The sequence below is a fragment of the Cyprinodon tularosa genome, unplaced genomic scaffold, assembly GCF_016077235.1.
Source record: "Cyprinodon tularosa strain WSP-4 unplaced genomic scaffold, ASM1607723v1 ctg30, whole genome shotgun sequence".
NCBI lineage: Eukaryota > Metazoa > Chordata > Actinopteri > Cyprinodontiformes > Cyprinodontidae > Cyprinodon > Cyprinodon tularosa.
The window spans coordinates 5,823,440-6,111,797 of NW_024039008.1; the positions used below are offsets into that span (position 1 = coordinate 5,823,440).

At 38.7% G+C, this 288,358-nt stretch overlaps 7 protein-coding genes and 1 long non-coding RNA gene across 14 annotated transcripts; 4 read left to right on the forward strand and 4 right to left on the reverse strand.

Annotated features, from left to right (window-relative positions):
- Nucleotides 1-7,681: 7,681 nt before the first annotated feature.
- LOC119787755 lies at nt 7,682-9,734 on the reverse strand. Its single transcript, XR_005281359.1, has 3 exons — nt 9,696-9,734; nt 8,381-8,635; nt 7,682-7,884 (listed from the first exon to the last, which is right to left on the reverse strand). It is a non-coding gene; the product is annotated as an uncharacterized LOC119787755 (long non-coding RNA).
- An 11,809-nt stretch (nt 9,735-21,543) lies between these two features.
- LOC119787631 (profilin-2) lies at nt 21,544-28,653 on the forward strand. 2 transcript variants are annotated; one of them, XM_038291601.1, is made up of 3 exons: nt 21,544-21,908; nt 24,495-24,687; nt 26,536-26,745. In XM_038291601.1, the coding sequence occupies exons 1-3, from the start codon at nt 21,780-21,782 to the stop codon at nt 26,631-26,633; spliced, it is 420 nt and encodes a 139-aa protein (XP_038147529.1). In that variant the 5' UTR covers nt 21,544-21,779; the 3' UTR covers nt 26,634-26,745. The 2 variants fall into 2 exon arrangements, with proteins under 2 accessions (XP_038147529.1, XP_038147527.1); XM_038291599.1 differs by lacking the exon at nt 26,536-26,745 and adding an exon at nt 26,916-28,653 and having other exon boundaries at nt 21,548-21,908.
- Nucleotides 28,654-30,968: 2,315 nt separating this feature from the next.
- rnf13 (ring finger protein 13) lies at nt 30,969-81,918 on the reverse strand. 2 transcript variants are annotated; one of them, XM_038291742.1, is made up of 10 exons: nt 81,665-81,918; nt 79,101-79,311; nt 78,870-78,950; nt 62,812-62,934; nt 43,567-43,654; nt 42,941-43,031; nt 41,361-41,466; nt 39,734-39,827; nt 32,023-32,103; nt 30,969-31,844 (listed from the first exon to the last, which is right to left on the reverse strand). In XM_038291742.1, exons 2-10 carry the CDS (start codon nt 79,212-79,214, stop codon nt 31,486-31,488), a joined length of 1,137 nt encoding a protein of 378 aa, XP_038147670.1. In that variant the 5' UTR covers nt 79,215-79,311; nt 81,665-81,918; the 3' UTR covers nt 30,969-31,485. The 2 variants fall into 2 exon arrangements, with proteins under 2 accessions (XP_038147670.1, XP_038147669.1); XM_038291741.1 differs by having other exon boundaries at nt 30,970-31,844; nt 81,677-81,917.
- A 2,020-nt stretch (nt 81,919-83,938) lies between these two features.
- Nucleotides 83,939-111,469, forward strand: ppp1r2 (protein phosphatase 1, regulatory (inhibitor) subunit 2). Its single transcript, XM_038291718.1, has 6 exons — nt 83,939-84,328; nt 95,822-95,929; nt 97,520-97,606; nt 101,899-101,993; nt 106,238-106,429; nt 110,325-111,469. The coding sequence occupies exons 1-6, from the start codon at nt 84,198-84,200 to the stop codon at nt 110,342-110,344; spliced, it is 633 nt and encodes a 210-aa protein (XP_038147646.1). The 5' UTR covers nt 83,939-84,197; the 3' UTR covers nt 110,345-111,469.
- A 2,082-nt stretch (nt 111,470-113,551) lies between these two features.
- Nucleotides 113,552-201,227, forward strand: LOC119787656 (arf-GAP with coiled-coil, ANK repeat and PH domain-containing protein 2-like). Of its 4 annotated transcripts, XM_038291634.1 has the most exons (26): nt 113,552-113,987; nt 133,337-133,394; nt 137,474-137,593; nt 137,923-137,976; nt 140,431-140,489; nt 143,614-143,797; nt 154,194-154,238; nt 154,323-154,418; nt 165,023-165,097; nt 168,438-168,449; nt 171,044-171,106; nt 177,565-177,677; nt 181,858-181,909; nt 184,934-185,034; nt 185,215-185,320; nt 185,536-185,744; nt 187,802-187,871; nt 187,971-188,065; nt 188,440-188,642; nt 190,264-190,365; nt 190,955-191,047; nt 191,497-191,735; nt 191,899-192,008; nt 192,081-192,191; nt 195,328-195,389; nt 200,407-201,227. In XM_038291634.1, exons 1-26 carry the CDS (start codon nt 113,935-113,937, stop codon nt 200,508-200,510), a joined length of 2,589 nt encoding a protein of 862 aa, XP_038147562.1. In that variant the 5' UTR covers nt 113,552-113,934; the 3' UTR covers nt 200,511-201,227. The 4 variants fall into 4 exon arrangements, with proteins under 4 accessions (XP_038147562.1, XP_038147563.1, XP_038147565.1 ...); XM_038291635.1 differs by lacking the exon at nt 171,044-171,106 and having other exon boundaries at nt 200,407-200,510; XM_038291637.1 differs by lacking the exon at nt 190,264-190,365 and having other exon boundaries at nt 113,553-113,987.
- Nucleotides 201,228-222,971: 21,744 nt separating this feature from the next.
- On the reverse strand, nt 222,972-264,205 carry psmd1 (proteasome 26S subunit, non-ATPase 1). The gene is made up of 25 exons (XM_038291639.1): nt 264,030-264,205; nt 263,287-263,330; nt 263,064-263,137; nt 262,760-262,929; nt 262,401-262,609; nt 262,056-262,199; nt 261,500-261,726; nt 261,326-261,386; nt 261,120-261,248; nt 260,920-261,008; nt 260,754-260,832; nt 260,489-260,662; nt 260,261-260,372; nt 257,927-258,123; nt 257,493-257,588; nt 256,985-257,049; nt 244,579-244,693; nt 240,830-240,946; nt 239,967-240,069; nt 231,353-231,522; nt 228,165-228,257; nt 227,789-227,875; nt 225,245-225,430; nt 224,423-224,592; nt 222,972-223,166 (listed from the first exon to the last, which is right to left on the reverse strand). The coding sequence occupies exons 1-24, from the start codon at nt 264,043-264,045 to the stop codon at nt 224,446-224,448; spliced, it is 2,904 nt and encodes a 967-aa protein (XP_038147567.1). The 5' UTR covers nt 264,046-264,205; the 3' UTR covers nt 222,972-223,166; nt 224,423-224,445.
- htr2b (5-hydroxytryptamine (serotonin) receptor 2B, G protein-coupled) lies at nt 246,989-253,380 on the forward strand. Of its 2 annotated transcripts, none has more exons than XM_038291641.1 (4): nt 246,989-247,396; nt 247,642-248,212; nt 250,713-250,913; nt 252,132-253,380. In XM_038291641.1, the coding sequence occupies exons 2-4, from the start codon at nt 247,966-247,968 to the stop codon at nt 253,079-253,081; spliced, it is 1,398 nt and encodes a 465-aa protein (XP_038147569.1). In that variant the 5' UTR covers nt 246,989-247,396; nt 247,642-247,965; the 3' UTR covers nt 253,082-253,380. The 2 variants fall into 2 exon arrangements, with proteins under 2 accessions (XP_038147569.1, XP_038147570.1); XM_038291642.1 differs by having other exon boundaries at nt 247,815-248,212.
- A 3,907-nt stretch (nt 264,206-268,112) lies between the features above and the next one.
- LOC119787589 (uncharacterized protein C2orf72) lies at nt 268,113-276,271 on the reverse strand. Its single transcript, XM_038291545.1, has 3 exons — nt 275,409-276,271; nt 272,972-273,088; nt 268,113-268,826 (listed from the first exon to the last, which is right to left on the reverse strand). The coding sequence occupies exons 1-3, from the start codon at nt 276,133-276,135 to the stop codon at nt 268,780-268,782; spliced, it is 891 nt and encodes a 296-aa protein (XP_038147473.1). The 5' UTR covers nt 276,136-276,271; the 3' UTR covers nt 268,113-268,779.
- Nucleotides 276,272-288,358: the final 12,087 nt, after the last annotated feature.

Here is a 288,358-nt window from a genome sequence, read left to right on the forward strand (position 1 = left end):
AAATCACATTGTCTGATTTTTAAAGAATTTATTTGCAAAATATGGTGGAAAATAAGTATTTGGTCAGTTACAAACAAGCAAGATTTCTGGCTCTCACAGACCTGTAACTTCTTCTGTAAGAGGCTCGTCTGTCCTCCACTCGTTAGCTTCATTAATGGCACCTGTTTGAACCCGTTATCAGTATAAAAGACACCTGTCCACAACCTCAAAGAGTCACACTCTAAACTCCACCATGGCCAAAACTAGAGAGCTGTCAAAGGACACCCGAAACAAAATTATAGACCTGCACCAGGCTGGGAAGTCTGAATCTGCAATAGATAAACAGCTTGGTGTGAAGAAATCAACTGTGGGATCAATTATTAGAAAATGGAAAACATACAAGACCACTGATAATCTTCCTCGATCTGGGGCTCCACGCAAGATCTCACCCCGTGGGGTCAAAATGATCACAAGAACGGTGAGTAAAAATCCTAGAACCACACGGGGGGACCTAGTGAATGACCTGCAGAGAGCTGGGACCAAAGTAACAAAGGCTACCATCAGTAACACACTACGCCGCCAGGGACTCAAATCCTGCAGTGCCAGACGTGTCCCCCTGCTTAAGCCAGTACATGTCAAGGCCCGTCTCAAGTTTGCTACAGAGCATTTGGATGATCCAGACGATGACTGGGAGAATATCATATGGTCAGATGAAACCAAAATAGAACTTTTTGGTAAAAACTCTACTCGTCGTGTTTGGAGGAGAGAGAATGCTGAGTTGCATCCAAAGAACACCATACCTACAGTGAAGCATGGGGGTGGAAACATCATGCTTTGGGGCTGTTTTTCTGCTAAGGGACCAGGACGACTGATCCGTGTGAAGGAAAGAATGAATGGGGCCATGTATCGTCAAATTTTGAGTGAAAACCTCCTTCCATCAGCAAGGGCATTGAAGATGAAACGTGGCTGGGTCTTTCAGCATGACAATGATCCCAAACACACCGCCCGGGGTAACGAAGGAGTGGCTTTGTAAGAAGCATTTCAAGGTCCTGGAGTGGCCTAGCCAGTCTCCAGATCTCAACCCCATAGAAAATCTTTGGAGGGAGTTAAAAGTCCGTGTTGCCCAGCGACAGCCCCAGAACATCACTGCTCTAGAGGAGATCTGCATGGAGGAATGGGCCAAAATACCAGCAACAGTGTGTGAAAACCATGTGAAGACTTACAGAAAACGTTTGATCTCTGTCATTGCCAACAAAGGGTATATAACAAAGTATTGAAATTAACTTTTGTTATTGACCAAATACTTATTTTCCACCATATTTTGCTAATAAATTATTTAAAAATCAGACAATGTGATTTTCTGGATTGTTTTTTTCTCATTTTGTCTCTCATAGTTGAGGTATATCTATGATGAAAATTACCGGCCTCTCTCATCTTTTTAAGTGGGTGAACTTGCATTATTGGTGGCTGACTAAATACTTTTTTGCCCCACTGTGTATATATATATATATATATATATATATATATATATATATATATATATATATATATATATAGACCTGTCCAGGGTGTACCCCGCCTCTCGCCCGTTGACTGCTGGAGGGACAAGCGTGTAAGAAAATGGATTGATGGATATATATATATATATATATATATATATATATATATATATATATATAAATAATTGTGGCACATGAACTGCAACAACAATAACCTCTCTCCTAAAATATTATATATATAACACTTGGAGCATTTCTAACAAGTTTTCCTGGGACAATCAGGAAACCCACATTATTATTATAGTGCCTCCACTGTACTTAACTTGTTAAGTACATATATTCAAGATGTTGGTTGTTGAAAAACACGCAGGCACATCTGCCAAAAGACAGCAAAAGATAAAGTCCAATCAGAGTTGTGCAAACCTTACATCTTGGGGGGGGGGGGGTTTGGCAAATACGGATGAGTTAGGGACATTATTTTTATACAAGCCATATTATTATACACTTTTCTCCACTTGGTGTGACCATTTTTTCTATAATTTTTTTGCTGATGTGAACACCAGAATTTCCCCATTGTGGGACAACAAAGATATTTTCTATTCTATTCTATTCTATCCAAACAGCTAGTTGTTTATATATATATATATATATATATATATATATATATATATATATATATATATATATATATATAGAAAGAGAGAGAATGAGGGAATGACAGAGCCAAGATCCTGTGGGACTTCCAGATACAGACGGGCCGAATGGTAATGGCAAACCAACCGGACATTGTGGTGGTGGACAAAAAGCAGAGGAAAGCCGTTGTGGTTGACATAGCAATACCAAGTGACTGCAACATCAGGAAAAAGGAACATGAGAAACTAGAGAAATACCAGGGGCTCAGAGAAGAGCTGGAGAAAACCTGGAATGTCACGGCATCAGTGGTGCCCGTGGTCATTGGGGCCCTCGGGGGAGTGACCCCCAACCTTAAAGAGTGGTTACAGCAGATCCCTGGAAATACATCAGACATCTCGGTCCACAGCAGTTCTAGGAACAGCAAAGATACTGCGAAGAACCCTCAAGCTCCCAGGCCTCTGGTAGAGGACAATAGCTTGGAGGAAAATATAACTGGATTTTCTTGATATAGCAAAAGTTTGTGCAGTATAGAAACTGCTGAATTTGTTGTTGGTGTTGCGATGGGTGTGGAGGTTGCTGAAAGGTAGAACATTTACAGAAAAAAGTTTTTTAACAGGTAGTTTTTGCTGTAAATTATCTTTTTTGCCTTTGATTCTGTGCTTGACATTTCGCTGACTGTTGAGCTGCATTTTTTTCCTTCATTATAAAATGCCATCTGCTCCTCCAGGCAGTTCCTTTCAATGTGGAGCTTTCAGCAGAAAAGAACATATCCAGATCAAAAACGGAGGGAATTTAGTTTCAAAGGAGATATTAGACCGTCTTTAATGAGAAAAAAAGTGTTTTTTCCTTTTTGTAGACCCTTGCAGTGCAACTGAGGAACTTCAGCTGTGACATAATGACCTTTGTTTGACCTTTGAAGGTCAGATATCTGAATTTTGTTCCTGTCAGGTTTTTATAATTGAACCTTGGGGACATCTGCTGTAATCTAAAATGAATTTGGCTATTTCATAAAAGGTTAACTCATGTGGAAAATTTCCGTATTCAAATAGGAAATTAGCCTTTTTCTGCTTTACAGTTATTGCAAAGTAAGTGAAGAATTGTTTTTATCTACAGTGTCAAATATTCGATGGTCTGAAATAAATCTCTCAGTGGTTTATTCCTTTCATCTTAAAAAAAAGATGTCTGTATCAAATGACATCTTTCAAAGTAAAATCTTCATATGATTATCTCTAAACAAATGTAATCAATTAGGACAATATTTTCCTGCTTTTTCAGAAAAGTTCTTAAAAATTTAAAAAAGACAGATTTTGTTCTAGTTTAGATGAGAGACAAAATACAAGATGCCAAAAAATATATTTTAACAGTTATTTCACATATTTGTGCATTTTTATAATTTATTCTGTCTTTTTTTACAAGAAGTTAAATATATTTTTTATTCAAAAAATGTACTCTTTCACCGCCCTAGTGTTCATCTGGATTATTTGCAACATATTGTGATTCTCTGCCATGTTTATGTCAGCTTTAAAGCAATTTAAAATTTGGAAAATATCACAGTTAAATCAGATGACTTTTAGGTTAGCTGTGTTAATAGTTAATTCAAAAGAATGATACAATAGGCCTGCTACTTACCATTACCCCCTGTCCAATGTCCAAAGGGGAAAAAAGGTCCTTCAAAGCAAAGCAAAGGTTTATGCAGCCTTATATGAGAGCAATGCAAAGCTGGAAAGGGCTCTACAAAAGGTGGAGTCCTGCAAGAGGTACACAAGATTTCTGAAAAATTGTAAACCTGTAAACCTAAAATACTGTTCATGTTGTTTCAATATGTTATATGAAATTCATATGAAGTTGTCTTTGCTGAAAAAAAAAGGTTCAAACATACTAAAAGTATTTGCTAAATGGAACAGTGTGCTCCATAAACTTTTTTTAAAAAGAAAGGTTTGTTATCTATATGGTCCATTTATTGTAATTTTCACCACACCATTTGTTTTTAACTAAATTGTTGCAAAATTCTAATCACCCACTAAAAAAATTTGGATAACTTAAGAGATAATGTTCCACTTTAATTAAAAGCACAAGTATTTACACCTTGAAATGTATCTTGCTATTCCAATGCTATATCTCAGGTTATGGCGGATTTAAGATTGCCGTTTTGTCCTCATCACAATTAATTTACCTAATCCATAAATGTATGTGTTTTACAATAAAGGCATAAACAGTTAAAACTATATATGAAATTGTTCTTCCAGTAAAAAAACATTATGTGTATTATGGTATTTTAGAAGAAATGACAAATATTTATATGTGATGGGAATTACATTTGTGCAAGCAGAGTTGGGAAATCTGTTAAAAAACACCAATTTGTCTTAAAAAATCAGTGTTTTCTCTTATGAATCTTCAAATTAGACTAGTTGTGCAAACCTATTACATTGTGAGAATTTATATTTCATTATATTTTTTATCTTCAGGTTTGCAAGGCCAGTAGTAAAGTAAATAATCACTCTTATGTGCATTTTAAAATATAACATTTAATCGCAAAACAATCACGTATTAATGTCGTTCAGGAAAGTTTCTGTTTTTATGTACTAACATAAAGATTATATTTTACTAGGGGGTGGTTTACCTTTATTTTACTTTGATCCTTCTCATGAAAAACATGTTTTTTCTCCATCCCTGTTTCTGAACCTGTGCTGCATTAAAGCTGTAGTAAGAGCTCACAGCCACAAGATGTCACTGCAGAGCAGGGAATCGGCCTGCCTGTTTATCTGAGCCCGCCTCCTTATCATCATCCAAAATATACAGTATGTTGAAATAGGTGATTCCATTAGGGGAAAAACAAGACAAAGGATTGAGAAAATTTATTATTTCATGATTACACCTGTTGTGTGACTTTATGAAGTTTTTGAGCTTGTCTTACATTTAGAGCTCCTTTAATAGGAGTTAAAGAAAGTACTGAGGAACTGTAAATACTATAAGTATGAACCCAATTAACCTCCTTGTTTGTATTTTATTGAATCTGTTTTTTTCTTTTAATATGTTATAGTTTTGCCCTTTATTACAAAATTAAAGTTAGCCTACCTCAAATCTTCAACATGGACTGTGGAAAGGGAAGAGATGACAAAATATGTAAATATTTTGTACTAATTCAAAGAAAGAATGAACACACCTGTTCTAAGCAAACTATTAGCAACCTCAGCTCTTCCAAGAAGAATAGTTTTCCCATTTTATCAGTCCATTATTAACTTAAAATGTTATATATAGCTTTAAAACTATATGATCCATGTGCTAACCTGATTAAATTTCAAGGATTGATCCATTTTCTCAAACAAATTTGCGATGATGTTATTTATTTTCTTTCTGTGTAGTAGGAAGGGAAGAGCAATTTGGTTCAAACAGTATCGGCCTTGCTCTCGTCCGTCATGAGAAGACCTTGTGGCATCCATTTCCAGACATAAACAAGGTCAGGCTGAGCAAAACATGACCAGTTTCACTTATGTGGGCCTGTTGAACTGTGACTTAATACTTTTTCTTTTCTTCTACCCATTTTCCTACCAGTTCTAACATTTACAGACTTCACCTTTAAGTCATTGAATGGAATCGTTATCCCTGTCTGGGCAGTTGCTGCCATTTAGATTTAGACATTTGAAATGTTTTTACCTCCCACGGCTGATAAGCCTACTGAACACTTTAGTGGGAGTTGCTTATTTTTAGGGTGTTTTTTTTTTTTTTTTTTTTTTTACCCCCTTTCCATCTTAAAGTATGTAAAGAAAAATAAAAATACAAACTTTACTTTTAAAATCTCTACATTTTTGCGCCGAACTATCTTGAATAGAAATGTTAAGGTTGTTTTTTTTTTCAGTGTTTTAATGTTATTACAGTGTCACAAGTACAGAGCAATGAAATTCCCTCTCTGCATTTAACCCATCCCCTTGGGGAGCAGTGGGCTGCCATTGTGGGGCGCCTGGGGAGCAGTGTGGGGTTAAGGGTCTTGCTCAGGGACCCAAAGTGGCAGTCTGTGGGAGTGGGGGTTGAACTCAGAACTTCAGGTCGCCAAGCGCAATACCCTCTGGGTCGCCACTCCCCAAAGCAGACGTTAACATAAAGGGTATTGCCTCTGGACCCACGGTGGCAGCTCATTCCTCCCCAGCTGGGATATGAACTCAGTTTGCAGGACGGGTGACTTACCAGGCGCTTAATCAGATTTCTTTATTGTGGTTCTATAAATTCATCAATGCAACAAATTTTTTTTTTTTGAGTCTTCAGAAATAGAATATAATAAAGTTTAACTAAATGAAACTTTTCTCTCAGTTTGTCATGCTTGATAATACATTTTCCTTTCCCCTACAAATGAAAGTGTCTCTTTAAGGACCTGCACAGCGGTTGTGCGGGTTTGGGCTTACAGAATTGGTTGAATGTGGAGGTGGTCACACAGGTTTTACTGTGGCTGTTTCATATATGACCTGTAAACACAACAGTGGGTGTGGTGGACGAGGCACTAACCAGGTGCCATTGAAATGTTGACTTAATCCACATTAGTGAAGGAGCTTAAAGGTCAATCAGACCATTACCAACCCATAGATGTTTAAGGTGCCTCAGTTTTAATGTCCCAATATTTTTGTAGGTATTTAAATCTTTAAAAAATCAACTTTAGTCTTACAATAATATATTGAAAACTGTAACTTTGCAAAAAAAAATTTACATAAATCGTGCATTGATAATGCAGGATGGGCAAAAAAAAAATCTGCAGCACCATTTAATAAAAGATAAATAAATAGTTATATTTATGATTTTTAGATGATACAGGGAAAAAAAATCTCCACTCTAGTAAAACTATTAACATCTTTGTTGGATTATGTTTCCCACCCCAAACTGGGGCTGAATTGGAGAGCTCCTTCAGAAACGGACTGATGCACCCTAAATGCACCAGGGAGCGTTATCACAGATCCTTCCTCCCAGCAGCTGGAAGACTTCTCTGTTCCCAACAACCTCAATAAGTTGTTACCGTAATGCTGATTTTTAGCACGGTTTCTGTCTTAGTCAGTTTAATAATATGCTGCTGTCTATTAATTTTTTTTTGGACATCTCTGGTGTTGCTGCTATTTTTCATATATCTATCATTGTTTTACATTACTTTTGTATTGAAAAACATTGTACAGTGCAATACTCTGTTTGCTTTATTTTCCTGTCTGTTATTTTTATACACTATTCTAAGGTGCACATTGTGTGACCACTTCTTCTATATCCTTTCCTGCTGTTACACAACATTTTCCCCATTGTAGGACACTAAAGGGATTTTCTATTCTATTCTTAATAAACCAAACACTGAGTTTATTCTTACCTCCTGATGTTTTTTTTTTACTTCCATTTTTTAATACAGCAAAAGGCCTCAAAGATCTTATGATTTCATTTAGTTAAAGGCACCACATGTGAGGAGTGACGCATTGCAGGAACAATAGTGAAGAAATAATCCAACAGCAGGTATTTGTCTCCTCTATCTGCAGCTTCAACATAAAGTCAACCATTTTATTTCAATTTTTCCTTTAAAATGATCATTATTATGACAATATTCAAAACATTTTAAAACATTTATTGTCTCAGGAAAGTGCTACGCACAAACGAAACATACAGAAATACACGCACATAAAAATCTGTTAATGCTGAATAAAAACTGTAGTCTGGGCTGCGAAACAGATCTTCATTTAGAAGTTTCTAGTAGCTCAGTCTCCTCTTCAGATGTCAACAGACTTCGTCTGAATCCTCCTTGTGTCTTGATCACCTGTAAAAACATACATCTATCATTTAAAGCTCAATAAACATTTAATTTCTCAGCAAACCTTGTATTTGTTTGCTCCAAATCAAATCGTCTTTCTCAGTCTGTCTTTATTATCTAATTTATCTTTGTTATTGCTTTGTGTAGTCTCTTCAGAAAAAATATAACTTTATATCATTTAGCTCTGATTTTTTAAACTGAAATAATTAAAAGTAGAATATATAAACGATAGTTTTATTCTCAGCCAAAGATCCCCTTTTTGAATTCAAATGTCCTAATGTGATGCCCTAGCATAGAAAAGATTATTTTTGCGTTTCTGAAGCCAATAAAGAAACTAACAGATACTTAAGACTGAAAACAGTAATATAGACTGAAGAATAAAAATCTATAGTTTTACAATAACTTTCATCAGAAAGCATGCTCATTTATTAAACCATAAAATAACTTTTCTAGAAGGTTTTTTCTTCCAAAAATTGCATCAAAACAAGCAAATTAACCTTACCTCGCTCTGCTACTGTCTGCATCTGCCATCCTTTACACAAAAAGGAGTTTCTGGCCTTAAATTGTTTGATTAATGAAGTAGATTATGTCTTAAAAATGTTCCCCTGTGTGAAATGGAAGAATAAAGCTTTGCTGTCTGTTCGGCATCATGCGGAGAGGATCATTTTGGCAGCTGGGGAGTGGTTTGGGCTTTTAGGCTGCTCCTGAAGAATGTTTGAGGAAAAAGCTGCTTACATGACAAAAAGAACAGCGCCACCTACAGAACCCAAGGAGAAGAGAGAGGTGAACTCTACTACACATAAACACCAATGTTGAAGGAAAACCCCTCTGCATTTAGGCTTAAATCTATATAATCTAATTCTTTGTACGGTAATTTAAGATCTGATTAAGAAGAAAGAGTTTTTATTTGACTGTTAAATCCAGCATTATATTTTTAGATTCAGATTCCATTCTGGGAATGTTTTATGGTGAATTACTGGCCTGACCCGCCGTAGGCCTGATGACGGTGAGAGGTGCAGAAAAAGAAGCCTGCAAAGCACAGAAACTGAATTCGTAGGATAAAAAGCTCTATTCAAACTAAGAGTTACTTAATGCCTGTCTATGAATCATGACTATTCATGCTTGCAGAACAGTGGGGCTTTATATCCAGCATGTACATTATCATACTGATGCACCACTGAACGTGGGAATGCAGTGTTGCACCCTGCATAATTACAGTTACGTTCTTCTGCACAGCATAGACGACTGTTTGTCAGATAAATCACATATTCCACACAAAAAAAAAAAATCATCTGATTTAAAGGATTTATGATGCCAGGATATAGGATGTCCAGCTCCAGACCCAAAACCTCCCTAGCATCCTGACTTTCATGACCCCTCCCCGGTGTTCGTCATGGAGGGGACTCCCTGATGGTGTTCTGGGCTGAACACGGCTGAGCTCCAGGCTCCTGGCAAAATCCCCAGTTCTGCCAAGGTTCAGCTTGCAGGCTGTCATCAAGATTGTTCAAGGTGAAACTTCAAGGTGAAATCTCTGCCCCTGATCTTAGGTTTATCAATGTATGTAACAATGAGCCATTGTTACTTGTATATTGGCCAAAGTAGCAGCTAAACACAGCATCTGGTTTTCTATATTGGTTTATTTTGTTGTTTTGGGTGAAGTGGATTTGTTTGGGTTGTGGTTCTTTGGCTGGCCACATCTTGTTTTCATTTTTGTAAAAAGGTAAATTGATTTCACTTTACAATATTTTGTTTTTGTTTAACTATTCATAAACGGGAAATTCATGGATTAAGGAGTTAAAATATAGTGAAATACTCACCTCTGCTGTTTCACTCTCCCAAGCAGGTGTGTACAGGACTGCACCATTGGATAATTGAAGAGGGGGGAGGTTTGTTGTTGTTGTTGTTTCTTGTTTTAATGGCGGTTGACAAGCAACTTATTGGTGTGCATTACCGCCACCTACTGGTAAGGAGTGTGGATCAGGACGCAACTTAAAAAAAAAAAAAAAAAAAAAAAAAGAGGGGGGAGGTTGATCTGATGTATGGTGTTTTCTTTATTGAATTTGAGTATTTGTTTGGATTGAATTAAAATATTTGTTTCTGTATTTATTGGTAAAAGTATTTCTTAAGTACCGGTAGTTGTTTGTTTAAACCAAAATTTCCTTTCCTTCTTATTGTGAAGCTGAACAGCCTTTTAAAAATGGTTTCTTCCAATTTAGTTCCTTCTCTATTTAAGAAAGATGTCTGCCATTGTTCTTGGTTTTTGGTGTGGTTTGGTTGATGTCCTGCACAAGAAGAAAATTAAAGTTTTGTCTGCTGAAAACTCTTCAAAGCATGTTCTTCTTTCAACCAGTTTGGGTCCCACCTCCAAGATTTCTTGGCCTCCTGACAAGCATGTGACAATGTAATATTGGTCACATTAAAACATTTAGTTTGTTGTTCTTTATGCCACTTTGTAGTTTATGTGATGGTATGCTTATGATAAGCATCTGTTTGGAAGAGAAAGTTGCAACCAAGCTTTTACTTCCTGGATGCTCTGCTTTAATGCTCCAATGAATTCTCCTTCCCCATGATGCAATCTATTTTGTAAAGTACACCAGGTTCTGCTGTGGTAAAGCACCCCCACCACATAACATCATGCTGCCACCATCAAACTTCACATTTTGAATGATGTCCTCAGGACTACAACCTCTCCACTTTTTCCTCTAACTGTAACATCAGCCATTATGATGAAATACTGTTTACAATCTGCTTCCTCTCACTATGATTACTGGAATTTTCTATATTATTCATGTTTGTAAAAGGTTTTAGTGCAGGGGTTTTTAATGTTTAGCAGGTTAAGGACCCTAAACTGATGGGGAGAAGGAGTGGGGACCAGAGGCATAGCCAGAAAAGATTAATAAGTGTGGGGAGGCATTAACCAATGTACACTGAGGGGCGGCCAAAAGTGGAAAGCGAGAACCTCAGGATCAATTTACACCGTTCCACTTTCCTAACAAATAGACGCATATATTTCAACATCCGTGCTTTCTAGATTAAAGGTATAGTGGAAACAATTATTTGAGGTTAGAGTTCTGGGGCGACATCTTTTCCATTGACATTCCCTGCCTACTTTTATCAATAATCATTATGCATAAAATTGATATTTACAAGTACTAATATCTATATTAATTATTATTTAATAAGTTTCTACTATAATAGTTATTTATGTATGACTTTACTGAAGACTCCTAGATGACTTGCAGAGACACATAATTTTCTCTTTAACCCATATAAGACAAAATCTAGTTCTGAAAAGAGCATGAATTCTGTATATATCTTCTTTAATATTAGTACTTTGATGTGCATAAATAACAACAGTGTTTTTGTTGTCAAGTAATTGTTACTGTATGAAAAATCTAAATGTTTTGAATATTCCACTTGAGAGTATTACTGCTGTCAACATCTGTATTAAGGGCAGATTAGACTTATGCAACCGCACACATCAAATGTCGCTTGGGTCTGGTCGCAAACCAGTTCTGCTGGTATGCTTCTGCTCGGTCTGGAATTTCAAGGGACGCACAGCAGTTTCCCGCCAAAGCGCAACGGGGAGACTTTTCGAGAACTTGCAAGAACTTCGGCTGCGCCAGCGGGAGTGTTTATCTTCCAAAACAACAATGGCGCGTCTGCAAGATATCATGGTCACGGAGATGGATATAGAGTTGGTAGACATTGAAGAGGAACAGACTCTCTTAATGGAGTTGGCAAAAAAAGGAGTAACCTTTCGTCGTAGTTGTCCATTGTAGTTGTTCCTCGGTTTTTAAAAAGGTCTGCGTGGGTTTGTGACCATCCGACGCATAGTCAGGATCTTTTTTTAGGTGCGCGACGACAATTTAACAACCTCTGCTCAAGGGGCGTGGTCATGCACAGAGACAGAGTTGACGGTTGCACAGGCTATGAGTCAGAAGAATAAATTGGCCTTTACAAGGGAAAAAATGGTAGGGGTGGCCAATAATTGCCTAAGGGAGGCCATGGCCCCCATCTAGTTCCACCCCTGGTGGGGACACCATAATTATGGTGTGAAATTGTGTTATATCAAACTGGTCCTAAAGTCCCTCTATTACATATGGAGTAATGTAACAAAAATAACTTTGCCCTGGGATTATAAAAGATTATTAAAGTATTTCTGATTCTGGGAACCGTTTCATTGTCAATGAAACAGTTCCTATTGACTGAAAGACATCTTCTGCCTCCATTTATCTGTTTACTTCAGTGTGTTGGATTCATGTTAATGTGTATTTAAAGAGATTTCAATTAGTGGAACAAATTGCAGGGGGGAATATAAAAGAAAAGTCTAATCAACCAAAACTTTCGCGACCCCCATTCAGTACCTCTTTGGACCCCCTAGGGGCGCTGACCCCCTGTTGAAGACCTCAGTATTAGTGGATAATGGTGACCCCATTTTTTTTAGAAAGATACCAATGATAACTCAGAGTTGTGAAGGTTCAATATTCTTTTTCTGATCACTTATAAAGGAGTCAATAAAAAACACTGAAATCTTATCTTAAATTCAGTTACTAGAGGCCTTATGATGAATTTAATATTCTTCAGAAAGGTACACCAAAATATGATATTTTAGGATTTAACTAATCTAAATATTGTGGGTTATCGTATATGATCTCAAAAGTGTTTAGCATGTTGTTTTATAATAGCCAGTGGCTAGATGGTATGATTGTCTTATCAAGCAGTCATTCAAAAAACAAATAGCTGTTTCAAGTTGAAAGATGATCACGAAATGGAGCCAGAAAAACAGGCAAAGTGATTTTAGTAACAGTCCATTACTAAGATTTAACCAAGTAAATTCTACTGTTCACAGTAATTCATCGTCCTTCTATGTACTACCAACCAACCAAATGTTACGCTTTAACTGTAAACAAATCTGCGGCTTCAGTTTTTCCTTTGCCGTGCAATGCATGTGAGGCTCTGCAGCCGCATCCTCGCTATTCAAATCCAGACTAACCCTCTGCCCTCCGAGGCCTGTGGGACTTTATGTAAACGTACCTTTTTTATCTGTGTCCCAACCGTGTGTAAGGGGTGCATTTGCATAACAAGTCGGCACATACGGGAAAAAGAAGTTGGGTGTGTGTTGTGCTTTTCAGGGTCCATTTGCATGTTTGTGACTTCCTTGCTGTCTGTGATATAGCTCCATTCCTCAGATGGGAGGAGTGGATGTCTCTGAAGAGACGACCTTGCTGTGAATACAAGCAGAGCAGAATGACTCCCGAAAATGTAAACCGACTAGTTTTGAGCTTTCTTTGGGAAGCAAAGGTAACTGCCACCATGTAGGGTTGTAATAGAGGTTTATGAATTTCCACAATCCTCTCTCCTGATGGGACACTGTTTGCACAGGTGCTCTGCAGAAACAATACTAGCATTCAGGTATCCAGAATATTGACATCCTTTGCCTGTGTAACTCTAACCCTGCAAAACTAAGAGACATGTTCTGGAAAGACATGAATCACCAGCACCTTGTCCTCTCTACCGCATGATAATCAATATTTACGGTTCTGCAGCCATGCTGTTCCTGCAAAAAGAGGAAAAAAGAAGGCTTTTTTTTTTTTTACTGTTGTCCCTTTTGTGGTTTTGCTTTGTTAATGTTAAATCTAAGGAATAATCTAAACTGATGGATCAAATGAACTCCAGATATAGGGGATAAAAAAAAAAGAAAATATTAATAATATTAAACAATTTGATTTTGAGCACCCGTTTTCTAGTGCACTTTTTGATATTGCTGCACTGTGCTAAACATACCATTTATATTAAATAAAGTTTACAAAGAAAAAGAAATGAGAAATAAGAAATAATTCAGATTTTCATTAATGCCAAGACCCTGACCTCATGTAGTTGAAGCGTCTTAGATTCTGTGGCACCAACTTCCAGTTCTAGTTTGTGAGGCAGACACCCGGTCTACTTAATAACAGTCTACTTAGATAAAACCTTTGTTTTTGATAAAGCTTATATAGAGTGGCTCGGGTTATCCTTAGCTATCTCTATAGTTATGCTGCTATAGGCTTAGACTGCTGGAGGACATAGAGACCTCTTATCCTCACTCTCCTACATTCTACATCTATTGTCTACTTTTTCTTAATTTCTTAGTTCAGTTTTTAACTTTATGTTCTTTGTGTTTGTTTTTGCCACAGTAGCTTGATCTGGACTAGTGTTTAATTTAGCTTTGAGACCATCCTAGAGAGAGGCAGGGCTGCTGCTGTCAAGAACTTCATCCCATAAATGATACAATTTGGGATGTTTTTCAGTGTTTAGTCCTTCTTTTTTCCTAGACATATATATGAGTTCTGCTCATAGTGTGACATACTCTTATATGCGCTCTCTCCCATTATTTTGACATGATACTGTAAGTCACTCAGATCTCATGTAGGCAAACCCCCCAGTGATCTGGGTATACCATTACCTTCTCTAATATAGAGAGTATTCCTGAATCTATGCTTCTATATTCCTTTTGTGTTATTTATTTGTTTTCTCTGAGCCCCCAACACCAGCAACGACCCTTCACAACCACACCATGGACTGGTCTCCCTGCTGCCCTGCTGCCCTGCAGGAAGAGGCCCAGCAGACCCCGAAACTGCCGAAAAAACTCTAATTCACGTCATACTAACAACACCAAACCAAAATGTTGCATATTTAAACCATATACATTTCTTCCCTCCTTCTGTGTCTTTTAAACAAAAGCAACGTAAAGCGGTTCACACTGAGCCTAGTTCTGTTGGGTTTTTTTGTTCTTTTAAAGGGAAGTTTTTCTTCCCCCTGTCGCTGCATGCGTTTTCTGTTTAAAAGATTGCTGCATAGTCAGCAACATAATGCAAGCATCTGTCTACAGTTGTCACACACTCGCGTAGGAGAAGTGAATCCTGCAAAGTCAATGACTTGTTGCAATATGCTGTGTTTTAGATAGAAAACCTTTAAACAACCTGTCTATATGATTAGACTTGAATTGTCCCTGTTAAGTACTTTGGAATAATGTGTGTTGTGAAACAGGACTGTATAGATAAACTTAATTAACAAATTATTTGTTACAGGCTCCAGTCTGTCTGTTCATCCACCTTTCTTGCTCCCAATTGAGAAACCACCATGACCTCAGATTTTAGCCTGGCCCTGCTCCTCTTTGGCTGCAAACCCTTCTAGTACACGCTGAACTTCATGGCTTGAAGACCCTGACAGAAACATGTTATTTGTAAAGCAGAAAAATTTGACTCTAAGACCCCCAAACAGGAGAACCTGCTCCCCATGGCTATACCCTCAGAACCTGTCCATTGACCGCAACCAGGATCTGTGATAAGTACAAGCTTTGATTGAGTCCAACCTGCCCTGGAAACCAATTCAATATTTAGACACAGCTCCAGTTTTCTGTAAATAAAAATCAAACAACCTAAAGCAACTCCCAAATAATGCCCCAGGATGTAAACTTTTTTTCAGATTTATAAAGTACATATGGACTGAACAACCAAACTCCCACAATTTCTCAGTTTCAAAGCCGCTGAGCAAAGACTTCTCTGTGCGTCCATTTCACCCACTGAACTATCGTTATTTATCTACGACAATATAAACTCGGTTTTGCATTCTATGACCCATATAGAGTAATCTGGTGCAATGCTCTTGTTTACCAAAAAGGTAGTGAAAACACAATAAAGCTCTTCAGGTTCAATGCCACACCTACTGGTCACCTGGATTATAAAACCTGATTTATCATTTAGTCTCCTTGTGTATTTCACATTTGGATTGGTGTTAGTTCATTGACTGTTACTACAGGTTAAAACCCATAAAAGTAAAATGCTTGGCCTACCATTACCTTCATAACAAAGACTTATCAAATGCCTTTTCAATACTTCCAAGGTAAACCATTTTTTAATAATTTAACTTCAGTGAAACAAATGTCATGTTTTCAAGAATGGGGAAAAAAGGCTAAAAGACACCTTTGTGAAGCCGCCATCACAGCTACACACAATGCTAATGATTGAAAAGCAACTTAACAGTGAGGCAAACAGGTTAGCCCTTCTGTCACTGCGTGACTCATGCCTCGACTGAAAGATGTGGCTACAAGCTAAACCATTTCAGCTCCACAGAGGTGAAAAACACAGGTGTCCATGGAAACTGTCACCGTCCAATGAGAAAGCAGGACATGGGTTTGGCTGGCTGACTAAGGGACAGGTTATATTCCTCATGCAAGTGAATAAGTAATTATCTGTGGCCTAATTCTTTAGCAAGCAATGACAGGACGTAAAGATATGACACTTGCTAGAGGTAGTAGCTTTAGTCTTCGAATAACTCAAAACTGGATTAAAATGTCCTTTGGCATTAAGGGGATCTCTATTTATTTCAGAAAATATGAGAAATGGTTCACTTATATATATATATATATATATATATATATATATATATATATATATATATATATATATATATATATATATATATATATATATATAAACAGGAAACCTTTTATGTAAGTGATGCAGAATGTGACCGACAGAACAAACCTGAAGCTTTGTTTTATATGTGAAACGATCCGTCCAAATATGTATTTTTCTGATGAAAGCTGTCTCTTCTTCAGCTAGTGCGTATTTACAGGGTGCAGAGCAGGGAAAGAATGGATCACGAGATTCATATGGTTATTAATGGTTTCCATGGAGAAAAAAACAAACACAGGCGAACGCAGAGCTCTGTTGGTTTGGTGTTGTCCCATTGAAGTCAAAGGTTGGATTATGGAGCTGATGTCATCATTGGCTCTCACCGTGTCTCCTGATGAGCTCACTCAACCTTTCTAATAGAGATTACTGTCTAATAGAGTTTTACATATCTTTCTTGAGTTGAGAATTCACTGAACATTGTTCGATTTGTCCTAAAATTTAAAGAGTGTGGCACAACTGACCAAAGAAATGACCATTAACCGAAGGAGACCTATCAAGGACAGCATAAGTCTGAGAGCGGACTTTACTGATTCCTATGGGATAAGTCCCTCAGGGAAAGTAAATAGCCAGCATTCATTTCTGATAATGCTGTAAAGTTTGCAGTCCTTACAGTAACTGTTTGCAAATAGATTTAAGATTACAAAAACGAGTTTACTGAATATTGAATAAAGATAAGAGTAATAAATGAAGCTGGAAATCGATAGACGGATCAGCGTGGCTGCTGCTATAATGTGGACACTGCACCGGTGTATTGTGGTAAAGAAAGAGCTGAGTGAAAGGCTAATGCTCTTGATTTACTGGTTGGTTTACAGTCCTATCCTCACCTGTGGACATGAAATCTGGATCATGACTCAAAGATCGAGATCCACAAGTGGGTGACAGGGCTCTCCCTCAGAGATAGGGTGTGGAGCTCAGAGTAGGACTTCTTCTCCTCCACATCGACAGGAGTCAGCTGAGCTGACCCGGACATCTTTTTTGGATGAGCCCTTGAATCATCCCTCTGGAGGTGTTTCAGACAAGTCCTACCAGGACTAGGCTGAGGAGATGACCTGGGACACGATGGAGGGACTATGTCTCTCGGCTGGCCCGGTGCGCCTCAAGCTTCCCCCAGCAGAGCTGCAGGAGGTATCTGAGGAGAGGGAGGTCTAGGAGTTTCTGCTGAGACTGCTGCCCTCACCGCCCTGTCCTTGATAAGCGGAAGATGATGAGAATGAGATAATAAAATGAAAAGACTCTGATCTCTGTATGTTTAAAGAAAGTAGAGACAAACCACAAAAAAATGTGTTCCTATAATTACAAAAATTTCATTCAATTCCACAATAATTTAACACCTTAAGTCCATAGATAACAACATATTCAAATAGAAAGTATTTAAGTTTTATAGTATAGATGTAAATAGCAAAATAATGAAAAATCTATGTACACTTTTTTCAGGTACAGTATATACTTACATGTTACATGCAGCAGTTTTTGCTTTGCATTGTCACACCAATAAGGACCTGCAGAAAAGAAAGGTGGGGTTATTTACCCAGGGAGACCGCACATTTAGAGAGGTTGTAAAGGAAATTAATTAGCTGAGTAATTGATTATTGATTACTACTTTAGTCGCCTTAAGATCTGCCTTTTTGAATGCATCCAAACAAAAATGATTTGATTTGGTTCTGTGACTACTGCCTAAACCAGCCATTCTCAACCTTGGGGTCCCGACCTCCACCGGGGTCGGGAGATGATTTCTTGGGGGTCATCAAATCCTTTATTACTGTAAACCAGTCCCTGTTGGCTGTAACGAGGCTTCACCAAAACAAGAGCAACAAACCTGTCCAATACGGTCACAGCATTTAAGAGAAACCTGGAGGAGTGGGCTGTGGGAGGGGTTGGGCGAAGTGTTAAAATTGTTGCCAAGCTTAAGGTCTTTATGGAGATCTCACCTCAGGAGCCTGTTTTGAAGTTTCAATACGTTTTCTCCAATTGAGACAGGCCAGTATAGTACAACTGGATACGCCAGCCTTTCACCACCTTCAACACGTCATTAAAGCTGAACAATGCCCTGCTCCTTCTCTCCTCTGATCACATATTGATTGCTAGTTCTCTGCATGCGTGCTGAAAGAGTTCTGGTTGTCAGTAGCAACAGAGTTCACAGCACTGTCAAAAACTGCAGCTGATGTGTTGGTTCCATTTGCCTCCATATATCTGTGCAAAAAGACAATGGCTATGTCCGAAGGTCCACCCTAACCCCTAAATCCCTCAAACACTATACAGAGCGGGGACTATATGGTGGACTTTATAGTGAACTCGGTTAACTGACTATTCTGACAAATGACACTTCTTTTCGGTCCTCATCGTTAACGTTGCACCGCCTTCCCGCACAGTGCCTGCGGTAGCGACAGCCATAAGCAACAGTCGTAGGTGACAGCGGACCAATGTGACAACAAATCCCATGATGCTTTGCAAGGGGAGCTCTCCTCGTAAAGCATTCCAGGATATATCTGCTTGTCTAGTGACCATGGATGATCACTACTTTTCAAGGTGCATTGTGGGAAATTTCGAGTCCACCCCTTTTTCTTCCAATAGACGTTAGGACACTAATTTAAAATAGCTTAACCACTATAAAGTCCCTTATAAAGTGGTTAGGTATTCGGACAGAGCCATTTCCTGCACTGACACATAAAAAACCAATACAGATCACGACTCCTCAGAGTTGAGAGTCATCTCCACCATTTCTAACAGAGCTTCAAACAGGCAGGCCCAGCCACCATGTTAAATAGTTGCAGAAAAATATCCCTGCTTTTGACCAGGAAGTTATTCTACATGTTTGAGCTCCCAGAAACATAGATGTTTAAAATTAAACATGAGCTGTTTTCTAGTGTGTTTTGGAAAAGTTTTTTTTATTTTATTTCATTAAAAAGAAAATAACATGTTCATTATTTGTTAACATTTTAAAAATGATGGGATGTAGCGACCATTGTTGGTCTGTCCGTAAAGTTAGTCTCTTGATGCTGCTTTATGTTTTTCCAAAAATCCCAGTATGTTTCACAAAACAATGATAAAGAGACTAATAGCTGAAGTGAGTTCATAGGTGTTTGTCTGATAACCTAAATGTGATGTATAAGTATATTGATCCTATCCCTAACTCTCCACCGGAGGGTTTACAAGCATAAAAAAAACAAAGGTTTAAGATCAACACATCTAAATCAGATTTAACTCTAGACTTTGACTAGGCCACTCCAAAAACTTAATTTTTTTTGTTTTTTTTGTCATTTAGTGGAGGACTTGTTGCTGTGCTTTGAACAAGTATATGTTCATGAAATGATGGCTGGACATTTTGCTTCTGATTCCATCAGTTATCAGTTTTCAAACGAAGCAGCACCAGCCCATCACACTAGCATCACTGCATTTGACTGTTGGTAAGATCATCTTATTGTGATGCCATATAAGTTTTCTCTCAAGTTGAAGCAGAATAAACATCTTGAAAAAAAAGTCATATTATTATCTTTTCAATCAACAAAATATTTCTATCATTTTATAGATCATCAAGTTTTTTTTGTTTTGGTTTTTTTTATGTGACAGGTTTTCTGGTTTATTTTGGTTGTGATCCTTGCAACTCTTCCTTGAAGGCAGGAGTTTTCTACCATGACTCCTTTCTACTTGTAAAAGATAAGAACTAGTTTCCATTGGCTACCTTTGTGACCATAATGCATTTTTGGAGTAATGGTGGCAGCCCAGCCATTCCTGAAAAGATGAACGACTGCTTTATTTTTGTGAATAATTATTACCATGGTTATCTGGTGATCCAAAGCCTTAGAAACAGCTTTCCAGAATGAGAGATTTATACAGCATTATATCTGATCTTTTCTTGAGTTTCCTAATATGAGGGCATGAGGTATTTGAGGTATTTTGGTCTAAAGTAAATGCTCAGACCGGTTCTGCTTAGTTAATATCCTTGTGACAAAGGTGTGGTAAAAAACAAACCTGAGTGTGGCCAAGACAGGGCTAAGGTACGGTAGGTTTGATCTCAACTTTGGTAGGGACACTATTGGTCTTAAGTTGAATTGGTCTGATGTCATTGGCCCTATGCATTATGCATGCTCCTATTTTTTTTATGCTTGACGTAAGCATCATGGTGCATTTAGTTAAAAGAGAAAACAGCATTTTTTGGTACAATTAAACAGAATTTATAGGGACTACACACACAAGATGCTATCAATGTTTGCATTGATAGCATCAGCGTAAAATTGGGACAACCTTAAACTTTGAAAAGGGTTACATTTGAACTTACCAGTGACTAAGATGGAAGGTAAATACGTGTCTTTTTAACCAAATATAGTCTAAATATATCTGTTGTATGTGTATTTTCTATAGGTAATATGCAGAGGTAAACAGAGGTAAAACCCACTCTTATTTTTTTTTTATCTGATATGTTCTGTATTGTAAAACAAAGCAAAATAACATATTCAAGGGACTATTATTGTATTTACATTGGCGCGGAAACTATAACAGCAACTGACACTGAGCAATTAAAATATTGACTTCAATATACAAGTTGTGAGAAAAGAAGCAACTGCTGCAACAATGCTGTATTGTAAATTATAAACATGTTATTCACATAGAATTATTGGTACAGACAAGTAGGTCGGGCCAAAATTTTGGTAGGGACATGTCCCTATGGTCCCTATGCAAACCTACGCCCATGATTAATCCTGTGACTTATCTTATATAACAAGGAGCTTTATACTTTAAACCCTATAGTGAACAACTCAGAGGAATATTTGCACATAATCTATCCACTTTGTGTAGCTTTGCAAAATATTAGTAACCACTCTTCAGCTCAAAGATTGATCTTAAACTATATAAATGTAAATAATTAGGATACCAATCTTATTTTCTTCTATTTCTTGTTCTAAAGGTGTATTACGTAAAGAATATAATTAAAATAAAATCAAATAAAAAGACAATAGGGGTAGTTTGACATGTTTTTAATTCCTTTTGTGTTTTCTTCATATATTAATTGTTCTAATTTTCTCTAAAATTAAATTAATTATAAATAAGTTATGGTAAGTGGTAGTGGCAAATGTCTTGTAGTGCATATTCTAGTCTAACCCAAGAAAATAGACCGTAATATTTCTGGAGGAAAAAATGGCAGTATAACTTATTGCCGTCGTTGTATTCATCCGCCATGAAGTATATGACGCACTCAAGGAGCAGGGCGAAGAACGCCTGGCGTAGTGATTTTGTGAGGACTACACCCAACCTTGTGTCTGCTTGCAGCGGCTCCCCTTCGTTGCCTAGACCAAAAGAAAGCCGGGACGTGACGGAGCCGGGGGTTTTGATTGCTGGAGGCCCGCTAACCATTAGAAACACCGCTTCTTCTTCTCTGAAGACACTAACGCGACCTGTCTTCACTCCTCGTGCTTTATTCCCCATCCTAGAACTAATATCACTAACATGTCCTGGCAAAGCTACGTGGACAACCTGATGGCTGATGGCAGCTGCCAGGACGCGGCCATTATGGGCTACACGGACGCCAAATATGTCTGGGCAGCGAGTGCAGGCGGCACCTTTAACAGCATAACGGTTAGTATGGTCTCTTTACTTTTTATCTTAGGCTGTTAAGCATTAAAATCGTTTTCTAAATCTCTAAATGTTTAAATGCATGGTCCGGCCTTGTTGAATGAGTGCGGTACACATGGTATGCCATGGTCCGACACGAGATCTTCTGGGATAGGCGTGCTGCTTTGCTTTACAACATCCAACACTTAAAACGCAGATTTTCTTCTATTCCATGGGAAAATAGTATGTCACAACTTTATTTTTTTCTAATTTGAAAACTATGACAGTTTCCAGATATGACTTCAGTGGTCTGTATGCTGTAGCTAACGGAGCTATAAGAATTAGCCTGCTTCCTGCTACCGGTCATTTGACTTGTAGAAAATATAAAAGGGCTCAGCCTTGGATGGTAACAACATAAAGAGTTAAGCTTAATTTTATTTTGACCAAATGTCGGATTAGGAGTTGAAACGCATTTACGCGAATTAACCCAATAGAAAGCAAATCAGGAATTGGCGCTTAGAAAGCTAACGGGTTAGCCAGACGGGGTGGTTATCCTCGCTGGAAAACCGTTGGAAGCTAATGCTAACGGCTAGCAACCGTTGGTCTTTTTTTTTTTCTGTGCGGCTTGTGAGTCTCACTACCGCCCCTTTTCTCCAAAATGGCGGATACACTCTGGTTTTGCGGTTTTCCATGAGAAGTTAATGGAAATGTGTTTGACACAGTCGGATTTTTAAAATGATTTAAGTTTTATACATTTTTCAGCTTCTGTTGACTATAATCCTTTGTTTAAAATTAATCGCGTGTAGCTGTTGTCCTTCGCGTTTCTCGAGCCACCATTTTGAATTTAAGGTAATTTTAATATTTTCGGATTTGTGGATGCCATGATTTAAAGTGGATACACTATTGGAGAGTGTTAGGCCACCTTAAAAAACGCTGAGCTGTGCTACAGAGCAGGAACGTGTTTTCCGCCTTTTGCTAAAGCTACAGGGAGTGTCCACCCGGCAAACTCCTTAGATTATTTCTTCGTCGATGCTGTTGCAGAGGGGGTAAAAAGAAAACACTCCTGTTTGACATCATGCAAACTTACCATGACGCAGCTCTTTTAACCCCTTTTGTTTTTGCACTAAACGTAAAAACTTTTATTTCGAGTACTGGGCTGTAGAATAGCTTCCAGGCTTATGTAAACCTGTCACCATAGTATACATTGAAATCTTGGGCCTGCACATTCAAAATAACATTTAATCCATCAATCTAAAAGGAAATTCAATAATCTATAGGACTATGAAAAATTGGAATAGTTTCTGGTCAGGAAAAGAAGAGTTGAAAAAAAAAAGAGGAAGTTTTCAGAATGACATGGTGTTAGATGTAGGTTAACAAGCGAAACGCTTCACTGTTCAGCTGAACTTTTTCCAAAGCAGACAATTTATGCTCAAGATTAGCCTGATTTTAATCTCATGAAACCCAGAACAGAAAATGTTTATATAAATCTAATATTAGGGAAGTGTATTTTGTAAATTCCATTGGAAATAACTACTGGTTTAACTTGACTTGTTTTGCAAACTTTTATGCTAATCTTAGCCCTGCAGTTTTCTTTTCCCAAGTTTCTTCAGTCATATTCTGCCATGACTTAGCATTTCAGGCCTTTAGGTTTTTGTCTGCCCTTTGCTGTTTCAGGGCAGATGATACTTCTGCAACTGCACACATCAAATGTCACTTGGGTCTGGTTGTGAACCAGATCTGCTGATATGCTTCTGCATTGTCGGTCTGGAATTTCTTGGGATGCATGGCAGTTTCCTGCCAAAGCGCAAGGGGGAGCCTATTCGAGAACTTGCAAGAACTTCTGTGATGCATGCAGGAGTGTTTATCTTCCAAAACAACAATGGTGCGGCTGTAAAATGTCAAGGAGATGGATATAGAGTTGCTACACATGGAAGAGGTTCTGTTAATGGAGTTGGCAAAAAGACTAATTAACCTTTCGTTGTAGTTGTCAATTGTTCCTCCGTTTTTAAAAGCAGCACGCCCCGGCACCGGAGGATGACCGCACAGATGGCCAGAAAGGCATACAAGGACCAATCACAGCTGCTTTTTGTCTGCACACTTCCACTTGAGGTCTGTGTGGGTTTGCAACTGTCCAACGCCTAGTCAGGATTTTTTTTGAGGTGTGCGACGACGGTTGCTAAACCTTTGCACGGGGGTGTGGTCGTGCACAGAGACAGATTTGACAGTTGCAGAGGCTATGCGTCAGAAGCATAAATTGACCTTTAGCCCTTTCTCGTTGGTCTGGGTTTCCAGTGTCACTCCCGGTTCAATTGAAAGCTTTATATTTAAACGGTTATGTTTTACTTCTATGGCCCTCTATTATGGGATTGGAAATAAAAAAAAAACTTTTGTCAAATGTAACTTGATTTCCAACAATTTTGGTTTTGAGAAATGCAACAATTAATGGGAACTGTTTACTGTATTGGACTACAAAAAGCTCCCTTTAATTGACCTTCAACTGAAAAACAAAATTTTTGGGGGCAGTTATTAAATATTTAAGGTAAAACAAAAATTCTCCGATGGTATTAACTTTATTACTTTGTCCTTTTTTTTTTTTTTTTTTTTTTTTAGCCGGCTGAAATCGATGTGTTAGTAGGAAAGGACCGAGAGGGTTTCTTCACCAGTGGGCTGACCTTAGGTGGTAAAAAGTGCTCAGTAATCAGAGACAGCCTGCAAATTGAAAACGACTGGACAATGGACATCCGGACAAAGAGTCAAGGAGGGGAGCCAACATACAATATTTCTGTAGGCAAAGCAGGCAAAGGTAAGTAAAACCTGCACTGTTGTTTAGACATAATTTGCATTAAAGTTTTGTTGTAGTCTGCATTAATGTGGTATTTGTAGGTCTACTCTAGGTTGTGTTGCGAGTGCATGTTGTAGAGGTGTTGAATGCACCTTTCCTCAATATATGCCAGGTATAAATGACTTTCCTAGAATTCTAACATGGGGAACGATTGTAATTGAATTTTATTTCAGCTGTAAAAACATTAATTTGGGTATGAATTGTGCAGTAAGATGAGAGGGTTATTGATATTGGAGTTTTTAACAAAAGTTGAATGAATATAAACTAGATTTATAACATGTGCTGAGGAAATACAGTGATTTACATAACATAAAGCTACCCTTTAATCTCAAAAGTTGTATATTTTTTAACCATCTATTTAACAATTTACTATTGTCACTTTCTTGGTTTAAAGCATTTCAATGCAAGATAACTTTAATGTAAATTGACATTTGAAGTCCAATTTATTACAGATCTGGGCTATAAACCTTTTGAGTCCCACCAAATCCCATTAACCACAGCTTACCTTAATGTTAAAGGGGCTTTTTGTTAAGAGTAATCGCCTTTTTTAGATTTAGCCATAGCGGTGTATTCAGCTGTAACCTACAACCTTTAGGTGTAGTCAGGTCTCTGAAAATGAACAACCTTCTGTTGCCTTCCTTTAATTTACAGTTTAGGATGGTTGCCTGTAAAATTAGACGCCTTTATGGACTTGTCTGGGGTTGTGACAGTTTCTGTGTTGTCTGTGTGAGCCCATGTGCACCATTTCCCTACTTCTGCTGCAGCTTTCAGGTGAGGATGTTCCAAGGCAAACAAATTCCAATTTTCTACCCACTTACCCCCTCCTCTGGGGCAGGATTCCTTTCAGCCTCGCTGAACTGCATGCTACTTTCACCTTTCAATTAACACATCCCCCTGTGTCTCTAATATAACAATCTGTTCCCCAACATAAGGCTCTGGGTGCTTCACTGTGCCCACATGTATTGAGGAGAGGTACCCTAAGCATGCTGCTGCACACGTCTTTGGTGATGTTGGTTTCAAAGCTCCACTTTCTTATTCTTGCTGCTGGTACAGTGACTTTGAAGGGCCAAATTAAGATCTCCCCCTGGCACTAAATCAGCCAAACAAAGGAAGAGTATTCTGATTGATGTAACATAGATCTCCTATAGTCCCAGAATTTTAGTTTCAACATATAATTGAGTTATTTCTAATAAATGATTATCATTTATAGCTTACTACAAGCATACACTTAGAAACCTAATGATTTAGTAACTGCATATTTCATTATGCTTTTACTTTCCCTTAAAGATGCGATCAGTTTTTGCTTTATTAAATATTTAGTTAAAGCAATGATCTGTGAAACTAGTTGAGTGACGTGTTCACAGGACAACCTTCCCTCATCTTGTTCTGCTTTAAGATCCTTGATAGGGTTACCTCAGTTTGCATACAGCTTTATATGAAACATAAGTTCTTAGAAGCTATTTAGTTTAACAAAATCCTTATGTTTATTTCAAAGAGGTGAGGTGATTAAATGGAAATGGGCTTTTAGACTGCTTCTCTGCTTTATCTTTTTCATCCTGAAAAATGAATATTGTCAAACAAGGTGCATGCAATATTTATTGCTGTCATGTTCACATTTATTGTTGTGACATGGCTCACCAGTAGCACTGATAGGAAAATGAAGGCTCCCTCTCCTGCAACCTTCAAACCAAAGGCACTGCACAGCTTTTTTATGGTTGTCTTGCCTGCTGCTTTTTGGCTCTGGCTTTTTCTCCACTTGTGTGATCTCCACCTCCCTTCTAAATGTTCCTTCTGTCTCTTTTCTTTCAGTCTTGGTCTTGGTAATGGGCAAAGAAGGGGTCCATGGAGGCGGATTGAATAAGAAGGCATACTCGATGGCAAAATACTTGAGGGATTCAGGGTTTTAGATTAGAAGTAGCTTTTGTGGCGTAGCAGAGGAAATACAAAAAAAAAAGTAAAAGGGAAAACAAAAAACACAAAACTCAAAAGGACAAAAAAAGGTTTCTGTCAAGCCAATATCCCCCCTCCCAGGCAGTCTCATCAGATAAAATCCTCCAGGGAGCATTTAAGGGTGCAGGGCATCAATGTAGCCCCATATTTAAGAGGTAGAGCAAAGTGTTTTAATTTTTCCATCCCTGCTCTCATCATTCTTGTTCATGGTTTTTTTTTTGTCCTTTTGTGTACTCCAGCATTGGTTATTGTCATGGGGAAAGAAGGTGTCCATGGCGGAGGGCTCAACAAGAAAGCATATCAGATGGCTGATTACCTGAGGAAGCTCTCCTACTAAAGCAACCTGTAACCAGCTACCTAGCAGTTCACCCTTGCCACCCTGTTGCATTTCACACTACTTCCAGTCCTAGTTTGTAGTTAATTTTTCTGCCTTCTCCCCCCCCTCATTTACCCCCTTTCCTCCACACATTGCTCTGTATAGTCTTATATCTCCTTACAAGCACTCTTCTGTTGATCCATAGCAAAGACGAGCATGTTGCTAAACAGGATGTCATGACAAATCTGTACTTAACAGAGACCAGCAAAAAAACAAACAGGATTTTGACAGAACACTTAGACAAAGGAAGTTATAGCATCAAATTGTAGATTTTTATTTTTTTTTCCTTTTGTGTTTTATGGTACCTTCCACTAAATCCTCACAGATCACACACTCCCTCCTTGAGCAGCCTATGCCTTTTGGAGCATTTGAGCTCCAACAGAGCTCGTCATGTCTTCCTTTATTTCCTCCATGTAAAGGGGGGGAGACTGTGCATATCTGTTATCTTCTACCACCTTTACACTAACCTTCTTGCCAAATTATTTAGCTTCCCCCATCAGTTTGGCTCGAATCGGACGACACTACATAACTTCTTACCCTTTACTGAACACTACCCACCTCTCCCAGCAGAGTCGCTGTTCTGTCCAGGAATGGTTTTGATGAAAGGGGGGGTGGTCTTTGCATGGGTGCTGTTCATATTCCATCCAGATGCAGATGGTCCCCTCCCCACACCCACCCACCTGGCATCACGACCATCCCAACACAAAATCCATGGACATTCCACAGTAACAGGCTCAGGCACTTAACACTGTTTAGTTTGCCATTTTCTGTATTTTTTTTTTTTTGCTTTAATTTTTGAAAGGCTGCCATTTATTTGGACAGTAAATATCCCAGCATATACCAACCTGGAACGTGTCCAGTTTTTTTCCTTTTTTTTTCTTTTTATAGGACCAAGTGTAGTTGCGGCCTGGGTGTTTATACAACTGCTTTAACTCATGTGAAGGATGACACATTTTTTTCTGATGAAGGAAACTAATCAGGCAGATGTTTGAAGTTAAAACTGAAGGGGTACAGTGCAGGGTGAACCTGAAGAAAATCCTCACTACTGTTAAAAACAAACGCATTTGTACAAACTTATGCTGTGTTGACAACTACATAACTGTGGAATAAATTGCCTTTAGTCAGCTGAGCTGTGGGGGCATGACTTGATCAGTCTAAGCTCAGAACTGCTAACTCTAATGTCCAACTGAAAAACTAACTTCTAAAGTAGAAAATGACACTCGATGGGAGATGGTATTGGTTGGAACAAAGATGCTCATGGTTGTCTTGTTGAAACTTAAGAACCTGTGTATCCTGTGCCATAATGCAGAGATCTGAAAGAAGGATTTTAACCCACTGTTGGCTAAGGAGTCATTTCATCGGCACTTTGTAGCGTCAGCTCAACTGTTTAGGCCTTGTGGGATATGTGTACTCATAAACACTGTTCAAGTCCTGTTTGCTGATCTGTTAATTTCCTTTCCTCGCCACCTTTTCTTTTGTTTTCTTACATCTGGGATACAGTCTTTAATGCATCTGATGTTGTATGCATAAACAAAGAAATGCCATAAATTGAGTTATCACCTTGTTTACAGACAGATCAAATAAATTTATTCCAACCAGAACAACGTTTACTCTTTTTCTTTTACATGTGTGCTGTTAATTTTATGGAAACTGCTCCGTTACTGTCATAGGCCTGGAGGAATGCTAGCTGTTTCTTGTCAGAGCTGTATTAATACAATCGCTGGACCTAGGAGTTGCAGGTTAAAGTTGTTAATCCTTGGTTGGAACTTCAAGTAAGATCTAAGAAAAATAAGATTCCTTATTTTTCTGCGGTAACGGTTTCTGCTGAAGGCGTTAAAACTGAACTGCTCACGGTTGCTTCTCTGAAGGTCTGAATTCTTATCTAGGTTTAACCAGAGCTCAATTTTGAGCCTAAAAATGCAGACTGGTTCTAAAGCTAAAAAATATATAATTTTTCTTTCCAGGGCTGTTTCTCTAGACTAAGTTAGACTTTGCTAAATCTTCAACTACATAAAAATATAAGGTATTACTAGGTTTAAAAAAACTTGACCTTTTATTTTAAGCTACATAGCTTTTGATGTATGGGGGTAACTTAGCTGTGGGCCTCTGATATTAAGCTAATGTGACCTCAAATGTCTTAAAAACATGCCAAGCTATGTTTTTAAAATGTATGAACTAAACTGATGGGTAGGAGATGCCAATTATGCCTGTACATTAGAGAAACCAATGGATGAAAATGTTTTTAAGAACAGGGTTCTTCAGCACAGGAGCAGAAAATTGAGTAAATGTTCCTTTAAAGTCAGGAATCCTGAAAAACCATCACTTGATATTGCCAAATAAAGCCCAGTGTTGTGCTTTAATCAGCCCTAAATTTATGTTTAATGCTCCACTTTACGGTTATCAATTTTACAATCCCTTCTGGATGTTATGGAGATTTTATTTCAACCATGTTGCACTTTAAGCATTTTCAACTCTGATTTGCTGGATCTGTAAATGCAAAGATTCAAATGAGGTTTTGAGGAAAATCCAGGAAATGATGGATGTTGATCCACATTCAGAGGGGGAAAAAGGGGAAATTGTTAAATAATCAAACAAACTTCATCCAAAACCTTTTTTGATTTATGGAGCATGGATCTAAATTTGATAGAAGTATTTTAACAATTTGTATGGTCCTGATTGTCTTCTCTGCATTCATTTATGGATCTAAAACTATGGAATTGTTTGGAATACATAGAAACAGGAGAAAAAGTTAATATCACATATCTAAAAGTGAACCTAACTTACTACTTGATCTATTTCAAAATTCTCAAAATGGCCTCAAACATCAGTTTTGCCTCAATCCTCTCACCTTTAGTTATTGGCGTTCGATGTTCCGATCAGTTTCCCTTCCACTCAGCTCTTTGTTTCAAGTATAGCAATCCTTCTTTGGCACCTATTCTAGTTTTCTGGCAAACAGATCTTTGGTTTACATTAGCTATAAGCCATAGTAGTCAAAATTAAATACACTTGAGAAACATGACATTTACATACTGGAACGTGGAGGTTTCAATTAGCTGCTCTCCATCCCATTGAATATCTGTTTACAGTCGAGCAGAAAATAAATGACCTGGGTGGCCCAAATTTTAGAAAATCATGGACAGGAATGTTTTGTTCAGGGTTTATTACGATTTGTTCAACATGTACATGGGTGGGAAGAAAAGATTGAACTATAACTAAAAAGGCAACATGACTTGTCATTTTGTGGATGAATAAAACGAAAGAACCCTGCACATTTCCTCTAAACCATATCAGAACATTTTCATAACCAGATTTAAGAAGTTTAGTTTAAAAAAAACAAGTTGACTGCAGAAAATTACAAAAAAAAAGTTATGCCTCAAAAGGCTGAATCATATTTCTTCCTTAAATCTATCAACACTGTCCTGCACTTCATATGTGAGTCATAAAAACAAAACGTGGCACTAAACAACTGCAAGACGGCCTAAAAGTAAAATGGCAACTGAGTATTGCTGTGAGCTATGGAAGCAAATCCTTACCATATTTCAAATAAAGCATTTTCAGAAATGTGGCTGCATTGTTTGACTCATAAATGAAATTAGTAATCCTGTTTGCATTTTCTTCTTTAACACTGCTTGTCCTTTTACTTAATTAAAATGGGAAAAAAAAGGTTTATTTTTCAAAATGTACCCCAGCAAATACATACCAAAATTCAATTTGAAATGTAAAATTTGAAAATAAAAAAGCATTTCCAGAAATGCCTTTTCATTTAAAGAATGTGGCTGCATTACTTGACTCCTAAATGAAATTAGTAATCAATCATCCTATTTGTATTTGCAATTTTCTTCTTTAAAACTGCACATTTTATGCCATAATCAAACAGAAAACACAGCAGAGTAAAAGGTTGAGCGCTGTTAAAGAAAATGCAAACAGGATTATTGATTACTAATTTCATTTATGAGTCAAACAATGCAGCCACATTCTTAAAATGAAAACACTTTTTCATTTGAAATATGGTAACGATTTGCTTCCATAGTGAGCTGAAATGAAGGTGCTGCATATTGGTTCAGTTCCGGTGAATATAAGGTGGATTTATATACAGTATATCTGTGTATATTACACACATGGGACTGAAGATAATCAAAGGTTAATATGAAAGTTATGGTGATTTATACTTGATATATACAGACAATAATATGCAGCTCTGTCAGGCATGATGAGAGCAGGTGGACCCTCTGGTCTCCATGAATAAATACAGTCTACTGTATTACGGGTCCTTTCCTCTTGGCAGCTCATCCAACTCATCATCGATTAAAAACATTGGAACTCCTACAGAGGATAGCAGTATGACGTACGCAGTGACAAGAACATATGATAGATCTGTAAGTCCCCCCTCCTTAAAGTCTGCAGATGTCGGGGCGGGCAGCTGAGTTGGCCACTCAGGCTAGCAAATCTCGCTCATCGGAGCACGGCTGCTGCATCTGCACCACCACAGTCCCCACGGTAACCTCCTCCTCGCTGTCGCTGCTGTCCAGCCCGTCGTCGTCGTACTCGGAGGAGTCCTGGTCCTGCTCCGAGCGCGACGCTCCCGACATGGTGCCGAAGGAGTGGGCGCTGGTGGAGGCCTGGGAGCGCAGCAGGGGCGTGCTCTCAGAGGCCTCGTTCTCGTCTGGACCGCTGTCGCCCTCCTCTGAGTCCGAGTCAGGGTCGCCCTGTGAAGGGACCACCTTCTGCTTGCATACGGGACACGTCTTCTTGGTCTTGGTCAGCCAGGGGTCCACGCACTTACTGTGGTAGGCTAGGAGGAGAACACTGGGTTAGGCAACATTTCCTTTTTGAAAGGGTGATGCTCTTCATTCCAGATTTAACAAGATCGAATGTTTAATTTAGCTCTTTTCTGGTGTATTGTTATTTGCAGCTGTTGCTATACTTTTTACACCTGCTGATTTGACGGACTTAAATTTAAGAAAACTCACCATGAGAGCACGGCAGGACTCGGAGTTTGTCTCCATCCTCATACTCATCCAGGCAGATGGCACAGACATCATAGTTATCCCCTGAAATACAAATATTTAGCTTTTAGATTTTACTGTGAGAGTTTTCTGGATCTGCCACTTAAAATACATTCTAAAGTTTAAAGATTTAACATGAAAAATTAAATATTTTTAGAAGGAGGAGATCTAAAAGGCCCTGAGGTGACTGAGGTCAGGCATATAAATGATGCTTCAAGGCAATTGGAAACTCAGCCTCGTGGCTGGATTTCCCTTCATTGTCCAAATATGCCTCTGATCCCACCCGTCCCTTCCAGACCAGTCCGCAGCCAGCAGGCTGAGCAGCCTCTGATGTAATAAGGGGCCTTAGGTCTCTGCGTGCGGGCCTGCTAAAAGTTCAGGAATTTATCGGCTTACTCCCTTTCAGATTCCAGAGTTCCTCGTCGTTCCTTTCCTCTTCCCTTCCCTGCTGTGGGTCCGGCTGTTTATGTAAGCTTTAAAAGCCGATGTTTTTCCCTGAGTGGACTTTCTGTTGGTGTCCATGCTGCGTGTGACCGTATAAGGAAGAGGGGAGTCGCATCGAAACCTCCTCCCCTCTTCCTTTTCTCCCTAAGCATCAGCAGCTAAAGGCAACATGCCCAGTCTTTCTTCTTCCTCTTTACACGTTCGGCCTTTTGTACCCCTCCCTCCTCTCATTCTAAGCCGATCCTCCGGCTCTCCGACAGAGCAGGACATTCAGGTAGATGGTAGATGGAGTTAAAGCAGGTGGGGGTCCAGAACGCACCCAGGAACCGCTGATCTGTAGCTGTAAAAATGCTTTGTGACTTTCTGAACCAAACAGGACTGTTTATCATTAAACTCTGGGCAATCACAACTCCTTATTTATATGTTTTGACCAGTTTTTACCATTAAAGTAAAAACCTGAGGATTTAAAAAGGGGTTGAGATGTTCATCTTTCAGCGTAGAGGTTCTGTTTGCATGTGAGCAGCAGAGAAAATCTACAAATTTTACTTTAAGCAAATCAATCTTTCATTCAGGGTTGCCAAAAGTCATTGAATGTTTCAAAGACCTCGATTACCAACATTCATTGATTCAGATTATCACCATCAAATGAATGTTGACCTAGTGGGTTTGAGCTGTGCACTCTGGGTTTCTGAGCAGACCCTTAACCCTCAATTGCTCCCTGGGCGCCGCACAATGGCAGCCTACTGCTCCCCAATGGGGATGGGTTAAATGCAGAGGGAAATTTCTCCAATGTGAGATCAATAAAGTTCAATTTAAGGTTCATTACATTAAGTTTATTTATTCAGTCACTGTGCTCTGGGTGGGTAGCTGCTGCGAATGATGGCATACCCTGCTAATACGCTGATGCTAAGTGCGGTGATTGGCTATGGACAGAGACAGTGTTAGTTTTACTGTAGCTTCACTTTAGATGTAAGAGAAAAGAAAACTTTGCAGGGAGCCAGCCAGCGCCGCCCCAGCTTTCCAGTCCTACTACAACAAATGTAAATGTGCACTTTAAAAACAATTCTGCTTTGACTAAACATTTGACCTGCATTAAGCTTCTTGAGCACTAATGTGAAGGAGAGAAGCCCATCCCTGCTGTTAAGCACAGTGGAGGAGCAGTAATGCTGTGGGGTCTTTTGCTCGGACACCTTGCTATGTGGCTGATTCTTTGAAATTAAAAGCAGGACAATTTATTTGTAAACAATGTGGTTAGCCAAAAGGCTGCTCATTAAGGTAATAAACAAAAAGTAAGTAAAAGAAACCATTAATACTATGATTGGTTATTTTTAAGGCAAGACAGAACGCGCGACAAATATCGAGTGACAAATCGGGTTTTTAGCACATGTAATAATAAACATGATTAAAAACGTAAAAAAAAATATTTTTTTAGAATGGGACACTGCTTTTTGTGTGTGTGTTTTTCATGCTACTTCTGTAAACATTAGGGGTGGAACGGTTCACAAAATCCTCGGTTCGGTTCACGGTTTCGTGGTCACGGTTTTCGGTTCGGTATATGTTGATTGTTAGCCTGACATGTTGGTCATGTTGCTGTTAGCATTAACAAAACGTGTTGCACAATGCTTGCACACTGTTGCACTTTTAACCACAGCTTTCTTTCCGCCGTCATCGTAGGTCACTCTAAATGCAAAGTGCTCCCATACAGCAGACCTATAAAGTGCTGCTGGCGCGTCTTCCAACTCCTGTTCTTTCCCACTCGCCATACCCACACAATTCTCCACAACAACTGATTTTTTCCCTGCTACACCCGGCTACGCTGCTTCGCTTCTTCTTCTTCTTGTTTACTACTGGTGGTTGGCTTTGGTCGCAGTACCGCCACCTTCTGCTCTGGAGTGTAAACGCTTTGCCTATGAGAAAAAAGAGCAGCGCATGAACCGAACGAAACACACGCGAATCCAACCGAGACGGTCGAACCGAATGGTTCGGACGGTTTTCATAAACCATTCCATCCCTACTAAACATTGAATTTATGTTGAGGTTTTTACACATTTTTCCCCCTGGGAGTCGCCAAAATGTGGTCACCAATGTATGTTGTATGAAACCCAAAGACATCAGGGTTTATTTTTGGTGTTTTTTTCAGTTGCTGGGAGTCGCTTGTGCTTTACATTTTAAGCCCAGATCATGTTTGAAAAAGCTCTGATGGCTCTCGTTGCTTCTGTCCTCCATTAATCGTCCAGGATGTCAGCATTCCTGGCTCTCAAAGGAGCCATGCTGGCCCACTGAACTCGTGATGAGCGATGAATGTGTCTGGAGGAACTGGAGCGAGCGAATAAAAGCGTGTGACAGAAAAAAAAAAAGGAGTATCAAGGGGAAAAAATAAAATCTCCAGTACAGCACAGCTGGAAGCAACCAGAGTGGAGGCAGCGGCACTGGGGCCGCGGAGCCAGAGAGGGCTCCTCTGTGCTGACATCAACATGCTGCGCACACGCCGAGGCCTTCAGACACACTGCAGCTGCTCTGCTCTCTGTGGGAGTGTTTCTGATCTCCGCCTACTGTTTGGATGCAGAAAGCTGCAGAGAGGCATGGGGTGAGTCATCATAACCAAGGAGGGATCAGAGGAACAGTCCAGATTCTAAAACTCTCTAGTCTGCTAGCCGGGGCGACCAGAACCAGAGGGCCAGGGTGGATGATGTAAGGCTGGGTAAAAAACCCAGAGCTACAGTCAACTTGGCGTCCCCTAGGAGCGGCGGCGGCACTCATTACATAATCCTGCACACTGACACAGATCCTCTGTTGCAGGACGCTGCTCTAATTGGCATCGTGTGCTAAATAAATGGACGGTGTGGTTTGTTTTGTGTACTATCCATTCAGAGGGACACTCCCTGCGTAAGCGATTCATATCCGCCTGAGGTTCACCGTTTACATGCAAGCAAGCTGGAACTGATCTTTATTAATGCCTATTAAGCTTTAATAACTAAAAGAAAGGGTTTAAGAGGCGGAAAACTAGAGATTTAGGCAGAATTATTCATCAAATTATTCATCAAATTACTTAGGCAGATAGTAGAGCTGGTACCAGAGATGCACAATTACAGAACATTGTTTTTCTCTCTTTTGCATCAAACATAAAAAGCAATTAGAGAAACCAAATGTGTGAAACACCTGTGAAGGTGGGAGAAGTATTGATCTGCAGAAAGGACCCCTGCCAGCACAGCAGCAGCAGCAGGAGACGTGGATGCGTTCAGAGATACACCTCCAGTTTTTCAGAAAAGCGTTCCAAAAGGCTGCAATTGAAAACGCTTCAGGCACCTTCACCAGAAATGATGCCATCTGAATCTGATTTAAGCTGTGCTGTAGCAGCAATCAATGCTCCATAGATCAGACTGGGTCAGTTTCCAATGATGGTTTCTGTAGATTGACAAACTAGAACGTGGATTTTTCTGCAACCATTTATACTCTTTTTCATGCATAACGCAGCTTAACATTTATAATTTTTCCTTTAACATTTGTTTTTAGTTTAAATAAAAACTCATAAAACTAATCAAATTCATTTTTTCCTAAAAGGAAATATAGGTAAACTTTATTCAACAGAACCGAAAATCTAATTAAATGGAAAAGGGGGATGACCAAAGGGTTTGCATGGATGCAGAGATGGGAATACATTTCTAATCCTTTTATTTTCCTAGATGCATTCAAAACTACAAACTGTCTCTACGAATCAGCAACCAGTTCTTTTTATTCCTTTACGGTAAACGTTATCACCCTGGAATTTAAAAGATCTACATTTATAGGTTAACTTTGGATTTAGCAGAATGCAGCAAAGGGGTTGAGGTTGAGATTCAAACCCTGGATGGCTCTATTGAGGCTAACCAACCTGTTTAAGCACGTCCATCTTTAGTTTTTACCAGCTACAGATTCTGCAGCCACAAAAACCAGCAAACTGGATCCTCTTTAAATTCATTTAAATATAAAAAAGGCAAATAAATGTATAAGCTAGATCAACACTTAGGCAGAGTCTAAGCTCAGTATTATCTGCAGCAGCTGAAGCTGACCATCCTGCTTCTAAGTAAAAACAAATCCCAAAACAATGGCCTATAGTCCTGCTATAAAAGAGAACTATGACTGCCCCAGGGAGCAGGGCTAAAAAGTGATTTAACACACTAGAAAAAATAGAAATCTAGATAAGTCATTTAGTTTGTTCTTGGATTGAGGAGGTAAAAGAGACATTTTGTCAATGGAACAAGACAATTTACATTTAAAATAAGAAAACACAAATGCATTGTCTTATTTCAAGTGCATTTTATCTAAAAAATCTTATTTTAAGAGTAAAAATACTCATTCCATTGGCAGATCATTTTATTTATCTACTCAAATTAAGGGTAAATACACTTAATTTAAGACATTTTTACTTATTTCTAGGTGAAATTTCCAGCGCAGAAGGTTGTTTTCCCTTCCTCCCGCCCAACGCTTCGACTCAGCTGGTTGAAAATACTATATTTTTGTTTTCTGTACAGCAGAGCTCAAAGCTGAACTGTACAAACTCTGCATCCTCCTCACGGAAACAGCCGCTGCTTATCTGAGCGACACTCATCGCCTTCAGCTGGACCGCGGCTGCATGCGTCTGGGCTCTCTGGGCTCGTCTCATTTAGCCCCCTTGTTCTGAAGCTTTGCAGCAGAGACGGGTTACTTATTATGCACCACTTATTTTCTCTAAAACCGCCACAGTGTTTCCCAGCACAGCTGACTGGAGTCACTCCTCTCCAGTCTGCAAAATTCAACTTCGGGAAGAAACACAGCAGGAAGGGAAAAGCTTCCCCATGTACAGCCACAGGCAGGGCTTCCATAAAAAAAAAAAAAAAAGATCCAGTTACACTTTTAATGTATTTTAAAACTAGAGTTGGTTTCTTTGACAAAACACAAAAAGAAGCAAAGCATCACATCTTTCTTTCTAATTAAAGCAATTAAACTTAACTTTTAAAACCACATTCCAAATCAGTACTCGTGTCAAGCTGCAGCGGTAGTCTTTGTGCAGGGAAAAAAAAACCACATTAATCCGATTAACTCCCAAGGTGCGGAGCTCTGGTGAGGACAGATGTTCCATACTAGTGAATCGATGGTATTTCCACTCTGGCGTTGATCACGTGAGGAAGAGCAGCAGAGGAAAGGGCATCACTGCTGAGGGGTTGGAGTCATGGCCAGGCTAACCAATATCTGTTTATGGGAATAGTTTCACAGTGACTGCTGTTCTATATATGAAAGGGAGAGCTGTGGCTTTTCTCTGGAAGTTAGACATTCCTTAATGTGAAAACACAGCTTCCCTCTGAACTAACATTCCATGTATATATAGACTTAAGGCTGATTTATACTTTAAACCAGGTCGCCTGCGTAGGTGTTGCAGTGAACAGACACTCTGCTGCACCTCTCCCAAATTGTAGGTGACTGCAGACAGGAGGTTTGGTCTGATTGGTCAAATCTACATCAGGGTTCCTACAGCATAAGGCAAGTTAAATTCAAGACTTTTTAAGACTTTTTAATGCCACTTGAAATAAAAATTTAAGACCAAATTCACAAGAAACACAAGAAAACCCCGCTTGCGACAACTTAACCCAAAGGTTTATTTTAACATAAACCACTGCACTAATGTTTCAAATTTTGAAAAGCTTCCCATACAGGAAGAAAGCTAAAAACACACAAATGACAGATATATTTTAACAATTATTTAACTGAATTCACAAACTTTGTTTTAGCAGGGAACAAAACAAATCAGTTTTTAAAGCCACAACATAACCAGTGCTAAGTCTTTTTTGCAGCTATTTTTCTTTGTATCGTTTTCTTAGTATGTTTGATTTGGTGATAAGTGGAGGCGTTGCAGAGACAAGGGTGGAACAAAATTGAGAAATAGCGGCTGTTTCTCTGTAACTCCATTTTGACGCTTTGTGTTTCGTGCTTCGCATGTGCGACTCCACTGCCTTAATTCCCATCGTTCTGAGCTTGAATGACTTCTTGCACAAAATCCACTGAGCCTCATGTATGTTCCCTGGTTTTAGCCATGGAGAAAACTTTTGGCTGGAGACAATTTTGGTTACATTTACACTTGCTCATATTTTCCAGACAAAAAGTAAATGGTGCATCTCCCAAATGTCCCGGCCGCAACAACGCTTTTATTGGTTCTATTATCGGGACGGAACCAATAATGGCGAGCCGTTATTTTTTTTAAATAAAAAAAAATAGTCAGTTTTAATGTTTTATTCAGATTACAAAAATAAATCGTAATAAAAATGATCCTATTTATGATGTTTTAAACATTAAGACCTACGAAAGACTGATTTAAGAGATTTTAATACCAATTAAAGCTGCAGTCTGTAACATTGAGAAGAGAGCAGACTTCGACTGAAAATTTGAAGAAAAACAGGTTTCACGCCACTCCCCCACCCTCTCTGCTTCACTCATGCCCCACCTCCAAGCTCCACCCCTCTCACAGCATCTGCGCGGCTACCGCATGCGACCAGAAGGGGGGGGGGGGGGGGGGGATTCAGCGTGTGTGAGCTGTGATTGACACTCCATCAGACGCTCCTCTGGCTGTGATTGGTTGTTTTGACTCGTCCCGAATTATTCTTTCCAGATTGAAATACAGGCAGTAGGCGGTACCAATTGAAGCAGTTTTTTTCACAGGTTACATATCACATGTACTGCTGTCTGGGCATAGGGACAGTTTTAGCCAATATGACAAAAAAGTGATTTTTAAAAACTTACAGACTTCAGCTTTAAGGCCTTAGTTTTATTTTGAAGAGTTCAATGCCTTTTAAGACTTTTTAAGGACCCGCGGGAACCCTGTACATCCGCTTGCCGGCTTGTTTTGTTTGTATGACCGCAGTTGCGGAAAACGACTCTTGAAGTTTGAGTAGCTAGAAGAGCGAGGTGTGCAAGAACGCTGGGACCCTTTTTCCACCTGCTTCCCCGCTCTTTTTGGCCCTCATGTCCCTCCGTTGTCGGACAAACTCGCCCCCACTTCCTCACCGCCTCGGCCGTATCTAGACCATAACTAGTTAATGCGTTGTGGCGTGGAATATGACGTAGCTGAGACCACTCTTCAATATTGGGCGACACTCTGCTGTGGGGAGTATGACCAGCCCTTTATGGGGCTTCAATGTGCAGAGGCACTCAGATTGTCTGCCTCTTTAGATCACAGCGGTTAAAGAGGAACCATGAACGTGTCTCTGTTATTTCTTCCTACCTTTCTTAAACTTGTGGATGGGAAGCTTCTTCAGCTGATCTTTGCGCAGACGGCTCCTCCGAGCTCTGCGTCGATCCTGGACGAACTTGGTTATCTGGTGTTGGTGGAAAAACAAGAACCCCTTCAGATCTTTCAAATGAGGAGGAAAAAGCTTTAGCATATCTGATTACTTACTATTGAGCATTTCAATATCTGCTAACTACATGCATTTTAGATGTAAGCAGACAAACGGTGAGTAAAACAGCATAAATATGTTATCACACTGCAGAGCTTTATTCTAGTGTATTGATTTATTCTTACTTATGTGATGGAGGATGTTATATTTCCATCCTAACGGGCATTCGGTATGCACAGCTCTTTAGCTGCGTGGCTCCTGAGAATGTATTCAGGTCCTGATGCAGCTGTGAGGGATCGCTACCTGAGGACTGGCTTTCTGGGTGCCTTCATAACAGTCTTTAAAGTCGTAGGGAAGCGGCTGTTCCAACGGTTGCATTTCCGAATTCTCCCGAGTGGTGCCCGACTTTACAAGAGTGAATAAAGGGAATGTGATTGGTCGTTTATCAAGAGGGCGGGATTACTGCAGCGGCAGGTTGTGGCCGGTGTCTCAGAAGCATCTTGCTAACCGGTTAGCATGTTAATGCTAGTAGATTCCAAATTGGAAATTAAATTGGGACCAAGTAGAACTTAGAAATAACACTGTGAAGGAAAGCTATGGACAGCAGAAACATGCAAGAGGAGGAGAGTTTAGTGTCGGAGGTCGTAGATGAGTCTCCTCCGTCATCCACTTTTTATTTAGAGGAGGAAAGCGGGGACGAAGATGTTGTGGAAGAGGACGCCAAGGCGGCAGAAGCTTGGCTTAGTGCAGAAGGCTTACAGCCATACATGTTTTTACAGATTTTTTTTTTTTTATAGAAATTTTCTACATTTTGGGACAATATAGTCTGATAAATAGTACTTTTGTATACATGTTTATGCCAAAATGAAATGAAAATTAAATATGACTTCCCTATGACTTTAATAAACCCAGGAAGAGTCCTCAAAATGATACTAGTTGATTTTTAAAAGGATAGTGCATTTTAATTCAGAATGCAAAAGAACAAGAGACACCAAAACGTTCCTTAATTTTACTAGGATTAAAAAATTACACGTACAGCTGAAAGGCTGTAGCTATTGTTGCTCCTATGTATTTGTTTTTTTACTGGTCTTGATCAGAAATCTGAGTGGGTTCAAACGCAGGTCAGCATGTCTCTGTACAAGAGTTTGAGATCATAAGTTAGTCTAATTATTAAAGGATCAATAAATTCAGTTTATTTCTATAGCGCCAATTCACAACACATGTCATCTCAAGGCACTTTATAGTTCAACCAGATCATCCAGTCAAATTTATTCAAAGTTTTCGATCTAAGGAAAACCAGTAGATTCCATCGACTCATTTACTCGAAGGCAATCCCTCACACTAAGCATGCTTGTAGCGACAGTGGAGAGGAAAAACTCCCTTTTAACAGGAAGAAACCTCCAGCAGAACCAGACTCAGTGTTTTTTTTTAGCTATTTGAGCTCAAAGCCTGGATCAATGAAGTTAAAATTAGCTTTAAACACCAGTTTTATTGTAGAAAACTTTGACCCACCATGAAAACGACAATGAGGATGAGGCAGATTCCCACTATGATGAGGAAGGGGATCAGGTAGTATTCCAGTGGGAGGGTGAAGTCTGGGATCAGGACCAAGTGCCCTCTGGGAAAACAAGCAAGAAACCATGAAAAAAATAATCTGGGCTACATTATGAAAACAGAATGAATTTGGATACCTTCACACTGCAGGCTATAATGCTCAATTCCCATTTTTTCTTTTGCGAAATCCGATTTTTTTGTGTTGCCGTTCACAATTCCAAATATATGTGACTTGTATGTGATCTGCTGTGTGAACTGCATTCATATAACCCAATTGTCCCGCATGCGCAGTAGAGGACGCAATGACGTCACAGGCCAGAATGCTCTGTGTTTACGTAAGTAAACATGGATGGTAGCGCTGGAGAACATCTAGCGATCTTTCTTAACCATAAAAACACAATCTTTTCAAGATCGTTAAACATAAATACTGCTCTCCGCATTATCTTCCACCATTGTTGCTGTTTTTCTTGCCGCTTCTTCATAAGACCCAGAATAGTGACCTTTGTCGGGTATTAATGGCATCCAGGTCGGATGACTGCGACCTGGCCGTTCAGACACAGGTCTTATTTAAAAAGATCGGATTCAGGACCACATAGCCAAGCGGCCTGGGTCGCATTGGAAAAAATCGGATCTGTGTTGTTCAGACTGCCATGAAAAGATCAGATCCAGGTCGCATATGGGCCAAAAAAATTGGATTTAGGTCACTTCAGGCTGCAGTGTGAGCGTATTCTTAGTTTTCTCATTGGGTAGATTTCATTCTTTCATCACTTCCTATCAATTGGTAACTTCCTCTGCTGGGGCCCGACCAGTAAAACCGGTCCTAAAAAACGGTGCCAATGTCATGTTGCTGTTTATTCCCATGACTGGCGTAGATGTGGGACCAACCCTCATGGATCAGGATGGCGCACAAACACAGCAGCTAGTTTCAGGCTGTGGAAATTAGATCTTCACACTGAGAGCTCCCAGCCTGCATGCTGTCTGTTCATTGGAAAATATTACAGCAGCAGCAAAGGTGATGTTTCACAGTGAGGTTTAAAATAGGTTAAAAAATATATATATATTTATATTTTTTATGTATTTATTAGTGTTTTTCAAGGCTGCACTTTAAAAAAAATGAAATTGTCTAGAGCTGTTTTAAATTAAATTTCTTTTTGTTTACATTCGTGTTTACAAAATGACAAAATAAATCTTTCTAAGTCTAGATTCTATAGCATCAGTTAATATCAGATTAAACAGCTCTTTTGACAGGAAAAAGAGTAGGATGGTGTTAAAAAAAAGATTTTCCTATTCTGAATAGATTATCATATTCATTCTTTGAGACAGATTCACTAAACCAAAGATGGATTTTCTTTTTCAAAAGCATGTTCCACTTTACTCAATTAATTTGCAGTTAAATGTTGATATAATATTATAAAAGATAGTGTGATCGATCGATTCTAAATATCGAGAATCTGATTTGAATTGATTGATATTTAAATCATTTCTGGGCATTACCTGGTATTGAGAGAGAAATCATTTCACCTTGGCTTCAGACTCACCCTTTGTCGTACATGAAGTCATCTTTGAGGGTAGTAGCGGTGAGCGCACTCACGAAAACCGAGGGAATAACTATCTGCCTCAGAACGTCCACTAAAACAGAGCAACACATTCAGCATAAGCATTCATTAAAGTGGCTTCATCTGTGATTAATATTACTGCTGTTTATTGTTCTTTGCTTTTATTAAATTTTCTTTAGCTAATCTCTAAAATTAATTCCATATTGGGTAAAGAAGTTTAAAGAATAAAGCACACTCTTAAGAAGGTTATTATTCTGCAGTTTCAAGCCGATTCATTCTACTTTATCAATAGACCTATAATAACATCATGGATGGAGTCTCAGTTCTATTTATTTGGTTAAGTGAAGGTTTCTGCTACAGTCTTAGAAATGGTTAAACAATAATCCCCATATTTTTTTAAAGACACGAGTGAAAAGGTCATTTAAAGAAAGGATCACCTTGATCATGACACACTGACTCATTTCCTGGTTCTAGCTTCCAGAACCAAATCTCTAAAAGTGCCTTCTGTAAAATCAGCAGCTTAGATTAAACCTGCTTTGATGCGCTGAAGAGATCCGGTATATTTACTATGAGTCAAGGTATGAGGGGTGAAAACAGCAGAAACTTACAATCATTGGATCCCATGCTGATTAAGTCATCAGAGTCCACATTGTGAACAATGGCTGCCTTATATCCGGCTTTCTGCGCATTCAGGACCTGAGTAGAGATACAGGAATTGAGGAAGAGAAAATGAGAGCAATTCTGACTTATGAGAATTCAAGTTAAAACTTGAAGGTCAGAAAAATCACCTTAAACTTAGGGATTGAACCTTTAAGGCTTTAAAGTTCATTGCGTTATTTAAAGTCGTAGGGAAGCGGCTGTTCCAACCGTTGCATTTCCGAATTCTCCCGAACGGTGCCCGACTTTACACGACAGAATAAAGTGAATGTGATTGGTCGATTATCAAGGGGGAGGAGTTGTTGTGGTGGAACGTTCACAAGCAAGTTTGGTTGTGGCCGGTTTATCGGAAGCATCTTGCTAACCAGTTAGCAACTTAGTGCTAGTAGGTTCCCAATGGGACCAAGTAGCACTAAATTGTTGTCTTAGAATCAACACTGTCAAGGAACGCTATGGACAGCGGAAACGTGCAAGAGGAGGAGAATTTAGTGTCGGAGGTTGTGGATGAGTCTCCACGACCATGAGACGAGGATGTTGTGAAAGAGGACGCCAGGGCGGCAGAAGCTTGGTTTGGTGTAGAAAGCTTCCAGCCGTACATGTTTGAGCCCTTGCCTCGCAACGCTGCCAGTTCTGTTAGCTCTACGCCTGCTGAAGACACAGACGTCCATCCCCGTGAACACTGGGATGGAACTCAATGGGAAAGGAAATGATTCTTATTTCAACCGTTGCGTTTATTAGCTGCGACATATGAATCAAGATGCTATGACCGAAAAAATCTGATTGACAGATGACCGTTGATATATGATTGGCTGAATGTAGGTGTTCAGGGTGATGTAGAACTAACTGGCATGAGATAACGGGAAGTTTGAAGACAAGATTTTTTTTTTTTTTTAAATAGAAATTTTCTAAATTTTGGGACAATATGGTCTGATAAAGAGTAAATTTATATACATGTTTAAGCCAGAATGATTTGAAATTCCAATAGGACTTCCCTACGACTTTAAGAAGGAATGTAGTCCAATAGAATATACAGCTTACATTTAGCTGTATATTCTATTGGACTACTTTTCTTTTTTTTTTTTTATCAAGACATCAGCCACAATAATCATAAAACATATACTGAAAGAAAGCCATAAAAACAGTCTGTAGTACACTGGCATTCAGGATAAATCCCATTTTTTTATGACGAAAAAAACAATCAACTTTACCAGGATAAATCTATAATCATTTCCCATCTCTAGCAGCTCTTTATACAGAACAACGATTCTCAAAGTTTGGGTCGTAAACCCGTCCTTTATCAGTAAGCAGAGATCGACTACAGAAAATAAACAAAACAATAAACATTTATTTTAGTGCTTAGAGTAAAAAAAAAAACCCATCCCTTTAAAGTGGACAAAACCAATTACTTTGTCTGTTGATGCTTTTTGTAATATGATGCCTGCGATTAGTGGATTTTGCAGAAATGTTTAATGCCATTTTTTTATTTTAAATTTAATGGGGAGATCATTTAAAATTTATATTTTTCTTTTGCAACAAACACGACAAAGTGTTGATATTTTAATATGAGAATCATAAGGAGCCCAATTGTTTACCGTCTGTCTTTAACACAGTTTAACCCACAAAAAAAACCCAACACAGTCCTTTAGAAATAGTTACAATGCAACAGAAAATGACCAAAATATAATAAATGCGGATGGGACTGCACATATGTCGTAAAGTGACCAACTGTGGTGTTTTAATTTTATTAAAAACCTTAATCCCCAAAATAAATTGGATCTGATGTAAACTGGTACTGTCTGTAACTGATATTCCTTATAGAGGCTGATGGCTGAGATGGATGTTCTCTACTCTATTACCGTAGTTTGAAATAATAACCTAAAAAAACAAATATATTGAAGGCAACAATTTAATCGAGGAAAACCCAACTTAAAGAAGGATCGTGACTAAATGTACTTTCTTTGCACGGACAGACAAAGAGAAATAATCAAACTGTAGGGGCTCAGTTATGGCAGGCTTACTGTACAGGCTGATGTTAAAATCAAAAATAGAAACATTGACCTCAGCAGCAAAGGTGCCGATCAGTAGAAACTGGAATAAAGATAAACTTTGCACCTGTGAGGTTTCTATTTTGCTGCTTTCGCACTGTATAGGTGCCACAGTATCCTGTTAGTCATTGTTAGGGGAGTTCTCACACAGCAGATGGGAAGAAGGAAATAGGATGTGACAAAATAACCTTTGAGTGAATCATTTATTGTGTTTTAGATTTGGAGATAAATGTAGAACTGCAACGTTTCCTCAATAAAACTGTGAAGAAAAACATATAAAGCTGACTGGTAAACCACAGGAGGAAGGAGGCGCTCCCGAAACTGTTGGGTTGCCGGTGCGTACCGCTTACAAATGGAGTCCCCCGTCCCTCAGTGACGTCTAGAAGCACAAGATCTATATCCAATGATTCAGCAAAGACACTGCTACATGGCTGTACATCTTATTTTGGCATTTGACCAATTAGATGAGCCCTGCAATGATATATTACCTACTGGAAATTAAGTGGAAAGAAAAGTTAACAAGGATAAAAGGGTAAAGTAAAAAAGTTAATAATCCTAGTTAACAATTATATTATAATAATAATTAAGTGCCAGTATCAGCATTAATGCCTCTAAGGTTATTTTGGACCCAAAAAAATGTGTTTCTTTCACTGTCTGTTAATAAACCTAGTTAACAATTATATTTAGGTTTATAAACTAAAACTTGTAAGTGCCAGTATCAGCATTAATGTCTCTAAGGTTATGTTATAGCCTCGTGAGACCATCCTGATCTTGCGAGCTTTCAAGGTTTCACTCGCAGATCAGTCTGGAGACTCTCCGTTGAAGAAAATTTGGAGCCGTTCACCAAACGAACGTCCAATCAGCATTGGCTTTGAGGCGGGTTGAGGTGTGACGCAACGAGAAGCGCGACAGTTCAGTCTAAAGAACATGGCGGCTTCAGCCGATGAAACTAGCGTTAGCGTGGCTATCGAGCAAGTTTTATCGGAATTACAGAGTATTTCTTCACTGAAAGAACATAAACGGCAAATATCCTTTACCTGCAGCAGCAAGAGTAGCCTGGCTTGTGGTTGTGTTTTCGTCGTCGCTCTGTTAGTACGTCATATGCTTCGTTGATCTGATTGGTTTATTTGGCCCGTCTATCACCAACATAGGCCAATCAGCTAACCAGTATTTTTGCCCCTTCCCAAAATTACTTCAACGGAAGGTTGCCAGATGGATATGCGGAGCAAATCCAGCAAATCCATCTGGCGGGGTCAGGTTAGTTATGTTATACCAAAAAAAATAAATAAAAAAAAGTGTTTCTTTTACTTTCAGAGTGTTCTTCATGATTTTCTTATAGAAGCATTTTTGTTATTTTTCTTCGGGCATGTTGGCGTTTGTTGTTATTACAATGACATTGATTTTTGCCATTAAAATATCCTTTTTCTTTTAATGTTACAAATGTAATAAGGTCTTGTCCTGGATTCCAATAACACTATCGGCTTGAAATTTACATTTTCAAAGTATTTCACTGAGTGCCCTATACCAGGGTTTCCGCGGGTCATTAAAAATCATTAAAAGTCATTCATTTGTTATTTTTTAAATCAAGGCCTTAATTGGCATTAAAATTCATTAAATGAGTTTATTGTGGCATTTAAAGGGCTTTCTTAAAAAAAAAAACTTTTTATAAAAATAATTTTGTCAGACATATATCATGAAATATTTGAGTGGAACTGCTTATGTTTGATCGCAAAGACGTATAATCGGAAAAGAAGCTTGAGTCGGAGAAAAAGCTGGAGAATGGGGAAGAATGCCAATTTCAACAAAAGTGGTTGGAAAACGAGGAATTCGGGGCTGCAGCCTGTTGACGGGTACCTGTTGGTGGCATTAAAATTATTTCTAAGAGCATTAAAAGAGCATTAAAAAGCATTAAATTAGAGTTATTCTTTCCTGTATAAACCCTGTATACAGGGTTAAGACTCCATGACTTCTAATTGAACTTTATTGATCTCACATTGGAAGATTAACTCTCTGTTAACATGCTCCCTCTTGCTCAGTTAATAAACAACATCAGCTACCATAACTATGCAGATGACACACAGCTTTACATCACCATGTCACCAGGTGATTATGAACCAATTCAAGCACTGAGGAAATGCTTAGAAGAAATCAATGCCTGGATGTGCCATAATTTTCTTCAACTGAATGAAAACAAAACTGAAGTAATACTCTTTGGACCAATAGAGGAGAGATCTAAAGTTAGCACACAGCTTCAGTCGCTTCAGCTAGTAACCACTGATCAGGCCTGAAATCTAGGTGTAGTGCTGGATTCAGACTTGAACCTCCAAAAGCATTTAAAGACAATTACAAGGTCGGCTTTCTAGCACCTGAAGAACATTTTCAGGATTAAAGGACTAATGTCTCAGCATGATCTGGAAAAACTAATCCATGCGTTTATTTTTAGTCGAATTGATTACTGCAACGGTGTTTTCACAGGTCTGCCTAAAAGGTGGATCAGACAGCTGCAGCTGATCTAGAACGCTGCTGCCCGTGTCCTCACTAAGACTAAGAACGTAGAGCACATCATCCCAGTTCTAAAGTCCTTCCACTGGCTCCCTGTATCTCAGAGAATAGACTTTAAAATACTTCTGTTAGTCTATAAATCTCTGAATGGCTTAGCACCTAAATACATCACAGACTTGCTATCAGTGTAACAACCCTCCAGACCACTCAGGTCTTCTGGCTCCAGCCTGCTCTGCATACCTAGAACCAGAACTAAACATGGAGAAGCAGCATTTAGTTCCTATGCTCCACTTATCTGGAACAAACTTCCAGAAAACTGTAAAAGTGCGGAAAGCCTGAGTTCCTTTAAATCAAGACTAAAAACACATTTGCTTAGGATTGCCTTCGACTGTTCTAGTTAAACAGTTCAACTAAAACATCATTAGTTAAACTTTTTTATTTTCTTTAGCCCAACTGTTTTTAATATTCTTTTTTGTTTCTGCATTTTTTATTTTATTTATTTTTTCCTACTTGCTTTGATTCTGACATTTTCATGCAAATTGACCTGTTCACTGAGGCTGCAAATTAAATTGTATTTCTTGTTTCCTATTCCTTTAGCGCAACCTCAGCTTGTGTAACTAGGGACCCCCCCTCTGACTTAAATAAATAGCAAGGAGAAAGCTGAAGACCGGCAGAGTGGGGTGGAGATGTACCTGCACGGTCTTTTCCTACTCTCCTCGCTAGTAAAAAGAATTCTTACTCTGTGCCTTTCTTTCCTTGTTTTACAGTGTTTTAGGTGTTAGACCTGACAATTTTAATAATGTAAAGCACTTAGTACTGAATTGTGCTATACGCATAAATTTGCCTTGCCTTGCCTTGCCTGTGTTTAACTGGATTCATGTTTTGCCTTATTGGTTCCTCTAGTCCTAGTGGCCTTCATAATGTCTCTGTATTTAACTCATCCCCTTGGGGAGCAGTGGGCTCCCATTGTGGGGTTAAGGGTCTTGCTCAGGAACCCAGAATGCAGACTGTGGGGATCGAACCGGATACTTGCAACCTACACAAGCGCGCTGCTCTAACAACTAGGCCAACACTCCATTCTTCCACCTCACCTGATATCGGTAGTGAGAGGCTCCGAAGGAGCGGCTAATTACCATTTAAAATGACGAGTAGACTAAAAATATTTCCTAAGATAGACGTTCACTTTACCAAACGGTGTAAGTTCTATGGTAACCTTTTACACCTTGACTTCACAATGACTCTCTTAACAGATTGAGTGGAAAATAACCTGAGCTGTAGACCTGAGAGCTGTTCCAGAGCCAAAGCTGGACAAGGCATCATTGTGTAACCACACCATAAAACACAAATGACTAGCATCGATCGATAATATTTAGCCAAAGACGGTACAGATAGACCATTTTTTTCTCCCTCGTGACTGAAGCCGCAGAGGAAAGGCTGCTGTTAATCATCACCCCACGCCTGCGCCGCCACCCAGCTGTAAATTAACACCCAGAACCAGGTGGAAAGGTGAGAACAGTGCGAGCCTGTTCCGTGTGGAGAACAAAGACAGAGAAGAGGAAAAGCTGTTCAGTTTCAGTCACACTTTCAAATAACAGTGTCCTCTGATGTGGGATTTTCTCTTTAGAGAAGATGGTTCTCACTCAAACCTGGGAATCGGTTGTCTGTGCAAGAGTCCAAGCCCTGCAGTTCAAACTAGACTCATTGTCCTCTGCAGCGATGTGAGGAAATCCATTAAGAGCTGCGAGGGTGGACACTGTGTGAGCATACCGCGGCCTTCTTGAACACTTACAGCCAACAGGCCCGCCTTTTGTCTGCTCTTTGTCAGAGCGATTTTATGTCCAGGCATACGTGGAGCAGTGTGTATGGTGGCGGTGGCGTTTCGGTCGCATGTTTTTGCCTGTAAGGATGCATTGTGTGGAGTTCTCAATAGCTACCAGTGTACGTCTAGAAACAGGCTGTCTGGACAAGTGAAGAGCACAACAAACTGTGTCTGGATGGGTGTCTGTCCTACAACTGGAGAAAGATTTAGAAAATCTTTGATCAGTATATAGTTTATAGTTTTTTTCAAAGCCATGCTTGAACTATTCTCACTTCCTGCTTTACTATTATTTGACCAATTGCTGGTAAAACTTGTCCTTTTTGGGGCTTTACTGTAAGGAGAATCTGGCTGTCTGGATGCCAGGTTGTGGTGCAGCGTGTCTGCCTGAGATCTGCAAAGAAACCCAACCGCTCCTGCCGGCCCGCTCTTGTGTTTGCATGGGCACCGATAAGCACATTCTAGAAATTCCTGCGACGAATAAGAGGGGAGAAAAAAAAAAACCAAGAGAGGAGGAGGAAACAGAGACATTATGAAGGCTACTAGGACTAGAGGAACCAATAAGGCAAAAAACCCATGACTCCAGAAATTCAAACAAAAAACAGAATCATGAGCTCTGCCTTTAAGATGTCAGAAGTCCTAGAGGATGAATAAACCTAAACCGTATCGACTAATCAGTAAATGTCTGGAAATCTTAGGGAAAGTGCTGCAGATGATAGAAAACAACCACATGGCTCCAGTCAGCCGTATAATGGAACAGAGGTATTTGAAAGTTTGTTTTTCCACTGCAAGTCATTGCACCTTCAATATCTCAGAAACATTGGCTTTAGTGGACCAGAGTAGGATTTTTCTGTCCCATCCAGACCCTACAGATGATAATCCTTTACAGTTTGATCATATTTGATTGGTTTTATCTTGCAAACCAGGATGCAGTGTGGAAACAGACTGCTGATGGCATCACTAACTACTGCTGCATCACCACTGTGTGTGTGAGTTTGCAGAGCATTTACTGCTGTGTAGAAATCTGCTGCCAGCAGTCTCCTAACGCAGTGCTGCAGATAACACATCTCCCACCTTTTTCTATAGTCCCCCTTTGCATCCGCTTCCTTGTTTTATTTTTTTTATCTTGAACTCATATCCAGTTCTAAAACTATGTGGCATTGAGGCAGTTTACAAAAAGGAGCCTCGACCTCAGCAGCGTGGTACAATTAGCTAAGATCTCCGATTAAACCTCGTTTAGAACTTAGCAGATCTTGTGTTTTTGTCAGTCTTTGTGTCTGCGCCTTCATCCAGCATTCTCCTCCCCCCTTCCATCCCATCTCTCTTTCCGCCACCCTTTGTCGGTAATTTCTCCTTTCCTATCTGCCCGCCTCAACCTCCAAAATCCTTTCTTATCTCCTTTCGCCCAAACTAAAATCAAACTCCTTTCCCCTCGTTCTCATTAGAGTCGCTAAATCGCTCCAAATGCCGCCGTCTTCAGAAACCTGCCCAGCCCCTTTTCCTGCCCTCGGCGTCTTCCCCACTCCTCCCTCCTCTGTGTTCCAGAGGAATGCAGCACAGAGCCGAGCTGGGTCTAACTCTCAAGGTCCAGAGGCCGTCGATTAGATAAAGGGTTCAATAAAGCTGCAAACTGCAGGGAGGGGCCACGGATCCTGATAACAAAGCACAGCCGTGATGCACGTCAGTGTGTGGAGGAGACTGTTTGAACTACAGGTGCAGTAAAGATAATTACAGCTCTCTCTTTCTGGATGCTTCCTCCTCTCCATCAAATGTATGCAAAGCTGGATGTATCAGAGAGATCCCCGCTGTGCTGCAGAGATGAAGGGGTCCCCATATCTTTTTACCGGTTAGTCGATGCGGTTTGGGATAGGGACTCACTTTTTACTGCAGCTGAAAGTTTATTGGCTGCATTTTAGTCCCGTTCTTTTAGAAAGGCCGACATTAAACAAAGAGCAAATATAAATATCCGTTTTCATGTGTTGAAAGCGATTAGCTGTAAAGCTTAGACTAGGCCGTTCTAAGGCAGGAACATCTTTTAATTTAATCAACTCCTGTCCCAACATCAGTAATACCATGATGTCGGTGAATGTTGCCGTGACAACATGGCTTGTTTTTTATTTTTTAAGAAGCAAGAACAAAAGTCTTCATGTCTTTGGAGTTTTGGTCTCTTGCAAATATTTCAGATAGTTTGTCTCTATGCAGATCATGGAAAAAGAAAGGAAAATACTTTTCTTTCAGTAATAAAACAATCTAGTTCCAGGAATATGCAGTTTCCTCATGACTTAATGACCTTTAGAAAGATATTATACAGCTTTAAACGAAGATAGCAGAATAATTAGTGAAAGGATACATTCTGCTGTCTAAACAGTTCTTTGAAGAGTTAAAATTGGTTCCGATATTAGAGATTCAGCCCTTATTTAAACCCTTTAGCCCCGCCTCCTGTTCCATGTCAAGTCTAATTCTAATTCCATCCATTTTTCCACGAACTCTAACTAGCTTTCTTGGATCTGCTGAGAAAACATATTCCTACTGCATGATGCTGCCACCTCCGTGCAACACAACCAGCACAACAGTCTATAACTTCTTTCCAGCTATTCTCTAACAAAATACAAAGGTGATGTTCGAAAAAAGATGATGTTAAAGAGGTACGGCTGTATTTCTTTTCTTTCTTTTTTTTTTTTTACAGCACTAGAGGCTCGTTTTTCTGACAGTAGGCTGACAGGAAAGGGGGTATGAGAGAGGGAGAGTGACACGCGGCAAAGGACCACAGCCTGGATTCAAACCAGAGGACTAAAGTGACTGTATTTCTAAGGAGCGGCACGTTGTGAGTGTCCTACTGGTCAAAGAAAGCAGGTCTGAGCTGTTTGTTGTCACAACAAACAGCAAGACACATAAGGCCAGCTGAGAAAAAAAAAGAGAACCTATTCAGCACCACATGAGATGTGGCCTGTTCCGTCGTCTCCTCGCAAACACATTTCAGCGAGTCATGCATCCAGTCAGCCGTAGTCATACGCTGTCATAAGACTATGAGCGTGTGCAGGAGGCCAGATCTTGGTCTGAGCAGACAGAAGCCTCTGTGTGTGTGTGTGTGTGAGTGCTGGAGGGTGGGGGTGCTGGCGGCTTTAGGGCGCTGCGCCACAAACAGGCAGTACCATGAAAAGTATTTCACCGGGAGGAAGAGCTGGGAAGGAAATCAGGGTTTTGGGCTGGAAAGGAAACTGCCATCCACTGAGACGGACGCTGACAACGTTTTTTTTTTTTTATTCTCCAGATGAATCTGTGACACACACCTGTTATTGAAACTAAAAATAGGGTGTTGTTTATGAACACTGCTGCTGCTAATCTACATCTTTTCAGACATGCTTTATCTGCTGATAACACACTATAGCGGATAAAGATTTACGGGAAAATACCAAGATAAGGATCTCTGAGCCTTATCTTTCTGACATTTCTTCTCCATTTCTTATGTAGCAACAGAAAGTGGGCAGATCTGCTCCTAAACTGTTGAAACTAGTGGTGGATTATTTCACCACACATCCTCTCTTCTCCTGTCAGCGGTCCCTTTCCCCACTCAGAACTCACAAGGCAGGTCCAACCAGCACTCAACTTCCTTCATGTGTTACAACCCAACCCAACCCCCCCACTCCCTGTCCTTCTGTTTCAAATACCTATAAACTCCTAGATTAGTAAGAATGATGCAGCAAATTAAGAAGATGTTACTTTTTTAAGACAAATACACAAGAAATAAAAAAATAGAGTCCAAAAATACTACTGTTGTACTAGGATTGCCTTTATCTGCACTAAAAACTTAACTTTCAATCATTCACATACTGAATATGGAGCTAATAGCTATGCTTTAGAGCAATTGAAGCTATTATAGACATCATACACATGTTTTGAGCTCTAAATGAGATCAGAGGTGAAGATAAATTATATAAAACTGTAAATGTCATCATGTTTTAAATCTGCAGCAGCCACATTGAGTTTTAAGGTCAGATAAAGTAGGAAAAACCTCAGACTTTCTCAGACCAGACGTTCCTTGTTTATTTTTCTCCACATTTGGCGTACGTAAGGAAAAAAAAACTTATTTCTGTCTGTTCAAAAAACATAAAACCAGTTGGGAAAAAAATGGGATGCTTGAAAGTATTAGAATTATTCTTCTTGGCTTTTTTAAACCTGTAATGAGACTTTTTACCAACATTATTCTATAGAAAGTTGAAAATCTACATATTTTTAATCCTTTTGTTCAAGTATTCATTGCTAATCCCTCCGTTTCTGTAACTATAGCAACTCATCCTGCTGTTATCAGAGCAGATATATGTTTATGGGCCATTTCTAACACTTATAGAAGAAAGCTGCAGTGACTGACTGCTGCTGTCCGCACAATGTTTCACATCCTTTTTCCAACCCGACTACATGTGCCTGTTCCCTTGCAAACACTGTTGCATCAGCACAAAGCAACTTGCAGGCTGAATCACCGAGCGACCGACGTCTCAGATTGGGAAATTTCCACCAGGCAAAAAAAAAAAAGAAAAAAGCTGAGCAATCTGGTAGGTCTTCTTCTACATTACGCAAATAGACCGCAGCAGATAGCAGGGTAGGGTGTTTTTATTTATATATAATCCTTTATTTAGCCAAAACTGGATCAAAGTCTTGACTTGTGAAAAAAAAAAATGAGGAAGAGAAGATGAAAAGTGTGAGACAGTACTTCAGATGTGCTGATTGGCATTAAAAGGAAAATAAGATGAATACGTAAGGAAGGAGTCTTGCAAAAAAAAATCCATGGGTATAAAGTAGGGGGGGGGGGGGGGGGGGGGGGGTTCTTAAAGGAAATGGCAGGGGGGAAAAAAAGGTCTAGAGTTTCCTGTTTTGCCCCCTCCCTACAGGTCTGAGAGGTCACCAATAAGATGCCCCCCCCCCCACCACCTCAAAGAGTCCCAGCATACAGGAAGCTCCAACCCTTTGGCCTCTGGAGAGCTTTCCAAATAGAGCGGCCATGGAGGAATGTACAAAGACTGAATATTAGCATCCCGTTTGCTTTCTCTCCATCTCCAACATTCTCTGTTGACATTGGAGCTCATATAGGGGAGGGCATGTCAGCGAAAGTATGTATATACATCTTATGATGTATCCCCCGCCTCCCTTTAACGCGCACCCAGGCGCTTCAGGGGAGAATGTGAACGCTTTAAGGAAGGTTAAGTGGGTTAGTGTGTGTTTTATTGGCCATTACGGTCACGCATCCATTAAAACTCCGTTGCTCACTGGATGTTGCTGTAGAAGGACAGAAAGAGCGAGATAGATCGACACTGTGAGCCTATGAGTGTGTGTTTGGAGGGGGTGACACCCCTGGACTAAACAGCCACACAGAGAAGTGCCTCTTCTCAGTCAAGATGGGATCTATTATGCCTTTGTTTCCCTGCAGCAGATCCTGACAGAAAAGAAGAGAGCGAAGGAGGGAGGTTTTTTTTTCTGATGGGGTTTATGTGGCTGAAAGGAAAGGATGGAGGGTAGCATGGCAGCGTCAATGTGTGAGTAATAGATGACCAAGAAGAGTTAAGGAGATAGACAGACAAGATAAGGGAATAAAGGAAAGCGAGAGTGATGAAGAAACAAAGGCTGCCATGCAGGGAAAGAGGCACGTGTGTGAAAAAGCAGAAAGAGCCGTTAGATTGTAGCTGTGAGTCCTGATGATGGTGAAAGAAATCACAGGAAGGCATCAAATCTGATGGAGTGTAGCTTTAACTTCACTGCTATTTGATTTTATGGAGAATTTCAGGGCAAATTATATCGACTCTATTAATAGAATGAAAAAACCATTAGGAGAAAAGATGACTGAACTCCTTTCTTAGAGACAATCTGTGCATTTTTCCACAATCATTCAGGGTTTCTAAACTAAAGCAGAGAAAAGTTTCAACCCACAGCGTCTGGTAAAGTATTCACACCCCTTGGTCTTTGTTTTTTGGGACTGTGTCCGATGGATCTACAGAAACCGGTGCACAGTCGCAGAACATGAAGGAAGATGATAATGGTGCATTTGTAGAGGGCTCCCATGATGCATCACTTCTTGAGCAGCTACCTCGGGGTCTATCTAAATATACAAATCTTCAAACTACATGTTTGCAAACTCTGCGAAGCAGCTCAGTCAGATCATTTCAGGTTGTTTTCATCTTAAAGGTATAGAGGAAGATCTTTTATTTCCAGGTGGATCATCTCAATAAGTGGTCCTCCCAACTGTCAATCATTCTGGTGATATGCTTACGTAAGGCCGTCCTACGTTCTTGTCCTATTCGTTATATTTTTCTGTGCATGTGCACTTTTAGGCGTATATCTGTAGTGAGGTACGGTGTCAGACAGTCTATGAAGCTCACCTTTCTCACCGCGGTTCTTTAAAAAATGCCAGAGGGTCGTAAAAGAAAAAGTGCCTACTAAGTATAGAGAAGAAAAGAAAGCCCTCAGAAGAGGCAGAGTTATCCCGGAGCAAAGCATTGTGGGATTTGCTGTCACAGTAACCTGCTGTCGCTACCCAACAGCGGCGACTAATAACAAAGGTTGTGCAGACACCGCGCGGTGGAGGCGGCGTTAGGCAAGGCAAGGCAGGACAAGGCAAATTTATTGGTATAGCACAATTCAGTACAAAGACAATGCAAAGTGCTTTACATGATTAAAATATAGGAAAATAAAACAGAATCAAAGCAAGTAGGAAAAAAAATTTATAAAAAAATAAAATTAAATAAAAAAATGCAGAAACAAAAAGAACATTAAAAAAGTTGAACTAATGATGTTTCAGTTGAACTGTTTAACTAGAACAGTCCAAGGCAATCCTAAACAAACGTGTTTTTACATGACCAACAGAGCAAAAAGCAGTGATCATCTGTCTGAACGGTCAGTTAACTGAGTTTGCTACAAAGAGGGTCGATAAAAGTTTGATAAGAAATGCAGTTTTCCTTCCTTCTCATTGTAGCCTAGCATGTAGGTTTATGCTAGTCACTACTTCCTCCCAACCAATCACAATCGCGGACCCAGGCACGGAGCAAGGAGAGGCGGAGGAAATTGTTCCAAAGAAGGGTTTTTGTAGTTCGCCAGTTTGGCAGTATTTCGGTCATGGCAAGTCGGACAAAAAACAAACCACAGTCATCTGTAAAATGTGTAGGGAACCAGTGAGAAAGGAAGTCTGATAACACAACCAACTTTTTGGCCCCGGTGCGGCTCTGCATCGCCTCCGAGGAATCTTCGGGAATATCGGGAAAATATATATATATATTTTCAGTTCTGGGCAGTTTCCCACGTAGTTCTAACAATTGAGAGAAAAATGCTGAGGGACCAGCAACTTCAAAGTAATAACTCGGGTGAAAGCAGGAAAATAAGCTGAACCATAACGAGGTGGCAGTAGCACCTCTAGAAGAATGGGGAGGAGAAAAAATACCTCATAGAAATGCTAGGCTAAAGGGTGAGTTGATTTGGGTTTTTGTTCTTGTTGAGTGGAGTTTACATGATAGCCTAGTCCTACAATCTTTTAATTACCACAAGCTGGAGGTGTACTATTCCCACCCAAATAGGGTATTCTATTTATTTATTTGTTATATTTATTTTGGTCACTTTTCTGGTCACTTTAGTTTATTCTCTGTCAGTATTTAATAACATAACCCAGGTCTCTTAAGTTATTTTTCTTTAAAACAATTCTGTTATGGTTAAAAAAGTTGGTTAAATAAATATTTAATTGGAAGTCTGTGTTTGTGTTCTTTATTAAAATTAAATCATTTAACAATATCATAAAAAGTCCAGGCAGAGATGCGAATAAAATATGGTTTCAAATCTTTTCAATAATTATCGTTATCGATCAATATGCATTTTTTTTAATCGATAAGCTTTTTTTCTATATCGTCCAGCACTAGTGAGCACGAGGAGAAATGGGCTCGTTGACGCTCTGGCATGCGCATTTCTTTTTAAGTGGAGAGGGCGGGTCTTTTGAAAAATTTGCGAAAGTCCTCCACAAAACCTTTAAGCAAATTTTGGCTTATGGAACCAGAGTTCCTTTTTAAATGTTTGCTGAATTCACCATTTGGTACAAGACAGTTAGATGATTTTTAGTTTTTTTTTTTTTGAGTAAATAGGATCCAGAAAAGGTATAAAATTGTTCCATTCACTCCTCAGTTTTCCAATCCTTTGATATATTTTTAACTATAACTACATAGGAAATTTTGTTCAGAATGTTCAGAAAAATGTTCAGAGCATGCACGGTTTTGGATCAGACTTTGGAAGCAGATTCAACTTTCAAGAGGAAGACTTAACATGTTGAACTCTGCAGGTTGGAAATCCTACAGCATATCCAACACATAGGATTTCAGGAAGAGTCAGGAATCGAGAGATCAGGCCAAAAACTAACCTCGTTAATAAACACCCTGATAAGAAAATACAGAAGGGATTGTTCAAGTTTAAGATGGTCTAAGCTTTAATGGTCAGACTTCAAGGTTGAGGGAGCAAAAATACTTTTTTTAGTTGTTACAACCTTGAAAACACTGTGTCCATCTGTACTGATATAGTCGTGTAGCTTTAGTTTCTTCAACTTCAAGCATGCTTAGTATACAAGATTGAAATCAGCATATTTAGGATTTTTAATCCCGTACATACCGAACAAATAAAGGCCAACCAGTTTGCTAAAACCTTAAGTCAGATTTTTTTCCAGAAAAAACGAATTTTACAATGCACAAAGGGCACAGCTAAAACAAATATCTTATATTAATAGTCTCACAGTCATTTATGTTAGTCCCAAAACAAAAAAGAGAGAAACTATTTTTAAAAGCACTAAAAAAAAAAAAATCAGAATCAACTTGATCACATCAAAGTTGCTGAAGGTCAAACAGCCAATCAGAGACGGGTCCCAAAGTGTGTCTGTATTACATCCAGCTATGTGGAGTCTGGTTACACTCCAGCCCAGGAAACACATCTCTGCCCAGTCTGTCAACATGTTTCTCTGGCTCTGTGATGCAGTTCAACCTTATAAGGCCATGTGGCTGCAACAGAGGGGGAGAAAAAAGAAAGAAATAGCAAGACGGAGAAGACAAGGAGCAGCAAGACGGCAAATAAAAACGGAGAAATGTTAGAATCCTGGATAAAACGCAGTGAAGAGACATGGAAAATGTAACGCCGACAAGAGAAAGAGGGAAGAAACCTGGAGAGTAGCTCACACACACAACCCAAGCTTCACAAACTATAACACTAATAATAAATGATCATGGCTAGAACAATAATGAGAAATAAAATGTAATACATAAACTCTGAATCTAAGTGCAGTTTACTGGAAAACAAAGTGATATATTTACTCCCAGCTGGTCTCTTGCTGTGGAATAATCAAACTAGCTAAAAACTGGATCTGTTGCCCCTATGCTGGAAAACAAATCCCTAAATGTTGCCTCTGTGATGAGAAGAGCTGGAGCAAACCTTCCACTGCTGCTACAGCAGGTATGAAGTGTAGCTCAACAGTAGCTGCCTTCATCTAAACACCATTAATGCCAGGTTCACACTGAATGCAGAGCGGCTGCAGTATGGACGCCAAGAGGACCCAAATCATTCACATCAACTTAGTCGCCCACATTCGCCGCGGTGCGGCTGAGGTTACAGAGAAAGTGAAGCTCAACGGAACGTTTCTACAAGAAGAGAGTTTGTCCGAACGATGCTACGGATTCATTTCAACTCCAAGGAAAAGTCAGGCACCAGACAGGAAAGAGTCACAGTGAATTTCAGAATAAGATCAAACCCACCAACTCACCCTAACATGGCCAAATTAAACATGGGAGAAACACCAGGAAACAGTAGGGCTCTTCGAAGATGGGTATTGGAATAATTATGTATAAGATACTAATGTTTGTTCTTAAGATGTATAATATGTGAAATATTACTGTTCCAGAGAGGTGTTGCACAAGCAGTATAGGTCAACTCTCAGGAAGTATTGCTCAAGCTTAACGAAACCAGGAGGTTCTCAGACCATTTGACCGCAAGACATTTAAATGCAAATTGACCTCTTCACTGAGGCTACAAATGTAATTGTATTTCTTGTTTCCTATACCTCAGCTTGTGTAACTAGGGACCCCCCCTCTGACTTTAATAAATAGCAAGGAGAAAGCTGAAGACCGGCAGAGTGGGTTAGAGATTTGTAAACTCCGCAGTCTCTTCCTACGATCCTCGCGAGTAAAAGAATTCTGACTCTGTGCCTTTCTTTCCTTGTTTTACAGTGTTTTAGGTGTTAGACCTGACAATGGGAAAGGATATCTATGCAGACCGATTAGGAGTTCTGAGCTAGAATCCCCAAAAAAGAGCAAGAACCCACGTCAAGCTTTTCTCTGGCTGACGCTGGAGCCGTAGCTGGGCCGGGCTGGCAGCAGCAAAGTTCAGATTATATGCAAGGAGTAAGTGAACAAAAACTACAAAACAGATACCGGTAACCATTATCGGATTTTTGTGCACTAAAATATTTAATTAAATAACAAGCTCTATATTTTTATTTTTCCTTATGAGACAAGTGACCTAAATCTGGAAAGTTCCATATAATAGAAGAGAAAAAAATATTTTCTACATCAGAGCTTTATTTTATTCCATGGAGAAAAAAAAGGGTAACTTTGAGAAGGAGCATGTTGTGAGAGTAGAGGCGTGGGATCAATCTAAGTCAGGCTTGGTTCATGCTTGACGCGCCCGTGACATCATCGCAGCCAAACTACGTGATTTTTAGCTTCAACGCCTCCTTTATGGGAAGCCAAGGTGTTAAAAAATGACTTCTGACATGTAGAGAACACGTGTTTTCTCAACATGTTGCCTTTACTTGTTAATCCGTCACACGTAGTTAACATAATGTATGTTAACATGTTGACGGTGCATTAAGAACACATCAACTAAACGTTTACAACACGTCAACTACATGTTGATAGCATGTGATAATGACCTGTTCAGCCACTTGTCCAGTTTGAGCTGGTGGGTGTTATTTTTTTAAAGTGACTGCTGAGTAGTAGGGTTAAACCATTTCTTGTAAGCTGGGGGAGGTTTAACCTGCAGAAATTCAACATAATGCATTCAACGTAATGCATCCCTTAGGCCCCGTCCACACAAAGTCAAACCCTGGCCTAAACGCACAAATTTTTCACCAAACCAGCCTCTCACCCATACGAAGCCGGCGTTTTGGGGGTCTGTAAACGATCTTTTTTTTATTAAGCCTTCAGAGTGGGAAGATTTTGAAACGCCGTTTTCGCGTTTCCATCTTTAAGCTCTAACCGCATTTTTTTTCTTACACGCATGCGTCATAGCGTCGCCTCTAAACACGCATGCGCGACACAGTATCACAACAACAATGGCGCGGTACTGTGTTGAATGGTTGCTGCTCATGCTACTCACCCTGCTGTCGGGCTTACAACAGAATCTTCTGCTTCTGGAATATCTCCAGGAAGAACAGAGCAATATAGACGACATAGTTCAGCACCTGAATTTGACTGAACCACGAAAATGGACCCGCAGGGCCATTTTCCGATTTTCCGGTTTGGTTGTTGTATAAATATTACTGCGCATGCCCAACATTTCGTTGCCTGTTTTCGCCTATTTTTGCTTTGGCACCACAGCGCCACTTACAGGCCTGGCATACATTTTGCAGCGTTTTCATGCAATCGTGTGGTCGATCACATTTATTTTACGTCTCTGTCTTTACGACAAACGTTTTGGAAAATATTAGCGTTTCGTGTTCGTTTTGACTTCGTGTGGACGGGGCCTCAGAAAAAAATATATTTATCTTTACAGATGATTTTTGCTTTAAACTGCAATCCAAATGCTAGTTTTTCTTTTAAAAAAAGGTTTGCTTTAATGCAAGAAGAGAAGAGAAGAAGATGGTACCATGAATTGCTGCAGGCAAACCTGGGTTTGTGTAACACTATTAAAAAAAGAAGCTTTTGAGGGTAAGTAAATGATACTAATGGAATGCTGAATTAAAATCTTTGAGGTCTGAATCATTAAGGTGGTTGGCTTGGCTTATTGAACATTAATGTGTCTCCAGTAGGTAAGACACTACAGGTTAACCAGGTACCTAGCACAGCTTTAATAGGGGTCCATTAGATGCGTCTCTGAAGGAAACTTATCGTTTTAGATCAGCGCATATTTAGTTTTCCTCTTCATGATGGATTGAGGCAACGACAACATGCAAATGAACAAGTAATGACTAAATTCCCTAGAAACTGTCAATATAAATCACACCCGGGGCTGATTTATAACGTTTCCAAGCTTCTTAAAAGAAGCGGCACCAATGCAATCTTTTTTCCCTTATCCCTTTTACAATCCGAACATTATTACTCCCTCATTCTTGAGTCTTTTATTCATCTGACAAATATCCCATAAAGGCCACAAGTATCCTTTACCACCCTCTCTGCGAGTCTGTTGAAACTCACAGAGTTTCTAACTGCAGCATTAAAATAAAAACCCCCCAGGAAAAGCCAGAGGCAGCAGAATGAGCCGGACAATAATGCAGGAAACTGTATTTAGGGAAACGGCCACTTCCTGTTTTCCTGCTTCAACAAGAGCGATCTTTGAGCAGCAAAGACCAATTCCAAAAACACCACCTGCTGATCGAGATAAACAGTAAAGTAAGACCCAGTGTCAGCTATTCAGTGGACAGGAGAGCAGCCTGACGTTAGAAGATCGTTGTAGAAGCCGGATGTTTGAATAAACAGCTTAGGGTTAAATGAACAGATGGAAAAAGTAGGTGAAACCATGTTTTCATTAAATTTGACACATTTGTTTGATGGTGCTGTGAGCGTCTTCATAATGGAGGACTTCACATAAACCAGCAGGCCTAAACTTGCTACCTTCATGTCAAAGTTGCAGTCAAATCTCCTGATGAGGACGATGAAGGCTCCCGTCAAGTTGTCCCTGGGGGGAGGATCGATGGGCTCGCACGCATTTTCAGGTCGGGCACCGATCAGGAAGCCCTGTGGGAACGACAGGAATGCAAATTAAGGTAAAAAAAAAAAAAGAAGAAATTCAAGTAATGAATGTTGGCAAGGAAATATACATAGAAAAAAAAAACAAACGGTACAAAATGCTGCGGTCCTTATTAAAAAAAAAAAAACCAACCTGGATTTACATAAAGAATCATTTGTATGAGATCAAACATTTATTAGATAAATTAGAGATCAAATCATAACCAGAGGCAATGATAATAAACAACATCTAATACATCACAATAAAATTAGTCAGACTTATTACCGGTTATAATTCTAACTAGACAGGAAGTGGCAAGTAACCAGTATGAAGGTACAAGGTTTAAACCTTTTGGTTTTAATTGTTCCTTCCTACTAAACCTGAGGTTTAAATTCTTTTGATGAGATGCCAGAAAAAGAACCACATCTTCTCTTTCTTCTTAACTTGTTTCCCACAATTCAAAGCAAATCATTCATAGTGTTGATTCATACCAAATATCAAATGAAGGCCCTTAACTAAACAGTTTTATAGTCTATTTAATTAGGCAGATTTAAACTTAATTGCTAACATTTCAGTTCGATTAGAGATATAAAACAAGGCAGTCGAGTTCTGTTTATTATTCCGGCCTGAAAGATTCTCATCAAGGCCCTGATTGTGACATAAACAGTTACACTGAAAACAATAACATTTTAAATCTGCTAGTTTTCTGATTTAAAGGAGGTTTTAGTTATATGGTTTACTTTCTTGTAAAGAGGGGCCCACAGAGTCAAGTGATTATGTCGCTGCACACTGCCGGTCAGGAAGACAGAAGCAGTTCTCCTTCCCTTTTCTCACACTGACATAACGGATAAATATTCTTGCAAATATTTCCTCAACGCAAAAAAAAACACAGTCATCAAATACGGAACAGGGCTTTTTCTGCTTTACAGTGGAGGTCTTCAACAGGGGGTCAGCAAACCCTAGGGGAGGCACTGCACGGGGGTCGCTAAAGTTTTGGTTGATTACTATTTTTTTTTTTTTATATCCCCCCTTGCATTTTTTTCACAGATAAACAGATAAATGGAAGCAGAAAATGTCTTTCTGTCATCAATGCACACATTCAGCGACACACAAGAGCTCTTTCAAGCTGGACACCGTTTCATTCACAACACCTGTCCCATCAACCAGGAATCAGAATCAGAAATACTTTAATAATCCCAGAAGGAAATTACTTTCGTTACATTGCTCCATCTATAATAGAGTGACTATAGAACCAGTTTGATACAACACAATTTCAGACAATATATATATATATAATTAGGGGGTCCCTGCTCCATCTCGCCATCAGTTTGGGGGACCTTGACCTGGAAAATGTTGAAGACGTCTGCTTTACAGACTGAGCCACCTTTCCCCTGGGCTTTATACATAATCAATATCAGTTTGGGGCAAAAAAGTAGAGCTCAAGTCTAGGTGGCATAATGTGTTATTTATAATTAAATTCAATTCAGTTTATTTATATAGCACCAAATTCACAACACATGTCATCTCAAGGCACTTTACAGTTCAACCAGATCATCCAGTCAAATTGAATCAAAGTTTTCTATCTAAGGAAAACCAGTTGATTGCATTGACTCATTGACTCAAATACAATCCCTCACACTAAGCATGCTTTTAGCGACAGTGGAGAGGAAAAATTCCCTTTTAACAGGAAGAAACCTCCAGCAGAACCAGGCTCAGTGTGAGCGGCCATCTGCTGAGGCTGATTACGGTTCAAGGAGACAGAAGCAGAGACACAAAAAGCAGCTGTAAAAGGCGGCCCCGTCCAGGAAACACAGCCAGGCATACGAGCTCAGAGCCAGCTCCCATGTCAGAGGAATATAAGCAGATATCTATTTCATATCATATTAAAAAAAATAATCAAAATATTATTAGCATGTAGCCCTAGGTGTGAAAACTAAAGTAGTTTCACACTGTAATAGTTTAAGCAGCAGAACTAGTTTTTTTTCTTCTATTTTTAATGAAAGCATTTAGATCATGTTAGATAGTTTCAGATCTTTATGCTTATACTGTGATTTTATAGTGTTCATATTTCAGTCTAAAATCTTTAGGTTTAATCTGCAATCTGGTTAAAGCAAATGTTTGTTTTTTAACCAAAATACATCAGTCACAAGAACAAAGCGGCTAATGTTCATAGATTGTCCTGAAAGCTTCAGACTCATGCTCCCCCCCCCATCATGGCTCCTCTGTGCCGCTTCCTGTTTTGGTGCCATTTCCAGCTCCAGCTTTTGAAGAGGTTGATATGGAGATAAGGAGAAGATGAGAGAAGAACAAAATTACAGCGTGATGCTGCGGTCGAGAACCAAAGGAGCAATAAATGAGAGAGGGAAAAAAAAACTACAACAAAAAAGAAAAACTGGGGAGGATGTTCTTGGTAAAAGAAAAAAAAGTGAATAGGGTGTGATATTCACTTTTTAAAACCTCATCTCCACTTATGTGAGTGTAACCAACACCAGGTGATGACAGGAAGTGTGGATAACCGTGGGACTCAGCATCTCTGCATCCACCTCTGTCTCTTAGGAAGCCGGGGCTTTCAGCCCTGGCAGGGCGTACTGAGGAGTCAGCTCTTTCTCTCGCATAGGGCCAGCGTCAGCTTACAGCAAACCCTTTCCTTTGAGCACATCTGGCCGGATGCCATACTGACGTAGCAACAACAGCCAGCTCTCAAAAAAACCCCACCAAAGTAATGAATCACATTTGAAACAAAAAAACAGAACGGCTGTAACGCAGCAGGAGGAGGAAAACTGCCGACCAAAGGAATGTGTTTTGACGTTAATAAAAATGTAAATGAGGAGGGTAAAACTCAAGGATGGGAACGATCTGCAGCAGATCCCAGGAATGCGAGGAATCACCCACCGCCTCCGGTGGAGCTGCTGCTTGCTGCTAAATGATGTCACTGTGCCACTGCCTTACATTCCTGCTCCAAACAACCAAAAAACAACAGCGCCCTCTGTTGAGGGAGAATAAATATGGAAATGAAAACACAGGCACTGCAGGACTCGGGGGACGGCACCCGGCTGGGGAACAGGAAATGAAAGAGGATGGGGGCTGCATCCTGGAGGCAGTTATCTGCTCAGATAAGATCAAACTTTAGGCATGGATGGATCCTAAAATGCTTTTCAGAACTACTTGAAATACATTCCAGATGATAGAGATAAAACATTTAACATCTCATAAAACAACAGCTCTTAAAAGTAAGCTTCCCAGTCCAGCATGTAATGAACAAATCAATGCATCGGCAAAGTCCAAGGTTTAAGGAGCAGATGATGAAGGATGAGTGACTCGTGACAGTACCGTGTCCAACAGATGAATCATTAAACCAGCCATGTCCAAAAAGCAGAGAGAAAAGCAGAACTACTTCAGGATGAAACTTGGTTCTTATCTGAGATCAGACTTCTATGCTGTGTGCTGAAGGGTCAGATGGAGTCATGCATCCAGTCTTCAAGGCTGAAATCAACCCTAATTGTGTCTGTAAGTGGAGAGGAAAAGGAGGAGCTAAAGCTCAAGGCTGCAATGAAATAAGGAAAATTCTGTTATTTGGACCAGAACATTTTTGTTTTTGTTGTGAACTCAGGAGAACAAGCTTGTGAAAAAGAAATAAATAATCTGTATTTTTAAGGCTTAACTGTGTTTTCTATATTTTGCCTTAACAGAAAGGCAGGTTTACCCACAGCAAAAAAAAAGAAGAAAAGAAATTGCTTAAAATTCAAAGACAAGTCTGCCTACAGCATGATGCTGCCACCACCGTGCTCATGATGTGTCCACCCCAGTGATCGGCATACAGCCATAAAAGTATTTATTCTAGCCTCATAAGGTTCTTCTAAAGGTTTGCTGGATCATCTGTGTTGCTTGTTGCAAACTGAAAAATAACACAATCCTTTATGACGTTCTTCCAACATAAGTTTCCTTCTCGCCACTCTCCTCCAGAGGCCAGAGTGGTGGATTGTATCACTAATAGAAGTCTTGTAGACCTTCCAACCACAAGAGACGATCTCTGCAGCTCCCCCAGAGTTACCCTTTTGGGTGCCTCTATGGTCCCCAATCTTCTAGGATGGATGCCATGGCTTGTTAGCTTTGCAGCTGTTGTTTTATATCCCAATCCTGTTATAAAGCTCTCTGCAAAGTTAATCCTGAACTTTTTAGACTTTATGTTGATGATTGTTCCATTTTTTTTCTTACATTATAGAAAATTTCTCAACTCTTAAAATAGAACTTCTAAGGTAGTTTATTAAGGGGCGTCAGAGAGGAAAGGGTGGAATACAAACACTAACATTTTTGCATCTCTCTAAATTCCTTCACAGGTTTTATTGTGACCAAACGAAACGCAGTTCAGGTGAAGTACAGCTGAAGCGGAAAAAAATCTCTCTTTTCTCCTCTGTAGACTACAGCAGGTACTAAAGCACGGCTAGAGAGCTGACAAGCATAACCGAACCCCATGGGAGGCGTGGGGAAGGGATAATTTCACAGGGATTACATGTAATCCTTCTGAGTGATGCTCTATAGCGCTCGTTTGAGGCTCTGCTGCTGTAGAAAGACTGAAGCAGACTGAACACATGACCTCAGCAGCTGAAAACAACAGAGCTGGTCTTTAGACAGTCACACTGGGCATTAAGCCTACATTTTTTTTCTTAACCATCAACAATAATTACATGACTGCATAGTTTCTATATGAACGCCACACTGTCGCTCTGAGCCCTGGCCCTCGTACTGAGGAGAATGAAAATAGGAAGACGTCTGGGTTAGAATCTGCTGAGGAAACCTGTCTGGGAAAACCCCAAAAGGGGCCACAGGAACCTTATAAGACCTGAAATCCATCTTAATCACATTAATAGGCTAGATTTGGTCCCAGGTGTTTAGAAAATTGGCTCAAATCAGCTTTAACACAGCTTAAATATGTAATATAAAAGAACTGTGTTTGTCAAATCAGCTAGGAAACCGAAAAGACACGCAGAAAAACATAACGGTTAGAAGATTAAACGTAGAAACACTGCCATCCATATGTTGCTAGAGGCTCTGAGAAACTCAAGAGGATTTTCTCCAAACACAAAATCCCAGTACATTTGAAGCCCAACAAGACCCTTAAACAGAGACTAGTGCATCCCAAAGACAAAACCCCCAAACCCAATATGAGCGGGGATGTGTGTGCAGTTCAATGCAGTGAGGAACGCTCTGATCTTTATACTGGAGAAACCAAACAACCTCTCCATAGACGCATTGAGCGTGTAACAAAAGTAATTTCCCTCTGGGATTATTAAAGTATTTCTGATTCTGATGGCTCAACACAGAAGAGCGAAAAGACTCTGTGGTAAACCTGCACCTTTTGGACAAAGGACATTCTTTTAAGGACCAGAATGTTCATATTATGGACAAAGAAGACAGGTGGTTTGAGAGAGAGACGTGAAGGAAGAAAAAACAACCTTAGACAGAGGGTGGACTCAGATTTCAACTTTCAAAAACCTACAACGCAGCAATTGAGTGGATTCCTTCCTGCTATCATCACAGCCCCAACCCCGTTACAGGGGAACAGAAGACCTCGCCTGTTCACCCAGGCCAACAATTCCTCTAATGACCCCCCTTTCAGAGAATTAGACAGGTGTGGGGCACTGCAGGCTAACAAAGATCCCGAACGACCCCCGTTCCTAAGGGCCAATTTGCATGTTTTCTAAGCCAAAACAAGGCTTTGTTTTTGGTCCACTCTATAAAGCCTTGAACTCAATGCTATTTCTGACATTTTGAATTGAAAAAGCTTCCTGGATGGGAAGCGAAACATCTTCAAACTTGGAAAAAAAGTCCAGTGGATTGATTTTTAACTTTTTTGGAATCGCAGGGCTTTTTATTTTCAGTAGCTTCATAGTTAGAAAATGAAACAAACTAAACACTTCCCCTTTCTTTTGGTTGGCATTTAAATCCCCTAGACTCACCAAAGAGCGTTGGCTCCTACAGACCTCAGAGATCAGTCAATTTCATTTTCTTTTCTAGTTCATACCTCCATCTCATCAACTGTGTTTATACTTCCCATCCATAGGACTATCTACCAATAAGCCGACCTCATTTATAGGGATATCCTGATCCAAAATAACTATCAGATATCTGTCCGATACTAGCCCAAAGAAGGCATAGCAGATTTTATCGGCCAACATCTAATATATTCTCATGCTGATAGAAACACTTTGCTTCTGCAAACTCATTAGTTAATTTTATATGGATCAGTAGTTTTTTTTAATACCTTTTGTTGTAGACTTTTTTTTAAGTTATGTTACTTTATCTAATCTTTTCTAACATTCTACCTTATAAAATATGTAATAAAAGCTGGTAGGATTTATGCTAATATCGCATCAGCTCAATATCGACAGATTCTCATAGCTATAGTATTGTATCATATCGGAAATGAAAGAGTTGTATCGGGACGCCCCCAGATGTTGAACCCTAGAGGTCAAACCCTGATCAGTGCAAACATTACAAAGCAGTGGGCTTATTCTGATATTCAGGATTTTTTAAATGACCATCAAATAACTATGTTTTTTTCCCCGAGTAAACTTTTAAAAAAAGGATATAGATAGACAATGAAATAGTGGGAATCACCAGCTGAGACACAAAACAGTTTTCATAACAGTAAAAATTTTGAAAATGAAAAAAAGGAAACTGAGTAGTAGCCATTGAGTTCTGGTCTGGTGAGAAAGTAGTTCCCTTCCTAATAGTTTGGCTCCAGCCTGTATTTCTGCTTATGGGTGTTGTAGCTGTTGGATAAAGCAGGTTTTTTTTCATGGATGTGTATTTTTCCTGTGCCAGCAGTGCTTTCTAGTAGAGATTACCCTCAGCGTCTTCCTCCAGCTGCTCCTGTGGTCGATGAAACCATTGAGGCTAACAATGACAGCTTTTTGTTTTTCTCTTTCTTCCCGTGAACTTTGCTTTTGTCTCTAGGACATATCAAAACCCGATGCTAAAGCTGCAATGTTTGTTCTTCTCCCGAATCATTTTACTTAACACAGAGATTAAACCAGCAATCCAAGGTATTTGAACTTTTTTCATTTTTTCTTGCGGAGGACATCCATGTGGTTGTGTCAGATTGCCACTCTCAGTAAGGTTAAAATCCCAGAAGATGAAAGGAAGGGAATTTCAGGCTATAAAATCCTTTCTTGTGACAACAGTTCAGCTGGGGTAAAAAGCCTGCTTCAGTAGTTAGATCATTACAGTGCATTTAGCAGAACAAGAAAAATAAAACATGTGATGCAGCAGATGCACAACTGCAAAAGAGACTCACAAAAAAAACCTGTTTGAGTGCTTTTCCAGCTTAAAAATTCCACCTTTCTCCTGGGATTAAAATGAAGGTATATATTTGCACACTTGGCAGGAACATAAAAACCCAGGATATCCTGAAGGCTTTTTGAGATTTCACACCTTCATTTCAATATAACTGAGCATTAAAAACCATGAGCACAACAGTTAAAAATGCTCCTTTGTGTAGCAGGCCTACAAATACTCCTCTGAAATCATCAACAGATTAAAGAACAAAACAACACAGAAACTCCTGAACAATATCCAGCTATCAGTCTGTGATCCTTGGCTCTGGCAGACTTTAATTTTGTGTCATAAACCAAAGCACTCAAACAAGTGAACCTCCAAATACATAAAAGCAATAAAATGAGGTTTTTTAAGGAGGCCTAATCAGAGTTTGGAGCTAAATTTAACTAGATTGTTTTGGCAGGTCCTTAAAAGGCCATCAGTACATATAAACTCATCTGGAATGAACCAGGAAAAATAAATACCTCCTCTCTGATTTTCCTGGCTGATCAAACGTCAGAATTTCATAACACAAGCCTGTCTTGGATAACTTTTTCTATCCTTCATAAGTGAAATAATTGCTTGAAAAGTGCATTTTGTATATGCAACAGGTCTTGCGATCCTTGTTGCATTGCGGGACGTGGCGGCCATATTGAAGGCTATGCGAATGTAAACATAGCTCTGATACAACGTTGTTGTTGAAAGAAGAGACGTAGAAGTAGAGAGAAAAAAGATGTTAAAATCCCGAAAAGGATCTGGAATTTACCGGGACACGTTAAATAGAGAAGCTAGGGACCGGTAAGTTGACAAAATCAGCATTATTATTTATCATTTGGATCAATATGAAGTTCCAAACAATGAGTGGAGCACCGATGAGTGAGCGTCTATACTTCAAAACAGTTTAGAAGCTATAAGTCCTTGGAGTCTCATGTGCAGTTCATGAATGGATGGGTTCAGGAGCTGCAGATCATAAAGCCAGCAAACAGTGGGAACACAGTAATCCGTACAATGTAAGCTGTGCTCAGACGGGCTCTGGAACCTGCTAGTTTAGTAGCTGCTAACCGCTAGTGCTAACAACCACTCACGCATGTAATGTACTTTTAACTAGCTGCTATGTGTTTCAAAGGTGTAGTTAGTAACGTTAACTGCCAACCCTCCGGGTTTCTCACGTATAGTAGCCTTTTCCCGCTGCCGTTTTTATTATTTTCCCGTAAAAGATCCCAACTTTGAAGGAAAGAAACAATGTAGGCTATAAAATAAAACCGTGCATCTTTAACTTACCAGAATGAAAATGCAGGGAACACACTCTCATTGAGCCAGTTTAAGCGCCCGCGGCTCAGGTGGCCGAGGTCTCTGCCTCTGGCTGCCGCCCAATCCACTTTGCACCGGTCCCTCATGGTTCCCCCTGCAGGTGGTGGGCCCACTGGGGGATGGCCTCGCGTTGCTCCTTCGGGCTGGGCCCGGCCGGGTCCCGCGAGGAAGAACCCGACCACCAGGCGCTCGCCAATGAACCCCAACCCCAGGCTTGGCTCCAGGGTGGGGTCCCGGCTCTGCCGTACCGGGCGACGTCACTTGCCTCGTTGTTGTGCTCATCATAAGGGTTTTTGACCGAAAGAACGAGATCCCGGATAAAAGCGGCTGAAATGAGCTTTCTCCGCAGGGTGGCTGGGCTCTCCCTTAGAGATAGGGTGAGGAGCTCGGTCATTCGGGAGAGGCTCAGAGTAGAGCCGGTTCTCCTCCACATCGAGAGGAGTCAGTTGAGGTGGCTCGGACATCTTCTTCGGATGCCCCCTGGACGTCCCTCGGGAGGTGTTCCAGGCACGTCCCACCGGGAGGAGGCCAAGGGGACGACACAGGACATGCTGGAGAGACTATGTCTCTCGGCTGGCCTGGGAGCGCCTAGGGCTTCCCCCAACAGAGCTGGAGGAGGTGTCTGCGGAGAGGGAAGTCTGGGAGTCTCTGCTTAGACTGCTGCCCCCGCGACCCGGTTCCGGATAAAGCGGGAGACGACGAGTACGAGTACGAGCACACTCTCATTGACATCGGGATACTGTGGAAAGTTATGTTCGGTCGTCTTACAGCCGCGATCCAAGCTAGCAGACGACTCTTTATCTCTGACACCTGGTCTCCGTGGTTGCACCTCCAGGCAGGAAAGCGGTGGAAAGTTAACCCATTTTCTATGTTTTTCCCATGGCGATCATGTCTTGAGCTTTTACAGCCCACAATACAGCAACGGTTTACCATGGTTGAAATCAAGTTAAGGTGAAATAAATCAAATTAAAACACGGCTGAGAGGGAGTACAGTACGCAGTAGTCATAGGCAGTAGTCTGAGCAGCGGTAAAGGAGGCCGTCAACATGGCGGCCACGCAAAGGAATTACGTCATGACGCCCAAGCCCTATATGGCAAATAGGACAACATAGAGAAGCATGTTGTTGGGCTCACTGTAGGGGAATGTGAGCCAATCACAATAATGACCATCCAGGTATAATGCAGAGGAGAAAACATAGAAAATAGAAAGTAGAAAAGGGTCGACCGAAAGCACTTCTACTATCTTAACTCAAAATGATACCTTTGGGAGTTTTGGTTCACCTGAGCAGAGTGTTTTTACCTTACAAATGACTTGCTGCAATTTGAAAAACAAAACTAAAAGTTTAATAAAAAAAAAAAAGTAACCTTAAAAACGAGTTATTTGAATTAATTAAACTTTTTAGGATAGACCCCTTTAAACAGTCTAGATTTTAGTTTTGTGAGTAGTATATTTTGTCAAAATCTTTTATTTGTCAGGTTTTGGTGGAGGTCTCTTTTATGTTTAACTTAGACAACATTTGTTATTTTTTATACACGGGGTGTATACAAAACGAAATTTCTAGTACAGGTTTCCAGACAGTAAATGAAAATTTTTCATTCCATAAAATGGGGCAGTGATCAAATGTAAACATGTGGGAGAAAACAGAGAATATACATAAATGCAGATTTATCTAATAATTCAGGAGAAGCCCAGAGTAGGGCTGCTTCTCCTCCACATCGAGAGGAGTCAGCAGAGACTTGGACATCTTTCGGATCCCCCCTGGTCGCCTCTATCAGGTGATCCAGGTGCGTCCCACCTGGAGGAGGCTTAAGGAACGAGCCAGGACACGCTGGACAGACTATGTGTCTCAGCTGATCTGGGAACGCTTCTGGCTTCCCCTAGAAGAGCTGGATGAGGTATCAGGGGACAGGGGAAGTCTGGGAGTCTGGTGAAACTGCTGCCCCAGTGACCCGGATAAAGCAGGTATGAAGAAAAATTCATAACAAAACAAAAAACAAAAGGATCACACTTTAAGCTTGACTTATTTTAATAGATTGTATTGTCTGTTCTTTTGGGACTTTATTACCAATTAGTGGCTGCTTTATTAATCAATGTTGCAGAACAAAACTTTTTTTAAAAGTCTCCGGTCAGACAGTCCACTTATCACATAATCAAAGGCTTGAAAATACTACTGGGGAAAAAAAAGGACAATGGGATAAAATATTCTGGATTACCGCTTGTAACGGATTGCTTCCAGGATACAATCTGCTGTAACAGAGCTCACATAAAACTAGTGACCAGCCTGAATTGAATTATTGCAGTGATCAGGGGAGATCTTTATGTTTACTTCTACAACCAGTCTCATCTAGAATTCAGGAATTTTTCCATAAATCTATAGCATCTCTAGAAAACACGGAGCATTGTCTACTCTACTATAGAAAATCTTCTTCTTAAATGAAGTAATATTTTAGAAGGCAACCAAAAACGCTCTTTCAGCAATTACATAAAAACAGATTTTGTAGCAGGACAATCATAGAGTCACTGAAAGGTTTCATCCGGTGCCTTTAGTTGGTGAAGGCAGGCTTACAGCTGCATGGTGCAGAGCCTAAGCTGACTGTAAACACAGAGTTGTGCAACTAGAAACAGGAACGGCTCTGTATGGAGCCTCCTTCCCTGTGGGGAAGAATCAGAGAAATAAACAGGCGTGTGTCGTCTTGTGATGCCAGATGTTTCTCTGGAGATTATAAAACCCTAAATATAAAACACAGCCTCTGATTCAAAGAAAACTGGAGGAGTTCTTGGTAAAGAAGGTAGATGTTCCACATATTACCTGAAAAAGTTCTCCTCAGCCACAGAGCTTTATTATCTAACATTCATTCACATTTAAACTAAAGAAAGGGCATATTATAATACGATTCTATGTGACAGCAAAACAAATAAAGCAATGCAAAAGTGTAAAATTAGAACATCTTATATCAGAGATCTGATTGTTCCTTATGTCCCTAACAGAGCACTTCGCTCTCAATCTGCAGGTTTACTACTGGTTCCTAGAATTTCTAAAAGTAGAATGGGAAGCAGTTCCTTTAGTTTTCAGGCTCCTCTCCTGTGGAACCAACTACCAGTTTGGCCTGTGAGGCAGACACCCTGTCTACTTTTAAGGCTGGGCTCAAAACTTTCCTTTTTGATAAAGCTTATAGTTAGAGTGGCTCAGGTTATCCTGAGTTATCTCTATAGTTATGCTGCTATAGGCTTAGACTGCTGGAGGACATAGGGACCCCTATTTTATCATTCTATCTCTATTCTCCCACTCTGCAGAATCTGTTAGTTCAATCTCTTCAATCTCTAACATTATGCTTTGAATCAATTTGACTGTATGATCTGGTTGAACTGTAAAGTGCCTTTAGATGACATGTGTTGTGAATTTGGTGCTATATAAATAAACTGAATTGAACTAAATAATTTATTGGGTGTGGAGGAAAGTTCATCGCTGTAGATCAACCCAAACCAAAGGTCTGCAGCCTGCAGCTCCAGGGCAACATTTGGCTCGGCCCACTTTGATGGCTCTTTAAAACTATAAACTAAGGTTTTAATCTATATCTTTGTCCATCTGTCATGTAAATACTCTGCTATTATATTGTAATATAAATACATTAAAAACAAAAATCTCATTATGCTGACTAAAATGAGCTTCCCTTTATTACCCAGCCCCCATCCTGAACTGTGGTAATGTGGTTGATTACTGGGCAACATTTGACAACAAACTGCTCCTCTGTGGAGCTGTAAAAATCACAGAGTGACTATGTGCTGTCAAATCCAACCTGACAGAGACAAATACCAGTAGCAGATGAGGGGAGTCCTTCTGAGACACCTGAGGAGTAAATTTGCACAAATTAAACCATAAGGTCTCCTTTAAAACCCGAAATGGGGCCAAAGGCTAAGGTAAGAAAATCAATAAAGCACAGAGATTAGATGCAAATTAAAAAGCAAAATGGAAGATGGGGAGACTAATCCTGTTCTTATATAATACTAATATCCTTCAGCTAAGTGCACTGACTGTATTATTATCCTTTTCTTTTTTTTCTGGATTGAGGCGACTTTGCATACAAATGTTCCTGCTCTGAAAAAAGCCACTATATGGTTTATGCCATCCACTATATACAATTATACTGACCCATTTAGGCGGTCTATATGTGCAAGATACAAGCTTATTGTATCTTGGCCTAATCTGGCCAGTCAGACATCAAATAAGACAATGTTCAAGCAGTCAGAGAAAGCAGCTCTCTTAAGAGAGCCTGGTTAGTCTGACCAGCGGCGCCTACAGAAATGTTTCACAATGCAGGTGAAGTGTCTTGCCCAAGGACACAACGACAATGAAAGTCGGAGTCGGGGCCTGAACCGTCAATCCTTCGATTTCAAGGCAAACTCCTACATCCAACGCCACTGTCGCCCCTTTGTTACAATATATTTCAATACCTGCCATGATGCTTTCATCATCACAATCTTAATCTAATTTTCTCAATTCTCATAACCTTGTTATACAACTAAGATTTTCTAATTCCACCGTATATATTTAAGATTCATTTAAGTCAGCTGTATGTCTCTATATGTGTAGCATCTTATCTACAAAGGAGATTCCTCAAAAGTCTAAACTCCTCCCTGAGAATAAACCTTTTTACGATTAGTTTTCTTATTGAATCTGTATTTATAATCCCTTTTGTTCATGTATCTATTTCCTGTTCTACATAAGTGTACACTTGTACTTAAACATAAGACATCATCTCATGTTGAAATGTGAAATTATACCTTGGTGTCATTTCCAAAATGATTGGTTTCTACTCTCAAGCGTGTAAACACGATAAACACAAACTACAAGCTACGATTGTCCAAACAAACCCGTCCAAACAATAACAAACACAAAACATGGCATTACATATTTCTCCATCAGCTCTTCTGGAAGACTGAAAAGCCTTTTTGTGCAACATCAACAAGTTCTTGCCTGTGGGAAAGAACTACAATGGCCAGCTTATATGGCAGACATGAATCATCCTCTCTGTTTGGGAGCTTTGTGGATCACCTTCTGTGAGGGCTGCTAATTATGGCACAAAAAGAGAGATCTAAGCAACAACAAAGCATCATCACTTTAAAATGAATTCTTTATTGAAGCTTTGTTAAAGAAGAGTGGAATATTTCTAGACTTTTCCTGAAGACTAAGGAATAAAGCTGCAACTAAGATTAGTTGCTAATCGATTAAAAATCTGATAGCAAATGTGCCTTAAAGATGATTTTAAACACAGTGTAAACAAAGTGAAGCTAAAATTATGCCAGTTTTAGGAGTTATGGGTAGAAAATAAACACAGAATTTTGTTTTTTCCATCTTAAATGCCAAAATGCCTATTTATCATTTGACTTTGACATAATTAGTGCTCTACACTGCATAAACCATCTAGAATTAAGTAAAAAATATTCTTAAATTGAGTGTATTTACCCTTAAAGGTGGGGTATGTGATGTTTTCTGGAGCATGTTTTTACCATACTGATTGAAAACCTCCTCACGAGCCCATTGCGCCAACTGAGATAGAATGTTTGGAAAAAAAACGAAATCTTTTAGTCCAGTGTAGAGGGCGTAGTCAGAGGAAAACGCAAACCAATAGAAGTAACTATCATCCCTACTTCTACTGGTTTCTGGCACGCCCATCAACCGTCAGCTCTGAGCTCTCCCCACCCCTCCCCCCTGCGCGTTCACAGACTCGTGACACCCCCCCCCCCCCCCCCCCAAGTGCCGCTGAAGGGAGGACCTGTTCGAATTTACAGACAGAACTCTTGTGGTCTCCTTATTTTCAAGGACTTCGAAGGGTCCAGTCTAGGTAGACCGCGTCCTTGGAGGATGCAGCCCAGGTTTTTGAACAGAGCCTCTGATTAAGAACAGGGCTGCCTGCACTGACGCGGCTCAGGGATTACGTCACACGGAGCGTCGTGCGCAGTGAAATCAGGACATTTCCTCACTTTCTAAAAAAAAACCCGGGACGCCCGGGACAGGACGTGAAATACGGATATGTCCCGGGAAATACGGACGTTTGGTCACCCTAATCAATACTTCTTGAAATGACAACCGTGACAACTTGTTTACGACCATATTGAATTGTTCAACACTCTTACCGTACTAGGAGAAGAAGACGCCATCATGGAAGTTAGCCTGTTATGTTGTGGTTAGCTAGTAATAGACATGAGCTTCTCGCCTCATCCCGAGTCACGTGCACTCGCGAGGTCTCGGCCTGTTTCTTTCTCGTTCTCGGGAACATCCGAACATTCTCGACTGACAGCAGGCGCGTTCATGTAATTTGGAGGCGTGGTTTCGTGGGGTGGGCTGAAGGTGTGTATTTTCAAAAATGTAGCTGGCAGGAACCGTTTATCCAGGATCATATACCCCACCTTTAATTTTAGCAGATAAGATGATTTGCCAATGGATTGAGTATTTGTACTCCTAAAAACAAGATAATTAGATAATATGCACTTGAAATAAGACAAAGCAATAGTCTTTTTCTCATAATAAATGTAAATTGTCTTGTTCCATTGGCAAATCTTCTCAATTACCTCCTTAATTCAAGAAAAATGCACTTAATTTAAGCAAAAATGACTCATTTAGATTTCCATTTTTTGCAGTGTAAGTGAGTTTGCTCTAAGTTATGTGTTAGTCTCTATGCTCTAGTTAGCAACCAATCAGTATCTAAATTAGGTGCAGATAATTTCAACAATTGAGTAATCATAATTAATCTGACAGCTTAAGCTCTACTATATATGGATATTAACATTAAAGTTGACTTCAGAAACACAAATTTTTTATCATATGGAGTTCTTTTGTTGAATCTTGAGTGTTGTGGTAAATATCGGCCAACAAACCATCAATGCGGGAGGCTGCCATAAAAATAGAAATTGGCAAAATTCTAGTTGTGGGTTCTGTTGTTTTTCTTTTTGAAACTTTCTGGAGGTTTGAAAACAAAGGAGCGTCTGTCAGAACCTGTTTCAGAATAACAGGTAAAGCTCAGGAAGATAAGAACAAAAATATTGAAAATGAGCCTTTAGTGAGTGTGAATGTGTGCATTCACAAGTTTCATCAGATCAAACTAAAGACATCGTTTTTTAAGAAACTAATTTTTATCCATGGATTAAGAATAGATGGATGGATTAAGAAATACAGTCTGGACATATTCTGTCAGTTCCCCTTCTTTTACACACATCCAGAGCTGGAAAATAGTCAAATAAATTAATTTGGAGTAACAGCTGCTATAGTAATATTTTTTTTCCAGAATCCCTGATGTCTAGAACCTCAGAAACTCACCTTTAGTCCATCGCTGGGGAGCCGGTAGCCAAACCGTGCAGGCATGTCCTCAAAGGTTTCTGTTTTGTTATCAAATGAGTACTGAAATAAATTCAAACACAAAAATCAGAAAATAAACAGAAGCACATCTCAAGGACGATCTAAAGCTCTGAACAAAACAGAACAATTCCTTCTTGTCTGTTAAAAACCATCCATTTGTGTGGGTTTTTTTTTTTTTATATGCCTACTCACAGCAGCGATATCGGCCTCCACAGGCAGCAGGTTGAGGAAGGCGAAGAGCTGCACGGTGAAGATGGTGTAAATCTGGGTGGCGGACAGCATCAGCATTCCCAGAGACAGCAGCATTTTGGCATCACGTTACAATCACCGTCTTCTACGCCGCTCATGAACATACAGAGCCGGAAAGACCCCACACACTGTCCTGCAGTGGGACTAATCACACCTAAAACAAAGACAGAAAAAAAAGAATTTTTTCTTTGATGAGATTATTTCAAGTTTTTAACATAAAGTCTACATCAAGGTAAACTTCCAGGTGTGAAAAAACAAAGCTAATTTTTCGGAAAAAATAAATCACTTAATGGTAAAATGGGGCAATCGGCTTTTGGGATTAACGGGACAAAAAATATAAGAAGAGTAAAACAAATAATAATTTATTTTTTTTTATAAAGTCAAAATGGTCAATCTAATCCAGGATTTTTACCTCCAAAAGTTATGTTCACAAAGAGAGTTGCTGCTGCAGCTTCCTGTTTGGCTGCATCAGGTGAAAAGAGTGCAACTCAAAGGGCGGCTATCAAAAACCATGGCATTCCAAGAGAAGTCCATCTATTCATTTACTATAAAGTTTTATGGGCACACAGTGAATCAAAACTGCAAGGAAAACATGTTGAAAGCTAAATATAAAAAATGAGGCACATTAAAGCAGAAAACATCATAAGTAGAATGCAAGCAAGCAAAGAAGAAGTGTGAGACATTCTTTAAGCTAGTTGTATTTATTTATATGCATTTTATACTTTTTGCCATATGTACATCAAAGCAAAATGTTTGCACAGGTTGAATCTAACTGCAGCCGTTAAGTCTTTAATACCTCTAACAGGAAAATCAAACTACTGCCAACAATTGAAAATGTCATTACAAACTGAATATATATTTTTATTGCCCCAAATGTTGAATCCTATTTTGCTTTTTATGAAATGAGGTTTGAATAATAACAGTGAAAAGATGGATGGTTAGTAGCAGGTGCGACACAGTGATCTGCTCAAATCGCTCGATATATTTAATCCAGCCGCTGATTAAAAATCAGGTTTTTATTTAGAATCACAGGTTTAAAACAAGCTTTGATGATGTTAAATAGAAAATGCTTGATATTTTCTTTATCCATCCATTTTTCTTCACGCTTATCCCAAACGGGGTCAGCTGCTCAATGGGGCAGTGGGTAGCACTGCTGCCTTTTAGCAAGAAGTTTCTGGGTTTGATTCCCAGCCTGGGGTCTTTCTGCATGGAGTTTGCATGTTCTCCTCCCACAGTCCAAAAACATGACTGTTAGGTCAGCTGGCTTCTCTAAATTCTCCTTAGGTGTGAGTGTGTGCGTGTGAATGGTTGGTTGTCTCTGTGTTGCCCTGCGATGGACTGGCAACCTGTCCAAGGTGGACCCCGCCTCTCGCCTGTAGACAGCTGGATATTTTCTTTATTTACCTTGTAAAGTTATATATATATAAATATATTTTTAAAGCCAGGTTATATGAATTGATTTCACCTATCAGCAACTGTTTTTCATCACAAAGTTGTTTAATCACTGCTGCTTACCTTATCAAGGCTGCACTTTAAAAAATAGTCCAGAGAGCTGTTCTTAACCAAATGTCTTTTTGTTTACACTTGTGTGTACAAAATAAAAGCGGTCTAAAGTCTAACTGTTTAATGAGCTTTTGCAAAGGCTAATATTCCAGGGATTTTACCAGTGAAAAAAATCCAACCTAACAATAACAAACATGACTTTTTACATGAAATAAAGGACTATAACAGATCATTGAACTAACATGATATGACCTTTAAATATGCATCACATTTTTCATTTAGGTAATCATCTGCAGGATCTTCAGATGTTAGAACTTTACCCAAGATCCAATGTAAACTGAGAAACATCTAAATATGAAATTCTGTAAATAAATTTCAACCTATACACGATCATCCATTTTTCTTTTCTTTTCTTTTGATGCTGAAAACATTCACATAAATATAGCTCACTGATGTTTAACTCTTTATTATGAACTAAAACAGTTTTAAAATTTGTTATGATTCATAAATAGAATAATTTCTAAAGTAGTTTGCAAATCAACCTGTTTCAAAACAGCCAATATTGGCTGTTTTGAAACAGATTGATTTGCAAACTACTTGTGAAATTATTCTTTTTATGCATCATAAGCAATAATAGCTATAATGGGAGAACAACATGTTTCATATGAGGAGGGGTCAGATGATGACTAAACATCAAGTGACAGTGATCACATTTTCTAAAGAAACGAAATGACATCATAATTACATGGTTATTAAATGCGAGGGATAAACTACTAACGACAAAACATTCAACACGATCAGAAAGAAAGTCTCAGCTACCGTCAAACTAAACCAACATTCAATAAAAAAATGCAGCAGCGTAATGCTACTAAAACCGTTAGAATGACGTGTTAACGTTAAGGACAAAGCGTTGCTGAAAAAATATGAAAGCGGATTCCATTAAAATGTTTCCGTTAGAGACCAAAACAGAGGAAATTAGCATGAGGCTAACACAGGCAGCTAACCTGGGTGTTTACCTCTCCTGCTTCTGCTCGCAGCTTTGCCTTTTTTCCCCGGTAGCTACCAGTTGTCAGCGACATTACTCTCCTTTACTGCGCATCGCCAAAAGAAATGAACCCAAAAATATTGACGGCGGATATTATTCATCCCGTTCGGACGAGGAGTCGATGAACATGACCATAAACGTTACAATTTAATCACCATCGATGGCTTCTTCTTGCTTCTCATGTGAGAGCACTAACTTCCGCCCCCTGCAGCGATCCTACATCAGCTCGTGATTGGACCAAAGACCTGTCAATCATCCTATACCGGAAAGGCCTCTGGATATAAATAGATCCACGTGACAGGCTAAACAGCCAATTGCCTTTACAGTCTGTTGGACTGTGGATTAGCTGTCAGCAGAATAGATTGGTCAAAAGGCCTAATATTTTTACATGTTACATGCAATGGATATTTTTCAAAAATTCATTACTGTTGAAATTTCCATAGCTGTATATTGGTTATTGCTACGGAAGAGGATTAGGGCCACTGGAAAAAAAAAAAAAAAAAAAAAGTTAACTGATTTTTAAATTTTATTTCAGTTTAGTATGAGAAAAAAGTCAGAATTCTGACTGAATTCTGACAATAAAAAAGTCAGACTTCTGAGATTAAAGTCAGAATTCTGAGAGAAAAAAAAGTCAGAAATATGAGATTAAAGTCAGAATTCTGAGAAAAAAAGACTTTTTCCCACACTAAACTGAAATAAAATTTAAAAATCAGCTAACTTTTTTTTTTTTTTTTTTTTTTTTCAGTGGCCCTAATCCTCTTCCGTATATTACCGAAGAGGATTAGGGCCACTGAATAATTTTTAAAAAGTAAACTGATTTTTTAATTTTATTTCCGTTTACTATGGTAAAAAAGAGATTAAAGTCAGAATTCTGAGATTTAAGTCAGAATCTAAAAACAATAAGGCGAGTCTACTTTTAAATAGATGCTAATCAGACATTTTATGTAGGGAATATAGTTTGCCAGCATAAATTTAAATGAATCCTAAATGACAGTTTGAACAAGTAATGTTATTACTCATTACTATCTTTAATGCAAAACACCAGTGGATAAATCTATGTGTGTGGTACAGACTTGAATAGTACTGCATGACTATCAGGATATATAATTTATTACACAAACAAATACTTTAATAGATATTTAAATATTTAATAATAACAGCATGATTTTAAAATATATTAAATAAATAAATACATTTAACAGTGTTTGTATTTTTATTTATAACATATAGATAAGATTTTATATTTTAATGTAGACACAGCTATTTACAACTTTAGTAGTTTGTAACGTATGTAATGATAACTTCAATGCAGAAATAACTTAAGATGTTTAATTCACCCTAGGTGAAGAGTATTCATAGTTAACATAGTTTATTTTTAAGATTAAACCTGGAATACCAGCAACTACTACAAGTTTAGGTGATTCACTTCGCAGTAATTCTCAAGAATATCATAGATTTTCTAAGAAATACGCAAATTCTTTCCTGGACTGTCTCTCCTGTTTACATTAAGACGCTTCTACTTTCTCTAAAAATGGGGGGGGGGGGGGGGGGGGGGGGAAATGCATTTTAACATGTATGGAGGAGGACCGGACCAAGGACCAACTCAGCTTCTAAACACAGCCCTTCCTCATTTGTATGATGAGGCAGAAATGCATACAGAAATGTAAAAACGACAGGCACAAATAAATAGCATTGAAGAAATATATAGGGTAAAAAAATACAAAGGAAGAATAAAATACACAAAAACATTATATCATGCACATAGATACTTAAAAAATAAGCAATAAATAGATTAAGTTGAAGATTATAAGGGACAATAAATAAATAGGTCATTATTACAAAGGTGAATAAATAAAGAAGCAAATTAAAAGAGATTCATACATTTATGTCTCACTGTCTTCCTACATTTAATAGTTTATTGTATTTTTGTGGGCAATTAATTGTATGTTTGTTTATTTATTGAACATTTATTTATTTCTTTATTTATTTTTTATTAATTATTTATTTTATTATTTATTTTTATTTATTAAATAATGCAGAGTTGGCCTAACCTGACAACAGCCAGATGCATGTCTCGCTCCGCCTAGCTCCACGGAGCGAGACATGCATCTGGCTGTTGTCAGGTTAGAGTTGGTCCTCTGAAAAAAAAAAAAAAAAACATGCACTTAGACAATGAGACAGCAGGGGACGCAGTTAAACCGCTCTTTGGAAACCTCGCGATGTTTTGAAGCAAAGCAGCGCTGATAGCAGGACTCTGGTCCAGTAGACAGAGAAGGGTTGTCAGACATGCTCAAGCTGTCTGTTCATGCTGGACCCACTCACTTATTCTACAGTTTTTAATCAACGTTGAGTTATGAAAGTCTGCCTTTTCAAATTATAACCCGGAAGACGGAAGTTACTGGCAAACATCAGGGAATCCAGGGATTGAAAGAGAAGGATTTAGCAGAAAGCAACCCCGGTGGGTCTGGCTCTCTGTGTCAGTGCGCGTGGGAATGGCAGCTCCCCGACCGATTAAAGGCATCCTGAAAAACAAAAACAGCGGCAGGAATTTTAGATCCCTGCCCGAGGAAGCGCCGGGGGAGAACACCGAACATGGCCCGGGACTCTCGGAGGATGAGCACCAGTAAGTTTCCCAGTCAGAGGGTGGCGCCCTGCTAGCTAAACTCCTGTTAGCCTCTGACTTGTTTGGCGGTTAACCTGCGCTCTCTAAGTTTTTATGAGTCTTTCTTTAGTGTCTCGAACCTCACCTCCCCCACAGATATAATATTTGTGTATTTTTGCGTTTAAACTTTCCCCAGAAAAGCGGTTCTCTGGTTAGCTAAGTCGTTAGCTGACAGGAAGTGAGTAAAATGATTATTATCATTAATTAATGATTAGCAAAACATGTAGGGCATAGTGAGTTCAAGAAGTGAAATATAGTGAACTATATCACCTTGCGAATGTATTTATATGCTTCTAGCACATTTTTTCATCTGGTTATATTACAGCCGAAGATGTTCAGCAAACTTATCTTTGTAAAAAGACAACATATATGCAAAGAGGATGGGAAATAATGCATTTTTAAAACTAATGGCACTGAATGAAATCCGCATACATAACCTAGAGGTTAGATCTGTAAAGGTTTATTAAACTACAGCAGTGAAAAAATAGCCTCATGAAGACAAAGGGACACTCCTGGGAGGTCAGAGGTTACCTGACTAAACCTGCAGGCCCCAAAGAAAACATTTAAGAAGTACTAAAATTGGAAAATATCCATCAGATCACTATCTTATTAGATTTTGAACAACTTTATTTACTGCTCAGCAGGACAAATTCAGAAAAACATTTTAATGTCAGTAAGCTAGATGAATAAGAACTAAATTAGTCCCACTATTTTTATTTTGTAAACTTACAATTGATGATCCAAATTTTCACCTTTATAGAAACCCCTGATATAGATGAGCAGATATGTATTGTTTGATAAATGTTGGGGATATTGTAATATCTTATTTTTTTTTTATATTATCACAATTAATTAACCTAAACCCTTTTTTTTATTCACTTTTGTAGCACAAATAATATTTTGTCAGAGCCAAAATTAGCAGGTGACACTTGAAAGGAACTAGATTTGTCTGTTTTTGTAAGGAATTTAGTAAAAAAAAATTACAACACCTGATAAAAGATAAATCTGCTCTTTAATATGATGACATAAGCATAAAAGTACAATTTATCTGCTTATGCAGTCACATAAAGTATCAATAAAGCATACTTAGTCAAAATGAATTCAAATAACCATATTTGTTTGAAATACATAAAGTTGATTGTTTGAATTGCATAAAGGTAACTGGATTATTATGCAACTCAAGCGAGTAACCTTAATCCTTTATAGGGCAAGTTACCAGCCATTCAGCAGAGATACTGCTACATGGCTGTATATCTTATTTTGGAATTTGACCAATTAGATGAGCCCTTGAATGATATATTAACTACTGTAAATTAAGATGGAAAAAAAAAGTTAACAAGGGGAAAAAAGGTAAAGTAAAAAAGTTAATAATCCTAGTTAACAATTATATTTAAGTTTATAAAGTAAAAAATGTAAGTGCCAGTATCAGCATTAATGCCTCTAAGGTTATTTTGGACCAAAAAATGTCTTTCTTTCACTCTCAGTGTTTTTTTTTTCATGAATTTCTTATAGAAGCCCTCTTTTAAATATATATATATATTCACAGAAGTTGACGTTTCATTTCATTACATTGAGATTTTTTTTTCCCCATCAAAATATCCATATTTTTTAAATGTTTCCGAAGGTAATTAGATTAAGTCCTAGATTCCAATAACACTATTGGCTTGAAATCTTGATTTTCAAAGTATTTCACCAAATGCCCTAGAAAGGGTTAAGTATTTGAAAGGAATACACCTATTAGTATTAATTCAGAATAATTTAAGTTTAATGATTCTACATGCATAAATCTGATGATTATGTATTTCAAATAATTAGGCTTTATTATACAAATTAACATGGACCCTGTAAGGTTTAGGTAATAGTTTAGAGTTAAAATCTAAAATAAAGGTAAATGGGAATTTGACTTGTTATAAAATTGCTTTAATGTCCATTACTATGTGTGTGTGTATATATATATATATATATACACACACAAAGGAAAACAGTTTGATAAGGCACATCAGGGTCTTCAACATTTCCTTTAACTTTGCATTTTAGGCTCCTGTCTAAGATGCACAATTGTATGAAAAATGTGAGTATGCTTTACATTCGTTTCAGTATCTGTTTGCATTTTAATGCAATTATGTAGTAAAATAGCAGCTTTCGTATGAAAAGATCTTGGAAGAAATCTGCATTCACTGTACCTTTAAGTCTATTCTGCAGCTCTATGCCTTCGCTCCACGTTAATGGTTTGAATGTTCAACTGGTGCAGTAGAGGGAGTTGCTTGGTAAATGTCACAGGAATATTTCAAAGACAAGAATCAAGGTATGGGGTATCATTCTCCTCTATACTGCCATGCAAATCATGACAAGCAGGTCTGGTTTTGCAGAGTCAGCTGTTCTGCTGCCCGATGGGCTCTTTGCCTCGGGGGTTCAGCTGATAAGTGTTGTAGCTGCCTGCCATCTCTTATGCCGTTGGTATCTGCAAGACACTTTTACTGCAGCCAGGAGGTGTAACGTCTTAAATCACAGAACTTGTAAATTTATTTCTTTGCTTATCTTGTCCATGGAAACCATCTCTCTCTCTCTGCATTCAGGAAATGTAGAGCATTCTCTATGAAAAGCATATTTGGTTGAAATTGGAATTAACTGATTGTAATATTTAGTTACCAAAATGATCAAGTGTAAAAAAAAGAAAAAAAAAAGTGGCAGAATATAGGATAATTATAATGTAATAAGTAGGAGAAACAATTTCTATGTGCATTTTTTACATCAATATTTATATAAAAGGATTAGGAGGATGTTCTTAGCTCTCCCTGCTGCCACCTCTAATGTATCTGTGTATCTGGGACGATCTATCCTAAAAAAAAAAAAAACTAACAAACATTAGTTATTGGCCATTTTCTAGTTTGTTTGTAGTCACTCTGCAGTTTACACTTTTAAAACTGTGCCTTCCAGCAAGTTTGAAACAAAGCAAAGCCCATCCTCCGAGTTGCTTTTAGGAGAGGATCTGCAGCAACATGTTATGAAATAAAAATTGTTGCAATCATTATGTTTTAACCAATGGACTTACAATATGCTGGAGAGAGTTTCTAAAAATAATTTAACTCGTATGAAAGCTTTTAAGGCCTTTATCCAAGCTGTTTAAGCCCAACGTTACAGCAGAGCAGATGAATTAACACCACCCACATGGCAAATGCTGCTAAATGTTTAATGCTAGTTGGAGATTCAGTTTATGTGTTCATTTTAATCCCTTTAAAAATTGTTTCCGCTATATATTGTCCAGTCATCTTCCAGGATAGATAAGTTATTCTTACAGTCCATCCGGTTGCCAGTAAAAGTCATCTGAGTTTCTGCAGCAGAAATTAGGCCAGAGCTTTATTTTCCCAGCAGTAAGTCAGGCCATTTCAGTGTTGCTACAAAAATAGTCTGTGTTTGAGCGGCAAAGAAGTGAAGGAACCGAGGATTTTGGAGGAATTCTGTGCGCAGCCAAGTGCCAAATCCAGAAAAAGGAATCAGCGCTGACCCATGTACTCTGCTGCTGCTGTGGGCTTTAAGTTTACACAAACAAACCCTGCAAAAAAACCATATGCAGGGGGCTGTTTGCATTCTTTAGCTCCAGCACCTCATTTTAAGTATTTTGTCTAATTTCTGTAGCAAATAACTTTCTCTGTTGTGTTTATGTGACATTATTTATGCTATTTTTTTATTACTATTATGTATAAGAGTTCAGTAAAGCTCTCCTATTAATTTAATGTCTGAAGAGAGTATCATTTCTTACAAAAGAGGATTAGGGCCACTGGAGAAAAAAAAAATTAACAGATTTTTACATTTTATTTCAGTTTATTATGGGAAAAAAAGTCAGAATTCTGACTTTTGTTTCTCAGAATTCTGACTTTTTCTGAGAATTCTGACTTTTTTTCTGAGAATTCTGTCTTTAATCTCAGAATTCTGACTTTAATCTCAGAATTCTGACTTTAATCTCAAAATTCTCACTTTTTTTCTCAGAATTCTGACTTTTTCTCTCAGAATTCTGACTTTTTCTCTCAGATCTCTGATTTTAATCTCAGAATTCTGTCTTTAATCTCAGAATTCTGACTTTAATCTCAAAATTCTCACTTTTTTTTCTCAGAATTCTGACTTTTTCCACATACTAAACTGAAATAAAATTTAAAAATCAGGTAACTTTTTTTTTTTTTTTTTCCAGTGGCCCTAATCCTCTTCCGTAATTTCTAATATACCTACAGAGGGGGAGATACGTATTTGATACTCTGACAAATTTTATAAATTTTCCTGCTTAAATTTAACGGAGTCTAGTTTTCATTGTTGTTTTTTAGTAAACTGTGAGGCATAATCTTAAAGAAATCCTCATCATATTAATTCAATTCAATTTCAATTCAGTTTATTTATATAGCGCCAAATTCACAACACATGTCATCTCAAGGCACTTTACAGTTCAACCAGATCATACAGTCAAATTGATACAAAGTTTTCTATCTAAGGAAAACCAGTTGATTGCATTGACTCATTGACTCAAATACAATCCCCCACACTAAGCATGCTTGTAGCGACAGTGGAGAGGAAAAACTCCCTTTTAACAGGAAGAAACCTCCAGCAGAACCAGGCTCAGTGTGAGCGGCCATCTGCCGAGGCCGACTGGGGTTCAAGGAGACAGAAGCAGAGATACAAAAAGCAGCTGTAAAAGGCGGCCCCGTCCAGGAAACACACAGCCAGGCAGACGAGCTCCAAGGCAGCTCCCATGCCAGAGGACGAAGAGAGCACATCCACTCAGTCACGGTCAGAGAAACAGGACCACACTGGAAAACCGGCCGATCTCCAACATCTATAAACAAGGGTGTTGATAGAAGCAGCACAGCTGATGTTTCTTTCCAGGATGACGTCACAGCCAAACAGGAACAGACGAGGCAAAGCTACTCTGAGGAAAAGCAGAGAGAGCAGAAGGTTAGAGATTGAACTAACAGATTCTGCAGAATAGGAGAACAGAGAGAGAATGAAGCAGAATGATGAAATGGGGGTCCCTATGTCCTCCAGCAGTCTAAGCCTATAGCAGCATAACTATAGAGATAGCTCAGGATAACCTGAGCCACCCTAACTATAAGCTTTATCAAAAAGGAAAGTTTTAAGCCTAGCCTTAAAAGTAGACAGGGTGTCTGCCTCACGGACTAAAACTGGTAGTTGGTTCCACAGGAGAGGAGCCTGATAACTAAAAGATCTGCCTCCCATTCTACTTTTAGAAATTCTAGGAACGATTAGTAAACCTGCAGATTGAGAGCGAAGTGCTCTGTTAGGAACATAAGGAACAATCAGATCTCTGATATAAGATGGAGCTTGGCCATTTAAGGCTTTATATGTGAGAAGGAGGATTTTAAATTCTATTCTTGATTTAACAGGAAGCCAATGAAGAGAAGCCAGGATAGGCGAGATATGATCTCTCTTTTTAATTTTCATTAGAACTCTGGCTGCAGCATTTTGGATCAGCTGAAGGCTTTTAACTACAGTTTGTGGACTTCCTGATAGTAAAGAATTACAATAGTCCAGCCTTGAAGTAACAAATGCATGGACTAGTTTCTCAGCATCACCCCTGGACAGGAGATTTCTAATTTTTGTAATGTTCCTCAGATGAAAGAAGGAAATTCTAGAAACCTCTTTGATGTGGGATTTAAATGACAGGTCCTGATCAAAAATAACACCAAGATTTTTTACTTTATTATCTGAAATCAGTTTAATCCCATCCAAATGAAGTGACTGGCTAATCAGTTTCTTTTTCAGAGACTCTGGTCCAAAGACTATAACTTCTGTTTTGTCTGCATTCAGGAGCAGAAAGTTAAGAGTCATCCAGGTTTTTATGTCTTCAAGACATGCCTGTAATCTATGTAATGGGTTAGCTTCATCTGGATTTATAGACAGATATAGCTGGGTATCATCAGCATAACAGTGGAAATTAATCCCATGCTGTCTAATAATTCTACCAATTGGGAGCATGTATAAAGTAAAGAGAATTGGTCCTAGCACTGATCCCTGTGGTACTCCACAGGTAACCTTTGAGCGTGTTGAAGATCTATCATTAACATGAACAAACTGAATTCGATCAGATAGATAAGATTTAAACCAGTCTAGTGCTGTTCCTTTAATTCCAACAAAATATTCAAGTCTTTCTAAAAGAATATTATGGTCAACTGTATCAAATGCAGCACTAAGATCCAACAGGACGAGCACAGATACAAGTCCATTATCTGAGGCCATGAGAATATCATTAGTGACTTTCACCAGAGCTGTTTCAGTGCTATGATGAGCTCTAAAGCCAGACTGAAACTCTTCAAAAAGTTCATTATGGTGGAAGTGATCGCAAACTTGTTTGGCAACTACTTTCTCAAGAATTTTGGATAAGAAAGGAAGATTGGATATAGGTCTATAATTGACCAAGTCATCTGGGTCAAGAGACGGTTTCTTAAGCAGAGGTTTAATTACAGCAACCTTAAAAGCTTTAGGTACATATCCCTGTAACAGAGATAGATTAACAGAGATAAAAGAGATGTAACAGAGATATTAGTATTATTGAATGATACATTTGCATTACAAAGAGGCAAGCAGCTCGGTAAGAAAGCCACAACTGTTGCTGTAGTTATTGGATAATGAAGGAACACATGGAGGACTGTCAGTGACTCCACTCTTATGCAGCATCTAGAACGGGAAGGGGTCCGTCCAGACTGGAGGACCTGGTCAATGACCTGAAGAGAGCCTCGGTTTCCAAGGTTACTGTTGGTAACACAGTGCGTCGTCATGGATTAAAATCATGCAGCGTGTGCAAGGTTACCCAGCACATCTCTAGGCTCCTCTGAGGTTTACTAATGAGCATCTGGAAGGTCCAGAGGAGGCCTGCTAGAAGGTTATAGGGTCAGAAGAGACCAGATAGAGCTTTTAGGCTTAAAACCCTTTATGTTTGGATGAAGAAGGTTTAAAAAACCCAGGAATTCTATCTGAGACCTGATGCATCTGCTATGGCAGCCTGATCAAGAACTAAAGAATACCTGACTGACCTCTGAGGCCATAAAGAATGGGTTTTGGGCAACAACAGTGAACTAAAATTGTATACCTTAAATTCCGGACTATAGAGCGCACCTGATTACAAGCCGCACGCTCTAATTTTCTAAAGAAAATCAATGCAGCGTATACGGCTGCATTGATATATATATATATATATATATATATATATATATATATATATATATATATATATGATTGAGAGTCATGGGTTCTTGTTGATGTCATTAAAATTATTTCTAAGAGAATTAAAAGAGCATTAAAAACCATTAAATTAGAGTTACTCATTCCTGTCTAAACCCCTATTATACAATTGGTTATTTTGCTACACTTCAGGGGTGATTTGAATAAGCGCCCAAGAAGAGAAATGATACATTCTGATGGTGGAAATGCTCTGTTAAATGAGAATCAATTGGTAGAAGTGTTGTTTTAATAATTAATATTACATGTAGCCATATACTATTAAGTAAACCTGACATTGATTGATAATACTTTAAAATCTCTATACATTATCTATGAGTTTTCTCCCTATGGTCCAGCTTCCATTGGTCTTCAATCTAAATTCTATAGTTAAGGATTAATTCCAAAAATCTCCATGCTTTGCATGCGGATGCTTTATTGTGCAGCTTTGCCTGAGAGTCTGACACCGTTTCTCCTTTTGGTTTCTTAATTGTTTAGAACATTTACAATGCTCTCATTAATCCTTCTGCTGTGTTCCTGGACTTTATCCTGAACCGCCTCTTCAGATATTCACCACTCAGGGGGGATTTATTTCACCACCTGTCTGTTTACACTCTCCTCCTTTATTCCACAGATTTCCTTTTTGGAGCCCGGTGGCCTAAAACCCAACGCTATGATGCTGCTTAAAAATTACAGTTCTTGTTTTTTGGTTTGATCTTGGATCATTACTATTGGCTGCATTACGGGACAGGTTTAAAATAAAATCAGTTTAAGGGAAAGCCCTAAATTATTAATTATCTGGATTGTTTCCATTACAGTAAACTGCAGAGGTTTTTTTTTTTTTTTGGCAACAAAACCCAATAATCCAAAATGCCAAACTGTCATAGTTTTTAATAACTTCTAATATATTTTGCTGCAGTGAAACTGACAAAAAAGTAAACAGGTCTTGGAGGTGAACTTACTATCCAGACGTCTTTATCTAAGTCAGCCTCTTTGGGGTGGTAGTTGGACACTATCCCAGCTGTAAACCTGAAACCCTGGACAGAGTCCATGTCCAACAAGAGACCAATGCAAAGGCAGCGGGAGGTAGGAAGCTGGGCTACAATAGCAACATCCACAGGGGGGGTTAAACGATCTCTGGATGGACGGGCCATTATGGTCTTCATGCCAACTGTAGACCTCCTAGCTGTGCACTAGGGTGTCCTGATATTCATCACTGAGGAAATGATGAGTAGCCATTTGGTATTTCTGCAGATATGAACTACTCTAAGGCTACATTCACACCACAGCCTGAAGTGATCTAAATCCGATTTTTTTGCCCATATTTCATGACAGTCTGATCAGATTTTTTTCCAGTGAGACCCAGGCCACTTGGCTATGTGGCCCTGAATCCGATATAAAAGATCTTTTCAAATGTGACCTGTGTCCATCCGACCTGAACGCCATTAATACCCTACAGTGGTCACTCTTCTGCTTCTTGCCACACAGAAGTGGCAAGAAAAACAACAATGGTGGATGATAATGCGGAGAGCAGTATTTATATTTAACCATCTTGGAAAGATTGAGTTGTTAAGGTTGGGAAAGATCGCTAGATGTTCTCCAGCGCTACCATCCATGTTTACTTCCGTAAACACAGAGCACGCTTGCTTGTGACGTCATTGCATCCTCTACTGCGCATGCGGGACACTTGGGTTGTATGAATGCAGTTGACACAGGAGATGTTGAAAATGTGAACAGCAACGCTAGAAAATCACAGTGTAAACGTAGCCAAAGACATTCTATCGATGCAATGTTCTTGCTTTAGCCGGTCAGGCCAAAGTCGGGCTTTATCTGTGTTCTGTGGATTAAACATGTCAGCTCTCCTGGTATCTGCTCTTATTCAGGTAGTTAATGGTGAACTGTAGGCCTCACACGTAGTAATGCATATTTAATGGTTGGCTCCATGAAACCTGAATCTCTCCTTTCTCTGTGGTGAGCTTTTGCACTGACAGTGATTCTGATTTTCATAATCTGAGAAAAGTTTAAGGTTACAGCTTACTTTGAAAAAGTTATCCAACATTGGGAACCTAGTTTTTTTTTTTTTTTTGGCTGAGAAAGGAAACTGGAGCAGAATGTTTCTAAAAAGGAGACTTTAATATAGACTTTAAAAAAAAAAATTTCTTAGACCTACTCCTTCAAAAAGCCACACATACCTTAAACATATGTACGTGTCTACTGTGAAACATAATTAAAATCTAGACTTTATTATTTTCTAGACTTAATTGCCAGTCTGTCAGAAGATTTGGCTTCTTTAAATATTTACAGCACACCAGGAAACTGTTCATATTTGATGAGATCTGCGCCTCGCTGTGAGATCCGAGGCTCCGATGTGAAATTGATGAGCTTTTCCCTCCGGCTCATGCTGACACCAATTGTCTCCTGGCTGCATGCTGTATTTGGAAGGAGCGGATTTTTGCGCCTCTCAAAGCAAAAGGCGCGTGTTGTGTTTTTGTGCGGAGACTCAGGGCTTGAACTTTCCTCGCCGTACGTTGACGGAGCTACCTGATAGTGCAGCTCAGCTCTCAGAGCGGACTCACTCTGTTTAATGAGTTTCCCTGCGGTGTGATGTCGCCAGCTGTTGACCGCCCTGGAGAGGTAGACCTCACTGCGTAAGAGAGCGAGGTCTATTTTTAGTGCCATCAAGGAGTTGGTGGATATTGTTTTTTTATCTGGCAGATGCAGGTGCTCCTTCATTATCTTTCAGTCGTTCTGATGGATAACTCTTATTCATTTAAAAGCTAATTGGAAGAGGAATATATGTCAATAAAAAATTTTTTACGCCCCCACCATTTAATTTAGAGATCTAAATTTGACTGAAATATGCAAATTGATCTAAAGACTAATTGGTTTATGATTGCATCAAACTGTCATTTAAGTTCTTTAACCTCTTAACATCCACCTCATTTTGGGAAATTCTCGCCTATTTTGCATACCCAAATGGAAAAGCAAATAACTTAGGAACTGTAAGCCCAAATTACATGTGCAATACCTAATTTGAAAGCTGGCACCCCCTAGTTTCTGAATATATACATGAAAATTGGGTGAGTAAAACACCCAACCTGCATCAGTTCAAACAAGACTTAAAGTTCTTTTGTTTTTTTATGTTCGAAAAATAATAGCTCTTTTTTGAATAGCAGTAATGAAGACATGCTGCTATATCTGTGTAAATTGTGCTTTTGTTCTTGATGTGTCCATAAAATTAACTTTGTGGTTGAATTGAGGAGAATCTAAGCTTTCCAACGATGTCTAACGTGTTTATATTGGTAAATATTTTACCAGTGTAATGTTGATGCATTCTGAGTTATTATTTGTAAACGCTTTAAAACGGAAAAATCATCGTTTCTGATGTTTTTCCTGCTTCCTCATAGTAATGGAATCGAGACCAGGATTGACCTTTTCCATTTTGACAGGTTAACACTCAACAATTCCAGCTTAACATGTTTGATTTTTGAATAAATAAAACAACTACATTTTCTTGCAATGTTCTCAGAAACAAACGCGTTTTCCTCTGGTTGATTTGCTGATGCATCTTTTTTTTTTTTTTTTTATATATCTAACCAGATGTTTTGTGGCTCTTGCGCTAAGCTGTTGAGCATGTAGTGACAAAACTGAGCTGCTCATTAAGCTGAAATGTGAAACGTAAGGAGGAAAACATTCTTTGTTGAAGCTCCTTCTTGAGCAGCAGTTTGCAGCATGTTAACTCTATTTACTCTGAACGGATCAGCTCTGATGCTGAGAGGAGGTTTATTCAAGGCTTCCTGGCAGCAGGCGGTGGAAGATTTAGCATCCTTCTCCCGTCCCCCATCGCTTTCCTGTTTTTTTCCTTGAATGATTTGAAGGGAATTGTACTAGCTGAGATGTTTTCCTGACCCATAAAAAAATTCATTGCCACTTGCTTTTGAATTTATATTTGTGTAAAAAAACAAAAACAGAAAAATGTCCAACTTAAAATACTATAGCAACAGTGTAAATAAAAAAAAGTCTCACATTTGATAAAGGAAGAAAAATAAAGATTGTTGAATAATTGTTTAGCTAGTGACATATCTGGGCTTTTATCCATGTGTTCCTAAATGTGTGCAGTTTGATTCAAAACTGGGCCGCGTTCTGCTCTAGATTACATCAGGACCTTCTCGTCCCTTAGGTTTCTGTGTATCGATGTCATCCTCTGTTTCCTCTTCTTTAATCTCTTTACAGGAAGAAATCGGCCAAATGGGATGAGATGAATATCCTGGCGACATACCATCCTCCGGACAAAGACTACGGCCTGATGAAGATTGATGAACCCAGCACACCTTATAACAGGTTAAAGGGCTCAGATGAAATACAGAAAATATTCACCTGATTTAAACAAGTTTTAAAACATTTTTTTTGTGTTAACATTAATTACATATTTCACTGTTTTATATCTCCTCTTTTGGTGATTTTGAAGAATATATTGAAGTGGAGGGGATAGTATAAATGCAGCGTATCTGGGATATTTTCCACATTTGAATAATTCTACACACATAGAAACCTCATAATGGGCTAAAAGAAAACGTTTGTTTGATGTTTTTTGCTGATTCACAGTATAAAGGCACACCCCTGTCTATGTAAAGTTTAAGAACCCAGAAATGGAGATCCTACAATTGTTTCTGTGGTGGAAATGCCACTAGAGCTCCCCTGTTGCTTTATGGGGTGAAGGAAAACTTCCACAGGGACAATCAGCACTTTACTGATCAGGCTTTTTACTGCAACAACTGAGAGCAGAGTTGAGAGGAATAAGGCTGTAACCTCATAAGGATAAATAGCTCCAGAGCTCTCGATACCTTCAACTGGATTTCATTCAATTTAGTTAATTTATATAGCGTTTGTTCATGTCAACCAGCTGATTGCACTCTGTTATTGACTGTGCTGGATTAGCATGAGGCGACAGTAGACCTTAGCTTGCATTGTGTTGTTGAATTTGCAGTAATCTGTCACACCACATCTTCAACAGTGGAGAGAAAATAAAGATAGAATGATGTTAAGTGGTCCCAATGTCCTCCAGCAGCCTAAGTCTATAGCAGCATAACCTGAGGCACTCTATACGCTTTACTAAAGTAGACAAGGGTCTCTGATAACTAAAAGATCATTCTGCTTGAAGAAATTCTAGGAACCACCAGTAAACCTGCAGATTGAGAGTAAAGTGCTCTGTTAGGAACACGAGGCAAAATCGGATCTCTGACATAAGGTGGAGCTTGGTTATTTAGGGCTTTATATGTGAGAAAGAGGATTTTAAATTCTATTCTGGGTTTAACAGGAAGCCAATGGAGAGAAGCTAAACTAGATGAATATGATCTGGAGCACAGCTTCATCTTGAAAAAGTAAAACTACCCGAACCACGCAGTCAAGATAATAAATGTGTGGCTCCATTAGGAGGTCCAGTCAGATCTGTAGAGACTGCTTAGAAACAGGTGCACTGCTACAAAAGCTCCTTCAGCTCAATGTTGAAAAAAGGCGGTCAATACTTGCATACACGATGTTTTCCTTTTTTTCTAGCTTTGATAAAAGTAATTACAGGTTGTTGTTTTTTTAAACCTTTTATTTTTCTGAAAAAAGGAGAAAATCTAATGTGGATTAGGCAACGAAACATAAAGCAGAAAGTGAAGCGCTGTGTGAATACATGCTAAGTGAGCCGCTCAGCTATTAGCATTGGATTAAACTCGGGATGTGTAATTTTGCACTCGGCTTCCATAAAATCCAGCAACTGAATTGAACCGAATCAGATTATCTTCATAAATTCAGTTGAATTCTTGTCAAATAGATTTTTGCAGTTGGAAACTCTTCTTTTATATTTGTAACTTGTCCTCCTTTGTCCATCTGTCCTAATGACCTCTGGTTGTCCCTGTCCCCCTTTTGTTTGTCTTTTTACAGGATGGTTGGTGATGAGGAGGATGAGGGCGCACTCAGTGACTCAGATGGCCATGCCGGTGGGCTCAAGCCTGATGACCTGGCCTCAAAGTAGGAGCTAAAATTTGAATTCACAGAGACAAAAAAACAATCAAACTCCTAAATGATGAGTGGATGCAAACAGCAAACAGCTACGGTTGTATAACAGCTCAATGACTTTTATTGCAAAGGTGTCCTAGTATGAAAAAAAAAACAGTTTATATTCCCACATACGCTGATAACACACTAATGGGCTTAGCCTATGAAGAAGTTGTGAATCAATAAGAATTATTGTCACTGATATATCAAACTTATGGACATTTACACTGCATAAAACATAGTCACGCAATTTTACAAATCCTTAAATTAAAGATAAGTCAGAATCTTTAGGAACTTCCTAAAGGAAAACAAAACTAGAGCTGCACAACATTTAAAATCCAAATTGTTATTGGAATAGCAGTTTGTGCAATATCACAATTGCAATAGGGAGCTTCCTTTCAATGTTTTTTAGAGTATTTAAAGTTTTAGTCACCCTGTGTAAAGTGATGAAATATTAGCATAGGTTTTAACAACTTTTTCATTCGGGATAGTGATACGGCTGCTCTGCGTATTGATCTGTTATGATGTCAGCAAGATTCATATTATGGCTGAAACAATCAGATTAATCAGGATAAATTGATTGCTGAAACAATGATCAACTAATTTAGTAACTGATTAATCGTTAACTGGAGTTTAGAGGCTCTAAAACGGGCAACCAATTAAAAATCAGCGGGATCCGAATAAAGAAAATCATCAACCACTAAAGATCCGGAGACATTTTTAATTTAATCTGTTTAATCTATTTATTTATTGTTACTTTAAACATAATTTAACACTGAAATAAATCAAGGTGTTTATGTTTCCATGTTTTACATTGAATTTTTAAATGAAAATGAAAATCAAATATTTTCATTTTAAAATTCAAAGTGTTTTTTTAAGTAGAGAACAAGAATCGTTCAGTTTGGTATATAGACAGTTTACTGATTCACATATTTTATAAAACACCTGAACTGATCTTTTGTTTTGTTTTCCTTTTTTTTTCATGGCTTAATGTTCTCAGTGGGCTTTATGCTGCCCTGCAAGGCTTTAAACCTGGGTTTGAATGGAGACTAAGTCAGACTAAGTCATTCTAAAGCACATATCAAGGTGCTCATTTTGAGCCTGGATCCATATTTATTTTTGATTATGTTCATAATGAAAAATACTGCTTTACAGCAGTAGGTTGAGCCAAACATCGTCAAAATGTGCAGGGTCATCTTTGAGCACCATTTCACTTTTCTTTCACCAGTTTACTGCAGTTCTTCCAGCAGTCCACACTTTCTCTGCTCTCTTTTTCTCTTCGTCCTCTCCTTCTCTCCCATCGCTCGGCTTTCCACAGGTTTGCCTGCTGTGTCTACACTGGAAAAAATCAAAATCTAGATGAGTCATTTTTTCTTAAAATTAGTGCATTTGTTCTTGAATTGAGGAGGTAAAAAAGACATCTTGCCAATGGAACAATACAATTTACATTAAAAATAAGGAAACACAATTGCATTGTCTTATTTCCGGTGCATATTATCTAAATATCTTATTTTAAGAGTAAAAATACTCATTCCATTGGCAAATTATCTCATTTACCTACTCAGATTAAGGGTAAATACACTTAATTTAAGAAAGTTTTACTTATTTTTAGATCATTTTTGCAGTGTAAAAGTAGCAGCAGCAGCAACCCAGACTGACAGCAGCTCATTGGCTAATTTTGTATCACGTCCAGCCTAGTGCTGGACGCTCTGGAGGGCTTTACCATATTAACAAGAGAAGCGGCAAAAGTGAAGTTAGACACTTTCGTCGGACAACATGCAGTAATTTATAAATGTTTTAAATCCAGTTGGGTCTCGTACCCTGGTCCGCTAATCCGTGACCTCTGCTCTAAAACATGCCTTTAGTTGACGGTGCGACCCGCTTAGAGCCGTAATTATACCAAGATTGTAAATATATATATAAACTTTTTGGATTTACGATTAAAAAACTTTTCAATATGCTCTATCCAGATCACCTCAAGTGTAAAAGTTAGTTTCACCTGGTTTAATTTCATAAAAGACTTATTTAAGGAACCTTCGGCTATCCGATTATTAATCGGAAAAATAATTGCCAGATTGCTTGATTCGCAAGATAATCGTTAGTCGCTACCCTAATTCATACATACTTTTATTAGTTATTTTGTAGTGTGGAATATTAGAAAAGCCTTGATCAAATAATATTACTTAAATAATAGTCGGCAACAGTAGGTTTGCAGGGTAATGTAATCTGATGAGTTAATTTTTTTGTTTTTTAATGACTGCCCAACTGTACGCTTTTTTATGCCTTTAAAAAAACACGACTATTTTTGAATATGTTCGATTCATACATCTGATATGCTCCATCTGAAAGGATACATTATCAGCTAATAGTGTTTAGACAATGAGGCCTTTTAATTAACTCAAACAAAAGATATACACTGCAAAAAATGGATATCTAAATAAGTAATTTTTGCTCAAATTAAGTGCATATTTTTTTGCATTGAGGATGTAAGTGAGACATTTTGCTAATGGAACAAGACAATTTACATCTAAAATAAGAAAATAACAATTGCTTTATCTCATTTTAAGTGTATATTTTCTAATTATCTTGTTTTAGGAGTAAAAATACTCCTAAATACTATTCCATTGGCAGATCCTCTCAAATAAGGGGTAAATACACTTAATTTAAGACATTTTTTTTACTTATTTCTAGATGTTTTTTGCAGTGTAGGAATCGGTGACTGAAGAGACCAGGGAGCTGAGAAGGAAAAAATTAGGTAGTTTTGTTAACATTTGTTGAAAATAACTTCACTCTTACACACCAGGGCTGTTTGTGATGGAAAATTTTACCACGATGAAAAGCTTGAAATATCAGTTCATATAAATAATTATTGATTAGTTTTATGTTTACCTATTAGCAACAAGGACTATGGGGAAATAGCCTGTAACCCTAACCCTGTTTAACCTTTAAAAATAGGTCAGTCCTGAATCCTCAACTCTGCTTCTATCCTCAGGAACACTGGCTGCAGTAGAAATAGAAAACTCTATCAGATGTATTTCTATTGATATTAATCAGGTTCCTTCAGTGATATAGATTGATATTGATTTATTGCGCAGCCTTAAGGGGAACCGCTGTCATCCATAGCTTTCATACGTTCATGTTTTTTTTTTGTATTGTATGTAAAATGCCTTGTATACTTTTGGTGATTGCTCCCTATTTCTTTTTGCACATTTTTCTGTTTCTGCATTACCAAAAACACGTTCAGATCCATAAACAGGGTGTTTCCCATCATCCCTGCATTCCAGGGAGGAGACGTTAGAAAATGGCTTTGATTCATAGCAGCTGGACAGAAGTGGTCCTGAACACGTTCTGTCAGACATTTCTATATTACAACAGTTTATATGTATTCTTTTAGTGTTTTCTTTTCCTTTTTTTTCTTCAAAAAGCTTCTCCTTCAGAGCCCAATAAAGAACAGATGTTTCCCAGATTTAACAGCTCTATTTACGCTCCAGTAAATTAGATTAAATGGATTTCTTTTTGTCTCATCATTTCTTACAGTTTAGTTCCTAATGGTCCATTTGTGTTGAAATATATTTATCTGTCAGTCTCAGCTTTCATGGGCTTACTAACGGGAGCATGAGGAGCATTTTTAGCATTCTTATTGTAGCGCAGAGAGGCAGTTTGTGTTAACAGAGAGTGTAGTGATCGGCCTCAGGCTTGGAAGTCAATTACCAGCCTTTGTTTACTTTTATAATGAACGTCTTCTTTTGTTTCACACTAAGCTCGTCACACAGTGCTGTCCAACTGCTGCTCTTCTCCCTCCTTTTTCCAGACATCCTTCCATCATTCAGGCTTCCTCTATCATTTATTCCCTTTCTTAGCCTTTCTCTTCGATCCAGATTCCCCCATCAGACAGTTATTGGTGTTCTTTGAAACTCTAATAAAATGTCCTGTCTTCAATCTGAGCAGGTGGTTGGACGGCAGCTTCCCTGAGGCACTCCTGCACATTCATCTCAGCCATAAGCCGTTATTCATTTGGTCTAATGCTTTTAGTGGGGCTGGGAGGTGAAAATAGTAACTGGTTTTATTTTTATCCCGTGTTCGAGTCATTAAAGCGGACAGTTCTTCACTCTGCTTTCATTCTCTCCTAATGCACTGGTACCCCTGCTAATGTCCTGCTCTAGAGCGTGTTTCTACAGTAAGATGAAGGAAGTAGTTTGATCTCTTGAGATTATTGATGGGATTGTTGAGGAGATATTTATTGTTTTTGTGAATTTGTTCTTCAGGCTGGAGGCGGCTGAGGGGGCGGAGCCTCGCTTCATGCAGGAAGAGGAAGAAAGCAGCGAGGAGGAGGAAGAGGAGCTGACTCCAGAAGAGCAAGGTGCTGTTTCCTTTTTTAATTGATCACATTCCCCATAAGGTTACGCCCTGTTTGTTTTTTATCAATACTGTCAGAACTATATATATATATATATATATATATATATATATATATATATATATATATATATATATATATATATATATATATATATATATATATATATATTAGTGCTGTCAATCGATTAAATTTTTTTAATCGTGATTAATCGCATCAATGCCTAAGTTAACTCGCGATTAATTGCATTTTAATCACACATATTTTTTCTGATTGAAAATCATTTAAATACTCTCGATGACATACAAAAAATAAATACAGGCTAGGTTTGTGCCAATGTTCTTTTTTTTTAATGAAAACAGGTCACAGACACTGATTTATGCCATAGAAACATATGGCAAGAAGATGGGGAGGCATGTAGCAAAAAATAACAAATATGTAGCCAAAAAAAAAGGCCCTGAAAACAGGCTGATGTAAAAGACAGTCTTTACAGTTAATACAGTCTTTTGAACAAAGACAAGCATTTTACCCTACTGCTATAAAATGTAGTACAGTTAACATTAGATGTTAATTAACCAAGGTAATAATGAACAATTTTCAATCAATACATCAAAATCAATAGACCGACATCACTAGATGGAGGTAGTCTATGCTCTAGAAAGTTACTTTTCAGCCTCTTAACAAAAATGAGAACACACACACTCACACACACACACACACACACACACACACACACACGATACTGACCTGTGGCGTACACAGACAGCAAGAGTGCCGTAGCAGATTCCATTTCACCTCAGTAATCTGTTTTCTCAGCGTATTTCAGGTTGCTACTAGTCACCAGACACTCAACTTGTTTGTTGGTGGTGGGGCTTAAAGAAAAGGCACTCGCGCTACCCAGTGTATGAGCGTCTTTTTCCCTTGAGGAGCTCCGCTCTCGAAGCCTATGAGAAATGCATAGACTGGGGGAAAATAGCCCCGCCTTCCCGCAGGCTGCAGCGGGATGTACTTGGAAAATTGTACCATAAAACCACATAGCGTTAATCTCACGTTAAAAAAATTATCGCCATTAAAATGGCCTCGCGATAATAACGCGATAATTTTGACAGCACTTATATATATATATATATATATATATATATATATATATATATATATATATATATATATATATATATATATATATATATATATATATATATATATATATATATATATATATAGAGGGTAAAAAAAAAAAGTAGGGTAAAATTTCTGACAGGCAATTTAATGTGATGTGGTTTTGTGTTTGGCACATCCAAAATACTCAAATACCTCAATTATATATCAACTACTTTTAAATATCATGCTGCCCCCCTCATCATCATCATGTTGCCCCCCTCATCATCATCATGTTGCCCCCCTCATCATCATCATGTTGCCCCCCTCATCATCATCATGCTGCCCCCCTCAGCATCATCATGCTGCCCCCCTCAGCATCATTATGCTGAGGAAAGTTGAATTGGAAGCTCTGGTGCGATCTCACTGAATTGACAAAAACTCCTGGATAGGATTGAAAAAGCTGAGATAACTCTGCTTGCCTTTCAATTTAAGCCTGTGTTTGGGTTTGCTTGTCAGTGTTGGCCGTTTCCCCATTATGACCTGGGACGGTACAGTGCACTGGGGAAGTTGCACATTGCCTTAGATTATGTGGCTCAAAGTTTAGGATATTGCTAAAACATTTGCTCCCTATTTTTCCACTTAAAAAAAGAAAAAGTCTACACATGGGTAGTGTGTTTACTGATAAGGTAACTCCTACAGGTAGCTAGTTGCTTTGGATCCACTCATGACCACCAGATTTGAGGCTCGTGATATAAAATGCATAATTCCAATCAAAAAGTTAATATTTCTACAAATCACTTTAGGGTTCATGACTGTAATCTGACAGACTGGGCTTTGGTGCCATAGGTGTAGGTACTGGTTTCATTTTCCACCTTTTGAAGGGTAGCTCCACAGTTCACCTTTCTATTTATAGGATAGTCTTAATATAAAGTGTCCTCTGCAGCTGTGAGGGTCATCCGTTCAGTAAAGAAGCTCTCCTGTTAGAAATCCTCCACTGGTCTCTGTGCTCCTTCTGACCTTGTTCTGACTCAGGCATCGTACATCCAGACTGTCAGCAGGATTTTACCACCTCGCCTGTTGGACTACGTCTGTCCCTGATTCTGTGGGGTGGGGTGGGGGGTCACAATGCCTCTGTTCTCGCTCACTTTCATATTTCATAGAGATAATCCACTCAGTCTGCTTGCCTGGGTTTCAGATTAATATCAGGAGGGTTTGGGGGAAAAAAACTGGAGAATCTGCAAACTGACTGCCAGAGCTGATCCATGCAGCAGCTAGTGCCACCTGCTGGAGCAGTAGAAAAGTGCAGACTTTTTAATGATTTCTTCACACCAGTAGCTTTGGATTCCTCTATTTTCCGCATTCAATTTGTCTGACCTATATAAATATCTATTTTGGTCGAGTCCTCAAAGAACCCCTACTTGTTTTGTTTGGTGTTTAGACAGTAATTTATTCAGCGTCTAGTTTGTTACCAAAACAGACTTGCTGCGCAGGTAATTCACCTTCATTAGAGTCCACATAAAACCAGCAGAATCTGGACCCAGCAGAGAGGGGCTGCGGGGCCTGTGACCGTCCTCCAACAGGCAGTAGGCTGGGACTGAAACTAAGCTGAAGATTTTCTTGATCTCTGAGAGGTTTAACTTTGATGGAGGAAGGTTTTTTTCTATAGTTAAGAGCATTAGAAATTAAACATGCTGCCGTCTTTGGACCGCTGGGTTCTGTTTTTATTTCTGTTTGTACTTAAACAACCAAAGCACAGAAACAAATAGTTGTTTTTATATGAGCCTGTCATTTTATCTGATAATAGTTTCACATGTATTGATTTGATTGAGTCTCTTATAAAGACGCCAGGAAGAAAAGGAGGAGTTCAAACAAGAAGAAAATTACTTGGAACCGTATAAATTGTTGTAACAATAAATCTAGGGCTGCAACTAACGATTATTTTGCAAGTTAATTAACCAATTAATAATCCTTAAAGAATATATTTATTTACTAAATTTAACCAGGTGGGCGTGCAGATGACGCAGCGGTTAGCGCGCACGGCCCATGTACGGAGGCCTTAGTCCTCGACGCGGCAGACCCAGGTTCAAATCCAACCTGTGGTCCTTTGCTGCATGTCTCTCCCCCTTTCCTGTCAGCCTACTGTCAAAAAAACGAGCCACTAGGGCCCCAAAAAACGAAAAAATTAATTAATTAATTAATTAATTAATTGAACCAGGTGAAACTCAAACTTTTCTACTTGAGGAGTTCTGGATAGAGCATATTGACAGACAAAAATGTTTTTTTTTTTATATTAAGTATTGTATTTATATATTTTTTTCAATTTTGATATAATTACTGCTCTAATTGGGTTGCTCTGTCAGTCATGTTCTACAGTCTCTATATTCCAGATAATGATTAATCGATTACTAAATTAGTTGATGATTATTTCATTAATTAATCCCAATTAATCTGATACATTTTTTCAGCTCTAAATAAATGCATGCAATGTTTAAATGCATGGAAACAGATGCTGCAGCCCAGCTGTCTTTACTGTTTGCTTAGCGCATCCTCATTAGCAGTCTAAAATGCTTTTAATGTTATTTATTCAAGTTCTTTCACTGTATTTTGTTTCCTGGCGGTTTCACAATCCATAAAGAATTTGAAGCAATCATAATTAATGGATTAGTAATGGCTTGGAGCTGTTGGGAGGTTCCTTCATATGCTGCTGCCTTTGTAGAGATTTTTTAGTCTGTATTGGAATTTTATCCATCCCCTTCTTTTTTTCCCTCCAATATATTTTATTGAAGTTTCTCTTTTTTTGATACAACAAAACTTACAGACAACGAACTTAAATTGCAACATGTACTTATACACACTTACATTCAACTCATGCATTCACCATTTAAACCTGCATTTGTCTCGTTCCAAAAATATACAAAGCCCTTTATATTAGGGTAGAGAATAAAAAAAGGGGGCAATATAGGAATAAAAACTGAAGTCAAGACATCCTTTCAAAACTCCCATCAATAAGCTCCACATCCATCCCATTCTTACTCTGATACCTCAAATATGAATCCAATGCAAGCAGCTTCTTTAGGAAGTGAGCTTTTTAAATGTGTTAAAGTTCCTGATGATTAAATGTGAAAATATTTTTTTTTGTTTTTTAGCCAAAAAGAAGCAATTTCAGATGATGAGGAAGATGCATTATAACGAGGGTATGAACATAAAACTGGCTCGCCAGCTCATTGCCAATGAGTTAGAAGAAGAGGAAGAGGAGGATGAGGATGAAGAGATGAGGGATGACACAGAGGACCTAAGGGAGGAGACGGAGGAGATCAGCGTAGACCCGCCACAGAAAGGTAAGAGGGGGACACAAGGGACCATGTTTCAAATCATCAGACCTAATGGTTTGGCTCATTATCATTAGCGTAGATCTCATCACGGTCTGTTTATTCCTCCTCATGGATCGTACTGTGACACAGTGGAGCATTAGAGCAGTAACTCATTATCGGCAGGACTACAGTGAGGCGTGATCAGCGAAGATGTAGAAATGTTTGAATCCCTGGCCATTTTTCAATTCACTAGAACGTCAGTACGGACTGGTGTCCTCGCCAAGTCTGTTCTTGAGATGAACACAGGGAAGTCTGGACTTGGTGAGACAGGAGCACACAGCATAAATATGGGTCAATTGGCAGAGAAGCTTACTCGTGACGTCACCACACGCTCAGCTCGTCTAGAGCTGTATTTCACCTCCTGTCTCTAGATAATAATAAATTATTTGTTTTTTAATTTTGGTGGGGGAATAATAATTAACACAGTCAGATAAACACAAATCAAATGAACATTTTGCCCAATAAAACAAAAAAAATCGCCATCAGAGCCAGCAATACTTCACACACGGTTATGGCGAGAGAGGGCTGCTGCAGACGGGCTGCCGTTAGCATCGGTTGCAGCGGTCCTCTCAACTTCGGAAATAGTTTTTTAATTACGCATTAAATAAATGGTAAATGGACCATATAGTGACTCTTTAAAGTATAATATTCTCGCCTCAAATGATCTTAAAACCTACTTTTATTGAACAACAGCAACAGAAAAGAGAACTTTTAACTTTCAATGGAGCGCTCCATTGAAAGCTGCTGCTGTAGCAGTGCATGCTGGGACAGCTGTCTGCTCTGATGCATGCTGGGTTTCACTACCTGATCCGCCAGCTCATTTGCGCATCCAGATATTCATCTGAGCGATCCTCGATTTTATTTTGTCAAAAAGCCCTAAATGACGTTTTCCTTCCTCAAAAATGTAAACGTACAAAAATATAATGTGTTAAATGTTAATAATGTATTTCCTGAGAAAAGAAATGCCTTAAAATCCTTTCTGTTTTATCAGTTATCTCTGCCCGATCTGCACCGGAAATGGGATCCTACACTACTTCTGCTAGCAAACTTTTTCGTCTTTTTTTAGTTTTATGTATTCGTTTCACTTTAATCTATGCTATATAGTGCTTAATCTAAAGAAAGAAACTATTAAAATGCAGATAAACATGGTTTAATAATATTCTGCTGGACTCCTCTGAGCATGTCTGGTGATGACGTCAGAGAAGCAGTTTAACGAAGAAAATGTAAAAAGCATAAAATTTGTCTCACAAAAGTCATAAAACATTTTTAAATATGTGTATTAGCATTCTTTAGTGAGTAAAGGATATAAATAAGTAGCAGTAGTAGTAGTTTTAGTACCATAATTACAGTATTTATGGACACCCCGATGTATATCTGTTGGCGCAAGCGCAGGATGGATCATGCATCCGGGGCGGATCGGATACATGAGCACATGAAAACGCCGAGTACTAGGGCTGCGTACTTTTGCCAAAGTCCTGAATCGATTCGATTTTGATTAATAAAGTTCTAAATCGATTAATTTCGATTCGATCTGTATTTACCATAATGAAAGTGGTTCATGTGTTTCAAAATACTTATGTATTTTATTTTTTCCTGTCATATTAAACACAAAATGCAAACTTGTAAATCAGACGGTCTCATAAGTGTAAACTTGTTTGTGAAAAGTGAAAAAGTGAAGCCTCACTCACTCAGACATGCATGAGCTGCATTATCTCCACTGCACAAACCACATTTGCAGCGTTGTCTTTAACAACTACAGGGTGTTTTCTGGTCAGCCCCCATTTGTGAATGTCTTCATTCAACCTATTAGGTATATTTGTAGGCTGTCTGGCTTGAAGTCATCTTTAGTGCATCTTTCCTGCTCATTTGAATATGAATGTCATGTACTAATCGATCTTATTCCCTAGACATCGATTTTGCAAAAATGTAAAGGAATCGATTCAAAATCGATTAAATCGATTTTTTTTTTTTTTACCCAGCCCTACCGAGTACACATATAGAGAAACGGCCTCTGTGTTGCTTCTGTTGAACAGGGTTCCTGCGGGTCCTTAAAAAGTCTTAAAAGGCATTGAATTCTTCAAAATAAAACAAAGGCCTTAATTGGTATTAAAATGTCTTAAATCAGTCTTTCGTAGGTCTTAATTTTTTAAACAGCCGGTATTTTTCAGTATTTCTCAGTTTAGTTCCACCCTTGTCTCTGCAACGCCTCCACTTATCACCAAATCAAACATACTAAGAAAATGGTACAAAGAAAAAAATATGCAAAAAAGACTTGGTTATGTTGTGGCTTTAAAACTGATTTGTTTTGTTTCCTGCTAAAACAAAGTTTGTGAATTCAGTTAAATAATTGTTAAAATACACTCACCGGCCACTTTATTAGGTACCCCATGCTAGTAACGGGTTGGACCCCCTTTTGCCTTCAGAACTGCCTCAATTCTTCATGGCATAGATTCAACAAGGTGCTGGACGCATTCCTCAGGGAGTTTGGTCCATATTGACATGATGGCATCACACAGTTGCCGCAGATTTGTCGGCTGCACATCCATGATGCGAATCTCCCGTTCCACCACATCCCAAAGATGCTCTATTGGATTGAGATCTGGTGACTGTGGAGGCCATTTGAGTACAGTGAACTCATTGTCATGTTCAAGAAACCAGTCTGAGATGATTCCAGCTTTATGACATGGCGCATTATCCTGCTGAAAGTAGCCATCAGAAGTTGGGTACATTGTGGTCATAAAGGGATGGACATGGTCAGCAACAATACTCAGGTAGGCTGTGGCGTTGCAAGATGCTCAATTGGTACCAAGGGGCCCAAAGAGGGCCAAGAAAAGATTCCCCACACCATGACACCACCACCACCAGCCTGAACCGTTGATACAAGGCAGGATGGATCCATGCTTTCATGTTGTAGACGCCAAATTCTGACCCTGCCATCCGAATGTCGCAGCAGAAATCGAGACTCATCAGACCTGGCAACGTTTTTCCAGTCTTCTATTGTCCAATTTCGATGAGCTTGTGCAAATTGTAGCCTCAGTTTCCTGTTCTTAGCTGAAAGGAGTGGCACCCGGTGTGGTCTTCTGCTGCTGTAGCCCATCTGCCTCAAAGTTCGACGTACTGTGCGTTCAGAGATGCCCTTCTGCCCACCTTGGTTGTAACGGGTGGTTATTTGAGTCACTGTTGCCCTTCTATCAGCTCCAACCAGTCTGGCCATTCTCCTCTGACCTCTGGCATCAACAAGGCATTTCCGCCCACAGAACTGCCGCTCACTGGATGTTTTTTCTTTTTCGGACCATTCTCTGTAAACCCTAGAGATGGTTGTGCGTGAAAATCCCAGTAGATCAGCAGTTTCTGAAATACTCAGACCAGCCCTTCTGGCACCAACAATCATGCCACGTTCAAAGTCACTCAAATCACCTTTCTTCCCCATACTGATGCTCGGCTTGAACTGCAGGAGATTGTCCTGACCATGTCTACATGCCTAAATGCACTGAGTTGCCGCCATGTGATTGGCTGCTTAGAAATTAAGTGTTAACGAGCAGTTGGACAGGTGTACCTAATAAAGTGGCCGGTGAGTGTATATCTGTCATTTGTGCGTTTTTAGCTTTCTTCCTGTATGGGAAGCTTTTCAAAATAAAAATTAGTGCAGTGGCTTAAGTTAAAATAAACCTTTGGGTTAAGTTGTCGCAAGCGGGTTTTTCTTGTTTCTTGTGAATTTTTATTTCAAATGGCATTACAAGGTCTTAAAAAGTCTTGAATTTAACTTGCATTATGCTTTAGGAACCCTAGTGTAAGGTTATGCTTGGATATTTCTAAATCAAACATCTGTTGTTTTGTTTCTTCCCGTCTGACTCTCCTCCAGCTGATTCCCTGGAGTCATAGAGGACGCCTCCTACCTTCAGATCAAGATGCAGTGAGACGTATTCGATCGCATCTGGGACTGAAAGTCGTGACATGCAGCAAACACCGCTTCACCGCCTGTGTAACATCTCCCAACAGCCAATAAAATTACTGGTCTCTTCTTCGTCTCCACCATTCCAAAAAAACTGTGCAATAGTTCTTTTTTTTTAAATAAGAAAAATGGTTCAGCTGCAGGAATAATTTCAACATGTGAAGACTGTTGCTTGTCTCCCCTCCATCTCCTGTTGCCAAGAATGCTCTCCTCACACCTCTGCTGGACTGAAGTAATCAGACCCTAAAAGGAGGATCAAGGCCTTTTAAAAACTAAGAATGAACTTTATATAAGCTGGAGCTTATTCTGGCTGAAACATCATGTTAGTTGTGGAGGAAGCCTGGGGAAAGGCAGCTGCTGTTTCATCCGCTCTGATACCTTTCCCTGTTTTCCTTTGTGACCGATCACACTGCTGCACCGTCAGTTTATGTCTCGAAGAATAGCTGAAACTGCTTCCGTAACAAAATATCGGCATGTTATGATTAATAGTTTGGGCAACATATTACTCTAAATTGTATTATCCAAGTATTAGGCATCTAACAAACAAGATTTGACTCACTAAGTTTCTTGATCCTTTCATTTTCAAACTCATCTTTAAAAACAATGTTTTTGTTGTAAGGAAGTATCGTGCACAGCCTCAGTTCAGGTTTACATGCGTTTGTCACAGATCTGAATATCTTTAGGTACATTGTTTGTTCACTGGAATTATTTTTCATCCTTTCAAGATAAATTTTTTAAAGACTAAGACCGGACGAGCTGGTCAGTTTAACGTGTTTCTTCAGTATTTTTATTTTAATTTAAAGATCACAAGGAGGACCGTAGAGGAGAGCTGCTGATCGATCTCATATGAGGGCTGCATTTGAAGGAAAGTCAGAATAATGTGACATTTTTTTCTTTTATTTCTGATGTTTGCATGACTCTGCTTAGGATCGTCACGTTTGTAATGCTACCGACTCCCGTCGGAGGCGGAGTTAAACCACAACAGCTTATTGGAGGTGCTTTAAGGACGTTTGCTTTTGAGGGACAGCCACTCGTCGGGCTTGTTCCTGCTTTAGTCTTAAAAGGAAAAACCAGTCATTCGTGGTGACTCGGACCTGGTTGCTGCATTCACTGTGAATTCACTCGAACAGAGTGTATGGAACAGAAGCATGCAGAAATCATAGGTATGTCTTATCTCTTTCATTTCCTGTCGTCCTTTAACCCAAATACAGTAGGTCCCAGATAATGGTAGGACTCCTGCCAAAGTCTCTGCATTAAAAAAAAAAGTAAATCAACAAGCAGGAATTTCTTTAGAGATATTTGACATTACTGTTTAGATTATGAGTAAACATGAACACGACGAGAGCCCTTTGATGCTGGGATGATTCTTATTTTTGACAGAAACACAAGCGATGGGGATCATCTTGTAGGTGGATGTTACCTGACTAATGTGCCTCTAATGACTACTTATACGTGTGTTATAAGTGAACAACCTCCATTTATATTTTTTGCGTATTTTACTTCTTTTTATTTTCTTCGATATTCTGCCCTGTCTTTGCTTTGTTTTGTTTTTTACGTGGATAGATGTTAAAGCAGCTTGTTGCATTGGGGATGCACCAATCAGATCTTTTTCTGGCCAATTACAATTTCCGGTTTTCTATTAAATTTGACCTTTTATGATTTTCTTTTTTTTCCTCTTCCCTTAGTGATTGTTATGCAAAGATGGAAAACTATGCTGTGGGTTCTAAACGGAAAAAAAAAAAAAGTTTGAATATGATAAGAATTTAGCAGAATTTTCCAATCTATTTATCTAAGATAATGCCTTGAACCTTTAATGCAATAATGCAAGTACCTGATGTTTGTTTTCACATATTTGGTCCGAACCTTGTGGAATTCCCTATTTAAAACGCATTTATATCTGATTCAAATCTTTGACCGACTGATTGGTGTGTGTCCGTCTAAAAACGGTCTCATCATAGCTGGTTATTTTTTCCTGTCTGCGTGTTTTTCATCATTTTGTGTTCACTGTTTTCCCTCATCATTAAAAAAAACATTGTTAGAAACTTTGTTGTGTGTTATTTGTTTGCTTTGGAGGCTGGCTTGTGAAGAATATAAATGTTTTGAATTTGTGACTAAAGAACTTGGCAATCCATGTATTGTCATGAAACTAAACACCCTAAACCCATTTATTAATATATATGTATATGTAGATTTTCTGAAGATGTTGCATTATTTATTAGAAATAAAAACCGTGCAGAAACCATCATTTTAATGGACAAACTGAAGTATATTTCCATTATAACACCGTCTATCTTTTCTTTTACCACCAGATGGCGCTGTTTGCCATTGTTTCATTCCCATAGGTTTTCCAGTGAGTAATGGAATCAGACCTGAGGCTGATCTTTGGTCGAAAGCGTGCTCTTTAACAAGAAAAGAAAGGCGTTCTGTTATTTAGCTTTCGTTAAAATGTCTAAAAGGTCATTTAGATCTGCACAGAATCACAAAGATTCAGACAGTTATCACATTGATAGTAATCTGGAAACGGGGTCCTGGATAATTCTTGAGAAGGAAGCTCCTGTCAACGGGCGCAAAGATTGTGTATTTAAAGGCAGACCTTTTACTCATTTTTAAATTTATGTTCTGTCCCTTAACATAGCACGCGCTATTTTATTCAGATAGTAAGATAAAATAGGGTTGTTAGAAGTGTTGATACTCCGGTATACGGATACAATAATAATGTGGCATGGTACTAATACTAAATACAAGTATTGTTTGCAAATGTCTGCCGGTGTTACTTTTAGACTTCTGGATTGTTTACACTTTAAAAGAATAATACATCGACCAACCAAAAAAATAACACATTTTGTTATATTTGGGTTATTTATTTATTAAACTGTGATTAAAAACAGTGATTTTTGTCATGCTTTTAAATGTGTTTAATTTTTGAGCTGTTCTTATGCCTATGGTAAAAAAAAAACGAGTACTGAATAATTTCCCGAATGTTTTAAATATGTATAGCTATATATTACTAAATAATCAATTGGTTAAAAAAATTATAATAATTCTGAAATTGTCCCAAAACATCCATATTGTGAAAGTATGACATATTTTGTAAATAGGGCGTCCGGTTGGTTTTCTGTGGGGAATAAACCCTCTCTCTATTTAGACGATCTTTGTGTGAGGATCAGTTGGTGGAGGAAAGCTCCTCTCCCGCTGACGCTATGATAGAGCTACTGGACGCCGCTTTCCGTTTCTCCTGCTGACCTCTGCCTTTGGGACAGTTTACTGACGAGTTTTGTTTTTGGCGGACTCACACACACACAAAAAAAGAGTTATTTATGAGCGCCTTTCGTCCACTTCTTTCTGGTAGCTGCTGGCCTCGGAGGCTAGCTGGCTAAGCGGAGCGGTGACCGAGTGGAGCCAGCTGGTCGAACGCAGAAGCGTTAGCGACCAAGCTAATTAGCCAGGAGCACCGGGCTTGGATTACTGTTTTTAACCCCAAACAGAGCCGGGCTGCGGGCTCTCTGCACTGCGGAGAAACATGAAAATAACCGTAGAATTTGAGGAATGTCTGAAAGACTCCCCACGCTTCAGGTGAGTGACAATAACTGGGCATCTTCTCTGGTCTTTATTTATGCAGGGAAAGTATCCAGTTAGCCCGATGATGAGCGGTTAGGAGCTGGCTGGTTGCTGCCTGCAGCTCTTCTATTTCTGTCCCTTAAGGAAGCCGGATCCTACGGAAGAGGATTAGGGCCAGTGAAAATATAGAAAAAAAGTTAACTGGTTTTTAAATTTTATTTCAGTATAATATGGGGGGAAAAAAGTCAGAATCCTGACCTTTTTCTCAGAATTCTGACTTTTAACAGAATTCTGACTTTAATCTCAGAATTCCAACTTTTTTCTCAGAATTCTGACTATAACCTCAGAATTCCGTCTTTTTTCTCAGAATTCTGACTATAACCTCAGAATTCCGACTTTTGTCTAAGTATTTCTACTTTAATCTCAGAATTCTGACTATAACCTCAGAATTCCAACTTTAATCTCAGAATTTCAACTTTAATCTCAGAATTCTGACTTTAATCTCAGAATTCTGACTATAACCTCAGAATTCCAACTTTAATCTCAGAATTTCAACTTTAATCTCAGAATTCTGACTTTAATCTCAGAATTCTGACTATAACCTCAGAATTCCATCTTCTTTCTCAGAATTCTGACTATAACCTCAGAATTCCGACTTTTGTCTCAGAATTTCGACTTTGATCTCAGAATTTCAACTTTGATCTCAGAATTTCGACTTTAATCTCAGAATTTCCACTTTAATCTCAGAATTTCGACTTTAATCAGAATTCTGACTATAATCTCAGAATTCTTACTTTTTTTCTTAGAATTCTGACTTTAATCTCAGAATTCTTACTTTTTTTCTTAGAATGCTGACTTTAATCTCAGAATTCCAACTTTGTTCTCAGAATTCTGACTATAACCTCAGAATTCCGACCTTTGTCTAAGTATTTCGACTTTAATCTCAGAATTTCGACTTTAATCTCAGAATTCTGACTTTAATCTCAGAATTCCAACTTTTTTTTCAGAATTCTGACTATAACCTCAGAATTCCGACTTTTGTCTAAGTATTTCGACTTTAATCTCAGAATTCTGACTATAACCTCAGAATTCCAACTTTAATCTCAGAATTTCAACTTTAATCTCAGAATTCTGACTTTAATCTCAGAATTCTGACTATAACCTCAGAATTCCAACTTTAATCTCAGAATTTCAACTTTAATCTCAGAATTCTGACTATAACCTCAGAATTCCGTCTTTTTTCTCAAGAATTCTGACTATAACCTCAGAATTCCGACTTTTGTCTCAGAATTTCGACTTTGATCTCAGAATTTCAACTTTGATCTCAGAATTTCGACTTTAATCTCAGAATTTCGACTTTAATCTCAGAATTTCGACTTTAATCCGAATTCTGACTATAACCTCAAAATTCTTACTTTTTTTCTTAGAATTCTGACTTTAATCTCAGAATTCTTACTTTTTTTCTTAGAATGCTGACTTTAATCTCAGAATTCCAACTTTGTTCTCAGAATTCTGACTATAACCTCAGAATTCCGACCTTTGTCTAAGTATTTCGACTTTAATCTCAGAATTTCGACTTTAATCTCAGAATTTTGACTTTAATCTCAGAATTCTGACTTTAATCTCAGAATTCCGACTTTTTTCTCAGAATTCTGACTATAACCTCAGAATTCCGACTTTTGTCTCAGAATTTCGACTTTAATCTCAGAATTCCGACTTTAATCTCAGAATTCCAACTTTAATCTCAGAATTTCAACTTTAATCTCAGAATTCTGAGTTTAATCTCAGAATTCTGACTATAACCTCAGAATTCCTTCTTCTTTCTCAGAATTCTGACTATAACCTTTAATCAGAATTCTGACTATAATCTCAGAATTCCGACTTTAATCTCAGAATTCTTACTTTTTTTCTTAGAATTCTGACTTTATTCTCAGAATTCTTACACTTTTTCTTAGAATTCTGACTTTAATCTCAGAATTCCAACTTTTTTTCTCAGAATTCTTACTATAATCTAAGAATTCTGACTGTATTCTGACAGCTAACAAACATGTTAGCATCAAGCCGTACCCATGTCTGTTTCAAAGACTAAACTAGCTCTCTTGTTTTAATCATCTTCTGCCCTTCCATTAATTAAATTGCATCTTTGTGTTAAGTAGCATCACGTAAAAAGCCGCCTAATTCCGTAATTTTTCCCCAATGTGTTACCGGCCTTCTCAAACAAAACTCACACCTTTGTCAGTGAAGCTGAGTGCTCCCGCATCTCTTCCTTCATGGTACCCATCTGTATTATGATCCAAAGTTTTGAGATTTAAGTCGGAATTCTGAGAAAAAAGTCAGAATTCTGATTTTTTTCTCACATTGTGCTGAAATAAAATTTTAAAATTAGTTCACTTTTTTTTTTTTTTTTTTTCAGTCGTAATTCAGTAATCCTCTTCCCTAGGATCCAGACCCGGAGGTGAAGAAAACAAACTGAAATTTTTTGTACTATGTGCTTAAATACTAATGATTAAGCCTAATGTCACCCACTCATATTAATCTTAGCAGTCAGTCAGTTAAGGAACAGAATAATCTGCATAGTCACAATTTTAAGACTCCTAAGATTATGTTTTTATTTTCCTCTTCTATTTCCCAAATATTTTCAATAGAAAAAAGATTTTAAAGTCATAAAAAAATGTATTCTAGTACACTTTTAATCCAAACAACCAAACTTTAAATCCAACACAATATGAGGAGTAAAAAAATACTCTCACCATGAATGGATCAAAACATTATCCCCCAAATTTGAATCAGTGTCTTTATTAAAAAATAATAAAAAACCAAGGGAATATGAGGCTAAAACTGTTGGTAGATCCCTTTTGAATTTTCTTTTATCTACTGATTATCAAACAGGTCTGATTAATACATCTAGCTGATCATTGGTTTATTGATTTGCTGCATCCCTATGTTTTTATTTTAATAAAGATATAATGAATTCAATGTACTTTTGAGTTTATAAATAAGGATATTCTAGCCAAAACTCTCTCTCTCTGTTTTATTGCATGGGAACCATCATATGTTCTGGTGTTTGCATCTGTTTTCTTCAGAAATTTAATGATTTACAAACCTTATTGTAATTATTTCATCCAAAACAGTTCTTCTCCTCAATATTGTAAAAATCATTCTAAATAGTGTATACTTGTGATTTACTATGCATCCTTAATGCATGTTAGATGAATCAGAAAAAAATATGGCTGTCAATGGCTATTCTCTATCTAACAAAGGTCTAGATCTATACATTTTAGTCCTATTGCTCTTACAGAAACCATTAACTGTTGTTTAGTGTCTGGGTTATTCTGATATTCTTTAACTGTTTTTATTGCTGCCCATAAACATGTCTGTATTGTTTTTGACCTATTTAAGTCCCACAACTCTTCTTTCACAGGATATTGTAGTCTAGTTTTGCTCCCCTGCTCCGATCAGGTGTTTTTGATGCCTTCTTTTTTTCCAGCCCATGCTGTAGCTCATATTTCCTCACCTGCTGTCTTTTCTGTTTTGTCATCTCTGTGGAAGGTGTTAAATTGAGCTTTTGTCCTCACCCATCCCAACCCCCTCGAGTACCTTTGGGTTGGCCAGTGCTTTGAGAAAGCATCTCCCTTCTTCCTGTCTCTCACACTCTCTGTTGCTGGAACATCCTCCCCCAACCAAACGAGGACCAGATGTTAGAAAGTTTCTTTTTTTTATCAGAGCTTTTCCTCCAAGATTAAATCAGGGGGGAGCTGGAAAAGAGGGGGACTTCCCACACAGTTGCGTTGCTCAAACCTGAGTGGAAATGACGCAACATGCACGAGGTGAAAGCATATAGCCAAACTCTTAACTGTGACAGATGGTTGATCTGTCGGTACGAGATGGTGGCTCGACTTTTAAGCCTCTCGCTTCTTAACATCAACACAAGGAGCTAATTTTAGCTGGATTCAGAACAACAGAGGGCTTAGTCAGAGCAGAATGAGGGCTGCTGGCTCAAAAAGCCAGTTTTTTTTTGGAAATGAAGCAAGAACATTTGTTAGTGATCCTCTTGCTTCTGTAGCATCCCTGAATGTGATAAGACTGTTGTGCAGAAATAATGCATATACACCAGTTACACAAGTCTTCCGGTTAAAAACTGGAAATTGAAGACAGCCACTGATATTTTAAAGGTTAAAATTAAAGTTAATTAGTAGTACCTGGGTAGTTTACTTGGTACTAATGTCTTTAGCCTCTGACCAGTCTGTAAAGTGGCAGTACTCTGTTTTCTAATAAAATGTAACCTTTATAACTTACAAGACATTTGTTTATGATTTAGTGATCATCTATGAATCTAACTGCCAATCATTTCAGTCTCCAACTGAATGTCAGTTGTCTTTAAAATCACTGTGCTAATTTACCACACCTTGATATTGTCCCAAGAGGACAGATAAAGCTACATTGATTTGTATTTATCTGATCCAGCTTCCTTTGTTCTATAGTCCATGATTAGTCATTGTTCACGTTGAGATGAAGACCTGGGTCCAAAGTAGGGACGGGTTCTCAGGGCTCGATGTTAACCATTGCCCGATCGCCCAGGGCAAGTAGTTTTTATTGTCAGGAGAGTACAAATTTCATTGCATGTGCCCGCCGGGCAAGTGCAATGATCGCAAAAAAAAATTTATTTATCACTCAAAATTACTTTAAAATCACCGACATTTGCTGAAAACGACCCACAAGCGTTGCCGGCGCCATCTTTGTTGTTTTGTACACATTCTCGCGTGATTTGAAAAAGCCGCGGGATTTTCCGCTAGATGGCGTGATTCAGCTCTTGGGGAGAGAATTCTGCATAGCAGCAGCTGGATGATGAATTTAATTTATACTATAATACACGCTAGATTAAAACTGATCAGTCAGGGATTAGGAAAATAAAAATAATAACTGTATGCGCACAGTGTAAATATTCCTATCATATGGCAGTTTTCTGTACAGTGGTCATACATGTTCATTAAATTTGTTTCTCTTAGACATAGGGGTGGATCATTTAAATGTTATTGAGCTAAACATGTTAAATTGGTGAGTAGTAGTAGTGTACTTTTTTAACCTGTCAAGTTTTTTTTTTTTTTTACATTACAATTTATATTTTTCCAAGCACACAACAGTTTAAAGCAAAATTTAGTTTGAAAAGAATGTGCAGGAAGGATGAAAAGCATGTTAACACGGTAATGTAGGCTTGAGTTCATTATCTGACGCATGCATATACACACCAGGAACCTGGAAACTTACTGAATTACGAAAAAACATTTAAAAAGCAAGCATGTTTCATTGATATATATACAAAAATTAATATTAGGAACTATGTTTATCAAACATTATACTGGGCAAGTAAAAATAGTTTCTGGGCAAATGAAATGTGAAATCCTTAACGTCAACCCCTGGTACAGTTAAAATCAAATTTATTAAAATGCCTAACATTCTTACTAGAAGTTGTATTAAGGCGTTGGAGTAAAAAAAGTCCTAAAGGGTTCCAGGTTTTCTAAGTTTAACCCAACTGGAGCTCATCTCCAAACACAACTGGACTAAATACCAGAGGAAACCTGCAGAAAACTGCTCAGCAGCTACATGAAGGCTCTGACTGCAGTAATGCAAATAAAGACTTTTAATTCTGGTAATGCAATAGTTAACCTAGAACATGGCAGCTTAAATAATATGTAAATAAGAACAGATCTGAGACTCATTTCCTGTCAGAAAACGCCTTGTTTAAATTAATATTTAAACGTTAGCTTCTGATGGTATTAATAACTTTGGACTTCACTTTGTTAAGGGAAATAAATTGATCTTGTTGAACCTTTATACGGTTATTCTGATGATACGGACACTTTTGGACCAAAGAAAAACATGTGGTCCATTAAAGTAAGAGAAAAGAATGTATCTGATGTGGGTGTAACTCTTTATAGCCTTTTTTATTGTTTTTAGATGTCTTTTTGCAGCGTTTCTAGAAAGATATCAGGAGGCTTTTATTTTTAGATCAGCTCTAACCTTATTGGATGGGTATGAAGACATCCAATAACTGTTCCTGTTGTGTTTGTTAGTCATAGCAGAGCTATGATTCATAAATTAAAAGGATATGGGCTCTGTAGTGTATTTTTTTTTTCAAGATTATAATTCATTTCTCCCCTTGAGGTCCAGCTATCGCTCTTTCTGTGTTTTCATTACTTTCTGATCTCTTTAGGAGCCACCATCCTCACATAAACTCTGCAGCAGTTATCATGTTCTGTAACAGCATAGCCTCCAGCTGCTTTCCTCATATTTCTCCTTTGGCTGGGACAGAGGATAGAGTGGCAGAGGCGGAGAGGACTGATGACAAACATAGCATAGCAGCATCGTAGAGCGACTCGCTCCACATCTGTTTCCATTTTGGTGTTTGCTTTTAACTTCATGCCAGATAATATGGAGCCCCAAAATGTGGAGAAGGTTATTTTTTAAGTGGTAATTTGGCACACCCGCATGTGTATTTTCTTTTTTTCAAACTCTCATCAGTGCTTTAACTGAGAAGCTGTCGTTGGTTGTAGTCCCTGCTCTCAGCCTGGGGGGGAGTACAAACACTAGAGAGCAAAGAAAAAAAGAAAAAGAACAGAGTATTTTGGCAGAAAAGCATTGTAGCCTAGTTTTCCACTTTAGACTCGGCCTCATGAGCTCCACTGGCTCCTTTTCAAGTATGATGATTGAAAAAGTCTTCCAGCGTCCTGTGGCTTCATCTCCACTCATGTATAGAAACAAAAGTTAGACATATTTGACGACTTTCCATCCCAACAAAGCCTGTAGCCACAACATAGTTTCCCCAATGCTGCTTGGATGTGAAGCTAAGGGACATCAGTGACAGCTAAAAGCAGGGTTTCTACAGCCTTGAAAAGTCTAGCAAAGATTTGCAGTTCTAGATTCAGTTCCCTGCCTTGCTGTCTGATGATTGTTCTACATACAGGGTTACAGCAGGTCATTAAACATCATTAAATTATTATTTTTTAAATTAAGGCCTTAATTGGCATTACAATTCATTAAAAGTGATTATCTTGGCATTTAAAATGCTTTATTTAAATAAAGATCTTTATAAAAACTATTTAGTCGGATATATCAGATATAACTGGTTCCGTATGTTTGTGCAGAACTGCTTCCAGTTGATAGTAAAGCCGTGTGTTCGGAAAAGAAGCTCGAGGCGGAGAAAAAGTAGCCTCGTGAGACCATCCTGATCTAGCGAGCTTTCAAGGTTTCACTTGCAGATCAGTCTGGCTAATTTCCGTTAAAGAAAATTTGGAGCCGTTCACCAAACGAACGTCCAATCAGTGTTGGCTTTGAGGCGGGTTGAGGTGTGACTCAACGAGAAGCGCGACAGTTCAGTCTAAAGAACATGGCGGCTTCAGCCGATGAAACTAGCGTTAGCGTGGCTATCGAGCAAGTTTTATCGGAATTACAGAGTATTTCTTCACTGAAAGAAGAGCAAAACACTGCTCTGGAGGCTTTTCTCAGAGGAAAAGATGTTTTTGCTCTTCTCCCGACTGGTTTTGGCAAGAGTAGCCTGGCTTGTGGTTGTGTTTTCGTCGTCGCTCTGTTAGTACGTCATATGCTTCGTTGATCTGATTGGTTTATTTGGCCCGTCTATCACCAACATAGGCCAATCAGCTAACCAGTATTTTCGCCCCTTCCCAAAATTACTTCAACGGAAGGTTTCCAGATGGATCTGGCGGAGTCAGATTAGAGAAAAAGCAAGAGAATTGGAAAATGCGAATTTCAAGAAAAGAGGATGGAAAACAAGGAATTCGGGACATGGCTGCAGCCTGTCAACGGTAAACATGATGAATGATTTTGCTGTGTTCTATATATGCATATGAGAGTCATGGGTACCTGTTGAGGGCATTAAAATTATTACTAAGAACATTAAAAAGCGTTAAATTAGAGTTACTCAGTCCGGTATAAACCCTGTACATAGTTTGCTCCTTTAAGTGGCGTTATGCTGTTTTTTTTGTTTTGGTTTTTTACTATTAAAATATACATAACAAAAATTACATCTTTTTGATCCTTGACATCAGATCCTTCATCCGGCTCTTCCCTTTCCTCTTCCCTGTCCTTCCTTTCTTAAATTTCTCCAACCATCCAATCAACGACCTTAGAGTTTCTGCAAATTTCTCTCCTTTCATCCATCTATCCATTTCGTTGTACATTTGTCCTCTTGTCCTTAAAATCTCTGGTATTTAACCCCTGACGAAAAAAATTTAAAAAAATATCTTCCATGAACCCGTTCTGAGCTTCTGTATTTATACTTGAAAATGGATCACAATATTGAATAGAACTTTAAAAGAAGAAAAGCAGGATCCCTGTGATGACGAAAAATGATGTGTCGGCTAAGGTTGGCACTGCATCATCCATTGACCTCAGGTTGTTTCCTTCATGTACAGCAGCTGAAGATACAGTTGATTCCACAGAGAGGATTTCTATACTAGATCAGAGCCTGATGTGATCAGTTTATAAGACTTAAGTCCCATTTACACTACCCTCTGAAAACCAGTCCGTGCCGAGTTCGGACCGAGCTTGGATCCTTATGACCGTTTATACACCACGCTAGCACGGTTCCTCGCCTCCTAGTGACGGACTATGGTACTACTGCTCTCTAGAGGTAAACGAGCAAACCAACATGGCGGCGCCTATAACATTCAGGAAGTTTGGTTATAATTGTGATATTTTGTTTTTTGCGGAGAGTCAGGCAAGGAAGGCAGCCTTTAGTGAATTTACTTTACAGAGTCAAGTGGATACGACAAATGATTGTCTAATCAGGGCTTACAGATGCAGAAAACGACAACAGACGTTGAGGTTCATCACACTGCTAAGCAGAATCATCAATGGAAATCATATGGCACAGTAGGGAAGCTAGGATTTTTATGAATGTTTGAAATTTCCTGATTATGGAGGCTGACAGTAAAGCTGTCCGTTCATTCGCTCTTTATTATCTTAGAACCAAGCCAGAACTGAACCGTGCCGAGCCCTACTGATGAACTAGTACCAGTTTAGCGCAGTTTGATTGTGTCTGGCAAGGTCCGGTTCAGTTTTGCGAACACTTATCTCAGTTACCGTGCTCGGACTGATCTCAGCGCGGTTTCAAAGGGTAGTGTATATGGGGCTTTAGTTCAGCTGCTTCTTTCTGTCTCATTTTGATTTAGTCTATTTTTAAAATTCAACTTATACTACAAAAAAATAAACTTCATGTACTTTAATTTTAATGATTTTAAATTGTTTCAGGCGCTAATGGAACCTTTTGACAGATTTCAGGAACAATTACTCGTCAACATTTGTCATTTTTAGGTTTGATCTAAAAACCCACCACCCCGTCAGAATCAGTCCCTCTCCTATTGTTGTCAAAGATCCCGACAAAGCCGTAGACCCCGCTGATCCTCCCCAGTGTTTCCTTCCTGCAACACGTCAGTGATGGAGGATCAGTCGTGGATTCACGCCCACTGTGAAATCACTGCCAACGTTCAATGATTACCTCAGAAAATATAATTTCTAGATAGAATTTTTATCTTAAAGCAATGACTTCACCTTGTGGATGTTGTGGACACTTTCATGTGTCTTCATAGACAGGTTTTACCCCCCCCCCCCCCCCCACACACCCACACACACAGACGTTACCACTGCTCCTCTTTTTAACAATGACAGGATCTACGTCACGGCACCAAAGCTCCTCCATTCCTCACATTTCTATCCACAATAACAGATTAGAAGTTTTTGTTTTCTACCCATGTTAGATTAGTCATGTCGCAGAATTTTAAAAAAGGCAAAAACCAATCACAGTTTACTCCCCAAAGATCTGAGAGCATTTCAGAGCCAGGGGGAAGGAGAGTTAACAAAGACATTAAGGAAAGATCATCCTTAGTGTTTAGGTGACTAGTTTATCTTTATATTGCTCTGTGGGTTCCAGTAATGCTATAGTGAGTGTTTCTTACAGTGGCTGTGGAGTTTTAAGGTGTTTAATTATAGAATAAATCAGTTTGGGTTGGATTTTGCACAATTCTGATTAATCACGTCTTCTCTTTTCTTCCTGTTTATAACTTCATTAAAAAACAAATATAAAAGTGCTTTAACAGGGTTTCCACGGGTCCTTAAAAAGTCTTAAAAGGCATTAAATTCTTCAAAATAAAACTAAGGCCTTAATTGGTATTTAAAATGTCTTAAATCAGCCTTTCTTAGGTCTTAATTTTTAAAACATCAAAAATGGGATTATTTTTATTATGATTTATTTTTGTAATCTAAACAAAACATTAAAATTTACCTTTTTTTTTTTATTTAAAAAAAAACGGCTCACCATTATTGCTTCCATCCCGACAGTGGAACCAATAAAAGCGTTGTTGCGGCCGAGACATTTGGGAGATGCGCCATTTACTTTTTGCCTGGAAAATATGAGCAAGTGTAAATTTAACCAAAATTGTCTCCAGCCAAGAGTTTTCTCCATGGCTAAAACCAGGGAACATACATGAGGCTCAGTGGATTTTGTGCAAGAAGTCATTCAAGCTCAGAACGATGGGAATTAAGGCAGTGGAGTCGCACATGCGAAGCACGAAACACAAAGCGTCAAAATCGAGTTACTGAGAAACAGCCGGTATTTCTCAGTTTTGTTCCACCCTTGTCTCTGCAACGCCTCCACTTATCACCAAATCAAACATACTAAGAAAACCATACAAAGAAAAATAGCTGCAAAAAGACTTAGCACTGGTTATGTTGGGGCTTTAAAACTGATTTGTTTTGTTCCCTGCTAAAACAAAGGTTGTGAATTCAGTTAAATAATTTTTAAAATATATCTGTCATTTGTGTGTTTTTAGCTTTCTTCCTGTATGGGAAGCTTTTCAAAATTTGAAACATTAGTGCAGTGGTTTATGTTAAAATAAACATTTGGGTTAAGTTGTTGCAAGCAGGTTTTTCTTGTGTTTCTTGTGAATTTGGTCTTAATTTTTTATTTCAAGTGGCATTAAAAAGTCTTGAATTTAACTTGCCTTATGCTGTAGGAACCCTGTTTAAGGTAGTAGCGCTTCCTCTGCTGCTCTTTAGCAAAAGTATGGATAGATAAAAACCCTGAGTTTGGATCCTGAAATGATTAACCACACACACTGTTTCTGTCTGAGTCGTCGCACAGTAAAAGAAAATGTTTAATGTCCCTCCATCAGATAAAAAATTTTATGAATCTGTTCAATTCTGTTTGCTAGTAATTAACCTCTTAACAACCACCTTATTTGGGAAATTCTCGCCTGTTTTGGCAACCCAAATGGAAAAGCAAATAACTTAGGAGCTGTAAGCCCAAATTACATGTGTGATACATTATTTGAAAGCTTCTGAATATATAAATGAAATTTGGGTGAATAAAACACAGCCCAAGCTGCATCAGTTCAAACATGATTCAACGTTGTTTTTGTTTTTTATACTCGAAAAGGATGGGTCTTTTTTGAACAGAAATAATAAAGACAAGCTCGCATGTTGTGGCTTTTTTGTCATGTTTACATTTTGACATGCTGCGATATCTGAGTTAATTGCGCTTTGGTGCTCGCTGTGTCCATAAATTGAACTTTGTGGTTTAATTGTGGAGAATCTAAGCTTTCCAATAATGTCTAACGTGCCTATATTGGTAAACATTTTATTGGTTTAATTTTCGTGCATTCTGAGTTGTAAATTCTTTAAAACAGGAAAACCATAATTCCTGATGTTTTTCTGCTTCATCGTAGTAAAGGAATCGAGACCAGGATGGATTCTTTTTCCACTATAGGAGGATTTCAAAATAAGTTGACATCAAATTGTTTTGGAGAATTAGTTTGTAGAGCCTTATAGGGTCCATCAGGTCATAAAATCTGAAGTTAATGCACAAACAGGCCAATAGCCTCACAGCGCTTCAGAAGAAAGATGGATGTCATTAAATCACTGTTAGAATCAGGAACCTTTCTGCAGTTAAAAAGAATACATCTGCTATGATCTCAGGGTTTTGTCATTGGGATTTATTCCTGTAAGAATCAAAAGCCTTGTCTTGATTTTCTTCTCGGTTGTTGGCACTCTGAGACATGTAGTAACCCACTAAAAATAACATTTTTTATGTGAATGTTTACTCCCCAAACTCCACTCACACTTTTTTAAGGAGTGTGTGGAAGATTAGTCAGAAATACACAGATTTGTGTCGAATTACCTCTCGCAGGATAAAGGAATAACCTAAAATAGCAGAGAAATTGGTGATTTAGAGCAGATGGAAATGATTACTCTACAATATCCGATCAATCTGTCTGACTTGTTGAAATAATCAGCATCTTTTTATACGATCTAAGAAATTATATAGCGAGCCAGGGCCAAACCTTTCCACAGACATGTTGAAGGAGTCTTTTTTTAACGGATGTGCTTTACAAAGCAATTTTTTCTTCTTTAATTCCTCTTTTCATGGCCCCTGTCTTTTTTGTTCACCACATATTTCTCTTTATATGGCTTCACCCTAACAGCCAAGCACTTACCTCAGGGTTTTCTACTTCCCCAATGTGTTTAACTTGAAAGTTAATGATCACATGTTGCAGTTTCCTTTTGCAATCCTTTCCAGTCCACTTTGCTCTCTCTGATAGATTTTCTCACAGGTATAAAAGAGCAAACTTTGAACAACATTCCACAGTCTGGACTATTATTTTAAATTACCTAGATAACAAAGAAATAATTACAAGTTTAAAAGATATCTTTTAAGATCTTATTTCGTTGTCCTTCACTTCAAATATAGAAACTACCCAGCAGTATTCCTGAAAATAAGTGGCAAAATCTTAATAAGTTTAGTGTTTTGGTCATTTGATCATCCTCTGATAACTTTCTCTACATTTCAGTCCAGCTGCTGTCCTGCTTTGCTGTAGACTTTGCTGACTCTTTTTTTCCTGACTAATAGAAACAGACTGCCTGCATCACCTAGATTGGCTTCTTATCTCCTAGTTTCTAAAGCATCAGTCATTTTGGCTTTCAAGAGATCAGAGCTAGTTGATTAGGTAATCAGATTTTGCAATAACAGTGCATCATTGTGGAGAGAATATGAATTAGCTTGTAAAGTAAACAAGAACTTTCATTGAGGACTGAAAAAAATAATTGGATTAATCGTGATTAATCGATTGCTGAAATAATCGTCAACTAATTTAGTAATCGATTATCATTAACCGGAGTATAGAGAGTGTAAAACCTGGTCTAAGCTAACAGAGGAACCAACTAAGAGCAGTAATTATTAGGGATGCACGATATTGGGATTTTCGCCGATATCCAATATGCCGATATTTTAAAACTCATGTAGCCGATAACCGATATCGATACTGATGTTAAAGCTGAACAAAAATATGTAGTCATTGAAAATAGCAGTTTTGTTATCCATTTCTGACAATTTGAAAAATAATATACTCAAATATATTTTCACATGCTGATATCAAATTGATTTTTAAAAACAAGGTATCGATCTATTTTACTTTCAAAATCTCGTGAAATTTCATCGTTCTGTTACAAACTCTCACGATATTTTGCAAATTCTTTTGCAATTTTGCAAATTTTGTCAGTAAAATAGATCGATACCGCGTCAATATTTCAACATATAAAAATATGGCAAAATTTTGTGAATTTTCGGGGGATTTCGTAGCATAACGATGACATAGCAATATTTCATTAGTAAAAGAGATTGATATGGTGTTTTTAAATGGCAATATATCAGCATATGAAGATATTGTGATATTTTAATGTATCAATATTTTTCCCTCGTCTTTAGAAGTTTTTAAGTCTGTAAAAAAGAGGTTTTTGAGGAAGAAGAAGAAGTACTATTTATTTATTTTTTTTAGACTTTAGAAACTCAGAAGCTGATCAAATATCGGGTTAAATATCGGTGGGGTGGCCGATGTCCGATATTCAGTTTTTAAGGCCGATACAGGCCGATACCGATAGGGTCGTGCATCCCTAGTAATTATACCAAGATTGTAAAACAAAATTTCTAAACATTTTGCATCTAAAGGTATAGTGGAGGATTTTAGCTAATTTTTGAAAAGACCCCACCTCTCCACGTAAAAAAAAAAAAAAAAAAAGCACATGCACAACCTTGTACCCCCTCCCAAGAAAAAATGCCTGTTAAATGCGTGTGAGAGTTTGCATCGCTCATACAAGCTTATTTTCCAAAAGAAGATTTCCCCTATGTCAGACTCGCCATGTGAGTGAAAATAGGGATCGGCACGTAGGACTTCCTTATATAAAATTATATAATATGTATTGTTATTAGGACAACCACTTATTTTGATGATCCACCCTGAAAAAGAACATCCGCTATACCTTTAAGATAAAAAAAAAATGTTTTGGTCAGTCAATAAGCTCTATCCAGAACTCCTCAAGTGGAAAGTTTTATTTTCGAAAAAAAATCTTCCTTAAAGAACCTTTGATTATCTGATCATCAATCAATTAATCGAAAAAATAATTAAAAGATGAATCGATTTTCTAAATAATTGTTAGTTGCAGCCCTACTTTCATTCTTTATCTCATCGTTTTGCATTTGTTTAAAACGATCTAAATGTTTGGTCGCTGCATATAACGTCCACTAGCTGATTGCAGAGTATTTCCAGTTTCACCCACCCTTTAGCAGCTTAACCTTGAAGTTAATGGTTGTGCATAACCTTATCAGTGTCTGTCAGCAATGTACTGGCCTATTAACACACCCTTTTTTACAGCATGTTTACAGTTTATTTATGCATAACTGATTTAAAATTATTGACAGACATTTGCACAGCCTCTGCTCTTTTCTTTTAGTATATTTAAGTTTACAAAGGTTACCAAAAATGTATAGTTTTAGAACAGAGTTTTCTGAGGCTGTCACTCTGTTGATTTAAAGTGAAAGATTGGAAATATTTCCAAAGCCAGTTGTAGATGTAGGTATCACTCTTACATAATGCTTAATAAATCCTTAATTGACTGCTACGCTTCAAGCCATACTAATTCATAAAATCTGTTGGTTTGAGCAGGAATTTGCTGTTTATTCCTTTACAGTAAAACGCTGAAGTTTTCGGCTTTTGTTGGGTATCAGAAATTAAAGCAGGGATTATTGTGTTTTTAACTACTATTGGCAATGGAAAGAAAACAAATTTATTCATTTTATGCCTTAATATTGAATGAAATGTCAAAAAATAGTGGGACTGTTCAACATTTTTAGACTTTATCAGAGAGATTATCACCTCCAGTAGAGGTTTCAGTTGTTCTTAAAGATAATGCATCAAATTCTCACACAAAAGGGGGAGAAAGTTTTTGATGTTGTTTAAAAACAGAATATTAAAGTCTTATAGATTAAATTAAATTCTTTCCTCTTTATATTTGATGATTTTTATTATTTATGAATGTAGTTGCTGCAGGAAAGTATATCCAATTAGCCTTTAAGGTTGATTGAATTGCAGTTATTTTTTTGATGAATTTCTTTTTCCTCTTAGCATTTGGATGGGAGGTTTTTGAGAGAGTGAGTTTTGTGTTTTGTTAGGAACCTGGATTTAATTTCTGGCCTCATTCTTTTTTATTTTTTTTCCATCTGCTGTAACCAGCCATCCGACTTGGCGTTGCTCTGCAGTCAGGATATCAGAATCCGCTGAGGTTTTCAAGTTAACGACTATCAGTGTTTCTCTGAGAATTTCTGTCTTTGTCTGCATATTCCTGAAATAATTTCTGCTTTCTAATGATCAGTGTTTCCTAATTAAAAGGCGCTGGTATGTCTGTGTTACAAGTAAAGGTTCTGTAAGGCTTTGTTCTCTTCTGCTTTCTACTCACGCTCCAAGGCCAGATCTCAGGCAAAGGTCCAAGTTTTCATTTTTCAAACCGCCCCTCCTTTTCTTATCCCCTGTCAGCACTTTCACAACTCCACCATAGTGACTCAAGTTTGAAGAAACAGAACATGCAATGTTTGTGTTTAGTTATGAAATGACAAAGTAAGACTTTAAAGTTTCTCTACCATTCAAGACTTTCAGAAGCACAATTCATAGCTCTAATATGCTTCTACAGAAGTGGACTCTCCTGACTTCAATTAGGATTTTTTTTTTTGCAAAGCAGTCCTGAGTGATTTATAAAAATGCATTTTTGCATGCCATAGGAGACACATTTAGAGAGCACCAACAGTAAATTATAGTGGTTAGCTTTGTCCAGGGTCAATGTGTGCATGAGAAGCATGTTCTTTATTGCTTTTGACCCCTCTTCTGGCCTTCAATGCTATTTTAGTCCGTAAGTTCACCCTTCTTTGTTTGGGTCACTGTCAGAATGTCAGAAAAGAAGCAGTATGTTTCATCCAAGCTGAGAAGTTACTTCTTTTCAGATTAAACTGGCTTTTTAATCCCTCATAGGCTGTATATAAAAATAAAATATAAAAATAAACCTGCCCTTCTTAATTTGATGCATTGATATGCACACTAAAGGAGACATGGTGATTGGCCTTTGATATTTAATCCCAGATTATTAGCTGGTCCTTCAATACACAAAATTAGAACATAAACAAGATGGTGACTCATGGAAAAGAAGTGGATCTACCCGGGCAGAATGCTGGAAGTTCTTCACTATCGGTCTCAGTAAATACACGTCAAAAGCAACATGCGTACTTGCAAGAAAAAAACAAGACATGCTTTTATTTTCCACAGTTAAAACCAAAATGTTTTCATGTTTAAAGCAGCACAGCACATTCACATTATAGGATGATTACATTATAGCTGCAGCATCAACTAAAAATTAGTAAATATTTGTTTTAAGGCTACATTAGAACTGGGTTACTCTCTACACTGAAAAAACAATCTAGAAAAACGTAAAAATATCTTAAATTAGCCTTAATTTGAGTAGGTAAATGAGATAGTTTGCCAATGGCATGAATATTTTTACTCTTAAAATTAGATAATTTGATAACATTCACTTGAAGTAAGACGATGCAATTGTGTTCTCTTATTTTAAATGTAAATAGTCTTGTTCCGTTGGCAAAATGCGTCTTTTACCTCCTCAATCCAAGAAGAAATTCACCTGTTTTAAGAAAAGTTTACTTTCCATTTTTTTTCCAGTGTACTCTTACTGTTTTTTTTTTTGGCAGTGCACAGTGCAAAGGAGAAGATGAAGTGTAGACATTTCTTGTTTTATATTTCTGCCTCTTATGTTTCAAATAAGTAGGAAAGAGGTTAATAGACTATACCTGGAAATATTTAAAAATTGCAATGTTTTTCCACTGGGTTGATACCAAAATGCATTAATAGATGGAAACAGGTGGCAACTGTTCCACATGAGACGGGATTATGAGGAGGCTGTAAATGTAGGAGTTCAAGTATCCAAAGATCTTTTTCTAGGTAAAATGTTTAGTTCTGGAAATGGAAAGATGGATTAGAGACATGTCTATAGTTTAGATATTTCTTTGGTAGGGGTGGAACGGTTCACAAAATCCACGGTTCGGTTCACGGTTTCGTGGTCGAGGTTTTCGGTTCGATATATGTTGATTGTTCGACCGAAATCCCACAAAAGTTAATGAAATTAATGAAAAAATCCCCAAAAATTAATGAATTGTAATTATTTTTAATGATCCGCGGTAACCCTGGATCATTTCCGCATGTTTTGCTGCTTTGAATTTAATCATCTGGCGCATGCCCTCTACGATCTCCAAGGAACTCAGAGCGGAGCGGACGGGAGCCACAGCGGAGGCTCTAGGCTTTGCTTTGTGCAGGCGGTCTGGAGCGCAGCGCTGACGGAGTATGTGGGATATCGGGGTTAGCCTGACATGTTGGTCGTGTTGCTGTTAGCATAAACAAAACATGTTGCACAATGCTTGCACACTGTTGCACTTTTATCCACAACTTTCTTTCCGCCGTCATCGTAGGTCACTCTAAATGCAAAGTGGTCCCATACAGCAGACCTATAAAGTGCTGCTGGCGCGTCTTCCAACTCCTGTTCTTTCCCACTCGCCATACCCACACAATTCTCCACAACAACTGATTCTTTTCTGCTACACCCGGCTACGCTGCTTCACCTCTTCTTCTTGTTTACTACTGGTGGTTGGCTTTGGTCACAGTACCGCCACCTTCTGCTCTGGAGTGTAATTGCTTCGCCTATGAGAAAAAGGAGCAGCGCATGAACCGAACGCAACACACGCGAACCGAACCGAGACAGTCGAACCGTACGGTTCGGACGGTTTTCATAAACCATTCCATCCCTATTCTTTGGTCTGCTGCACTAAAATACGAGTTTTTAGGCGATCCTCTCACTTTATTGGTCCACTAAGAGTCATACCATGGGCAGATCTAGGGCCTAATGCCCAGCACTTATGGCCCCTGATGATGATAGATATGTTTTATTTTTACGATAATATTTTCTAAGAAGTCACATGGACCAATTACCTTTGTTATGAGGTATATTCTAACCCTAGTAAATGGTAATGAGGGGTGAGTCATTATAAAAATGAAGGGGGTCCTGGATATAAGTGGCTGATATCCGTGGAGCCTCTCTCTGGGTATTCTCCAGAGTTTCTTATTGGTAGGAGACCACAGAATTAAATAAATGTCATTAGTGGGAGAAATTCCAGGATTTTCTTAATAGACTTGACCCTCCATGACAGACAGACAGATGGACTGACATTATAACATTGAATGGATTTGAAATAGATGTTAGGTTAGTTTTCCTGATAACAACGTTGGCCTACTGGCCTATTGCAATATTTCATAGAGATGGGCATGCAGGTGGCCCAGTGGTTAGCATGCACACCCAGGTACAGACCCCTTAGTCCTCGGTGCGGCCGACCCGGGTTCGAATCCGACCTGTGGGCCTTTGATGCATGTCACTTCCCCTCTCACACCCCCTTTCCTGTCAGCCTCCTTTAATAATAAAAAAAACTTGCCACTAGTACCATAAAAAAAAAAAAAATGTATATCTCTATGAAATTTATATATATAAATTTCATAGATATACATTTTTTTTTTATTTTTGAATCATGTGTTGTAAAGGTTTAAAGGTTCCAAACATTTAAGTAAAGCAACATTGATGTGGTAAACTTTGCAGATTGAGATTATGGAGATCAGAGATTAACTCAGATGGAGCTGGGATGAGTCATTTAAGTCTGTCCTTCCCTTCATGGTATTCTGCAGCTTGTAGTCTGCTGATCCTGCAGAAAACCAATCTGTGCTTTGTTACATTTTAAAGGATGGGATGCCAGACCTGCTTTCTGCTCAGAGGCTTGACCCAAAATGGCAGCCCTCACTTTGGCTGCCTCCACCAGTTTCACTGTCAATGCTCATCAGGATTATAATACTATGCGCTGTAATTGTGGTTTTGAGAGGTGCTCAAGTTCAAACCTTTCTTGTTTTTGTTTTTTCTCCTAACAGAGCAACCATAGAGGAAGTGGAGGGGGATGTGTGCGAGTTGGAATCTAAGCTCGACAAAGTGAGTACCACCCATGAAAAACATTGCTTAATTGTTCATTTACTCCACAGTGTTAGCTGGCATGTGAATAAACATGCTGTGAGTTGGAAGGTGCAGGTTTATCCAAGGCCCTCATCCCCCAGATATTCTCTGGCCCTTTACCTTTGGAGAAAAATGAAGATTAGACAATGCAACAAAGTGTAGAAGAAGTATGGAGCAGCAGTTCATGTAGATCAGTACATATAAGCCTGCATCTTATAGCCCTGTGCGGCAAATATATATACGTTTACAGTTTAAAAAAAAAAGGTTTGTGGGTGTGTCTTATATTGCAGTGCACTCTATAGTCTGGAAACACGGTAAATCTAGGGCCTAATATGGAAATAAAAGAAAGGTTGATTTAGTATTTTATCTTGCAGAAGTTGCGATTAGAAAAAAAATAAAAAATCAAACAAAACGTTAATGAGTAGAAGAAGTAGGGAGCAGCGAAGCATGTGCTTCCCCTTGATCTCAATGCATGGCTGCTGTTTGTGAACGGCCAATAACAATGCAAGAAAACCCAAAACGCTAATATCGGCTGATTTTATAGCTCAAACAAATGCATTAGTTACAATGCTTAAAGGAAGTGACCTTCATCATCCATTTGTAATATTTTCTATCATAATGACAAAATTGTTCAGATAAAAAATAACACCCTATATAATCTCTGACATGAACCGTAACTGCTGGTAAAATGGTGGCGAAACAGCAAAAAAGTCTCCTTTTCTCATAGTTTTACAGCCTGAAGGATCCCTAAATGTGGTCAACATGTCAGAGGAAATACCATATTTATTTTCCTTTAAATTCCTATTTTCTTCCTCTAAATTCCCCTTATATACCTCATCTATATTCAAACATTTACCTGTCAGGCTTAATTCCCATTCTGTAAAGTGTTTTTGTTGTTAGTGCTTATAACGGTTCATTCACTGACCGAAAAAAGATTCAGTTTCCTTGCCCTTCTTTCGTTTTGTTTTTTTCAGAGTAACTAGTAATTGGTTATCAACGATCACACTGTGCATATATCAGAGCAAACGTTTCCTCCTTAGCCTTTCTATTTAGTTTTATTTGGGATTGACGTTTTAGCTATCAGGTGCCTTTGCAAATTATAACTGATTAAAAAAAGCTTGTCAGTTTTTTTTCTGACATATTTCATTGTTTCTTAAACATATAACAACTACTACAGCATTAAAATGTGTACAACCTTCTTCAGTCTAAATAAATCAACTGAAGGTAACCGGACCAAGCAAAGCACAGTTAATGGGTGAATCTAGAGGCCAATAATTCCCCCTGCCCAGCACATCCATATTGCTGTGTTCACTAGCTGACAGCTTGACAGTGAGGCTTGGAGAACCCACTTCATTGTTCCTGGACCTACACATTTAGAGCCCCACCTCTGTGACTCAGCCCCAGCCCCACTTCCCCTCTTGCTGTGGAGAGGAAGGATCTGCCAGAGAGTGGGTGTGTTTGCATGCATGAGTTTGGCTGTGACAGCGTGTAATGTCACCCGTGTCTAGGGTGGAGTCCTGCTTAGACAGACCAAAGTTCGACTTTTTTTTTGTTAGCTTTGCCAAGTCACACACAGGCATGTTGAATAAAAAGTAATGCTCTTCATCTTAGCAAAGTAAAAGGCTTTATTTCACAGATGTGGTTTAATCATAAAGAAAAGATCTTCCTAAATAGGATTTTACTACGTTTGATTATCTTTCAAATCTGTAACGTAATTATAATCTAACTGTGAATAATACATAATGATAGTATTTGATACTATTTACATTTTTATCAGTTAATGAAGCGACTGCAATGTTGCTGCTGTTTACTGTATACTGTTGTGTTGACACTGGGATAAAGTAGCAATGGATTTTCCCTTCTGCTCTCACTCCTGTTTACGTCATAGATGGATGATTAGTGGAGCAATTAAATCTTTACTGGCGTTTTCCTTAAGGGATCATCCACTTTGGAAACAGAAGAAAATGTGAAAATGTATTTTCTGTGTCTTAGCTTTATGGGAATCACCTTTGCTTTTAGTCTGGTAGAAGACAAAAAAAAGATGTTTTTAATCCACCTGGTGGCAGAATTGGCAACAGCCATTGTTGTTTTTAAGGTGTAGATTACCAGCAAACATATTTTTAACATTGATTGTTTATTTATGTGCCAGGCAGCTTACTTTGAGTTCATTCATTTAGTAAGTAAATATCCCCAAATTTGGAACAATTATTTTCTTTCCCTTTAAATCGAGTATTGCTACTCTAACAGTTGATAATCTGTATAAGCCATGTTTGCCGGTTTGATAGCTTTCAATCTGCTGCTTTAAAAGGAGAAAGCAATCTTTCACTTATCCACCTTGGACGATCTCTTCAGATCATTCTGGAGTGCGAGTATACTCTTTCATTTGCACTTTCCTGCTCACCTCACTGGTTTTTCTATTTGGTTTTCCATATTTTCCAGACTATAAGCCGCTACATTTTTCCCACGCTTTGAATCATGCGGCTTATACAAAGGTGCCGCTTTTATGTTGATTTTTCCCGACTGTTAGAGGCTGGATGTCAAAATTGTAAATCAAAGAATAAGGGGCTATTTTGCATTTAGCACAAGCACAAACTAGCAGCAGGCACAACGGAGAACAAATATCCCGAATTCACACATTTTGACATTTATTTGCAGCAATAAAAAAGTCGAACCAAAGAGACATTTTATGCAACTCCTGCAGAGCCGAAATAAAGAGCTGATGAAGCCCCATCATTCATTAGAAGCTCTTACTGCCACAAGCTAACTATTCAACAGGTAATATGTAGAGCTCCCCCTGCAGGTTAGGTTGGGGACCATTCAGTAGATGTCAGCATCTTATAGCCCTGAGCAGCTAATATATATATGTTTCAGTTTTTAAAAAAGGTTTTCGGGTGCGTCTTATATTGCAGTGCACTCTATAGTCCGGAAAAACGGTAAATCTAGGGCCTAATATGGAAATAAAAGACAGTTTGATTTAGTATTTTGCATATCATTTATTGGTCTTTACAGCCACCAGATTCTTTCTTGAAATGTTCTGATTCTTAAAAAAAGTTTTCATATATCTAGGGCTGAAACAAAAAATCAAATTAATCGTGATTAATAGATTATTAAAAATAACCGTCAACTAATTTATTAATCAGTTAATTGGTAACTGGAGTATATGGACTATAAAACATGCCTTTAGCTGACAGAGTAACCCATCTTGAGCAGCAATTGTACCAAAATTGGAAACAAAAATGTTAACATTTTGCATTTAAGATAAAAAAAGAATCTTTTTCTTTTGTCAATATGCTCTATCCAGAATTCCTCCAGGGGAAACCTTTCTCACTTGGTTTATCAAATGGGGGAGTGTTTGCCTAGTGGTTAGAGCAGTGCGCTTGTGGTCTGAGACGGTTGCAAGGACCCTATTTGATCCCCACAGCCTCCACTCTGGGCCCCTGAGAAAGGCCCTTAACCCTACACTGCTCCACAGGCGCTGCACAATGGCAGCTCACTGCTCCCCAAGGAAATGGGTTAAATGCAGAGATAAATTCCTCTAGTGCGAGATCAATAAAAGTTCAATTATTATTATTGTATTATTATTTAATTTAAAAACATATAATAGTTTTTAATAGCACAATAATAGTTAGTTACAGCCCTACATATATCAGCACTAAGAATAGATGCAGGCCCACATCATGACAGACCCTCCACCATACTGACCATGTGGCCATCGGGTGCCACACTACATAGTCATACTTTTTTTCAACCTAGCCTTCCCCATTGTGTTTGCTAGCAAAGAATAATCTGACTCAATTGGTCTCATTTAAAATCTTGAAAGCTCCACATGTAAATGTTTGTGACAGAAGGACAGAAAAGTCTCTCCAACAACCAGTTAGCATCTCAGTCACATCCAACAGGTTTCATGGAAGCATATAGCAAGGATGTGACTCTCTCTTGCTGTTCTCATTGAGAAAAAAATTGCAGTGTGAATCAGTGACCAGCTTTGCTTTTAGTTTCTGTTTGGTATGTTTTGTAATAAACCTAATTAACCTTTACCTCATCCCCTTTGTTTCCAGCTGGTGAAGTTGTGCATTGGAATGATTGATGCAGGAAAAGCCTACAACGCAGCAAACAAACATTTTGTTAATGGGATCCGGGAGCTAGCCCAGCAATCTGCCAAAGATGAAGTCATCGAGGTAAACAAAAAAAAAAAATTACTCCTGTCTTATACGGACCAGAGAAAGTCCCCAGCTTTAATGAGAGTTTTTTTTCCCCCTAATGAAGAGTCCGCTTTGTCTTATCAACTCTCTTTAGAGGTCAAACTTTAACTTAAAGGCCTTTATTGTCCACTGCCTTGCTGAGGCCAAATGTTTAGTTTTTTCTCGTGTGAATTTTCATAATTGTGGAAGTCCGTGTTCTCTCAGTAGATGGAAGTGCCTCACCCTTTTTGTTTTAATTTAGTTCTCACCAGACGTATTTATTTTTTACCTATTTGAATTCTGTTTCCTTTTCATTATCTTCACAGTCCAGCCTCACAAAGTTTGCAGAGAGTCTGCAGGAGATGATCAACTATCACACGGTAGGCGGCTCTGTGAAAACGGGATGTATTCCCAGTATTTCTTCTTTTCCCTTCAGCTGTTGGTTGATGACAAACCAAGATGGGCTGTTTAACCATCAGGGTTTAGATTCACTGCTCGCAAACACAGCAGTAAACCAACACAGAAACTCTTTCACAGCAAAGGGACAGAAAATGCATCTTTTTGGGAGACACGTTTAGAGTCGCCTTTTGGTGAAAGGGATGTTAGATTTAATGTCTCAGTCAACAACCCTAAAGCATAGCGTTGGTAAAAACATTTCCGTCTAAGTAGATCACATCACCCGCCATAATAAAAAAGTGGCTAACTGAAAGCCGTTTGGGTCGACTGCATGTTGTGGAGCACAGGAATGTGTCTGTTGGAATAAATCATGCATCAGTGGAGTCAGCATGGTCAGGGTCAATATTTTATGGTGCGGTTATCATCCTTCAGAACTGTTCAACACTTTAGAGGAAGCGTTTAGGATTGTAGATATGATTTTCTCTTTCAGATTTTTGTGAAACGATGCCGTAATGTAAGCCGGTTTTAAAATGCCGGATTTTTCTTTACGTATAACATTCATTGCTTGGTTCTTGATCTTTATTGGTGTATGTCTGGACAGATTTTATTGTGTGAGTGTTTTGTTTTAGATTGCCTTTCTTAAACCCCTTCTTAGTTTCTGGTTGGGATAGTTGGACATTTAAAGAAGGCACACTGTTCAACTCTATGATTGCTAAGTGAAATATAGAGCAGTATGTGCAGTAACTGTCCCTGCGTTGGTCCTCTGTGTCATGTCTCATCTCTTTTTGCGTTGTATCTCATGTCCACAGTTGGTTTCCAGCCAGCATTGCAGTACAGCAAAAGCCTGTTAATCAGCTATCAATGTAAATCAACTGTGCCGGAGCAGAGCAACCTCTAAAACCTGCAGGACAGCGGCCCTCGAGGACCGACTTTGGGGATGGCTGCTTTAAAGCAATAATCTAAGAAGCTTTAGCAAGTTAACCTGACTCCGCCAGATGGATTTGCTCCACATATCCATCTGGAAACCTTCCGTTTAAGTAATTTTGGGAAGGGGCAAAAATACTGGTTAGCTGATTGGCCTATATTGGTGATAGACGGGCCAAATTAACCAATCAGATCAACGAAGCATATGACGTAACAGAGCGACGACGAAGAGGAGCAGATTGATAGATCAAACTCTTGTCGAAACCAGTCGGGAGAAGAGCAAAAACATCTTTTCCTCTGAGAAAAGCCTCCAGAGCAGTGTTTTGCTCTTCTTTCAGTGAAGAAATACTCTGTAATTCCGATAAAACTTGCTCAATAGCCACGCTAACGCTAGTTTTATCGGCTGAAGCCGCCATGTTCTTTAGACTGTACTGTCGCGCTTCTCGTTGCGTCACACCTCAACCTGCCTCAAAGCCAACGCTGATTGGACATTCGTTTGGTCAACTGCTCCAAATTTTCTTCAACGGAGTCTCCAGACTGATTAGCGAGTGAAATCTTGAAAGCTCGCGAGATCAGGATGGTCTCACGAGGCTATTAGCAGGTGAAACTGAAGTGGAAATGCCTTTTTACATGTAACATATTGAATATTTTGATCTCCATTGTTCTGAAATTGTCAAGAAAATATACTTCAGCTCGAAGGTGATGTATTTATTGGTCAACTTTAAACCCACATTTACAAATCATGGTAAAGAAAGCTGATGAACATTTGAAAGACAAACTTCTCTGTGATAAGAAAGACTTTGAGATTTTGAGGCTGATGGAGAAATGGGATTTGCACATGATGGACATTAAGAAATGCTAAGTTTTCTGCCACTTAACTAATTGGAGTAGGTAAGCAGTAACAAAGAAACATGCTCAGACTTTTTTGGATTTTAAATAACTAAACGCAGATTAGGGAGGTCTATAATGGCTCCAGTGTGGCCTTCTAAATGCCTCCAGGAGCCACACTGCGAGTCTGCGACTGTTACTCATCTGAGGCAACCGTGACCATATCAGCTGACAGTGATTGCTTTTTGCCACTCAGCGACCTTTCAGCACATGATCCACTAAACACAGAGCTCAATCTGTTTGTCAGTGATGGCCTCTCCCAGCCACACTGCTCATTTTGTCTTCAGGCCTCCTTTAAACTGTTTGCTTTGTTTTCTTTTGCTCTCATTTTTTAAGAGAAGCTGCTGTACAGGTGAAAGAGATCATGACTCACTAACCAGAATAAACAGTTTGCGTCATTCCTCGTGTTTATCTTTTTATGAGGGGAGTTTACAGAGTTGCTGTGTTTGTGTAAATTTAGTTTCCTAATTACACCCTGTGATGTCAATGAAATCTCTCCAAAATGGCTTGGAAAAAGTAAACGTATTGCTGTTGCAGTGGGCATCCCAGATGAATTCATTCCATGCTAAATGCTATCCTTTAGAATGTGACAAGTCTTCCTTTTTTTCCCCTTTCTTTCCACACAGATATTGTTTGATCAGGCACAGAGATCAATCAAGACTCAGCTGCAAACATTCGTGAAAGAGTGAGTATTAAACAAAAACCACAGAAGATACTCTAGAGCAGAGGTCACGGATTAGCCGACTGCGGTCCGGATCCAGACACACCTGCTGGCTAATCCGGACTCAACCTGATTTAAAACATTAATTAATTACCGCATGTTGTCCGACAACAGTCTCTAACTTTACTTTCACCGCTTCTCATTTTAATATGGTAAAGCCTTCCGGAGCGTCGGCACCAGGCTACATGTGATACAAGTTAGCCAATGAACTGTGTCAGTCTGGGTTGCTGCTGCTAGCTACCTTTAGACACAGCAGGCAAACCTGTGGCAAAGAAGGAGAAGATGAGAAAAAGAGAAAGAAAGTGTGGACTGCTGGAAGAACTGCGGTTTACTGCTGACCAAAAAGTGAAATGGTGTCCTCAAAGATGACCCTGCACATTTTTAGTATTTTTTCAACCTGCTGCTGTAAAGCAGGATTCTCCACCATGAACATAATCAAAAATAAATATGGATCCAGGCTCCAAATGAGCACCTTGATATGTGCTTTATAATGGTTTTGTCTCCAATCAAACCCAGGTTTAAAGCCTTGCAGGTCAGCCTAAAGCCCACTGCTCTCATTGAGCCATAAAAAAGAAAAAAACAAAAACAAATGGTCAGTTCAGGTGTTTTCTAAAATATGTAAATCAGGAAATTGTCTATATACCAAACTGAACGATTGTTGTTCTTTACTTAAAAAAAAAAACACTTTTAAAATGGAAAAATTTTCCATTTTATTTTTTCATGTTTTTTTATTTAAGAAAATTCAATGTATAACATGGATTCATAAACATTTCATTTTATTTCAGTGTTAAAATTCTGTTTAAAGAAACAGATTATAATTAAAAAAGTCTCCGGACCTTTACTGGTTGATTTTCTTTATTCGGACCCCGATGATTTTTAATTGGTTACTCCTGCTCTAGATGGTTAATGTAACTCGGGAAGTGACCTAAAAAAAATTTAAAACTTTGAAAAAACAGAACAGAGAACAAATGTTCTTCAGTTTTGATTTAGACAAAAAATTATGCAAATGTTTTTTTAAATGGCTTTGCAAAAGTTTTACATTCCCTACATACAAAAATATTTCTATATTACTGCCACAAACTTTACTATATTTTGTTACACTGCAAAAAGTTTTAATCTCAATGAGTAATTTTTTCTTAAAATAAGTGCATTTTTTCTTGAAGTAATGAGGTAAGTGTAATACTTTGCCAATGGAACAAGACAATTTACATTTAAAATAAGAAAAAACTATTATATTGTCTTATTTCAAGTTCCTATTATCTAATTATCTTAATTTGGGAGTAAAAATCCAAATTCCATTGGCAAATCATCTTATTTTCCTGCTCAAATTAAGGGTTAATGTATTTCATTTAAGACTTTTTTACTCATTTTTAGATCGTTTTTGCAGTGTAGGATTGTACAATATGTGGTTGACAAACACAATTGTAGCGACCAGTTGTGGCTTGGAAGGGAAATATTTACTTTTTTTCAGTCCACCAAAGCTAAAAACGCCACCTATTGTTGCATTTACAGCCAAATGTTTGTAAAATGTCTCTACCAGCTTTATACTTCCAGACGCTGCCATTTTTGGCCAATTTTCTTTGCAATCTTTCTCAGGCTGAGTTAGAATGAATACAAATGACTGTCCTGGCCTTCCTAGTTAGTTACACCACTTGTTCTATTGAATTATCTAAATAAATGGTGTAGATTTCTATTTGTTAGAATAATAACCAACTTAATATAATTTTTCATTTCAGAATTATCCTTTTTGTTAAAATAAAATAAAATCCCAATACATTGCAGAAACAAAACCTAAGTAAGTAAATTTTCTTGAAAGAAGTGTATTTTCCATTAATTTAAGCAGGTAAGGAAAACGATTTCCCAATTAAATAAGATGGTTTACGTTTGAAACAAGAAAAGAAAAAAACTCCATGAACTTATTTCAAAAACATATCTGATGATCTTCTTTTATGGTCCCTGCATTGACAGATCATCCTATTTACCTGCTCAAATTAGGGGCAAATATACACATTTTAAGAAAATGTGTATATTTTGTTAACTAAAGGTTTTTCATTGCATCATGACTAAATGTTGAAAGGGTCAAGAATACTTTTTTTCCACTCACTTTATTATATCTATCTGTTTCAGGCCTTCGCTCAGAATTTCAGACTGTTGGCGTAATTACAGAAGGCTTTCGTAGCTCAGGATTAATTCATTAGCAGGATTAGCAGTTTTAGTCAACAGCTACACTCCCACGATGTCAGCTCTAATACTTCCAAGGGAAAACGTGGAAAGGTTTTTCTTTAGAGACATGTGAAACATTTCTGAGAGCTTTTACAACAGCAATGGAAATCTATTCAGACCTCCAGAGAAATTCAGGTCATAGAGATGTTTTGATCTGCCTTTGACATTAATGGTTTTGTTTTTAATGACCTCACTGAGAGATTAATGTTACTTAAGTCACCTTTGCCCCCAAAAACTATTGAAGATAAACAGAAATGCCATAAACCACTGCTTTGTGACGCCTTATTCACCTTTCTAAAGACATTTTTATCGTCTTTGGTGCAATATTTTATACAGCATTGATTTATCAACCTGAAAGTCAGTCTGAAGATGAGTTTTTAAGCTAATTTAGGCAAAGTTTGATATATGAAATGTTGTTGTAAATGTTAAGCCTTTTCCCTACATAATAAGTTAGAAGTAATCCACTTGTAAAAGCAGTAAAAGTACATATTTTTTCTGGAAATATGATTTTATAAAGATATGATCATTTTATATTTATTTAAAATATGCCTTTACAGGAATTCTATTAAGATTATTTCCAGGATTAAATGTTTATTTGTCTCCTAAGGATATTCTGCACAAACCTACTTGGAACAACTGACTGCTGAAAGAATTAAAGCTTAAACACTATCAATCTTTTGCTATTTATTTGTAGAAATTGTTATAACAATTTGTTTTTAAGTAAATATGTCAGCTTAAATTCTTAACTTTCCTTCTTAAATCTGTAGTCTGTTAACAGCAAAAGTCTGTTTTCACATGTTTGCTTCCTAAACCTTTTCTTATGAAACTGGTAAATAAAGTTTTAATTTTCTATTTTTTTTTTCAGTGACCTGCGAATGTTTAAAGAAGCCAAGAAACAATTTGACAAAGTTAGTGAGGAAAAGGAGGCTGCGCTCATCAAGAACGCCCAGGCTCCTCGCAACAAGCAGCATGAGGTGGAGGAGGCCACCAACATCCTCACCGCCACACGCAAATGTTTCCGACACATCGTTCTCGACTACGTCTTACAGGTAAAAAGGGTTACGGAACAGATTGATATCTGTATGTCATATAGCGACGGACATTGTAGTTTAAAAGAGCATTGTGTCAGATAGTGCACACGCACTTTAACAAGATAATGTACAGCATCAACAGTAAATATGAAGATTTCCGACATAAAAAAATAAATAAAACCTACCAAGAATGCCTGCAACAGAATCCTGCATAGATTGCTGAAAAAATTTTTTTTTCCAAATTACTACCTTAATGTTTCATTTTATAAATATCTACCGTAATTTTCGGACTATAAGCCGCGACTTTTTCCCCATATTTCGACCATTTTTCGACCTTGCAGCTTATATAACAATCCGGCTTATCTATGGACTTTTACAGCTAACGGCCACTAGGGTAATACGGTACCTAAATCTATGGATTTTACCATCCACCATGTTGACGTCACATTTGCTTCAACACACAAGTAGCTGCGCGTGCGGGAATAAGGACGTCCTCCGGAAGCAGACTCCGAGAAAGACGGACATTGCGAGCGCAAGACAGTTTGTGTGACACCCTCATTATGGAAGACAAAATTTGAAATGCATAAGATGCAGCTTCTAAGTTAAAGGCAGTCAATTTGGCAGTAAACGAAGGAACTAGAACCGCTGCACGTAACCTTGGAATCAACGAGTCAATGGTGAGACGTTGGAGACACCAGCAGGAAGAATTGTCTCAATTCAATTGTGTTAAAATGTTAATAAATAGGAGCTTCCCCAAACAGTTGCCTCTTTCCCGACAATCCCCTCTGTGCACGAACCATTTGGTAATTAAACATAAAAAACTTGCGGCTTCCAGTCCGGTGCGGCTTGTATATGTTCAAATCATGCAATTTAGCTTCTGCGACTTATATTCAGGTGCGGCTTATAGTCCAAAAATTACGGTAAAAAAAAAAAAAAAAACATAAAACCTAATAAAACCCCAAAGTTTTAATCATAGATAAGAGTATAGAGCGGAATACCAGAAATGATATATCAGCGTTATTAAATAAAATTTGATTTGTTATGTATATATATATATATATATATATATATATATATATATATATATATTAATTTTGAATGATTGACCAGCCCTAACAGGGGGAATTCTGTGCTTTGATTTGTGGACACCGTTAATGTTGCTTTTCTGGAAGAGTTTACAGAAGAAAGCCGCTGTTAAAAGAAAATTGTAAGTGCTCTGATTTGCTAAACAAAGCTTTGTGTGGTCTAAAAACGCTACATGTCAACTAAAACTAAACTTTACTTATAGATATTTAAAACAGAAGGTCAATAACCACTAGAAAAACTAAATGAAACAATCAAATAATTTAAACATACAGATTTTCTAAAAGCTGTTGGGCAGCATCATACTGTTTTTTTAATTTGTTGAGATGAAGCTACATTTAAGGGAGGGATTAAAAAGTTGTTGGTAAACGATGATCTCTGTCTAATCTTACTCATTTCAATGAAGAATGGATAAAATATTAGTTTTTTAGATGTTTAAAAATGATTCCTCCTTAAAACATTTAGAGCTGTGATTGTAGAAAAGATGATTCTTCAAAGTAAAGACTAGAGGAAGATGAAAACAAATGGTAGCATCATTTTCCAGTTTACATTTGAAAACCCACATATTTATCATCCGTGTCAAAGTGATGCAGTTTATTTAATTGATCAGTCTAATAAAATCCCAAATCTCAAAATGGTACATTAAGTTTTGGATGTGACAAAATGACCAGGAAAATTTGGTTTAAAAAAAGTGGTTTATACCTTTCTGGTGCACAAATTATAGTAGAAATAAGCTATTGATATGATATGAAACAAGCTAAAATATCAGTTAAAATTGTATACTAGATCTATATGCTTCCTCTAAGATAAAGGGTTTATTGGAACGATAACAGCTGCTGCTTTTCCATGAAATACTCCTTTAAGAATGAGATATATTTGACTCCATATTTAATTTATGGGTTCACCTTCAGGTTTTAGACATTCCTGTTATGAGGATTTAATTTTAATTGAACTCTTCTCTTGGCGTGATGGCTTTAGAAAGATCCACATGCTGTCTTAACGACACACCATCATTTTCAGTAACAGTCAGGAAAAGAGAAATGTGTCATTTTTCCATCAACTCATTCATCAAAAATAAGCTGAACTGGGAATTAAAAAGAGGAAGCTTGCGATAAAAAAGCAACCTTCAGTGTTAAAAATGTCTGTTAGGTTTCATTTATTGAGTTTTAGCCCTTTTTCCTCAGAAGTGTCCTAAGGCTGGTCTGGGTGGACAAGTGTTTTCTTCTCCAGGCTGTTCTTATTCCACATGGCCGATCCCATGAGCTGTGTCTGTGGCTCTCAGCAGTTCTTATTACTTTGTGGTTTCTGATAAAGCAGCTGTCAGCAGTTTTGTCGTATCACCCATCAAAGGAACATACGGTGCTGAGTTTGTATCGCTCCCGCCCAAAAACGGCTTTTAACACTGGCTCGGCGTTCTGCTTCGGCTCTTTGCATAATCACTGCCTGTTAAAATGGGGAATAATTAGTTGTTTTTTTTATCAGGCTATTTAGTTTGCTTACAGGAAATCCTTAAATGAGCTGCTTGCTCAGCTGATTTAAATGAGCCTCTGTTGATGTCGACAGCATTTAACCCCTTTCTCTCTCCAGCTGTGCTTGATGTGTAATTTAAGGTGATTCAGATTAAACTTTTCTTTCTTCTAGATTATCTTTTCCTGATTTTATGGTATACAGTTTTATTTCACATTTTACTGCTGCCTTGCATTAAATCGAACTAGACTTTTCTTGCTTTCGGTCTTTTTTTTAAAAAGCTCTTTTTTTAATATATGTATGTATTTTTCCTTCACAATTTTCATCATTTCACGTTTCTCACTAATCACACAACTGGAGATGGGAGTGTCAAGCTGGTGTAATTTTTTAAATGATGACCTTTCAGCTCATTTGATCACAGATTTTACTGAACTTGCACATTAAAACTGATGTTTAGCCAGTTTTATTTTATGATTATTTTATTTTGAACATCTTTTACATAACAAGTTTGGAAGTAAACATTAAGCTCCAACAATTTTTCAATAATAGTAATAGCCACATATGTTCATAGGTTCTTAGCAGAGGTGGGTGGAGTACCCAAACATTATACTTAAGTAAGACTAGCACTACTTCATCATATTTTACTCAAGTAAAAGTAAAAAGTAGCCTGTATAGAAATTATTCAAGTAAGAGCAATATTCAAGTAGTAAATGACTGATCTACTTACTCATAATTATAAAAACTGCTTTAATATTTTTCAAAGTCATGTTAAATTGAAAAAAGAGATACTGTGATATTCAAAGTCTGGTGTTTCAAAGATTAAGATAAACATATACAGTAATTGCATAACAAAAATTTTAAAATTTGTTTAAGTTATGAAAATAACAAAATCAATAGTTACAGTAAGAAAAATAGGTTAAACCACATTATACTGCTTACTGTGTTTTCACTCAACCAACAAATCACACATCAGATGAAAAAATCATATTTACCAACAAACTAAAGTAGAAAAAATAAGACAGTTTATCTCTTAATGGTGCATAGCAATTTAAACAATCTTATTTTCATTTACTACTCCTAATGGATGGAGTAACCAGAAGTTTTATTGCAGTAAGAGTAGTGATACTAATGATACTCTGATTCAAGTAAAAGTGAAAAGTACAGTGCTGTAAAAACTACACCTTAAAGTACTTTTTTTAAAGCATTACTCAAGTAAATGTAACTAGTTAGTACTCACCTCTGGTTCTTAGTCCCTGCTCCAATAAAATATGGATGTGGGAAAAAACAACATATTTTTTAAAGGCTTTTGGGATTGAGGTTCAAAAAGACCTTTTTTTATAAACTTATTAAAATGTTGAATTATGTATATACAGTAATTGAGGTAATAACAGTTTAAACTGTATGAGTGGTTAAAGTGGAGACTCTTCCATAAGGTACTCGGAACAATTTGCCTGAATATTAGCTTCTTCTTCCTGACAGAACTGATGCAATTGAGGCAGATTTAAAGGTTGTCTGGTTCACATGCACCACAAAGGTGCAGCTTAGTTCTGCCGGCTCTAAAACTTTGGTTTGCTCCAAATAAATCTAGCTGTAGTTCCTAGCTTCTGTTCCTTCAACATTAATGTGCTCAACTGTAAAAACTCTACTGTAGAAAGTCCAGACTGCCGTTCTGAATCCGGACCTTTTAGCCCTTCTGAATGTCTTTATACGAGGGAGATAAACACGAATCATCCCTCCATGTAAATTTCAGTACAGCCTTCTGAAAAAGAACAAAAACAACCCAAGTTACACAAACGGTGAAGCTCTGAAGTATAAAAACCCAAACTTATTAACGTGATTATGTGTCACATAGGGCACATGTGAGGAAATTATGTATATTTCTTAATTTCTATGAGCTGGGTTGTGCCTATACATTCTGTTATGCTAAGGATTGTCTATAGCTCCTTCGCATCAGATAGCAACGGCATGAGGTCTCTATGCTTAATGAACAATGATGAACAATTTCCCCACTTTCCTTGATGGGTCCTTGGCTCGTCCTTGGCTAGTCCCCTACAATTCCTTTTTAAACATCTAAAATATTCTTTCTGCCATGATTTGTTGACATTAAGATCCAAAGAGAAGATATATCTCCTGATCAGACCCTGTAATTCAGTGAAAGGGTGGAGTCAGAGTAAAAAAAATATGCACGCCCATGAGACGGCGAGTGGCTGGAAGTTGGAGGGAACTTGACTGCCATTCGACTGACTTTTGACTGGGATGGGCCATTTGAATAATTGTTACTGTAGCTCCCTCCTTCCTTAATGGCAGCGCTATTTAGACAGCACTAATGATAAAGACTGCTCACAAACTTCTGCTTCAACTAGAGTCTTTACTGATATGGCTTTGCAATATGGCTTCAAAATCTAATCTTTCCCATCAAATCAGAAAAACATTTTTTGCCTCACTGAAGTTTCATAAAAAATGACATACTACTTAGTTATGAAACATGCTGTAAAACAATCATGTTTCATAACAAACAATAAAATATAGAACACTAAAGGTTTACAGCTAGTGGTATTACACAATGAGCTAGTTTCGTAGCTGTGAGTAAAAGTGATGAACTGATGTCTAGAAATTAAATCACTATAAACAAAAACAAAAAAGATGAATCAATTATATTGATACCTAGCCCTAACCAACCATTTATTATATAAAGACTGAGATTCACTTTCAAACTAATTTTGAAGTAGGCTTTGGGTTGTTTCCCAGTTGGCACATATTTTTTAACTTTCTGGTAGTCTTGAGATCATACTTTAAAATTTCCAGATTTTCTTTTTCCTCTATTATGCCATTTATCAAGTCTAATATATTAAATTCCTCCTGCAGCAACACCTGCACCTCCATGGCTCCAATTGTACAGGGATTTTTTAAGGGAGTGTAAAGGCTCCCCTGCTCCCAAAGTCCAAAATAGGTAATTTTACGTAAATATTTCTATTTTAATTTCATCAAATAATGTATAATTACTCTAAAAGGTTGTTTTAGTATTTGTAAAAATCAACTCGCCCTTACAAGCATTACTCAGTATCTTCAAAGAGCCTCCAACTTTATTCTGGAGTTCATAAAAACATGTTTCACCTAAACAGGTTAAAGTCTGGGACATGGAGAACTTCCTCATCCTAGAAGATACCTTCAAGAATCTGTCAGTTGTTCTCATTCCACAGTACCCTTTATACACTGCCTGGCCAAAAAAAAAAGTTGCCACCTGGATTCAACTAAGCAAAGAGGTACAAGCCTCCTATTGGATAATTACTGCATGGGCGATTATCTTTCAACTGGCAACAAGTTATTTAACCCCAACTGGTGCAATGACTTGCTTCTCATTTCCTAGACAACCATGTCGAAAGACACATCCCGTGGTTGTGGAAAAGATGTTAGTCTGTTTGAGAAGGGTCAAATCATTGGCATGCATCAAGCAGAGAAAACATCTAAAGAGATTGCAGAAACTACTAAAATTGGGTTAAGAACTGTCCAACGTATTATTAAAAACTGGAAGGATAGTGGGGACCCATCATCTTCAAGGAAGAAATGTGGCCAGAAAAAAATCCTGAATGATCGTGATCTGCGATCACTTAAACGTGTGGTGAGATCAAATCGAAGAAAAACAACAGTAGATCTCAGGGCTGTGTTTAATACTGAAAGTAAGAGCATTTCCACACACACAATGCGAAGGGAACTCAAGGGATTGGGACTGAACAGCTGTGTAGCCATAAGAAAACCACTAACCAGTGAGGCTAACCAGAAAAAAAGACTTCAATTTGCTAGGGAGCATAAAGATTGGACTGTGGAGCAATTGAAGAAGGTCATGTGGTTTGATGAGTCCAGATTTACCCTGTTCCAGAGTGATGGGCCAATCAGGGTAAGAAGAGAGGCAGGTGAAGTGATGCACCCACCATGCTTAGTACCTACTGTACAAGCCTGTGGGGGCGGGGTTATGATCTGGGGTTGCTGCAGTGGGTCAGGTCTAGGTTCAGCAACAGTATGTGCTCAAAGAATGAGGTCAATTGACTACCTGAATATACTGAATGACCAGGTTATTCCATCAATGGACTTTTTCTTCCCTAATGGCACAGGCATATTCCAAGATGACAATGCCAGGATTCATCGGGCTCAAATTGTGAAAGGTTCAGGGAGCATGAGACATCATTTTCACACATGGATTGGCCACCACAGAGTCCAGACCTCAACCCCATTGAGAATCTTTGGGATGTGCTAGAGAGGGCTTTGCGCAGCGGCCAGACTCTACCATCATCAATGCAAGATCTTGATGAAAAATTAATGCAACACTGGATGGAAATAAATCTGTTGACATTTCAGAAGCTTATGGAAACAATGCCACAGCGAATGTGTGCCGTAATCAAAGCGAAAGGCGGTCCAACAAAGTATTAGAGTGAGTGACTTTTTTGGTGGCGACTTTTTTTTTGGCCAGGCAGTGTAACTGGGCTGGTTCCATTGCATGTCCAATAGCATCCCAAAAGATAGCTGTGTTTGAGGCTGTTTCTTAATAGATGTCTTTTATTTAGCTTAAATGCTATGAATTAACCAATGAGAAGCTTACAATGCCATGGCATCATCATCTGGTCTTTCCCAGATTTTTTAAATGCATGTTGATTTGACTGTGTGTGTAATAAATGTAAGAAAAGAATTGTATTTTCTAATTGATTTAAACAAATAGTTTTGGTTATCCTGTCCTAAAGCAGGAGATGTTTTAGTTTCATTTAATGCTAGACTATATGCAAACATTTTATCTTCTTTTTTTTTTCTATTTGTAAGAAAATGATTTGTTAAAAGTGATCAAAAAAGTTGTGGCTCGATGATGACTTTGCAAAGTTTATTTTTAGTGACAGTGATGTCTGAGCGCTGCCTTCATTAAACGTGCAGGCAGCCTGGAAATAGAAATGTACTTTTACTGTAAACAGGACAGCTTTTAGCTAGCCTTAAAGAATTTTCTTCATATCGAAAAAAAAATAGTTTTTCAGCTTAAATCTGTTGACACACAATTTAAGGCCCAACTTTTCTCAAATATTGCTTCTTTCTCCACACCAGACCAAGCAGTTTTAATTGGCCGTAACTGTAGCCTGTGGCTGTTGCCTCGACCCCATGTTGCACCAGTCTGACTAAATCACTCTCATTTTGACATGCTACTTTGGGCTCAATTACAAAGTGCCTGTAATCTACAGAGAAAGAGAGGAAGCTTGTAAAAGTTGTAATGCATCAGCTGCTGTGGCTTTCAGATGGCAAAATAATTGTTCTTTCCAGGATCTAAGTTTAAGATCTTTTTAGGAATACAAGTGCGGTCACTGTTGCCTCACAACCATGAAATTATTGCTGGCCACTAAAAGGAGCCTAAGTTCTTGTTCTCTGATGTACCAAATGTTTGGGGAGCATACTTTCCTGACTGCAAACAATTCCCTGGACTCAGGTCAGTTTGTGTGCGACCAAAATTAGGCCCCCTCGTCTTTTTTAATCACCAAAGGCACCACCTCACCCGTCAATGACCTTACTGTCTCTATATAACACATTTTGGTGACTTAGAAAACTACTGAAACGTTAGAATAAAAAAAGGTGAAGCACTCATATAAATATACATTTACTCACAGGGTTCCCGTGGGTCCTTAAAAAGTCTTAAAAGGCGTTGAATTCTTCAAAATAAAACCAAGGCCTTAATTGGTATTAAAATGTCTCAAATCAGTCTTTCGTATGTCTTAATTTTTAAAACATCATAAATAGGATCATTTTTATTGCGATTTATTTTTATAATCTAAATAAAACATAAAAAAAAAATAACGGCTCGCCATTATTGGTTCCGTCCCGATAGCGGAACCAATAAAAGCGTTGTTGCGGCCGGGACATTTGGGTGATGCACCATTAAAGTTTTGTCTGGAAAATATGAGCAAGTGTAAATGTAGCAAAAATTGTCTATCCAGTCAAGAGTTTTCTCCATGGCTAAAACCAGGGAACATACATGAGGCACAGTCATTCAAGCTCAGAACAATGGGAATTAAGGCAGTGGAGTCGAACATGCGAAGTGCGAAACACAAAGCGTCAAAATCGAGTTACTGAGAAACAGCCGGTGTAGGTACCAGATTGACTCGGGCTGCCAGATTGACTCGGGGGCCTGCGCCTTTTGAGATGCGTCAGAGCGTCCGCCATCTTAAATGTGGCAAATCTGCATTTTCTCAGTCACTTAAACAGTATCAGAGGGACTTTAATCTCTGAATATACTTTGTATTCGTAGTATTTTTGGTTTTGTAATATTACAAGTTTATTTTTTGTATCCCTTTAGCTTCATTCTCCTGAATTTATTCTCGTTACAAATGCAGACCGCGGGCTCAATGTAGTTTGTTTGAGTGGCATTGCCATAATGTCACGTCATCGGGAGGCGCAAGGCCCATGGCGAATTCGGTGACGTCATCAGAAGGCGCAGGGACCATGGAGAATGTCTTCGTAAAATTGTCCGTTTACAAACAGCAATCCCGCTTTCGAATAAAACCTACACCCCGCTATAATTACTTTAGTAAGCTGTCCAGACCAATCAAAATGTTTTGCGCAATTGTGCAAACGTTAAAACAATTATGTATTGTGACGTCATCAAAAGGCGCAGGCCCCCGAGTCAATCTGGCAGCCCGAGTCAATCTGGTACCTACACCGGTATTTCTCAGTTTAGTTCCACCCTTGTCTCTGCAACGCCTCCACTTATCACCAAATCAAACATACTAAGAAAACCATACAAAGAAAAATAGCTGCAAAAAAGACTTAGCACTGGTTTATTGTGGCTTTAAAACGTATTTGTTTTGATGTCTTCTAAAAAAAAGTTTGTGAATTCAGTTAAATAATTGTTAAAATATATCTGTCATTTGTGTGTTTTTAGCTTTCTTCCTGTATGGGAAGCTTTTCAAAATATGAAACATTAGTGCAGTGGTTTATGTTAAAATAAACCTTTGGGTTAAGTTGTCGCAAGCAGGTTTTTCTTGTGTTTCTTGTGAATTTGGTCTTAAATTTTTATTTCAAGTGGCATTAAAAAGTCTTAAAAAGTCTTGAATTTAACTTGCCTTATGCTGTAGGAACCCTGTACTCAGACGGGTAAATGTCAAAAATGCGAATTAAAGCACCAAATTCAGTTTCCAAGAAATGCCAATTTCACCTAAACTAAAATATTAGAAACAACCAGCTGTTGCTAAGTTGTTGCATCAGTGAACTGGGAACAACTAGCTTCTTTAGCACTGAGCTTTTTTGGTGCAGCCTCCTTGTGAAGATTTGAAGCCTGTCCGTATCAGAACTGCAAAGCAACTATTTTATCAACTGTTCCACTATGCAGCCATGGTTATCGGTTCCTGCCAATTAATATAGGCCATGAAGGATTTAATTACTCTGTACTTAATACCCTACATGAAGTGTCCTTCTGCAACATTAACCTCAGATAAACTCCTCCTGGGAAGCCAGCTATCATTTAGCACAGTCTGCTGACACACAACTAGGGAAACATGCTGTAGTGCTGCTGGGAAAGGAGAAAGGGCCTCTAAGCTCCATGTTTGTGTGAAATGTGTGACACTGAGCGCCCCCTGGTGCTCAGAAAACTAAGCTCTGTCTGGTATAGCTTGGGGCGAAGTTGTAAGACAAATTTATTTTTGTGTTAATTCTCGTCAGCGGGTCTTTTTTTAGTTCAGTCTCTATTTTGATCTTTGAGTGTCTTTTAATGTCTGTCTTTTAGTGTTTTTATATTTGTTTCTTAACATCAACTTTCATGTCTCTCTCATTGGAAGAACACGTATTAGATATGTCTATAAAAAAAAACTTATTCTTTTGAATATATTTTTATTTCTTGCAGATAAATGTCCTACAGTCTAAGAGAAGATCAGAAATCCTGAAATCGGTAACTATCTCCTAACCACAATGAAGCCAACTGGTCGTTGTTGCTTTTCTATGTTTTTGAACAATCTCTGTGTACTTTGAACAGATGCTGTCCTTCATGTACGCCCATCTGACATTCTTCCATCAAGGATATGACCTCTTCAGTGAACTGCAGCCTCTTATGAAGCAGCTGGGCGGGCAGGTATGACAAGCTTCTAAAAAAACATTTAGATTGAGCTTTATTTTGTTCAGCTACGGTACTCAGATGTTTTAGTGCAAACTAGAGAAAGAAATCAGTGCAGAACCTGATTGTTCACATTACTACCCGAAAATTGTTGGATTTTTTGGATTTGATCACATTTATTACCTCCCATGATGAAACAAATCTCTATCATAAATCTCGTTATACTGTAGCAGTATAATCTAACCTGGGGAAAAAATGAGAAACTTCCAGTCTTTAACTTAAATACATTTATTTGGTGTAAAAAAAACAGGTCCTACGATAAAAAGTAATTTATTTTTGTCCTGATGATAGAATTATTCGTACCTTCAACACCATTTAAATAAATAAGACTGGGGTCTCTTTTTAAATTTGCATTATTTAATTTCTTTATTTTAAAGTCAAGAGTTAATATGAATTATTGGTAATCCTTAACCTACACTGCCGTATTTTTATATAACCTGCTATATAGGGAAATGTCTTTGAACCATTTTACTAGGCTGGACTTAGAACCATATGAACCTTGTTATGTAACAAGCAATGCGCACAGTTTAACAGGCCCAAACCGGTTTGCACGTCTTAAAATATTTGAAATTTGTAGATCACCAACACTCCCACTCATTGCATGCGCCAAAAAAAATAATAAAAAAATAGCATTTGAAATTTGGCATTTCTTAGTCAGACATTTTCTAAGAGGCCCAAAATTTGAAATTCATAAATTAAAAAAACAAAACAATCAAAAGGGTAAAAAAAAAAAAAAAAAAAAAAAAAAGAAAAATAAAAATACCTAAATAAAAGACCTAAATATGTAGTTTTTGAGGCTTTTTTTTGTTTGTTTGTTTTTACCTCTTTATGCAAATGTATTTTTATTATGATTGCAGCATCAACAACAAACATGACAGTTCTCAAGAATATTCTACAGACAAATTTATAAAGATGCCTTCATTAAAATAAATCTCCAGAAGCAGTTATTTAATATATTTGTTTACAAAATAACAGCGTTTTACCTGCCATGGAGGAAAAGGAACACAGCAGATTTTAAGCGGTGTTAAAAAGAGAAAATAAATCATGTACATTAAAGCAAATTTAATATTAAGTGTAATGCTAAACTAGGAGTCCTCCTATAAAGTTCTGAATGACCAAATATTTGTGAGTTTTTCACAGTTTATGCTTATCTAATACAAAGCCTTAAAAATGTTTCAAAGTTTATGATTGTGAAAAATGTCGTTCTCCTGAGTAATATTCATTTCAAGGAGCTTAAAAAAACAAAAAATCTGCAGAACTTCTTTTTGTTTTTTTTTTAATGGACAGACACTGATGTTCAGAGAAAATCTTTTAAATGAGTCTGTAAAAGGCTTTTTTTAATAAAAAGAAACAAGGGGGGCTGATGCTAACTAGGGGGCGAAGGCTGCAGCTATTGGAAGTTGCTGCCCTTGGGTTAGAAGATGATAAAGCGCACAGGGTTTAAAGCAGTAGCCCTCAGGTCATATGTCATCACATAGAAAATGTGATATATTGGCGGCTATTCACAGAACATGGCAGGGAGTTGAGGAGAAATGTACGGAAGAGGGAAAAAAAAAGAAAAAAGTTAACTGATTTTTTAATTTTATTACAGTTTAGTATGGGAAAAAAGTGAGAATTCTGTCTTTAATCTCAGAATTCTGTCTTTAATCTCAGAATTCTGACTTTTTTTTCTCAGAATTCTGTCTTTAATCTCAGAATTCTGACTTTAATCTAAGAATTCTGACTTTTTTTATTGTCAGATTTCAGTCAGAATTCTGAGAATTTAAAAAAAGTCAGAATTCGGACTTTTTCCCATACTAAACTGAAATAAAATGTAAAAATCAGTTAACTTTTATTTATTTTTTTCCCAGTGGCCTCTTCCGTATAAATGAGACAAAAATCTGTTAAATATGTTTAAGAAAAAGGGTTACTGATATTTCTCTAATAATTAGACAAATTGACTAATTTGTCTAATTATTTTTTTTTCCTTGTTTGCCTGCTTCACATATTTTTATTAGACAGCCTCTCTGTTTAGAAATCTTACTTATCAGAGGATCAGTATTATAGTCAGAGAAACCAAAGGGAAGAAGCAGATGTGCTCTATATTCATCCTTAATGGATCCGTAGGCAAGATCAAGAGTTTTGTTTATAAAACCAGGACAGTTAACACACTGATTGTGTGATTAGTGACATGCCTCACTAATTCACACAAAAGGTTAGTGAGGCATGACCTCAGTTTGCAATGGTTAAAATCACCCAATATAAAAACAGGTGCATCATGGGAAAAAAGCTGTTTTTTCCCTATGGATTTACTTATTAAGGAACCTGTGGTTTTGACGTTGGATTTGGGAGATAACTCAGATAAATATCTGAGGGAACTTCCTTAAGTAATGAAGTGGACAGACTGACACAACAGTTCAACATAGATTGCATGTAAAATCCCAGACTTTAACACTGTTACTTCATCTTTTGCTGATGTATATGGAGGCCCTGCCTCCTTGGGATTTCCCTGTTGCATCATCTCTACCCAGCTGCACAGGAACCCCAAAGCCAGTGAGCTCAAACTCTGAATCACTTTCCCTCTTAGAGAGCCAAGTTTTTGGTTAGGGCCAACACACTGCAATCATGATTTGTTTTGAGGTGAATGAACGTTTAAAAGAATCAATTCAATTCAATTCAGTTTATTTATATAGCGCCAAATTCACAACACATGTCATCTCAAGGCACTTTACAGTTCAACCAGATCATACAGTCAAATTGATACAGTTTTCTATCTAAGGAAAACCAGTTGATTGCATTGACTCATTGACTCAAATACAATCCCCCACACTAAGCATGCTTGTAGCGACAGTGGAGAGGAAAAACTCCCTTTTAACAGGAAGAAACCTCCAGCAGAACCAGGCTCAGTGTGAGCGGCCATCTGCCGAGGCCGACTGGGGTTCAAGGAGACAGAAGCAGAGATACAAAAAGCAGCTGTAAAAGGCGGCCCCGTCCAGGAAACACACAGCCAGGCAGACGAGCTCCAAGGCAGCTCCCATGTCAGAGGACGAAGAGAGCACATCCACTCAGTCACGGTCAGAGAAACAGGACCACACTGGAAAACAGGCCGATCTCCAACATCTATAAACAAGGGTGTTGATAGAAGCAGCACAGCTGATGTTTCTTTCCAGGATGACGTCACAGCCAAACAGGAACAGACGAGGCAAAGCTACTCTGAGGAAAAGCAGAGAGAGCAGAAGGTTAGAGATTGAACTAACAGATTCTGCAGAATAGGAGAACAGAGAGAGAATGAAGCAGAATGATGAAATGGGGGTCCCTATGTCCTCCAAAAGTCTAAGCCTATAGCAGCATAACTATAGAGATAGCTCAGGATAACCTGAGCCACCCTAACTATAAGCTTTATCAAAAAGGAAAGTTTTAAGCCTAGCCTTAAAAGTAGACAGGGTGTCTGCCTCACGGACTAAAACTGGTAGTTGGTTCCACAGGAGAGGAGCCTGATAACTAAAAGATCTGCCTCCCATTCTACTTTTAGAAATTCTAGGAACCACTAGTAAACCTGCAGATTGAGAGCGAAGTGCTCTGTTAGGAACATAAGGAACAATCAGATCTCTGATATAAGATGGAGCTTGGCCATTTAAGGCTTTATATGTGAGAAGGAGGATTTTAAATTCTATTCTTGATTTAACAGGAAGCCAATGAAGAGAAGCCAGGATAGGAGAGATATGATCTCTCTTTTTCATTTTCATTAGAACTCTGGCTGCAGCATTTTGGATCAGCTGAAGGCTTTTAACTACAGTTTGTGGACTTCCTGATAGTAAAGAATTACAATAGTCCAGCCTTGAAGTAACAAATGCATGGACTAGTTTCTCAGCATCACCCCTGGACAGGATATTTCTAATTTTTGCAATGTTCCTCAGATGAAAGAAGGAAATTCTAGAAACCTCTTTGATATGGAATTTAAATGACAGGTCCTGATCAAAAATAACACCAAGATTTTTTACTTTATTATCTGAAATCAGTTTAATCCCATCCAAATGAAGTGACTGGCTAATCAGTTTCTTTTTCAGAGACTCTGGTCCAAAGACTATAACTTCTGTTTTGTCTGCATTCAGAAGCAGAAAGTTAAGAGTCATCCAGGTTTTTATGTCTTCAAGACATGCCTGTAATCTATGTAATGGGTTAGCTTCATCTGGATTTATAGACAGATATAGCTGGGTATCATCAGCATAACAGTGGAAATTAATCCCATGCTGTCTAATAATTCTACCAATTGGGAGCATGTATAAAGTAAAGAGAATTGGTCCTAGCACTGATCCCTGTGGTACTCCACAGGTAACCTTTGAGCGTGTTGAAGATCTATCATTAACATGAACAAACTGAATTCGATCAGATAGATAAGATTTAAACCAGTCTAGTGCTGTTCCTTTAATTCCAACAAAATATTCAAGTCTTTCTAAAAGAATATTATGGTCAACTGTATCAAATGCAGCACTAAGATCCAACAGGACGAGCACAGATACAAGTCCATTATCTGAGGCCATGAGAATATCATTAGTGACTTTCACCAGAGCTGTTTCAGTGCTATGATGAGCTCTAAAGCCAGACTGAAACTCTTCAAAAAGTTCATTATGGTGGAAGTGATCGCAAACTTGTTTGGCAACTACTTTCTCAAGAATTTTGGATAAGAAAGGAAGATTGGATATAGGTCTATAATTGACCAAGTCATCTGGGTCAAGAGACGGTTTCTTAAGCAGAGGTTTAATTACAGCAACCTTAAAAGCTTTAGGTACATATCCCTGTAACAGAGATAGATTAATCACATCTAAAATGGAGGAGGAGATCAAAGGGAATACCTCCTTAAATAACCTGGTTGGAACTGGATCTAACATACAAATTGAAGGCTTAGATGAAGACAATAATTTTGCTAATTCAGAGAGTTCAACTGGATCAAAGCAGTCTAAACCCGGTTCAGATTCCATGACTACCTCAGGTACAATCGCGGATAGAGGAGTGCTTATGATCTTATTTTTAATAAGATCAATCTTATTTATAAAGAATCCCATAAAATCATTGCTGCTAAGAGCAGGTGGAATGGACGGTTCAACAGAGCTATGGCTCTGGGTGAGTTTGGCAACTGTATTAAAAAGAAATCTAGGATTATTCTTATTCTCCTCTATTAATGAGGAGAAGTATGCTGCTCTTGCTTTACAAAGGGTCCTCTTATACAGCAGAATCATGGTGGGAAGCGGTTCACAGTTTAATCTCTGCTGTCGCATCCCCAGTAGGACCCTGCCCCTCTTTCCTGACTTCCATGTATTGTTGTTTTCAGAACCTCCATTGTGTTAAAAATGAAATTGTTTTCCACACGAAGCACCAAAGCGCCTGACAGCGTGTGTGTGTGTTGAATAGCAGTAAAAGTTCTCTGCAGTACTGAAGCCTGATGACATGGTGAGGATGGTATCCCTGGTGTTGTGCACACTGACATTATAATCCACAAAATGAACACTAAAAAGCAGCTTCATACTCAGATCCCATTGTTGTGATCTCCAATCATTAAGACAAGAAAGTTAATAAAACCATTCTGGACTCACTTCAGAACACGCAAACTTCCACCTCCTGCCATTCGCATCCTAACCTGACTCCGCCAGATGGATTTGCTCCACATATCCATCTGGAAACCTTCCGTTGAAGTAATTTTGGGAAGGGGCGAAAATACTGGTTAGCTGATTGCCCTATGTTGGTGATAGACGGGCCAAATAAACCAATCAGATCAACGAAGCATATGATGTACTAACAGAGCAACGACGAAGAGGAGCCAATTGATAGATCAAACTCTTGCCGAAACCAGTCGGGAGAAGAGCAAAAACATCTTTTCCTCTGAGAAAAGCCTCCAGAGCAGTGTTTTGCTCTTCTTTCAGTGAAGAAATATTCTGTAATTCCAATAAAACTTGCTCGATAGCCACGCTAACGCTAGTTTCATCGGCTGAAGCCGCCATGTTCTTTAGACTGAACTGTCGCGCTTCTCGTTGCGTCACACCTCAATCCGCCTCAAAGCCAACGCTGATTGGACGTTCGTTTTGGTGAACGGCTCCAAATTTTCTTCAACGGAGAGTCTCCAGACTGATCTGCAAGTGAAACCTTGAAAGCTCGCGAGATCAGGATGGTCTCACGAGGCTAGTCGCATCCCGTCCTAGACAATCAATAAATGATGGAGTATATTGGCCAAACCATTTACACATTTAATATTTAGGTTTCAACTATAAATGACCCATTGCTGCTCTGTTAACATTCATATCTCATAAATATTTGTGTTGAATCTGTGTATCTTGGCTGAGTTACATAATTTGTCTGTTTGTGTGCATCCTGGAACAAAGAGAGCCTGCCCATGGAGGCAGAACGCAGCCCTAATTTGACTTTAAGATGTTTATCGTGGCAGAGTTTTTGCTACAATTAGTTGGAATGAGGAAGAAAGCTGCTAGGAGGCTGGAAAAAGGTTTTCCCTCCGATAGACTCACGGGGTCCATCGTCAGCTGAGCCAATGTAGAACAGAAACTGAAGGAAGATACTCAAGGTTGGAGCGTTTTGAATCTAATGCAGTTTTATTTTTTGAAAGATGATGTCTTTGGGAGCCGAATCTGGAAATGTGATGCTGTGAAATAATTTGCCATCTCAACTGAGCAGTTTTTCTGGACAGAAGAAAACTTTTAGAAGTAGGTTTTTCAGAGGGAATAAACGGGACTCTGAGCTGTATGGCTGCACGAGTAAGGAAGAGGCATGATGACTAAGGACTGAAACAGACACGAACTCTTCAGAGGGAGGAAGAAAAGAAAAAGCAAGAGGCTCTGAATCCAATCTGACATACAACTGGAGTATAACCCTGCTGTGGATTACAAGGCTGTCATCTTGAGTTTGAAGGAGAGGCGAAAAGGGAGGGAGATCACAGACGGGGCTGTGGGAAGCCGCAGCAAGAGGGCTGCTCTGTCTGTCCGCTTCTCATCATGAAGCTAAAGAAAGTGGAGAGGCTGTGCAGGGAGGTGTGGAGCAGCTGTCAACAGGTTTGATAATACCATCTGATACCTTTCCTTATAGAAAACATTCAAAGAAGCTGCTTTGAAATGAATAGTTTTGAATTTAAGAAGAAAATTGATTCTGGAACCTGGAAAATAAGCCAGACTTTAACAGATAATAGTTGGCCTCACTGGTAAGATTTCTGTTTTTTTCTGCTTTTCCTCCATCCAAATACTCATCTAGCTCTAGATAGAAAACCTTTCTGATCTGCTAGTGACAAACAGCCTTATGAATGAATGAATTAATAGCTGTGTTCAGTCAGAGGGGTTTTCTGTATCTTTTCCGTGAGTCATTAAGTTTGTCATTTATAGTTTTAATCCAAGCAGAGCTCTGTGGTCAGACAGTCCTGAAGCATCTGCACTGAGAGACACTGTCATTGGAGCCAAGTGGTAAAAATGGATACAAAAGTAAAAATGTTGGATAAAAGCCTGTTTTATAAAAGGCAGCAGAGATTCTGTTTGGCTCTGACTGAGCTGGTTGTTCAGAGGAAAGCGGAGAAAAAATTGTTCCCATCCTGATGTTATCAGCCTGCTGCGCTCTCATCCACCCATTTCCGTTTTAAAACCAAACAAATCCCCCCCTGCAGCACTAGCCTCTCTAAAACTGTCACACAGCAGCCATATCTGTGTGTTTACTTTACGGGTAATAATGTTTTCAGAGTTTTTTGTTGCTATTAAGAGTTAATTTAGTAAAATAAAAAAAAAATCCATTTAGGTCTACATTTGAAAAGGTTATAACATTGGGAAAAAAAAGTAAAAATGGTCGTTTAGATGCATCAAAAGTTACAGCAGCCGACTCTGACTTCTGTTCACTTATACTGATGTCATCTTTAAGAAGAGTCTTTCTAAAGGACCCCAGGTTCGTTCGATCCTTCATCAGTTTAAATCCCACTTTTTATCCAGGAATTGCCATTTCCCACTTTTTTTCGTCCATTTTAACTAACGATTGCATTCCAATATCAATGTGAGGGATTTGCACAAACCAGCCAGAGAACCACTGAAATTTTTCAAAAAAAGTCTTAATTTATTCCAAAAGTGTTCAAAAATGATGAACTGGGTCCAAAAAAAAGGTCAACAAAACAGAATTCGATTAAGGATTTAACATAAAGAACTCAAGCACAAACTGACTTAGCAAACAGGACATGAGGGAAACCTAAATAGTGGCTGATCAGACCACTGTTGACACACAAGGGGGGTAACTGACTAACAAACTATTAAACAAATAAACTTAATTAAACAGATAAATACTGGCCAGACACTAAATACTTTTTAAATTTAAATAATTAACAAAATGACCCAAACTAAGAATATTTGAACAAATGATAAACAAATTTCCCTTCCCATTACAAATGGTTTGACCCGCTGATTAGCCTGCAACCAATTGAGGAAAGCTGGAGCTCATTGCAGCCCTCCACCAGCAGATCCCAAGGAAACTGGCAACTCAAAAGAAAAAAGAAATGAATCAATTGCATCTTGAAAAAAAAACAACCTGACAAATAAAGTTAACTGAATGTGTGCACTGCAAAAAGTTAACTTAAAGTCAGGCTAATGAAAATATATGAAACGTGCAACTGATTTTGAAAATGAAAAATGTAAAAGTTACCACACAGCTTCAGAGTGTGACAGTAGGCTGTCACAATCAATAAACCTTTGGCTATCATTTTGTTATTTGTTTAGATACAAAATCCCAAGTAGAAATCTTGCATAGCATAAATCTGATGAGTAGATTATGTTCTTAAGACGTAATTTACACTCAACCACATTTGGTATGAACTGATTAAAACTGCTATTGGATTGGAGAACAAACCACTTCACCAGTTTTGAGGGAAAACACTAAGGACAGAGGATCTGCTATGAAATGGGCTAATAGGCAAGGCATTTATTGGTATAGCACAATTCAGTACATAGACAATGCAAAGTGCTTTACATGATTAAAATATAGGAAAATAAAACTGAATCAAAGCAAGTAGGAAAAGAAAAATATAATAGGCATCAGTGGGGCAGTTGCTTCAGGGTTCTTAATAGGATCTTTCAGCATAGCATGCCATTATTCTCAGATGTGTCTTCGCTACATTGAAATAACATTATGTCTGTTTATTATCCACTAAGAAAGACTGTTACTCTTTCATCTGTTGTACATAGGAAAAAAAAAAAAAGGTAAACGTATTTTTACTTCTAATGTTTTGGATTATTTTTATTGTAAATATTTATTTTCTAACATAATCCAGAGGCAAAAACTAAGCATTGAAGAGATAGTAGAGCTGTAAAGGTTAACAAGCATTTTTTAATTCTTTCATTCACCTGAAAACCATTTCTTCAGTTGTCTTTATATGTTTTCCTTTTAGTTTTTAGTTTATTTTTCCCTCTCTATGTTATAAGATAATGCTGCTGTTGGGCTTCATTTATGTCACAGCCAGCAAGTTTGCCTTGTTTGGCCTTCAGAAAAATAAATGGAAAAACTATTCAATCTGCTTAAAAACTCAGACTTTACTAAGAATCTTAATCCTAAATCGTCACCTTACTCTTGCCTGCCTACTGCAACCACTGACCTCTAACTGCACACTCATTTCTTCATGTTTGAGGCTGCAGACTGGATTATTTCAGTCCTGCCGCCCAACAGACCGCTGACAGACTTGGTTAAAGGCATACTATGCAACATTTTTCAGTTAATTAATGTGTTCCATAACGTTTTGGATGATTAAATGAGTCATTTCAGGTCGAACAAAGGTTCTCTCTGCCGCCCTGGTGGTCTGTAGGGGAAATACCGTACTTGCAATTGCAGGAGACCTCGGCCCGCATCCACAGGCTCAGAAGTCTCGTGCATCGCGAGAGTCGGTCTTGCTTTACGGCAAAAACTGCTACACGCCCCCAGCCCCAGTAGACATGGTGATTCGTTGCGTTCGCCTGTCTGCTAAGCTCAAAACAACCGCGCCTGGCTTGATGGAGAAACCAGGAGAACAGCTGAGCATATTTACGACAGTGCACTTTTACTTTCGCCCTCTGGGGGGAGCCTCGCTGGAAAATCAACACCGTTTGCATAGTATACCTTTAAGGTTTCTCTACTGTCCCATTTTCACTAACACCCTATGAACTTCAGCTCTTTAGCTGTGATTTTTTTTTATGTTTTTTTTTCCCCTGCTATCAACAGAACCCTTGTTTCCCTCTCTACATGCAATTATTGCTGTAAGGAAAGAAAATAATCAATTGTTTCACATTAACGATCCCCATGATCAAGTTAGCCCCACACAGCTGCTAGAAGAAAAAAAAAACTTGCTCTGTTTGAATTTGGTCAATATAAGCCTGATAATTTGATGTTGGAACAGATTTCAAGCGAAAAGATAAAACCCTCCATCCTGATATGTCACACTCTAACATCAGATTTGGAGCTTTGTTTATTATCTCTATGTGGTGAATTCGTTTTCCACTTTATGCGGAAGCCATGGCTGTTTTTCACTGAGAAATGTGTGACCAGCTGGTTTGAGAAGCTTGACTAACTTGTTGTTCTGTATCCTACAGTTGGACCAGCTGGTGGTCGATGCTGCCAAAGAGAAGAGGGACATGGAGCAGAAGCACTCCACCATCCAACAAAAGGTTCATCCTCATGAACACTCCTGCATCATCACATTTTGGGTTTGATCAGACAGGATGTCAGATGGCCTCTAAGCCCACATGTTATAAACACAAGCAGCATTTAGCACATAAGCTACTGTGCCTTGCAGATATATTTATTTCTTTTTAACCTCCGTGCATTTTTCCACATTGAAGCCTTACATCTCAGTGAATTTTAATGAATTTCTTTCTAGACTAACACCCACAGGAAGATGACACATAGGTTCCTAAATTTGCAGCAATACATCCCCGAAAAGCATTGAATAATTTTATGTAAACTCTTTCTATGAATATAGTTTTTCAAAATGTGTGTTATACTTTTAGATTTGGATTTGAGATAATTACTGTGATTGAAACCATTTCTTTGCAGCTCTGGCTGTATGTATTGTCCTGCTGAAACCCAAACCTTTGCCTCGGTATTTATTCCAAGTTATTCCTTCCAGAAATGCCCCGTATTTAGCTCTTTCCATCAACTCTGACCAGTTTCCCTGTTTTTGCTGAAGAAAAATATCAGTCAGAAAGGAAATAGTGTTTGTAAAGTAGCGTGCAGTACAACACATTCCATGAATAACAAAACGTTTCCTTTCTTTGACATGGTTGCAAACATTTTTTCCTAACACACAGTAGAAATATTTAAATTGTGACATATACATGATGAGTACTTACCCCAGGCTCACACCGACTCCGGTCTTACCGTTGCGGTGCGGTGGGTGCGGCGCCGCAGTGATTCAAAGTCATTAAAAAGACGTAAACCTCTCTCACCGGCTGCTGAGCTGTCCGGCTGCCGTTACCGAGACACTCCGGCGCTGCGGAAAATTCCGCAAGAAAGCTATCCTTGCGGCGTGCCGGAGCCCTCCGCAACAAGCTCTCCCAAATATCCTTATTTGGGCCGTGTTATCGCGTGAAGTTACGTGAACTCAAGTGAACTTCTGTTAAATCTCCGGACCTGTTGCCGGAGCCGAAGAGCCGCACCGCACCGTAGTCAAAAGGGCGGTGTGAGAGGGGGTGTGCGGGAGTTGCGGTCTCCGTCGGCTCGGTAACCGCACCGGAGCCAGTGTGAGCAAGGTGTTATCCTGTTGAAAAATTACTCCCACCTGAGCTATGGGTCTTTGCAGCTCCTCCAGATTTACACTGCCCCACTGGTTGCTTCTCAAAACATTGCTCTCCTTATCAGTCCTGTTACTTATACCCCCATTTACACTACCCTTGAAAAACCGTGCCGAGACCGGTCCGAGCTCAGTTACTGAGATAACTTATCGTGTGTAAATGGAAAGCAAACTGAACTGAACCAAGATAGACACAACCAAACCGAGATAACTGCAGAGCAGTTCCAGAGGTGGGCTGGGCTCGGTTTTTCCCTGGCTCGGTTCTCTGATAACAAGAGCGCATGAGCAGAACGCGACATCTCCGTCTGGCTGCACATCCCGATTCACACTCCATTCCAGTAGTTGGCGGTAATGCCCCTCCGGAAGTTGCTTGCCAACCAACACAAAACAGAAGAAGAAGAACAACTATAAACAATCGAAATTTTCTCCACGCAACATTTTGATTTGCTTGATTCCCTCCTTCTTCGTCTTCTAGTGTTTTAGGGCGGTTGGCAAACAACTTTTGGTTCATTACCGCCACCAACTGCTTGATTTCCTCCTTCAATATTGGCAGTAATACCGCAGATCGTCATTAGGAGGCAAGGAGTTGAGGAACCGAGATAGCGTGATGTGTAAACGGTCATCAAAACCAAGCTCGACCTGGTTAACTGATCCAAACTCGGACCGGTCTCGGCATGGATCGGTTTTTCAAGGGTAGTTAAATGGGATATTAAGGTGGTCAGGGTGACGCCTTCGTTGGTACTTTTCAGGTTCAGATGATTGGTTGCACAGATAACTGTGAGGATTTTGTTTTATTTCCCAATCCGGCTCTCATCTTCTCCAGATCTTTAACCTCTGAACTGTCTGCTGTGTTCCCTCATCCACAATGATCCCTTTTGTTCTGTGACAAACCTCTGAGGGCTTCACAAAATGGTTGCTTTGATAATGGATGCCGATGGAATTAGATAACATCAGATAACTTATGAAAAGAATGGATAGCATAGAACTTAATTTAGAAATATTATACTTATACATAATGAGGCGTCTAAATTCCTATTTGCCCCTTTAAATATATACATAAAACATTGTGTCCTATTCATTGTGTCCTATTTATGTACTAATTTGTGTTCATTGTCACATAAAATGGAAAGAAAATATTTCGTGGATAACAAATGATAAAATGTGTTAGGAGTTCAAAGTGCTCTATTTTTATTATTATTAGCAGCATAAATGTAGAGAAAAGGCATGGCTGCCAGTTTCTTTTGAAATCCCCCATGAAGAACTCACAACACTTTCATAACAATTTTTAAAAAGATTAATTTACCCTATTCAGTACTTTGGATTCTAGTTCTGTTCATTTGACCTGCTAAAGATCTGTCCTTTTGAGATTTTTCAGCTCCATCAAACAAGCTGAACACGCTCCGAGAACTTAAAACCATCTAGTTAACAGTTAAAGACCAAAAACATTTATTTACAGTTGAACAAACATTGAAATGACTGAAATTTTAACGTAAATGATATAAAAAATGGTATAAATGTTTGTAAAGGATTCAGATATAAAAGAAAATGCTATGCTAAAGTATTAGCTGCCTCGTGTATGCGTCTGTTTGTCATTTGAGTGAATAGAGGTACTGTAGTAGTCCACTGTGAGGTGTCAGGTGAGCCCGTGGATGAGCTCAGCCACACACCCATGCATTATTGACAACGGACGGGAATCAAACGGTTTGGTTTCAGCTTTGAGATCTTCTGATTAGCGCTTGTTTATTTCACCCTTCAGTTTCTCTGCGTCTTGTTTTATTACTGATCTACGCATCTAAACTGTTGAAATTGATGATCTCCTTGAAGGTGATAAGTGAAGCAGGATGTCGCTGGTTATATTCCAGAGTGCGCCGGTAGATATTTACCTTTTAAATGTAACTGTGCATCACACATCATCAGTAAACACACACAGCAGGGATTAGTTATTTATCCAGCCGAATTTCTTTCTCTGTATTTCCCCCTCATGTGTATCTTTTTCATCCTTTCTCTCATCTAGTTCTTTCACTGTATCTGTGCCAACTTCTACTAAGCCTCAGGATCCAGTTCTCCACCGTTTAGTCCTTCCTCCGTTTAGTGTGATGCTATTATTGTTTCCATGCGCTCTCTATCTGGCTGCATCTACCTACTGACTTCTAACAGGTTGTCATCTCTTCTTTCCTTCTGCTTCTTTTCGTTCATCTGTTCTTTCTAATCTCCAGGCTGCTCTGCAGGTAAGTGATGTTTCTCTTCCCTATTCCCCCAACCTGCACCTCTGTGCTACATTTGCATGAATATACTGTAAAGTCAGCTGTTTGACCTCAGAAAGGTCAGAAATGAGTCAAGTAATGATGACAGGAACTCTGGGTGACTGACTGGTCACGATGTTTGGATGAAGTTAGCAAGCATGCTTCTTATATTGTGTTTTAAATGAGTTCACCCAGTATATGAACAATGTTTAAGACACTTCATACTTTGCTTCTCATAACTTCACATAGTTTACTCCTCATGCCAGTCATGTTATGCACATATCTCATTTAGCCCTTTACTATTTATTATATAGAATAAAGAAAAATGCTTTTCATATATAGGAAGCATTTTCTTTTATTTCACTCATGCAAAACATTTACTTTACTATTTTTATGCTCAGTAGAGCTAGAGTAGCATCCGTTGTTTTTAATTCTGGCCCTTAATGTACATCGTTATCTTGTCAAAACAGGGCTCAGCTGCTGAGTTACCTTAACTATTTCACACAACTTCAAATTAGATAACAAGTATTTCAAAAAGATAACCTTTAAACATCAATCTTTAAAATGTCTTTTTCAGGATTTTATGTTATAGACCAACTCAAAGCAACACATAATTGTGAAATTAATGCATACATTTTTTTTAAGCAAAATAAATCTGGAAAGTGTGGCGCTTAGACATAAATGATTTGCAAAAAAAACTCATTAATAAATAGTCCATCACTGTCGTTTAATTTGAATCCAAGAGCAAACAGCATCATGAAGATGAAAGAACAGAGCAGGCAGGGCTGGTTGAAAGTTTTGGAGAAATTTAAGCAGGGTTCAGTTATACAACAATATCCCACAGAGACACGATTATTTCATCTTCTGAAAATGGAAGCTCAACTATAAGCTACCAAAGACATGGTTATTGTTCTAAAATGAAAGCCAGTGAACAGGTAGGAGAAAATATATTAAAATGACGGCTATATGCCATGCGTTCTATAGATCTGGCATCTAGAGAAGAAATTAATTTGACAAAAGAAGGCCAACAGAGTCTTTTCTTAAGCTTCGTATTAGAAGGTATAAAATACTTGAGTCTTGAGGTTGAAGTTCATCTTTCAATTTAAAACGGACCCTAACTTACACAGAATCTGATCTATCCACTCTAGCTCTGTCTTTACTATTTTGCGAATATCCCCTAAAAAGTGTTGGCATGCGATGAAGCACTTCAGCCTTTTAGCACAAGATTTATAATTGCACTGGAAAAAAATCGAAATCTAGATGAGTAATTTTTTCTTAAAATAAGTGCATTTGTTCTTGAATTGAGGAGATAAGAGAGACATTTTCTCCAATGAAACAAGACAATTTACACTTAAAATAAGAAAACATAATTACATTGTCTTATTCCAAGTGCATATTATCTAATTATCTTATTTTAAGAGTAAAAATACTCATTCCATTGGCAAACTATCTCATTTAACTACTCAAATTAAGGATAAATACACTTAATTTAAGACATTTTTACTCATTTCAAGATCGTTTTTCCAGTGTGGATCCGCAGTATCAGCTGTTTCTACATAGTGTTTACTCAGTGAGTTTTATACAAAATGCTACATGCCACATTCGTTCTTCTTCAATAGCATGAACTACTTCCTATTGGGCCATCCAAATGCGAAATAAAATGTTTCTATTTCAACATATGTGAGAAGGGGTATGAATTTTTTTGTGAGGCTAAACCTTACAACCCTTCTTATTTCAGGAAGTGTTGGTTAAATCTCTCAAACTAATTCAGTGACCTTCTATTATTAACCAAGAGCATCTGCAGGCTTTCATTTGTGGTGTTATTTCCCCATAATGCAAAAAGGAAGTCCGCCAGACCCATAATGTCTATTTTTGTGCAACATAAAAATATCAGCTGTCATAAATGGGATGTTGAAATATTTGATCCTCTTTCAAAAGGGGAACCTCATAAATCTTCCTATTTTAAAGAAAAAAAATCCAAATCAGTGGTTTTAAACTGCTACTGCTAGTATTTTTCTGGATAAAAATTAACTGGAATGCTGAATGCACTACTATCAGAGTGAAGTCATTTATAAATGATTTATGCTCCGGATGCTCTGCTCAGTCTACCTTAGCACACACTGACACCCAGACACACACAGGTGACCTTAGCTGGGATCCTGTCTCTTCTGGAGCCGCAGGAGAGGCGGAGAGATGATGTTTTTAGATGTGATGATGAGCCACCAGGCTTCAGGTGACTTCAGTCACTTAGACGTCACACAGACTCTGAGACGATGACCGGTTGTCAGCCTCATTGGTTAACTTGAAGGCAGAAACAGAGGGGGAAAAAATGAAGATTTTCAGCCGTTTTCATTATGTGTGGTATCTGGTGAGTGCATACTAGGCATGGAACAGTCCCTCTACCAATCTCCACTCGGGAACTGTTTGTTCTTTGCTTCTTTACATCCAGTGATCTCTTATGTAGCCTGATTTTTGTTTTTAATCCGTAAAGGATTCCTGCGTTTAAGCTCTCAGAAATGCAACCTTTTTTTTTTTTTTTTTCTCTGTGTGGTTCTCCTGCTGTTTGTGTGAAATTTTAGGAGGCGACAGAGCTTGACTTTTTACCAGACCATCGCAGCTTTTGTGCCTGGAGGTCGAACTCTGTACGTAGTCGCTGTATTGACTTCCATCCGACGTTTGTTTTAATCCCCACCTGCCTCGGCTTTTTATCCCCTCATCAACACATGCTTGGAAGCTGCATTGCAGTGTTTGTGTAGATGTTTGCATCTGTTTGTTTCCTCATTTTATAGCCCAACACATGCATCAGTGTGATGTCCTAATTATACAGCATGCCACTTTTTTGCCCTACATTTCTTGTTGTCAGTTTGTACTACTGAGAGTTTTTGCAGCTGGTTTGACAACAGAGGGGTTTTTTGTTTAGTATTCCATGTCAGACTTCAGTCCATTGGATCTGGAATGGCTAAAAACAGATCCATGAAACCCCAGCTTTGAAATGCTTCAATAAGATCTCTATATTCTAGATCTTTGAATGTAGAATGACATATTTCACTAAAACCTGAGGGTAAAACCGTTTTAAACCCAAAAGTAAAAGCTAAGTTCTAGAATAGTCTTTAAACATTCTTTTTTAAAGAATTTGTGTGTATTTAAATGTTTTTACACCTGTTTGGCTGCAAGCTTTCCACTTAAATAAAAAAAAAAAATCCCTTCCTTCACTAATAAAACTGCCATGTTTCTAAAAGAAGCCATAATAGGCTGTGGTAATGTGTGCACACAGCTCTTTGTAAAGGTTAAAAAAAAGTTGTATAATTAAACATATAGAATTAGTTTTTATGCATTACTATAACGAATGTGTAAAATATGCCAGCAGCTCTTAAAGGAATGTACTAACTTGTTAAAGTGATAGCTGTGCCAGAAATGCTTCCATGAAAAATGACTTGTTTGGCCTCATGATCAGACCATCACATAACAGCACATAGCTGTGATTAAGGCAGAATAATAATCAGGGGTTTCAAAGTATTTTTCCTCAAAAAATCTAAGGACCTGTATATAAATACCAAGTAAAAAAAAAAAAAAAACGTACCATCATCACCCTGAACACACCATCTCTACTAACCCCTCAGTTCCACAGGTGGTGGAAGCGCAGCAATGCTGTGTCTACGCAGTTGATCACATCAACTCTAGTCGGTCAGAGATGCTCCATCTGGTCACCCATGGTGCATTAATTAAGCATCCCAGATGCTCCTGGTGCTCGTTGCTTCTCTAAAATACTTTATTGTTCTATTTTGCTGCTTGCTGCACCAAGTCCACACCAGCCTAAAGCAGAGCGGATTATTTAGGTAGAAAGCCGGTTAATGAACAGCTAACTGGATCTGGTTGAGTTTACAGGTTAAAGGCTACATGTCCAGACTGTGCATTTTCTGGACTTTTTTTCTCGAATAACAAATTCTGTTCAATCAGGTTATTAACAGCCATATTAAATATCTTTGTTGAATGAAAAATTAACTGAAATATCTTAAGTTAGCCATGATAAACCTAGAGATAAGGCGACTGTATAAAGAGCAGGCATGCAAGGTGCAGGTAAGGATTGGCCAAATTACCACTTTATTGGTTTACTGCTCTAGTTAAAGCCTACAAGAACACTACTATCACCGTACTAAGTAATGGTGCAATCTGGTAACAATTACAGTCCGACCGCACAGTCGTTCAATCCTGGTGGAATAGGGCTTCTGGCAGAAAGTATGGCGTTTAAGCACCGCTTCCACATCTAGTGGAACCCTGATGTAACAGAGCATGTCGGTGGCAGTATCATGTTATGGGATTTCTTTTCTTCTACAGTGACGAGTTAACTGGTCAGTTGATTGGCATATGGACTTAGATGCCTGGCAATACGGAAATAAAACCTGTTAAAGATTTACCCTCACAGAACAAACCATGCCAAACTTTTCACATTTTTGAAGCACAAAAACTATATGGACAACATGTATTATCGATTCATTTAACAAATTTTGCATTACTCTCTGTTGGTCTCTCACGTAAAATAGCAATAAAACAGACGATTTGGCTGCAATGTTACTAGATGTAAAGAAGCTATAAAAGCCTTTGCAAAGCACATTTTCTGTCAATAAATGTAACCTGGATTATATTAGCATGTCAATGCTGAGGAAGTAAACAGTAAGGTGTGACCATTGTCACTCCGGCTGTATCTCTGAGGCCAGTTCCAGTTAATAAAAACAATGATCTGCTTTGAAGCACTAACAGACTCCTGAGGTATTTGTTTGCTTTGTTTATGGCTGTGCAATGTTTTAGCTCTGGCCCAAGGTTTGAGTAGGTGGGCTGTTTTTAGTGCATTATTGTAATGTAGGTCCCTTTATTGTCCCACGGTGGGGAAATCCGTTCTCTGCATTTTGACCCATCCCCTTGGGGAGCAGTGGGCCACCATTGTATGGCGCCCGGGGAGCAATCATGGGTTAAGGATTTTGCTCAGGAGCCCAGATTTTAGGCTGTGGTGATCGAACCGGGTACTTGCAACCTTCGCAGAGCACAAGCGCACTGCTCTAATCCACTAGGCCAACACTTGAGTTTTTAATTGAGTTTGAGTTTTAAGAATGCATGAAAAATCTACTAGTAAAATGTTCACCAATATAGACATGTTAACATCTTCGGAAAGCTTAGATTCTCCACAATTCAATCGCCAAGTTCATTTTATGGACACAGCGAGCACCAAAGCACAATTAACACAGATATAGCAGCATGTCAAAATGTAAACAAACAACTACATACCTTTGAGGTCCACAGATTAAAGGTACTCCAGCATATTAGTAATAAACATATTCCATGATGAGAAAATCATCGATAACGTCCGGTTTTTGACATCAGAAAAATTAGCTGGTCATTGCTTATTCTCAGCATCTTGCTAATATTTTCTTCCTAATACTTATTTCCTTGATTGTTAGCCTGCGATGTTTGGTATGGTTCTTTACGTCGTCTTCTTACCTACAAGACAAAAGTGTCTGCACCTTTTTATGACATGATTTGAGCCAGATACAGTCGCTGAATTCGCACTTCCAGTCCCTTCCTGTCAGCCAGTGATGCGCGATATTATGCCTCATAGAGTCATGCTGTTATTGGTTAAGACCATGTGGTCTGTTGGGCTTTGTAGCCAATGAAACAAGGTTTCAAACAAGCCCACACATGGCAACTTTATAAAAGGCAGACCCTGTTTTCAGGCTTGCCTAATACTGAAAGATACAGGTGCTGGTCATAAAATTAGAATATCATGAAAAAGTAGATTGATTTCAGTAATTCCATTTAAAAAGTGAAACTTGTATATTATATTCATACATTACATAAAAACTCATATATTTCAGATGTTTATTTTGTTTAATTTTGATGATTACAAATGACAACAAATGAAAATCTCAAATTCATCATATCAGAAAATTAGAATATTGTGAAAAGGTTCAAAATTGATGGCCCCTGGTGCCACACTCTAATCAGCTAATTAACTCAAACCACCTGCAAAAGCCTTTAAATGGTCTTTCAGTCTAGTTCTATAGGCTACACAATCATGGGGAAGACTGCTGACTTGACAGTTGTCCAAAAGACGACCATCGACACCTTGCACAAGGAGGGCAAGACACAAAAGGTCATCGCTAAAGAGGCTGGCTGTTCACAGAGCTCAGTGTCCAAGCACATTAATAGAGAGGCGAAGGGAAGGAAAAGATGTGGTTGAAAAAAGTGTACAAGCAAGAGAGATAACCGCACCCTGGAGAGGATTGTGAAACAAAACCCATTCAAAAATGTGGGGGAGATTCACAAAGAGTGGACTGCAGCTGGAGTGAGTGCTTCAAGAACCACCACACACAGACGTATGAAAGACATGGGTTTCTGCTGTCGCATTCCTTGTGTCAAGCCACTCTTGAACCACAGACAGCGTCAGAAGCGTCTTGCCTGGGCTAAAGAGAAACAGGACTGGACTGCTGGTGAGTGGTCCAAAGTCATGTTCTCTGATGAAAGTAAATTTTGCATTTCCTTTGGAAATCAAGGTCCCAGAGTCTGGAGGAAAAGAAGAGAGGCACTTCATCCACGTTGCTTGAAGTCCAGTGTAAAGTTTCCACAGTCAGTGATGGTTTGGGGTGCCATGTCATCTGCTGGTGTTGGTCCATTGTGTTTTCTGAGGTCCAGGGTCAACGCAGCCACATACCAGGAAGTTTTAGAGCACTTCATGCTTCCTGCAGCTGACCAACTTTTTGGAGATGCAGATTTCATTTTCCAACAGGACTTGGCACCTGCACACAGTGCCAAAGCTACCAGTACCTGGTTGAAGGACCATGGTATCCCTGTTCTTAATTGGCCAGCAAACTCTCCTGACCTTAACCCCATAGAAAATCTATGGGGTATTGTGAAGAAGAAGATGCAATACACCAGACCCAACAATTCAGAAGAGCTAAAAGCCACTATTAGAGCAACCTGGGCTATCATAACACCTGAGCAGTGCCACAGACTGATCAACTCCATGCCACGCCGCATTGCTGCAGTAATACAGGCCAAAGGAGGCCCAACTAAATACTGAGTGCTGTACATGCTCATACTTTTCATGTTCATACTTTTCAGTTGGCCAACATTTCTATAAATCCTTTGTTTTTATTGGTCTTCAGTAATATTCTAATTTTCTGATATGATGAATTTGAGATTTTCATTTGTTGTCATTTGTAATCATCAAAATTAAACAAAATAAACATCTGAAATATATGAGTTTGTATGTAATGTATTAATATAATATACAAGTTTCACTTTTTAAATGGAATTACTGAAATCAATCTACTTTTTCATGATATTCTAATTTTATGACCAGCACCTGTACACCCACCTCCAATCTGAGTGGTGACAACGGTCCTATTTTTTTAAGTTTGGACGCTGATTTTATTTTATTACAATGCCTAAGGCTGAAAAAATTTAATAAAATACAGCTCAGAAAAGGCAATGGGGCTTATTTTAGCTTGAAAAGCATCAAAATCTTTAATTGATTTTTATGTTATTATAGATGTAAAAATTCTAAATTTTGTTATATACACTGATTCTGAAAAAAAAAGTTGAAAATACTTGCTTCATAAATGTTTTGTGGCCATCAAAATGCTTCAGTGTTATTCTATGGGCCAAATAGTAAACCAAAGCATAGTGAAAGCATTTGGCACAGAGATTTTTGGAGACGCTGGTGACACCAAAAGCTCAAAACCTCACAGCTCTGGAATTGTTGTTGCTAGAGGTCTGAAATTTTCTGCAATTGTGGTTGACATGATGTAGAACAAATGTAATACAGTGAGACCTGCCTTTTTTCAAGCATGTCTTTATTACTGCTGTTCAAAAAAGACGTAACATTTCGGAGTATAAAAACAAAAACAACTTTGAGTCATGTTTGAACTGATGCTGCTTAGTCTGTGTTCTACTCACCCAATTTTTTTATATATATTCAGAAGCTAGAGTGTGTTAGCTTTCAAATAATGTATTACACATGTAATGTAGCCTTACAGTTCCTTAGTTATTTGCTTTTCCATTTGGGTATGCAAAATAGGTGAGAATTTCCCAAAATGAGGTGGATGTTAAGAGGCTAATTAGAACATCTGGTGATACTTGGTGCATATGCAAAATGAGTCAAGGACAAAATGTGCATCTCAAATAAGCAAGCCTTTAGTTTGTCTTTGTTAAAATCCAGTAAAGAAAGGCATCTGCGAAGACACTTCCATTGCTTTTCTAATCAGAGTGGTTTGGTGGGAAGTGGTGGATGTTTCTGTAAGGAAAAGATATAAAGACAATACCCTGCTTGATACAGGAACAGGTGTGAAGACTTTGAGCTGTAATTGTTTATAGAGATACTGATGTTTGGTGTAAATTGACTCCTCATGGAAACACACACTCTCTCTCTCGAACACACACAGAAATGTGTGCACACTGCCTAGTGTCTTATGTCACAGGAAGCAGAGGAGGAGAGTGTGGCCATGCCTCAGGTAGTTAAAGCTGAGCCGTCTCATAACGACACCTGAGACTGAGTTACAGCTCAGATGCAGTCATTCAGAGACTTGGTGACAAACTAAAAGCAAATATGGAAATAAGATTAAATACTTAGTAGTTTATTAGAGACACGTCCTACTTTTTCTGGCCAGCAGGTCCTCTAATATAGGAGGTAGTTAATGATGTCATCCACATTTATTCATCCCAACCTGTTTCTCTTAACTTTGTTTTATGTTAGTTTAAAAGAAAACTGCCACAAAGCACATACTGTATGTTGAAGCTTCTGAAGACTGAGATTAGATGGAGCTTTTTTTATGTATTTGTTAAATAATTAATAATCAGACGTTACAGCATTTGAGCTGCTAATAACCAAACACTGTCTCTAAAGGAAAATTCTAGTTTCCAATCGTTGAGCAATGAATCTGTGTCGCTCAAGATTCTCCCCTGGTCATTCCTTTTTTTTTCTTTTTTTACAAAGGGAACGTATAAATCGAACCCCTGATAAAAATGTTAAGCATGTTAAGTGAAACATTTACTTATCTTTATTAGTTGGTTGATTAAAAAACATTTAATGTTATCTTGTGATTTACAGGATTTCTCAACTGATGACACCAAGCTGGAATACAATGTGGATGCAGACCATGGCATTGCAATGGAAGGTTATCTGTTCAAGAGGGCCAGTAATGCTTTTAAGACCTGGAACAGGTAAGAACACTGTTTAACTGGCAGCTTTATGAATGTAAGGTAAGTTTTATCAGATGTGTGACATTTTTCATGGTGAGTTACAGATACAAAACATTTTTATAGTCATATTTCATTAAGAAATGAGAAGGAAAGAAAACTGATCTCCAATAGTGTTTTATTGAAAAATGTAAATTGAAGTAGTGCTTTCAATTGGCTGAAAGGAAATGGATCCAATGGAAACTTAACTGACATGTTCCTACTAAGATATTCCTTCCTGTTTGATTCAGTGAGATATTGCAGCACTTTATAGTACAGATGGTATTAACCCATTTAGGCCGGGAAAGCATTACCGCATTTCTACCATTCAAGCCGTGGGTGCTGTTGCGTCATTCTACCATTGACGCCGGGAGAGCATATAAGTCAAGCAAGAAGAAAGAAGTTTTTTTCAAGCAAACATGGAGGAGTTTGACAGAGAAGAGTTGTCGGAAGGCAGTGATTTTGAGGAGTGTGTCGGCTTTGATGACGGTATAGATGAAATGATGACTTTGAACGCGCTGAACCAATCGAACTACCACCGCAATGCACGGAGTGTTTTCAACCGCACACCTGGAGTGAAAGTTGATTTGCCTGCAGACGCCACACCGCTGCAGGCATTTGAGCATATTTTTAATGAAGAACTTTGGATGCATCTAGTTACCGAGACGAATAGGTACAGTGACCAAACAAACCAAACTCCAACAAGAGCAAAGATGGCAAAGTGGTCACCCGTGACTGTGACGGAGATGAAGACATTTATTGGGCTGTGTATGTAAACCTCTCTTCAGGACGCAGTTCCCCCAAAATATGTCCCGGGACAGATTTGTGGCCATCTGGAGGTAGGTTGTATGCAATTTATAACACAGACATATGCATTATTATGCATAATAATACTGTTAATAAGTAATCATCAGATAGTTATTTATGTAATGTTTGTTCTTTATTTTGAAAACGTTTTATATTGCACATTCTCAATGAAGACATGATCACATATGGAAAAAATAAAAGGTTGAATTTTTTTTTTTTTTGATTACTGCTTTTCACATTTTTTTTTTGGAAGAATTTCAAAGATAAAATATATTTTGAGTTCTATCTGCTACAGAAGCTGAGATATCAATAATTAAGGCGTTGACACAGTTGCTGAATTTACAGAAAAACTTCAGGTTTTAGGGGTATTTTTTAAAATCGGCCATAGGTTTTTAAGGTGTTTTTTCCAGGCGTTTTAGGCCTAAATGGGTTAATGATAAAAAAAAAAACACACACAAGAATAGGGCTGGGTATTGTTCAAAAATGTTCGGTTCCGGTACCAATACCGATACCTTCACTTCGATACCGGTTCCTGAACGATACTTTTTTCGATACCAGTTTTATAATATCAATTCGAGAAAAAAAAAAGAAAACTACACAACATAAAAAAGTACAAATCTTGAGTTTTATTTTAAGCTCTGATTTTTCCATTTACATTTTTCCTAAGTGTCTAATATTCACTGTTACATTGTGAGGACCTTTTTACTTAGCAGTTTTCCTTTAGAAAAATTACCATGTCTGACAAACAAGCCCGTTGAATGGGATCCTACTGACAGCGCACCACTGGTATGTGGGGGTCTGAGCGGCTCCGACAGAAATATTGGAAGGCAGGATGAACTGACTGCATTGATTAAGTTTTCAGGTGGATTTTCCCACTTAAAAACATAATAAAACTACTTTATTCCCACTGATCACAGCAAATATAGCTGCAAGGCAAATAAAGGATAGAGTAGCTCCGCCCAACGCGCTTCAGACACACTTTTGCACCGCGCAGCCAGAGCAGCAAAGCTTCTTCAGCCACGCGTCAGAACTTACTGGTACAAGCAGCAAAAAGGAAGCAGCAGACGTGATTTTGCTGCTTCTGCTGCGTCCAGTTTGAACGCAGCATGATTCACTCCGCTCTGGCTTTGCTCTGCCCACGGGCTGCTGAGAGGAGGATGGTCGCGCCGGCTGCGGTCCGCTCTTCTTGCAGTCAAACACCGAGCAACTTTCTGCTCTTAAATTATTTCTGTGCACGATGTATTGCATTACGCACTATTGGCATCAGTCTTAATAAAGTGAAGCCACACTTTTGACCTGGGGGGGCATTTTAAAGGGCTTCCGCGACGCTCACAACCAGTTCACAACAGATACACATGAACCCTGGCTGTAGGCGTGACCACCTGTGTATTTTTCCTGGATGACGCAATCACGTTAAGTGTTACAGCCAATCACCGAAACTTGGTACCGAAAGACGAGGCATGTTTCGATACTCTAGAACCGAAGCATTTCGGTCGGTACCATAAAAGAACCGAAGTTCGGTACCCAGCCCTACACAAGAACAGTCTGACTTCAATCTACATGAGCCTCTTTGAAGACAAAAGTTAAAGTCTTCAACTTTAAATTATTATAAATATTGTTGAAAGTGTTGCTTCAAAGGGTTCCTCAAACATCTGGAGTGAAGAAACTCAATTATTATCTGCTCCATTAATCCATAATTATGTCTTTAAAGGATTTGTTTTCTAATATTTAAAATAATCTGGCATCTACACTATATTGCCAAAAGTATTTGCTCACCTGCCTTGACTCACATATGAGCTTAAGTGACATCCCGTTCCTAATCCATAGGGTTCAATATGACGTCGGTCCACCCTTTGCAGCTAGAACAGCTTCAACTCTTCTGGGAAGGCTGTCCACAAGGTTTAGGAGTGTGTTTATGGGAATTTTGGACCATTCTTCCAGAAGCGCATTTGTGAGGTCGCACACTGATGTTGGACGAGAAGGCCTGGCTCTCAGTCTCCGCTCTAATTCATCCCAAAGGTGTTCTATCGGGTTGAGGTCAGGACTCTGTGCAGGCCAGTCAAGTTCATCCACACCAGACTCTGTCATCCATGTCTTTATGGACCTTGCTTTGTGCACTGGTGCACAGTCATGTTGGAAGAGGAAGGGGCCAGCTCCAAACTGTTCCCACAAAGTTGGGAGCATGGAATTGTCCAAAATGTCTTGGTATGCTGAAGCATTCAGAGTTCCTTTCACTGGAACTAAGGGGCCAAGCCCAGCTCCTGAAAAACAACCCCACACCATAATCCCCCCTCCACCAAACTTTACACTTGGCACAATGCAGTCAGACAAGTACCGTTCTCCTGGCAACCGCCAAACCCAGACCCGTCCATCAGATTGCCAGATGGAGAAGCGCGATTCGTCACTCCAGAGAACGCGTCTCCACTGCTCTAGAGTCCAGTGGCGGCGTGCTTTACACCACCGCATCCGACGCTTTGCATTGCACTTGGTGATGTATGGCTTGGATGCAGCTGCTCGACCATGGAAACCCATTCCATGAAGCTCTCTGCGCACTGTTCTTGAGCTAATCTGAAGGCCACATGAAGTTTGGAGGTCTGTAGTGATTGACTCTGCAGAAAGTTGGCGACCTCTTCGCACTATGCGCGTCAGCATCCGCTGACCCCGCTCCGTCAGTTTACGTGGCCTACCACTTCGTGGCTGAGTTGCTGTCGTTCCCAAACACTTCCATTTTCTTATAATACAGCTGACAGTTGACTGTGGAATATTTAGGAGCGAGGAAATTTCACGACTGGATTTGTTGCACAGGTGGCATCCTATCACAGTTCCACGCTGGAATTCACTGAGCTCCTGAGAGCGACCCATTCTTTCACAAATGTTTGTAAAAACAGTCTGCATGCCTAGGTGCTTGAATTTATACACCTGTGGCCATGGAAGTGATTGGAACACCTGATTCCAATAATTTGGATGGGTGAGCAAATACTTTTGGCAATATAGTGTATTTGAGTAAACTGCATTTGTCCTTTCGGCATTACAATTTTCTTGTTTTTCTTGCCATTAAAGAAAAAAAGATCTAACAATAAATTCCTTAGCAGTCATTCTTTCCTCTTATAAAAGCATTTTAGACAGATTTTTTAGTTGCACAAAGTCCAGACAAAAACAAACATTTAACTCCTAAAGTTTCAGAAGTCTAAGCAAAATTATGTTGAACTCTAAATGCACTTTTGTGCCACTTGATGGATAAAGAAATGTATTTATTCTTCAGTTTTGTTTATCGAAATGCTGATGTGAACATTTTAATCAGCACTTCTGATAATTGTTTGTGACTGATTTTCTTCCTTAACATGTGATTTGCTTTCAGGCGCTGGTTCTCCATCCAAAACAATCAGCTAGTTTACCAGAAGAAATTTAAGGTATGTCAGCTGACTGTCCCTTTACTAACCACAGAAATATGCTTCTGTTTTGGTTCCAACACAAATATCCTCCTGGGTATTTTTAGCTCACCGCTTTGAGGCAAATATTTGAAAGGGCTGTATTATTTGGAGTAAAGCATTGCTGTATATTAGTGGTTAAATCTGTGATGCTCTAAATGACTACTGGTTCAGTAGAAGATCCGTAACTGTGGTGGTTTACTTGACCCCACTAACATTTCTATGGTTCTGGATTTTTATTGCAATTTGAAAATACAAACAAAAAAGATAAACAAATTGATCTCATTAACTTTTTTAATGACATTTTGAGGAGGAAGAAGCTGTAGACCGTTTAAAGAACCACCATTTTTTTAAAGGAGTCGTTTACCTGGAGCTGGAAGGCCTCACTGGAAAAAATCGAAATATAGATGAGTAATTTTTTCTTAAAATAAGTGCATTTGTTCTTGGATTGAAGACGTAAAAGAGACATTTTGCCAATGAAACAAGACGATTTACACTTAAAATAAGAAAACACAACTGCATTGTCTTATTTCATGTGCATATTATCTAATTATCTTATTTTAAGACTAAAAATACTAATTCCATTGGCATATCATCTCATTTACTTTCTCAAATTAAGGATAAATACACTTAATTTAAGACATTTTTACTTATTTCTAGATCGTTTTTCCAGCCAAATCAGACCAGGATGAAAACCTTTGCAGTTCACATAGCATACAGTTATTTTTAAAAAGCTTAGATGTAGTAACTCATGTTATAAAGCTTTGTCTGCAAAGGTTTGTTAAAGTCCCTCTAGCTCTGTGTTTGAATTCAATGACTTGTGGGCTTTGTTTTTTGAGAGAGTGAAGAGATGTCAAGATTTCTTTAAAAAGCAATATTAGAAAGCTACAACTGTCTTCACATTGCAGAAACCCTGTGAAAGATGTTAAAACAAACATTCTTTTTTAAAAGGGATTTCAATATTCTTTCAGAGTACATCTGCTGTTAAACACTCACTAGATTTGATTTTAGAAAGCTGAGCTATAAACTGGGCTCTTCTATGCATAATCAGCAGGGACTCTAAAAACAGACGTCTTAATATGAGTCTATGATATCACTAAAAATTAAAATCCAGCATACATTATTACTATGATGTTTGTTTTTACCTTACTGTGGTTTTAAAATGGCTTTAAATCACTTGGAGGTTATTTTTTCTGGTCTGCCTCCTAGATTCTAAAACTTAAAAGAATTTGCAACACGCATTAAAATCAACTTAAGCTGCATCTTTCAAAAGTTTATGTATCTTTATTCTTCATCCTTCACAGTTTAATTCATCTGTATAATGGGATTCACTCAGTGCATTAATGCACTGATATAAATGAAGGTTCTAGTTATGTTCTAAATGAAAACAAGACTGTATATACATCCCTCTCTAACAGCTGCTGTTGCAGACTGCAGTGAACCTGAGTTTTGTGGTTTCCATTGTGGAGTCCAAATTCAGGCTGTTTACATAGATGATATCTGTTGATGTTGAGCAGATCTTCCTCCTTCTACAGATAAAGAGTCCACAGTGTGATTTGAAAAGGTCAATTAGACCAGTATAGATTGCTCTTAGATTAAAGCCAAGTCCTGTATCTCCTGTTGGAAACATTTAACATGTTAGTTGATCTGTGTTGTTGAATATCTGTTGGATCAAGATGGGAAATAACGTTTGTGTAGCAAAAATCAAAAGCTTTGGTTTTAAACAATAAGACATAACTGAAGATTCTGGGATGTAGAGTGACTCCACACCTTTAGCCAACCCTAACTTCCTATTTTAGTTTCTCAGAGCCAATCAGAGGAGAGCTCTTTTTATTACTTTATGCAGCCGGTCAGAACATGGGATGGTTTCAGCTGTCAGAAATATACATAAAATCACCTTAATCATATTTATTTATAATTAAAACCTGTAAAGCTTTTTCTAAGCCAAATCCTTTCAAAATCAGAATCGGCTGATGCTGCTGCTTTTATTGTGGAACATAAAGGGTGAAAATAAGCTAAAATGACTGTTCTAAATTTGTATAAAAAAAAGAAAGAAATGCCCAAGACTCTACATGTGTTTATAAACCACATAAAGTTCCCAAATGATTTACTTTAATGAAGAAATCTTTGCACTATGCTAGGCTAAGCTTATTAACTGTGATATTCAACATCTCTGTTTACACCACATATTATTTGAAGTTTTCATTATCCAAGAGGACCCTTTTTTTAACATTTTAATCAGTAAGGTATGGAGAAAGCCAGCTGCTCAGTGGGCAGTGGGTAGCACTGCTGCCTCGCAGCAAGGTCTGTTCGATTTTTGGCCCGGGGTCTTTCTGCATGGAGTTTGCATGTTCTCCCTGTGCATGTGTGGGTTCTCTCCGGGTACTCGGGCTTCCTGCCACAGCCCAAAAACATGACTGTTGGGTTCATTGGCTTCTCTAAATTCTCCTGAGGTGTGAGTGTGTGTGAATGGTTGTTTATCCTGTTAGATTCTGTGTTGCCCTGCGATGGACTGGTGACCTGTCCAGGGTGGACCCCGCCTCACCCCCATAGACAACTGGAGATAGGCACCAGCACCCCTCGCGACCCTAGAAAGGATCAAGCGTGACAGAAAATGGATGGTATGGATAAAGCCTATCAGCCATGGTCTCGCAGGTTCCAAAAATCCAGAGACAGGACCGAGTAAAAATTCTGTTGATACTAAGACAAGACCAAGAACCCAAAAAGGGTTCTGAAATACTGCAGCGTTAGCAGTTTGGTTTACTTTCCAAAGCAGAAACCTCCTGTCATCGTCAGATGTTTTTTACATAAACAGCCTGGTTTTGTAGCCCGCACTGGAAGAACAGACAAAGAACGGCCAAATAAAAGCATTGTTCTTGTAAATGAAGTTCCTGATTAAGTGTTTTATGGTAACACAGTCCAGTTTACCTCTTCAAATCCTTTTTGAACCATTCTGTATCTTATTGTGTTTTGGTCAATCAATAAGCTTCTTCTGACCCCCGACAGGACAACCCAACAGTAGTGGTAGAAGACCTGAGGCTATGCACAGTCAAACACTGCGAGGACATCGAGCGGCGCTTCTGTTTTGAAGTAGTTTCTCCCACAAAGTAAGTTTGAATCACATGAAACGTTTTTAACAGTCTAAGAAACACTCAAATATTTCAGAAATAAATATGGAAATAGGAGCCTGGTGCACAGAGGAGCAGCGTTATCTATCATTTAATTCACACAAGCTTGGTCTGTGATAGCCGACAGCTGCTGTTTGATGCTTTTGTTCCCCTGTGAAGGAGCTGTATGATGCAGGCCGACTCAGAGAAGCTGCGGCAGGCTTGGATCAAAGCCGTCCAGAACAGCATCGCCACCGCCTTCCGCGACAAGGGAGATAACGGAGAGGTACAAAACAAAACCCACGGACTCAGACTCTTTTGAAGTCTAGAACACATCGGCAGAAAGATTCAGATATTAAATCTTTTAAACGGTACAATAAAAAAGATCTAATTTTAGATCTGTTTGAAGAAAAACGTGGATTTCTGTTGTGGTTTTCAACTGTGTTTATTTCCCAAGTCTGGAGTTTAATTAGCTGTTTTCCTCATCGGTTCTCATGCCAGAAGCTGGACAGGAAGTCTTCCACATCAACAGGGAGTCTGGACTCCGGAGGGGAGCCCAAGGAGAGGTCACTGAAAGGCGAGAGCGCCCTGCAGAAGGTCCTGGCCATTCCTGGCAACGCCTGCTGCTGTGACTGCGGCCAGCCGGACCCACGCTGGGCCAGCATCAACCTGGGCATCACTCTCTGCATCCAGTGCTCCGGCATCCACAGGTAGAAACGCATCAAACTGCTTCCCTTCAGGACAGATACTGACAGAGGAAATATGATGATCCAACAAGTTTTCATACGAGATGAAAAAAAATCCCTGAAAACTAATAAACTAAGAGAGGACTTGGTTTATTTTCTTTATCTTTCAAAGGTTTATATAATCACAGTTCATTTGCCGTTCACTCTGGCTCTGAAACCTCACAATAATTAAAAAAGCTTTGTTTTTCTAAGTGTGGAAAAATCTTTCCTGTTATGGGGGCTTTGTGAAAATTAAACATAAACCCATGTAGAGTGTGTGTCTTTAACTCATTTCCAGAGTAATAATAAAAGCTTAATAAAACAGGGAAGAGGCTTGTTCCCACACTCCACTTTAAAAAGCACCAATCTAACAGCATCTCTGTGTTTTTCACACAGTGAAACCATCCTGTGTGAATTGAATAAATAGAAGAATGTCTTTTTAAAATCGTAGAGCAGAGGGTTTTAATGAGTCCTTTTTGCTTTCCTTCCACTGCAGCTTCACATTTGCTGATCAGAATTCTTTCACTCCAAGTCTGAATTGCTTTTCAGAATATCTGCAAGACGAAAGAATCCATCATTGGATTTTCGTTTACCTGCTATTATTTCATTACACCAGTATTTAGATTTATCTGTAGTTATGCTCTTATTTTAGCCCATTTAAATTAAAGGAGAAGTTCGGTTTTTAACACTTTTAGCCCATTTTCTGTAGTGTCCAGGATGAAATTGAATGATCGACACCAAAATTTTGACAATTGGTCCTGTCTCTGCTTTTTGGCTCATTTAGAATCCCCCCCTGGCTGCTTTAGAATGGCTTGCATAGAGCATGTCCGATAATGTCCTTAAAACAACCTTAAACGTTCTTTTTTTAAAATATGCTACTCACCGGGTCGTCAGCGCTGTTCAATGACGTTCCAAAAAAAGTTTCGTAAAGAAAAAACGTTCCTGTAGTGTTTTATTTAGCATTTTGTAAATCCCATTGAGTTCTGTTGGAATAGTCAATATTCCCCTGCCACCGGAAACAGAAATGGGGCCTGTTTACACAGTTGTAGTCTTTTCGCTTCACTCTGTGTACTCCAACGTCGAGAATCAAGAATCCACCTTTCGTATTCCATTTTCAGAGTTTTTTAAAGTGTTTAACAGAGACGTTAGCACCTCGACGTCGGAGTACACAGAGTGAAGCGAAAAGACTACAATATTGGGGAATATTGACTATTCCAACAGAACTCAATGGGATTTACAAAATGCTAAATAAAACACTACAGGAACGTTTTTTCTTCACGAAACTTTTTTTGGAACGTCATTGAACAGCGCTGACGACCCGGTGAGTAGCATATTTTAAAAAAAGAACGTTTAAGGTTGTTTTAAGGACATTATCGGACATGCACTATGAAAGCCATTCTAAAGCAGCCAGGGGGGGATTCTAAATGAGCCAAAAAGCAGAGACAGGAGCAATTGTCAAAATTTTGGTGTCGATCATTCGATTTCATCCTGGACACTACAGAAAATGGGCTAAAAGTGTTAAAAACCGAACTTCTCCTTTAAGAATTATGCAAGATCTAGACTGTTTAAATATGTCTACCTGTGTAAAGAATGAAATGAGCACATATGGATTAAACTAAATGATTCCTGTTTATGTTAGTATTTACTCTGCCCTGTAAGCGTAGTTTTCCTAATAAAGTGATTTTCTTAATATGACATCCTTTAATTGATGCTGCATTGCCTTTAATCCTTAGAGCAAGGACTGCAACTAATGATCATTTTCTAATTTATTAATCTGTCAACTATTTGTTTCATTAGTCAGTTAATAATCGGATAGCAAAAGGTGCCTTAGAGAAGATTTTTTTACACAATTAAACCGAAACTAAAACTTTTTCACTGGAGTTCTGCATAGAGCTTATTGACACACACATAAGATTTTAATCCTAAATGCAAAATGTATATATTTTTTGTATAATTTCTGCTCTTAGTGGGTTGCTCTGTCAATTAGTTGACAATCATTTCAATAATCGATTAATCCTGATTAATTCTTGTTCCCCCGGCAGGAGTCTGGGGGTTCATTTCTCCAAGGTTCGGTCTTTGACTTTGGATTCATGGGAGCCGGAACTGCTTAAGGTTTGTTGGTTTAATAGTTCAACTCAGGTCGTAACCCTTCTGTGAAACAGATTTCTATTCAGATTTATGTTAAGTGTCTCCATTCTGAAAATTTCACAGTTGATGTGTGAGCTGGGAAACAAAGCGATCAATCAGATATATGAAGCCAGACGAGGAGAGCTAGGAGCCAGGAAACCCCAACCAGGAGACCCCAGGTATAAAACTCTTCTATACATGTTAAGATTTCTTATTCCATCTAAAAACTTCTACAGCCCAAATTTTGAATGTGTTTAATTGGGATACTATTTAGTAGATTAACACAGAGTGATGAATAATTGTGAGAAAAAGGAAAGGACATTGATCTAAAACTGTGTGCTGGTAATCTGACCCTGAAAAATAAGGACTGATCTTATCTGTCTAATCTAGATTCCTTTGATCTGTTTTATTTAGAAAAACAGGCCAAACCTTAAGTCTCTATGTGTACATATATATCTGTGTGGTCTTAACTACATGTGAATGCATCATTTAACTATAAATACATTAAAGTTTGCCTGCATGAACCCAACATATGTGTTTGATTTGCCCACAGACACGAGGTGGAGGCTTACATCAAAGCCAAATATGTGGATCGGCGCTACGTCCGCCGGCCGTCAGACGAAGAGCTTAGAAACAAAGTGGTTTCTCTGAGCAAACAGGAGAAGAGGCTGAGCAGCAGCTCCGACCATCTGCCTCCAAAACCGCCCCCCTCTACACCCAAACTCCGCCCAGGCTCTCAGGTCTCAGGACAGTCGGGTCAGTGCTTAATAGAAATTAAAACACCATGTAGTTTTTAACAGACGCTGCCACCAGTTTGGGTAAAATCATATTATGTTTAAAAACTATAAAATAAAAACCTATTCTCCGGTTTTTGTTGTTGGAAGTAGGGATACAACAATCCACAGTTCTTCAATTTTAATCTGATTCCAATACTTGAGTTTTGATATCTGCAGGTCCAGTTTTTTTTTTAATGACAGAGCTCCATTTACTTTGATGTTGATATTAGGGATGGAACGGTTTATGAAAACCATCCGAACCGTTCGGTTCGACTGTCTCGGTTCGGTTCGCGTGTGTTGCGTTCGGTTCATGCGCTGCTCCTTTTTTTTCATAGGCGAAGCGTTTACACTCCAGAGCAGAAGGTGGCGGTACTGCGACTGCAAGCATTGTGCAACACGTTTTGTTTATGCTAACAGAAACATGACCAACATGTCATGCTAACCCCGAAATCCCACATACTCCGTCAGCGCTCCGCCCCGCTGCGCTCCAGACCGTCTGCACAAAGCAAAGCCTACAGCCTCCACTGTGGCTCCCGTCCGCTCCGCTCAGAGTTCCTTGGAGATCGTAGAGGGCATGCGCGAGATGATTAAATTCAAAGCAGCAAAACATGCGGAAATGATCCAGGGTTTCCGTGGATCATAAAAAATAATTACAATTCACTATTTTTTTTTTTTTTTTCATTAATTTTATTCATTTTTATGGGATTTCGGTGTAACAATCAACATATACCAAACCAAACCAAACCGAAAACCGTGACCACGAAACCGTGAACCAAACCGAACCGTGGATTTTGTGAACCGTTCCACCCCTAGTTGATATCATTAATGTTGATTTTTTTTTTTGTATCCAGCTGTCATAAACTCCTCTCTACAAGCAACTATGATATCTATGAATGTAAACATGTTTATCCGTGCAGGCAGCTTGAGATTAGGAAGAGGAAGTCGATAAAACAGTGAATGATGTTAACAGGATAAATTTCATCATGAAAATTCTTGTAAAGGTTCAAACTGACTGCTGACATAAACAGATGCCCATAAAAAAGAAAAGAGAGAGATTTTTAACCTACCGGTACATTCATTTTCTTATAGAAATAGACTGAGCAGATTGGCCTCTTTGTATTGGGCCCATTTTCACCAATACCAGATCTAGAATGTTCTTTAATATATCTGGACTGATACAGATATTGATATCAGTGCCTCTCCTGTTAGAAAATGTTACTCTGGGTTCAGATGTGAGAGGATTCTTTTTTTACTTCAGACTCGCCAACAGAAACACAACATGTCGACTAGCAGCTTCGTGGTGTTTGTAGTCCACCCATCGGCATAATGTGTGTTCTCTGTGAGCAGCGTATGTCTGCAGCCTCTTTGCTTCGCATCGCTTTTTGCTCTCTGTCTCTTCCAGTGTTAGCCTGTAGTCTAACCATCTGTTCCCCTACCTTGCTCTCTTCTTTCTCTCCTCTCATTCCTTCTACTCTCAAACCCTCCATTCCTTTCCTGGCTGTTCTGTGCTTCTGGATTAAACCTCTTTATATTTCTGACCTCAAAACTCTCCCCACTCTACCTCGCCACTTTAACTCCGCCTCCCATCCGCTCTTGCGTAGCTGCTGCCTGCGGCGTAGAGACCCGCCGTGACTCTCTCTTCTGTCCCGATGAGCTTGACTCGCTCTTCTCCTACTTTGACACCTCCTCCAAGCTCAGGAGCAGTAAGTAATAAAAGCTGAGTATTTAGCTTGCTTCCCATCCACCCTTCCTCTGCTCTTCCTTTCAGTTAAACAGTTTTGGGATTAGCTGCCATTGTTGCACTCTTTCTCTTCCTTCCTCATCCAGAGTCATGCTGTCCTGTGAGCTTTGCAGATCATGACATGTTTGTGTCTGTTAAGGAGGAGGGCAATATTTCTCTCACTAAAACTGGACCTGTATCTGCATCATCGTTTGGTTTTTCTTTTTCTTTAATTTTTAGGGACCGGGATCTTAAGGTGATGGAGGGAGTCTATCATCCAGGGCTTTGTTCTGTGTTGACCATCAGTTTGTTGTTGCCAAGAAAAATATTAGGTGCAACTTCCTGATCCGACTGTAGATATTTCCATAACCCCCCCCCAAAAGATGCTGCATCTTCAGTAAAGTACATGAAAATATGCAGTATTAGGAGAAAGTAACATCTGCTGTCTGATATTAATCATCATTAATTAAAAAAACTCAAGCTGGAAGCTGTACCTCTTATTTTTTTGTCTCTTTGGCAACAACAGCTTCCTGTTGCTCCACACATGGTGAATCAGACTGTTTGTTTTCCAGTGAAGAGCGCCGACAGCGGCATTCAGAACAGCGCTGATGGGAGCAGGGAGATGCTAGTTCCCGTTGCATCCAGTAACAGCCTGGCAGACGCAGGTGAGAGACAGCGCACCACTTTGGGTTGTTTACATTCTGAATAAATTCAAACATCTGTTTTTGCACTGCAAAAATGATCTCAAAATGAGTCAAAATGTCTTAAATTAAGGGTATTTACCCTTAATTTGAGCAGGTAAATAAGATGATTTGCTAGTGGAATTAGTATTTTTACTCTTAAAATAAGGTATCTAGTTAAAATGCACTTGAAATAAGAATGCAATTGTTTTTTCTTATTTTAAGTGTAAATTGTCTTGTTCCATTGGCAAAGTGTCTCACTTAAATCCTTAATTTAAAAAAATGCACTTATTTTAAGAAGAAATTACCTATTTGGATTTCATTTTTTTGCAGTGTTGAAAGTTAAATAAAAATGTGTTAAAAAGGTTTTATATGCATTCGCTATTTATCAAAGAACTGGTCAAACATGGCAGAAATCTTTTTGCATTTTCCAGAAGCTGCAGAGCCTCCACCCATGCCCGCCACTCTCCCGGCAGCAGCGGCGGCGGCGGCATCCTGTAAGGAGGTGGTCTTCTACGAGCCAAAGGAGTACAGCCCGGGGCTGCAGCTCTACTGGGCCTCATTCGCCCGCAGCCTGCCGGACATGGCTGAGGCTCTGGCCCACGGCGCCGAGGTCAACTGGGTCAACACCGAGGAGGACAAGAGGACGCCGCTGATCATGGCGGTGCACGGGGTCAGTGGGACAAGAAGACATCCTTCCAAATTTTCCCAGTTGTGATTCATTTCTTAAAAATCCAGCACATTCTGGCTCAACAATGTTCTAAAAATCTGTCTGTTTGGTCAGATTCACATGTAAGTTAAGCTTGGAGAAATACTTTTTCTTATATCTCCTCCAGGGCTCGCTGGTCACCTGCGAGTTCCTGCTCCAAAATGCAGCCAATGTGAACCAGCTGGACGCTCAGGGCCGAGGACCGCTGCACCACGCCACCATGCTGGGGCACACAGGGTCTGTTCACAAACGCTCCTTCGCTTCTCATGCCTGAAAACATCAGATTGATCTAACGTGTCTCTATTACAGCCAAGTGTGTTTGTTCTTGAAAAGAGGAGCCAATCAGAACGCTGCAGATATCGATGAGAAGACGCCCCTCAGCATCGCAGTGGAGGCAGCAAACGCAGACATCGTCACCTTGTGAGTTTAATTCCTTTAAATGAACCTCGTTACTTCGATGTTCTGTTATACTATAAAACATTTACATGCTTTTCTTTAATGGACACTGATAGGATAGATCTGTATAGAATAGATTGTATAGATTAGAGTAGTAATTTGCATGTTTCCAAGCAATACAAGGCCTTGTCTATATAAAGCCTCAAACTCGCTGCGGATCCAGACATTTGAATTGAGAAAGCTTCCTGGAGGGGAACCAACTGCTCAAAGACTCATATTGGACCAAGAAAACAAAAAATAAATCTGTCTGGAGCCGCAAAAATGTAAAAGTCTTATATAAGGCTGGTATGGCAGCACGGGCTCCAAGGGTATTAGACCACTATAAAAAAGGGACTACGTGAGCTTAAATATATAATAAGCATCCATGATTAAATGTTTATCCTGGAGCAAATGTCACGTAGTAGCATGAGGTGATGAGGGAGCAGTGAACGCTCTCACCGCGTGGAATTCACCCCGCGCCGCTTCACCATGATATTTTTATTTTGAGGATTTGGGGGGAAAAAATTCACGTCCCTGCATCAGAGCGCTACCTGTTTAATCTGTGTCCGTTTTTTTCATGCTTGACACAAAACTAGCAGCAGTAGGGGACTTTTGGAGATGTAATCCACTTCTTAAATCTATCTTTGCTCCTTATTTTTTCAGAACTTCTGCAATCGCATTCTCTCACTCACAACTTTGTGATCTGCTGCATATTTAGTCTTCCCTGGGAATGCCTTTCCAAATGACAATTTTTATTATTTAACAAATTCTCGTGCCAAAGCAAAAAATGCCGGCAATCCTCCCGCATTGATAATGAAAGCAAATGATTTGGTCCATTCTTTGAATCCTCTGTTCTCATCAGGTATCTTCCTTTTTTTCCCTTTGGGCTCCATGGCCCAAGACACACCCGCTGCTTTCTTTGCCTGGTACTGCAGCACGCTGAGACATGTGTTAAAGGCTTTGACCACTGATCGCTATGGCTATGATGCACATTTTCGTTGAAATAAATGTTTACATATATTGTTTAAATTGATTTATTATACAAATGTTTACTGCAAAAAAAAAAAAAAAAAAAAAATTTCAAAACTTTTTGAAAAAGCTCCAGGGAGCCGCAAGGGGGGAGCTAAAGAGCTGCATGCGGCTCTGGAGCCACGGGTTGCCGACCCCTGGTCTAATTAGTGTAATAAAAAGGTTGGAATAGTCTTCCAAAGCACCACATTGTAAATATATTGGAACGGAAAAGACAAAGCATTAATATGTTGTTGAACCTTCCATTAGTTAAATATTAAAGGATATAGTGGAGGATGTTCTTTTTCTGGGTGGATCATCTAAATAAGCGGTAGGGATGTAAGTCACATCCATCATGGCGATTCGATTCAGTATTGATTTCCTGACCCAACGATTCTATTATTTTGGATACTCAAGAATACACCGGAATTTAATTCGATTAATGTTTTTTTGTTTGTTTTTTGTTTTTTTACTTACACCTTACATGCTAGACAATGTTTCAAATTTAAAATAAATCAATGAAAGCTGTAATAACATTATGCATTTTATTTGAGAAACAACAGAAAATAACAGAAGTAGAGAAGTAGCACTCTACTTATTCCTATTAAAACCTAATTTACTGAAAAATAATAATACCCCTGCGTTATAGATTCTGAAAGGCTTTGCATCAGAAAATACTGCACAAAATCAGTAGCCTGACGTAGTCCGACTCAATTCTAGTCAGAATATGAGTCTGATACTGCTCCATAGAGCTGTGATTATGGGGCGTGTTTTGAACGAACCAGGAAAAAAAATGCCTCTGCACTCAATTGGATAGACCTACAACCAATAAGAGCAACGGAGTGCGTGACGTATGTTAAGCGAGGCATAGTTGTTGTCAACAAAAATCAAAGCGTGCAGTTGCACGCCTATAATAAGAAGATGAGCCTTGATCGCGTTTCTCTGTTCCTCTTTTAAAATTAATTTGCTGTCGATATCTTCTAGAACAGACCTAATAGCAGAATCTACTCACCTAAGCTCTCCAGCGGCAGCCATTATTGTTGTCACCCAAGCGCGCTTTGGTCACGTGGTTGATTACGTTACTGTTGATCATCTGTCCATCATCGTATAAAGCCCGCCCTGACAATTTGATTGGATCGCCAGAGAGTGGGCTATAATACTCGTGCTACTATGGAGCAGAACCAGACCGAACTTCCCGACCTCAAACTTTGTGGGCGGGACTAAGTTCGGAATGGCACCCATGCTACAAAATCAGTGCAATGAGTGCAATTCAATACCTCGGCTCCAGACGTCCCGCCCCCTCCACAGACGCTCCGCTGCTCCTCTCCCAAATTGTAGCTGACCGCAGACAGGAGGCCGGCTTGTTTTGTTTTTATGACCAAAATGGCGGAAAACAACTCGTGAACTTTGACCCGCTAGAAGAGCGAGGTGCGCGAGAACGCTGGGACCCTTTTCCCACCTGGATCTCCGCCCTTTTTGGACCTCATGTCCCTCCGTCGTCGGACTAAACTCGCCCCCACTTCCTCACCGCCTCGGCCGTATCTAGACCCACAGCGTATAGCACCACCACAGCACGGGAGGGAGAACTACGTCCAGGAGCAAATGGATAAAAATAGATCGGAGGAAAAAAAGAAAACATGAGTCGATACTCTTGCGGACGTATCGATGCATCGGATCGTCGGCTGTTGGATCGATGCATCGATACAAAACGATTATTATTTACACCCGTAATAAGCGGCCCTCCTAATTGTCAATCATTCTGGTGATATATATACGTAAGGCCGTCCTACGTGCTCATCCCCATTTTCTCTTACCTGTGGTGAGTCTGACATAGTGGAAAAATGCAAATCTTCTTTTGCAAAGTAAGCTTGTTTGAGCGATGCAAACAGCACCTTTTAAATAGAGCGTGCACGAGGAGAAATGGGCTTGTGCACGGTTTTAATAGGCGTTTCCTGTCGGGAGGGGGTACAGGGTTTTTCATATGTATTTTCTTTTGAAGTGAAGAGGGCGAGTCTTTCCAAAGATTTTGGAAAATCGTCCGGTATACCTTTAATGTTTGTTTTAGGATTCTGTCGGTTTGTGACCTCTGACTGTATTTTTTTTTCCTCATCAGGTTGCGGTTGGCCAAGATGAACGAAGAGATGCGGGAGGCGGAGGGGCCCTACAACCCATCAGGTCAATATAACTCCAACAGCCCCACTGAGATGCAGTACAGGAAGTGCATGCAGGAGTTCATTAGCCTGCAGCTCCATGAATCTGATTAGCGGTGTTAAAGCCGAGGCTTCAGGAAGAAAACAGCCAGACAGAGATACCAGAGAGTTAGCTGAGCCTCCTGCTCTACATTTATCATCAGGTAGACGGAGACGGTGACAGCAGAAAGCCATCAAAGCTGAACTCTGGAAACCCAGTGACCCTTCCTCTATGTGACTGTTATCATTTAAAATAGCACAACACACAAACAAAATGTCACTTTTTTATTCTCTGTTGTCTTAAGATGCAGCCGTTCCATGAGTTTAAGAAGTGCTTCTATAACTTGGGAGCTTTTATTTTTAAAACGAAGCCAAGCATCTGCCTCCGACTGGTAGTGACACTGACTTCATTATAAAACTTGGCAATAATCTAGACTTTAGAGCCCAAACTTGCATGGCGTGTGTCTGTAAACTATAAACATCCATTCTTAGAGATGATCCACATTCCAGTCGTCGTTTTATGCAACTGCTGTACCTTCTGTCTTGTGACTGTCTGGTTTTATTTTAAGGTCTTAATTACTTGTTTACTTGTTTTTATGGTCAAATTACATGATGCCGTCTTGCTGTTTTTACATGCCTGAATACAAAGAAATCTATTTTAGAACAACTTTGTTTTATAAAGTACCTTTAGGAAGCATGTTAAAGCTATTTTCACTGAATATGTTGGGAAAAGACCATGAATATAGATTGTGAATAACAGAGTGTAGAGAGTGACTGTAGAGTGTGGGTATTCATACCCTTTTTTTTTTTTTTTATGTTGTTGTTGCTTATAGGAAATCATAAATTGTAGGAAAAAAAGCCCTTCGGCCAGAATGTTAGTGGACTGCTGATCCGTCGCAGCTCATTTAGGGATGATGAACCGATAGCAATAGGCAAATAAGACATGAATACAGATCTAACTGTAAATGTTTTCTAAATCACTCCCTACGTATAGCTTCTCTTCATTACAGTAAAGTGGGAGCTTTAAAACTTTAACTTAGATCAGAGTTTTCAGACAGGCTGCAGAAGGAGGCGATCCTGCAGCTCCTTCTGCTGATTGAGATGTAGCCCAGTTTCATCTCATATCTTTTCTTCATGCTGCATAAAAACACCAGAGGGATCCTGAAGCACTTTCAATAAGAGGGGAAGCAGCGCCCCCTGCTGTTCAACATGTGATGTTTATCATGAAAGATGTAGGTGGAGCGTTTACTGTATCTGATCAGGATTTCTTTAGGAAACAAACATTTTGCTGCATGTGGTGACCACTAGAGGGCGACAAAAGCATTTTTTGTCTTTTTTTTTTTTTACATTTAGACCTTATTTGTAAAAGAAAATATTCATTCAGTGCCTTAAAAAGTATTTATTCCTCTAATAGTTCACATTTCGGTACGTTATGGATGCAAAGCTACATTTGTTTATTGGGATTTCTATGTGACAAACCAACATAGAGCACAATTATGAAGCAGAAGGAAAAGGAGGACTGTAGATGTTAAAAAACAAACTAGGGGGGGTTCAGTTGTATTCTTTAGCTTGAAGACTTAGGGTTTATTTCTGCAAGCTTTGTGTATGTAATACATGAAGTTCCTGCCCATTGGACAGATTGCATTTAGCACATCAGTGTCGCCACAAAAGGATTTAGGCTCCAACTTTGACCTCACAGTTCAAACACATAAATAAACTTTAATTTAACTATTTTATTTAAGTCTGGGGGAACATTGTCACACTTTTAGCTAACAGGTTTTGTAAAGTCTTTATTTCCATTCATTCATCTTCCTATTAACCATCTGCAGCTTCTCCTTTCTTGCTGATACATGCATCATGATGCTTTCATCTCCTTGCTCAATCTGGGATGTAGTTTACAGCTTCATCTACAGCCTTAGATTTCCTGCAGTGTTTTACATGTAGGACACAAAGGTTCTCTATAGTCTCTATAGCCATGGCTCACTGACACAGAGCTACATCGCACACTTATTAGTTGAATTCTGAATTGATTCATTTCTGTAATAAAATTGAATTACATATGTCGATGTGTTGGATTTTCATGCAAAATCCCAACAAAATATGCTGAAGTTAGTAGTTCTGACAATCTAAGGGTGTGAATACTTTAGCAAGGCACTGAACTTTCATGTTAAAGTTTAACTTTGCTTATAAATGTGTGACTTGGGTAAAAGGTAGGAGCATTGAGTGTTTAGAACGAGCATGTTGGATGTCAGAAGATGCAGGTTTATTCATTGATTCTACCACCTTGTTGCAGAGCTCAGCTCCTCTCTGTCTGTTTTAATGAGTTGGCATAAAAAGCAGAAGAGCGGTTCTTAATCTCAGGGTTTCTATTGAAACTCAATTTCTGCAATAATTGTTATAAAACCAAACGTTTCAGAATGTCATGTTGTGATTGTCAGACTGAGAACCGCTCTCCTGACATGAGGGCTCTCCTTACTTATCTTGCTCTCTTTTTTTTTTTGTATTCTGCTTTTTCATTTCTCACCCTCCACCCCAGTCTGTGCCTTCCTTCTGTTTTCTTTTTTTCTTTGGGGTACCGAGGCCAACACAACTGTATTTTTGTATATAAACTCCTGCACTTTAATCACAATACAGTTGTTGAGGAAAATGAAATGTTTGTTGGCTTGATTATTTCTCCTGAGTTGATTTGCTCTTCCTTAGCCCAGCCTTGCTGGCTCTCCTCTCAAACGCTCTCGGTTCTTCTTTTACTCCTCTCTGTGGTTCTGTTTCATTTTCCTGAGCCGGGGCGACACTCTTAACAGGTAGGGGCAACTTTTTCTCTCTCTGCTCTTGTTGATGCCGCTGAAACCTTCCTCCTATGAGATTTTTGACTCTGATCTGAGGTACTGAGGAGTCTGTGTCTTACAGTCTGGACATTCTAGTCCCGTGTGTCTAGAAATATTTGTACTTTCAGACTTGATTCTCTTTTCAAATGAGTAGAAGTTGTGTTTATACTTAGATTTGTTTCCCCCAGCTGTCCTTCATCCAATCATCCATTCTTTAGTCTGTCCATCTTTTCCTCTCTGCCATTAAATTTAGCTTAAATTCTAGTTTACTTAAAACCCAAAATGGGTTTGGTGATGTTACAAATTACTCTGGTTAAAGAAAAATCACTTTATTTAGCTTCCCTGCAGCAAAATTAGAATTTAGAGCCCTACTTATGATTAACCCTTTATACGGTAAATTACCAATTTTGATCACTTGCATACCCCTTACAAATGGAGTCCCCCCCGTCCCTCAGTGAGTTCTAGAAGCATAAGATCTATATCCAGCCATTTAGCAAAGATCCTGCTCATGGCTGTACATCTTATTTTGGCATTTGACCAATTAGATGAGCTCCTTGAATGATATATTACCTACTTTAAATTAAGTTGGAAAAAAAAGTTAAAAGAAATGTAAGCAAAAAGGTAAAAAGCTAATTGAAAAGTTAATTAGCCTAAATAATCAATTATTTTAAGGTTTATACACTAAAAAATTTAAGTGCCAGTATCAGCATTAAAGCTTCTAAGGTTATGTTGTACCAAAAAAAATGTTTTTTTTTTTACTCTGTTTTTCATAAATTTCTATTAGAAGCACTTTTGTTATTTTTCTTAATATATTAGGGCAAGTTGGCGTTTCTTTTTATTACACTGACATTAATTTTTGACATCAAAATATCCATATTTTTTTAATGTTCCAAAGGTAAAAAGGTTACATTATTGGCTTGAGATTTTGATTTTCAAAGTATTTCACTGAGTGCCCTATAAAGTGTTAAGTGGATCAATCAATCATTAACATCATTGTTAATGAATTAAGTAATTGATTAATCCTTAAGTAGAGTAGGAAGTAACTCAGATCTGTATATATTTATATTCATTTTGCTTTTAAGACGAACAACTTTCTGCTTTAACCAGAGCTTCTCAGATTGTACTTTTAACTGGTTAAAATTTTAAAGAAGGAAAAATCCTTTGCAATAAGTTACTTCATTGGTAAAGAAAAAAAAAGATTAACATTTCAATCGATTACTAATCAAATAGCAAACTTAACAGTTTCCTTGACATTATTATTTATTATTTTTTCATTTTAAAGCTACAGTGTGTAATAATTACAGGGATATACAGTCAGAAATGTAATATATTATACATAACTATGTTATTTATCATCATCTACGAGCTCAGCCTCTTAACCTTAATATTTGCGTTGCCTTAGAATTCGTTATTTATAATTACATAGGAGCGGGTCTGGCAGCCATGGAGGCAGACATCTTTGCGCTACGGCAGCGCAGAGCCAACAAACTAGCGATTGCGAGACCGCCAAAACGTCACAACGATGTAGAAAAAATAACGGGTATATTTATTATCTTAAGTCTACATGAAATCTATACCCTACACAGACTAATGAAATACTATCTGTAAAATTATCTATGTAAACAAACCTCATCACTTGAGAAGGTAGGTGATGCGGACGTCGTGGAAGACATTTTGTCCCGTAACGCTCGCCGTACTGTTGGGGGGGAGAAGCGGTGGGGGGAGATGTTCATGTTGCTGCAGTCTGACCGCTAGATGTCGCTAAAAGTTACACACTGTAGTTTTAAATGCAAAATGTTAATAATAATATATATATATATATATATATTTTTTTTTTTTTTTTTTTTTTTATATATATATATTTATTCAATCTTGGTATAATTACTGCTCTAACTGGTTTGCTCTGTCAGCTAAAGGCATGTTTTAGAGTCTATAATCTGGTTTATTAGTTGACGATTATCTCAATAATCTATTAATTTTATTGTTTTAGCCATAGATGCAGCCCTACCACTAAGCTATAAGTTGTGATTCTGAGAGACTGAAGAATTTCTGTAATGAAAATCAATCTTTAGTTGATTGTAGAAGACGGATGGAAGGAAACAGAGTCAGTATGAAGATTAGAAAAAAGATTATCTTTCTGTTCTACTGTGTTGATGATTTTTTTGCTTTTCTTTACAGGGGATGAAACCTACCAGGACATCTTCCAGGATTTCACCCACATGGCCTCGAACGACCCGGACAAGCTCAACCGCTACCAGCAGTACGACCCTCAGAGACCCTGATGCTGCAGAAGCGCCGCTGCAGCAGAGGTCAGGCTTTCAGCACTAGAGAAACCTCCGCTTTCCTCACAGGATCATTCAGACAGGTCCTTCAGTTTGACCCTCTGCAGTCGGCCAATGGTACAGTGTTAAAAAGGATCTTTGTGTGCGAATGTGGAGCAGGCGTCGCTCTGTGACTAAGTTGAACTCCTCCCGTCCTGATGCGTGAAAAGGCTGCATGAGAGAGGTTCTGAATGACTGCTAAAAAAAGAAAAGCCCTGTTTGTGCCGTGGAACATCAGCACGTTTATCCTGCACCCATTTTTACTGGATTTGCACCAGTGTCCTGAAAGCAACCTTTTAAATACGCGATTTTAAAGCAGCGATTGAATCGGGATTGTAAACGATGAGTTTTAATGTGCCTGTAGACTGTGAGGTCAGAAGGGTCGGGGGAAACGTTTCACCTTTAAACTCGTGAGCCTAAATGTTGTGGATAGTTAAGAAAACATCAGGGTTTTAATTATTTTTTTTTTACTTGATCTTTTTTCTGTTTTTGTTCCTGTGTGCAACTCAGCCAAACTCTGTTTATTGAAGCATCTTTTGTTGGAAACGCTAAAACATCACTGATAAAGCATTAAGAAAACAGGCCAGACAGCAATGAAAGGGTGAAAAAAAAAACTTCCCGTCTTCCACATTTCTGCAAAAAAAAAAGTGCTTTCATGTCTTTATTTCTGCATTTATTATTTTCATTAGAGGAGGAACTTAAGCGGGTTTAAATCATTTCGAATTTCATAAAAGTAATTTTGATTGTGAAGCCATGTTTCCAGAAATCAATTCAATTCAATTCAATTCAGTTTATTTATATAGCGCCAAATTCACAACACATGTCATCTCAAGGCACTTTACAGTTCAACCAGATCAAATTGATACAAAGTTTTCTATCTAAGGAAAACCAGTTGATTGCATTGACTCATTGACTCAAATACAATCCCCCACACTAAGCATGCTTGTAGCGACAGTGGAGAGGAAAAACTCCCTTTTAACAGGAAGAAACCTCCAGCAGAACCAGGCTCAGTGTGAGCGGCCATCTGCCGAGGCCGACTGGGGTTCAAGGAGACAGAAGCAGAGATACAAAAAGCAGCTGTAAAAGGCGGCCCCGTCCAGGAAACACACAGCCAGGCAGACGAGCTCCAAGGCAGCTCCCATGCCAGAGGACGAAGAAAGCACATCCACTCAGTCACGGTCAGAGAAACAGGACCACACTGGAAAACAGGCCGATCTCCAACATCTATAAACAAGGGTGTTGATAGAAGCAGCACAGCTGATGAAATCAGTTCAAACTAAGAACGATTTTGTCCTGTAAATTCTGATTTCTCTTTCTATTTGAAGTTTTCTGTGTAGATTTTCTGTCTATTGCAACATGGGATACACTTCTTGTACATTTTGTACAGATTATTTCAAATTCTCAAGACTGAAGTATGAAGTTAGAGGTACTTGAATGATTTAAATAAGCTTTTATACATGCTGATCTTTGTATCCGTTGATAACCATAGCAATTTTTTATATGCTTGTATACATGTGCTGTATAATACACCTGTAATAATATCTGCAAGGTCTTAATTACACAGAAAGAATTCATTTCTGGTCGTCTCGTCTGTTTTTGCTTCGATTGTGCAGGAATGCATGGAAAATACAGCTTTAGTTTCTCCAACAGCATCTTATCTGGGATTCATTAATGCAACCAAACTGCTGAACTTTGCTGCTTTTATGGGTAAAATGCAGCCCAGCGTTCTTTAACCCTGGAGATTAACTGTTCTATAAAGCTTTCTAAAATCATATTTGGACTTATTTAGAGTGCAGCTGTGATTCCTTCAATCATCCTGCAGAAAAAGGAGTTTTGGTCAAAAAAGAAAAAAAAATCTGGCTTTCAAAGAAGTTTAGCTGCAGTTTGTTTTAAAGGTACACTATGCAACCGGTGTTGATTTTCCAGTGAGGCTCCCTCCAGAGGGCGAAAGTAAAAGTGCACTGTCGTAAATATGCTCAGCTGTTCTCCTGGTTTCTCCGTCAAGCCAGGCGCGGTTGTTTTGAGCTTAGCAGCGAATGACTAACGCTGCGTTCACACTGGATGTAGCTGGCGCGACAGAAGCAGCGAGTTTACATGCAAAGGTCCCGCGGCGCGTTTTGAGCTGCAGGCGCAGCACATCTGAGCGGCTGCAGCAGCGCGTCGGGTGCGTTTAACGCAGGGAGAGAGACACAGCGCTGATGATCACTGCTCTTAAACAGTTTATTGACGCCTAAATTAACTTAAAATGCAGAAATCTGCCGGCAGAATATGCAGTTTGGATTATTTAGATGAAAAACACCTACCAGCTGCCGCGGTGAACCGCTGCTGAAGAAGGGATCCATACTGTCGGCGCCCCGCTGGTATGTGGGGGTCTGAGCGGCTCCGACAGAAAAAATATTGAAGGCAGGATAATAATCTGAATGAACTGACTGCACTGATTACGTTTTCAGGTGTATTTTCTCACTTAAACACATATTAAAACTACTTTATTCCCACTGATCACAGTAAATATAGCTGCAAGGCAGAGAAAGGATAGTGAAGCTCCGCCCAACGCGCCTCAGACACACTTTTGCAGCCAGAGCAGCAAAGCTGCTTCAGCCGCGCGTCAGTACTAACTGGTACAAGCAGCAAAAATGAAGCAGCAGACGCGATTTTGCTGCTTTTGCTGCGTGAACGTAGCATAACTGCACAAAGATTGCCACTGTGCTAGCAACGAGAATGCTTTTAACTGGGGGGTGTAGCAGTTCTCGCCGTAAAGCAAGACTGACTCTCACTAGACTTCTGAGCCTGTGGGTGCGGGTCGGTGCTCCTGCAGTTGCAAGTGCAGTATTTCCCCCACAGACCACCAGGGCGGCCGAGAATACCTTTGTTCAACCTGAAATGACTCATTTAGTCATCCATAACGTTATGGAACACATTAATTAACTGAAAAATGTTGCATAGTGTCCCTTTAACTTCCCCTCAGAAATCAGAGTTCAGTTATTCCATACCTCTTCTGCTGCCAATGCCAAGAAACCGAACCTATTGTCCATTTGATTGTAAGAATTAGTTTTGTTTTTTTCATTTTCTCTTTTAAAAATCAGATTTCATAAAAAAAAAGGCAGACTTTTTTTTACAGTAAGCTGCATTTTCCAATTTGCCCAGCAGAGGGAGAACTTCTGTCCCTCTCTTCAGCCTTCTCTCTAGCTTTCTGCTTCTAAAGTTGTTTTTTATTATTATCATTTATATTTTTGCCCATCAGTATATAGTAATGAATTAAGTTTGCAGTTATATTTAGAGATAACATAAACAACATTTTTATACAGCTTAAAGTTTTTAAAACACATGTTTATGCTAAACTCATCATAAGGAATTGTCCGAATAACATGTTTTTATGTATTCGTGCTACGATACAGTAGAATAAGGATGTTTTTTAAAACCACATGCTTTGTTTTTGCTCTTTTGTTTTTTTTTAACTGTGGTTATTCAGTTTTTAAATAATCCCTCATTTGTTTGATTGTTTCTGTTGTTAACGGTTCCTGCAGGCCTCTCATTAACCTCTCAATAACTGAAACGAGCAGTTTATTAATGTTGCATCTGTGCCAGCTGACATGAAACCCTACCCTGTGCCCATTAATGTGTGGCACAGCCTCGTTCCTGCTTTAATAATCCCAGGGTGTTTATTTCTGCAGCTATTTAAATGAGAGGCCTGCAGGGCCCACCACAAACTGCGCCGAGTCGGCCAACAAATGTGTTTAGTCTGCTGCTAAGCTAATGTTCCTCACAACAAATGCTTTACTTCACCGTAAACACAAAGTGTAGCTCGGCTGCTGCTCCTTCTTAGCTATCCTAATGATCAGAGGTGAAATGAAGAGGATTAGGGCCACTGAAAAAAAAAAAGTTAACTGATTTTAAATTTTATTTCAGTTTAACATGAGGGAACAAGTCAGAATTCTGATTTTTTTCTCAGAATTCTGACAGCTAACAAACATATTAGCATCAAGCCGTAGCCATGTCTGTTTTAGAGACTAGCTCTCTTGTTTTAATGAACTTCTGCTCCTCCATTAATGAGGGGACTCCTCGGGCACGTAAAAAGTTGCCTAATTCCCTTATTTTCCACCAATGTGTTCCTGTTCCTCTCAAACAACTCACATCTTTGTCAGTGAAGCTAAGTGCTTCACATCTCTTCCTTCATGGTGCCCATCTACAGTAAGATCCAAACTTCTGTGATTAAAGTCAGAATTCTGACTTTTTTTCCCCATGTTAAACTAAAATAAAATTTAAAAATCAGTTAACTTTTTTTTTCTTTTCAGTGGCCCTAATTCCGTAGAGGTGGCTGCAGGGCACCAGGCTGCTCTTATGCTCCGGCTGCTGAGCGTCTCCAGCTTCAGTCCGGACAATGCATTCCCACCTGGAAGTCGTCCTGGAAATATGTGAAATATGTTGTGTTAACTGCATTTCAGCATGGCTGAGAGCTTGGAAAGATTATCTGATTTTTGGTTAAATGCACGACATGAGGGACTGCAGCAAAGATGTTAGGAAAGTTTTCCTGTTGCCTGTTTTCCATTAACAGTTTAAAATCCAGCCAGCCTTTCTCCCCTTACCTGGTCCAGCCTGTCCCATCACATCCTGCTCGAAGCTCCTCGCTTCGTTCGCTCTTGCGCCTCTTCCAGGAAGTCTGCGGTCCGCTCGCCTGTGGAGAAACAAAGGAGACGTTTCCCCCCATAAAAACACCACGTGAACTAACGCTCAGAGGGCCAAGCTCCCATTAATCCTGCTGCGACTGCCAAGTGCCCAAACTGTGGAGCGCAGTCATGTTAACAAGTCCAGCGATGACTGAGGGCTTATTTTCTTTAAACAAAGGAAGCGTGCAGGTGCTGTGGGATTAGATCATTTCAACAACTTTACATCCAAAACCCAGGAATGTTTTATATGTAGCAGCTTGTTTATGTTGCCTCTCATCAACATACTGACATATTAATGCTGTTCAGTGTGAATGAACGATGATTAGTGAGCGCTTTCTTCACTTTTCTCCTCAGCTGACTCAGATTTTATATTAGCTGAACTAAAGTACAAATATCTGTAGATGTGGTTTTTAAGATATCAACTGGTTTGACTTTGTCCTAAAATAAGGTTAACATGTGTAAAAGTAATCATATCTCATTGATACACGCTGGAAAAAAAAAATCAAAATCTAGATGAGTCATTTTTTTCTTAAAATAAGTGCATTTCTACAAATTTACACTTAAAATAAGAAAACACAATTGCATTGTCTTATTTCAAGTGCATATTTTTTTGCATATTATCTTATTTTAAGAGTAAAAACACTAATTCCATTGTCAAACTATTTAATTTACTTATTCAAATTAAGGGTAAATACACTTAAGATATTTTTTCCTTATTTGTAGAATGTTTTTCCAGTGCACTGCAAAACATTAAAATCCAAATAAGTCAGTTTTTGTTAAAATAAGCACCTTTTTTCTTGAATTGAGGAGAAAAGTAAGACACTTTGCCATTGGAACAAGAGAATTTACATTTCAAATAATGAAAAACAATTGCATTGTATTATTTCAAGCACATATTATCTAATTATCTTATTTTATAAAAAATACTAATTCCATTGGCAAACTATGTACCTACTGAAATTAAGTGTAAATATGCTTCATTTATATTTCCATTGTATTGACTAAGAGCCTTTCTTATTTGGTAATGTTTTCACTAAATGTGTTTTATTGGGATTTTCAGCAACAGTAACACATGTGAAACAAGAAAAAAGTGGAAAGAAAAAACATATTTTTTTAAACGTCAATCTGAAAAGTGTGGCCTGTATTTGTATTCCGTCCAGGCCAAAAACCTTCTATACTTCTTATAACCTGGGGGGTAAAACTGCATGTGTTGGTTTTTATTTCTTTATAAAATAACATCAGTACATTTAATTGAGATCCATATAACCAGAGATGGCAAAAGTACTCACTTTCCGTACTTGAGTAAAAGTACAGATGCTTGTGTTAAAAAATACTCTGGTAAAAGTGAAAGTACTGATTAAACTTCTTTACTCAAGTAAAAGTAACAAAGTACAGGCTTGTAAATTTACTTAAAGTATAAAAGTAAAAGTAGAAACCACTTTTTTCATGCCGTTGCCTACATTTTAAATGGATGTCTGCCAATAGGACTAGATCTCCGTTGTGTTCATTTTCAATCATCTCGTCGTCCATGCTACTATGCTAACGCCACCGCCACCAAGCTGCAATGATTTGCCGCCAATGAATACCGCCGAATCTGTCCATTCATCTTGTAGTGGTGCGTCAAATGCAACGTAGATTCCCATCCAATTAGATTGAATTTGGTATTGATGACGTGAAAAATAATAACGGTAACTCCACTGAAATGATTCACAACTAAAGTAACGAGCCAATTTTTTAAAATGTAAGGAGTAGAAAGTACAGATATTTGTGTAAAAATGTAAGGAGTAGAAGTAAAAAGTAAAGTAAAAATATCAGAAAAATCTACTTGAGTACAGTAACAAAGTATTTGTACTTCGTTACTTCCCAGATCTGCATATAACTAATTATATATCTATATAAATTCTGTATTTATGTCCAATTTTGATAAATGAATTATGCATTTAAATAATTATTGAATAAATTCTTTGTATTATGTACCATTTAATTAACTTAAACATTCAATTGTAAAATGCTAGATAATTAAATGGAACATTAGGTAAATAAAAAAAACATGACAGTAAAAAATAATTAAATAAAACTATATAGATATAATAAAACCTTTAAATAAAAAACAATTTCATTTAAAAATTGATATTTAGTTAAATATGAATTATTTACAGTGAAGTAATTTAGTGAAAATGTATTTTAGGGCATCTTCAGTCTGATGAGTTCTATTTTGGGGTCCTGGGTTGAAATATTTGGGGGCGTCTAGAAAAACCAATGGAGGAGGATTTTCAGAGATTTTATGATGTTTTCTAAAATGCTGTTAATTTCACACCGTCCAGAAAAACCCACCTCTGTCTAATCAGAATCAAACCTTAAAGGCCTTTGAGGTTCTAGATGTTTTCCTGTTGGATGGAGGCGGGTCTTTGGGTTTTATTTGGACCTGCAGTAGTTTTTCCCTCTTGGTTGTGTTTACCGGATCTTTGCGGATAATGACTCACTGTGGTTCACTGGACTCCCAAAGCCTTAGAAATGACTCGTTAACAATTTCCAGACTGATAGACGTCTATGGCTGCTTCTCATCTGGTTTTGAACTTCTATTAGGATGATCTACACCTTTTATTTTAAGTTTAATGTGTTTTTTATTCTACATGCAAAGTTGTGGATGGTAAGGGATTTAGATGAGTTTTAAAAATATTCCCTTCGTTTGATGCATTCACATGAAGGAAGGGAAAGCAGGTTTTTTTTCTGTCGTTGATTTAAACCATTGTTAAATAGATCAGATTTTCCACGATCATCCTCTGGTTTGTAAAAACCTGAAGGAGAAACAAGAGCCTTGGGGATCTGGTCATGATCCAACACATGAAGGATTGCAGTTTGACAAACCTCCCACCCTCCTGTTAGAGAAGAGCCGTCATCCTGTCAGAAACGCTGAAAAACATTTGTGCTGTTGTGGTCTTCGCCTCCTCAGCCCTGGGCTTCGGTGTTTACACCGCCGGCGCTCACAGCGAAGAACACAATGACTCAGCTTTCATATTGTGCAGCGGCCTTCTGCCGAGAACCCAAACAGTCCTGCCCGTTTTCTCCAAATGCTGATGATGAATGAACGGGTGGCATGAATAGGCTCAGTGTTAACAGCACATGTTGGTCTTCATGCAGCTGTGGTTCGTACCGAGCTCTGCCTTCACCAGCCTGCTGTCCACCCTCTGCTCCCTCCTTCAGTTTATGTCTCTGCTGCTTGCTTTCCCAGAATGAACACGCCTCGTTTTCCTCCAACCGGAGCTTCCCTGGAGACCAGGGAGCAGTGAGGTGTTTCCAGCAGGTTTCCCCATCTGAAGGGAAAATGGGCCTTTTCCTCCAGCATGCCTCCCCTCCAGCTGTCACACACCAGGGTTCCTTCACAGCCTGGGAAAGGCTGGAATCTGACTTTTTTTAATATATATATTTTTCCAGAAAGAAGTGTGGAGAGAAAATATTTGAGCATGGAAAAATCTTTGCACTTCCAGGAATGTCTCTCCTTCCCGCCTCAGCATATTTTCTTTCTCTGCGCTTCCATCATCCACTCTCCATTCTGTCTTTCTCCATTCCCATCTCCTGCCTTTCATGCATCTTCCTTGTGTTCATCTTTGTTCTCATGCTCTTCCTTCTCCAAGTGTCCTTGTGTCTTTCCCTTCTTGTATCTTCATAAAAATGTTTAGTTTGGTGGTTTAAGGTCAAGATGAAGCTTTTGGAAAATCTGGAATAAATCTGGAATAAATCCTTACATGAGAAATGCACCAAGATGTTGAACCCAGAGACCTCCTGGAGGATGAAGGTCCTTCACTCAGACACCTGAGGGTCTAAACACTCTCCTTCTTTTAAAAGATGTTGAATTTCCTCAAAGCAGCTGTGAAGAAGAGGAGGAATAAATTCCACTTCCAGCTTTGTAAACAGCTACACTGCAAAAACAATCCAGAAATAAGTAAAAAATTGCTTAAATTAAGTATATTTAGCCTTAATTTGAGCAGGTAAATAAGATGATTTGCCAATGGAATGAGTATTTTCACTCTTAAAATAAGATAGTTAGATAATATTTACTTGAAATAAGACGATAAAATAGTTTTTTCTTATTTTAAAAGGAAATTGTCTTGTTCCATTGGCAAAGTGTCTGTTTTACCTCCTCAAATCAAGGAAAAACACACTTATTTTAAGAAAAAATAACTTATTGAGGTTTATATTTTTTGCAGTGTACTGGAGAAAGACAAGTTTATGTTCTCCTTTTATCCGTAAATCTCCCAAAGCCAAAGATGTTTTATTTTCTCTTTAAATCAAGCATCTACACTGGAAAAACTTACTAGAAATAGGCAAAAATCTATTGAATTAAGTGTATTTACCCTTAATTTGAGGAGGTAAATGAAATAGTTTGCCAATGGAATGAGTATTTTTACTCTTAAAATAAGATCATTCGATAATATGCACTTGAAATAAGACAATGCAATAGTGTTTTCTTATTTTAAATGTAAATTGTCTTGTTCCATTGGCAAACTGTATCTTTAACCTCCTCAATCCAAGAAAAAAAGCACTTATTCTAAGAAAAAATGACTTTATCTAGATTTAGGTATTTTCCAGTGTATAAACTATGTATTACTTTTTCAGTATCTGAGCATCACAATATTGATCCCCCCCCCCCCCAGAGATTTTTAAAGTGGCACATATAGAAGAACCAAGAAGGTCTAAAACTCTTGCAGGTCTGAAACGTAACAGTAAAGCTCAGAGTTCATTATTTAGGCAGACGAACGTGGACAAAAACATCAAGGTTAAAACCTCTGCTGACCAAAATAAAAACATCCCGTCACATTTACCTAAAACATCTCAGTGATGCCAAAGACTGGTGGTAAAATTTTCTATCGACTGAGGAGATAAAGGTGGAACTTTATCTCCTTCATCATACATCTGGTTCAACAGCAAATCGGCACAAGAACATATCTCCAATCAGTCAAACACGGTGGTGGTAGTGTGATGGTCTGGGACTGCTTTGCCGCTTCAGGATCTGGTAAATTTTCTGTATTTTATAGATCCATGAGTTCTGTTCTGCAGCAGATAATCCTGATAGACAATTTATGACTTTTAGATAATTGGCTTAAGCTCAAACACTTTTGGGCTAAAAGTTAAAAAAAACGCTAATTTACCATCAGAGTTGGTTCCCTAACCCTCTAGCCTCGTGAGACCATCCTGATCTCGCGAGCTTTCAAGGTTACACTCGCAGATCAGTCTGGAGACTCTCCGTTAAAGAAAATTTGGAGCCGTTCACCAAACGAACGTCCAATCAGCGTTGGCTTTGAGGCGGGTTGAGGTGTGACGCAACGAGAAGCGCGACAGTTCAGTCTAAAGAACATGGCGGCTTTAGCCGATGAAACTAGCGTTAGCATGGCTATCGAGCAAGTTTTATCGGAATTACAGAGTATTTCTTCACTGAAAGAAGAGCAAAACACTGCTCTGGAGGCTTTTCTCAGAGGAAAAGATGTTTTTTGCTCTTCTCCCCACTGGTTTTGGCAAGAGTAGCCTGGCTTGTGGTTGTGCTTTGTCCACATAGAGCCATGCTGCTTCAAATTACTTTGACACCTAATAAATGAAATAATTAATGCAAAAATTCTGCTTATATTTATGTCGTATTTAAAGTTCTTTGGTGATCTGAAATTAAGAAATGTATTTTACATTAGAGTTTATATTATCAGATATAATCACTGCTGCTGTGTTTCTGGTGCATCATTATAATGTAATTATAGTTCAATAAAACATGTTTATCCTAAGGTGCGTGTTTTCTTAAAAATCAAACCTATATTTTAATTTGAGATAACGCCTCCTTTTAACAGATCACAGAGTGGCGGTTTTCATCTTTGTCTCCATGGTGATGGTGGGAAGGATCTAATCCTATCTCCATAGTTTCCCTGCTGGAGAGGCAGAGGTCAGCTGAGCTTCACACGGCTGTCCTCCTCCTCAGCAGAGGAATTCAAACTGGGGACACAGAAGCTTCAAGACGGAAATTAATCAGTGAGGATCTGCTCAGAGATCAAACACAGAGTTTAGACTCGCCACTCATCCTGCACAGCTGCTGCAGCTGATGGCTGCCAGCGACGACAGCCAGCTTTATATAACTCTTTAAAATGTTTTGACATCAGCCGCCTCTGCTGCATCCAGACGTGCCGAGAGAGGGTCTGCACACTTAGCTACAGTCACATTGGAGCTTCCAAAGCAGCCATAGACCTTAAACTGCTTCCTGCTGCAAAGGTCTTTTTCAGACAGTCTACAATCATCTGACAGGAGCCATCAGGAACTTCTGAACAAGACTTTTAAAACAGAATAAAATCTTTAAACTCTGCAGATCCTGAAATTGTTGAATGATTTTTGATTGATGATTGTGACGTTTTACAGCCAGGAATTGGTTTAGATTGGCATCTGGAATCTTGGTAGAAATAAATATATTTAAAGAGGCATATTATTTAGTTATGACTTTATATTTATTCAATTCAGTTCAGTTTATTTCTATAGCACCAATTCACAACACATGTCATCTCAAGGCACTTTACAGTTAAACCAGATCACCCAGTCAAATTGATTCAAAGTTTTCTATCTAAGGAAAACCAGTTGATGCATTGACTCAAATACAATCCCTCACACTAAGCATGCTTGTAGCGACAGTGGAGAGGAAAAACTCCCTTTTAACAGAAAGAAACCTCTAGTGGAACCAGGCTCAGTGTGAGCGGCCATCTGCTGAGGCCGACTGGGGTTCAAGGAGACTGAAGCAGAGACACAAAAAGCAGCTGTAAAAGGCGGCCCCGTCCAGGAAACACACAGCCAGGCAGACGAGCTCTGAGCCAGCTCCCATGTCAGAGGATGAAGAGAGCACATCCAGCCAGAGAAACAGGACTACACTGGAAAACAGGCCGATCTCCAGCATCTATAAACAAAGGCGTTGATGGCAGCAGCACAGCTGACATTTCTCTCCAGGATGGAGTCACAGCCAAACAGGAACAGACCAGATGAAGCTACTATGAGAAAAAGCAGAGAGAGCAGAATGTTAGAGATTGAACTAACAGATTCTGCAGAGTGGGAGAATAGAGATAGAATGAAGCAGAATGATGAAATGGGGGTCCCTATGTCCTCCAGCAGGCTAAGCCTATAGCAGCATAACTATATAGATAGCTCAGGACAACCTGAGCCACTCTAACTATAAGCTTTGTCAAAAAGGAAAGTTTTAATTTATATGCTGCCTTTTTTGAAATATCAATATGCCAGCATTGTGCTGGAAAATTATTTTTATTTGTGTTTCAGTAAATAAAACCTTTCGGATCAACAACAGCTCCCAGTGGGGGGAGGTAATAAAATACATTTACTTGATTACTTAAGTACTTTTTGAGTATCTTTAATTGAAACAAATTGTGGGGGGAAATTATAACTTTCATCCATCTATTTTCCGTCACTCTTATCCCAAGCAGGGTCATGAGTGGTGTCTATCTCCAGCTGTCTAAGGGAGGGAGGCGCGGTCCACGCTGGACAAGTCACCAGTCCATTGCAGGGGAACGCAAAGAGAAACAACCATTCACAGACACACCTAAGGAGAATTTAGAGATTCCAATTAACCTAACAGTCATGTTTTTGGACTGCGGGAGGAAGCTGGAGTACCTTCAATGTTCTCAGGGAGAACATGCAAATTCATGCAGAAAGAACCTGGGCCAGGAATCAAACCCGGAACCTTCTTGCTGCAAGGTAGCAGTGCTACCCGCTGCACCACTGAGCAGCTGAGTTTAGCTTTCACTCCACTAAATTTCAAAGTCTAACATTGTACTTTCTACTTCACCTCATTTCTAGGAAGCTGCTAGTTACTTGGTCCTTTCTGCTCAGCTTATCAGAATTAGAAATACCTCAATTATCCCAGAGGGAAATTACTTTTGTTACACGCTCCAGTTACAGTTTTATTTACATATATCTATATATATCTATATATATATATATATATATATATATATATATATATATATATATATATATATATATATATATATATATATATATATATATATATACACACACACACATCCAACTACACAAGATAATAAAGATAAAAATAAAAAAGAGATCAAATATATACACAGCTTAGTTTTTGGATCAGCTGTTGCTGAAATGCAATCTTATATGCAAGTTATACAACTGGGCTGTAGTTACTCTTTGTTGCCCATTTCATGTATTTTTTGTAACATTTCTTACATAATACATCTGAAGTATAGAAAACAGCCTCCAAGATATGAAAATTAACGTAATTTCCACACACTGAAGCTGGACTGTAAATAATGCATTCAATGTTTTCTATTTCATCTAAACATTACATGTTATGCTCTATAAAAGAAATAACACCTGTTATTCATACCTGAACTCTACCTGTCTTTTTCAGCCGGCTGTACATGGATGATAGCAGCCCTCAGGAATTAATCTGGACGCTGCTGTTTTAGAGATTTAATGACGTTCCACAAATGGGAGAAACTCAGAGCAGATATTATTAGTAGTTTATAATTTTATTAAGGTTAGTTAGTCTCCATGCGGCCAAGTTGTTCAGTAGAATGGGTCTCTAAGCAGATTCCTAGTTTCTTTGTGGTAATAGATTCCACCTTAAACCTCCATTCCACAGTGAAAGTGGGATGAGAATCAAGACTTTTATAATTGGTTTCTTTTTGTTTATTTAATAAGAAATAATCAAATTTGCTGTCCCTATTTTTTGTGGCATTTTGATGCTGAAGTTCTTTCCAGGTGGTTTCTTAAATTATGAGGTTCTTTAAAATTACTCTAAAAAAATTACACAGAAATGTGGTGATATTAGAAATTTTTATTTGTATATTTGAATACTTAAATACATTTAAATGCATGTACTTTTCAATAATAAAATATTATCAAAAGTGGGTACTTCAAAACTTTAACTTGAGTAGATGGTTGACCTGGTAACTTTTACTTGTAGTTGAGTAAGATTTGACTTTAGTATCAATACTTTTAATAACTGCTGTTGAGTACTTGATGCTCCTGATCAGAGGTGTGATACTGCGCAAAGCGAAGTATCATACAAAGCAGGTAAACCAGGAAGTAACAGGCTAAGCCAGTTACGTTCTCTAAGCATAGTTGTAAAAATGAGGAAAAGTCAGGGATCCAGTGTGATGAAATGCAATCAAATATATTTGAGTCCATAAGGGATAAGAATCGGATAGCTTCTTGGATTGAGGAGTTAAAAGAAACATTTTGCCAATGGAACAAGTCAATTTACTTTTAAAATAAGAAAACAATTGCATTGTCTTATTTCAAGTGAACGTTTTTGTGACAAAGTGGTTCAGTTTGTGTCCCTTATTCTTTCTTCTGATTTGTAATGCTTAAATTTAAATATTAGTTTGCAACTTTGCTTCACTTACTATCCCGGGTTTGTTTGTGTTAGCATTATGTTGCAGTTTCCATCTACTTATGTTTAGGTTAAAGCTATTACTTCAGGATTATTGGATGAAATTGTTTATTTTGTTTCAAAATATAATTCATGGTTTTTGTTTTCCTTTTTTACTCACCATTGTTTAAGTATTTCCTACTAAATTGACTAAATGATGTCATCCATTACCTTGCTGGGTTCTAACATTTAGAGGGTTTCCTTTGGAATTATGCTTTGTTTGTTTTTCTTTAAAGTAACTTTTTGAGTTATCTTGTTTCACACTGTTTATTTTGCAGACTCTTTCTTTATGCAGATGAGTTTGTAAATTAGATTAAGTTTATTCTTGTTTCTCTGTTTAGACTGTGTTTGTTTTTTTGTTTTTACCTGTTTAATTGAGGCTTAGTCCACTCAAGTGCAGGTGTGTTGCCACTTGATTATATAAGCCCTGAGCTCTTGGAAGCTTGAGGAAAAATGTTTTGTCAGAGAGAAAAGGAATAAAAGACAACAGAGAAATTTATTTTTTTGGTTCACCTTATTGACCCTCGACCAAACTACCCCACAGTTATCCAATTATCTTATTTTAGGAATAAAAATACTCGTTCCATTTGCAAACTCTCATTTACCTGCTCAAATTAAGGGTAAATACACTTAATTTAAGACATTTTTACTTATTGCTAGATCATTTTTCCAGTGTGAGTGTGTCTCTTTGCCCTCTCCAGGCTGTTACCCCAAACCCTCTGGTATAAACTCTATAGATAATGGATTTCTGGTTTTATTTGGAAATGATATCAAAGCTAATTGCTCTCTTTTTTGGAAGGAAGGTTCCTTCCTGCTGGAGTGTTTAATTAGCTGAATGCTATTGTCTGAGTGGATGGAAGACTATTAATCAAGGTCTAATTTGTGTTTCTGTTGATAGTCACTTTAATAAACTTTAGATTTAACTAGACACCAAACTTTTGCATCTGAACCATTAAAGAAAGTTTTCTGCTGACCTAATAAGCTTTAGAGATGATGAAACAAAGCACAGCTGGAGTGTTTCACTGCTTTGTTGGAGGTCTTCATCTTCATCTGAGATTAGAGCTAATTTATGAGCCTCTGAGGCCAAAATCGACATGATCCCATTTTTCTTTTCCTTAAACGTTTCCACTAAGAACATCCAGAACTCCATCATGGACCGCCAGCACATCACTCGCTGGGCCAGAGGCCTGCCAGGAAGTGTGTGACCTGGTGAAAGCAGGTCGAGCTCTCTGGTGGGTCCAGTTTGTTTGCTCTAACCGAGCTGCCGACCCCGCTGCCTTTCATCGATCCCTTCCCCGCCATCACTGCATCCACAGACGGTGACTACATGCTCCGTCTGCTGGGCCCGATCCCTCTCCTCAACAGCTGCTCCCACTGACTCGTTGACAGACTCTAGCTCCCATCCACAGCATCACTTTTCCCTGAAAGGAGATTTGCAGCTCTAATCAGGGGCTTTAGGGGGCAAAGAAGAAAAAATACCAGCTATAAAGATTAAAATGTGTTTTCCTTATCTGCTCTTTACTAAAAGATGTTTACTTATTTTACTCTTTCACAAACTGGTTTGACTGAAATGTGTTTGTTGTGACTAACGAAATGAAATTTCAATATAAAAATGTGAAAAGCCATAAATAAGTGATTCTCCAAATATGAAAGAATTCATTTCTGCTGCAGAATCAATTAATGCATTTACTAGAGTCAAACATTAATGATAAATTACAATCAATATTTAATCAAATATCTTGCTATAGGTGCTTTTTCCCTCGACCGGATTTTGCACTCTCAGTCCCTAATAAGAATGAAATTAAATGGGATTTAATAGTAACTTTACTGCCAAATGGCACAGAAAATCTTTATTTTGATGATAAATTTTATGTACTTGAGAGATATATTAGTGTATTATTTATTTTTCATAAAAAGAACACCAGTTCCCACTCATTTCCAGCAGCAAAATGTAACACTCTACTTTTCTTTTAACCTTTTTCTTCTTGCAAATTACATCAGTTCTCCTTCATATTGTGTATTTTGAGTACATTTCATGTTAACTCTAAACTAGATTAGCATGCACTAAATATAATTCCATTAGAACCACTATCAGATAATGTTTCTACATATTGTGAGGATGTAGAACAAATCAAAATATTTCTAGATGGCTTTTCTGAAAAATATGACCAAATTTGACTGTAGTTGGAGAATTAAAAGCTAATTTCACAAGCCTGGCTGGTCTCTATGGGAGGGAGGCATTTAGGAGACAGAGGAAACATCTTGAAGCAGATCTGCTCAGATGAAGCCAAATGCTACATGAGAAGTAAACTACACATCCATGTTGAAACATGGTGCAGGCAGCGTCATGCTGTGGGAATGCTTTTCCTCAGAAGGGAAGGGAAATCTGGCTATTGATTGAAATAAAGATGAAATAAAACCTGAAGCTGGAAAAGACTATGCTGTATGTTAGCATACCCTGCCCTCCATGATGTTCGCCCATCCAGTGTTCCACCCAGTTACCTGAACAATGGTCCATCCAAAGCTCCCCCCGTTCTTCAGGTGTTTCTACCCTTTCAGTCCACAGGGTGCAGCTCATCACAGCAGCACTGATGGTAGATTTGTGGGTTCAGGACCCCTGAGCATCACACATCATTTCTCAGCCAAAACCCACAAATGCACCTCAAACTACGTGTGTAAAGCAGGTACAGACCGACCCTTTAACAATTTTTCCCCCCAGAATTCTATTTTTCTCAGAATTCTGAGATTAGAGTCAGAATTCTAAGATTAAAGTCAGAATTCTGAGAAAAAAAGTCAGAATTCTGGAGGGAAAAAATTAAGAATTGTGAGACAAAAGTCAGAATTCTGAGATTGAAGTCAGAATTCTGAGAATAAAATTCTGACTTTAATCTGAGAATTCTGACTGAATTCTGACAGTTAACAAACACGTTGGCATCTGTAGCCATGTCTGTTTACAGAATAGCTCTCATTTTAATCCCCTTTTGCTCTTCCATTAATGAAATAACATCACCAGGGACCCCTAATTTTCCTCCAATGTGTTCCTGTTCCTCTCAAACAACTCACATGTTAGTCAGTGAAGCTGAGTGCTCCACATCTCTTCCTTCATGGTGCCCATCTACATTAAGATCCAAAATTCTGAGCTTTAAGTCACAATTCTGACTTTTTGGTGAGAGGTAAAAAAAAAAGCATAAAAAACAGCGCTTCACTGTGTCGGCATACAATCATGTAGAAAAACAGTTTAAAGCTCAGTTTGTAGATAAATCCTCCTTCTGTATAAAACTGAAGACGGCATGTTGATAACTGCTACGGTTTTTGTATAATCAGACCTCAAGCACCACAAAGTTTTGGCAAAATCCAGCCTTCTAGAGTGGAGCAACTGAAAAGCTAGAGTGTGAGGCAGCCGTTTTTTTAAGACCAAAAAACATTTTAAACTCGCCCTCACGGCCACATATTTATAGCTAGAGTCACCATTTTTGGTCAGTTTGTAGACTGAAATCTCTGGACCCACACAATGTCTTCGGAATTACGGTAGGATTAATACTTTTCCTTAAAAACCCTCCAGACCGACCTAAAGTCGATGAAAATCAGAGCCGTTTTTCATTGGTTTTGGAGCAGAAGAGGGGAGAAAAACGAACAACACTATGTGTTTTAAACTCGTCATAAATATTGTTCTGAAAGACACAGATACACCAAAGTTGGCATAGTTGGAGTCGAAGGATTGCTGATGCTCACGGTGAAGAAATTTTTTGAATAACTCATACGGTTTTTGCTCAGCAGTCGTTTGTTCGGAGCTGTTCCTCCCATTCAAAAAAGCCTGAGAGCGAAGGAACGATAGTGCTGCGCTTTTCTCTCTGTCACTGACAGGCTCGTTAAGCGTTGTCAAGGTAACCGTGCTTCAAAGAGATTTTACCTCTGCTGTTTTAAACAGCACATATTAATCTAATGGAGGGTGAAAGCACTGATTTAACATTGGGAAATGGATACTATATGACTGCTGTCCATGACACTTCCCTTGCCACTCAACACTGATAGACTTTCAAAATAAGACTCCAGGGACCCTACAAAATAAAAGCCTCTATATTTTTTACATATATTTATTGCCCTATATGGCTCAACATTATGACCCAAACTCAACCCCATTTTAGAGAATAGACTCTAGGAGACTGTTTAAAACAGACCCTAAGGCAAATTTCAAAATAAAAGCCTCCCATTTCATCTTCATCTACTGCCCTAATAACATGGAAAAAAGAGTGATTTAACGATTGGAAAGTCATCAACTATCATTGCTGTGTCTGAACATTTTCTCTAAACACAACTCTGTTGGACTTTCAAAATAAGACTCCAGGGAGCCTACAAAATAAAAGCCTTTAGATTATACTAATGCAATAATTGGTGCAAATGGCTCAACATTATGACCCAAACTCTTCCAGGTTGTTTTTATTAGACACTAGTGACCTTTTCAAAACACACCCCAGAGCAAATTTCACAATAAAAGTCTCCCATTTACTCTGTAATACAGCAGCTATTCACCTAATAACATGGAAAACCAGTGATTTAACATTTGGAAATGGATTCTATATCACTGCTGGGCATGACCCATCTTTTGATGCACATCCATGATAGACTTTCAAAATAACACTACAGGGACTCTACAGAATAAAAGCCTCTTCCTTATACACACTCATACATTCTGGCATATTGCTCATAGCCATTTGTAATTTCCTCACTGCAATGGCCCTGCGCATGCGGGCGGAGCCCGCCATTGGTGACTTCATCACTGCAATGGCTCTTAGAAGGCGGGCGAAGCCCGCTAATGTTGATTTCATCACTGCAATGGCTTTTAGAAGGCGGGCGGAGCCCGCCATTGGTAATTTTTTTCATCACTGCAATGGCTCCTAGCAGGCGGGCGCAGCCCGCCAACTGAGCTTTACCCACTGCGGTTCAATATGGACAACCCATATTACCCTTGTGCATCATATGCTGTGCACGTCTATTTCCTAGATTTCAGCACAAGTGGCACACAGCTCTCTTTGCCCATGACCTAGCCCTCTTTCCTTCCCTCAGCAGCCCTCAAAGGTGTAAGCTGTTGGTCTGGGGAGCCCCAATGTCACTTGCCAGGGCCGTATTGGCCCAGTTACCCAGACGGGCAGTAGGTGGCCCCCCTCAAAATTTCTTTAGAAATTTTCTAGTTTCCCATATTATGCTGAAATAAAATTTAAAAATAAGTTAACTTTGGTTTATCTTTTCAGTGGCCCTAATCCTCTTCCGTAGTCAGTGTGTGCATACATCGGTGTATGTATATTTTTGTCAAATGATCAGATTCTTGTTGTAACTAAGAGCAAAAAGCAAAAAATGAACTTGCAGTTGCCTGTTATTTTACCAATTCCTGTGATTTTGCTAGTGTTAAAACTGGTTCATTAATTAAGCTCTATTGTAAATCTGTGAGATTTGAAGGCTGATGCATAGAACACAGATTAAACTATATGGCATCACTGTACTTGTAAATCAGTCTTTATGTAAAATGTTAAAATTATAAGATGTAATGACATCTTAATGATAACAATGTAATAAATAGATGTACATCATCAATTTAGCACATCTGTATCATTATGCACCATTAACACCTTAATTCTATTCCGATGGATTTGTATGTTATATGAATTAAAGACTACATATCGACTATGCAATGTGATGTGCCTTTTTTTTTATTGTAAGTTAAAGTAATCTACTTATGCAATGAAACAGCAAGTATGTGTCAAAGTTATGAATTTCTTTATTTTAAAAGTCTCAAGTCCCCCTGGAAATGAGATCATCATCATTGTTCGATGCTGTAGCGCACATGTTGTTTACATTGCGACCGGTCTGACTAGGGAGTACCAATATGGCAGCTGGTGGGTTCATTTGAATCCCATACTACCAATGGGCTATCAGCCATCCAGTGAATAAATAGAGATCAGTGCATAAAACTAATAGAATAAATGAAGATTTGCTGCTGACGGGACAAAAGAACGTTTCCCGGCTATGATCATTTTCATAAAGCACAACATTTGGTGGAACCTGAGAGAGACAGGGGAAGCTAGGATCATAGTTCAAATAAGGACATGCAGTCAAACGGTGGAGAACGACCAGATCTTAACTACATTAGGAAAACAGAGAAACTTTCTTTAAAGAAAAACATAAAGCATTCTTTTTAATGGTCGTTTTCCTTGTTCTGACGGATGCATTTTTAAAAATGTGACGACTGCATCAGAACTTCAAGCTTTGTAGATTGTTAGATAATCGACTGCGAGATGTTTGGGTGGAGGAACCAGGAAGTAAACAGAAGGTGTGACTGAACAGAGACAAATGTTCCTCCTATCTGCTGCTAAGCCCCGCAGTGATTTATGTAGATGTACTGGATTTGAAGGTGAGCGCAGACACCATCTAATCTAGGATGGAGACAGGGTGAGCATGACTAAAGACTCCCTCCTGTTTGGATGATCACACCTTCAGGAATGTGGCCCCGCAGCGGGAAGCTGTGCACGGCGTGCTGAGGATGTTCTAGGAGCCGGGTGGCAGGGATGATGGATTCAATAGTGAAGTTCAAACACTGAGGCCCGCTGTGCTTTGCATCAGGACTTTGTTCCTGGAGATCCGGAAACGCTGAAGCTTGTTAAACCGTGTGCCGTGACAAGAGTTTGCAGGAATGTGAGGAGGAGGAATTGATTAGACTTCGATATGTCTGGTCCACAAACTCACGTGTGTTTGTTTCATGATGAGAGCCGGCAGGCAGCAAATCACATCTGATGGCTGCTGGCTTTAGACGTTTCCCTCTCTTCTTCAAACCAGTGGCATTCCAACATTTGATGCAGAAAACAACTGCCGGTGCCGCCGTTTCCAAACCACTTTTACACAGGAAGCATTGTTTAACCAAATATGACCAAACCCAGAGCCTCTGGGAGATGATAAACCTGATCCGGTGTTGAAAAACACTAGAAACCCACAATGAAATCAAATAAATTCCTCTGCAGTGAAGAGTCATTTTACCAGATTGAGGGTTTGAGATGGTTTCAATGCTGATTGAGTTTTGGGAAATATTATCCACGGCAGGAAAAGGAAAATAGTTTTATAATCACTCAGAACTTTTAGGCATTAACATTCTGATTCATGAATATAAAAACATCAAATAGCTTGATGACAGTTTTAAAATGCATCGTTTTACTCCAACCTCCACGGTGAGGTTTTATAACAATCTTTAAACATCAGACAAGGCTTTGCAATCGCAGCGTTCAAGCAGCCAGGATGGTGACTCTGGTAGAGCTGCAGGGATCGCCAGCTCGGGTGAGATGATCAGAAAACAGCTCCAGAAATTTGACACCAAATATGAGACACAAGGAGGAAGTTACTGGTTGTAGGAAAGCATGATGGCGGTCAGTTTGAAACAGAAGGAGCAGGAAATGTTTTTTAGGATCCACTCAGGTAAAAGATAAAAAACAAACACATTAAACACCACCCCCACTGAAATAAATCAACCTAAGGGCTCTTATCCTGTCTTTGATGCCATCATCTGAAGGAACCAGACCTTCATTTAACTTTTAGCCTTAAAGTTAATCAACTTGACTTGGATTATCTATCCACAAAACTAAACTAAAAAGACTCGTTCGGTTTCATTTAACCCTTAGAGATGGCGGGGAATGGTTTCAGTGCTTCATCTTCATTAGGTCAAAATCTACCTATTCTAATGGATGTTATTTAGCTTTAAAAAAAAAAGCATTTATTGTCCATAAACATGTTTGAAAACACACTGCAAAAACGATCTAGAAATAAGTAAAAAAAATCTTAAATCAGGTGTATCTACTATTAATTTGAATAGTTAAATACGATGATTTGCCAATGAAATTAGTATCTTTACTCTTAAAATAAGATAATTAGATAATATGAACTTGAAATAAGACAATGCAAATGTTTTTTTCTTATTTTAAATGTAAATTGTCTTGTTCCATTGGCAAAGTGTCTCACTTTCGTCCTCAATTGGAGAAAAAATCCACTTACGGTACTTTAAAAAATGACTTACTTAGATTTACATTTTTTACAGTGCAAGAATAAAATAAAAGAAATGAGACAAAGAAATGTCTCGGGATGTTTGGTTATTCTGGTTAAAATTAAAAAAGAATCTGAGATTGAAAAATAACTAAAGCATTGAATAGAAATGAGTCAACCTGAGCTTAACCGCTCAGATCTTTTATCTTTATCAAAGATGGAAAATTATTTAAGCTAATCATCCCAACCATGGGCCACCTGGTTTATCGCTCAGAGAGATTTTAAGCTTAAATAAACACTTTCTTTAGTCTCCAATATGTCTTTATTATGTACTGAAGGGAGCAGAGACCATGATACAAAACCAGAATGTGAACAATTCCTTGAGTGGCCAACGAGCAGCCAGGAGAGGAACGAAGGATGTGAGAGGTAGAGAAGCAGGGAGGTGGATGAAGAGACACAGCGGGGGGCGAAGTGTTACTATCTGACGTCTTTCTGTGTCTGAGGAGAGAAGAAAAAGAACGAAAAGTTGAACTAAAAAAGTTAACCTCCAGGAGTAAAATAATTACATCTAATCTGCAGATTACAGAGGATTCATTTTTATCTCACAACGACCAGCATGTGTTAAGATTTATTTATTTTTTCGCTATAGTCCAAAAGAAAAGCCTAATCAGACCTGAACATGTTTAACCTGAGCCAAAGAAACCAGCTTCAGCTCTTGGCTCTTAGTTCCGTCTCTGCATCCAAACCAAACCCGTGAGGTCAGCCACGCCGTGGCTCACCGCGGCCGTTAACACGGACAGAGGCCCTAATCTGGTCATCGACACCTCATTGGTCCCGTCACACGCAACACTGAACTCCCACATGGGAAGCAGGCGGCTCCAACACAAACGCCTCTAGCAGCCAGGACTCCTCACGCCGTTTGAAGATCCTCGAGTTCAGGAGGTTTCTCCTGCCAGCTGCCGTTTTAAGATGGCAGAGGAGCGTCTGTTTCTCGGATGTCTGTTTTAAACCCTCAGGAAACGGTGCAGACAGAACATTGTGCTTCATCGGGCAGCGTTCCTTCCTATGAAATCGGCTCCACAGCCGCTATTAACCACTGAAACTAGTCCCGGATTAAAAATGAAAAGTTCTGAGACGTCCTGAGTTTAAATGAAAACACGCTTCAGCTCCAATTAGAAGGATCCTCATTAAGTTTAAGTCTTTAACAGAGGCTAAATGGCAAACTGAAAAACTCCCCACCACCAACTTTAATCTGAATATTTCATCTTTTATTGAACCAGATTTTGTATTTTGAAATGAAATCATTATAACATGTTTTATTTCACACATTTGTAGATTTGCATAACATTATAATTTAGATTTTTTACATTTTCTGGTTGTTACTTTGCTATTTATATAGATGTAATGTTTTCTAACTAAGGTACTTGATGATGGTGAGGCGCCATGTTTAATATTTAGCTTATAAGTTAGCATTTGGCTAAAAAGTCTGCATCCAACTCAGTTTTAAAAGGTTAAGCTAACCTGTTCCAGTAGCTTTGTTCCTAACAAAACAAATAAAATATTTGATATTAAAAGGATGGAGATTATTACTGCTAGAGGAAATATTCCTTTATTTCCTTAATTTTTTACCAGAGGAGGCGGTAAAAGGAGGAAGTTCTCTGGGCCGACAGAAGAAGCCAAAACAACAAAAAAGACAGCCGACTCTCATTGTTCTGAGTAACATTTAAAAGGCTCATGTATGTATGTGAGCACACCATCATGGCGGGACGGAGCATCTCTACTCGTCGATGTACTCAAAGGGCTCAGGGGGCTCAGGCTCCTGCTCTTCCTCCTCTATTTTGGGTCCGTGAGCTGAGACCGGCTCCACCAGCTCCTCTTCCTCCTCGCTGGTGTCCTTCAGGATGATGATCCCTCCTGTGTGAAGCTGGGAGACAGAATGTTTAATTATTGAGTATATTTTAGATAAGATGGTGGTCTGAGCCATTGTTGTCTGAACAAAATTGAAAAAAGCAGAAAAAAAAATCCTCACCAAATCAAAACAGGAAATCTGTGTAAAGCCTGCTTTTAATAAATGCTGTTACACTGAACAGATTTTAGGATAAGTCTGTAAAAGCTCTCCACTTCCTAAACCTGACTGCTGGATCAAAAACAAACCCTTAAAAGGAGGCGGCATGACCGAACTTTAGAGGACAGACAACCTCCTGGGACCTGGACCCAGCTCTGCGTACGGTGGAAAACCCTCAGGCTTTGCCTGCAGGACCCTGGAATCAAACAGTGCCTCCTCTTTATGGGACAGGGCGAGTGCCTATGGGGTGACTGCATGCTGCCCTGCTATTTACTGCACAGACATGTCGACATCTACAGCTGGACTGAGCTTTATAGCCATGGAGAGGAGCTTTCTAGACTTTTAGAAGCTGCTCAAAACCTTAAAACCCTGAATTGATGTTAGCAAGTTGGAGGAAATGTCAGTTTGGAAAATTGTATGGAAGCTTTCAGTGAGGAAGGCTGAAATGCTGTGACTGAATGATTGAGTTTTTTTGTTTGTTTTTAATAATGAGTATGGACGCCATGGTTACCGGTTTGAATGGCTGGTAGCGGCAGGTCTCCGGCATCGTCAGGACTTTGAGCTGAGCCGGCATCACTCTGGCCGGGTTCTCCAGCAGCTGAAAGTTTGGCTCAACCTCCTTCTTCTTCTCTTTCTCCTTCTCCTTCTCCTTCTCCTCATCCTTCTTCTCCTTCTCCTTCTCACCCTCCTGGACTTCCTGTAACCGGAAAAATTGACAAAAAAATTTAAAGTTCTGAAGCATCATCAGTTGGTGGCCTCTAGGGTTTTTATTTTCCAGATTTACAGACTTTGTTTCCTTTTTCTTCTACTTAATGCCTGAAAAAAGGAACATGGAAATGTATTGCCTCCTTCCTCCTGTGGTGGAGGCTGAAGCAGAGAAGCAGTAAGGCCTTTTTTTGACGGTGCCAAAGGGGTAAAAAACGAAATGTGTCTAACTAACGTCCTATTCTAGGTTTGCTACGGGCGAAAGATAAAAAAATAAATCAACATTTTGGCCTAAATGAAAATTCCACAGTGTGGTTAAAAAAAAAAAAAAAAAACTTCTTAACATAAGGTACGGTAGTGGTTACATCATGCTGTGTGGATGCTTTTTAACAACTGGTAACAGTTGAGTGGAAGATGGATAAAGCTATATGCTGACTTGGTTTCCAAGTTTGAAGACGTTTCACTTTTTCAATTCCAAATGTCCAGGGTGTAAAGCCAGGCTTTGAATCGAAAAAGCTTCCTGGATGGGAAGTGAAACATCTTAAAACTTGGAAAAAAAGTCCAGTGGATTTTTTTTATTTTTTTTGGAATGATAAAGCTAATCTAGCAGAAACTGTTAAATAACAAAAAAGTCCCAGAACTGTAGTGGAGGCTTCTCTAATACAGGAAAACAACTCTAGTTTTATGTGTGAAAATGTCCTAATTAAAGTAGGAAACTGTGGTAAGATCTACAAAAAGCAAGGAAACAATGTTGTAGCGATGCCCCGCTATGAAATAAGCCCAAAAATACATATGAGATTATATGGGCCTACATCTGTAATCTCAGTAACTCTCTACTGTTTATTATATTTTTAAAAAGTTCAACCATCAGTTATTAATAAATAGGTTTTTCTCACACCTATCCCTAAAAATTAATCATCAAGTTATGCATGATGTCATATTGGGTTAATATTGGGTTTACAAAAGGTTGTACTGGAACAGCTACACTGCTGACAGATAGACTTCAATCAGCCTCTGCTGCAGGAAGAAAAGAGGCAAAAACTGCAGCGTCTAACTTGACCAGATCGCATCCCCTGATTGCAATATTAACAGACTAATCTTAATCTTCAGAAATATTGTGACAAAATGTGAAACAGTGTAAATGAGGTATCAGTATGTTAGTGTCTAGGAGAAACATATTTATCTTATACTGTAAACTCCTTAATAACCTAACCAAGAACAGAGATTAATGCCACGCTTTCAGGCAAAACAGCAGATCTGAATATAAACAGAATGAGCCGGAATGACGAGCGGCTTTCAACAGAAAGGTTTCCTTCACATCAGGCCCTGAACTAACCCAGAACCTCGATGTGGACGGACCAGACGTTTGCAGGCTCGTCTCTCACCAACAGAGCTCAGGTTGGCCCTGGCACGGCGAGTCAAACATGGAGCGCACACCCAAAGAAAAGTCAGACCGTCTCTGGTCCGTCTCATAGCTGAGATGAAGGAAGGTGGAAAAGAAACAAAGCCAGCTGTGTGTTCGGACTCAAAAGAAGCAGCTGGAAAACAAATGCGTGCTTTAGATCAGGGGTCACCAACCTTTTTAAGGCTGAGGGCTACTTAATGGGTACTGAGTCATAACTCCCTGCCGTCCCCCCCCCCCACACATATCATAACCTTGCAGACACACACACATATTCCTCCCCCCCCCCCCCCCCCCCTTTCCCCCCTCCCCACACAGTCACATTGTTCTGCACTTTGCACTGTCACATTATCTGTATTTTGCCATAACTGGACCTGCTGCTACTTCGTGGCAAGGCTGAGTGCTTTTAGTTAATTTAGTTGTATATATTGTTATTATTATTATTGTGGGTTTGCTTATTTATATTTATACTGTATATATCTGACCTGTTGCACGGGAGCTTCAATGGAAATTTCGTTGAATTCTGTTCAGTGACAATAAATGCTATCTATCTATCTATCTATCTATCTATCTATCTATCTATCTATCTATCTATCTATCTATCTATCTATCTATCTATCTATCTATCTATCTATAAGAAGAGCAACCAATAGTGACCCATGAACTGGAGGAGTCAGCATTCCCCTTAACATCATATATAATAAATAAAGACCCCCATCAATTAGGAGGAAAAAGTTATTTAGTGTTCACCTCCCTGTAGAGTAGAGAGATAAATCACCTAAAACAGGATGATATTAACAGTAGACTGTAAACCACAAAATCAGTTGGGTTTGTTTACATTATTTACTGCAGAACGCCTGCTTCTTATCGCAGAAAAGCGGTTAAATTATCCCTCTTAAAAGCCAAAACCTCAGAAAGAAGTAGTCATTTAGAGACGTTTCCACTCACCACTTCCATCTTCTCCTCCTCCTTTTCCTTCTTCTCCTTCTCCTTCTTCTTGGCTTTGGCTGTGATGGAGAGAACGGCGGTGGAAACCTGCCACGCAAATAGAGACATTTCCGCGACGTAAGAAAACACAGCATACATTGCTTTAAAGGTACAAAAGCGAGCTGACCACAGAATAAACATGCTGTTACGTTCTCCACCAGCATCTCTGAGCAACCGAAGGAGGAAAAAACTCAAAACAATCCAGAGATGTTAGGAAAATAAACATAATGAGAATAAAATGATGAGTCCTGAAATCATTAATACATCAATATGTGGGAGATTGTTTTTCTCAGAGGAAAAGAATGTCAGAAATGCACCGTGGCGCCTTAGTTCTCACCTTCTCCTTCTCTTTCTCCTTGGGAACCTCCAGAGCCGGTGGGTAGGCGAAGGTGGAGGGCTTACAGTTGGAGCGGTACTGCACCTTTGGCATCTGAACAGAACAAGGAAACCAGATGGCAGCAACGTTTTACACCCCTGTAACACATCTGACCATGTTTATCTGATTTATAAATAAAGACCCTTAATTCTTGAATGGATTAAATATGATCTCTACAGCTTTCCTTACATAATAACTTTATATGCGATCTAATAATAGCTCATTTAATAAACCAATTTGTTTCTGATTAAGTGGTGAAGAAAAATAACTACAGGAATTAAGTAAACAACCCCCCCACTGAGCACAGAGTTTATAATTCAGCTCATCTGGGCAAAAATAAACAGATTTTAATTCAATTTTATGTGAGGAGACAGAATCTTAAAAATAAAAGTGTGTAGATGGAAAGATAAACAATGGTTCTCATGCAACTGATGAATGAGTATTTGATGATCAACACATGACTCTGTAGTGTGTTTGAAACGCTAAGCTTCCTGCTCGGTTGGAGGACATATCAGGGGGGCGTTCATACATCTACAGCTTCAGCTTCTTTGTCTGCCCACAGATCTTGTGCAGGATGAGGATCTAGATCCTATCTGAGCTCCTCTGGGACCTTAATGTGTTTCTTTGCTGCAGAGCTAATGTTTTAGAAAACTGTCAGGATTTAGTCGTTGCGCAGTGTGCTAACATCACCCACTTTGTTAAATAGGAACACAGAATAATGTTTCCACCTGTTTTTGACTGTGGGTGATGCCATTTTTTAATGATAAACTCTCCATCTGCCGTGATGGGTTGGCCTGATGAGAAAGAGTTTAATTCAGGTTTCCCCGTATCCCTCTGCTCCACTGCAGCGGAATCAATTCAGTTCAGTTTATTTCTATAGCGCTAATTCACAGCAGATTTAATCTCAAGCACTTTCCAGTTCACCAGATCATCCAGTCAGATTGATTCAAAGTTTTCTATCTAAGGAAATACAGCTGATTGCATCGACTCATTGACTCAAAGGCAATCCCTCACACTAAGCATTCTTGTAGCGACAGAGGAGAGGAAAAACTCCCTTTTAACAGGAAGAAACCTCCAGCAGAACTAGGGGTGGAACGGTTCGCAAAATCCACGGTTCGTGGTCACGGTTTTCAGTTTGGTTCGGTATATGTTGATTGTTAGCCTGACATGTTTGTCGTGTTGCTATTAGCATAAACAAAATGTGTTGCACAATGCTTGCACGCTGTTGCACTTTTATCCACAACTTTTTTTCCGCCGTCATCGTAGGTCACTCTAAATGCAAAGTGGTCCCATACAGCAGACCTATAAAGTGCTGCTGGTGCATCTTCCAACTCCTGTTCTTTCCCACTCGCCATACCCACACAATTCTCCACAACAACTGATTTTTTTCTGCTACACCCGGCTACGCTGCTTCGCTTCTTCTTCTTCTTGTTTACTTCTGGGGGTTGGCTTTGGTCGCAGTACCGCCACCTTCTGCTCTGGAGTGTAAACGGTTCGCCTATGAGAAAAAGGAGCAGCACATGAACCGAACGCAACACACGCGAACCGAACCAGTAAAACCGAACGGTTCGGGTGGTTTTCATAAACCGTTCCATCCCTAAGCAGAACCAGGCTCAGTGTGAGCGGCCCTCTGCCGAAGCCGACTGGGGTTAAAGGAGACAGAAGCAGACATATGCGGCCCCGTCCAGGAAACACACAGCCAGGTAGACTAGCTCCGAGCCAGCTCCCATGTCAGAGGATAAAGAGAGCACATCCAGCCAGTCACAGCCAGAGAAACAGGACTACACTGGAAAAACAGACCGATTTAAAACATCTATAAACAAAGGTGTTGATGGCAGCAGCACAGCAGATATTTCTCTCCAGGATGGAGTCACAGCTAAACATGAACACATCTTCTAATACGTGTTTGTCTCATTCGCGACAACAACCTCTGCTGTTGTGGAGGTGAAGCACAAACTAAAGAACTAATGCATCGTTAGCTGTATTGGCTTCGACCATCCCCCGTTATTAGATCCGTCTCACAGCAGAACACCTTACCTTCTGCGATACTGAACCAGCTCTCTGTCAAATCCAGCTCTACAAACATGAAAGGAGATCCGAAGCCTCAGCAGCACCAGGTGCTTCTGTTTAGTGTAAGCTTTCACATTAAGAACAGTTCACCAAAACCAAATGATTAAAGTGTCTCCAACAGCACTCTGCTGCAACAAGCAACCAGGAGCAGCTTTGTGTTTGGGTTACCTTCATTTGTTTTATTGTGTAACAAATGTAGGTATCCCTTCCTAGATTCTTACTTTAAATAATAAAGTGTTAAACTGAGCTCATTCTTTATCATATGCTGAGTGCAAACAGCTCAAAGTGTCCTTAAAACACGAGGTACTCATGATCCAAGAGGTGAGAAAGAGATGATGCCTATTTAATGTCAGCTTAAAGCTACAGCAGGTCCCACTAATCCTTTGGCACCGTTGTTCTAGTGCCAGGGCAAAAATTAGGCCCCTGGTGACGGAAAGGTACCATAGAAAAAACACTGCAAAAGTTCTAACCCAATAATCTAAAAATGGGGGAAAAAAATCACCTCTGAAACATCTTTAAAAAGCCTGTTCACATTCTGTCAGCTTCTAACCGGAAACTTTGAAAAAAGGTCGGAATTATCAAGTGAAGAGGAAATAATTGATCATCATCTCCTGTTTTTTACTTTCACAAATCTGTATAATATGGCATGCTTTTTTGTTTTGTTTTTTTCATTTTAACCCCTTTACTCTGATACCCCTACAATCCTATGTATCACAGTACCTGCAGAAACCAACATGATGTTCATCTAAAACAGCCAGAGCTAATAAGATAGACCCACCTGTCAGATTACAGAAGCATTTTATAGCTTTTAAACACTTTTCATTAAGCCCACATTTCATTTTAACTGTATTTATCTGTATTTATTATTAAATACTAAAATAAAGCCCAGAAAACATCATTCTGTGTGTAATTTATATATCTAATCTGACTTGAATTTTATCTACTGAAGTAAATAAACTTTTAGTAATCTTCCAATTAAGTGAACAAGTCTGTATATTAACCAATGAAAAACCTCCTGTACACAGAGGCATCATTTGACTCCCTCTAAATATTAGCCACCGCAGCTAACGCTGTCGTACCTTCAGGTCCTTGTTGAGGCCGATTATGGCAGTTGGTGTGAAGGCCAGAGACAGGAAGTGCGACAGAGGGAACCAGAACCAGAACTGAGTGAAGACCAGCAGACCAACCACCGATGGCATGTGAGTGTGACCGGTCCTGGACTGGAGAGAGATGCTGACGTTTCGTCCACCTGCACAAAGATTAATGAGAGGGTGTGTGAGGAACAGCCTCAGACGTGACAATGAGATAAAGGCTGTAAAAGTGACAGACTCAGGAAAGTCTCATTTATTCCAGACAAACTGACCATAAATAATAAGACATATGGGATTAACCGGGACAAAGAAGGTGCTGAAGTATTTAATAGTGAATACCGCGATAAGGCCCTGAGGTTAACAGGGGCTCAGGCCAGGATGTAGGCTGTCCAAAGATAGCCGTCTGTTGGCTCAGCTCCTATGTTTTGGTCATCATTAACAAAGACAAATTGACAAGCCAAGTACACCCAGACACACATTGTCTGCTCCATCCTGTATTTAAATGTAAACATTAGACCAGATTCATCATCTTTATTTTAGCAACACAGATTAACAACTGATCCACAGAGCAGGGGCCGTTTTCCCCAACCACATTACAGCTTCAGTTAGCTTCTTCACTGCTAATGACTGACAATCTCAGGTGGAAACCATCCAAAGCTTCCTGGCTCCTGTTATTCTGGTGTGTGCGTTTTATTTAATAAAGATTTAAAATAAAATAAACCCATCAGGCTGATTATTGCATCGTATCCTAAGTGTAGAGTTAGAAAACCATAGCTTGCAAAAACCACTGACATTAACACCCCACAGCTTAATAACTTTCTTTAAAAGTTTGCCTTAAATGACAATTACTACTCTAATTCCACAAATTCCTGTCTTAAAGGACCTATATCGTGCAAAAATCAACTAAGCTTTTAACACATGTCCATTACTATCCTATGAACTACAGCATTAACATCCATTGATGCCCAATGCCGCCATGAAGGCTAAAGTAATTAGGACAGTCAGAGTTGGTACGTACTCATGCAGCAGGAGAGGCGTAAAGCAGCCTGATCCAGGATATAAACGAGGGGCTAAAGCATAAAATAGATAACCATACTGAATAGGATAGAAGGCTTCCTCTTCATCAGGAGCAAGCACAGCATCTGCCTGAACATTGGAGTCAGAGGAACAGATCACACTGAAGACTCTGCACATGTTGTAAAAAGGCTGGCAGCATGGGGGGTTGGGGATGGAGGGATCCTGTTTGATCTGGAGCCATAATGTTTAAATATTAAAATGTATCTTGGTATCTTGTAGTCAGAGTAAAGGTGAAAATGCTAATTGGCCAATACCTTCTAAATGTGTAGAAGAACATAAAGGTGCAACTCTGGATCCAAAGGTTAAGGAGAAAAATCAATGGCGGAACCATTTGGATTCATTTCTGCTCAAAGTTGAGACAAAGTGGCTCTTAAGGCGGATAATATGAACATCAAAATTAAGTGTTCATCAAGTGGGAATGCTTATGCATTCCCACTTATTGTTGTTCTACATGTTGAAATGCATGTAGAATTCTTAGATTTCAGCAAACTTCAGCTAAATCTTCATCGTCTTTGACCTTTAACTACTTCAGCATACTTTCAGCTAGAAACACCATTCAACTTTTTAAATGTTTCTGTGTCTTTCTGCTATTACTGTTTAACTCGGCTTTTTGCTAACTTTTACAGTTTTGCTTCAGTGAAGCTTCAAACTTTAAAAGAAAATTTTAAGATTTTCAGATTTATAATGGAAGTCTATGGACGGAATTCTTCAACTGCTAGAGTGCGTGCTCTAGCTTTTGAGCTGTTCTGGTTTTTCCGAACAAATTCTTCTCAGTCCCTCATTTTTAACTCAATTGAAATAAATTATACATCAAAACGTAGGGATTTTTGTCAGGATTCAGGAAATGTAACCCTCATTTGTGTGGCATTTACGGTTTTCCGACAGTTTGGCCCAGACCATGAAGAAGTCCACACTTCCCCAATAGAAATCCAATGAGAGATTTTCCAAAAATCACAGACAAAATCCAAAACGATATATATTTTCGTATAGCTCCGATTTATTAACTATTTGATGTACTAACATGAAACTTGGTATAGAACATCTTCAGAACCTTCTAGCACTCGCATGGAAGGAATTTCTTCAATATCATTTATGGTTTAGCTGTTTAGCTGACTTGTTCGGGCATAGGAAAATGCTGATTCTGAGAAAAATCCTCAAACTCAGAAAAAACACATTTTTACATCGTCACCGTGGCCAAATAGTTTTTAGTAGAAACATGAAAGTTGGCACAGTCGAAGCCGAAGGATGGCTGACGCCAACAGTGAAAGAATTTTTTGAATACCTTTTACAGTTTGGGCTCAACACTCGTTTGTTCGGAGAAAAAGTTTTGCTTTTGACAGCTCAGCTCTACCATGGAACTCCATGTTATTTAATGAGACCAGCAGGTGTGACAAACCTTTTTATTTCTCCTTCAAATTAAGGCTGTGAATGAGCTACAGCCATGAACGCTATCCCAATCGGAGACAAAGGATATCTGTCGCTTAGACTCAAAGAATTTTCTAGATACCAGTTACGGTTTGTCTTCAGCAGTCGTTTGTTTGGAGCCAATTTTCCCATTCAAAAAAGCCTAAGAGGAAAGGAACGAAAGTGGAGCGCTTTTCTCTCTTTCACCGACAGGCTCATTAAGCGTTGTCAAGGTAACCGAGCTTCAAAGGGATTTTACCTCCACCACTTTAAACAGCACATTTTAATCTAATGGAGGGAGACAAGACTGATTTAACATTAGGAAGTGGATACAATATGACTACTGGCCATGACCCTTCCCTTCACACGCAACCCTGATAGACTTTCAAAATAAGATGCCGGGGACCCTACAAAATAAAAGCCCCTACATTAAACTCATATTTTTTTCCCAGCATATGGCTGAACATTATAACCCAAACTCAACCACTTTTTAAAAATTAGACTCTAGGGTGCTCTTCAAAACACACCCCACAGCAAATTTCAAAATAAAAGCCTCCCATTGCCACTTCATCTACTGCCCTAATAACAGGGGAAAAGATTGATTTAACGATTGGAAGTCATCAAGTATCACTGCTGGGTCTGACCCTTTTCTCAACACACAACCCCGCTTTCAAAATAAGACTCCAGTGACCCTACAAAATAAAAGCCTCCATGTTATACTCGCCTATTAATTGATGCAAATGGCTCAGCATTATGACCCAAACTCTACCAGCTTGTTTCTATTAGACTCTAGGGACGTTTTCACAACATACCCCAGAGCGAATTTCACAATAAAAGTCTCCCATTTATGCTCTAATACAGCATCTATTCACCCAATAACATGGAAAACCAGTGATTTCATATTTAGAAATGGATTCTATATCACTGCTGGGCATGACCCTTCCCTTGACACACATCCATGATAGACTTTCAAAATAAGACTAAAGGGACCCTACAAAATAAAAGCCTCTTCCTTACGCACACCCATTTATTGTGCTGTATGGCTTGTAGTTATGACCCAAAGTCAACCAATTTCTTCAAATTACACTACCAAGACCTGTTGACCACACACCTCAGTTTACATTTCTTAATAAGGCTCTAAGATTTACACTGTAATAAAGCATCTGCTAACCTCGTAACATGCAGCCTAAGCCTGCCAACGGTGCTTTCATCACCACAGCGGCTCGTAACATGCAGGTTAGTTTTTTGATAAATTCAACTCCTTAAGTGGTATTAGCTGTCTTTCTATAAGCTTCTCTCTGTGTCCTTCCTCTGCTTCTCATGGTCAGTCTTGCACATAGGTTTTTAGATTTTCAATCCTCTAAGGAGGACACTGTTTTCTTTATGCTTATGAACCGACACATTTTAAATCATTTCAAATTGTTTTGCCAAGTCTTGACATTTCCACAGTTTCAAAATTTTGATACTTATTCAATACCATCTTCCTCAACATTTTACTTCCCATCCTTGAGCTACTCATTTTTTCTTCAACCAGCTAAGATTCAAGTTTTTCTTTGTAATTTATTTTCTGATTCAGCTAATTTAATACTTTTCAGCCTATGCTGAGAACTTTGGCTTCATTCAGCTCTCTTTCTGGACATGAATTAAGCTTTTCTGTTTGCTGCTAATTCATAAAACACCTCAAAAGTTTCTGGAAAGTAGGTAAACCCCCCTTCAAAATTTCTTTAGAAATTTTTCTAGAAACTTGGGAGACATTATATTAAAAACCTCCTAGTGCACACATTAAAGACATTTTTTGATATCATGTATGCTTTGGCTGTGCAGCTTTTAAGATGAGTTTGTTTCTGCCATTTTACTGCCAAATGATTCTACCCTACAAAATCTTCAGATGATTCAATTGTTTTCTGCAGTTTGAAGTTTCTGATGACTTCCTATCACATTTTCATATGTTCTGCAGTTAATTTCAGCTTTTTTCATTCAGCAAAAGCATTCCCACTTGTTGTTTCTCCGAAACAGCTTTTTCTAGTTTTTATCTAATGTTCAAGTTTTGAAAATGTATTTTTCACCTGAGGGATATGAAGGATGCAACTGAACGTATAATTAACCAACACATAAAAAAAAAATAAATCCAAAAGATTATGTTTAAATACAAGTTAAGCTTTTAGGATAAAACTGAGTGAAAAAAACAACAACAGTCAGGAAGGATACATGATGGGTAGACTATGTGCATCTTTTATTAAACAAAACCAACTCCAAGCTAATATTATTCATACTGACTTTGGAGACAATGATAAATTCTCAAAATTCAACAACCTACATCATAATCATCTTCCTCTTCTATATGGACTTGAAAAAGTAATTAAAATCAGCACTACACTAAACTTATTTAATAAAGATAGAGATTGATAAACAATGCAAAAACTTTTGCAAAATTCTTTTAGTATATTTACACTTAATTTAAGTAGGTAAATTAGAATATCTGCCAAATTAATTAATTTTTACCCTGAAAATATAATTGTTATTCCTGTGAAATAAAGCAGTTGTGTTCTTTTTTCTTATTTTAATGTAGTTTTTCTTATTACACTGGCAAAGTGTCTTGCCTACCCGCTCTATTCAAGAAAAAAAAAAAATGCACTTATTTAAGAAAAATTGATTTACTTAGGTCTTCTTTCTTTTTAACAACGTTCCTTTTAGATCAGCAGGAGCTTCACATTTCAGACAAGTAGCTTATTACAGCCAGAAACAACAATCTATTCTCATCTTTTTATTTCACAACACAATAAACTATCTTGTAATTCTACAGAAATTAGAAACTTTCCATAAAAGCATGACTCACACTCTGTCTGCTCTTCTGAATGAGAGGAATACACATTAATCTTTAGCGATAACCCAAAAGGTGAAGGACAACGGTCAAAGCGAGCATCATCCAGAGTGGGTCTTGGTCCAGAACAAACAGAAGAGGTTCAAGAGGTCAAAGGGAGAAAAGGCCTCATCCCTCTGGGTGTGCACTAAAAACGAAATGCTCTTGAACAATACCACTTTAATCACTTGCGGTCGTCTCCCGCCCTCTCCGGTCTGAGGTCGTTAGGGTGACTTCAACACAAGAGCCTTATCTTGACATCTGAACCGGCGCTGAAACCCCCTTCCAATGCAGATTGAACATCGGCCAGAACCACTAACGAGCTCCGTTCATCGAGCCACTAGCCCCTCCTTAAAAGCCTCTTAAACACTTAAAGAGTATGAGTGCACTTGACAAGGAGCCCCCAGCGCCTCCACCCGCTGTTTTTGCCAATTCTCAGTTCAGAGAGCCAACTTCCATTCCAGGGAGTTGTGGAGTGGGGGGTTGCTGGGGCGGCGGTGATCCTTCAGAGGTGTAGCGTGACTGTATGAACAACCAGAGCGGGTTAGAAACCTCAGTCATATGAGGCTTGTTTTTCTGTATAAACATGAGCAAAAACAGCTAATTAATAGACTATATCAATAACACTGAAGACTCTGCCTGTGGAGGCTGAAACCGCTGAGGTGAGAAAGAGAAGACTTGGATACGGAGAGCGAAGAAGGACGAGCTGGAGGCTGACATTTCCTGCCTAATGAAGACCAGTGATCATGAAACGGAGCTCTAATCGCTTCCGCCAGTCAAATTAAATACAATTACCCTGCACCTCAAACACTACTAACGACCTGCAAGACCCAGAACACTTAAACATTTACACCACATGAGCCTGAACATGCCTGACATCTAAACAGGACCTGCAGGAGCTCATGTTCTCTGTCTGAATACAGTTAAATATTATGCAGCAAAGGATAATGAAGTGAAAATATGGACAAGCACTCAGTGTTGAACCTTAGCTCCAATAGGAAACCCATACAGAAACACCAGTGATCATGGGTGGGTCCGGTCTGAGGTTATTGCTCCAATTTGACAAATGATTTAGGCCCAGAATCGCTGGGACAAAATATCCATCATGGACTAAAGTAAAAAGATTAAAAAGAAAATGTGGAAACAAGCGAAAGAAAAAATAAATACAAACAATCAACAGTTTCAGTCATGTTTATGAGGGAGGCAGGAGTTGTTTATTTCTTTGTTAGCAGGATCACTAAACTGTTTGACTGTATGTAAAATTACAAGATGAAATGCCAGAGTGAAGTGATGGCCTCCTGATGTCTGACTGGCCCCAGAGCTAGCTTTAAACTCAGCGTTAGCAGTGGGAGGCCATGATTCAAAGAGCTCACAGCGCCGACAGGAAAACCAGCCAACGATTCCAGGCTGAAATAGTTATGTCCTTAAATCTCTCCCATTAGGTGATGTCACAGCTACAAACGTCAATGTATGTCATTGGGATTTTATGTGACGGAACAACATAGAGTTATCATCTAAAGCAAAGGTAAAGGTTTTTTTTTTTTCTGAGTTTTCACGGAACTAGTGGCTCGCTTTTTTCGACAGTAGGCAAAGGACCACAGGCCGGATTCGAATCCGGGTCGCCCGCGTCGAGGACGAAGGCCTCCGTACATGGATCGCACATGCTAACCACTGTGCCACCTGCACCCCTGTAAAATTACTTTTACAGGCGAGGGTATTTTAATGCATTCTTCTGCGATGCCATTATGTCTAGGAGTTGAAATTTTAAAACTATTCTTTAAAAATAGCTCTGTTGATGAAGTTTCCAGATTTCCTGCAGACTCTAAATTGGATTCAGATTTTTTAATGAATCTGGTGGACCGCCATCTTCTAATCATCTACCATTTGAACTGAAGAGAAACATTCCCAAAGTATGATGCCACCACTGCCATGCTCAGGATGATTAAAAAACAATAATAGGCTGTTTTGCTAGCAAGTCAGAGATTAATCTGGCCTGAGCACCTTTAACAGATATTGGAGCTGTCCTCTAAAAAGCTACTGGCAAATCTTCTAGCCACTTTCCCATAAAGGCCAGATTTAATAGCTGCCAATATTTTCCTTAAGTTTCCATAGGCCCCCTTGGCTGCTTCTCCAGTGAAGTGCTCCATTTGCTTCTGTATTCATTCAGGGGAACAGATTATGGCTTAATAACAGCTCAGAGAGATTATCAAAGCTTGAAAAGTTGTATTTTTAACTCAAATTAGACTTAACATGGTCCTTAGTCTTCATATTTCTGTTTGTTTGCTTATATTTTCTACTAAAGCTCGATGTTCAACGAGATTGTATTATGCCACAGATTAAGATTATTTCCAATTATGTGCGCTTCATTAAAAATCTAATCTCCTTGGGCGTGCAGGTGGCGCAGTGGTTACTGTGCACAACCCAAGTACGGAGGCCTTCATCCTCGGCGCAGGCAACCTGGGTTCAAATCCGTCCTGTGGACCTTTGCTGCATGTCTCTCCCCCTCTCTCATACCCCCATTCCTGTCAGCATACAGTCACAAAATCAAGCCACTAATGATGTAAAAACTCAAAAAGGAAAAAGAAAATCTAATCTAAGATTTTGTTGGGACCAAATCGGATAGATTATTGGGAGGTGAAAATACATCCATCTTTTGGAAATAAAATTTACCTAAAAAACTAAGCTGAACCGAATGTATTAGAAATAAAATACTACATGCTGTCTGAAAATGATTGGGTAAGAAGTGACTAATGAGTGCTGCAGCCTGTTAAGTGTTGGAGGACAGGTTGTTCTTTTCAGCAGTGAGCGTTTGAGGCTCTCTGTATGAGGATATACAGCTCCCATGGACCTCACACACACTTACACCGACTGCTTGCTTAAGTCCACAAACACTCCGACATACAAACACCACGAGGCAAACAGTAATCACCAGGTGGAGGCTGATGGGCCACATGGCAGAATGCGGAGTGGGGCTGAGGTAGGACCCCCAGGCGCTGAGGCACCCAGGCCTGATCTGTTCCAGAGGCAGAGTTCCCGGGTGGTCAGGACCCTGAGGGGAACTTTGTGTTTGGTGTAAAGGCACGCAGTAACCACACCTCGTTTAGAGCAGTTTGCATGGTATAGTGTGTAATTAAGCAGCACAGATCCTTTTGTTCCCCCTGCAGGGTGAGACCACATGAGGCACGAAGAACCACCAACCCGCTTAACGTCTCACTCAGTGAGAGATGAGGGTAAACCCGCAGCTGCCCTGTTTGGACTGACCTGCATCGAGGATTCCCTGGGCCAGGATGGCGCCAAACTTTGCCATGACATCATCGTGTTTGTCGTTGATCACTTTGGCGTAAAGCTGCCTGAACTGGTTGACCTAAAGAATAAAGAAGGAGAAAAAAAACAACATATTTTAAATAAGGTCAACAACAAAAAAAACAGCTCAAAAGAAATGCTTTGCTTGACATTTTTTTTTGTTTTGAAACTTCAAATACTGAGAAGAAACAAATCCAAAAAGAAGACGCATAAAACTGTAACGCATTTGAAATTTATAAGGGGTTAATGTGATAAAATGTCAGCTTGTGTAAGCTTACAATACTTACAGAAGGCAAATTAAAACCCTTTAGCTTAGTAACTGTGGGACTGAACATGATCCAAAGCTAAATGATTTGACAAATTGGACAGATCTCAGTTTCCGATTTATCATACAGGAGATGAATAAATAAACATTAAAGCAGACGGCAGTTACTGCAGAGCAGAGCTGTAAAACAGCGAGACTGGAGGAAACGGCATAAATGCAACACCCTTTGATGTTAAGCCGTTTGAAACTTTAAAATAAAAAACAGTTTCTTCCACAATGCTGCGTACCAGCTGAAGCTTTAAGATCTGTTCCAGTGCAGAGAACAAGTTTTGGTTTCTGGTATTCCTTTAAAGTCAGTGACAAAGACGAGGAGCCTGAAGGCTGACTGTCTACATTTATGCTCTCCATTTAAGTCTTCCCAAACAGCTGTTCTTTGATTTATGAACTTTTGTTTTCCAGGTGTGGTTAATTCCTCTGCTGCTTAAAGAGGGACACTGAAGTCCAGATAAATTCATTGATCTTTGCTGCAGATAACAAAGCCTGCTCAGAGACTCACCTTAGGACAGGTAACTTCTGTCTGCTGGATCATGATGAGGGCGGAGGAAATCAGGGCCCCTTGTCTCACATAGTTCACTGGATCGTTGGTCATGGGCTCTAGCAGATTTATCGCCTCCTATGAAGGTAAAAAAACAAGGAGTCAATGCATTGCAGAGATAAAATTAAATGTCTCATTAATTTCCTTTATCATTTTTCCATTAACCCTTTGTAGGGCACTCAGTGAAATACTTTGAAAACCAAAATTTCAAACAAATAGTGTTATTGGAATCCAGAACAAGACCTTATTACCTTTTTAACATTCAAAAAATATGAGTATTTTGATGGCAGAAATTAATGTCAATGTAATAACAAGAAACGCCAACTTGCCCGAATATATTAAGAAAAATAACAAAAGTCCTTCTAAAAGAAATTAATAAAAAACACTCAGAGTGAAAGAAACACATTTTCTTTGGAACAACATAACCTTAGAGGCATTAATTCTGATACTGGCACTTAATTTTTTTTATTTTATAAACCTAAATCTAATTGTTAACTAGGCCTATTAACTTTTTAAGTTTACTTTTTGACTTTTCAATGAGCTTTTTACCTTTTTTTCTTGACTTGTTAAGTTTTTTTCCCCAACTTGATTTACAGTAGGTAATATATCATTAAATGGCTCATCTAATTGGTCAAATGCCAACATAAGATCTACAGCCATGTAGCAGTGTCTTTGCTGAATGGCTGGATATAGATGTTCTGCTTCTAGATTTCACTGATGGACAGGTTTCTCCTGTGATCAAAAACAGTAACTTGTCCTATAAATCAGCGGTCCCCAACCTTTTTTGCACCACAGACCGCTATATGTCAGACAATATTTTCACGGACCGGCCGGGGGCGGGGGTAATACGATCAAGTAAAATGATACGACTGGCATAAAATCAAATACAAACAGCATGAAAATAAAACAACAAGACGGTCCCATCTAGGAGTAATCGGAGAAAATGACAGACGAAGTGCTTCTCCGTAGCTTTGTTTTGGTCGCTGTAACTGAAGAAAATCCCGCCTCACAAAGATAGGATGTTATAGATAGGATGAGTCTTGACCTGAATTAACCTGTGTCAAGAGGCACAGATGCACCGACTGATGTAATTGGGAGAGAATACGACAATTTTTTATATTTTTCAAAATAAAACATCACTTAGATAAATTATATATATATATATATATATATATATATATATATATATATATATATATATATATATATATATATATACCAAATGACCCATGGACCGGTACCGGTCCATGGCCCGGTGGATGGGGACTGCTGCTATAAAGGGTTATTTGAGGCAAATAAAGGGTTATTTGATTGTAATTTGATGTAATTCTATTATCAATATGTTCTGTGTCCGACTTCAGACCAAATTAACCGAATACCTGAAACACGTTACTGTATTTGAAGGCAGACCGACACATCCAGACTGAAAACCAGAGCAGACCTAAAGGCGGGATCCCCCGATTGTTCTTAAGACTTCTTTATGCTCAACATCTCAGCACAGCCAAAGCAGCCAAATAACCTCACTTCGGTTTCCACATCTCTCAACAACGTGTGTGTGGACAAAATTTAAACACCGGGCACTTAGGAAAAATTGTAACTATGTTGACAGCTCTGTGCAGAAAAACATGGTGGCCGAGCGACAGCCAGTACAGCGAGGGTTGACTAATATAACCTTAGAGGGTTGACTAATATAACCTTAGACAGCTTATGATTTAGCCCTTAAAGATCACTGCCATCAACAGACAGAAAATCTTAAACATTAGTGAGCATTAAGAACTCAGCTGTGCAAAAGTCTTTTTTTAGACTCCATCTTGAAAGGGCAAACATTTACAATCTAACAGGAATTTTCAACACTGGTGAAGACTTTGAAATTCCTTTGTTTTTCAATAATAATATATGGATCTTTTCTGGTTTTTATTGGTTTCCCTTTCCTAATCCAGGGTTTGAAAGTAAATCAAAAAGCATTTCATCTACAGATTCCTATAAAAAAAATAGAGATAATACAGTTTTTTAGCAAAAATGTGTTGCCTTCATGTATAAATCGCACCTTTTAACAGTCAAAACGGTGGTTTTTATTCACCCTTTAGCAAGACACCAGTTCGTCTGCAGCGCAAAACAATTAAACTAAGAATTACATATTTCGTTTTGACTGTAAATATGTTTTCAATCCTGTTACTTCCCGACCAACAGGTCGCTCCAACAGTGGCCCTTTTGTTTGGTTAAATACAGGAAAAGACATTATCAGCAGAGGCGAACAGACCCCACAAATTAATGACATTAGTGTCATCCATATCTGGTTTCCCTGGACAACAGGGTTAACAATTACTCTCTTCCCAAGAGAGCTGTGAAGGGGGGAGTGAATGAGGGAGGACAACGTCTTCCTTTATCCCTGCACTCTCCTCTGCTCTGAAGCCAGTCCATCATTGTAGCTTTTATTTCTCTTGAGCAGTCATGGCTGTAACTAACACCAGCAGGCTCAGAGGGAGGTGTTGGGTCCACGGAGGAAAGACAAACAAACCAGGATGATGACAGTGGAGGTAAAATAAACTACGTTTCATCGGCGCTCTGGGTCCAACTGGCTGAGAGGGCCGTGCTGCGGGACGATAAGTCAGAGAGTAAAGCCAGCACTTGTCGACCACATCCTGCCCGTGCTGTGTTATGGGGGATTAAAGTCATTTACGGTCTTAGCTTGTCAGCAACCCATGTTGGGTGCTAAAGAACGCATTAATCGAGGTGCACTGATGGGCTGTTTGCTTCAGTTTTAGTTCCTTTAAACAACATTAAACTTTAGTATTTTAAAAACCTATTTAGAAGCTTATAAACAACCGGTTCAGGGTTAAACCCATTTAACCACTAAATAATTTCCTTATTTATAGAAATGTATAAAAACAGTATCTTGTGACAGAGAATAAAAACAATGAAATATTTCCCTCCAATCTGCACGGCAAGCTGACGATTGTTTAAAAGTCTTTTAATGGCTCAAAAATCTGCATTTTTATTTAATTTTTTTTAATACAGAGGTGGCGTCATTAGCATATTACCTTTCCAAGATACTAAAACTAATAGAGTAATTTTCTCAATATCAGACAAAAAAACAAAACAAAACCCATCGGATCCACTGTAAAATCCAACGCAAAAACTATTACACCCATCTGTCTCTGATCACTAATCTACACTAAACTTCTCACAGTCTTAGCTGGCCCTTTATTAAACCTCCAAGAAATGTAATTGAATCTAAAAAAATCATTATTTAACACCTTGTTTTACTGGCTGAACATTAACTCAGCAGTACAGAGCAAATGTAAAAGCCCATCAAAAAGTGTCGGTTGGTTCGTCTTCTGCAGGGCTCACAGGGAGAGTGGAGGCTGAAATCTTCTGTTGCATAATTTTCATAAATGAGCCATCAACGGGCTGCTTAAATGAAGCCTTCATTCAGCGTAGATTATCTTCACATCAGTGACGCACTAGGTTTGCCAGGAGGAAAGAAAGATGGAATGGAAACAGAAGGAAGGCTAGGAGGACGTGCTGCACTGGTGGAGTAAAAATGAACAGGACTAACTCCCAAAACTGAGCTTATTCAAATTAAACAATGATGCCTTACCAGTGTTTTGAACCTGAAGAGTTTTAATAAACAGCAGCTAACGAGATCGGATGATGAGGATGTGAAGGTTCAACTTAAATAAACAGCGATTTCAGGAAGATGTACTTACTTTGTTGCCTGTCCCGGCACAACAGATGCCCAGAGCCATGGCAGCGCCACAGCGCACGTGAGGATTGTAGCTCTCTGACAGAAGAGACACCACACTGGGGCACTGCTCTGGAGTCCTGATGAGAAACAGACAGGGGGAGCAATAATTAGAAGGGGAAGAATTATAAGGAAACTAGTTCAATGATGTAAATCCAAATACATGTAAACAAGCTTCTGTAATAATATGCTACCTGCTGAATGTTACTAAGAACTGATGAAAGGTTCAAAACAAACGAAAACTGAAAGAGTACCTCACAAAGATCTGCAATGCTAACAGAAGTTTTTATTTTATTTAGTGAAGCGTGTTTAGAGGTCAACTAAACAGTTCAGGAATAGAGGGTCTATAAAGGATCTGTAACAGTTTGTGGGACAAACTGTTGGAGAGGAGAACTAATTTCCCTGCTTGTGTCTATTAGAAACAGTCATCTAAATACACGACGAAGAACCTGGGCCGTAATAGACGGTCAATAAAACAGGGAGGCTTTCCTTGTTGACATTTGGATTTAATTAAGGTTTCAGCCGTGTCCAGGAAGTCAAAAGAGATACAGAAGTTCTTTTCTCCCAGCCTCCATTAGACAGTTTAATACCTCTTTAAGGATTGAATGTTTATTATTTTTATTAATTTATTTTTTAAATCTAATTTCATTTTTTTATCCTATTTTATATGTTTTTATCTTTGCTATCAGGCAGGTAAATTTCCTTTATCAGGGATTAATAAGGTATCTATCTACAGGGTTCCTACAGCATAAGGCAAGTTAATTTCAATACTTTTTAATGCCACTTGAAATAAAAATTTAAGACCAAATTCACAAGAAACACAGTAAAACCTGCTTGCGACAACTTAACCCAAAGGTTTATTTTAACATAAACCACTGCACTAATGTTTCAGATTTTGAAAAGCTTCCCATACAGGAAGAAAGCTAAAAACACACAAATGACAGATATATTTTAACAATTATTTAACTGAATTCACAACCTTTGTTTTAGCAGGGAACAAAACTAATCAGTTTTAAAGCCACAACATAACCAGTGCTAAGTCTTTTTTTCAGCTATTTTTCTTTGTATCGTTTTCTTAGTATGTTTGATTTGGTGATAAGTGGAGGCGTTGCAGAGACAAGGGTGGAACTAAACTGAGAAATACCGGCTGTTTCTCTGTAACTCCATTTTGACGCTTTGTGTTTCGCGCTTCGGATGTGCGACTCCACTGCCTTAATTCCCATCGTTCTGAGCTTGAATCGCTTCTTGCACAAAATCCACTGAGCCTCATGTATGTTCCCTGGTTTTAGCCATGGAGAAAACTCTTGGCTGGATAATCAATTTTTGTTAAATTTACACTTGCTCATATTTTCCAGACAAAAAGTAAATGGCGCATCTCCCAAATGTCCCGGCCGCAACAACGTTTTTATTGGTTCTGCTATCAAGAGGGAACCAATAATGGCGAGTCGTTATTTTTTTTTAAATACATTTTTTGAATAAATTGTAATTTAGATTACAAAAATAAATTGTAATAAAAATAATCCTATTTATGATGTTTTAAAAATTAAGAGCTACGAAAGACTGATTTAAGACATTTTAATACCAATTAAGGCTTTAGTTTTATTTTGAAGAATTCAATGCCTTTTAAGACTTTTTAAGGACCCGCGGGAACCCTGTATCCAACTACGTACATATCTAAAAGAAGTGAAAAAAAATAATTATTAAAAAAAGGATGGATATAGTATGGGTAGTGTGCCAATAAAACAACAACTAACAAACTAACAATTTTACAATTTGCTCCGGTATGGCTTGTAATAATAATAATAGTAATGATCATTTACAAAAAAAGCACAAAAATATTTTAACAATTATCTGACTATTGGTTAATAGATTTTAAAAGGCATCTTAATTTAATTTATTGATTTAGACTAATATTTGTTTTCTTGAATCCCTTTGTAAAGTGTTATATGCTTAAAAGGTGGAAACAAAATATATTAAGATTTATAAGAATGTTCTTAATTTTTAACAAGTTGCCTTTTTTTCCCCTTTGAAATATCACATCTTTAGAAATCCATATTCTGTGTCCCTCATGTATGACTGGATCTGACTCTCAGGGCTTGAAGACTTAAGTTCACTGGAAAGAATGAAAGAAAGAAAAAAAGGCTTTACAGTAAAACCACAACAGAAAAAGGTTCCTCCATGCAGACCACCGCTCCCCCACCCCTGGTCACTGCTCGTTTCAAATGGGGGAGAGGAGATAGAGTGGCAAATATAAACAGTGGGACGGCTGCGTTGAGGGAAATTACCTCCCTGAACCACTGGCATGTGGCCAGTGAGAAGACATTCATCTGTTTCGTATAGAGTCTGGCTCGCGAGATGAAGGGGAGGGTGGGGAGGCAGGGGTGAAACGGCGAATGAGACAGGAGAGAGTGTGAGCCGATTACACACTGCGAACCAGAACCAGTGAGAGAGGGAGGCAGTGGGGCCGTGACATCTGAAAGTTTTAAACCTGTGATCGCTTTAGATGATGCAGAGCGAGCCTGGAGTTTCTTCCAACGTGTGGAAGGAAAGCCAAGTCCGCATCACGGATCGCTACAGTCTGGGAAGGATTTAACTACTGCGGCGGGCCAGTCGGGTTCAATCTTATGTGGAAAACGGAGTCAAAGGGAGGCGATAAAAGCTGTGGAGGAATATACAGACTGAAATGCATTTGGCAACAAGTTCCACTATTTTCCAGAGCAGGTTGGGAGGATATTTAAAGGACTGAAATGCAAAAGCTCATCAATTGCCACTCCGGGAAGAAGGTATGAAAGCTTAAAGAGCATTATATTGAGCAATATCTCCAAGATGAAAAAAAGTTCATTTTTTTGAACAAGCATCAACTGGCTTTTTTAGAACCTGAATATATTGTAAAAGATGCTGACAGATTAGATGTAATGCCAACTCAGCAATATCTTTCTGCACAGAAACAACCTAAAAGCCTCAGTTTCATAAAAACATTAGGATAGATCAGAGGACAAAAGATAAAACTTTTGTCTTTTTTTCTAAGTGGCCGACAGGAGAATTTGCTGCGTGGGAAAGTGAGGGCCTCTGTAAACGTCTTGCTGTGAAAGATCTGCTCGTGATGGGATTATTCCAGCACCGGAGTTTGCCGCAGCTGCCTTGCTAACTTCACACTTCAAATCTTTCAGACGTTTTATTGACTTTCCATTCTGCTCAAAGGACGATGCGTCTTGTGCACCGACCCTGAGCAGCCCCAGCAGACCCTGCACCTTTGCTTGTGGGACCCAGTGACCATGCTGACCGAGTGTCTGAAAGCAGAGAGATCAGAGCCGCCGCCCACGCTCAGGCCCGCCGTGGTATCAGCAGCAACATGTCTCAGTCGGTCAACGCCAGCTCACCTCCCGGCCAGGCGCCTGAGACTGAGCTGAGATGGGCCGCCCTGCTCATCGTAATGGTCATCATCCCCACCATCGGAGGAAACATACTGGTCATTCTTGCTGTGTCGTTGGAAAGAAAGCTGCAGAACGCCACCAACTACTTTTTGATGTCGCTTGCCGTCGCTGACCTGCTGGTGGGACTTCTAGTGATGCCCATTGCACTCATCACTGTTCTTTACAGTGAGTATAACAAGAGGATCTATTATTTTATATTGTTAGAAATGTTTTATAAGGAAAAAAAAAACTTTTTCCAATCCAAGGGTGATCAAATACAACCACATTATATAGACTGAGACGTTATCTAGCAAATTATTGTTGAAAATCCTATGAAGAAAAAAATACGAAAGTAAAACAATATCTTCCATTAAAATATACAGTCTTCCAAGGCAACACCTCAATTCAGGGCGAAAGCACAGCGGAGAGGATGTTCTTTATTAATTCAATAGGAGGCTAATGAGCCAGATACTAATTATGCATCTCACACAGGCACATAAGTGGAAGACAATGAAACAAGGTTTTCTCCATCAAAAAACTGGATGCGTCTGCCTCCGTACAGACCTGGCCTTCATTAGATTGTCTCCATCATAAACTTCCTTAAATTAAAGTCATGTACATTTTTGTTAAAAATTAATCTCAACTGCATTTAGAAGAAGAAGAAAAAAGGTTTGAGATTTGATGTAATTAAGGAAACGCATAAAAACTGGGGATACGAAAAAACTTCAGCACACAAAAAACCTTTTTTAAATAAAGTAAAGTGATAAGTGAAGTTGAAAGGACAACTAACTTTATTTTACCTTTAGCATCGCAGTTAAAGCCCTTTATAGACCTGAACAGCTGTCTTTAGCCTCCATTCAGAGCAGATGCAGCTCTGAGTGCTGAAGTGTGCAGGAGGAGGTCAAGGAGACATAAACAGGGACATATACTGTGTACATGACGATGAAGTGAGGCATAGCAGAGCCGTCTGAACAATGTGAAGCTGCTAGAAGGAGGATCAGCAACTCGTACCAAAGCAGGGGGGAGGTTAGACCCTCAGCTCAGGACGCTGTGCCATCAGAAGCAGGGATGAGCTGCTGTTAGTAAAAAAAATAACATCTTTTACAAATATAAATACCTCAGAAGAATTACTGCCGATCCAAGCCTGTTTTCGGTGGGTGGAACACGCCGGGATGGGATGCCTTTAGAATATTTAAACAATGCTGTAAGCAACGCCGGCCAAGAGGTAAAAATAAACAGGTGGACAGATACTTTGTGTGTAAGCGCGATATAAATCCAGACATGTATTCCAGAAATGTTCTTCACATTTGTGCTGACCATAAACCGTTCCAAACTCTTTCTAAAAGCAGATCCAAACGGGAGAGTCGTCGTGGTTACCAGTGGGAACCAAAATACCAAAACAATTTATTTACAGAGCCGTTCGGTTATATTTAACCGACTTAAATAAACACAATCCGACTTTATTAAACTATACAGGCGTATTTTGGACGTGTCTAAAATATGTAATCCTTATAATAAGCTTCACTACAGTAAATGGAGGAAAGTAGCAAATTTTTGCCATCTCCATTTTAACTTCCTTTGAAAAAACACATTTTTCCCCAAGATGAAAGAGCCGAGTGTGAAACATTTAAAGAGAAGGTTTTGATTTAATTCTGGTTAAAAACATGGCCTCTCTGGCAATTTGGTGCTAACAACTTTATGTCTGAGGAGGAATTTTCTTGAGGTATAGCGTCAATGCATCATGAGACTTAATAGTTTTCTATTGGCATAAAAACACTCTGATTCGCAACAAGAACTACAAATCACACAGCGAGCGAATGTTACCAGTCTATCTCTAAGAAAAACATTTAAAAAACTTAAAGATCACAAGGAAGGAGAGCTAGTAAGATTAAAATGAACAGAGTTGAAGATTAAATACTTTCTGACTAGAACTAAGCAGCCGCCTTCAAAAACAAAAGGGTCAAATCCTGCATTATGCCAGACTTTAATGATTTGGACATTCCTAATTTAGTTTAACAAAATGAAAAGCTCCCATCTAGCTTGCTGATTTAACAGCTCATTCTGTTGATTCTCATGACAAATTTAATCAACATTTCACAAACCAGCAGACAGAGTCCACTGCAGCAGAGCAAGAGATCAGCAATCGACAATGAAATCCTTTCAAACTGACCAACACTGAAAAGCTGAACACCCCACCACCACCACCGCTTGATATAAGTAAAGTAGACATGAGCATAAAAAGAAAAGAATAAGAAATATTTCCACAAACAGTCTTTTGTAAAGTTAATGGACTGCGAGACAAAAGCCAGAACAAATTTCTTGCCAGTTTTACGCCTGGAAGTCAAAATAAACACTACTGTTGAGCAGAGTCTAAGCCACAATCTACATGAAAAACTTTTAGCTCCATAAACAGTCAGTGAGCCCTCAGTTTCCAGTAAAGGCATTCCTCAGAAGCATAAACAAACATCAATTTTTTTACTGGGGTGATACTATAATTTCTTCAGCAGTATCGAATCTTTCATAATAAGTGAAAAGTTTTTCTGGGGAGGGAAAAAAAAAAAAACGAGAAAACCCAACAAGCTCATTAATATTGTTGCCAAATTTAAAGGCACAATAAAACCAGTGATGTTTACTGTACAAGCAAATGGATCATGTCAAATTAGCCTTCATATCATCTTCCTTTCAGACTCTAGATGGCCCCTTCCAGATTTCCTCTGCCCCATCTGGCTCTTCCTCGACGTGCTCTTCTCTACAGCGTCCATCATGCACCTATGTGCCATCTCACTGGATCGCTACATTGCCATCAAGAGGCCTATCCAACACAGCCAATACAAATCCAGAGCCAAAGCGCTGGCCAAGATCGCACTGGTTTGGCTCATCTCCATTGGTAAGCATTTTAATCACCTAGCAAGTATGAAAAACATTTATACTTAAGATTTATCTTAAAATTTCTCCTCTTTTTTTAAATTTTTGTCCATCTTTTAAATTATATATTTTTTGAACTACGTGAAAAAAAAGGGTTCACGCATCAACATTATGTTTTATAGACAGAAAAAGATAACCTGACTCCGCCAGATGGATTTGCTCCGCATATCCATCTGGAAACCTTCCGTTGAAGTAATTTTGGGAAGGGGCGAAAATACTGGTTAGCTGATTGGCCCATGTTGGTGATAGACGGGCCAAATAAACCAATGAGATCAACGAAGCATATGACGTACTAACAGAGCGATGACGAAAACACAACCACAAGCCAGGCTACTCTTGCCGAAACCAGTCGGGAAAAGAGCAAAAACATGTTGTCCTCTGAGAAAAGCTTCCAGAGCAGTGTTTTGCTCTTCTTTCAGTGAAGAAATACTCTGTAATTCCGATAAAACTTGCTCGATAGCCACGCTAACGCTAGTTTCATCGGCTGAAGCCGCCATGTTCTTTAGACTGAACTGTCGCGCTTCTCGTTGCGTCACACCTCAACCCGCCTCAAAGCCAACGCTGATTGGACGTTCGTTTGGTGAACGGCTCCAAATTTTCTTTAACGGAGAGTCTCCACACTGATCTGCGAGTGAAACCTTGCAAGATCAGGATGGTCTCACGAGGCTAAGAAAAAGAAGCTTTCCAAGCTAATCTGGCTCTGAGTTAAAAATAAATGCCTCATCAACTTATCAATCATTTTATGGGTAAAGTTTTCACTAACGACACCCCGGTCTGATAGCTGCCTAACTGAATGAATCAAGATCACATGAGAAGGAAACTCTTTTCTGTTAGGATCTAGCTCAGACTTTACAGCCCGATTCACTTTTAGATTTCTTCTTTTTGTGCTTTTTTGCTGCACTTAAATGTTGAGCTCAAACTTTGTATCCCAATTAGAGATTTACCCTGTTTGATGGAGTTTTACTTCACAATGTGGCTTTTAAAACTCAATTTAAGAGCTAGGTAGCTGTTTTTAAGCTCATTTGCTATGGTAAAATGGATCAATAACCTATGAAATTACCCTTTAAGTACATTATAACTTCAAACTTCAACACTAGAATCTGTGTTCACAATGGTAGAAGCAGAGCAAACACCGTTTTAGTACAGCTTTCTTGTATTAACTGTAATTTCCATTTCTCAGGTATTGCAATCCCGATCCCAATAAAGGGGCTGAGGAACCTTCACAACAACATCACCTTCAACAGTAACCACACATGCCTGCTGAAACCGGACACCTTCTCAGATTTCATCATCTTCGGCTCCCTGACAGCATTCTTCATCCCTTTGACCATCATGATGATCATCTACCTTCTCACTGTGCAAGTGTTGCGCAAAAAGGTTTACTTGCTCCGTTCGAAGGTAACCCGGGGCTTCAGCTCCTCGCCTATCGCCACGGTTTTCCAAAGCAACCCAGCCCTCACTTCTCCTCAAGCTGAGCAAATGAACATGCTGGATGTCAGGCTTTCTCGGCTGCAGGAGAAAACAACCCCAGGAATGCTGAACGCTCAGATGGAGAATGAAATATCTTTCCGTAGAATGTCAACAATGGGCAAGAAGTCAATGCAGACTCTAAGCAATGAGCAGCGAGCCTCAAAGGTGTTGGGTATTGTCTTCCTCCTTTTTGTCGTCATGTGGTGCCCTTTCTTCATAACAAACATCACCTCTGCGCTGTGCTCCAGCTGTGTTGAGAAAGTCATTTCCCGTCTGATGGAGATCTTTGTATGGGTTGGTTACGTGTCATCAGGAATAAATCCCCTTGTCTACACTCTTTTCAATAAAACATTCAGGGAGGCCTTTACGCGTTACATCACCTGCAACTACAAAGGCTGCGCCAGAGACAGACAGGGACGCCCGCTTGGCTCGACCACTGCGGACTGGACCCTTACAAGCATTTCATTTAAATCTTCTATGGCAGAAAACTCCAAACTGTTCATGAAGCGGGGAATGAAGAACGGCATTGGCAGAGTGGGCTACCAAAGCCCACTGAGGTGCCATCAAGCTGTCCAGTCAGCAGGGGGGGTTCTGTTAAACACAATTCTTTTGGCTGAAAATGAAGACTTTAAGCAGGAAGAACATGTAAGTTGTGTATAAATAGAAAGAAGAACTAAGTTAAACGTGATCACTTTTAATGTGCAGATTAAATCTCAAAGACAAAGGCTTGCCCAAAATTATGAAGTCAGAGTGACATAATAATGCCTCAGAGGTGTAAAAAATCCACAGTGCCTTGCTCAGGTGTTACTACCCCTTTTAACCTGCAGAAATGTTCACGTTACAACCTAGAATAATGCATTTTAATTTGAGTTTAGGGCAGATTCACGACCGTTACCTTTGTTATGCTTAAAATGAACAAAGGTAGTTTCCCGGTTGGGTTTGACCTTATGAGCATCTAAAACAAGACCACAAAATTGAACCAAGACCCACTTTTTAAGGTGGTCTTTGTCCGCTACCGAACAGACATTGGTGCAGTTCAATCCTGGTTCATATCTGATCTACACACATCGTAGTTCACCTCCATTTCCAGGTCTGTGCTCTGTCTGCCCTTCTCTCTGTCTTCTCTGTCTAACGGGAGCAAACCCTACTATAAGAAAAGGATAAAGTCCACTTTTAGTCTGGACAATAAAATTGGAAGAAAGGACCTCCTGGATTGGATGCAACCAAATAAAGAAAAAGGATATTTTTCAAATAAAAATATCTGCTCTGGGACTGGGCCATTCTCACACATATGCTTCATAGGTTTCCTGTTTACACAGTATTTTGCATGTAGGCGTAGAAATACGTTTTACTGGTCATTAGCAGAGCACCTTCTCCACATGGTTGTGTCGTCACCTGCATAATGTGCAGCAAACCTTTGACGAAACATCCGCGTTTTATGTTCTTTGCTCTAAAAGTTGTTCCATCAGTTGTTCTCCAACTTGTGGTAGATAGTGACCATTTGGAGACTTCTCTCATCAGCACTTTCCTTACCTATACTGTCATTTAGGGTAGAAAGCCTTGTTTTGTTCCTCTGGCCATTTTCCTTAGGATGGATTTTTTTCACAGTTGTTATGGCTATCATTTCCTTAAACTTTACAATAATCCAATACTTACTTTTAAATTATATTAAGATCAAGAACACAGTGCGAGGTTGAAACCTGACAAAAAAAAAAAAAAAAAAGCCATTCTACCTTGTTTATACCCATTTTTCCTTAAATCAGTAAATTAACGCTGGATTTCGGATTGTAGCTTGTCGATATAAGTGAGGAGTTTCAGTTTCGAGACAGCATTTCAGAGAAGAGCTAAAATAAAACATAAACCAGGTTCCCTGATTGAGCCGAATGTGTTGAACAGAAACCCGATCAGACAAATTCAGGCCAAACAATTCGACAACTTGGAAAATCTGAGTGCTGTATCCGACAACATATTCCATTGCTTTCGAAATATGTTGTGAAACTTCTTTGAAGATCACATGCATAGTTTTAAACTATGACTTTTTTTTTAACAGGGTAAATGTCCTACACTCTTAAGGAGGTATTTTTTTAAAACTTTGCTGAATGAGTTGTTTTGTATGAGTAATGCAGCCTGCTGGTTTAACAATATCAGATATTCAGAATATCAGTATGTACATACGGATGAACAAAGAGTACAAATGGAAACCTGAATGTTCTCAATAAAATACTTTGTTCTGACCAGAGATAAATGCAATTCTAAGCTTTGTTTTTTTTTGTTTTTTCCAAGGATAAAATCTTTTTAAAATCTGAAGGGGAAAAAAAAATTACACAACTGCAACTTTCCATGTTCATTTAGATAAATGCATCTTTCAGGAACAAAAACAACCCAACCATGACACCTCTAGCTTTGACCAAGTTCAGCCTAATTAAGAGAATTTGATTAAAGGATAGAGGAATACCAGAACTAGGCAGCGCTAAAGAAGCTTTCCAATCAAAGAGTGAGAAGGGTTTATTTTTGCTTAGGCCGCCGACTCCTTACGAGAGCTCTATTTGTTTATAATGAAAAGAGAAACACTGAAGACTCAGACTTGGAGTAGACCTGATTGCTTGGTAGCGCTCATGCAACAATGAGTCATTGGGGTTGGAAAAGTGTGGACAAAGTGTAATCTTATGGTTCATGAGTCTTTTTAAACAAAGGAGATTTATGCAGGGTTTTTCTAGCAGCACACTGATCATATACCAGTTACAGCCTTTTTTGCACAGCTTTCTATTCTTGTTAAAAAAAGGGTTTCTGTAAATAAAGTAACTCACAGAAGTATTCACATTTTTATACTTTGATACATATGATTTTTTTTACAAGAAAAACCCCAAACTTAATTGTGATTTTATGTAATAAACCAGTTAAACTTTGTGTAGGATTGTAAATAAACATGAGAACATTGATTTTGCACACGAGTAGTAATGCCCATATAAGAGCTCTTTGTCTTAAGTAGTACATCTCTCCATGTTTTAACTCCTATATTCTAAATATGCATCGTTTATCAAGTAGCTCAAGTCCATGTTAACAGCAAAAAGCAATCATTATACCTCTGTCCACATTTTATCTTTTAGATTTGTCTGGGCTTCAACTAGGCCACTTTAACCCAACAATATATTTTAATGTGAATCATTCCTTTCTTGCTCTGACAGGATGCTAAGGAGGAGGAAGCTCCATCCCAGTGTCATTGGATTAGCTTATCGTATTTAGCTCAGTATCTGTACTTCTGAACAGCTTCACTGTCCATACTGATGAGGAGTCTTGCCAGAGTATGATACGTCCACCACAATGTTTCAAAGAGATTCTCTGCTGTGCAGGTTTTCTGCCACACACAGATTTCTGATTATAAATCAGAAATGTAAATTCATGTAACGCAACAAACTTTTAAAAGAGTCTTCTTTTAGCTTTTTTTCAACATTAACATTTTTCTATAAAGGCCAAATCTTCTAAATTTGTCCCGAGGCTGGATCCTTTGATTTGCAACTCCTCCAGAGTTTATCATGACTCATGAATGCTTCTTTGAGAGATTCTCTGTTTACTAAGCCAGCCAGTCAGTTTAGTTGAACAACAGGGCTGGATAATTCATTAGATTTGCAATAAAATCAGCTTAATGGTCAGATTACATTTAAGAGTAAGAGTTGACTCTCATCTCAGCACTTTAGTTGGCAGTAATATGCATAAAGGGGGTTTCCTGCCAAACAATAAGGTAGAGATATTGCTCCTAGATCCATGCCTGTGGATTGAAGTAGGCACTTTTCTGCACAACAATAAAAGTAAAGTCCTTTTACAATAAACTCTGGAAAAGCAAACTTTCATTGAGCTGAAAACAATGAAAGCTGCTTGCTTTTGATTAGTGCAAAGATTTTTTTTTTTTAGCAATTTTGACTTGCACCCTCTACTTTTAATCCATCCCTTTAGAAACAGCGAGCTTCCACACTAAAAGCTCCCACGGATCATCGTGGAGTTAAAGGTCAGGGTCAGAGACCAACAGGGACTGAGGTTTGAACCCCGATCCGGTGGCCTCTCCAGAACATCATGCTCTCTGACCCTAACCCACCAGTCACTCTAATATTCTCCAACACACCTCTGAAAGCCCATTTAAAACAGCTGGACTCATACTGAGAATGAATTAGACTCAGGTTGGGTTACAAAATAACAGAACTGTTAAGTCAAAGTCAAAAATGTGAATACTTTTGAAAGAAGCTGTATCTGTGCAGCATAAAAATAAACACCCTCCACACACACACAAAAAAAATAATAATTTGTACAATTTCACCTTTACCACTTTATATATCTGCTATAAGTCTGTGTGGTATATTAAAAACAATAAACCCTCTTAATGCATACTGGAAAAACTTTTTAAAAAGTCACATCCTGTTAGTCCTAAACTTGTAACTTATTCCTGCTCTGGTACACTCTTTTCAAACACACATTTTACTAAAACAAACATCAATTTAGTCTCAGTTGTGCAAAGCAATCCATGAGTTGGATTAGAAAAGCCAAAAACCCAACGTACTGATTGGATCATACCTGAATAGGATGAAGCCAATGGACTCAACAGCAGCTCGTCGGACGTCATCGTTCACGTCGCTCACCTAATCAAAACAAACAAAGCAATTAGACGGAGGGAAATAACTGACCTCAGAACTTTGTTTCTATGATCTAGCGGTCAGTCAATTAAAAAGCAATTCCGCCTTCACTTCCCACTCTAAATTTTCTTGCAGATACCACCCCCTACAGGCCAAAAGGTTAATCAAACATCAGTGGTATATCACAGAAACATAGCTGCAGGGACAAACTTGATTTATCCTGCTTTTTATATGCATTTAAACTTTATTTTGTGGTTGAAACTGATTTGGATCAACAAGCCCAAAGCTTTGAAACCAACCAAAAAAAAAGAAAATCCCAAAAGACTGGTTGCACTAAAGTAGATATCAAAACATTCATTTAGATACAGGTCATAAGTCAAAAAGTCCTTTTAATCAGACCTGTCCACCTGCCAACATGAGTACTTTAGGGACCGGAAGATAAAACTCACAGCAACATGCAGCAGGCGTCGGATGGCCTTGTTGTTCCCAGAGCCGCAGTATGCCATTCCGACAGTGTACATCCCAGATCGCCTCAAGATGGGGTCCTATCATAAACAATGAGAGCAAGCAGAGAGTTGAGCTATGTTTGTTTAGGTTTGAGTCATTTCCCCACGACTAACTTTAACAGAAAGAATACTGGCATCGAGTACAGAGAAGCCTGATGTGACATTAAATAAACAGCCTGCTACAGAGTGCTCAATACATCAAACATATGTCCACTAAAACAGCTAATAAAGAACAATGGCTTTTACGTTGTTCCGAAACATCCCCCTCTTTTTGTTCTCTAAAGATAAATCAGCTGTTTCTTCTTGTGTAAAATACTGATCTATACATGGCTTTATTATGAAGACCAAACGTGTACATGCGTGGCTCAAGGCCAGACCTTGTCTCTGCAGAGGCTTTCAATGAGGGCGTCGGCCTCCTCCATGCGTCCATACATCACCATGGCGATCCCCACAGCGAGGCCACGTAGGATCTTCTCATGCTGAGTCTCCTGAGCGTAGCCAACCATGTCCTCGATGGCTTGGGCTGACTTAGAGCCCAGCATGACCAGACCTAGAGCCAAGCCTGCTGCTTCACCTGCAAGTTCAAGTTAAACTGTGAGTAGGATGTGACAGTATTAAATTATTACATTTTATTGGGTTCTTAAATAAAAAAACAACCATTTTCGTATGTCCAACTTTACAAGCTACAATCAGTTTTTTTTTTTGTAATCCTGGCTTTAGAAGAGGGTCACTCTATGGGCCACCATATTGACAAAGTCAAGTATTCATGGGAGAGTAGTCACTGGAAATTCCCCCAATAAAAACAAGCAGTAAAGCTGCAGTTTCTGTATTCTGAGCTCCCACCAAGAGTAAGACCACTTATGGAAATGTTTTATTGACTGTTTTAATCCAAGTGTTCCCGACTTGCTGTATATGTAGAAAACACGGGGGGGGGGGGGGGGGGGGGGGGGGGGGGGAAACTCCACTTTTCCTAATCATACAGGGATTTTTCTTATGCTTTTTCCCCCAAAGCAGATGTGTTTTACATGCCAATGGATCTCTCTTCTTAAAAGACTTGTGTCGTTCTTGTCAAATGTTCACTAGAGCTGAACAGCTTTGCCAATATTCAGGCCTGACCTAGATGGACCAGGGATCCTCCTTGGTCAGAACTCAGACACAGTTGCAAAGAATCGCTTTTAAGCCATAAGTTTTGTCTGCAGGATTTGAAGACTACAGCCACACAACTTTAAATAAGGCATCCACACAGAAAAGTCTGAGAATAAAAATTAAACCGCCTGAAGCTGAAAGAACTGTAATACTTATGGTTGGTGGGTTCTGGGTGAGCTAATAAATAAGGATGCAAACAATAAACACAGAATAGAGAAAAGAGGTATTCTTTACATGAATCAAATGCGGAATTTAAACAAGCATTTTGGATTCAAACTGATTGAGAAAATTATTTGTTTTTCACTTCTGATGTGCAGGATATTTTAACAATTTTTTTTGTGCAAGGCCTAAAAAGGTGTTTGTGTTAAACAATGACACAGGAGTAACAAGGTGTAAATGTAAAATCCACAATAAATTCAACAGCTTCTAAACCCAGAGCTTTCAAACTTTGTTTTACATCAAATTCAATAAACTTTTTTTGTACCTAATGCTGAATATGTCCTTTGTTTTACATCAAATTCATTAAACTTTTTTTGTACCTAATGCTGAATATGTCCTCATTAAATTATTTTAATAAAGTGGAAAAAAAAAAAAACAACTGGGTGTCATAGAAGTTTGTTGGATTAGAATCAATGAAGACAAGGGATTGTAAAGGAAGCTTACATTGGAGTCAATAATATTAATGGCCAAAATTCTTATCTATAATATTCTCAGCTTTTATTCAGAGGAATAATGTTTATAGCCTGCATTTATATATTATATTGAGATTCATAACCTACAATATCCACAATAAATTGATGTGTCTAGTGATTCTGAGATGATGCTTTGTTGAAGTCTTGATGCTCTAAAGCAAATGTGTTGCAATAAAGTTTCATTCTGGATGTTAATAGTAGCATGAAATGTTCACTGAGGCCATCTACTGGTGAAAAGATATTTCACAAGAGAAACCTTTTGCATGTTTCTAAGCCAAAACAAGGCTTTGCGTTGGTCCACTCTAAAAAGAGTTGAACTCAACGCCATTTCTGACATTTTGAATTGAAAAAGCTTCCTGGATGGGAAGCAAAATGTCTTCAAACTTGGAAACAAAGCCAGTGGATTGATTTTTTTTTTACTTTTTTGGAATTTCACAAGAGAGATTTGTCATGTCTAAACACTGTTGCTGTACTTGGAAAAACAAATAATAATAATTAAATCCTGCTTATGTAACATAGTTTCTGTGTGGATGATTGTAAAAAGAGTAAAGATGTAACACCCTAAAACAGCAAAGAATACCGCCACCACAATAGTCAACCACCAAGTAAAAAAACAGGATATTTATAAGCTGCTGCACATCAGCATAGATTCATCCAGCAAACCATGGAGCCTGAAATTTTCCATGCATTCCCATTTAAAGTAAAGTATTTGTGAATTGAACTGAATTACACCCTGACTGAACAAATCTTATTAATCAACTAATCTAAATTCACAAAGTCACCCGCATGAAGAATGCATTCACCCATGTATGAAAGAGGTAACAAGAAAAAACTAGATTCCTACTGCAGAGTTTGGGGATTCTAGAAGCTTACCAGTGACGGCATCATCTTGGTAAAGGTTGGACTTCAGCAGGTCATACACATCCTGTCTGGCTGTGCCAAGAGCAGCTAACCCAAGTCCAAGGGCTCCGCCATGACGAACAATCTACAAATCAAAGACAAAGGCAGGCAATAAAAATTTAAAAAAGAAGTTTTTGATTAAAAATCACATTATAGTTTGGACACAAAGCCTGAAAAATCTAGAAAGAAAAAAAAACTTACATCGTTGCTAGCATTCTTGAGCTGACCCAGCAGATAGTCGATGATGTCCCCGCCATGATTTGCATGGATCAGGCCCAGAGCATACAGGCCTCCTCCTTCCTGGTAGGCAGAGCCTGGGGAGGTGTCTTTGGGCAAATAGGTTGCCATTAACTGGAGTGCCTCTTTCTCATGACCCTAAAATTAAAAAATAAAATTACAAATATAAAAAAAAAACAGTTTATATAAGTAATGGCTCCAATTTCAGCTTTCAGTGATAAAATCCTACCTTATGAATGACACCCAGACTTGCGGTGGCTGTAAACTTTGCCCAGTTTGTGGCTCTTGCTAACCACTCCAGGTTTTCTCTACAAGCCGAAGAAAATAACTAAATTTTTTCAAAATTATCTGTGCTGTAGAGATAAACTTTTTCTTGCTTTTGTTGTTTTCTTTACCTGAGAAACTGGTCACTTGTTGTTCCCGTGTGCATAAAGGAGTTGGCTATTACTGTGGCTGTGTGACACACCGAGTTTCGAACTGCGTCCTGAAGCAGGAAAGAATCAAACAACATTAGTACGCTTTGAACAATTCAACAAACCACTTAACAAGTTCCTAACAACATCCTGCATTTTCTCTCAGTGCCAATATTTACTACCTTTGTGTTTTTCAGAATCATCAGGTCTGTGTTGTTGTTTCGGATGAGAAATTGCAGGTGTAGCTCTATGGTCATCTCCCCACTAAGGATTTTGATCATTTTAGCGTTCTGGTATTTGGGTTCTTCCTTCTACAAAAAGCAAACCAAAAACATGAAGAAAAGTGTCTCAGTACTCACACAAAAAAAACCCAACCTAAAGTACTCACGGTTTCTGCAGCCTTTCCAGCTGGTGAGCTTCCAGCCTTTTCATCAGTCTCCATTGCTTCACTGAATATTCATCAATAAACATTTAGATTAGAGGACAGAATAACATTAAGTTAGTGTTGTGGTTTTACGATTGGCTGGCCAGACTGGCAGGGAATAGTGAATCTTATTCGTACCTGTCCTTGTCTGCTGTGGGAACGGTGCCTGTGTTTGTGGATCCAGGCACGGCAGGGATGGGCGTCCCTACAGTGTGCAGGTTCTGAATGACTGAAGATAGAAACTGTTGGCTGGCACTTTCATAGAGGTCAAAGCAGATCTGGTATGCCATTAGTAGGTTGTCGTCTTTCACAAGTTTCTCCAGGATGTCGCTAACGGCTTGAGGGTCATCCAGAAAAATCAGGCACTATAATTGAGATGTAAAAAAAGAAAGCAAACATGAGACACATAAGTTAATGAGGTTAAGAAACCTTTAGAGACCCAAAATTAACATCAAATATAGATTACAAAGTATTTTTCAAGTTTGTTTCTTTAAAACTGCAAAGTCATAATCACATCTGTTAACAATACGACTTCAAATTAAACAAAATATAAATTCTGCTGTGGAGGCAGCAGATTTGTTAAAAATTATTTCTGGTAACAATGCTAACAGGAATAAAACCAGGATTTTATGAGAGAAAATAAGATAAAAAGCACATTAAGATGCATTTTCAAGGTCAGTTTTACAGCAATTACCTGACAAACATTGATGAAATCTGGCTTCTCCAGGTTCATGTACAATTTGACCAGCACCCGTAACACCTCGTTACGGAACTTCTTGTTCTGCATTAGGGACATGCAGACCTTCAGGCTGTAAGCCAGATGGCCACTCACATCATTCTGTAAAGGAGAACCCAAATAATTAACATGAATTACCAACCAATTTAAACTAAGAAAAAAAACTTTATTCTAAATACAAAGAGAAAAAAAGGCACAATAAAACCTACCAATGTTTTCTAAACAAATCTGACGAATAACTAAGACCAATATATTTGCAAATGTTTGCAATAATCACTTTAGTGCATAACAGGAGACACTGACCGATTCAAGGATGGTCTTCTCAAAAATGTCAAGGCGCCTGGTCTCCAACGCGATGCCAATAGCCTGTTTGTACTTGTGATCATCTAAGCAACGCAGAAACATCTTGTTGACGATGCCCTCGAGTCGAGGGTCAATGCTCTTCTTCTCCTCATCCTCTGATAACTCAGCATTCTCCACCCGCAGCTTGGTGTAGTGATCAATACACTTGGCTGAACACAGAAAGTTGGGATAGCTCAGTTAATTTTGCTTGATATGAATCAGTTCTTTTCCATCAGAGAAACAATGAGCAGTAAACAATAAAATGTAAAGTGACAGTGATCCTCTCCAGTTGCCTCATTATGTCTTGCATCATCACTCACCGATGATGGTTTCCACATATTCAGAGTCATCTGTGACACTGAAGAGATCCCCAGCTCCAAGAGCATAATTCAGAGATTCTTCAAAGGCCCCAAGATGGTAGAAAACCTTTGAGGCCACCAAGGCAGCAAATTCTCTGCTCCGAAAAGACTCATCCTCATACAAGACCTCACTGTAAATACAAGACGGACAGTTATAACTAACTGCACCTCGAAGCACTGGAATTGAGCATATTTAATTCTCTGTACAAGTTATGTCTGATAGTTAACATCTGATAAAACCGCCGTTTTTATACCAGATACCTACATTTTATCTACAGATCCTGAAATCTCAGCCCAGAAGTCATTCACTATGGAATCCAGTTTATGCAGGGCAAACTCCTACAAACAAAGCATTGGTTACACGTTAATATTTTCCTATTTACTCGATTCTGAAAAGAAAAAATGTTCTAAAATATGCAATATAACATTATAGAAACATTATATGATCCCAAGACACCTGGCCTATTACAATGCAAGTAAATAATTACCTTAAGCTGAGGCTCTTCCTCATCAAGAAGGGAAATGATCCCAGCTTTGTAAAAGACAAACAGAGAAAATGTTATATAATAGTAATATAACAGTCAGCTTCACTTTTGTAAATGTAGAAATAAATATAGGCAGAAACTCTGACTTCATAGAAACTTCCTCTTATTTTTATTTTTTATTTACAAAAAAAAAAGTCAAAATGTTTAATTTAAAGATGCAGCGTAAGAAGCAAAATATTGTCTCATGTGACAAACTTAAATCTTAAAAGAGTAAAGAATTTAGCTTGTTTAATACTTGCCACTGGGTTTTAATAAAATTCTAATAAAGTTGCACAAGATGTAATGACCCAAACAAAGTACAACTGGACTAATTGACCATTACAAGACAGATTTACAGTTGGGTTTCTTTCTTCTTTTTTTGTTGTTTAAACCGAGAACCAAGTCTAAATCATGTATAATATTTCAAAGAATCAAAATAAAATGAAAATTACATTCGGTTCATAACCCCACTTGGAGCCAGAAACAGAACAGCAGAGTGATTTTCCGGTTTTGGTTTTTCATATCACAGTAGTTTTAGACATAATTCTGAATATTGTACTCAGTAAAGATTAAATCTTTCTAAACACTGCATCTTAGTATTTATTTTGTGTTCTGTCACCGGTTGTTAACACTGTGTGACTCAGCTAATTCAATGGCAGCTAGCTAAAGTTAAACCTAGAAAAATAAAACCCTCTTTTGGGACTCACCGGCAGATGTTATCATGGCTGCTTCGCTGATAATATATCGTTTCCACTATTAAGATAAAAACAGTGGTCTTTTTACTGTGTTCAAGCGACAAGATATGGAGTTTTTTGTATGTGCAGAGGCTCGCCGCCAGCTAAAGTTTTTCCTCTTAACAATACCGCAAGCCCCCTTTGTAAAGGACCTTTGAGTTAGCAGGCCTCCCTTTCGCCTGATTATAAATGCCGACAAATAAATCAACACGATTCAATATATGCGCACAATTTACCCTCATTACCGCAAAAAAGCATTTAAAATAAAACACTCATATTTACTTTTTTATTTTAAGTTTTTTGTATTTTATTACATCTCAGTCCAAACCTTTTATGGGAAGGCCTTTTCGAAGGCGAACTATTTCGTTTGACAAGTATCCTTCACACATGCTTGTTTTAAAAGAAAAAAAGACTACATAACAGTAAATAGTAGAATAAGAAAACGATTATTTATAGTGATATTTTTTAAAGTACTAATACTTTCTAGAGCATCCTGAATGAAATTGTAATTGTTCATTATGAAACATGTGAAGAAAATAAAAGTATAGTATTGTGGACTCTTGTTCATGTTAGTATTATTGGAAAAAATAGAGCAGATAAGTTGGCTAAGGAGGCTGTTAAAAATGTAGATATCACGCTACAGATACCGCTATCTAAATCTAAGATTATACTTTGGATATAAAGTAAAAAGTTATGGAAGACAAAGTTGGATAATGAGGTAAAAGGGAAAAATGTATATCACTGATTCTTGGGAATTTGGATAAAACAGGTTTTAATTTTGAAAATAAAAAGTTAGTTGGATTACAAAATCTGAAGGTATATTGTTATAGACCAAGGTCTTGGCTGTTCAGCAGTGTACAGGTGCAACCTCCTCATTTTGTATTTCTTTCATAAAATAGGCATTTTTCCAGTTATTACTTTGTTTTTGTCAACACCATCAGACACAATAAAAAGCTAATTATTTTTTATTTATTTGGTCTAATAAGTATTTAGAGTTTTTAAATCTTTATCTGGCATTGTTAGCACACATTTATGCTGTTAAATGTTGAATAATCATTTTTGTTAATTTTTTTTAACTGTATCATGTGTAGTCCTTTAAAATATCTAACATCAGATAACGTTTACTTTAAGCCTAAATAGAAAAAGTCATGTTTTTTTATTTAACAAACATATTTTTGTATTTAAAGAGACCATTACTTTAATGAGAGAACAGCACTGAAGAAACATATTGCAAGCATATTAATTTAAAACGAATAAAAAGCCCTCTGACGGTGGGGACTTTAGAACTGACGGTGGTGACAGTGGCCTCATTTCAACATACAATTCCAAACTGTATACAATTCAAGTCAATGGTTTCTTGCTTATTAACTTTATTTAACTATTTGGTCCAAAAAATAACAATCATGAGCACTGTGACAAATATTTTTCAAGGTACAATTAAGAAATATCATTATCAGTCAGAATCATTCTCTGATGCTTTATTTTCTTGCGTGTGATTGTGTCCTGTTTGTCAGTTGTCATTCGTGCTGCATTATGGTAGAAATTTTGAACCTTCTGAGTAATTGCTTGAATATATGTAGGTTTTTTGTCAGTAGGCCTTCACACTTCTTTTGATATTCCCTGTTTCTTTTCCTTCTTTCCTTCACAGATAGCTGCTTCCTAGCCATAACTTCCTAAAATACATAAAGTCAAAGTTGAGTGTAATGACTATGAAATTGGGGGGAATTACATTAAATGTTAGATTTGGTTAAATGTTGCCCTGCCATAGCTTACAAGGAATATTGTATACTATGTGCTATGTAGGTAGGTAGTAGGTGCACTATGTGCATCCCAAATGATGTAAACCAAATGAACATGGCATAATAGTGAATTGAGAGACAGGGAAGGCACACCCCATCCCCTAGGGTTATACAATATGTAAGAAATCTAGGCGGAATTACATAAATAAAAATATAAAAGAGGTTAATGAAACATTACAGATCAACAATTATTTTCTAGCCTCCATTGAGAACCATTTGTAGTTTTTTGTCACCACCGTCAGACTGTGCGTCACCACCGTCAGACAGAAAATCTGACGGTGGTGACGTCTGACGGTGGTGACAAAATCCTACTCTTTCACATGATATGCATGAGTTGTTCACATTAGCCATCTTGTTTCCCCTCTGTTGCTAGCTACTTTAGACCTCTTCTTAAAAAGTAAACATTTATGTCATAATCTAATCTAATATTTTTTATACAAAAGAGACGGTGTTGACATGTTATGGTTGTGACATTAGCAGTGTCCAAAAATATGAACAAGTTTAAGAGAAAATAGCAAACCTACAGGAGCTTGAGTGACCTTAAGGCATCCAGTAGAGCTGAAGATTTGAAAATGGGGTCCTCAGGCATGTAGTTGACCTTTTAGTTGCCTGATTTTATTGCTTTTTATAAATATCTGACGGTGGTGACAAATATGTGGGACACATTTTGAGCAATCACAAAATAATGGTTATTATTGTTCAAAACTCACTGTTTGTAGTTTTAAATACATATTAAAATGTACCCTTTCATTTGGTAAAGATATTATTCAATTCAATTATTACTTTTGTTTTTTTAATCAAGTTGAAATGATTATCTCCTATCCAAGGACAACTGATTTTATAGGCAATGGGCCAGCATATAATCATTAAATTAACAATAAAATAAAAAAACTTTAAAAGAACCTTGCATTTGTGCAAAGGACCCCCTGATTATAACCTTGATTGTTTTTATTCATGAAAATTTTATTTCTTTCCAACAGAATTAGCACTTTTCTTAGTGGGACATGTTTTTGCCAAAGTTTCAAGAATCAGTGATATAGAACTGGTGAGCGTACAAACAAAGAGGAGCGAATAGGAGGGATGAAGTTGTAATAGATAAAATAAAAACAGGCTGGTGTCTCCCTTATCTCCAATTTTTAAGATGTCGAAATCACTGCATGGTGTAGTAGGTGTAAAACTACAAAATTAACTGAAAATCTTTTTATTCTGTGCAGTAGGTATGGAATTTGAAGGGAATCTTTAAGTTTAGGCTTGGGTTTTACTGTGGAGTTGACATTTAAAGATATTGCTGCACAGTTCAATAATGAAGTAGTGAAAAGAACGATTTTTCCCCTCTCATCAGAAGAACTGAAGAAATATTACATCATTATAGAATAAATAGGATGGCCGTAATGCAAGACTTGTTGGCAGCCAGCTGCCATTAAAAACCAAGGAAAATACTAGTTTATTGTCAAAATCTAATTCTATTCACACCCGATTATTATTGATTGATTGACTTTATTGATCTCATAGTGGAGAAATTTACTTTATATTGTTTTACTGTGGGTCTGCTGAGGGAATTAAAGGGACAGGGCATAAATCAAGGGAATAAAAATTATTACATATTTTTTAAATTATGGATTTTTTTTTTTTTTATGCATCAGAGTTAATACTTAAAGGTATAGAGGGCCATCTTTTATTTCTGAGTGGATCTTCTAAATAAGTGGTCCTCCTAATTGTCAATCATTCCGGTGATATGTTTACGTAAGGCCATCCTACGTCTTGTCCCGATACGTATATTTATCTGCGAATGCGCACTTTCAGGCTACATCGGTGGGGTCCTACGCTTTCAGTCATTGAAGCTCACATTTCTCACCGCCGTTCTTTGAAAATGGCCGAGGGTCATAAGAGAAAAAGTGTCTACGAGAAGAAAAGGCCTCATAAGAGGCAGATATATCCCAGAATGCTTTGCGCGGAGAGGTCTTCTTGTAAAGCACTATAGGATTTGCTGTCACAGCGGCCTGTTGTCGCCATAGGCTGTCACTACCTGACAGCGGCGACACGGAAATCCTCCACAATACCTTTAAATTGTGTATTGTATTTATATATTACTGTAGGTAATAATCAGGCCAGGGTTTGACTTGTGAAATCAAACTCTGCTTTCTAAAAGTTGTAGTTTAATCAACCTTAATTCATGATTTATAAAGGGGTCAATTAGTTTTCCACATACTGTCCAATAATGTATATTAAGTTTAATACAATGACAACATAGAATAGATTCATGTTAAAGTGTGTTTATTCATACAGACCATCAAACTGACAATCTAAATAAATACTTTAAAAACTTTAAACAGTTGTTTTATATGCCTTTGATTAACAATGGTTCCAACAGCACTTGTCTAAGGCACAAAATTATGCTAAAATAAGAGCTTGAAAATACTCAAAATCTGCTTGCTTCACAGCATTATAAAAAGATCTGTGGCTTATTTTTTTTAACAGCTGGTAGAGCTCTTCTGGGTCACAGTAACACATCGGAAATAGTCACACAAAAAAAACTATGACAAAACATATATCCTACATCGTTTAACTTTTAAAAGTTTGGCATAAAGAAAATACTTCATTAGGAAAGCTCATTTTGATACAAGGCTGTAAAATAAGAGCTGACACTAAACTTAATTGTGCATTACACTTCAGTTGATCTCCTTCTTCATACCCTGCAAAAGTGATGTTAGTAGAACAGTACAAGAAACGTTTCTGTGGTTGACGTATTAGGAATATGGCGTAAGGCAGCAGCTTTCAGGACAGAAATCTGGATGGCTCCAAGGTGAGGTTTTCAGCACCGTATAATAACAATCCTGTTACACTTTATAACGTTCTTTTAACTTCTACAGAGAGGATATGAGTTTCCACAGTGATAGGTCTGTAGTTGGTCATGTGTCCCTGCATCACTGGTCTCTCAGAGGGAGTCCTTCCTCCAAGCTTCCATCTTCACCTGAAATGTTCATTTAAACCAAAAAAGATTAGCTATTAGACAAACAATAAAAAGTCACCAATTGTGCCTTTAAAAGTTATGTTGTGATTGTTCATACTGAACAACTGTGGTGTACTTTCTATTTGTTTGACCTAATTCTACTTCATTACATGCTTGAAACAACTGAGTTAAAAATAAACAAAATAAAATGCATCACATTTTCACATTTTCTTCTTCTGTCAGAAGTATTTAACACCCATGTGATGTTATGGTTATACTGGGCCCTGCAAAGGTATTTATTATTCCAATGCGATTGAACTCTTTTTCATCTGCAACATTGTGGTCTAATGGTCTAATTTCCCTTTTTCACATAAATATGTTGAAAATGAAGAATTAACTTATGCTGCTTTACCCTGATACCCGTAGAAAAATTAATGGAGAGATTTAAAGTAAGTTTAGTTTGTGAAACAATATTTCAACATCTCTGTTTTATCTATTAGCAGGAAAAAAACCAAATAAAAATCTCTCAAGATAAGACCACCCGACTACGCTGACAGGGATGATAAGGAGGGTGAGAAGCAGCCAAGAGGATCATGATCACTTTGGGGAGCAGCAAAAACAACTCAGTTATGAAGATTTAAAAAAATCTGTGATTCATGCAGAACTGGCAAAAACAAAAGCGTAGTGAAAAATAGGACGGCATGTAGTGTTTTTCAGATTGCCATTAGCCATGCAAAATAATGTTTGTAGCAAAAAAAAACAAAATGTATAATTTTCGTTTTCAGAGGTATAGCTGGGGCTGCTATATAAATCAGCTAATTGCAGCATCTCCTGTTTTTCAAAGATGGGTCGACCTGCTAAGAATCAGCCTTTGGCTCCCTTCCCACTGACTGAAAAAGCCGGGTCTAACCACTAGCTGACAAGCTGCATCGCCTCTGCCCCTCCGTCGCTGCGTGTTTGGTGACACCATCACGCTGGGTTAGCGTTGGTGATGATGTCACCAGTGTGACAGAAATCAGGAAAGTAAACAATGGAGAGCATCATGTAGGGAAACCAGGGAGTAGTCAGTGAGCTTTGTTGTTGGACAGCATGCCGATCAGAGGCTAGGCGATTTTAACACAGGTCACTTGCCGAGTCGTTTGACCCGGGTAGACACGTGTCAGTGAGCTGTTCCCACTGCCACTAAAAGCCGCATTGTACTAAAAGCCAATTGTAGTAGTAGTTGTAGCATTATGCTGTGGAGATGCATTTCCACATGTGGGACGTGAGAGTAAATCAGAGTTTTTGGAGAGATAGATGGAGCAAAACAGGGCAATTCTGAAGGCTGTCAGGTTTCTGTTTCTGTTATGTTTTTCTTTTGAGTATTCAATCTTACTTTACTCCTTGTTTTCTAGTGTTTAGTTTTTCTTTTCTCCATGTTTTATAGTCCTGGTTATTTGATTATCATTTTGTTGTTATTTCCAGTCTTCCAGGTTTCTATTTGTTGCTCTCTGCTGCCCTCCTATGTTCTCCTTCTTCCCTAGCTCTTTCCCTCTCTTGTTCTTTGCACACCTGCTCCCAGTTTCCTCATTAGCCCCCTCTCTGTCTCAGTCTTTTTTAAAAAGCCCTCTCTCTTCAGTTCCCCTTTGCTGGGTCCTCGTCAAACACAGTCTAACATGCTCAAACTCCTTCTCTCTGAGCCTCCCTCCTTATTAGTGATGGTGAGATGAAGCCTCATGAGGCATTGAACCGTTTGGCCAAATAGCTTCAACGATCCCCACAGTTCATGAGGCTTCATGTGAACATGTCACCACCTACTGGTGGAGTGCAGAACTACAGTTTGTAGTAAAATCAGTGATTATTATTTTTTTTTTTTTTGCAACTGTTTTTCTTTTTTTCCCCTTTTAAGTTCCCTTGAAATGATTAATGGTTGGTGTGTATAATAAAATCTGTATAATAAAAGTGTTTTTAAGTGTAAAATTTCTTAGAACAATAATTTCAGGTGCACCGTTTTTCTGCCATTTTAGTGAAATAAACTCAAGCAGACAGTGACAGTGTTTGTGCAAATTGGGTAATGATGAGCAAAATGAAAGGTGTTAGTCATTTTTATTCAAACATGATAGTTTTTCCACGTTTTTTGGTTTTAATCAGGTTGGAAGTTGTGTTCAACCAATCTTTTGGCTAAACCGACCTAATTTACCCAATCTATATTTTTACTCGGGCAAAAAAATGCAAATTAGTCTCATCAGCGAAAATAATTAAGTGTAATCGAAATTTTCAAAAGTCTAAGACAGGACTTGAACCACCAACCTCTAGAGTGGGAGCCTGACACTTACAGCTGACACCACCTATATAGCTGATCTCACCCAGGAGAAAATACTTGTTAAAACTGACGTGTTAACGCGGGCTTTGTCCAGTGGTTTGCTCAAATTTTGATAATTACATTGTTTATTCCAACCAAATTAGCAACTAGATTGGTTGTTTTTCCAACCAATCTATTATTAGAATCTATCCAAACTTTACCCAGCTGAGAGCATCTCTCCTCCAAACTCCCACATCTTGACTGAACACTGAGGCTGTTTAGATGCCTTTCAAAATTCTTGCGCATTCTGAACCACTTCCCGAAGCGATCACGTGGTATCACGGTAACGAGGCCTCGGACGTCATCAATTTTGGCCCCTCCTCTAAATGAATCACGCCTCGACACGCGCTTCGGGGAAACGGCCCCTCCATTACTCGACACACGCCTCGAAGCCTCGGCTCATCTCATAACATCACTACTCCTTATGATTGTGATTCCCCTGATGTCTCCATGGTTTCTGGTACGTTTAGACTAGTTTTCATGTTTTTGATTTTTGGACTCCTGGTTTCATGTTTGTTTGGACTTTGTTTTCCTTTTGGATTTTTGGATAATCTGCCTCTGTTTTCTGTTAAGTCATTATTAAATCCACAAGAGATTCACCTCTGCCTCCCTGCCTCTGCTTTTGGGTCGACTAACCATAGCCAAATCGTGACAAAGGCATTGAGTCTGGGGCAGGGTTCACCTACCAACAGCCGATAACGCGCCGATAAACAGCCAGAACTGCTACCGGCTTTTTTTTTATATCAAAGCCTGATAGTGTTTCACAACTGTCCAGTCAAATAAACTAACACTAAATGACAATATACACTAATTTTAGTCTAGGTGGGTTACACTAGAGCATGACTAAAGACTTGTAGCTGTAACCACAGCGAAACATCGTTCCACAAATAGTGGAGTGGGTAGTGATGGGTTAATGGGGCATCTTGAAGGCCAAACTGTATGTTGATGCTGTCTATGAACACGGACATCTGCTGGACCTTTAAAGACACTACAGGCAGCTTATTTGACAGACTAAACTGAATTGATTTGATGACCCAGTACAATGATATAATTGAAGTTATTGTAGGTTATATTGTATTATTTCATATCTATGTCAATTAATATGTGAACCTATAACATAACATGAAGATTTAGGGGAAAATGTGAATGCGGATGCTTGTGGACTAGGATTTTAAATAATATTTTTAAAACAATAAGTAGAGTAAAAACACTAAATAAACTATGAGTCACTTTGAAATTAAGTTTAATTCAGATAAGTGGAGCTATAACTGAGAGGAAAAGTATGACAACGAGAAAATCAGAATCAAAATGTAACGGCAAAAGATGAGAAATTTTTTTAGCAGATGCATCATGTTGACAGATACGTTTTTAAACCCAGTTTAGAAACAACTACTGTATCGGTCACATGACTTTCGCGCACTGATACAGTGTTTTGCTCTAAGGGCTCGACTCATGCACAGACGCATCTGTGTTGCTGGACTTATCACTAGGAGTGGATGGAGATGGGTATACATGTATGGTACACCTTATCTGTAATTATCCTTAAAGCACACTTTTTATTCCAATTCACAATCATATGCTCTTTTTTCTTGAACATGACATAAATACCAAAAATTAGTGAAGTTTGTCGTGAAAAATTCTAAAGTTAATGGATGTGCAAACTTTTGCAAGGTCCTGTATTTCTGGAAGCTTACGGTAAAAAAAAAAAAAAAACTCAAAATGGTTTAAGTGGACTTAAAGCAGATTGGAAATAAAACATCCTTTGATTATAGCAATGCTGGACCCCAATGTGTTCTGACTGAGGTATGGGTGATGTTGTGGCTACCTTTTTGTCTACAGTTTGAAGCTTTGCTGTTGGTCTGTCTTGCGGCTTCCCCCCTCTGAGGCCTGAAACAACACTGGAACGTCCACAAAGTCTGGCTCCCTTTGTCCCCGGCATTATCTGAAAGGCAATTTTAAGCAATTAATACTCTGGCAGAACATCTAAGAGTCTGTTTTGTGAATCCTGCCTTTGTTTCATGGACTTTGCAGCAATTCCTCGGGGAGGGAAAAGAATGTGGACAAAAATGTTTGGTCTTGTGAAAGTCACAGATTGACCCACGTGTCACAGTGCAGTCTGGAGCTGATTTAGGCAGATATGAGGCCCCATGGGCTGGAGCCAGTCCTGGCCCCAACCCATAAAAAATACATTAGACTGATGTAGACTGTCAGTTACAGATAAAACTACTTTTTTATTTGGGCCTGACAGGTCGCCGTTTTCATGTTCTCGGGTTGATAGTTGGTTGGTGAGGCTAAGTAATGTCTTTATTGCTTTATGATTTACAATTATATCAAAACATGTCACTTGATATTTAATATTTTTTCTACAGAAGCCTCAAAAATACTGTTCAAATGAAAAAAAAGGGGAAGAAAAACTACTTTGTTTCAAATCCTCCTGGTCCTTAGCTGTCCCGGTGGCCCTACTAAAGCCCTGCCCTTTTACTCTCTGATCCTTTACCAATTATCAAATCATAAGTTAAATATTGACCAAATGTTATGTAGCCAGTATCAAGGGCAGCTAATGGAGAATTGGCCCTAATCTGGCTACATTTAATAAGATGGCACACAAAACTGAAAGCAGGAACAGACTATAAAGAGTCCTAATTATACTGTTGTCAAACTATGCAGCAAGGCTGGGAGTAAATGTCTGTAAACTAACAGGCAGATACATAAACATGCTAAATGACATGTCCTCTCTGGTCTTAAATGAATATTTAGTAAAAAAAAAAAAAAAATCTCTTGATTTCATTGTAATGTAGCCTTTTATATGAGGGACTTTTTAAAGAGGGATTAAATACAAGTATTAACTTAAAACAATAGACATCAATATACTTTCTTTTGATTAATGTTTCAGTTCGGTCAATCTTTGTTTTAATTTAGTCCAGAGAAAAAGTTAAAAGCATTTTTTTTTTTGTAAAATGGTGCCATCATTTCAGCAGATTAAAGGAAGTTTAAGTCCAGCCTTGTTAGCTTTTCTCATCCTTCCCTTTCAATTGCACTCAAACCACAGAGTTTAATGTCAAATAATTCATTATTATGATCATTTTAGATCATGTAAACATGGGGCTTAACGGTTACTTTTTGAAAAAAAAAAAATATAATAATGTAATGTTTATGTAAGCAAGGCTTAAAACCCTAAATGTTAAAGTTTACCAATCTACAAATAGATGTATAACTTTAATAAAGAAATATCAAAACAATGTATTGGCAGGAAAACCAAAACAAGCTGTGTCTCCACTATCGAAGACCCTTACTTGGCTAATAAAGTTAGATTCTAGGATATGATCTGTAAGTTTCTAAAGGACTCAGTGGCAGTCATTGTATGAATACTGCTCAGGGTGAGAGCCCCCTACTCCCCCATATCCCCCCCTATTTTAAAAAATATTTTTTTTCTAATTAACCTAATGTATACTTCACTGAAATACCAACTTTTTAATGATATTTATTTTTGAACCCCTGTTTAAAAAATCTATAAGTACAGCAATCCCATTCAGGTTAGACTACTCGGAGAAAGCTATACTTTATAATGAAAAACTCCCTAAAAAGTAATTTATGCAAAAAATGGACCCAAGTCTGCAGGATTAGATCTCACCTTTTGCATTAGTCAGCTGAATATACTGCAGCATTTTACATGAAGCACAACAGGTTGACTCTATATTTTATGAACATGTAAACAAGCAATAGAAATGTATATCTCTTCACATGCTCAAAGAAATTCCAAGGTTTTGTGGCTCCAGGAATTCACAATACAACAGAAGAGGATTAGGGCCACTGAAAAAAACAAACAAACTGATTTTTAAATTTTATTTAAGTTTAACATGGGAAAAAGGTCAGAATTCTGACTTTTTTCCCAGAATACTGACTTTAATCTCAGAATTCTGACTTTTTTCTCAATAAATGACAATAAAAAAAAGTCAGAATTCTGAGAAAAAAGTCAGAATTCTGAGATTAAAGTCAGAATTCCGAGAAAAAAAAAGTCAGAATTCTGAGATTAAAGTCAGAATTCTGAGAAAAAAAATCAGAATTCTGAGATTAAAGTCAGAATTCTGACTTTTTTCCCACACTAAACTGAAATAAAATTTAAAAATCAGTAAAAAAAATTTTTCCACTGGCCCTAATCCCCTTCCGTACAGTACCTTGATAGCATTTCAAAAACCTCAGTCATAAATATCTTTCCACGCGTTAAGAGTATAAAACTTTTCCAAAACTGGATTCTTTTACACCTGCTGATTGGGACGCAGCAGAAACAGCTCTGTAGGCGTTTTTCTTGATGCTCAGGATTCTGTCTTCTGCGTTGGGGATAAAACAACCGACCCAGATGGTCTCCGGTGGGTGTTTGCTGAAGACGGAGCGCATGAGGCGCTCCAGGAGCTGCGCGCATCGCAGCGTCTCTGCGCTCTCCTGCGCGCTGCGTATTAATCCAATCAGCACGGGCCGGCTAACCGAGCCGCGCTTCGTGCGCGCCTTCACGTCCTTCAGGATCTCCAGCAGACACGGCTCGTTGGAGGTTTTGCTGACGAACGTCTGCCTGAAGATGAAAACTATGAGCGGGGAGTCTATGGCGCGCTTGGAGCTGTAAACATTGGCCCTCCTGGATGCGGTTCTCTGGGGTTTATTCTGCGGCCGCGTCTCCTTCTCTCTGTCCTCTTCCGAATCCTTGCTTTTCACTGTTAAAGGGATATCATTGCTTTCCCCCGCGTCGACCTCACTCTCGGCATCGCCATGGCGACCACATGGCACGGTGCATGGAAGCTGTCCGTCACTGAGCGCAGGGTTGCTGTTATAAAACATGTCACCTATGAACTCCTGTAAAATCCCAACGTCATCTCCGTCCACCTCCTTACTTCCACTGGAATCGCTGATCAGATAAATCCTCTCCTTTCCTCCGATCTGAGCTACAGCCTTTTGAAACTCCATCTCCTCCTCTGGCAGAGACTCCGAACTGGACATTTTTATGCAGCTGAAGTAATTATTTTATTTATTTTTTTATTGCCGTAATCCTTAATTAAAAGAAGCCATTTGATTCACGGTGAACCCGCTGCTGCGGCCGACAGGAGAAACTTCCTCTACGGTCACAGAGAACACCAATGAGGAAGATGAGGGTGAAGGCTCACTGCTCGTTTCTATTGGTTACTGCAGCCCGTGGGCGGGGCTTATGACTGAAGGGGATTAAGTTAATCTTTAACGAAAGCCCAAATACAAGTAATTGAAAGTTAAATTTACATAAAATAATTTAAAGGCTGAAATGTATACCTTTTATTCACAAGAGTCAAACAAAAGTTATTTTATTTCCTCCACTCTACTGAAAAGGTGCAGCTCTTATAACATAGATATGTTCCACAAGGTGGTCTGCATGTTTTTCTCCATTTACCATATATGGTTTATTACATAAAAACCTCATATTCAGCTTATTGGAACATTATAATATTAGTTGCTATATCATGGAGTTTATCAGGCTGATGCATAAAGTTCTACTTCTACTTCTGGACAGATGGCTGCTGTGATTTTGGAGTTGATAAAACATGGTGGACCAACTCCAACATACGAATCGGCTCGAAATTGTCACAGAATTTTTGTCCTCTCCAATCTCTCTCAACACCCTTTGACATCAACCTTCTTCTATCTGAAAAGTAAGCTTTGAAACATGAAGCAAGGGTAGGATCCTTCTGACACTTTCTTCAGTTCAAGAGTGGCTTGGCATTAAATAATTGAGCATCATACGAGGGGAGTTCAATGAGTCTTGCCTCTAACCCACTTCCAGATGTTTGAATCTGTTAATTCAATCTCTAACATTATGCCCTTTCTGTTTATCTTTAGAGTAGCTTTGCCTCGTCTGTTCCTGTTTGGCTGTGACTCCATCCTGGAGAGAAACATCAGCTGTGCTGCTTCCATCAACACCCTTGTTTATAGATGCTGGAGATCGGCCTGTTTTCCAGTGTGGTCCTGTTTCTCTGACCGTGACTAGCTCAATGTGCTCTCTTCGTCCTCTGGCATGGGAGCTGGCTCGGAGCTCGTCTGCCTGGCTGTGTGTTTCCTGGACGGGGTCGCCTTTTACAGCTGCTTTTTGTGTCTCTGCTTCTGCCTCCTTGAACCCCAGTCGGCCTCAGCAGATGGCCGCTCACACTGAGCCTGGTTCTGCTGGAGGTTTCTTCCTGTTAAAAGGGAGTTTTTCCTCCACTGTTGCTACAAGCATGCTTAGTGTGGGGGATTGTATTTGAGTGAATGAGTCGATGCAATCAACTGGTTTTCCTTAGATAGAAAACTTTGAATCAATTTGACTGTATGATCTGATTGAACTGTAAAGTGCCTTGAGATGATATGTGTTGTGAATTTGGCGCTATATAAATAAACTGAATTGAATTGATCGAGGGGAAATTTGCATGTGACGTTATTCAAATCTCTATAGATTAAATAGCAAATTAGAGCTCTGAACTATTTGTGGTTTCTGACTTACAGATGTTTGAACTGAGTAAAGTCTGAAATGGAGCCTGTTGAGTGTCGAGCAGTGATCTGGTTTTTCTATTGGAAAAACTCACACCAGAGACTTTTGATGAAATTAAAGTAACTTATGGTGATGATGCCCGTTACATGACCTTGCAAAATGTTTCACAAGGTTATATTATGGGACATTATCACTAAAAGTTAATTTAATTAGATCAAAAGTCTCCCATTGTGTGCGTCCTTTCAAATGCAAAAACTCACTTGACTTAGTTTTAACACCAGTAAATCAGAAACCACAATTAGTTCTGACCTGTAATATGCTATTTAATCAATAGACATTTAAAATACTTCACATGCAAAATTTCAGCTCAATTAAACATCTGGGAGTGGGCCAGGGGCATTACTGAAGGAACGCCCCTTGTAGGCCCTATCTTGGATTTATCTATGTTTTGTGACTGTTGAAGCTCAGGTGCAAGCTGCAGTCCACACTTATAGATCTCCAACTTCTTGAATGAATGCATGTAGCATTATAATCTTCTCAAGGCTACAGTTATTTTTAAGTTTTGCATTTTTTTCCTTTGAACATTTTCCTTCCATTCAACATTCCAATAAAATTCTTACATACAGCATTCTGTGATCCTGGTCATGAGATCTGGGTAATGACCGAAAGAACAAGATCGCAGATTCGCAGTGTGGCTGGGCGCACCCTTTGAGATCGGGTGAGGAGTTCAGTTACCAGGGAGGAGCTCGGAGTAGAGTCGCTGCTCCTCCACGTCGAAAGGAGCCAGCTGAGGTGGCCCCGGCATCTGTTCCAGATGCCTTCTGGTCACCTCCCTCGGGAGGTGTTTCAAGCTTGTCCTGTTGAGAGGAGGCCTCTTGGAAGACCAAGGACACGCTGGAGGGACTACTGTATGTCTCTGAGCTAGCCTGATGTCGCCTTGGGGTTCCGCCAGAGCAGCTGGAGGAGGTGTGTGTGGATCAGGAAGTGAGGGCATCTCTTAAACTGCTGCCTCCGCGACCCGGTTGCTTTGGTAACAAGCTCTTGTAGCTTACCCTTCAATTGTAGGGTCTAGCAACTGTCTGTAAGACATCATGCATGTCTTACATGCATATAACATTTCTGTATTAAAACTGCTATTTTGGACTTGAAATAAAATTGTATATCTCCCTGAGATATCCCTCTGCCTATAATACATCCTTGTCAGTTTCACTGTTTGAAAAAAAAGAGCTGTAACTAAGACACATCTGTAAATTTAAAGTTTTACAACAACCACAGTTTTCATCACACTTTGTACATTTCCAAGGATAATATTGAAGAACTTAACAGAAAACATCCTTAAATATAATATTTGAGGATTCCGAGCATCCTTTAAAAAATATGGCCACATCACTCTCATAAAAGTCCATAGCTAAAAAAAAAAAAAGTTCTTTGAGCCAAAAAAAATAAATAAATAAATACTACAGTGTTTGACAGCAGAATCTTTGAATGAAGCTCAAATTTAATCCATTTATTAATTCAATGCACTTTACAGAGTCAATTCAATCAATTATACAGATTGGTTAAAAGTTTTGTATCCAAGGAAAAACAAATTGCATGGAGCAAGGAACACATTGTGACAGGAAAAAACATTAAGCATTACCAGACTCTATAAGAACAGCTCTATGCTACCACCGACTGGGAGCAGACACACAAGAAGGTGAACAGCACCATGATGCAGGGTGTACTTTCTATATGGGAAAAGAATAAATAATAAAACCAAGTAAACAAGTTTAATCTGGAACAACACCCATAAGAACTTCCTCCAATACTACAATGTTATATCATTGTAAGAATCTTTTTTTTGTATTTATAAACAAAATCTTCTCCATTCTTCTAAGAGCAGCCAGAGTACTGCAACAGTTTGAGAACCATGGGTCTAGGTAATACTAACACATTTAAGAATAATTAAAAAGGCAAAGAATCAACCTATGTTCTCATGGATTTCTGGGATATTCTTTTATCTTGGGGGAAGGGTCGGTGGTGGATGATGAAATGTTTCGCCACTCATTTCTTTTAGTCCAACAACTCTTGTGAACAATCCTGACTTTTGTCCCGTGTCAAAGATATCAGAGCTCTCAAAAGAAAAAGAAAAAAACACACAAACATGACAGTCTCTGTGAGCACACAATGCAGGGACTTTAACCTGCTTTTTGTTAAAACATCCGGTAATGTTTCACTTTCCTTTGAGATCAAAAGGCTGTTCAACCTGAAAGCTTGCATAGTTCTCCATTTTCTAATCCTTTAATCCACTCAGGCCAGGTCTGTGATTAAATGGTCATGTCAGTCTAATGCACGGCGAGTTTTTTATGTTGAAAACTAGATAGAGATCCAGAGTTCACATGTCAGCCTGTTTCGTAATTGTTTACTAATGAACAAATGATAAACTGTAGAGTTTGACTTGAACTAATAGAAAGGTGCTGTTCTTTGGCCTTTGGACCAGTCAAACATTGACTGGTTGGGTGCTGCCAGGATTGATTCAGTGTTCTCTCTAAAATCTTACTGCAATCATTTTATTATACTAAAAAGACCAGATTTCTCTGGTTTTGCCCTTTGGTTACACTTCAGCGTTCTAGAACATTGAGCAAATCTTAATATCGTGCACATGTCACCATAGTAAATATAAAATATGTTTTTTTTTTAAATAGAAATGTTTAATCATAAGGGGGAAAACTTTCTAAAACGACCTGGCAGCACGTTAAAAAAGCAATCGTTGGTGACTAAGAGTTTGCAGCTCATAGTGGAAAACAAGTGTTGGAGATAACTGGCAATGAGTCTTTTAATTTTAATCTGGAGGAATTGTGACTCCTTCTTCACAGAAATATTTCAATCCAGCTCTATGTACTTTGGGTTTGGCTTTTTTTTAAGTTAAAGTCATAGATTGATGAATGAAAGATTTTTTGCTGAAAAGCAAGATTACTAGTTCCATTAACTATAATAAATGCTCCATATCCTGAAGCAGCACCACAGCCTCAGATCATACTATCACCACCGTATTGGACAGTGTGCTGTTTCAGATGAAACACGTTGTTTTCTTCATTGTTGCACTGTTGTACATTCAGATCACAGAACACTTTCCCAAAATTGCTGGGCATCATAAAGATGTTGGACAAAAGTAAGGTTTGTCCCTGTGCTCTTCAGATGCTCTTCACTAGAGTTCCCACTGGGATTTTCCAATGGAATGTTTTTGTTGAGTCATTTAGACCGTCATTAACCTTGCCAAGTCCTGATGCAAGCCAGAGACCTCGGCTGAATCCTCAGGTGAGAGCTCTACTGAACGCCACAGACGCAGAGTTCAGGTAAAGTGGGGCATCAGCACTCCGAGGGGAAAGAAAACGGCTGACTGCAGGCATTGCGGGGGTGCCAAAGTCACATATGTTCAGACAATTCAGGTGAGAGCCCTGCTGAAAACCAAAGACGCCGAGTTCAGGCAAAGTGGGGCATCAGCACTCCGAGGGGCAAGAAAACGACTGACTGCAGGCATTGCGGGGTGCCAAAGTCACATATGTTCAGACAATTCAGGCTCATTTCACTACCAATGACCTGCAGCTCATGTGGAAAGGCATAAAATACATAACGGGCTACAACATTAGAGATGCAAAATACCATAGCGAGTCATTACCAGATCCCTTCAACATGTTCTATGCCCACTTTGAGGATTCCAACACTCCCATTACCACCAGACTCATATCCCAACCTGTTGACACCTGTGTGGCCACAGCAGACATGTTGTTTGTTAGTTAGTGTTAGTTTCAGGAACAGTTTCTATCCTACAGCTGTAAATACAGCTGAACTGAAGCCACATCTGATTCAGTTCAATCTATTTCTCCTTCCTTTCTTATATAATACACTTATTGAACTGGGACCTGGTTGCAGATCACCTACTATGTGTGTTTTTTTTTTACTGGCTCTTAAATATCTTCGTGTCACAACACAGTGTGCTGCTCTTTGAGATCTATTTTCTTACTTAATGATGTTAGACAGGTTGTCTGGAAGTATTCACACCCTGGTTTGGATATCTGTAGTGTCCATAAAGATGTAGTTAATTAAAAGCAATCTATTAATTAATTTATCTGTCTTCTGCCATTTATCCATCAGGATCACAGGAGCTTGTGCACAGCAGTGTATGGGCAAAAGGTCAGGCTGCCACAGGGCCTCGGCTTTTCTTAATTTTTCCATTTTACTCTTAGAAAGTACAAGGCTATTTGGATTTTTTTTCCTCAAGAGTTAAAAGAATCATTATTTTTATTGCTTATTACTGCTGTTTAATCTGCCTGTAAATGCTGTGGATTAATTTTTTGTATGTATTGCAGCTGTATCTAGTTTGACCACCAGATGTCCCTGTCTTTTTGTTTGCTTGATATAAGCTGAAGCTGTTGATGGAAAGGCAAGATACGTATAAGATAAGGAGATCCCCCTTCCATTCGGAGTGGCAAGCGGGCAAATTGATCAGTAGACTATAATTTTTTGCAGCTTTATTTTAGTTCTTATCCTCTTATTGTGTGAAAATAAATTCATTGTTTGGATTTTATTGCCTTTTTGTAGTACTACAGTGGTCTATAGAACATCAATAAAGTCCTTAGATGCTTGAATCGGCGATATAATGCCATAAAAATTTGTTTGACAGTCTTAAACATTTACATTTTTCCAAAAAAAAAAAAAAAATCCCAGCACATTAAAAAGGAGGCAAACATTTTTCTTTTTTGTTACATCCAGTACTTTGAGTAGCAGGCAATAGAACAAAATGGGCAAATTTAAATTAAAAAATAATAAACATGTAACATCTTTGAATCTACAATGCCTGCTTGATAAAGAGTTTATAAAAGCAGATTATTAAAGATTAATAGACTTACAACATAATGACCTCTTTAAGGAGGAGACGGATCTGAGACTGCAGAATCTTACTCAGTCTTGCTAAAGAAACACAGAGGCCTAAACAAACTGTAAAAGTGACAAGTTATTAGTCATGAGAGAAAGGATACTGGCGACTTCTACCACTACTTTAAGTAAAGGTTTAATAAGAGCAAACTTAAAAGCCTTTGGTACATATCCCTGTAACATGGATAGATTAATCACATCTAAAATGGAGGAGGAGATCAAAGGGAATACCTCCTTAAATAACCTGGTTGGAACTGGATCTAACATGCAAGTTGAAGGCTTAGATGAAGACAAAAGTTTTGCTAACTCTGAAAGTTCAACTTGATCAAAGCAGTCTAGACCTGGTTCAGATTATATGACTACCTGAGATGCTGCCCCGTCCTCCAGAGACAAACCAACCGCAGATAGATGAGTGCTAGTGATCTTCTTTTTAATAAGATCATTCTTACTTAAAAAGAACCCCACAAAACCATTACTGCTAAGAGCAGGTGGAATGGACGGTTCAACAGAGCTATGCCTCTGGGTGAGTTTGGCAACTGCATTAAAAAAAATATCTAGGATTATTTTTATTCTCGTCTATTAATGAGGAGAAATATTCCTCTCTTGTTTTACAAAGGGTCCTCTTATACAGCAGTAAACTTATTGCTTCCTCATCTCTGACTTCCCACGTGAGTTTCCCTTAATGTTTTCTGATCATTTGTTTCTTTGTATTTCTGTATTTTGCCTCAGTAACTCATTAAATCTGCAAGACTCACCTCAGCCTCCTGATCTCTGCATTTGGGTGCTCAAAACCGCCACCGTACTCTGGCACTGAGCATGTCGTATGTTGGAGCCTTGTCCTTGATATACCGTACTTATGGATCTTGGATGTTTCATCCTGGATAGTGGCTCTCATGCTCATTAGTCCTCGGCCTCCTTCCTTATATAAGATTTAAGATAACAGCCTGATCCTAAATGTGGAGAAGACGAAGGAGATCATCTGGGACTTCAGAAATATTGATCCTATATATATATATATATATATATATATATATATATATATATATATATATATATATATATATATATATATATATATATATATATATATATCTTCGTCTTGCGTTGTTTCAAAACGGTTGTTCTGTTCCGGAACACTCTTCTTCGTCTTGCGTTGTTTCAAAACGGTTGTTCTGTTCCGGAACACTCTTCTTCGTCTTTCGTTGTTTCAAAACGGTTGTTCTGTTCCGGAACACTCTTCTTCGTCTTGCGTTGTTTCAAAACGGTTGTTCTGTTCCGGAACACTCTTCTTCGTCTTGCGTTGTTTCAAAACGGTTGTTCTGTTTCGGAACACTCTTCTTCTTGTGTTGTTTCAAAACGGTTGTTCTGTTCCGGAACACTCTTCTTCTTCTTGCGTTGTTTCAAAACGGTTGTTCTGTTCCGGAACACTCTTCTTCATCTTGCGTTGTTTCAAAACGGTTGTTCTGTTCCGGAACACTCTTCTTCGTCTTGCGTTGTTTCAAAACGGTTGTTCTGTTCCGGAACACTCTTCTTCGTCTTGCGTTGTTTCAAAACGGTTGTTCTGTTCCGGAACACTCTTCTTCGTCTTGCGTTGTTTCAAAACGGTTGTTCTGTTCCGGAACCCTCTTCTTCGTCTTGCGTTGTTTCAAAACGGTTGTTCTGTTCCGGAACACTCTTCTTCTTCTTGCGTTGTTTCAAAACGGTTGTTCTGTTCCGGAACACTCTTCTTCGTCTTGCGTTGTTTCAAAACGGTTGTTCTGTTCCGGAACACTCTTCTACGTCTTGCGTTGTTTCAAAACGGTTGTTCTGTTCCGGAACACTCTTCTTCGTCTTGCGTTGTTTCAAAACGGTTGTTCTGTTCCGGAACACTCTTCTTCGTCTTGCGTTGTTTCAAAACGGTTGTTCTGTTCCGGAACACTCTTCTTCCTCTTGCGTTGTTTCAAAACGGTCGTTCTGTTCCGGAACACTCTTCTTCGTCTTGCGTAGTTTCAAAACGGTCGTTCTGTTCCGGAACACTCTTCTTCGTCTTGCGTTGTTTCAAAACGGCCGTTCTGTTCCGGAACACTCTTCTTCGTCTTGCGTTGTTTCAAAACGGTTGTTCTGTTCCGGAACACTCTTCTTCATCTTGCGTTGTTTCAAAACGGTTGTTCTGTTCCGGAACACTCTTCTTCGTCTTGCGTTGTTTCAAAACGGTTGTTCTGTTCTTGAACACTCTTCTTCGTCTTGCGTTGTTTCAAAACGGTTGTTCTGTTCCGGAACACTCTTCTTCGTGTTGCGTTGTTTCAAAACGGTTGTTCTGTTCCGGAACACTCTTCTTCGTCTTGCGTTGTTTCAAAACGGTTGTTCTGTTCCGGAACACTCTTCTTCGTCTTGCGTTGTTTCAAAACGGTTGTTCTGTTCCGGAACACTCTTCTTCGTCTTGCGTTGTTTCAAAACGGTTGTTCTGTTCCGGAACACTCTTCTTCGTCTTGCGTTGTTTCAAAACGGTTGTTCTGTTCCGGAACACTCTTCTTCCTCTTGCGTTGTTTCAAAACGGTCGTTCTGTTCCGGAACACTCTTCTTCGTCTTGCGTAGTTTCAAAACGGTCGTTCTGTTCCGGAACACTCTTCTTCGTCTTGCGTTGTTTCAAAACGGTCGTTCTGTTCCGGAACACTCTTCTTCGTCTTGCGTAGTTTCAAAACGGTTGTTCTGTTCCGGAACACTCTTCTTCATCTTGCGTTGTTTCAAAACGGTTGTTCTGTTCCGGAACACTCTTCTTCGTCTTGCGTTGTTTCAAAACGGTTGTTCTGTTCTTGAACACTCTTCTTCGTCTTGCGTTGTTTCAAAACGGTTGTTCTGTTCCGGAACACTCTTCTTCGTGTTGCGTTGTTTCAAAACGGTTGTTCTGTTCCGGAACACTCTTCTTCGTCTTGCGTTGTTTCAAAACGGTTGTTCTGTTCCGGAACACTCTTCTTCGTCTTGCGTTGTTTCAAAACGGTTGTTCTGTTCCGGAACACTCTTCTTCGTCTTGCGTTGTTTCAAAACGGTCGTTCTGTTCCGGAACACTCTTCTTCGTCTTGCGTTGTTTCAAAACGGCCGTTCTGTTCCGGAACACTCTTCTTCTTCTTGCGTTGTTTCAAAACGGTTGTTCTGTTCCGGAACACTCTTCTTCTTCTTGCGTTGTTTCAAAACGGTTGTTCTGTTCCGGAACACTCTTCTTCTTCTTGCGTTGTTTCAAAACGGTTGTTCTGTTCCGGAACACTCTTCTTCGTCTTGCGTTGTTTCAAAACGGTTGTTCTGTTCCGGAACACTCTTCTTCGTCTTGCGTTGTTTCAAAACGGTTGTTCTGTTCCGGAACACTCTTCTTCGTCTTGCGTTGTTTCAAAACGGTTGTTCTGTTCCGGAACACTCTTCTTCGTCTTGCGTCGTTTCAAAACGGTTGTTCTGTTCCGGAACACTCTTCTTCGTCTTGCGTTGTTTCAAAACGGTTGTTCTGTTCCGGAACACTCTTCTTCGTCTTGCGTTGTTTCAAAACGGTTGTTCTGTTCCGGAACACTCTTCTTTTTCTTGCGTTGTTTCAAAACGGTTGTTCTGTTCCGGAACACTCTTCTTCTTCTTGCGTTGTTTCAAAACGGTTGTTCTGTTCCGGAACACTCTTCTTCTTCTTGCGTTGTTTCAAAACCGTTGTTCTGTTCCGGAACACTCTTCTTCTTCTTGTGTTGTTTCAAAACGGTTGTTCTGTTCCGGAACACTCTTCTTCCTCTTGCGTTGTTTCAAAACGGTTGTTCTGTTCCGGAACACTCTTCTTCGTCTTGCGTTGTTTCAAAACGGTTGTTCTGTTCCGGAACACTCTTCTTCGTCTTGCGTTGTTTCAAAACGGTTGTTCTGTTCCGGAACACTCTTCTTCGTCTTGCGTTGTTTCAAAACGGTTGTTCTGTTCCGGAACACTCTTCTTCGTCTTGCGTTGTTTCAAAACGGTTGTTCTGTTCCGGAACACTCTTCTTCGTCTTGCGTTGTTTCAAAACGGTTGTTCTGTTCCGGAACACTCGTCTTCGTCTTGCGTTGTTTCAAAACGGTTGTTCTGTTCCGGAACACTCTTCTTCTTCTTGCGTTGTTTCAAAACCGTTGTTCTGTTCCGGAACACTCTTCTTCTTCTTGCGTTGTTTCAAAACCGTTGTTCTGTTCCGGAACACTCTTCTTCTTCTTGCGTTGTTTCAAAACCGTTGTTCTGTTCCGGAACACTCTTCTTCGTCTTGCGTTGTTTCAAAACGGTTGTTCTGTTCCGGAACACTCTTCTTCGTCTTGCGTTGTTTCAAAACGGTTGTTCTGTTCCGGAACACTCTTCTTCCTCTTGCGTTGTTTCAAAAATGGCCCTTCTGTTCCGGAACACTCTTCTTCGTCTTGCGTTGTTTCAAAACGGTTGTTCTGTTCCGGAACACTCTTCTTCGTCTTGCGTTGTTTCAAAACGGTTGTTCTGTTCCGGAACACTCTTCTTCGTCTTGCGTTGTTTCAAAACGGTTGTTCTGTTCCGGAACACTCTTCTTCCTCTTGCGTTGTTTCAAAACGGTTGTTCTGTTCCGGAACACTCTTCTTCCTCTTGCGTTGTTTCAAAACGGCCCTTCTGTTCCGGAACACTCTTCTTCCTCTTGCGTTGTTTCAAAACGGTTGTTCTGTTCCGGAACACTCTTCTTCCTCTTGCGTTGTTTCAAAACGGCCCTTCTGTTCCGGAACACTCTTCTTCGTCTTGCGTTGTTTCAAAACGGCCCTTCTGTTCCGGAACACTCTTCTTCCTCTTGCGTTGTTTCAAAACGGCCCTTCTGTTCCGGAACACTCTTCTTCGTCTTGCGTTGTTTCAAAACGGCCCTTCTGTTCCGGAACACTCTTCTTCCTCTTGCGTTGTTTCAAAACGGCCCTTCTGTTCCGGAACACTCTTCTTCGTCTTCATTAAACAATTTTACATATTAAGTAACAGTTAGTAGGGATTTTGATTCAATCACTCCACTGCATTAGCAATAGTAGCTTTATTAGAAGAAATTTCAGCAGCATTAGGGGAAAAAAAATCTAGTAAGTATATTTGTTGATCTTCAAAAAGCTTTTCATACATTAGATAATAAGATATTATTGGAAAAGTTATATAAATTTGGAATCAATGTAAGTAGTGGCATATGAGTGGGTAAAAAGTTACCTGAAGGACAGAAAACTGTTTGAGGAAGGAAATAATATAAAATCTACCTGTTCCACAAGGTTCGGTCTTTGGACCTTTACTTTTTCTTTTGTATATCAATGACATCACTGAAACATCTAAGTTGTCTTGCCTTGTACATTCTGTATAACTCCCTGATTGTACCATATCTGACATATTGTGTGGAGATATGGGGTAACACTTATGGATCACATTTAAAACCTTTTATTGCAGACGAGGGCCATAAGAGTTATAAGTGGAAGTGGATACAGAGATCACACAAACCAAATATTTTTTTAGTTGAATTCATTAAAACCTAATGACTTGATAGAGTATAATATTTTAAAATTAATGTATAAGGCACATAAAAAAGTTCTAAGAAAAAATATTCAAAACAGATTATGTATTCCTGGCGGCTGCTTCAAGGGACTTGGCCCCCCGGGGCTTGGTTGGGGCTCCCTCCAGGGGGCGGGGCATCCCTTTGATCTTGGATCCCAGGGGCCCATGGCCGGTTCCACTGCGGGTTGGCTGGCACCTGGCAGAGCCCGCGGGTTCCTGGGGGCTTTGGCATTATGGCAGCTGGGGGATTTCCTCGGGGCAGTCTCTTTTCTTCCTTTGGTTGGGGGCGGATTTCCTGGGATGGCCCCTCCTTGGTG

What these genes read in the sequence shown, in the direction of transcription:
- ppp1r2 (XM_038291718.1), top strand. Translation starts at nt 84,198, where the DNA reads ATGGCAGCTCCCCGACCGATTAAAGGCATCCTGAAAAACAAAAACAGC. An exon ending in CCTGATGACCTGGCCTCAAA is followed by an intron (nt 97,607 to 101,898) that starts GTAGGAGCTAAA and finishes TTTGTTCTTCAG; the next exon opens with GCTGGAGGCGGCTGAGGGGG. An exon ending in GCTGACTCCAGAAGAGCAAG is followed by an intron (nt 101,994 to 106,237) that starts GTGCTGTTTCCT and finishes TTTGTTTTTTAG; the next exon opens with CCAAAAAGAAGCAATTTCAG.
- LOC119787589 (XM_038291545.1), bottom strand. Translation starts at nt 276,135, where the DNA reads ATGTCCAGTTCGGAGTCTCTGCCAGAGGAGGAGATGGAGTTTCAAAAG. An exon ending in TGCTGCGTCCCAATCAGCAG is followed by an intron (nt 273,089 to 275,408) that starts GTGTAAAAGAAT and finishes ATTGCCTTTCAG; the next exon opens with ATAATGCCGGGGACAAAGGG. An exon ending in TTCAAACTGTAGACAAAAAG is followed by an intron (nt 268,827 to 272,971) that starts GTAGCCACAACA and finishes TGAACATTTCAG; the next exon opens with GTGAAGATGGAAGCTTGGAG.
- LOC119787631 (XM_038291601.1), top strand. Translation starts at nt 21,780, where the DNA reads ATGTCCTGGCAAAGCTACGTGGACAACCTGATGGCTGATGGCAGCTGC. An exon ending in GCACCTTTAACAGCATAACG is followed by an intron (nt 21,909 to 24,494) that starts GTTAGTATGGTC and finishes TTTTTTTTTTAG; the next exon opens with CCGGCTGAAATCGATGTGTT. An exon ending in TGTAGGCAAAGCAGGCAAAG is followed by an intron (nt 24,688 to 26,535) that starts GTAAGTAAAACC and finishes CTTTTCTTTCAG; the next exon opens with TCTTGGTCTTGGTAATGGGC.
- psmd1 (XM_038291639.1), bottom strand. An exon ending in ATTGGCTTCATCCTATTCAG is followed by an intron (nt 244,694 to 256,984) that starts GTATGATCCAAT and finishes GTTTCTCATCAG; the next exon opens with GACTCCAGAGCAGTGCCCCA. An exon ending in GCTACCAGCCATTCAAACCG is followed by an intron (nt 224,593 to 225,244) that starts GTAACCATGGCG and finishes TCTGTCTCCCAG; the next exon opens with CTTCACACAGGAGGGATCAT.
- htr2b (XM_038291641.1), top strand. Translation starts at nt 247,966, where the DNA reads ATGTCTCAGTCGGTCAACGCCAGCTCACCTCCCGGCCAGGCGCCTGAG. An exon ending in ACTCATCACTGTTCTTTACA is followed by an intron (nt 248,213 to 250,712) that starts GTGAGTATAACA and finishes TCTTCCTTTCAG; the next exon opens with ACTCTAGATGGCCCCTTCCA. An exon ending in GGTTTGGCTCATCTCCATTG is followed by an intron (nt 250,914 to 252,131) that starts GTAAGCATTTTA and finishes TCCATTTCTCAG; the next exon opens with GTATTGCAATCCCGATCCCA.
- rnf13 (XM_038291742.1), bottom strand. Translation starts at nt 79,214, where the DNA reads ATGCTGCTGTCTCTGGGAATGCTGATGCTGTCCGCCACCCAGATTTAC. An exon ending in GACTTCATGTACGACAAAGG is followed by an intron (nt 41,467 to 42,940) that starts GTGAGTCTGAAG and finishes TTGTTTTCCCAG; the next exon opens with AGGGCACTTGGTCCTGATCC. An exon ending in AGTCCTGCCGTGCTCTCATG is followed by an intron (nt 31,845 to 32,022) that starts GTGAGTTTTCTT and finishes TTCTCCTCCTAG; the next exon opens with CCTACCACAGTAAGTGCGTG.
- LOC119787656 (XM_038291634.1), top strand. Translation starts at nt 113,935, where the DNA reads ATGAAAATAACCGTAGAATTTGAGGAATGTCTGAAAGACTCCCCACGC. An exon ending in CTGCAAACATTCGTGAAAGA is followed by an intron (nt 140,490 to 143,613) that starts GTGAGTATTAAA and finishes TTTTTTTTTCAG; the next exon opens with TGACCTGCGAATGTTTAAAG. An exon ending in AACGCAGACATCGTCACCTT is followed by an intron (nt 192,192 to 195,327) that starts GTGAGTTTAATT and finishes TTTCCTCATCAG; the next exon opens with GTTGCGGTTGGCCAAGATGA.